At 42.1% G+C, this 261058-nt stretch overlaps 4 protein-coding genes and 2 long non-coding RNA genes across 10 annotated transcripts; 3 read left to right on the top strand and 3 right to left on the bottom strand.

The window, feature by feature from the left end:
• Nucleotides 1-55628: 55628 nt before the first annotated feature.
• Nucleotides 55629-75878, top strand: KCNK1 (potassium two pore domain channel subfamily K member 1). Its single transcript, XM_083433928.1, has 3 exons — nucleotides 55629-56917; nucleotides 72275-72670; nucleotides 73724-75878. The coding sequence occupies exons 1-3, from the start codon at nucleotides 56563-56565 to the stop codon at nucleotides 73981-73983; spliced, it is 1011 nt and encodes a 336-aa protein (XP_083290054.1). The 5' UTR covers nucleotides 55629-56562; the 3' UTR covers nucleotides 73984-75878.
• A 27540-nt stretch (nucleotides 75879-103418) lies between these two features.
• LOC310674595 lies at nucleotides 103419-117357 on the bottom strand. Its single transcript, XR_014509670.1, has 2 exons — nucleotides 117265-117357; nucleotides 103419-104811 (listed from the first exon to the last, which is right to left on the bottom strand). It is a non-coding gene; the product is annotated as an uncharacterized lncRNA (long non-coding RNA).
• Nucleotides 117165-214419, top strand: SLC35F3 (solute carrier family 35 member F3). 4 transcript variants are annotated; one of them, XM_083433911.1, is made up of 9 exons: nucleotides 117545-117721; nucleotides 118643-118872; nucleotides 121346-121366; nucleotides 192804-193128; nucleotides 202629-202848; nucleotides 207210-207335; nucleotides 210095-210287; nucleotides 210971-211060; nucleotides 212568-214419. In XM_083433911.1, exons 1-9 carry the CDS (start codon nucleotides 117669-117671, stop codon nucleotides 212810-212812), a joined length of 1503 nt encoding a protein of 500 aa, XP_083290037.1. In that variant the 5' UTR covers nucleotides 117545-117668; the 3' UTR covers nucleotides 212813-214419. The 4 variants fall into 4 exon arrangements, with proteins under 4 accessions (XP_083290038.1, XP_083290037.1, XP_083290039.1 ...); XM_083433912.1 differs by lacking the exon at nucleotides 121346-121366 and having other exon boundaries at nucleotides 117165-117721; XM_083433913.1 differs by lacking the exons at nucleotides 117545-117721; nucleotides 118643-118872; nucleotides 121346-121366 and adding an exon at nucleotides 178223-178957.
• On the bottom strand, nucleotides 213793-220825 carry LOC310674584. Its single transcript, XR_014509655.1, has 3 exons — nucleotides 220679-220825; nucleotides 219110-219193; nucleotides 213793-213894 (listed from the first exon to the last, which is right to left on the bottom strand). It is a non-coding gene; the product is annotated as an uncharacterized lncRNA (long non-coding RNA).
• A 48-nt stretch (nucleotides 220826-220873) lies between these two features.
• COA6 (cytochrome c oxidase assembly factor 6) lies at nucleotides 220874-223985 on the top strand. 2 transcript variants are annotated; one of them, XM_083433940.1, is made up of 3 exons: nucleotides 220874-221015; nucleotides 222800-222945; nucleotides 223480-223985. In XM_083433940.1, exons 2-3 carry the CDS (start codon nucleotides 222802-222804, stop codon nucleotides 223573-223575), a joined length of 240 nt encoding a protein of 79 aa, XP_083290066.1. In that variant the 5' UTR covers nucleotides 220874-221015; nucleotides 222800-222801; the 3' UTR covers nucleotides 223576-223985. The 2 variants fall into 2 exon arrangements, with proteins under 2 accessions (XP_083290066.1, XP_083290065.1); XM_083433939.1 differs by lacking the exon at nucleotides 220874-221015 and adding an exon at nucleotides 221022-221457.
• Nucleotides 223986-224175: 190 nt separating this feature from the next.
• On the bottom strand, nucleotides 224176-257822 carry TARBP1 (tRNA guanosine 2 -O-methyltransferase TARBP1). The gene is made up of 30 exons (XM_083433875.1): nucleotides 253220-257822; nucleotides 250762-250859; nucleotides 250202-250271; nucleotides 249314-249462; nucleotides 248636-248688; nucleotides 247539-247636; nucleotides 246245-246380; nucleotides 246066-246162; nucleotides 245479-245568; nucleotides 245150-245285; nucleotides 244004-244103; nucleotides 242788-242963; nucleotides 241438-241535; nucleotides 240434-240595; nucleotides 239182-239372; nucleotides 238428-238680; nucleotides 238155-238343; nucleotides 236337-236536; nucleotides 235198-235269; nucleotides 234287-234407; nucleotides 233439-233549; nucleotides 232914-233063; nucleotides 232518-232604; nucleotides 230338-230534; nucleotides 228752-228833; nucleotides 226851-227022; nucleotides 226476-226655; nucleotides 225939-226063; nucleotides 225190-225326; nucleotides 224176-224522 (listed from the first exon to the last, which is right to left on the bottom strand). The coding sequence occupies exons 1-30, from the start codon at nucleotides 254124-254126 to the stop codon at nucleotides 224363-224365; spliced, it is 4797 nt and encodes a 1598-aa protein (XP_083290001.1). The 5' UTR covers nucleotides 254127-257822; the 3' UTR covers nucleotides 224176-224362.
• Between the last annotated feature and the right edge of the window lie 3236 nt (nucleotides 257823-261058).

Raw genomic sequence — 261058 nt, 5'->3', positions numbered from 1 at the left:
ACTTTCCCCGAAGTGTGACCTGATCATTTACAGAATAGAAATTTTATAGCAAAGGAAAATGTTCTGTTGTTTTGGATTCCATGAGAATAACTTCATTGTTTATTGGCTGAATTGCTTTTAGAAACGTCGAATTGATTTTATTATTTCCAGGGCTTGCGTTTTTGTCTGTTATTCTGTTTTTAATCTTGCACACCACTTTATCCTTTGAAGTGGCCTATACATTTAATAATCCTAGCAGGTCATATTCCGTAGGCATATTCACTGGCGTAGACATGTTCTCATGGCCATTCTTCTGGACTGCTCAGAGGTGTTTGAGACCAGCTGCAGTAACCTCCCAGGCTCACCTTGTGGGGATGGGTTTGAGAAGCACAATTTAGTCAACTTTCATCATTTGTACAGAGATTGGCCTTTGTTCTACACAGTTCCACAATATTCAATTTTGTTGATTTTTCACCATTTAAAGTCCTATGCAGCTTAGGACCTGGGTGAAGGCTTTATGATACAGTCACCTGTAAAACGTGAATTTTGTATGCTTCCAGAGTTGCTCACAAACCTGTTCACTTAGGCACTTCAGCTGTGGTTGGGCTCCAACTCCCATCAGCCCCATAGTCAATGGACTTCTCGAGGTAAAATTGGTTCCCCATCTCTGCTTTAACTTGCAGCCATACTCAGGTCATGCACCACTTCGCCTCTGTTTTATTAATCTATTTGTAAAATATCATTTCTCTGAGTAGCATTTGGGTCTGGGATGGGGGAGTCCTGTGCCCTTCCACATGTTGCTTGAGTCCAGCTTCAATCTTCATCCCTGACTATTAGCCATACTTTCAACTTCATACAATCATGATTATTATTATTATTATTAAAAATGATATTAAAATTATATATAACTTTGCAAGTGAAAGGAAACAATTGATGGCCCTTTGTGCTGCTGATTGTTCTCCAACAGTATTAAAGATGAAGTGAAGATTAATCTTTTTCTTCCCCCGGCCTACTGATATTTGGCAATTTTACAAACTGTGACAAGTGCAGTGACTGGGAAGGAAAATATGGTGCTTTGGGCATAATCGCCTCCAGCATCTTTCCATGTTCACTAGGTGGTAGTAATAGCCCTGTCACAACTCCCAGTAATGCTGCTCAGCAGAATACTTTGGCTGGCAAGGAGGAATTTAAGAAAAACGTCAGTGCAGTTTGCCATTCTGGAGCTGTTCTCTGAGCCGGGACATCACGAGCCCCTTCACACATGTATTTAAAAGCAGGTAGGGAGGTTTTCTATGGCAAACTAGGAAAGTCAATGATTTGGAAACTGGTTCCTGAAGGGATGAGTGTTGTCATATATTAAAGCCCATGTTTGCTTTGTTTCAAGCTTATAAAATGCTATGTCATTGTTAAAACAATCCATTGTTATCTATGCTTAGTTGGAAGTGAGGCCCACTGAGTTCTGTGGGGGATATTTAAATTGCAGTCAAACCTAACAATTCATGTTTTGCTAGATAGGCACATGATAGGAGCTGAAGCTCACAAAGTTTTCCTGTCAACTTGCTAGAGAGAACTCTGTGAGAGACACTCCCACTGTGCACTGACAGGGAGGGCAGTGCTATATATTCTCCAACCTTGCCAGGGCACACTCATATCTGAGCTCTAAGCTCAGATACCATTTTAAGCTCGACATAAGTATGTCTTTGTAACAAGCTAGCTGCAATGGGCAGTGATCCATGAAGGGGGCACAAGGAGAAGGGGACGACAGAGGACGAGATGGTTAGACAGTGTTCTCGAAGCTACAAACATGAGTCTGACCAAACTGCGGGTGGCAGTGGAAGACAGGAGTGCCTGGCGTGCTCTGGTCCATGGGGTCACAAAGAGTCGGACATGACTGAACGACTAAACAACAACAAAGCTGCAATGGGGGGCGGGGAGAGCAGGTCCCATTGTGTGAGTCCAAATCTACACAACCTGTCATTGGAAAGCACCCCAAAATGGACAGTGTCACACCAAAGTCATGCTTTGGTCCACCATTTTAATCAAAGTGGCACATTGCTCCCAAGCATCAGTGTAGACTGCCCCCCCCCAAAAAAAACACACCTCAAGAACGCTCATGACGAGTTTGACAATGATATCTCAAGAGGTGGCCATACCCACAGAAGAAAAATGGACAAACCATTTCCCAAAATAAATAGTAGATACCTAAGTTAAATCTTTTACTTACAGATCATTATACACTAACAGATGCCCAGGAGAAATTGGGGGACTTTTGAGAGTAACCTCTAGTTTTCTTCTATTTCAGTTAAATAGCTTTTTCATAGAAGTAGATCTGTTGCTGTAGCATCTTTTCATCCTCTCTTCATACCACCAGAGGGCACTGGTGGGCTATATTGTTTGCTCTATTTGCTCTATCACATACTTGTGGTTCTATTGGATAAAGTACGCACTCAGGAAATTAAGATGAATTATGTCATCCATGTTATGAATCTAAATTTTGAATGTCAGAATTTGCCATGCCATCAGAAAGCTTCACTCCTGCTTAAATTGGAAGCTAGCAAATTATTGCTTGATTATGTTTTAGCGTAGAGTATCTGGATTTTAGACAGGAAGCTTATCCCGACCCTTATTTTTGGAACATTTTACTCCACATCACCTTTGGTGTTCTATTCATTTTGTATTCACATGGGACCCTTTGAGTCATGCACCTCCTGCTGAGCTGACATTCGCCAAAAAAACACCCTTAATATTAATCCGTTATCTTCTCTTCAAATTCACCTAGGAGGAAGTGAGAAGCATTAAAGTAAAACAGGCCACCCCCTCTACCTTCCAATGCCTTTATGCTATTGAAGTAAAAATAATCTTGTTTGATTATTTGACCCATGAAGCCATTCTATCCTTTTGTCTAAAATTTATTTCGAGGATTCATAAGTTAGTGTTTTACTACTAAAATGAACACATTTTAAAAAAAAAATTCTTTGTGTAAATGGAAAGGACAGTATTTGACTAACTCTTTGCATGTTTGCAACAACCTTCACCTGTGCAATGAGACTTGCATTCACCTCCCGCCATGCAGAGCCAGTGCTACCATGACCCTTTCTGAGGCAGTTGCCTCAAGCAGCACTTCTGGTGAGGGGGGGGGGGACTGGCAGCAGATTTGGATCTGACTGCTGCACCTGCCTCCCTGCTTGTTTGTAGTGTCAGTTGCCTCCTCCTCCTCCCTGGGGCAGTTTCTTCATACACATCTCTTTCTACCCTCCATTCAGGCAAGAACTCATTTCCCCTCGCTTTCCCCCCCCCAAAAAAAAATACACGCTTCCTCTTTCTTTCCTTACCACTGAGCCAGCTCTCTCTTGCCTTTGCGCCATGGCTTCCTATCTGGAGGCTGAAGCTTCTCTCTTGCCAAGCTGGTAGCCTGCCTGTCAGGACGCAACTGGGCACACAGCGCAATACTTGAGTGGGACTTTGTGGGCTAGTGGTTTGATAGAGCTATGGAAAGGGAGACGTTGCGAAATGAGGAGGGGAAATGCTGTTGTGAAGGAAGGCGGGCGAAACGGAGAAGGGAAATGGGGGTGGGGAGCTAGAGAATTGCCGAAGATGCACAAAGGGCTTTTTACTGAAAAATAGATCATTCTTTGCTGCTGCTACATTTAAGGTTCACATGTAATACAGAGTATCATAACTGATACAGAACGGTAACAATTAAGAAAGTATAGCTATTTTCTCCTCATATTTTCAAATACTATTAAAACATGTGATTTTGTCTTTTACCATATTTACTGGTCACATTCTGATGGATGAACATAGCTTATTATGTCAAGATATGCATGGTCCTTTCGGCCATGTATGCACCTCTTTTCCTACTCCCTTACTGTGAGCCATAGCTTATTAAGTCTTTTCCTACTCCCTTACTGTGAGCCATAATGAAACCAGCAGGCCTCTTCTTAGCCATTGTTCCAGTTTTGTCTGAACCCACAAACTATGATTCTCACCATCGGAATGAGCCAGGCTATTAAAATGCAGTTTGGCTTAATAGCCTACCTTGTTCTGAAGGTGAGGACCATGGTTTCCTAGTTCCTAGGTCACAAGACGCTTCCCCCAAAGAATCCTGGGAACTGTAGTTTAACTCTCCCCCCCCCCACACACATTGCTACAATTCCCAGCACCCTAATTAAACCACTGTTCCCAGGATTCTTTGGGGGAAGCCATGTGATTTAAATGTGCCTTAACTGCATGGTGTGGATGTGAAATGGTTTAATCATGACTAATAGAAAGGGAAGGGGTAAAAGCTTATGCATATTGTTAGGGCTAAATTGCTCCTGTGTCAATTTTTAGTTGTGTGCATTATGTTTTGCTAGGTCCTTGTCTTCAGGCCACGTTTTCTGTGCAAGACTAACATACTCTGATTTGGGTTCCTTATTAGTTGCATTTAATGGTTGTCAGAATTCTTCCACTGCTGCAGTTTGGTAATGCCTTATTTTTCAGCTAAAGGGGAGTAAATGGAGCACTTCTGACCAAGAAAATTGCTTTTGGTGAACAATATAATGCAGTAGTTAGGGGTAATTTTAACACAGGGAAACAAGAGCGCCATCATTCTGCTTCTTCCAAGAGCCTTTTTAAAAAAATAATAATTGACAGAGTTTTCAGTTGTAAAGATTTTTGTAAAAGTTATTGGCAGGATCTAAATTGCCACCAAGTGGGGAAAATGCCCAACTCACTGTTTCAGCAATGGTGAAGTGCAAAACAATACAGATGAGAAAGGGCTTGGGAGGCAAATGTCATGGGCCTAAGGTTAAGGGGCAACAGTAAACCATTTGTGAATTGGAGGGCTATAAGCTGGGAGGAGCAGAGAACTCCCCCAAGAGAGGCAAGGGAATCCAACCTCTTTGCAGCTCAAGATTTGCCCTCCTCTTGCAATCTCTTACTGGAATATCAGATATTCTTCTCCAGTTTCCCATTTGCCACCTCCTCCCCCGCCCCTGAGAAAATAGCAGAGGCTGGACCGGAATTGTGCCGGGGGGGGGTGAAGGAGAGGACATGCAGTTCAGATTATAATGGGTTTAAGAATGGTGAGGTACAGCTGGCAGGAGAGTGAATGAGACATTTGATACATATTGCTGTTTCAGAATGCTGAGACAACACCTCCACATATTTGACTGCTATTATTTAATCCAGCATTAACTGACAGGAGTGACACCTCAACGCCTTCCACATGCACTGAGTCAAGAAGATTTGGGACATCACAAGGCAGGACAGAGTTGGAAGCAAAGATGTGCTCTCCCAAGCCCACATTCCCAGTGTGTTTACACTCCTGCCTCAGCGATATCTAGGCTAGCTTGGTGATGTCAACAGAATGGAAGATCTCTGTGGGGAGCTGGTTTCAGGCACCAGACCCACTGGCAGACCAGCTCTGCATTACGAAGATGTCTGCAAATGTTACATGAAGGCTGGCAACATCAACATCAACCTTGCCCTGAGGGAAGCCCTTGCAGATGATCTCAATGCCTAGAGACAGTCAAATTGTGTCTCCAGAGCAGTGACCAGAGGAGGAGTGACCACTTTGAGGAGCACAAAGAGAAGAAACACCGTGGTGCATCTGCAGCAGTACAACCAGATGCCTTCATCTGCCCCAGCTGCAACAAAACATGTCTCTCCCATATTGGCCTTTACAGCCAGCCACAGCAGGAGCTGAAACTCTCCAATGGTTTGACTTCACCCACAAAGGCACAGTCCTCCTTTGTCTCCCAAGAAAGACGGATGCCAACAGTCGCCAAGGTGCCTTCCAGAAGTTGACTGCCTGCAATTCCTATCAGTCCCAGCCACCATGACTAGTAGGCAAAGATTATGATATTTGTAGTCCAACAGCATATAGAAGTCCCCTGATTTAAGGCAAGGTCAGTTGCTAACCAACCACCATGGGCCAAATCCAACTGTGTGCATGTAACTCCAGTTATATACACACAACATCAGCAGTCACCTGCTCAGGGCCACTAACAACAGGTTTGGGCCCTGGTGGAAAAAATGCCAGGTCTACCAGCAAGGGCAGACCACCTTAAAAATGTTGCATGGGATATAAAATAAATGTGTGAACTCATATTTATGTAAGTAATAAATATGATTAGTCATACCTGTTGAAAATATTAAGATTACAAAGACTAGGGACTTGGGATAGCTCAGCAAGTAAAGCATGAGACTCTAATCTCAGGGTTGTGGGTTCGAGCCCCATGTTGGGCAAAAGATTCCTGCATTGTAGAGGGTTGGACCAGATGAGCCTTGTGGTCTCTTCGAACTCTACAATTCTTTGGTTCTAATATCAATAGTAGAAGCACCTGCACAATCACTTTAAGCGTGAAACTTGCATGTGCGACACAACGCAATGTGTACCACACAACTTTGTTGCATTCATGCGGTGTTCACTAACAAAAACATACAAATGCAACTGTGTGTAAAAAGATGTGACTGCACTGTCATACTGTCACAGCGCAGGGATGAATGTTCGTATAGAGGGGGCAAAGTTCACAAATCGTTGTTCGGAACTGTGCGCGCGTTGAACATAAAATACATAAGTTGTTAAGATTTACATAAGACCGTATGCAAGATAGTCAGCCCCTTGGCCCCTTTTGCACCCTTGGTCCCTGAAATACCAGCTTTCCTCCCCCTCTCCTCAGTCCTGCACCTGTTCAGTGGGAAAGGGAGAACAGAGGGACTAAGTCCAGTGTCCACTCCAGAGGACTTTGGTCTTCTCCCTAATCCTACCAAGTGGCAAAGAGGCTCTTTTTAAATTGCATGTCATGTCTTTGCAATCACAGTGATTGGCAGTAGACTATTGTCTTGTTGAGAGCTGTGCCATTTTCTCATTTTAGAGAAGGAAGGGAAATTACAGAAACAGAACTAATCTGAGTGTAAACAAGCAAATCTGCTTCGCTTCTGCTGTTGGGACAGGGCCTTCGTGCCTTGGCTTGCTTCTCTGTAGTACGCCTGTTGGCAGCAGCTGCCTCATTAAAACGACTCTGATTTAAAGTAAAAATTAAAAAGTGCCCAAACCCTGTTATCTACACCTGCTTTCCTACTGCATCCTCTTCTCTAGGGTAAGACAATGAGCAAAAGTTGAAAGGCCTCTCCGGCTCCTTTAACTGGGGTTGCAAGCTTTAATTGGCAAAATAATTTGTTAGCACTTTAGTTGATTATTCACAGAGAGCCAATTTTAAACTAAGAAGGAAAATTAATCATGGGGTGGGGATTTGTTCGCCACCCTTCTTTGTCCCTTATCCATTTACATGAATTGATATGGCTTTTGATGAAATGTAGGTTAAATTCTCTGCAGCTGTTGAAAGTGAAGGGGTATTATAAGGTTCTGAACTGAGTGGGAAGATATTGCCCAGCCAGCCTTCCTAAAGAGAACAACATGCTATTTGAAGATGCATTATCTGGAGCCCCTAAAGCAGGACTCCAGTAAAACTCTACTTCTATTGTTGAATATGGAATCATATAGAATCGACAGATTTGTTAAATAGGCACTGGAAGAGTGAAAGCTATTAACTGTATTGGAAGATCATATGGGTTAAAATAAATTCATTGCTCGCCTTTTGTGAGGGAAGATTCATAAACAGTTTTTCATGATAACACATTCTGTGTGTACTTACTTTAATGCTTATTTTTGCTTTGGGATGTGCATGCATGCATTAGCCCAAAAGCAATAAACTATTTCATTTATTTTTCTGACAGCATTTTGGTTGTGATGTGTGACTGTAAGAGAGACTGAAGAGAAAATATTAGAAACCTGTCCCGGGAAGACCAAAAATCATTTCGAGAATCTCACTCGTGCCTCCACAAATTAAAAATAATAATAATTCTGGAATATTTAGAAATACTCACTGCCAAATCATGACCTCATCTATAAAAAAAAGATGCCAGTGAGAGGCTATTGTTAATATTTGAACAGATCTTATAATGGGGGCCAAAGTTCAGTGGTGGAGCTTGGTATGCTGAAATCTAATCCCTGGCAAGGATCTCAAGTTGCAGAGCAAAGAAATGGCTTTCTCTGTTCAGGCCTCAAAGAGCCACTTGCCAGTGACAGTAGACAATGTTCTCAGTATATAGCTTCCAAGGGTGGCAGGATAATTTAAAAAGTCAGTTCTTCTTCTTCTTCTTCTTCTTCTTCTTCTTCTTCTTCTTCTTCTTCTTCTTCTTCTTCTTCTTCATACCCCACCCATCCGGCTGGGTTTCCCCAGCCACTCTGGGTGGCTCCCAACAGAATATTAAAAACACAATAAAACATCAAACATTAAAAACTTCCCTAAACATGGCTGCCTTCAGGTGTCTTGTAAAAGTAAGATAGTTGTTTGTTTCCTTGATATCTGATGGGAGGGTGTTCCACAGGGCGCAAGCCACTACCGAGAAGGCCCTCTGCCTAGTTCATAAATACACCCCCAATCCCACTAAATGCACCTTCATGTAACCACTACCAGGCCCTCCCCCTTTGAAAGACACAGATGCTGTTGAACTCCCTCAGTGGTAGCGAAAGATGGTGGTAGTTGTAGCCCAACAGCTTATGAAGGGCCACGTTCCCCATCTGCTCTGAACAGCAGCATCAGCCAGACAGCGGGATGCCTGGCCCATCATTCCTCTAAAACTTCCTGCTGCCCAGAGGCCATGTAGCTCCAGTTACTGCTAAGCAGAAAAGAGATATATTTGTAGCTAAGACTGAGCAGGTTATTTGTCACCATGGTAGCATTTCTTTCCAGGAAACCAGCATGACTCTGTTTCAAGTAGTCATTCAATATGCTAAGGTTCAGGAAGCCCAAATCAATTTGTTATGAGCTTAACTATTAACCATCCACAGTCTATAGATTCCTGAGCAGGACAGAGAACCTCCTGCTTGGCGAGGCTGGCATTTCATTTTCAGGGCAAGAGCTTGTTTCCCCCCATAATTTTTCCACCCCCAAGAGATTGCTTTTTGGTTTTGTTTCACTGCAGTTCGTAAGAATATCTTCTGTATTGCTATATGCTCCCCAGCCTTTGAGCTGTGAGAGATTTCAGAGGTGTCAGTGCACACCTCAGATTGGGTTTCCATGGAATGGAAGTCACTGGAGACTGTGGTGCCATTGTGAGATGCAGTTTTATTAACATCGGGGGAGGGGAGGACCTCCATCTCACAAGTCTATCTTGGCGCACCAGGCAGTCCAAGTAGGCTTCTTAGGTCATTTCTCCTGAACTGCACTCACCTGTCCATCAGATGATAACACCTGGAGCAGACCTGGATTTAGGGCAATGCGACTGATTCCGTCACACTTGGTGCTGAGCCTAGGGTGTTGCAACTATGATGTAGTGAACTGAGCAGAACAGAAGGTGAGTGGCGACGGGGATTTTGGCCTCGTACAGGGTGCCACTGAAATTTGAAAGACCAAAGTCTGCCCCTGCTTAGAATATTATGTCCAGTTCTGGGCACCTCAATTAAAGAAGGGTACAAGCTGGAACATGTGCAGAGGAGAGTGACCAAGATGATAAAGGATCTGGAAACCAAGCCTTATGAGGAACAGTTGAAGGAGCTCGGTATGTTTAGCCTGGAGAGGATAAGATTGAGAGGTGATATGATAGCTAAAGGGCTGTCACATGAAAAATGGAGCAAGCTTGTTTTCTTTTGCTCCAGACAGTAGGACTTGAACCAATGTATTCAAATTACAAGAAAAGAGATTCCGACTAATATTAAGAAGAACTTGACTACCTTGGAATGTGGTGGACTTTCCTTCAATGGAGCTTTATAAATGGAGGTTGGGTGGCCATCTCTCATGGATTGATTACCTGTGATTCCTGCATTGCAAGGTTTTGGAGTAGATGGCCCATGGGGGTTCCTTGCAATGCTACAATTCTATCATTCTGTCAATTCCGAAACTCAGAAACCTAGTCCTTTTTCCTACATGCCAAATGAAAATGTCTCCCGGTGCAGGAAGTTCCTCCTGGTTAGAAAACGTTCAAGCCAGAATTTCACTTCAGCATACAGTCATTTATATATAATCACATGTGAAAATTATGTGGCCACCTTGTCCCCCCCCCCTTTTTGGGAGGGGGGGGAATTCATCTTACAAGGTAGTTTTGTGATAGTTATGTTATATATTTGAGAGTGTCTTCCATGTAGTGCACATCAGTATCTCACCACGGGGCTTATAGATGTTGAGCAGGCAGCAACTAAAGGGAAAATTGATTGACTCACTTTGTGAACACTGAAAGACTGACCAATAATGGGAAAGTGCACTGGGGAACTTTCTTTGGCTGATTAGCAAGAGCTGCACAGGGGGAAAATGGTGCCTGGAATGGCCTTCAGACTCCCTTCCGGCTTCCTAATTGGACTCAATTTGTCCCTACAAGGTACAGTTTAATGTTACACAAGGACTTTTCCCCGGTTCCAAAAGACCGTTTATTTCCCTCTTTCTTTGTCTTGGAACATTTTGGTGCCATTCACCTGGTTTCTTGAGAATGCAATTTCTCTCCAGATATTCTTTTCTCCAGATGAGTGGTGCTGTTGTTTCCTAAAGCTTCCCTTTATGTCTCTCTGTCTTGTAGAAATGCTCAGTTATTTCTTCCAAGCACAGCAGCTCAAGCTCAGTGGCAGCAGGACTTACCTTGCCACAGGGCAGCTGTGACCCCATGTCAACAAATTTCTCTGGAGAAACGTATGTCCTGGAATCCAATTAACTGAAGACTAAAACTGTATAAGATAGATAGATGATAGATAGATAGATAGATAGATAGATATAGATAGATGATAGATGATGATAGATAGATAGATAGATAGATAGATAGATAGATAGATATAGATAGATAGATAGATGATAGATAGATAGATAGATAGATAGACAGACAGACAGACAGACAGACAGACAGACAGACAGATAGATAGATAGATAGATGATAGATAGATAGATAGATAGATAGATAGATGATAGATAGAAGTCCATGCAAGGAAATAGGTAACCAGCACGTTGCTTACTGAAATCTTAACAAGTCCTCTGGACATTTTACCTCATAACAGTTCCAAATCTATTTTCCTGCTGATGGGTCTCAAACCCTCAATGAGTTAAGGACTTCCCCTCTATGTGAAAACAGGAAGGAGTAAGGAGGCTGGCCTGAGTTAATTAGCTTTCAGCACTTACTGGATCCAGGGATTAAAAGTGTGGCACCCAGTTTAACAACCCAAGCCTTGACTGTTTTAAAGAATATCTGGAAAAACATTGTTCTCAAACAAAATCTTTGATATGTTTTGACTAAAGTTTGCAAAGTAAACAACAGATAGCTAACATATCTAATGTAAGAGAAGTGAAATAAGGAAAACAACATGGTTAAAAAGATAAGGAAGAAGAAAAAAGCCACATGAAGGTGCAGAGAAGTCACGTGGGAAGAAGCATTGATTTATTTTGGTTTACATTTGTGTATAAATTAACATATTTTGAAGAACAAATGGAAAATGTATATAATTAATCAGTGCAAAACTCAATAAAGAATATTAAAACAACAACAACAACAACCCGAGCCTTGATTAAATTGTAACACTTAATGAATCCCGGAATTTAGAGAGGTTTGGCACCCACAAACTCATAACACCATATTTACCAATAATTGAAAACAAAAGATCCCTGCAGGAACAAATACTCATATGCTTTCAACTTGCATCAGATATTGCTCTACGAGGAGAACCATACTGGGAAGAATGTGTGAGGAAATGTCAGTCCTCTTTCACTTCCATAGCCACTGTCCCTGGACAGATCATACCAGGCGATGCCTGACTGGTTTTGATACTGGCCAGTAGTTTGTTTCCTTTTTGTGCTCATAATTTCACTTCAGTCCGCTTGGTGGACAAGACGTTGTTTTGATTTTCTCTTTAACTGAACTCTACCAACCCAAAATACTGGGGGACAATGAAACTGAATTTACCAAAATAGTTAGCTGCATAATAAGGAACAATTGCAGGAGGGGGGTATACCCCTCATAGAGGTATAACTGAGGCCTCTCTTGTTTGGACCACAGCAGGGGCTTTAAGAGTTGCTTTCTCTAAACAAGCTGGGACCAGTTTACTTACAATGTCACTTCACCTCACATTTACCCCACTTGGCCACTTCTGTCCACGGAATCATCACTACTGCAGATGCCGCATAATAAGCATTCCACATTTAGAAGAACTTGATTTTTTGCATTGCAGCACCTGTACTTTGGGACTCCTTGCCTATTAAGATCAAGCAGGTGTTTAGACAACCCAGATGTTTAGAAAGTTGAGGTAATTTTAACCTGTTTTAGCATTTTAACTTTGTATGTTTTGAAGTATGGCTGTAATTTTTTCTTGATTTTCTTGCCTTTATCCTTTTGTAAACTGCTTTGAGCTTTTTTTTTAATTTTAAAAAAGCTATCAAGTGGTACATACATTTTATGAAATAATAAATAAATAAATAGCCATCAATCACACAGTTACCAATAATATACAGGGCACCCCTGCAAGAATGATCAGGTGTGAGGTGATTGATCCATACGTTCATGATCCTAAATGGTTTAAATACTGTGGAAAAGATACCAGCTCCATTTATATTGCTAGTAGCACTAGTACTCAACTCACATCAACACAAGGACAACAAACAAGTCAATAATGAAATTATACATCGGTTCAGGAAATCCTCAACCTTTTTTTTAAATAAGCATTTTATAGAAAATCTTGTTTCAAAGGCTCCCTCGGTGTCGCCTCTCCACGCCACATCTAACTCTTGCCAGTTCTTGAGACTATTGTGAAACCAAAGGAAATGTTTTTGCTTCTAAGCCAAGGTTTTCAAAATGTCATTAGCGTCTCTATGAACACATTAAGAGTCATTTGGAAGCCAAAACACTTTCACTGACACCCTGGAGATTGGGCTTCAATAACATTAAAGCAATATAAATGTCATAAAAGTCAAATAAACTTTAATTTGAACACAGCACTGATAACTGTGATGTTCTCCAGTTTTTTTCTTGCTCTTGTTTTGAATGCCTATTAAATACCAAAGTCAGCCACGTCCCCCTGCACTGTTCTTGTATGATTGTCTACTGGGAAGTGTGTTTGCCCAGTTCCTAGCATTCGTTCAGTATACTATGCTTTGCTATGATGGAAAGGTTCTGCATCAAAATACAAATTGCTTCATAATGTTAGGAAAGCTTGAGGTCAAGGACTTTATAATTTCATACTTGTGTTTCACTCTCCTCCCTCCTTCCCCCTAACCTCTGGGGGGTTTGCCCTTTGAAACGTGTTGGCAGATACATTAATTCTGGTCCATCCAAACTTCATAGTGAATTTTGGCTGCTAAAATAGCTTCTGCAATCCAACCTGGGCTCCAAAAAAAGAGCTCAGAATGGCGTTTATAACCACATGGTCTCTCTGTTTTGGTACAAACCAGCAGAAAGCATCACAGCTATACTAACATTACTAAAATTATGTATTCAGAGTGAACTATTTTTATTTTTCACAAAGTTTGAGAAACCATTTGCCACAGATCATCTTCATGCAGTTTCTTTTTGGTTATGGGGACACAGAGTTGGCTTCGGGCTTTGTAGCTTGAATTACCAGATTGCATTTTCGAAAAAAATAAAAATAAAAATGGAGCAAGGTATTTATGAAGCCAATTGCAGGAATGACACCTAAAACAGGGAGTCAACCCATTATAAAAATGGCAGAGCAACCCTTCAGAGAGTGCCTTGTGCTTTGGAACATAGAATGGTGTCACCCACGCCAAACAACTAATAACTACGCAGGCATTTGTGTGTGTGCTGGATCATTGTGAGATATATGATGTGGCAAGCTCAGTGTAGACGCATGCATATTTGCCCACCCTGAGATCGGAGACAGGAAAGGACATTTTTTTACAAAGTGAGGTGAAAAGACCAAGTAATGCAGACTATAAATGAACACAACACCCATTCAAAAAAAGGAAAATGTCTGAGCTTGCCATCATTAGACAGGGTTATTGGGTTACAAATTACTGTATTGGTTGTTCCCTGCATAGTTTTCATCCCTGGGCCAGCTGAGTCACCAATAGTTTTTTCATTGGCTCTCATCAGACAGCTATGGTCCCAAACCTGCTTATCCACCTCAGGTATTTTATCTTTCACTTCCACAGGAAAGCATTCACATAAAATTGAATATACATGAAGTTCCACTTTGTTTGCATATGGAGAACTTGGTGGCCTCTTGGGCTTCCAACGCAGGAATCTGAGCAGAGGAGATGCTATCTCAGACTCAGACTGACTTATTTGTTGTCTCTGTTAATGTCAGTTTTGTTTGAACATAGAATTTCTTTACCATAGTTAACATCTATGAAAAAAATCAATAAGAACTTAAGTCAATAAGCACTTGAGATCACTTCCCCAGATTCGATGTAGGTAAACTCCTTCCTGTTCCCCAGACACAATGACAACATTATCTGCCGGGCATGTTTGTATATGTTTGCAACTGGCACAGACTGTACTTTCAATGTGATGAAACAGGCACTTGTGATTATTCAGTGTAGCAGATGTATCTTTCATCTGGAAAATAGCCATCTAACAGTACCCGGGGTGCTTTGGCCTTCCTGCAAAGTTCCACTTCCTCTTGCTGTAACAGATGGTAAGTTCAGCCTTGCAACTAGACAATGCATTGTGCGGCTGAGTTGTAATGTTTTCTTTGCAGTAGAGGTGAGCCACACTTAGGGTTCATCATCTAAGCAAAATAAACCCCTGCTGCACAGCAAGCCAGCTTGAGGCAAAATAAACCTAAGATGGCTGCTGCCTTTGCCTCAAAGGAAGCCTTTTAATTATTTTGTTGGTTTCATTTATTCAAACCATTTTAGCCTCCCGCATCTTGCCATGAAACATCTAAGACCTTGATCATATGGATAATCTACTTAAAAGTAAGACCCATTTAGTTCAACTGGTTTAGCCCAGAAAATTGGGCATAAGATTGTAGCCTAAAGAACATAAGCAGATGCCTTGTATTGAGTCAGAGGGCTGGTCCATCAACCTCAGTCTTGCCCATATGGAGCAGTTGTCCAGGTGTTTCAGGCTTCAGGATTCTCTCCCATCCCTACCTGAAGCTGCCAAGGATTTAACTAGGGACCTTCTGCAGGGGCAGACTCAATAATCTTTCATAATATGGCACCCTGTGCAAGGCCAAAATCTGGTGCCCTCAAATGGATCTTCTCAATTATAGATATTCTCGATTTTGCATCCCCTCAGTTCAGCACCCTGTGAGGGGAAACCACCCACACTACCCTAAATGGCCTTGGCCCTGTATAGCTGAAGGAGCATCTCCACCCCCATCACTCAGCCTGGACACTGAGGTCCACCTCCGAGGGCCTTCTGGCGGTTCCCTCACTGAGAAGTGAGGTTACAATTTTATATTTACAGATCATATTTTCATCCTTATATGTTTTTCCAACCTGCATCTGTTTGCTAAAAAAATTCTTATTTATTATCTGTCTCTCCCACGTGCTACTCACAAATGCCTGGGTTTTAACTGGTCCATGTTCTGATATCAAGGAAATCTCTCCCCCACTCCATCCTCTAGAATTTTGAAGAGTGTTCTGAGAAAGAGCGGAATGAGGCACATCCACCTCAAAGAAAATCAAAGGTAGACGCAGCTTCTCTGCTTTGGCAGGCTGAGTTACAGCCTTTGGCTACATTCGCTGCTTCCAAGACAGGAGCCAATATATTAGCAAATGCAGTGGAGGCTTGTCTATTGGGACAGAAGGGGTGCTGCCCCACCAAACCCAGCCTATTCCCCACCTGCCTGCCCTCTTACTTACAGTCAGTCCAGGGAGTGGCATTGCCTGTCAGTTTCCTCCTTCTCAGCGTTGCCCTTGTATTAACTCAGCAGTGAGAAGGAAGAGGACAAAACTCAAATTAGGTGGCTCCACCTCTGTCCTTGACTCTGGCTCTACCTGCTGTTGAGATCCCTGGCTTCCAGGCTTAATGGGCACCAGCCAGCACTGAAGTAGTTTTTGGTCACAGTCTTGTCTCTGGCCGAGGCATTCTCATTCTTAAACAGTTGTAATACTCATGAACAGGACAAGAACAGGGTTGTGCTCACTTGTGGTCACTGGCCCTACCCTCCTGTATAATGTCCAGAATAATGTCCAGAATAATGTATAATGTCTAGAATAACATCCAGAAGAACCTACCCGTGTACATTCAGCTGCTGGCTCCTGTTTTGAAACCTGGCTCCATATAAACATTGAGAAGTGGGATTTGCCTTTGATTTTGGTTCCTTTCTTAAATTCCAAGTGGTTTTTCCCCCCCCCCACAGGCCACAGTTTCAGTTCCTTACTTCTCCAAACTGTCTCTGCTACAGGAGCCAACTCTTAGGGGCTGAGGTCCCTTTGCCCCACCCCCCATAAAATATTTGAGGTGACTGGGGTCCCCCAAGGTTGATGGGTCAATGCCCATCAAATGGTGGGTGGGTTCCATGTCATGTGATTGATTATTCGAGGCGGGGCTTACCTGCCCCCCCCCCGGCAATATTTTATTCAAGTTGGCACCCCTGGTCTCTGCTCAAACAGAAAATGTAAATGCTTCCTGGAACCTACAACAACAACATAATTAACCTTCACTGATCACTTCTGTACAATGTGGCTATTAAAGTGTACCTGGCACACAGGAGGAATTACTTTCACTGGGAAGAAAATGCATATATGAAAGATGAGATTGATTTCAATAGGAAATTTGTGTGCTTCAGTAGCTGTGCCTCTGCTGCCACCACTGCAGCTTTATTACGATGCATGATCCCAAATGGATAGGATTTGAAATGACTTCAGCACAAAGGAGACTCAGGATCCTGCCCTAGGTACAGAAAATGCTAACTATGGCATTGTGGTCTGATTCCAAAGCCACTGTGACCTGCGCCTTTTGGGAGTGACCTTAAATGTTAGGAGGCTCCACAGGAGAAGCATGTTGTGTTGGGTGACTCACACACCTGCATTTGTACTTCCAGAGCAATGTCTGAAGAGGATAGGACAGTATTGCTAAAGTGAAATGTATGCATGGATGACACAGGATGTGAGGACGGCATTTGCACCAAGAAACAGAGCTTTTATTGGGTAAAATCTCAGTCACCAGCAGCAGCGAAGGCCACACAATGAAAGGCTTCTGTGGCTGCATCAAACAATACCTTCCCCTGTGCAGTTATGGGCACAATTTACAGCCGCATTTATGGCACTGCCATTTCTAATCGGCTTCTGCAAGAGCTGCCTGTGCAGGAAGAGCCGCGGGTGTTTGAGAACAGCCAGGAAAGGTTAGGCGTTTGGCATTTTAGGAGGCTGTAAATAATAAAATCTGATAAGGCCATAGAGCTGGCACAGTCTCTGGAGGCAATTCTCAGAGGTGGGGAAAGGATGTAGCCACTAGAAGTATTTGGTACAAAAGGAGTATTTCCCAAATGATACTTTCATAGAATCATAGAGTTGGAAGAGACCACAAGGGCCATCGAATCCAACCCCCTGCCAAGCAGGAAACACCATCAGAGCACTCCTGAGCCTCTGCTTAAAGACCTCCAAAGAAGGAGACTCCACCACACTCCTTGGCAGCAAATTCCACTGTCAAACAGCTCTTACTGTCAGGAAGTTCTTCCTAATGTTTAGGTGGCATCATGAAAGGCTTGATTTCATGAAAGGCTTGATTTGGAGTGGATTTGGGTGCACCCCATGATCAATATCGGTCAGTGGGGCAGGGCTGTGGTTTACTGGGAGGGTGAGCAGGAGGGACAAGGTAGCCAATGTACTGGAAATTTGGCTCCCCTTGTGCATTTTCACAGCACCAGTCTCACTCCTCTTTGTTAGCTGCAGTGACACAGTGGTGGAAGCGCTGCTGGCCCACCAATTGCTACTGCATGGAATGCGCCAGAATCTTTGGAGTTTGGTGCTATTTCTCCCCATTCAAATGGTCCATATTACACGCGTGTAAGAAGACCCTTGGAGTCCCTTCCCATCCTACAATTCTACGATCCTTTGATCATGTCTGGAAGATGCATAGAGATACTACACTACTGAAAAGCAGCTGTGGTGCAATATTAGTGGTGCAAGTGCAGGTAAACTCACACATGCGGGGAGAAGTTGTAGCTGAGGGATAGAACACCTGCTTTGCACATGAAAGGTGCGGTTCCTGATATCTCCAAGCAGGTGTGAGAGAGACTCCTGACTGAAACCCTGCTCCAGTCAGTGTAGACAATATTGAGCTTGATGGACCAATGGCCTGACTTGATGTACAGCATGCTCATAATGATGACCGAGTAGGCCTTGCGCATGTGAAACAACCATCACATAGCAAACTCTGTGGAAAAGTTTGTATCACCTCAAGTCTTTCAAGAGATGTGTAGCTCCAAGTCACTTTGGCAAGTGGAGGGTAATATGCCTAGGACAAGCCATGTGTTTTGGCATGAATGTGCCATTCCAGCTGTAGGTGGCATCCTTTTTCAGTTAAATCTCAGTTAGGGCTGAGCCAAAATCCCCCCCCCCCCCCAAGTTCCAACATACTTTTGAAAATTTTCATTTTGGAGAAAACTGGGGGAGAATTTGGGTGCGCTCTCTTGCTTGGAAAATATTTGGTGAAATTCTAATAGGGGGTAAGACCCATGGGAACCAGTGTGGTTTACTTTCAAGTAAGCAAGCACAGGATCAGGCTGAATGTTTTTCAAGGTCAGGCATGCTGCATGCATTTTCTCCGATTTTGCTAAGCACTCAAACAGAGGACAAAAGAGGTTTCACCCAAGGGCTTCTGCCTTGGAACCTCCTGGCATCTCTTGCTGACAGACCTGCTGGAGAAAACAATTAGATCTTCCTTCTCCATCAGCTCATGGCGGGGGTGGGAGCGGAAAGGGCAGCAGCTTTCCCCTGAGGGTCTGGCTGAGAGGATCCTGGAAATGATGGAAAGGAGCAACATTGTATTTGTAACATTTGAGCCTTGGCTCAAAGAAATTTGGAAAGAAATAGGTGCTTTAAAAACAACAGCCGAATGGAGTTCCTATTTCTTTCGTCTACACCATTTACTCTGATGCATTTCTTAGTGGGTGCACACACCATACTTTTAAAGCAATCCCACAAGAATCCTGGGAACCCATTTTTTTAAGGGTGCTGGGGATTGAGGCTTTGTTAGGAGTGGAATACAGTTGCGTGTGGGTGGGTGCCTTTAATATATGATGCACAAGCGTCCTTAAGTTAAGCACAACCAGAGCTGGTCCTACTGATGGGTGAAGTGAAGGGTCCACCTCAGGCAGCTGATTTGGGGTGTCATGGAAATGCTGAATGCATCATTCTTGTATTTTTCAGCCCAGGAAGAGGTGCTTGTGGGCTTTTCTGCCTCAGCTTCCAAGCAACTAGGCCAGTCTTGAAAACCTCTTTTTGTTGTTTTGCTTCAGGTAGCTAGATAACTTGGTTTAACCCTTGAGAACTGTCTGGTTGTTGTGTGCTTGGCAATTTAGGCTGTATGCACACTGTATATTTAAAGGACATTTAAAGCACATTTTTCCTGCTCAAAGAAGTCTGCCCAGTGTAGTTAGTTAGAAGTTGCTGGGAATTTAAAAAAGAAGAGGGAAAGCAAACACTACCCAGTTAACTGGGTTCAATAGCTAGCAGGCTGCATTGCCTTCTGAAGCAGAGGTCTCTTCCAGGTGGAGCAGATGGTGGGGTGATTTTTTTTATTTTTTATTTTTTGCTGAGCATATTTTAGTGCTGGCAGTCAAAATACCGCTAGTCAGGATATCTTAACACATTCCAACTGCTGTAATGAAAGGTTCTTCCAAAAAAGAGAGAGATTGTATTATGCATTTTCATATGTTTGCAAATGGATTCACTCTCTGCTAGCAGCTCAAATTGTTTTCAAGGGGAAATGTTTTTGAATTGAGAACAGCGAGCTGTATATAAACTGACGATTTGCATTTTGCATGAGCAGGAAAGGAGCTTCAGTGTGAAAACGTTCTGCACTCTGGTGCTCCTCTTCCCTGGTATCATCTGCTGGCTTGCAGCCAAGGCACAATGTTATCCATCAGAAGAGGGTTTCGCTAATAGCCAATTCAAAGTGCTGGCTTTGACCTAAAAAGCCCTATGTGTGCCTTGGAATCTTAGCACCCAAAGGACCGCATCTTCCCATAAGTACCCACCAACATCATCTGATAAGAGAATAAGAGGCCTGATGGTCCAACATTCTGTTCCCACAGTGGCCAGTCAGATTCCTAACAACATTAAGAGAGACTTTATTCAAGTGTCCCCTCACTCTGATATTCAAAAGTGGCTATGAGGGAGATGGCCTTCTCTTCTGCCCCCCCCCCCCCCCCCCCGCAAAAAAATTGCAGAATGCTCCACCGGTATGTTCTTCTGATGCCTACACTGGTATCTTTTCAGCATTGGGCAAAGACATTTTTGTTCACCCAGACCCCATTCACACCATACATTTAAAGAGCTATGACCCCACTTAAAACACTCAAGGCTTCCCCCAAAGAATTCTGGGAGCTGTGGTTTGTTAAGGATGCTGAGAGTTGTTAGGAGACCCCTATTCTTCTCCCAGAGCTACAATTCCCAGAATTGTTTAACTGTCAATCCATCTTCCCAGGGAAGTTTGAGAATTGTGGTTCTGTGAGGGGAAAGAGGGGGTAGGGTTTCTGCAAATAGAGAGGCGTGAGCTGATCACAGATGACTCCTTGTGGTTCCTTGTTTTATTTTAACCTTTAATAATGTGGCAGTTGTGTAGATCAGTATTACAAGCTGGGAACGCTTTAAGTTTAAGAGCAAAGGGACAGTAATGGTGGAGGTGTAGATACAACAGTTGTGAGGGATGTTGCTATATCCCATGTGCACTCTGAGATCCAACATGACCCTGTTGCCCCCTTCATGTTAGCACACCATTCATACAAAGAATTGTTAGATGGAGATGACTATGTGTTGTGTCAAGAGGGGATCTAATGAATTTGATCCAGTTTCATCATGAAGAAGCAGAGATGAAAAAAGAAGAAGAAGCTGTCATGTACTGTTTTGTTGATAAATGTAAGCCACAAGTAGGTACAGTTTTTCCAATAATAACGCTGTAAGGTGCTGTCTTGTGGCACCATTAAATAATTCACTCATATATCAGTGTAGCAGAACAAATATAAAACCTAACAGTGCAACAGGGGGGAAAAACCCTGTTATCTGCCATCTCTTAACAGCAACCCAGTGCTGTCTCTGTACAATCATGTGAATTGCATTTGATCCCATTCCCCTTGATCTTCCCTGACATTGGCACCGTACATACAGCAGACTAGATGGCGGCGTTTTCCCCAACACTGGTTCTTTGCAATACTATTCTTAGGTCCAAATACACGTGGTGCTTCATGTATGGTGTGCAGCTACACCTCTTGACTTTCTTGAACTAATTACACCTGCAGGGCATACCAATTGCTCTCAGGATTTCAGGGTGCAGGATGGAGAGGCGTATCCCTCCCCTCTCCATCCCACCTCAGAATCCACCTTCAAGGCCTAGTGGGGAAATGAGTGCCCACTGGTGACTTGTAGCCATGTCAGGGCCAGGAAGTTCAGAGGAAGGAAGGGATAACTTAAAAACAAAAAGTCTGAAAATAGAAAGGCACATCATGTTCTGGATGCCTGGAAATCATGGAGGGATTTAGGGAGAGCTTCTTGTGGTCAAGGGATAGACCATGGGTAGGCAAACTAAGGCCTGGGGGCCAGATCTGGCCCAATCGCCTTCTAAATCTGGCCCATGGACGGTCTGGGAATCAGCATGTTTTTACATGAGTAGAACATGTCCTTTTATTTAAAATGCATCTGTGGGTTATTTGTGGGGCACAGGAATTTGTTCAGAGAGAGAGAGAGAGAGAGAGTCCGGCCCCCCACAAGGTCTGAGGGACAGTGGACCGGCCCTCTGCTGAAAAAGTTTGCTGACCCCTGCGATAGACGGTCTGCCTCTGCTCAGTAGCCTGTCACTCCCAGGGCTCTGAAAACCAAACTCGATGTGATAGAATGGGATACCACCACCCCATTGGAAATAGCCAACATTTTGGTGCAGAAGGGGGATTCTGAACTAGGCCACCCTGGGAGCAAAGGTTTTAAGGTTTCCTCTTATTAGGCCACAGTCCTGATCTAGCTTGCTCCTTGTTTTATTTGGTGTCTTAAATCTTTCACACTAAAGCTGAAGAAGTGAGTAATGAATGCCACATCTACCTTGACCCTCAGCTCATGTTTCTGTATTCCTGATTCACACAAGCCTGTCTCATCTTATTGCCCACAATCACGCCAGCCCTGAAAAAGCTGAATCCCTTGGTAACACTTTCCCCCGATGATTTAAGACACACAAAAATAAAACAAAAATAAAAACACCAAAGGTACCTTCAGGTTCCCATGGAGAAATGCGGGGTGGGAAGACGAGACAGAAAGGTTGCTTAAACCCCATTTACTACTCAAAAGCATCCTCCCTCCATTGCTTTTACACCTTCAAGGAAAAAGCTTTTACAAGAACAGCAATTAAACACTGTGTGACTATAGATTTCTACCATAAAATCTGCCTAATTTGTCAACAAGCTGTCTCTGAAGACCAATATCTGTGTAAAAGTGCCACCCATTTCTAACACACACAGCTACAAAAGCTCTCTTAAACACTTTCAGCACCCTTAAAACTCCAGACATCTTATTTGTTCATCTTGTTATCCTGATTAAATGGAAAGTTAATATTTAAACTTGTAACAGAAGCTTTTGCATGATCCCCTTGATAGGGGTTTTATGGGCCTGTACAGATATTGGGACACAGGTGGCACTGTGGGTAAAACCACAAAGCCTAGGACTTGCCGATCAGAAGGTTGGCAGTTCGAATCCCTGCGACAGGGTGAGCTCCCGTTGCTCCTGCCAACCTAGCAGTTCAAAAGCACATCAAAGTGCAAGTAGATAAAAAGGTACCGCTCCGGCGGGAAGGTAAACGGCGTTTTCCGTGCGCTGCTCTGGTTCGCCAGAAGTGGCCTAGTCATGCTGGCCACATGACCCGGAAGCTGTATGCCGGCTCCCTCGGCCAATAAAGTGAGATGAGCGCCGCAACCCCAGAGTCGGTCACGACTGGACCTAATGGTCAGGGGTCCCTTTACCTTTACATATATTATTAAGGGGTAAATACAAATTGAAATATTGTTCTGCTTACATCCCCCCCCCCTTGAGCTGTACTGCTCCACTGACTGGGGACTAGCTGTGAGTGGTGAAAAGGGGGCTGAACTGCAGAAATAAGTTAATCTTTATGTAAACCCCTCCCCCTTCTTCCTGCTGTTTGGCTGATCAGTGAGAGGGTATGTAGTGGGCCATGTAAGATTACACAGGGGGCCAGAAACAGCGTAGGGGCCATAGATTGCATACCTCTGAACAAAAAATAGAAAAATGCATGTTTTTTGGAGACTATGCATAGTGACTGGAGATTGTGCATACTGCAGTCAAGATACACACATTCCATCATGCCTGTTGGGGGTTATGTATACTAATTAGGAAATGTGCACAATTCCCTCATTATGGAAAGGTAATGAGCTGAATTCTCCATGTGACCTGGTGAATGTGCACAGTGACTAGCTGTTATGCACATTAATCGCTCAAATTACATTCCCTTTTAACACGCATATATGTGGCAGAAGCCTAGCATTTGTACTCAGCTAAGGTGAAAGCACCCTTTTCTCATGCCATACAACCAGGAAAAATTGTTTTTAAAAAATATATAGCTATATCTGTAGCCATCACTTGGTATTTAATCAGATAAAACATTGCCTCTTTAAGTTCTGCAACTAAACACTTTGGAAAGACAGGAAAAATGAAAAATGATATAAAGGTAAGGGTAAAAACGCTGATAGGGTAGAAGAAGCTTCTGAATGAGTCAGAGACTAAATAAACCGAAGTCAGAGTGAAAACTACACACATGTTACAAACTTTGTGAAAATGCCTTTTTAAAAATCGTTTTGAAAAATTCATTGAATTTGCTATAGCTCACAGTCGCTATCTGGTGTCACAACTGTATATTGCACTTTACAACACATTCAAAACATTTTATTTGCAGCCGTACTGTCTTGGGTTGCCCACCTGCAGGGAACATGTTTAATGTTGTGGGAAGAGAGATTATTATTGTCTCTGAATAAAGGAGGAGAATTAAAATTCAGACCTGGTCAATAAGCATAGAAACAATGGTCAATACGTTGGAAAAAATGTCTATTGATAGTGCAATGTACAAAATTCCCTGTTTATCCTGTCAGGTTAATTACACATGATGCCTTTCTGAACATCTGCAGCATAGCTCTCCCCTCTCTAAACAGCTTCAATTAATGTGCAGGAGTTACCTTTGTGAGGGGGATTCAAATGCCTCTCCCCAAGGCAGCAGCTCTGGTGCTGGGAATATTGTCCTTTCTCAGTGCTCAGATGTGATTCTGCCCCTTCGCTCAGCAAACACATCTGTTGTGATGGTTAGAGAAGAAGAAAAGGGAAACCCATCCCAGAGCACTTTACAAAAAATGTGGGGTCTGGCAAGTTTCTTCAAAGCCTTTTGGAGTCAGGAGGACGTTCACTTTGAAGACACCTCAGGTAATAACACTGGATTCTATCTAATAATGCTGCAGTTTCATTTCCAGCTATCAAGTCTTTCTGCCTCATTAAAAGTTCCACATTTTTTAAGTTTTCCCCTCCACAGTCTTTATTAAAGGCAATTTGAAAAAGTGGACTGGGGAACCTTTTGGAGATCACAAACCCCTTCCACTCCCACCCAGAGCCTGTTATAGATTTGCTAATTATATTGCATGCTATTAACTGCAGTAATCAATGCCATCCTCTGAGAAAATTGACCTCCGATGTAATCTGTTATAAAACCAATCCTATGACTTTGCACAACAATGTCATCCTTTCAAACTGCGAGCATTATCCTTCAGCTACTTCAGCGATATTACTCTCTTCTTCCATTTTCCAGTATTGGAGGCCACAGATTTCTGCCCCACAGCTGTAGCCCCTGTGCTACGCCACACACTGCTCTGGAGCAGGGGTGCCGATTCCTAGGGGCCAAGTCCTTTTGGGCCCCCAATATTTTTGGGCAGAGGGAACCCCCAAACATTCAAAAGTGGAGGAGGCCAAGCACAGAGCCACATGCAATGCAGCTTCAGTGGCTGGCTCCTTCTCCTCTTGCCACAGAGGGAAAGGAGGTGGCAGAAAAGGGGTGGTGGCGGCAGCAGCGGCAGGAGGAGCCACAACCACTGAAGCTGTGCTGCCACTGCATTCGGCTCTGCTCCCTGGCTCCTCCCAGGGTCCTGACATCACACATGTGACGTCGGCCCCAACCCCATTCTCCTTCAGAAGCTGCTCTTCTGCTCCAGAGTGTCACTCAATGTTCAGGAGTGACTTTAGTGTGTGCGTGACAGGTTACAGCGGGTGTGTGTGTGTGTGGATAAGAAGGGTGTGTGTGAGTTATGGGGGAATGGGGTTCACACCTGGAGGGACATGTTGCCTACTGGCCTCATTGTCAACATGTGCAGTAAGTAACCATTGCAGGCTGGTCCATCAGGGCAAATGAGGCACTGCCCCATCAGCCTCAGTTTGCCCTCAGCCAGCCTGCCCTTGCTTGCCCTCCTACTTACAACTAGTCCAAAGGATAGCACTGTTTGTCAGCTTTTTCCTCTTTTTCATTCTCAGTGTTACGCTTGTAGAACTCAACAGGAAAGAGGATGGGGGCCAAACTAGCATTATTTGGCTCTGCCTGCCATTGGCTTTGGCTCCACCTCCTGTTTGGGCTCCTTGCCTTCTGCCCTACCAGCAACAATGGCCATCAACCATCAACCAAAGTGGGAGGGGAGAGAGAGAGAGAGAGAGAGAGGGGGGGGGGATTCTGGACCAATCAGGGCACTTCCTTATCTGACTGAATTTTACACACACATACATCTGTGTTAGGGACGCGGGTGGCGCTGTGGGTTAAAGCCTCAGTGCCTAGGGCTTGCTGATCGAAAGGTCGGCGGTTCGAATCCCAGCGGCGGGGTGCGCTCCCGCTGTTCGGTCCCAGCGCCTGCCAACCTAGCAGTTCGAAAGCACTCTCAGGTGCAAGTAGATAAATAGGGACCGCTTACTAGCGGGAAGGTAAATGGCGTTTCCGTGTGCGGCTCTGGCTCGCCAGAGCAGCGATGTCACGCTGGCCACGTGACCCGGAAGTGTCTTCGGACAGCGCTGGCCCTTGGCCTCTTTGAGTGAGATGGGCGCACAACCCTAGAGTCTGTCAAGACTGGCCCATACGGGCAGGGGTACCTTTACCTTTTTACATCTGTGTTGGTTCCCAGTCTAAATCCATTGCTAGTCCCATGCTGTTTGTGGCACAAAGCCTGAACGTTTTTCTGCCACCCACAAGTTAAAACCCAAAAGGCCAATCTTATCATATCCCCTCCAAACTCACACTAAAATTTGAGGGGATGTTTATGACAAGGGTAAATAAGATTTGAATTGAGCACTTTTGGTTCACAGATTCCACACTATGCTACATTCTCTCTCATGAGGAAACATGGACTGTTGCCATTTTCCATTTGCTTTCATCCTGTCAAAGCTTCATTCATGCTGTGGATGCATCTGAAGAAAATATGAAGAAATCTAAAAAGAGAGGAGACCTGGCAGCTAGTGATATTGTGTCATCCTTTATAGCAGCATGATAACACAGCCCTTCATGTTTCTCAAATGAAACCTTGAGCCAGTGTTTTAGCCATTAATTCTCAAACCACCATCTGCCCATGTTAACTCATTACCTTACTTAGCACTTCCTGTAAATTAACATCTTAGAAAATTGGCATGGGTCAACAGATGACCTCACTCTGGCTGCTTCATCTTTCCAAATAATTTCAACAGAGAGGCCCACTTTAATTTTTGAAATAATATCTGCTTCAAATCTGACAGCATGGAAGATGCACACAGATCTCCCCTTCCCCATTCAAGAAAAATCCCTGCTCAACCTATTAAAGGAGAAATGCAAGGATGATTCTGTATTTATTGTTTCATTTCAGTTCTTCCCCATGGGGAGGGTTTTGAGAGGGGTAGCACACAAATTTTGGAGGGAAAGTTGAGGGGTTTTATTTATTTATGTACATTCACAATGTAATTAAAAGTCATTTGTAATCTGATCTTTCCCAATGGTCTTTGACACCCATATTTCCCCATGTTTACCATGAGCCAATTATTAGACGGGCTGTTGGTTACAGAGCAAGGTTAAAGGAATATGCCATTTACAGACTGGATGGAACAAACATTGTTGTTTGTTTGTTTAAATTAAATGAGGCTTGCTTCATTAGACTGGCTCAATAACAATATAAGTCCAGTGCCTTAGCTGTGTCTTAGATTTCTGGGAAAGCATGGCTCTCAATTTTAAAATACCAACTTAATGTGAGTATGTGCCCCAGGGTTAATTTTTAAAGAAAGATAGAAATCTAACAAATAAATGGTTGAGGGAAACAATCCAAATAAAAACTAAGTGAAAGCTGGCAGACAACAGCCACTGTGGAAACCTTATGGAAACAGGAGAGCGAGAAAGGTGACAAGGGACTTATTAAGGTCTTTGAGGAATCTTACAGTTTGACCATTGTTCTAGGTTTCTGGTGGGATTCAGTATTTGGCTTCAGTGAAATGTGAGACTCCAGGTTGTATCCAGCTAAACCCTACTGAGAGTAGACCCACTGAAATTACAGAATGGTTAAGTTAGCTTATGTATATTAACTTTAGTTGGTTGATTCTGCATAGGATTAGCATTACATACCACTCCATGCCATTGAAATACCCATGGGGCCAGGTAGCGTTGGTTCATATTTGCATGCTAAACCATGCACTGAATCATCCTGGGGTAGGGTAGGGTGGGGTGGCAGAAGGAGGTAATTTCAAATACAGAGGATCCTAAAGCCTTTAGAGGATCCTATTTACTTACTGGGGAAAGTAGAAGAAGCTGGCTGGGCTAGCACACTTTGGCAACTTTATTCCCCCCCAGTTTCAGAACCCGTGGAAGCTTGACATACCACTCCAGGCAGCGACTGCCTCCACTTTTCCCTCTCCTAACCTCCAGGATCTGATTGGATCTAGACTGGCCTTTCCACTCCATGGCAGGATGTGTGCAGTAGAGCACTTGGCCTGGGATGCCCATGGTACCTTGTAGGGCCTGAAGGCAGAGCCGTAGCCAGGTGATCTTGCGCCCCTGGCAGAACCATCCAGATTGCACCCCCTAGCCAGGGACAAATTAGCTCTTCTTTCTGCCTCTCCTACAACCCCCCCTCCACCCATTCAATTCACCCTCTATCTAAAACCATTTCTTATGAGCCAATAATCAATATTTATATTTATGGACATATCTTTTAGCCAATTTTGTCCGTCCCTCCCATCGCCTGCGCCCCTGGCAGGGGCCCGCCTCACCACCCACTAGCCACAGCCCTGCCTAAAGGCACTTTGCATTTGGGGCTTGCAATAGACAGGAGAGTCTCTCCTAATGCCGCTAACGGTTATTGAATTAAGACTGGCTGGACTGCCCGAGACAATTGCTATCACTGAGACAATAGACGCGAAGGGTTTTGAACACTCAAAAAGCACTGCAGAAATGTTCAGGATTTGGGCCCCTGTTAGAATACAAGCACAGCATGGAGAAGGTCCCAGGATTGTTCCCTGGCCTCTCAAGGTAGAGCTGGGAACGGCTCCTGTGTCTGAGACCATACATTTAAAGTGCATCCAATGCACATTAAAAGACCATGGCTTCCCCACAAAGAATCTTGGGATCAGTAGTTTCTTCAGGGTGCTGGGAGCTGCCGCTCTGTGAAGGGGAAAACTACTGTTCCCAGGGTACTTTAGGGGAAGCAACATGCTTTAAACAAATGGTGTGGAGGTGACCTGAATCTTTGGAATGCTAGATGCTGCTACAAATTGCAGCTGCTGATTAAACTAAGCAGTAAGCTAATCGTGTGCTTAACTAAATACCATTACAGTGGTACCTCAGGTTAAAGATGCTTCAGGTTACAGACAGTTTATGTTACAGACTCCGCTAACCCAGAAATAGTACCTCAGGTTAAGAACTTTGCTTCAGGTTGAGAACAGAAATCACACAATGGCGATTTCAGGTTAAGAACAGACCTCCGGAACGAATTAAGTACCGAGGTACCACTGTATTGTCTATTTACCATGCTTATGTAAACAAAAGGCACTTGGAGAGGGTCACTTATCAAGACTGGGGTCATGCTGTGTGGGAGGGGGTTGACCCTTCTCCCCCTACCCTGCTGTTTTCCCATCCCCAAACCCTTCTGCCTAACGCTAGTACCTTGGGGTCAAATGCCAGCTTTGGGAGGAGGAAAACTGCCAGCAGAAAAACAGCACAGGGGAAAGGGTTAAGCCACACCGCGGTCCTTATCGGGGTCAGGGGCTCTGCCTATGTTAAGGAAGAAGCATGGGCAGCCTTAATAATAATAATAATAATAATAATAATAATAATAATAATAATAATAAATTTTATTTATATCCCGCCCTCCCCAGCCGAAGCCGGGCTCAGGGCGGCTAACAACAATAAAACAGTACAAACAACACTCTAAAATCATTCATTATAAAATTAATTAATTAATTAATTAATTCAAGCCACTGGCAACCATTGGGCCAGAGCTCTGCGAAGATTGCCAACGGAGGGAGTCAGGCTGTGCCCTGGCCAAAGGCCTGGTGGAACAGTTCTGTCTTGCAGGCCCTGCGGAAAGATGTCAAGTCCCGCAGGGCCCTGGTCTCTTGTGACAGAGTGTTCCACCAGATCGGAGCCACGGCTGAAAAAGCCCTGGCTCTAGTTGAGGCCAGCCTAACTTCTCTGTGGCCTGGGACCTTCAAGATGTTTTTATTTGAAGACCGTAAGTTTCTCTGTGGGGCATACCAGGAGAGGCGGTCCCGTAGGTACGAGGGTCCTAGGCCGTATAGGGCTTTAAAGGTTAAAACCAGCACCTTAAACCTGATCCTGTACTCCACCAGGAGCCAGTGCAGCTGGTATAGCACCGGGTGAATGTGATCTCGCAGCGAAGACCCCGTAAGGAGTCTCGCTGCGGCATTCTGCACCCGCTGGAGTTTCTGGGTCAGTCTCAAGGGCAGCCCCACTTAGAGCGAGTTACAATAATCCAGTCTGGAGGTGACCGTCGCGTGGATCACAGTGGCTAGGTCAGGGCAAGAGAGGTAAGGAGCCTACTGCTTAGCTTGGCGGAGATGGAAACATGGTATGAACATTCTCGAAACATGGTATGAACATAACGGTGCAGTTTGTCTGAGGATGTCAGCATCTGCCTTGGTCACCAAGATGTTTATGCAGATCCTCAGAATGTAAGGCTTGGAATCACAGAGCATTTTCTCAGACTTACTGCAGCAGAGCTCTTGCTTCAAAGTGACACCTCTTTAAATGAGCGGAAAACAAAAGCCACTGCATTCTACATAAGGGACAGAATCGATATCTTTCAGGAGCTCGCCGAATCGATACATGCCGGATAGAAGTCTTTTGGAGCAATATAAATTGCATATGCTGATATATTATTTTATTCCTTTTGCTGCCGAGTGATAAGAGGTTATTTTCTAGGAGCTCTCCTTGCAGAGGATTAATTGACAGCAGGAGTGAAGAACTGCTGGCCCCCAGGTCAGATTTGGGGGCCCACATCCTGCCTGCAGCATCCCCCCTTCCCTACTGGAAATAGGTGTTTGGGGAAAACCTTTTTTAGGAATTGCCCCTGCTGCATGATTTCCTGCCTGATAATGTCTTGTTCTTCAAAGGTTGTAATAACTGTACCTTTGCAGTGGATAGAAGCATTTCCTTCTCATCCTTATTTCTGCCTTTACCAGAGCCTGAGACCTGATCAAATAGAGGTGTCGTGAACAACCATTTTGAGTCAGAGGGCCACATTCCCTCATGGGCAACTTTGCAGTAGAGGGTGGAGCAAAAAGTGGTTAGAGCAAAGAATATGGATTTAACTTTTGTACAATAGACTACATTTCAGCCACCCAAAGGTCATAGGCTTCCACACACACACACACACACACACACCTCCATCCTCCACACCAGCAAAAGGCTTTAACTCAGTTTTCAAATACATTTTGCAGCAAGAGGCATGACCTGCAGAGGGTGTGGGGCCTAGGAAGATTCCCAAGGGCCTGATAGAGAGGGCTAGAAGACTGCATTTGGCCCCCACTTCTGTCCCAGAGGTTATAAATCTTATGGGTGCAAGTCAGTGTGCAAGTCGGAAGGTTTTGCCAGGAAACAAAGAGCATTCCAGAAACAAGGATGACAACCATGTGGCTAAGATAGAGAGCTGAATGTTGATGCGACTTTGCATCAAGGCTGCAATCTTAATCCATTTTTTTTATTAATCAACTTTTTAAAAAATCACCCAAAATTGCAACCCCAAATAATCAGGCAACAAGTTAGTTAATTTGTAAAGTGCAGGTGTCCATTCTTAGAAGAGACGTGGGAGAGAATGCCTCTTCTAAGATGGCATCATATATGCGTGCATGATCTATCACCACAGTTTTTGTTTCAGCACATAAATTCCTCCTAACAGGAAAAATAGTAGCTTGATGGGTAGTTTTCAGACCAGGTTTGAAAACCTGCTCTGCCTGCCACCATTGTCCTGATCTACCACAACTATTTGCAAAAGTTGTAAGCTGTCAAAGGCTTAATGCTGTGCAGCTGGCATAGATAAGACTCCGGGCTCCCAGCTAGTTCCAAACTATTTGATTTATTTGACAAAGTTCAAAAGTACATCTCTAGCATTTCCATTAGCGTCCATCCCCTTGTTGCACAGTTGCCGCGTCAACTCTTTTTTTCCCCTTTTCCGTACCCAGCATGCAAGTCTGCGGAAACCCCTCCCCTGACTTCCTCTGTGTACAGAATGACTTGTTCCCGGCTCCTCCTCTTCCCTCTCTACGTCAGACTCACTGTCAGACGACAGGCTGCTACTGATCTCTTTAGGCTCTCTATAATTGCTGGTTTCTGTTCTTTCATCTTTCCCCGTTTGCCTCTCCCTGACAGAAGCAACTAGGTTATTCCATCTAGTTTGTCCTTTCACAGAAAGAAGTGGGAGCTGCTGGGTTCGTAGACCAGAAGATCTGGATTGCTGCCTAAGGATGCTAGTGGCTGAATCTCTTTGGTGAAGATGTGTTTGCCTCTAGTTACGTTGGAGCCGCTCCAGCTTTGCATGGTTGGATGCTGTTTGAATGTCATCAGAAAAGAATGATGTCTAGAGCAGCATGTGATTTGAAACTTCATTGTCCAAGCCTACAATCTAATTCAAGGGAGTTTTAGTTGACTTTCCACCTCATTATTGTTATTTATTGGTGTTCTAATGGCAATAATTTTTTGTCAACTTCAACCCAGTTGGTTTCCAGCCAGGGTGAGCCTGATTTTGTAAGGCATGAAGCCTGCCATCATCCATAAATCTCCTTAATAAATGAGTGTATTAATTCCAAACACCCTGGTCCCTTTCTTGATGAGTAATACATTATTTTATTTCAAGAGATGTATCCTGTTCATTTGTCAAATTCTGCCTATTGGATTCTAGCTGGCACACATTAAATGTACACTGCTCCAGTGAAAATCAGTGCCAAATGTAGATGTAATTCCCAGTATCATTCAGGTCTCATTTAAAATTATCTCACATCAGTTAATAGTTTAATTAGCAGGGGTTATGAAATGGAATTCATTTATGAAGCCTTCCATGTCGGTGAGTTTAATATTCCCACATCCTTCCCTAATATTGAAATGCACAGGAATAATGAAGGGTGTTGAATGCAAAAGTCCTAGCTGGTACATAAACGTGGGAGAGAGGAGACAGTCAGGTTTGGAATGAACGTCAGTTTGGCAAGCTATTATTTTATAACTGCAAGCAGCAACGTTGGGTAACAGTCCAGCCAAAGTTAAAGACTTTTGCATCCCACTGATTTCAGTAGGCTAGATTAGCATATGCTCTCAACTATCTTCCAGCTAAACTCAATGGATCTTAAATGGGCTTGAAAATATTTGACCAGAATTAGATAATTGATCAAGTGTCCTTTGAGCAAACAAATGGTTAGGCCTAGTAGTCACAGACTCTGGGCTTGTTGTCTAATAGGCGTGTGATTGTGTGTGTGCACACACACTGATTTGATTTGGGGCCTGATTCAGGACCTCAGATCAGGACTGATCCAACCCAAGATGGCCCAGAGCCAACCTAATGTTATCCAGACGATTTGGGCCCTAAACGGAATTGGTGATTTAAACCTTAATTAAACATGTAGTCAGTGTGAGGAGAAGGGGAAGGAAGACAGAGATGCATCTGTGTCTCCTTCTCCCCACCCCCACTGCATCTTTAATCAGGGTTTAATTAAACAGGTAATTGGCGGTAAGTGAAGGTGGGGGGAGAGAATGACAGGCCTGTGTCTCTTTCTTCAACACTCCTTTCCTCACCCACAAGGAGGAAAACCATGACTGCCTGACCACCACCCTATTGACAATGCCAGGTGGACTCAGCCTGGGGCAATGTTGGACTGTCTTGACCCACCCCAGGCAAATCCCAGATTGACCTGATTCAGTTTGGGATATGGGATTTGTTAGAAGCTGATGCACAGCCCTAGCAACTACCCAGTGTTCTGCTTTGGCTATGTTTGGCATGGGCGATACAGTCTCTTCTCATAAGGCCTTCTTGATACCCTGCTAGCTCCCTGCACAATAGTGAACCCAGTGTTTACAATGACTGTAACGTGGTAGGTAGGAAACATCTGTCAGCAATCTATAGAACTGCACTGCAGAATCCAAGAACTGTGCGAGGATCCTGGGCTGCCCTTCTTCAAAATGGCACATGCTGCTTCATTGTTACCCCTGAGGTGATTGCTGCCCCAACAACTGCTGAGATTGCTTGTTCAGTTGGACCAGCCTGTATACAATGAGACTGCACCTGCGTGTATAGGCATTTGTACTTCTTGTATATTCTTGTGACTCAGGGCAAAAGTTGCCCAACGTATTCGTAAGAAGAGTCCTGCTGGATCTCTTTAGTCTAGCATCATGTTGCCAACAGAGGCTGGCGGAAGCCTCTGGAAAGAAGCACAGCACGTTAGCATCCTGGCTTTCCGTTGTCATTTGTTTCATAGCATCTGACATTTCAAAGAAATTCTGGTTAGCTATTGTGGAAAGGAGGTAGAATCACACCAGCTAGCCCTGCCTCCTCCATGTTACATCATGCAGCCATGAGTGTGTGTGGATGTGTAGGTGCTCATATAATTGGAGCTGCTGCTCAATCAGAGATATCAATGATGTATTATATGCCAAAAGCAATGGCAGAGGGCATGGCTCTGTCCTTTCGCCTCCATCTGATGCAACCGGACGGAATGTTGGAATGCTGATGGAGGCAATTCCACAAGAGGAGGAGTCAAATGGCAGCTGCTCACAGCCAGATGGGTCCATGCTATTAACCCTCCTGTCTCACCGCTCCCTCTGATTGCCAGGTGGATTTTATTATACAGTCTAGCATAGCTAAATATTCATACACACACACCGTTATCAGGATTATAGGTTATTGGAATTGCTATGTAACATGTTGCAATGTAGAAAAGTACATGGTCTTGGCATGCAAATCTTTAGATGGTCAGCAGGGTAACTGGCCCTCAGCGCATTAGTTTTATCTGTCTATTTTTATTTGAATGAAGGTATCATAATCTGTAAGCGGCAGACCACATTTCTTGCCTGCATGATTTATCAGTTTCCTTTAGTAACTCGTAATATTTCCTAAACACACCACAGCAATTTTTGTTCCCATGAGCATTTACAATTGCTTGCCTTTTTTATTGAAGTGCATTTAAGCATTTCCCTGGGTGGTCAATTATCATAGTTCATTGAAAGTTCTTCTATGTGCATTCTCCCCTGATAGCAATAAATGAGATTTAATGATAAACTCGTACATTTATTGAAGTCCCTCAACCACAGATCGCCACTCTCGGTTCGTTTATTCTTCCTCTGGTTACTTAGCACTGTGCTGCATATCATTTCACTTCTAAACTTATTTAAAATTATTATTTCACCTAGCAACCTCATAAACACTTGCTGCAGAATTTATCGCCTCTCCAGAGTTTATTGCAATCTTTCATTTCCAAATGTCTCTATGTCTTGATGAATTGCTTTGCATTCTCAGGCTTTCTCATTTTTAACCATTACCATGATTCAGGCCAGTTAAAGCACATTTATATTCCATTTATTTCAGATTTCAACATAGGATTGTTGTGGTTGTTGTTATTATTATTACCACCATCTCCCTACCCAGCTGCTCCAAACACAATAACTTGTGAGCCATGGGTTGTATTGTATTGGATCTACCAGTGTAGATGGATGCCTCTGAAGATATCTTAATCTAATTTGGCATAACATTACCCCTTTTTGTGTGACGGTTCCAAACTGTGCTGATTTGGATGCCTCTGAAGATATCACCATTTCAATTTGGTATGGCAGTTCCTAAGATCAAGGAGTGGGGTTTGGGTCTATATATAGATACCATTGGACACCATGTTGAATCTAGATGGTGGGCAGAACTTTCAAAACTGTAATGAGTTTAACCAAATGCGGCATGAAGCTAATAGGGTTGTGCACCAAATTTGGCCAAAGTCCAAACCAAACGGGTTGGGGTGGATCTGGAATTTGACCAGGTTGGGTCAAGACCACCTTAGATCAGCCTGGTTCAGGCTCCTCAGATCAGGCCAAAGGCCCATCTCATCCAGCACCCTGTACTCCCAGTGGCCAACCAGACTGACTATACCTTGGGTCACAATTCAGCTGTAACTGTAGGCAACCAGCCACATCTGAGAACTGGCAGATTTGGATGGTAATGCAAACTTGCACTGCAAGATCCAACCAGTGCTTCAGTCATTCCAGATGAGCACGGCAATTGGGATGAAGATGTTCACCCTGATGTGAATCTGCATCTGCATACTCTGCATGTGGAAGGTTGTTTATGCACATAGAGCTCTCTTGCCACACTTTAAGAATTGGCTCAAATCTTATTCATGCTTATTTAGGATCAAGATGTTGTTTGGACTCTTCTGAATGAGCATGGATAGGATCTGGCTGTTGGGATGAAGCTGATGTGTCAAAAAATCTCATGTTGAACTTACCATATAAATAAGTTATGTGAGGAATGGGCCTCAGAGAGACCAAGTAATAAAAAATAATACTGTGGGGGATATTGCTTTTGTTTGTTATTATGGTATGCATTTTTGCACTTTTATGTTGTAAACCACCCTATGATCTTCAGATGAAGGGCAGTACAGTGGTACCTCAGGTTACATATGCTTCAGGTTACATATGCTTCAGGTTACAGACTCCGTTAACCCAGAAATAGTGCTTCAGGTTAAGAACTTTGCTTCAGGATGAGAACAGAAATCGTGCTCCGGTGGCGTGGCGGCAGCAGGAGGCCTCATTAGCTAAAGTGGTGCTTCAGGTTAAGAACAGTTTCAGGTTAAGTACGGACTTCCAGAACGAATTAAGTACTTAACTTGAGGTACCACTGTGTAGAAATTTAACAACAACAACAATATAAGCATGCTAGTTAGACAAAAACTGCACAAAGTACCAGAAATAGAAGAGAAAAATATCTTCCAATTATCACAAATTTAAATAGAGCTTTTCATAATTTGTGTTACTGCATTCCCTTTTCCTCATCAGAAAACCGATACACTTAAATATAGTTTCACAGTTGTTCCAAGCAAACTAGATTCAAAACACTGAAAGGCAGTTACTCAAGTAGGAAGGGAAAGTACCTCACTGAAAATAGTTTTTTTCTGTTGCAGATTTGTTTGCTCATTGCTTTTTTATCTGTTTGCTTATTCTGGAGTCCCATCTCTGCATCCTATTCCTACGCAGTAAGCATAATTTACTGCCATCCTTGAGAAAAGTGCTGTTGTTTCAAAACTGCCTTTCCACTCCCTTTACTTCCCTTTATTTTAAAAGGCAATCGCTTTTTGTCTCTTCCGTCTATGACAGCCGCGTTCACAGAACTATTCTGAGGGAAAAGGATAATGACTTTTCACAACCAGCAGCCATACATCAGGGCACTCTAGGAAAAAGTGCTAAGTTCCACCATTACAAAAGAAATTACAAAAAAGAAAGAAAGAAGCAAAGGCAAATGCAGAGAAACACCACGAACTTGGCTCAAGTTGATCCCAGTGCTACTTAAATCTAAATTGCATGCTGAAAAGCCGAAAGTAGAGTAGAGCCAATGGGATTTTCTATGAATATTCTTAGACCAATCTCCTGAGGGGTGCTTTTTTTCTCTCTCTCTCTCTCCTGCTGCTAATTTTTATGAGAAGCAGATTTAGCCTTGGATGCATGAATACTCAGTCCCTGACTACTTTTAAGATCAAAGCATCCTTTATTCGGTTCCAGAGGTATAGCCATGTTAGTGGGTTTGGCAGCAAAAACAAGGGGGAGTCATGTAGTCTCAAGACATGCAATGCATCCCAAGATGTCTATTTAGAATGTTAAATACGACTTAGTCCCAGGTAAGAGCACTTAGGAATTCTATGAGTCCATGATCAGGAATGTTGAATCTGCAGCCAATGGGCCTGATCTGGCCCTGCCAACCTCCTAGCAAAAGTGATCCCTTGCAGGCACCTCTTCTGAACCTTTCAACAGTGCTGCTTCTTCCTCTTGCATGCTGTAATTGCTAGCAGGTTGAAGGACACCTCCCCACCTGCTACTAGCAAGAGGCATCTGTATCACAGCTCTAGGCTGGGGAGGGAATTGCTCCCCATTCATCTCCTGAGTGGCATGGATTGGCAGAGGAGGGAGCTGTACATCTGTGTGTTTGTTTGTGTGTATGTATGCATGTTGCGTGCAGTGTGTCTGCATGTTTCTGCCCACAGTGGCAACTGAACCATTTGTCTCGGCTGCTCTGGTCACTGCTATGTGGCGCTTGGAGGGTCGGCCAATTGCAAGTGAAGCCCTCAGGCCATGAAAAGTTAGCCAGGGATGAACTAGGTCATTCTAATTCAATAACCATTCTTGCAAACTGTCACTGAAATTAAAAAACCGCTGCTGAAACCTAGAAGGTTAGTGGCAAAGTACAAGAAGAGTGAGAATATCCCTTGAACATCTTTATGCGCCCCCTCGCCCAGCTTGTCCGGAGTTTTGGGCTGGGTTGCCATCAGTATGCTGATGACACCCAACTCTATCTGTTGATGGATGGCCATCCTGACTCGGCCCCAGACACACTGATCAGATGCTTGGAAGCTGTGGCTGGATGGTTACGTGGGAGCCGGTTGAAGTTAAATCCTTCGAAGACAGAGGTCCTCTGGCTGGGACAGGACGATATGGGATTGAGGGGGCAACTCCCATCTCTAGCGGGGGTGCAATTAGTGCCAGCACCGTCCGTTAAGAGTTTGGGTGTAATCTTCGACACCTCCCTCTCCATGGAGGCGCAGATTGCAGCTATAACAAAGGCGGCATTTTTTCATCTCCGCCAAGCTAAGCAGTTGGCTCCTTACCTCTCTCGCCCTGACCTAGCCACTGTGATCCATGCGACGGTCACTTCCAGATTGGATTATTGTAACTCGCTCTACGTGGGGCTGCCCTTGAGACTGACCCAGAAACTCCAGAGGGTGCAGAATGCCGCAGCGAGACTCCTTACAGGGTCTTCACTGCGAGATCACATTCATCCGGTGCTATACCAGCTGCACTGGCTCCCGGTGGAGTACAGGATCAGGTTTAAGGTGCTGGTTTTAACCTTTAAAGCCCTATACGGCCTAGGACCCTCGTACCTACGGGACCGCCTCTCCTGGTATGCCCCACAGAGAAATCTACGCTCGTCAAATAAAAACACCCTGAAGGTCCCAGGCCTCAGAGAGGTTAGGCTGGCCTCAACTAGAGCCAGGGCTTTCTCGGCTGCGGCTCCAATCTGGTGGAACGCTCTGTCACAAGAGACTAGGGCCCTGCGGGACCTGACATCTTTCCGCAGAGCCTGCAAGACAGAGTTGTTCCACCAGGCCTTTGGTCAGGTCCCAGCCTGACCCCCTCCTCTGGCAACCTGCACAGAATTTTGCTCAACGGTTGCCATTAATTTGACTTTAATTAATTTTTATAATGGAATGTTTTTAGAATGTTTGATTATTTGATTGTTTGATTATTTAATTGTTGTTAGCCGCCCTGAGCCCGGCTTCGGCTGGGGAGGGCGGGGTATAAATAAAATTTATTATTTATTATTATTATTATTATTGAAGAGAGGAATGGCAACTAAAACTTTGCGAGTACTTGCAACTTGCAAAAATGACAGAATCAATAAGAAATAAGCAATGTTAAAAAAGAGTGGGCATGCTTCAGTAATTACTTAAGGAAACAAGGTCCCACGTCTAAGATTTGGTTGTGTTTGGGATAACTCCATAAATAGGGATACATCTCTCCCTCATACCAAGATGAGGAGAAAACATCAAATACAGGAAAAAAATTCTAGTAAGATGAAATGAACCATTACGAGATAGATGGAAGTCCACCACATCACAGTAATTAAAATAGATAAAGCAATTCAATCCATATGGGAAGGTATCAGAACAAACTTAGTTGGTCTCTAAGGTGGTACTGGACATATAAATATATATATACCGTATATATAAGAGAAATATTATGATAGGACTGAATTGTATTGAATTGTATCTAACAGAAGATACTTATTGAATCTTTTTTTTGTTATTGTCTTTGCTTTGTCTTTTCTCTTTTTTGTTTCTTTTTTCTTTTCTTTTTATATATGTTGAGATATAAGGTTTCTACATCTGATATTTTCTGATTTACATAGAAGTTATCAATGTATGTATTTGTTATTCATGCATTTGTATATTTCAAAAACTGAATAAAGAAAAATAAAGAAAAAATGAATAAAAATTTTATATATATATATATATATATATATATATATATATATATATATATAAGCTTTGCCTGTGATTTTCACCATATAGTAAAATCTTTGGCTTGCATTTTTTCATGTCTTCAGTGTTGCATCCATCTCCATATTTTGGCAGAAAAGTAAGTAAACGTCCTCTAAAGCAGTTGTGTGCAAAGATCCAGAGGGCAGGACTAATGGAAACTGACAGACAGACAGACAGACAGACAGACAGACAGATGATAGATAGATACATAGATAGGTAGATAGATAGAGTTCCAGGAAGCAGGGAGTGCTGATGGTGCACTAAAAATATAGTCTCAATATCTGGAGTTAATTATTATTACTTATTCAATAAATTGGATTTGGAGAATGGAGATATATTTTAGTATTCTTTTTTCTGCATCGTTGATGCTGCATCTTTTCTTCCAGTACATCAGAAATGGCTTCTGCAACAGAGGCTATTTTGGTTGCAATCTATGTTATTACACTGCTATAAAAGCGGTGCCTAGCTTCCAGTCTATGAAACACTTTCTCCATAGCAATTTCGTAGACTTCATAGGACTACTCTGAAGCAAAAAGGGGAAATTTTCTATGAAGCACATTATTCTGGAATTATTGCTTTTGAGCTTTCAGTATGTAATGCACTTACTAATATATATGTAAACTGTAAACATGTTTACATATGTAAACAGCCATCCAAACTGTCCACATTAAATCCTAGCATCTAGTGATACCCTACTGCATGCCAAAGGCTGCAAAATATTCAAATCCTAAGTCTCCATAATTTTCCTTTTTAAAATTCCTGATTATAACTTATAACAAAATGCTTGAACAGTGGTATCCTATGAAGTCATACTCTGAGTAAACCCATTAAGATAAATGGCTCTGCTCCAAGTATGACTAACACTGGAGAGTAGCCAAAATAATTGCTCAAAATATCCCTTTATTTTTATACCACTGGGGGATGCAATAAAGTGCATTCTCATTTCCAGCTGAGATCTACTAAAATCGATCAGGTGTGGTTCCAAGGAGATGCATCTCATTTCACCTAACACTGCGTGCAAACTGATTTACCTTCCTTAGTGTGTTTATCCTCACAACATCCCTTTGAGACAAAGATGCAAATCAGATGCGCTCTCAACTGTCTTCATAGCATTTTCTTATCTATAAAATCCTTCTGAGGCTATTTAAGGGATGTTTACTCTTTTAACAATACCTCTGAGAATCCAGTCTGTGGGACATACCAAAAAAAGTGTCTAGTTTAAAACGTGCATGTTGTCTCATTGCCTTTGCTTCTTGAGAATTGCAAGTATGTAATCTGGCTGCTTCCACTCCATTTCTGTACGTGTGGAAGGCAAGCCCCTCACAGCAGCCCATCAAAACCTTCCCTCCCTTTCTTTACCACCTAGGGTGGCTTGAAGGGGAGATTAGACAAATTCATGAAGGGTAAGGTGATCAACAGTTACCAGTCACCAGTGTTAGATACAGGGCATTTTACCCCAGCCAGAACTCACTAGAACTTAGTTCTGGCACCACTCAGGTGGATGCCATTGTCATGATAAGAGAACAAGAGAGGTGTTCATGGTGAGTTCCAGCACCTCTTTTTCTAGAACAATAACACTGGTTAGATATAATATTCCATTTCGTATCAGCATACCTCTGAATACCAATTTCTGGAAAATATGAGTAGGAAAGTGCTATTGCCATCAGTCCCCTCTTGTGGGCTTCGCAGAGGCATTATTGAACCAGAATGCTGGGCCATTATTATTATTATTAGTAGTAGTAGTAGTAGTATATTGAATTTGTTGGTCACTTTATCTTGCTTAGGGCCATTTATGACCAAACAAGATGGGGCTTTAGCCTCATCCAACAGGGCTCTTATAATGTTCTCAAGCTCAGACTGCCTTCAGCTGTCCTTCCATCCACCTACCTCCTTACTTACAGCCAGTCTGGGGAGGGTTACTGGCTGTTGGCCTCCTCCTCCTTAGTCTCAGTGTTTCCTTTGTAGAACTCAAAAAGGAGGAGGAAAGGGTGAAAACCAGAATTAGTTAGCTTCACCTATCATTGGCCCTGGCTCCAGCAGCCATTTTCTGTGGCTCCACCCACTGTTAGCTTCTCTGCTTCCTTCCTACCTTACTGTTTGCAAGTGGCACCAGTTTCCACCATGTCGGCCCAAGCAGATGAGGTGGGGGCTTTGGACTCTGCTTCAGGCAAAATGTCTTGGGCTAGCACTACAACAGGATACTCTACTGCCTTCTCACAGTTTAGAATGCCAGGGAGGCCAGGTTGAAGCCAGGGTACTCGTTGCCATGTCACAAAGAGCAGTGACATGGTAAGGCAAGTCCAGTGGTCTGGTTTGGTCCAGGTTAAGTACTACAACATCCTAGCCAGCACCCTGGAGAGCTCCCCGTAGCCAGTACAGGCTGAAACACTCTCTGGTAGAGCTGTTATCTCAACAGTGTATTAAACCATCTAAGGCCTTATGAAGGCTGGCAGGCCAAATACATCCTATTCAGTATGACCTTTAAGGAGCTGTCTTGTTCATTTAAAGGGAAATTGCCCTATTCTGTAGCTTCTGGCTGTGAAGAGGTAGTAAGGGTGGAATTGGAGAAGTGTCCTCTGAGCCAGAGGAGTCAGGCAAGGCCATATCTTCTAGCCTTGATGGGGTGGGTGCTCCTCTGACAATGCGTCCTCTTCCTCTGTGACTGCCAGTGACTGGTACTTTATCTCATACTTTTCATAGGTTTCATAATCCAGCAGCCCACTCATATTTGGTCCCCACACATAGTTTGCTCTTCACAACAAACACGAGTAGAGGTATGGACTAGCACTATATTACATGCTGAAATTGTTTTAAAGTTAATCTACATATCCAAGTTTCTGTTTGGCACATCTAATGGACCAATGTCCATTCTCACCATCCTCCTTTACTTTTATACAAACGGTGAAGTCAAATTCTTGGAAGGTTACAGTGCCTGCTGTGGCTGTAGAGACCATTTTGGGAGACATGTTTTGTTGCATCTGGGGCAGATGAAGGTGTCCAGTTGTGCTGCTGCAGATGTACCACAGCGTTTCTTCTCTCTGTGCTCCTCCCAGTAGTCATTCCTCCTCTGGTCACTGCTATGGATACATGACCTGACTCAACTTAATGCTCAACTCAGCACTTTGTATTAGGCATTAGGTGTTACAGCACACTCTAAATATCCCACTTCATGCCAGTGATCCTACTCAAAAGGCTTTCTGCAGACAGTCCTTGCTTTACTTGTTCAAGCATGGTCATGCCTGGCAGCTCTGACTACAACTTTTTTCTGGAGCAGGAATGAAGTTCCCTTCTAGGACCTTCCCACGTTTCCAGGTAAGCAAACTTTGAGGTAAGCAAGTCCAATGAATGAGACCTGCTTCCCTGTTTGCATGTTCCACTTTCAGAAACTCCAGTTGGCTCCTTTCTTTCACACAAGGACCACAGCTCTCTGGGCCTCCAAGTGAGAGCCAGTGTGGTGTAGTGGTTAAGAGCGGTAGACTCGTAATCTGGGGAACCGGGTTCGCGTCTCCGCTCCTCCACATGCAGCTGCTGGGTGACCTTGGGCCAGTCACACTTCTTTGAAGTCTCTCAGCCCCACTCACCTCACAGAGTGTTTGTTGTGGGGGAGGAAGGGAAAGGAGAATGTTAGCCGCTTTGAGACTCCTTAAAGGGAGTGAAAGGCGGGATATCAAATCCAAACTCTTCTTCTTCTTCAAGTTCCTCCTCCAGGAGTTTTGGCTCTCTCTCAGACTTGAAAGGGACTCCAGATTGCCCTTCTGATGCTATTCCTCTCCCTTCCTCCGGAACTCCTTTTATACAAAGGCTCTGTGGCATTTTCACTGCATTTCCTCCACTCCAGCAGTCCCTAGCAATCCTTCAGTTTCCTTGAAAAGGAAAAGAATGGGATTCAACTAATGAGTCCCATCAGAGGAAGCCCAGGCAAGGACTTCTGCTTGTGCAATGAGTCTTCCCCTCCTCCCCCTGTGCCCCCTGAAATCAGCTCAGGGGTTGGGGAGAAACCCTGCCAGACCTCCTGAATTTGGCTTGGTGGGGTGGAGAAACCCTGGAACAGTGCACAGAGGGGGGAAGGGAAGTTGTTCTTTATGGCAAACCAAAATGGTTGTCGCGGTGCAACAACTGACACACTGCTTCCCAGGAAGTCATGACCATTAAACTGATATGTAGTGTTTTCTATGGCTCCGGGGGATTCTATATTACAAAATTCCATACTCTCACTTAGGTATTTCTTGTAAATAAGGCATCACATTCATCAATCAGACATGTGTTTTCTTGTGTTTTCTCACTAGGAAGCTGAAATTGGCTGTGGCCTCCCAGTCCATGTACACTGTATTTGTAGTTACATTTACATTTGTAGTGACATGTATAATTATGTTTACTGATTAAACGTAAAGTGCATTCATCAGATGCGATGGTTTACATGTGGGCTGCCTGCCAGTCCCTACATGAAAGGACAGTCTTTGAATTTCTAAAGTGTGGTATCTAATAGCAAAACCCATAAAAGGCATTATCGTTGTCTTAACCCTTTCCTTTATCTTGTAATGCCATTAGCACATTGCTCCCACCAGCAGGAACAAACTCAAGATTCCAGCTAATGGCCACATTCATATCATGATGCCACTTGAAAAAGTTCTGGCTCCCCCCAAAATAAATTCTGGGGGCTTTAGTTTGTTAAGGGTGCTGATGTCAAATTGAAAGCTGATGTCAGGCACTGATTCTGTAGAAATCCTTTGGAATCTGCATTCCTCTCAAACTCAGTCCAGATATATGCATTGTATAACTTGGTGTCCACCCCCTTTCCTTTTTAAACATTATTTCGGAAAGCAAAAAGACTATATAGCTCATGCATAGGCAAACTCTGGTCCTCCAGATGTTTGGGACTACAATTCCCATCATCCCTAGCTAACAGGACCAGTGGTCTAGATTGGAGTCATTGCTTTAAATGCTTTGTAATTTCTTCCACATAATACAATGATCAGTTAGACTGCGGGCATTAGCTAAACCTAGGAAGTCATCCAGGAGAAATTATTGCAGGACTGCAAGTCCATACTGTGCCATATCTTTCTGCTATTGCTGGTCCCTGAGGTTCCACTGCTCTGTTCCTGTTACATCTCACTACTGAAGAACATTTACTTTCATGCTCTTATTTCATGTTCCAGTTGGTGCTTTTATCATGAATGTATTGATGGCTTACCTCTGAGCCAGGCCACATAGTAAATGCATTTTCTTTTAGAATCAGGGGAGTCTTTTGTTATTTTAACAACTTTTTCTGGCAATTGCTCCCCCCCCTTTTTTTTGCTGTCTTTTAAAATACTGTATTTGCAATAACTGGCCCATAGGCCCATACATTTCAGCTGTTTTCACATGCAGACCTTGTTGTGGTTAGCTATTTGCTGGCTTCCCAGGAACCAAAAAGGAATAGCAGTGGAAAGCATTGCTTTATTTATTGAGCTTGGCAGTGTAAGTGCTGCTGATTTGTGAGGCCTGGTTGGGAATTATTTATTTAGTGAGCTGGTGAAAGAAACACCTGCTTTCTTAACTTGTGAAGTTGCTATCTCTGGGTTGCACCCAGTGCTAGCTCAGAGTAGACCCATGGAAATTAATGGACACGGCTAATTTAATTTCAGTGGGTCTACTCTGAATAGGTCTGAGTTCAAGACAACTCTGTTTTTTACTATGTTGCTTTTATTTTATTTTTTTAAGTATAGACACAAATGACTGGCTCTTCTTGTACCGTATTCCATTATTTAATAAAAAAGCAAATTGAATCAGATTTCACAAACTTACAACAAGCACTTTTTGAGTAGGCTGCCATTTTTTAATAATGTGGAATCATATAACTGTACATATAACTGGTCTCTGGGGATCATCCAGTCAAACTCTCTGCAATGCAGGAATATGCAGTTGTCCCATATGGGGATCAAACCTGCAAACTTATGAGGATAGTTCAGTTGGTTACAGTGTGGTGCTGATGACCCGCACTATAACCAGGAAGCAGAGAGGAACACTGAGCTGGGATGTACTCAACAGAGCAAGAGAGGCTGTAGGGGAAGGATGCTGATGTTGCTACTATGGAGTAAGCTGGTGTGTTTTGGGGTGCCGCTGCTGCTGCTATGAGTCCCTCCAGGCTCAGGTTGTACATGTGTGTAAATAAGCCATAAAGACACTATAGCATGGGTAGGCAAACTAAGGCCCGGGGGCCGGATCTGGCCTCATCGCATTCTAAATCCAGCCCACAGACGGTCCGGGAATCAGTGTGTTTTTACATGAGTAGAATGTGTGCTTTTATGTAAAATGCATCTCTGGGTTATTTGTGGGGCATAGGAATTTGTTCATTTCCCCCCAAAAAATATAGTCCTCTGCCCCGCCCCCCCTCCAAGGTCTGAGGGAGAGTGGACTGGCCCCCTGCTGAAAAAGTTTGCTGACCCCTGCACTATAGCCTCCATTGTGCCTATTGTCCCAAAGGAAACTCAAACTCTGAATAAGCAGGCCTGCAACCCCTAGAATCTTGTACAGCCAGTCATCAGAGATTGAGGTGGTATGTAACAATATAAAAACAGTTTAAAAAAGAGGACATCCCAAAAAATTGATCCAGGGCAGAAGGCAACTGGGTTAAAGATTTTATAAGGTTTGTTGAAAGGGGAATGTTGTTAGCAGGTGACAAAAGAAAACAAACACACACCCAGTATCAGATTACCAAATAGGCAGAGTAGGCCTGTGGTCCCCAGGCCATTTAGGGTTCCCACAACAATGGGTCAAAACTGGTTTATTATAATTGTTGGTTGGTGAAATAAAAAAACATATGAGAAAATAATTTGTGAGGCCCCCCCCCCCAATTTTGACTGCCATGGGGCCTCCACAGGGTTTAATCTAGCACTGCACACACCCGCAATAGAGAAGTAGCCTCTCTGATATGCTCTGGAAGTTCCAAAAATAAGAACCACTACACTTAAGGCCTGATTCCAACACTGTGGAACAGACTACCGGATAGGATGGTATATGCAGAATGCCCCCCTTGTGCCAAACACTGTCGTTGGTTAGGTATTTATGGGCTGCAGCACACATCTACCAACCATGTTAGAAAAGGAGATCAAATAGTTCAAATACGTAAGAACCTTCTCTCTCAACTGTGGTTCTTACAATGTCACTGTCACTTTCTGCTAAGATCTGAAACCATGCAGTATTATGAAAAAATAAAACAGAATTTCAGTGAATGATTATCTGGGTATGCTTATTTATTCCCTTCTGCAGTTTGTCCCTCAGGGCTTCTGTAAGTGGCTGCCATAAGTGATAATATATATGGTTGTATATATCGAAGCTGAAAGAAATCAGCTTATGGAGGGTCTGTCTCTCTGATAGATTGATAAAGGCACCGGTCTATTAATCAATGTCATAATTTGGCTTCCCATTCAAAATACGAAAGCCCATGTTTTTGACTGCCTCGATTTGATTCTTGAAACACGTTGTACTCACAGAAATATCCTTGAGGGACGTTTTTGAGGGAGAAACAGCTGTATAGCAGATCTCAGTCATTAAGACGGGGCTGCCCCAGTCACATGTAGAGTGGAGGAGGGGTGGCTCCTGCTGGACCAGACCAAAGGCCCATGTAGTCCACCATTCTGTTTCCCACAATGGCTGACCAAATGCTTCTGGGAAGTCCAGAAGCAAATGTGTGGATAGAGTACTGAACCTCTCTCAGGCCCTCACTTTCCCCTTACGCTTTGCTTTCAACCAGGCTTTCGTATCAAAGCTTGCATGAAAATGAAATGATCTCAGGGAATGAACTGCAGGGAGAAGCCAGAGGCAGGATAGGGGTTTCATCTCCACCCCACAGCTTCAGACCTGATGTTGATAAATTCATGTTTAAATTCCTGTACAGCTTGGCTTCAGTTATACAAACAAGCCTCAGCACCAAGTTTAATAATCAGGGTCCTTCTCACAGGGCATCTTGCTCTGTGGGGCAAGAGGACAGTCTAGCTAAAACAGGAGAAGGCCTTGGGGGCTTCTGCTATTTTAAAATAGCACATATAAAAATTCTGCTGGGTCTACCTTGCTAAACTTGTATTGCATTTCTCATGCATTTTCCAAGACAAAAAGGTTCTTGCTTTCCAAGAGACAATGTTTAGAACTTCAGTCTGCTCATATCCTCTTCCATGTTAATTCTGTTAATTGCCAAGTTCATTACACCATAATTGTGGCACCATTTATTTAATTTTTTTGGAGATTTTTGGCATGGTCCCCCCCCCCACTTGCCCATGGATGATTAAGGCATCAACTTCATTACAGAGGAATCATAGCAATGAGGTTTATGTATAACCCAGAATATTTGAACCATCACTCTTTAATCATTGTGCCATTCCACACAAACCAAACACTTGGCAATGTTAGCCTCTTTGAAGAACTGGACTGGCTTCTGTCTGTTGCAGAAATCATTCCCATTCTGAAAGGTATTTTCTCCATATCTGCCCAGTCAAGGAAGCCAAACACTCTTGGCTTCCTGCAGGGGCAGCAACGTAGTTGGTCTTGGTAGTGTATAAGCAGAAACCACACTGGTAGGCAAAATGATAGCAGCATTGCACTGGCAAGGAAGTGATCGCTTCCTCTGGTACCCTCTTCCGGTTGGTATAAAGCTGCTCCAGAAGTTATATTTTGATTTATGCTGCTGTAACATGACTTCCTCTGATTCTCCAGTGACTCCACAGTAAGGACTTGATTAGAAACTGAGCTTGCTGTCAGCACTGATCAGCTGATAGCTGACTTCAAAGGGGCTCACTATAACTACTGGTAACAAGCCCCTTTGAGTTTGGCAGGTGGGCACAAAGTTGGGCACCCAACAGGTGGGTGTGACAAATAAAAGATCAGGCCTGATGGTCAGGTTCAGTTTCCCACTCCTGCTACAGCTCCATAGGCAGTGGGTCGCAAATATTTTAAAAGTGGAGCTCAAGAGAATAGGACTGCATCTTTAACGGGGCTCTTGTTTCTAATATATTTTCATGAGTACAACTGGCAATATACAAATCTGTGAATAAAAGGGTTATTATATTAGCTTATTGAAAACAAAGTCTCATCAAAATAGAAGTTGCAAATATTTATAATTGATACTGTTAAGGTTATGCCATAGAGTCTAGTTAATAATTTTGACTGGAATTCCAGCATTTCAAATCTGAATATTTATTTCCTGTGTGGATCTTTTCTAAATAATGTTGTTCTCTTTTTCTCTGCTGGAAAGAATTTCATTATCCTCCTCTTCCACCCACCCAGCACTGAATATATTTACTTCAATCCCATAACTGCTATTTAAAAGGCACAAACAAATCATGAATATAGATTTTCAGACTATGACACAGATTTCAGATGACATAAATTTCAGACTATGACACAGAAGCATTTATAATGCAACTCTGTTCTACCCCAAAACACCGGAGACCATTTCTTTGTATAATTTATTATCTATAACAGTGTATTGAGCAGAGGCTGAGGATACAAATTGTACTTCTGGCTTCAGAACAAGTAGACTTTTAATACATGTTAGTCAGTATTTTTTTAGGACTAAAATCAATTTAGAATATGAAAGGGGCAGTTTCAGCTAATACACTGAGACAACTACTAACATTTGAAACTAACATCTAGCAAGACAGTTGTTCCTATGTGGGGGGGCACCCTTTTGTTTGAGCGGGGGGAAATGGATAATGCAATGGCCTAATTGCCTGTGAAAAAGGAGAGGACTTGGTAAGATGGGGAAAAGGGTGGCTGGGCAAAATGAAAGTCATCCTAGAACTAATGGAGTCATCATAGCTAGACTACTGCCCTACCCAACTGCAATCTAATGCACATTTACAACTAGGAAGTAAGGCAAGCTGAACAAAAGAGAGAGTTCTGATTAAACACACAGGGAACTGGAACACAAATTTGTCATCTCATCTAGGGATTTTGCTGGAACAGGAGACTGTTCCCCCATAGAACACCAGTCCATTTGACCATTTCTGCTGCCAGACAGAAAATGGTCAAGAAAGGGTACCAGCTTGCTCTACCTAGGTCAGGGATAGGGGGGACAAGACGTTGTTGGATTCCACTCCCCCCCCATCAGCATCCACCAGCACAGCTAATGGTCCGAGGTGATGGAAATTTCAGTAGGCTACAATGGAGGGCTGTAGGTACCCTATCTCTGATCTAGATATGTTTCTACCTGCCCCACACCTGATACCATGTTGGGAGCCAAACATGGAGTTCTTAGAACTGTAGAGCTGGAAGGGACCACAAGGATCATCTAGTCCAACCCCCTGCAATGCAGGAATCTTTCACCCAGTTTGGGTCTTGAACCCATGACCGTGAGTTTTATGCTCTAGCAATTGAGCAATTAAGCACTTAGCATTTGTTAACACTTCCAGGTACTCAAAGAACTGCACATGCCATATTTGACCTGTGGTCTTCACTCCTGTCATAACAGAGTGTTGTAGTCAAAAAAGGTTCATGTATGCCACTGTGGCCGCAGACTCTTGAAACAGTGGATTACAGCTGCCATTCTATATCCACTTTCCTGTGAACAAGCTCCACTGAGCTCAGTGGGAGCTAGTTTTGTGCAGACATGTATGAACTTGTGTTGTAAACTATGATCCTGTTGTAATGAGTTAATCTCCATGGTAAATCCTGAATGTGCTTTGAAACCTCTTGTTTATCTTTTTCACATTATTAAATAGAGGCGATTTCAATAAAGGTCAAAATTAAATTCTGCTGCCACATCAGATAAATAAATGCTCCTCCAGTATTCAATCTTTGGAAGTTCATTTTCTACACTGCCATGTTTCATTTGCTGATAACATAAATAAGAGCGATATTAAAATAGAAGGCAGTAATATGAGTCAATGTGCTGCACACTTTAAAATTTAAGCTGATGTGGTTTATAAATTATTAGATGTATTTAAGAAAGTACATTCTACTCATTCTCCTTGCAGAAGGACAGGAGGTCAACATTTCTATTGTGGTACTTAACAGTTTTTCTTCTTCTAAAAATTGTGAATGCATGTATCAGATAGCCTAAAAATGTGGACTACCAAGTAGATCAGAAGCTTACTCTGTTGCACAAACTTTCTCAGAATTGATACTCCAAATTCATGGACAGATTTATCCCCTCACACTCATCATTGTTGATTGTATTCCTTTTCTATGCCACTCATTTCCCACCCATGACTCCATCCCACTCCAGCTGTTTCACCAGTGTATCTGATATTTCTCCAGGGTAGTGGCATTTCTTCCAAATCCTATAGCTCCTCTGTTGCTGAACCTTGACCTTAATCAACTTAAGTTTTTTGACTGGTTGACAGTCCTGTTTCATGGGTTTAGCATTCATTCAATTTAATAACGTCCTATAGTATAAGCTCTTGAATTTACTAGGCCATCCTCACTTCATAGCTCATAATTTTTATAAGGTCAAAGAACTACTGAGAGCCTAATGCAATCCTCCATTCATTTGCCTAGGAAAATCAACTTGTGCCCTTTGCAAGGAACTAAGGATTCCGTTTGTTTGGATGAAGGATACAGCACAAGCCTGACTATTTATGAACATCTAAATATAGGAGTCTTTGGAACCGTCCTTTAATTTCTTCGGTAAGGTGAGCATTAGCTTCCTACTTGAAGCAGCCTACCTTCCATTTGGAAGCACATTCAGCATGCGTCATTGTGGTAACCCAAACAAAGTAAAGTGGTGATGTTATAAGGCAATAGGTAAAAAATGAATGACACATTAATAACTTGCTTACTTAAGTACAGCATTTTTTCTACAGAAATGCCTCATTAAGCTAAAATGGTTTGTTGCAGGTTTGTTTTCCAAGTCACACTTGCTGACTTTGAAACGCCACAAGGCCCCTTTATTCCAGAAACCTTGTAAAACCAACAATGAAAGCAAGTTGTATTTTATGTTGACACAAGAATCATTGTCAATAAATCTATTGTATAAATACTAACACAGCAAGACATGATATTGCCCATAAAGATCCGTGCTTCTGTCTCATGTCATGACAACATTTAACCCACAGAACCTCATTCCCAATAAAGATTTCAAATGTGCACCAGTTCATCTTCTTCTTGTCCTCTTCCTAAAAGACTATTTAGTTATTAACGTGCATGTTGGACAGAGCTGAACACTCAATCAAGTACTTTGGAAAAAGAAAAGGCTAAAGAGTAAACACAAATCAGGAATGAGATGGTTGGATGGCGTCCTTGTATGCCTCATTTTGGCAACTCCTGCACCCAAGTTGGTGCCAAATACTCTGTTTTCCTTTGGACCACATCAGCGAGGCTGAGAGGGAAGTATTGTTGTCTAAACAGCCCAGGGCCTCCATACGTAATGTCCAGGCTTGCACACTGTGGAATGTAGCTTCAGTGCTGCTAATGCAGCGGTTTGACTTCACCTTTAGAGGCACACTCTACTGCCTCTTGAGACAGATAGGTGCCAACAATATATGTTAAGAACCATGGCCCGATCCAGCCTGTCCACATATAGCCTGGACAAAAATAACAAGGTAAATGTGCATCTGCATTAATACCAGCTGTTCACCTGCTTTCTATTTTGATATGCACCCAAGTCTATTTTACAGTGGTACCTCAGGTTAAGTACTTAATTCGTTCCGGAGGTCCGTACTTAACCTGAAACTATTCTTAACTTGAAGCACCACTTTAGCTAATGGCGGCCTCCTGCTGCTGCCACGCCGCCGGAGCACAATTTCTGTTCTCATCCTGAAGCAAAGTTCTTAACCTGAAGCACTATTTCTGGGTTAGCGGAGTTTGTAAACTGAAGCGTATTTAACCCAATGTACCATTGTATTTGCTAAATGGGTTTAAATTAGGAAGAAGAAACCTGTGATACCTTCCCCCCACCCCATACAAAATATTATTTGACTCTCACCAGGCTAATGGTCAAGAATGATGAGAGTTGCATTTCAGCAATATCAGGGGTAGGGGTGGGGTGAAGTGTTCTTCATATCTGGCATAAAGAAATAATGCTGTGGGAATATACTTTGAAGTTTAAAAACCCAATACTAAATAACCTTGAGTAAAAATACTCCAAATATTTTATAAAATGGGTGATATAACGTGATAAAGAAAAACAATTCTGAACACACTTTCTGTTTTAGGGATTATCATTATAAGAAACCTGCCTGATGAAGACCTCTGGATACAACACACCTTCATGCTCTTAAACCTTGATTGTGAAACGAAAAGCATATCATCCTTTCCTCCCTTCCGTTATGAGAATTGCTCAAAACACATATCTGCATATTATTTCTCCGTGTTCAGGAAATAAGCCATTCCAGGAAACGAATCATGGGGAGAATTTAGCTGTGGAAACTTTCCTACTGCAACCCTGGCTCTATTCTGCCAGAGGACAGGATGCTGTCAGTGTGACAGAGCTGGCACCCAAACTAGCATGCTTCGCCAAGCATACATGATGCAGTTGTTTCATTTTAATCTTGGTAGCAGAGTGTCCACGTAAGGCACTCCTGACAAGATCAGAGGTTTTCTGGAAATGGAGTTTTATTAAGAAACCATAATGAAAGAGCAAGTAAAGGCTCTTTCCAAAGGAGGGAGGAGGGGATAGAAAGAGCCACGAGGAGTGTTGTTGACTGCAGTGGAGCTTGCAATGAATTGCTTCAACTTCCGAGGTGAGAGGATGGAGGAGTTGCAGTGATAATTGGGAAACTGGCAAGTGGGGCAGAGAAGCAGAGGGAGAGGGAGAAAGGGAGTTATAATATCTTTCCTTTTTTATGCTCTCTCCAGAAGGAGAGGGAATGGGGTTTGGCAGTGCAAGAACAAGGACCCTGCTGGAAGTTCCCAACAATTTAATTAGGCAGAAGGTCTGTCAGCAAAGCTAACAAATGACACACTTGAAAGACTGGGCAGCCTTGAGGAACAGGATTCTTAGAAAGTTTTCTGTAGTTCAGGGGTTCTGAGTCAGCTACAGCCTTGACTGCAAACACTTACAAAAGTGTTGGGTGGTTTTAGAATGACGTTTTGCAGGTTAACAAAAGAAGTCTCCCCTCCCCACCTAGCAAAAGAGAAGTGGTGGGCTTTTGCAGTACTTCTTGGGAAGCGCACTCACAATCTCAAGGGTAGCTGACATGGTCTCTTTTCTGTAGTTCAGGGGTTCTGAGTCAGCTACAGCCTTGATTGCAAACACTTACAAAAGTGTTGGGTGGTTTTAGAATGACGTTTTGCAGGTTAACAAAAGAAGTCTCCCCTCCCCACCTAGCAAAAGAGAAGTGGTGGGCTTTTGCAGTACTTCTTGGGAAGCGCACTCACAATCTCAAGGGTAGCTGACATGGTCTCTTTTCTGTAGTTCAGGGGTTCTGAGTCAGCTACAGCCTTGATTGCAAACACTTACAAAAGTGTTGGGTGGTTTTAGAATGACGTTTTGCAGGTTAACAAAAGAAGTCTCCCCTCCCCACCTAGCAAAAGAGAAGTGGTGGGCTTTTGCAGTACTTCTTGGGAAGCGCACTCACAATCTCAAGGGTAGCTGACATGGTCTCCTCCAGATGTTGTTGGACTCCAACTCCCATGAGCTCCAGACAGCATGGCCAATGGTCAGGAACAGTGAGAGCTGTAAGCTGTAGTCTAGCAAAATCAGGATGGCACCATGTTGGCTACCCCTGTGATGGACAATGCAAGATTGCCTTGGTTTTATTAAACATGGATAAAGATTTGGTTTTGTGATTTTCAGAAGTCCTTTACTGTACAGTGGTACCTCGGGTAACATACTTAATTCATTCTGGAGGTCCGTACTTAACCTGAAACTGTTCTTAACCTGAAGCACCACTTTAGCTAATGGGGCCTCCTGCTGTTGCTGCGCCGCCGGAGCATGAGTTCTGTTCTCATCCTGAAGCAAAGTTCTTAACCTGAAGCACTATTTCTGGGTTAGCGGAGTCTGTAACCTGAAGTGTATGTAACCTAAAGCATATGTAACCTGAGGTACCACTGTATAGAGAGTAAAGGCACTCCTTTGTCCATTAAAATAGAGGTTTTCGGTGCGAACTTCAAATTCAGAGTCTCCAATGACAGGGTGGAATCAAGCAGTAGACCCAGGCTACGTACTTGATCTTTTAGGAGGAATGCACACAAGCCATGTTTTGGGACCTAGGAACCCCCCAGCCTCCACCTTGTCAGCATACGACTTTGTTTATTGCCGCCATCTAGGTACTGGCCAAAGACCTGCACAGCTTCACCTGATTCCGAAAGAGAGATACAGAAGGACTACTGCAAAACAATGCTTCCAACTCCCAACCTATGGAGCCAGATGGCATCAAGCGTCAGTTGCACTCCACTTGCCTTTCTCTCAATCAAGCAGGTTGACCAAAGAAACTGTTTCAAGGCCAACCTCAGGCCTGGTGCCAGATTGAAATGGGTCTGAATAACTGAATGTGGACAGTGTTCTCGAAGATACCAACATGAGTTTGACCAAACTGCAGGAGGCAATGGAAGACAGGAGTGCCTGGAGTGCTCTGGTTCATGGGGTCACGAAGACACGACTAAACAACAACAACAAGCATGCCTGAAGCTGACTACCTCCTTCTCAAGCACCTTGTGGCAAAGGCGGAGCGGCCCACGGGGGGGGGGGGGCGATGCACGTCCCAGGGGGGTGCGCTGGTTGCGGTGCGCGTCCCGGGGGCGCTGCCCGTGGTGATGTCACCCGCCCTCAGGGATGACACCTGGGGTGGACCGCCCCCGCCTTGCTCCACCACTGTGGTAGCTGCCACAAGCTTCTGGTTCCAGAGAGGTCTTCTCCATGACATTGCAGGAGGTTGGACTAGATGACCCTCACAGTCCCTTCCAATTCAACAGTTCTATGATTCTATGAGGGACTGTGCTGCCGCCACCACCAGTCCTGTCTTCCTGCTGCAAAGAGATGGAGAAGCTACTGCCAGTACCAGTCCTGAAAAGGAATGGCACTGAGCAGAGCCCAGCAGTGAGGTCCACATTCAGAACAGCAAAACCAGGGGATGAAATGGCAGAACAAATGAACACTTACGGTGGAATTACAATGAAAGTGAACTTTTCCATCTCTCCCCCCTCCCCATGGTCATTCCTGATGTGCCCTTTGCTTGCAGAAAGAGATTAAAGATGGGTAGGTGCGTGAGAGTGTGCGCCATTCCAGATACCCAGATGTGTCCTTTATTTTGAGAAAGAGAAAGAATCTATAGGTATGCGTGTTTCCTTTTTCTCTCCTCCCCACTCACTTTAGCGAGCTGCCCAGCTGGAACCAGTTCAGCAGCTGACGCGCGACCCGTTCCCGGTTACCTGAGCCGGGAAACCACGTGAGCGCCACATCATCTGGGCTTTTGAAACGGAAAGTCACCGAAAGGAGGAAACAGGAAAAGAACGAAGCGAAACCCCGCTGCCAGACGCCCGGAGAAGGGCTCGTTTGAATGAGTGGCGGAGCTTGAGCCTCCAGGCAGGGGACGCGCGTAGGGGCCGAGCCGGTGCTCATTCCCCACCCCGTCGCCCGCCCCGGGCGTCCCGCTTCCTCTCCTCCGCGCGCGTCAAAAGGGCGCCGAGCTTCCCGCGCCTTCCTTCCCTTCCCTCAGGGACCAGAGCCTCGCGAGTGCTGAGGGCAGGCGGCAGCGGCGGCAACAGCGGCGGCGGGCTGGCGCCGGGTGCGAGCGCGAGGCGCTGGCGGGGGAAGATGCTGCAGTCGCTAGCCGGCAGCTCGTGCGTGCGGCTGGTGGAGAGGCACCGCTCGGCCTGGTGCTTCGGCTTGCTGGTGCTGGGCTACGCGCTCTACCTGGTCTTCGGCGCCGTGGTCTTCTCGTCGGTGGAGCTGCCCTACGAGGACCTGCTGCGCCAGGAGCTGCGCAAGCTGAAGCGGCGCTTCGTGGAGGAGCACGAGTGCCTCTCCGAGCAGCAGCTCGAGAGCTTCCTGGCGCGAGTCCTGGAGGCCAGCAACTACGGCGTGTCGGTGCTGAGCAACGCTTCCGGCAACTGGAACTGGGACTTCACCTCGGCCCTCTTCTTCGCCAGTACCGTCCTCTCCACCACGGGTAAGGAGGAGGGCGCCGGGCGCCACGCGGGCCCGGCGGGACCAGGCCTTGCCGCGCGTCTCCCGCCTCGGGCCCCCCCCCCCCGCTCCTCTTTCTCCCTCACAGCTCCAGTCGGGGGGCCTCACAGGGAGTCAGTGAACCCCGGAACCGAGGAGCGAGTGCCTCTCCCTCGCCCTCCGAGAGGCCACCCTGAGGGGCCGATGGCTTCCCCCCAGGGCCGGGGCCGGCTTCCAGGCGCTGCTCGCTCGACGAGCAGCCCCTTCTCTCCACACACCTCCCTCCTCCTCTCCCTCCGCGCGCGCCCTCCTCCAGAGGCTTGCCGCCCTTTCCATCCCGCCGCATTGCCTTCGCGCTCTGCGTGCGGGACTCCCGCCGGGTCCAGGGCGCTGCAGAAGGGAGCGAGGCTTCGTCTGCGCCAAGGCTCCCGAGAGCTCCAGAAGCCGATCCCTGAACCGTGTCTGGGCGAAGTCGTCGAAGCGATAAGAATAATAGAAACTGAAAAGTGCCCATCCACCATCACCAAGGCTGTCCACTCTGCCCCCTCCCGTGGTTTAAAAGTTCAGGCGTCCCTGGCACTTTATGTGGCTATTGGTCATGCATGTGTCTCACACACACACACACACACACACACACACACACACACACACACACACAAACAGCACAGGGTAGAGTCCTAGGGTGGATTCTTTTATGATGTTTATAGTTGATATTTACTTAAATAGGTGAGTAGAACCAACCGTGGCTGGACTGGTTGTTCAGTTTTAAAATGGCTGTTTTACCCAACCCCGACAATGTACACAAATGCGAAGATGGTGTAAGAAGCACTCAAAGGGCCTTTCCGCACATGCTGTTTTCATGACCTTAAAAGAAAAAATCTGAGCAGTAATATGGATGTGATGCTTACGTTGCCTAAAATGTACATTGAAAACACTCAAAGCTGCTTTTTGGCTGCGGTCCTAAACACACCAGAAAGTGACCACCGAGAGCTTACTTCAGAGCAGACACGCTTGCAGTAAGTTCTCAGATGGTGTAAAGGTCTGTACACTTCCTGCATCTGTAATTCAAGAATAAAAAATGCATTGGTAAGAATGTACATCAGTTTGAAACTTTATAATCTCTTCAGCTTTCTGAGCCACATTAACAAATGATGCATTCCAGGAAAAAAATTAGCATTATTTGTAAAAGTAACTTTATGGAACTGCTTTGGTTCCCATACAGAACAGGGCCAAGAAGTAGGTTATAGGTTTCTAATTAACCAGAGTTTAACATTTCTGAAGCAAGCCTTTGAGCTGCATGTTCAGTCAGAAAAATAAGCATGTTGCAGTGTCATGTCAATACAGCTTTCAGAAATTAGAGAGGAAAACCTAGGGCTAATTGATGGGTGAATATTTGAGTCTTGTATCTTGTAGCGTGTGTGTCTTCTCAACAGTCTGTTACACAGGTGGAGCTGGACTTTGAACAAAGGACCCCCTTGATGAAACTTGGCAACTATGTTACTAGACCTTTTCTATCTGCTTCTCTGATGTAATATAAACAAATATAAACTAGAGCTACCAGTTGCAACCTTGAAATGCCATAAAAGATGTATAGCATAGTCTGACTTAGTGAAACTTATTCCCACTGACATAAACAGTTTAGGGGGGTGTTAAACAGTATTAGGAAAGAATTCAGTGCTATCCTGTGCACATTTAATCAAGTCCTGCTGTGTTCATTGTGGCTTACTCACAGATTAGTGTGATTGCAGATTGCAACTCTACAGTATTTATTTTAATAATGGTTGGAGGAAAGTTGTATGTTGAACTGAATTTAGGAATAATTGCTAGAAAGAATTGTGAAACAGGTTCCATTCTGTCAGGACAACTTGATGGATGCTTTACCCTCATATGTACAACCATGGCATGGTTATCTATCTGGGCAGAAAAGTAGCAATAAGGGCGTCACTTTTCAAAGAGTTGAGAACCATGGTTATACATGCACAATAAAATGGTGTTCTCTTATTTCAGGGCAGTCAATAGGCTCTGGATCAGTTTTCTGAGCAGAGGGGCCAGGTTGCCCCCAAGATTGAAGGGGACCGGTGCACGTTGTGTGTGCGTAATGTCACACATCGTCTAGAGGAGGCTGAGTGCTCCAGAGGAGCTGGCTGCTGAATCTGCATCGTGTGTGATCTCATGTGTGTGTGATGGCATGTGTGTGTGTGTGTGTGTGTGTGATGTGTGCCAGGCTTCTCAACATTGAGGGGGCCCAGTGCCTTTCCAACAAAGATTGAGGGGGCCAAAGACATGTTAGCCCTCCAGAGTTTGTGTGCCTGTTTCTGAGGTACCACTTGAATGACTTAAAAAGCACAGACAAACAGTTCTCTCTCTTTATTTCATAAACGTGAGTTTTCAAAATGAGGATGGAACTTTCCCCCTTACCTTTGCTTCCTAATTTCCATTTAAACTTCAAGGTTCTCTGAAATCAGATTATGGCCTTGGTATCAAGTTTGCCATTCATGACATTCTGCCTAAGAGAAGCCTAGCAAAAATAAATGTTTCCCAGCATCAGAGAAGGGGGTCTAGTATGCTTAGTTTATATGTTTTCAGTCTTCTTAACTGGTAGAACTGGAAAATTCAGAAGCTTTGTTTCTGCAGATTGAGGGCACAAGTTTTTGCAAGTCTCCTCAAAGATCACAGTGCTGTTGAGAGAATGCAAGTCTGCTACTGTGTTTCTCTTGCTTTCTGAATAAGGTGACCTGATGGGGTATTATATTTCCTCTTACAATGGAAAAACCGATTGCTCATCATGTGCGGTCGAGAGATAAAAGCACACCCATAACTAATTCACAATGCACTCTCAATCGGGGTAGCTTGTTGTCTCTGCAGCTACTTTACTGTGAGTTGTTTTCAGTGCTCTAAATATATGTTGTTATGGTTTTTTGCTGCATCCTAAGCAGCCTAATTAGGTTTTGTTAAAGTTCTGAATACAGATTCTTTCCAGAGATCAAATATTCTTTGTTAATCAGTTATCAGTTCTGTTGAAGTCACTGAGATAAAACTGCTTAACGTGACATAAGGTCACCGCAGCTCTGCCCATCATGGCTCATATCATGTCCTGTAACCTGAGCAACATGAATGGCATGGGTCAAGTTTAAGAATCAGTTGCACCTGCTGTATGTAAAGCTTAAGCAGTTGCAGTTTCTTCCCAAAGTTAATTTAGAATCATAGAATCATAGAATCATAGAGTTGGAAGAGACCACAAGGGTCATCGAGTCCAAAGACCTCCAAAGAAGGAGACTCCACCACACTCCTTGGCAGCAAATTCCACTGTCGAACAGCTCTTACTGTCAGGAAGTTCTTCCTAATGTTTAGGTGGAATCTTCTTTCTTGTAGTTTGTATCCATTGCTCCGTGTCCGCTTCTCTGGAGCAGCAGAAAACAACCTTTCTCCCTCCTCTATGTGACATCCTTTTATATATTTGAACATGGCTATCATATCACCCCTTAACCTCCTCTTCTCCAGGCTAAACATGCCCAGCTCCCTTAGCCGATGGCTATCATATCACCCCTTAACCTCCTCTTCTCCAGGCTAAACATGCCCAGCTCCCTTAGCCGATCCTCATAGGGCATTGTTTCCAGGCCTTTGACCATTTTGGTTGCCCTCCTCTGTACACGTTCTAGTTTGTCAGTGTCTTTCTTGAACTGTGGTGCCCAGAACTGGACACAGTACTCCAGGTGAGGTCTGACCAGAGCAGAATACAGTGGCAATTTACGGTTGCTGGAAACTACCACAGTATGATGTGTCCTCTTCGCAAGATTCCATTTTGGTTGCACACAACATAGCTGTTATCAAATGGCACTATTCATTGCTTGAAACTTTTTCAACTTTATTCTTTCCAAGTGAACATCAAAGGCTTGTTACCACTTCACAATTTAGGCAGCTTCAATTGTTGTTTGTTTGTAGTTTGTTGTTGTTCAAGCACCACATCATAATGCAATGCGGGGATGCCATTAAGGGGTTAAGTTACAACGACAGATGTATATTTTGACATGTTGTGAAAAACAGGAAATGTGATCCCAACCATATGGAACAAGTAGAACCTGTAATAACACGTGGCAGCATATGCCCAACCCCTAAGAAGAGGAGTGCTCATTTTCAAGATTCCAACCAATCTTAAACAAGGACCTTGTTTTTAAGACCTCTGGAAGGGAGGGAGTTTCAGGAAGGGAGAAAGGAAAAGATACATTGTTTGTCTGCCCTCCTGAAGCCTTTCCCTGTTGTGCTATGTGACACTGGAGGGCATAGGTTTGAGGCTCTTTGAGGTTAGACAGTGAGGAAGAAAAACACCCCTGTGTAGTGCTTATACAGGATAATTTATACAGAATAAACTCTTTGGGGCTTCAACTGACAAATTTCCTTTCCTAACACACTAATAATCAGTATTCTCCATCCCTCAACTGACATCTTTGCCCTGGAAGCTCACATGTCCTTTTAAGGGTTTTTTAAAGGGTTTTAAATTTACAAATGTTGCAAGGGCGGTGCTGTTTTGCCACTTGAGGCAAAACAGAAAGTGCTGCTCTGCCATGCTGCCCACCCCCCCCCCCCCGCTGGGTCACCCACCTCCTTCAGCACTGTCTCCACACTGCCCTCCTCCACCAGCACTGCCTCTGCTGCTGGCATTGATCAGCATTGATTTCTAGCGAGAGAAATCCAAGCAATCTCTCATGCTCCATGAGATCTCACTGGAAATCAGTATCGATGCTCTGCCAGTGATGGAGGTGGCAAGGCAGCTGGCATGAGGGTGGAACCTTGTGGGACCTTCTGCTTCTCCTCATCTCATAGGTAGGGCAGCCCTGTAAATGTGTTTATATATGCCTAAGGAGTGTCCCAGGTCTGTCAGAATTAATACACAGTGACAATGCTATAATACTTTGGACTCAGTGACAGTGTACAGTACTCCAAAAACAGTGAACTAGAAACTGAGCTCGAAAAACTCAGGTTCCGACACTCTGTGCTGGTAGTGCAAAAGGCTCTTTTATCTGATGCTGGCAAAACAATCTTGCACAGGAGCAGTACCCTTACCATGGCCTCTTTAGATGTGGGAAACAGCTTTTAAGTGTCAAGAAATGTCAAGGAAGTGTTTTCAGACTGGGAAGCCCATAACTATTTAAATTGGGGAGGGGAAGAATGGATCAGGGTATAGGAGATCAGTTTTGTGCTCTTTTGTATGGCAACAACAAAGCATAGAATCAAATTAGTGTAGCAAGAGGAATTGAAGGTGTTTTCTACAGGCAAGCTATGGAAAGGATGATGGCTCTACCTCATTTTGTCTCACATGGGATGCTGATTTAGTTATAGCTTGGATGGATTATGGACTGGTAATTTCTCAGCTTTTTTTCCTTTCCTTTTTCAGTTTGTCAGACTAATGCATTGGCCACTGAATAGAATAATTGTCATCAAGGTGATAAAAATATCACCGACTTCAGTTATTTGTTATTTTAAAAAATAATCCTCCTTTGTGCAGACTAGTAGTATTGACACTAATGCTTTAAAGGAAAGGCGAGGGGGGGAACACAGCTTAGGTATGGGTGGAATTTGAGTGCTAATTAAATGTGCAGGAAAGTGAGTCATTGAAACATTTTAACAAGGTTTCTTTTCATAAACATGAGGTGCTTTTAAAAAACTGACTCACACATCACAGTGCCCCAAGTGAAACTGTTGACTTTCAGAGTGATATTTGGCAAGTGTCTGTGATGATGAAGGAACAACTTCTTAGAAAGCATTTCACATTTCCATTGCACCACATCTGATAACAGCAGTGGTGTTTTAAACATGGGAGTGGACACCTGCTGTATTAAAAATCTGGATTTCGTTCCTTTCTATCTCCTTGAAAGAGAAGAAGCTGAAACACACCATAGACACATAGAATTGTACATTTGAAAGGGACCACAAGGGACATCTAATCCAACCTTTTGCAATGATCTTCTCCCTTGAGGATGACTGATACAGTCTTGCAGATAGGTTCACCAAAGTTACTATTCTAGTTCGCCTGCCTAAATGTACCAATGGCAGGAATTTGTGTCATAAAGAAATCAGCTTTCATAAGCTTCCCTACATGGTTTCTTGGGGACACTTCTTAGATAGCTTTACTAATAATTCTCCTGGTTGAAAACAACAAAAGCTTCCATTTTTGTTATGACTAACAAAGTTTGTGTAACCCAGACTTTCACAGCCCTAGGTCTGTGGGCTTCTTCTCTTTGATGCTTGCATTTTTATACAACAACATGAAATATTCATTGGAGATGCATTTATAGATGATGCCTATTAATAGAGAATTAACAGCAAACTATTTCACATGTAAGCACTTTGTTTATTTCTGCAAAATGTTAATTATAGGCACCACTGTATTTTACAGTATAATTCTATGTCTACTTAGAAGTAAGCCCCACCGAGGAGTTCAATTGGCCCTAGGCTACAATGCTCTATATTATTGTATTAATTTACTATGCCTTTAACAATTTTAGTCCAGAATACCACAAGGACTGCTTAATCCATGAACCATGAGCTGTAGGCTCAGTATTGTGAGCTTCATTTTACAGAACTTCCTTCCAGTTGAAGTAAGATAGGACCCTTTCCTGTTGTTCTTCTGGCACCTACTGAATACTTTTTTCTTTCAGCAGGTATTTTAATTAAAATCTAGTTTTATCATTTTAACCCATGTTTACCTTTTTCCTTTATTGTATTTTCATTATATTAAAAAGGTAAAGGGACCCCTGACCATTAGGTCCAGTCGTGACCGACTCTGGGGTTGCGGTACTCATCTCGCTTTACTGGCCAAAGGAGCCGGCGTACAGCTTCCGGGTCATGTGGCCAGCATGACTAAGCTGCTTCTGGTGAACCAGAGCAGCACACGGAAACGCCGTTTACCTTCCCGCCAGAGCGGTACCTATTTATCTACTTTATCTACTTGCACTTTGACGTGCTTTCAAACTGCTAGGTTGGCAGGAGCTGGGACCGAGCAATGGGAGCTCACCCTGTCGCGGGGATTCGAACTGCCGTCCTTCTGATCGGCAAGTCCTAGGCTCTGTGGTTTAACCCACAGTGCCAACTTGGAGACAATTGTTGTTAAGTGGTATATAAACTGTTTAAATAAATAAACAACACACTTGGGATTCAGTAGACATGCACAGGGTTGCATAATAAGACAAGTAATGGAAGAGGCTTCTGTTTTTCTTCTCCATTTTCAGGGAGCTTTCAGATTTCTTTAGAATTTTAGTAAACATAAGGTTCAGCTTATTTTTTCATTGCAAGGTGGCCATGAGTGCTAGGTGTGTGTTTTCTTTTCTTCCTATTAAATATTTCTCCCAGCGCTCAGCTATCTGTCCAGAAGCTGGCCAGAAGCTGGCTTATTTAAATTGACTACAGTTAATGTAAACCATGATTCCCAGTTGAAATGAAACCAGGCCCCCTCAAAGGCCTAGAGAGTTCCAGACTGTTAGCAAAGTAGCTAAAACTGCAGCTAGGAAGCCAACGTCATGTGCAATACCGACTCTTTTTCTTGAAATTAAAACTATGACCAAACATTTGTTAAAATATTCAAATTAGCAAGTATCATGACCTCTGATAGTTAACTCAAACACATACACTGCCTATATTACATCTTGGGTGCAGTTTAGAGCATTTTTCTGTTCTGTTTCCACAACCCTTGCCAGCAGTAAGTTCTGATTGATGTACATATTGTTATATTTCTGTACATAAAAAGGTATGTCAGTTTTTCATTCAGAGGTGCATTTTGAGGCATAAGGGAGAGTTGGTGGCGTGAAACTCCTAGCAGCTCTTCCCCCAGAAGCACCTCAGATTTCTCCATTCCCTACTGAAAAATAAAGGAGGATCATTGCAAAGTGACAATGCAAACAGGAACAGTGGGATATTGGCAACCATGTAATCTTTAGCTTACTCCTTGTCCCTCATTTATACTATTTCTCAACCCTACACCAAAGAAATTCCACTATATTTCCATAAAAAGAAGTGAATGGGTTTTCCATGATCTTAAGAAATGGTGGGGGGACATGAGGAAAACACAGAAGGGCAAAAAGTTGCTGATGATGCCATGTGGCCCCGTAAAGGTGAGTGAAGAAAGAGTGGTAGTTAGAGTATACACCTCATCTGGAAACACCCCAAGAGGACAAAAAAATGAGGTAATGTCTAATAGTAGAATGAGGACCTTGGGATCAAATGGCAAGCTCTGTGGAATTGGATGAGGTTCTGTTTCCTTACACCTACTTTCTAAACACAGCAGATAATAAGCCAAAGTCCTAAAGCACTTACGCTGAGAAACTACACATGAATATAAATTTATTCCTAAAGCATGCAGTTGTATGTAGATTGCTGGAAATATAATTTTATATTTCAAAAATTACATTAGTTTAAGCATGGAGCAACATTTCGTGAGCCTTTGGAGGTAGTATAACCTCCTATTAATGCAGATAGAGCTTGCTACTTCCTAGCTGGCTAGGTGTCAGGTTCCAAAAACCGCAGTCATTGCACAAGGATTTTTGCAACCAAGTTTTGGAGTTAATACTTCTCAAATGAAGCAGTATCTTTGAAAAGATGTACCACTTGACATCTGCAAAATGCTGAACCAGTCTGTCTATTCTGAAATCTAAGTGCTTGAGTTTCTGCATCTCCCTTTCTCTGCTCTGGTGCATTGTTAACATTTGGAATTTTTTCAGCCATGGATACTTCACTGAGTTTATCTCCCATGAACTGTAGGGTGCCAATTCACTGCTTCTTAATTCTTCATGTACAGTGGTACCTTGGGTTACATACACTTCAGGTTACATACGCTTCAGGTTACATACGCTTCAGGTTACAGACTCTAATACCCAGAAATAGTACCTCGGGTTAAGAACTTTGCTTCAGGATGAGAACAGAAATCGTGCTCTGGCGGCGTGGCGGCAACAGGAGGCCCCATAAGCTAAAGTGGTGCTTCAGGTTAAGAACAGTTTCAGGTTAAGAACGGACCTCCGAACGAATTAAGTACTTAACCCGAGGTACCACTGTATTAGGTACCCACATTTGTATCCACCTTTCATTCTGCTCCTGGGCATCCATTCCTATCCATTTTGTATTGAAAACCCAACCCCTGCCTATATCTGCAGCCCTTGTACATGAGACCTACTTGTCCCAAGCAGAGAAACCTACCAAGGCCTGGTCCAACAGGAGTGTAAAGATGGAGCAGGATTCTGACCATTATCTTATTTCATTTGCCATTCCTGGTTGGAAGTCGCTTGCCAATATTGGTCAATGCAGCAGCTTTTGTTTTGCATGTTTCCTCTCTGTGACACCAAAGTCAAAGTATTCCTGGTTTATTAAAGGAAGAATAGAAAATTGTGTTCCTCTTCCCGCTCCCTACTTTTATGAGGTTTATTTTCTGCAGATCATAGGAAAGAGTCATAACTCAGTGGCCAAACACATGCTCTGCATGCAAAAGGTTCCTAAGTTCAATTCCTGGTGTCTCCAGGCAGGGCGTCCTGCTGATGGTCAGTGTTGATATTAATGAGCTAGATGAACTAATGGTCTGATCTGATACAAAGCAGCTTCCTATATTCCTGTGTTCCAGGATTTTGGCTGCTTATCTAACAGGAAGAAATAAATTTCCCAAGATACATAACCTATTCCTTACTTGGTAGATGGGGGGGGGGGGGCGGAGAGAGAGAGAGAGAGAGAGATTAGTAGATGGCAATGAATTGCTGTTGACCAAGTCATACTGCTGGCATGCTAGTGACAGATGCCATGCACCAGTGTTTAGAAGCCTGTTCTGGATTAATTGCGACTGACATTTGTTCTCAGGCTGAGTCACCATCCTGCACAGGTGCTTTACTCAGCAGTAGCTATCTCCACAGCTGGCAATCGCCACAGTGCACTAGGAATAAACAGTGTTTTTCAAGAGCTTGGATTAATTAGGATGAGTATTAAAAATTGATGCCCATTTGTAAATGCTGCTACAGAAAATGAAAAAGCACTGAATGCATCTTTCTGCCTCAGAGAGACACTTGACTTACCATATTCCTTTTTATGTTCTGTTCTGCAGACAAGATAAATGCTGCTAATTAATAGCTTAATATTAACACATTCACATTTTTGTAGGAGGCACAACTAAGATTTAATCAGTCACAGTGCAAGAACATAGTCCACAATTATTTGCAGTTTTCTTTTTAAATTCGGTTTTGGAGTACAATTTAGTAACTTTTATTAAGATTCCTTGTAATATTTTTAGGATAAAATATTGTTGCACACCCAGAGCCCTTTGGGTAAGCACACTGCAGGTTGAAATAAACAGTTCATCTGAAAACTGGAAGTACTACCCATCCAGCCCACACCAGAGCACATTTATGCTCCTTGGATGGTATCCAGCAGTGTCCATCTGCTGCTGGAATATATTGGTTAGCATAAGAAGGGAAAGAGGCAACCTCTAGCAATTACTTCTCCCCCCGCAACCTCCCCATCCCTTTAAATCTGCACCAGAGTGCGGGGGTTGCAGGTATGCCCCCAAATGCCTCCCTCTGTTGGATTTTCTCCATCAGTGGACAGATGCCATTGGATACCACTCTTTCCAGATATGGTGATAGTTAGCAGTTGTTTATCAATTTAGCAGTGCCTGGCAACATCCAGAGATTACTAGCTGGAGCCTTACCCTAATAACTGCTCTTGATTGTCTGTTGCCTAGCAAGTGGGTAAACAGACAGCTGAGTAAATTGATAGTTTTCTAGTTAGAATGCTCAAAGAAACTTCCCAAAGTTTAGCTTTCTGGCTTCTTTCATCCTAGCTATTAGGTTTTATTAAGTTGTTGTTGTTTAGTCATTTAGTCGTGTCCGACTCTTCGTGACCCCATGGACCAGATCATGCCAGGCACTCCTGTCTTACACTGCCTCCCGCAGCTTGGTTAAACTCAAGTTGGTAGCTTCGAGAACACTGTCCAACCATCTTGTCCTCTGTCGTCCCCTTCTCCTTGTGCCCTCCATCTTTCCCAACATCAGGGTCTTTATCAGGGAGTCTTCTCTTCTCATGAGGTGGCCAAAGTTTTGGAGCCTCAGCTTCACGATCTGTCCTTCCAGTGGGCACTCAGGGCTGATTTCCTTAAGAATGGAGAGGTTTGATCTTCTTGCAGTCCATGGGACTCTCAAGGGTCTCCTCCAACACCATAATTCAAAAGCATCAATTCTTTGGTGATCAGCCTTCTTTATGGTCCAGCTCTCACTTCCATACATCACTATTGGGAAAAGCATAGCTTTAACTATACGGTCCTTTGTTGGCATTTATTAAATAGAAATGCATTACTTTGCCCTAGATTTGGTAGATGGTCAAGTTGACTTTGTCGGGGTGGCAGGTATCTAGATTCAGGTAGGTAGCCGTGTCAGTCAAAATATATATAAAAATTGTCCAGTAGCACCTTAGAGACCAACTAAGTTTGTTCTTGGTATAAGCTTTCATGTGCATGCACACTTCCTCAGATACCGGGGGTGGGGGGTATGTTTGCTATTGTTATATTAACTAGTCCTGGTGCAGTTTCGTTATTTGAAAGTCTGTTGCCTGGAAACAAGATTCACAAACTTTGATATCTTTTGATACCTTTTCTTGATGGTAGCAAAAGCTAACCATGACAGATGGGGTAGTATGGTGGGAATTTTAGATGAGGTTTGAAAAAATCAGCATGCTTACTATCTCCGATTTTAAGTAGAAAGCACAGAACACCATTTGTTGATGCAGAATTCAATTTTTTGGCCTTTTATCTAGTCTGCTTAAAGAAATTGTTGTGGTCAGAGTGATTTTGTGGCTTCTTCCCTTCCTCAGTTTCTGAGTGGAGCACATGTTGTCCCTATAAGCTTGTTAATTACACCCAAATTGCAATGGTTTAATGGTTCAGCTTGAGTTGACATTGCATGCTGAGCTTGTGTATATAGTACAAGCTGAGCAGATTAAGCAAGCAAGGACCATACTCTTATCACGATTCAGCTAGTATTCCTTTATTCCACTTAGTCATTTTGTCCTTTATTGGACAAAAATGAACATACCGTATTTTTCGCTCTATAAGACGCACCAGACCACAAGACACACCTAGTTTTTAGAGGAGGAATACAAGAAAAAAAATATTCTGAATCTCAGAAGCCAGAACAGCAAGAGGGATCGCTGTGCAGTGAAAGCAGCAATCCCCCTCGCTGTTCTGGCTTCTGGGATAGCTGCGCAGCCTGCATTCGCTCCATAAGACGCACACACATTTCCTCTTACTTTTCAGGAGGGGAAAAGTGAGTCTTATAGAGCAAAAAATACGGTATATTTTCCTCTGCTGCTATAGCTGGCATTTACACATGTATATGCCAGAAGTTTAATACTGCATTTATCAAAATTACTATTTAAAATGGCGGGCGGGGGGGGGGAGGATGTGTGCCCCTGGCCTAATTTCATGTAACTCTCCAGATGCTGCATTCCTCTCTCTCTCTCTCTCTGTCTCTGTGTGTGTGTGGGCAGCAGAAGAGGCAGCTCCATCCAGAAAACCTTGGGGAAATTATTGTGCTGAACTATGGAAATGGGGGTGGGGGAGAGCTCAGAAGTCAGAAACTGAAAAACAAAACAAAACCGTAGGAATAGATGGAGTTGTGAACCTGATGGATCCATGCGTGGAGGGGCAGGAAGCCCTCTGCATGTGATCAGAAAATATCACTTAACTGGATAACTCATTTAATTGAATCAATTACATTGAATCACATTTGTCATTTTCTTGCCAGTTCACTTGCTATGGAGAGATCTTTTTATGGTCAATCAAGGCTCTCTTTGGGCTTCACCATCCTGAATAATTTCATGTTGCTCATAATCTTGGTACCTTCTAATCCATCTTTCTAGGGAGGAGTTAGAAATCTGCAATATGCACAGAGAGATGGAGCAATAGAAGCACAAAGAGAGAGAGAAATGGGACAGCAATCCTGCAAACTCCATACACTTCCCAGGTGCACACATTGCCGTTTACTCCAGTTCAGTGTGCTCCCACAGCTAGCAATCAAAGTTGTGTATACCCAATATTGGTCAGAATCCGTCTGTATCCTGTAGGTTCTTGATAAATACCCCTGTTTTATGCACTTTCCCTCAAATCAGCTTCTACCCAGTTAGATAATGGAAGGCGCAGTTAAGCATGCATAGATGACAACTTCAGTGAAGTTCTTTGTGGGAAGACACTGAATTAACATATGCAGAAATAACACAAATCAGAAACAGATTAATAAGTCCATCTCTGCTCTGAATATGATATGCCAGGGTCATAGAATGGGAGAGAACTGTTGCTTTCAAGCCCTGTGTGTAATTTTCCCTGGAGTATCTGTCTGGCCAGTATTCGAAACAGATGAACTAGGAGGACTCTTGATCTAATGCAACAGGTTTCTTCTTGTGTTATTCACAGATTACACTCATTTCCTCCCTATTTTATGATTTTGTATATCTCATGTGCATCCAGCTTAGAGCAGTAACAAGCTACACACTTCTATGAGAGAAAAACTTGTGCTCCCGTACGGTTCATCAAAATAGCAGTTGTGTCAGTTGGATGGATGGATGGCATTTTGGCAATTTATTTCATCCATGGAATATTTTATCTGCTGAGAGATAGGCCTAGAGTGAGGGACAACAAGTAGCTTAAGTCCTCTCCAGGCTTCATGACTTATTACAGTGTTGCTTTTAAAAAAATCTTCTATTTGTAATCTTTGCAAATTGAGCCCAAACAATCAAAGAGGAAAAGAAACTCATCAGTCCTAGGGGATGTTAAATTATCTGGCTAATAGATTATCTAAACGCCAACAAAAAGCAGGTCTATATAAAGTTATCCTGAACGTTGATTTAATGGGCTCTCTGAGGAATAATGCCATAAATTAGGTTTAGCATGCTTATTGGTGTGCTAGAAACTGGGCTGAAAAGCAATCTTCAAATACGTGTTGAAATGAGTCACATTTGAGAGGGGATTTTGTTAGATTGATCTAATGTAACAAGACAGAAGAACAGACTAACGCCTGAAGTAACTTGCTCCTGGGTCAGAGTCTTGCCACCCTGGAGAGAGCAAGCACGATCTTGCCTGTGCTCTCCAGAGCTTGTGATACCTGAGGGATCTATAACAATACAGGTGGATCTTTTTTCTTTCTCTTTTTGCAAATTAATTCAACTTCAAAGGAGAATAATCCTTGAAATTTCATTGTTACAAAGAGAATGATAGCTTTGATTTGTGTTGAACTTCAAAGCCAAATATCACCAAGCATTGTAATAACTTCTTACAACTCACATGAAAATTACAAGACACTTAAATGGAACATGAATTGCAGTCTACTAGTCTGCTGAGTCTATAGGGATAGCAAATGTTTTGGTCTTAGCGCTCACAACATAGTGTGGGAACTTGCATCCTTCAGATAGTCAAGAAATTGGGGGGGGGGGGCTTGTGTGTTTCTGTATATGTCTTAAGAGGTCTTGCAAGCTAATGCTCCAATTATTTCTGCCTTTGCAAATATATATTGGGTCAAAATCTCAACCCGAGACCCCAAACACACAGGAATAATTTGATGCTGGTGTATAAGAAGTTGCTTCTTATAGAGCTTCATGCCTGACATGCAGACAAATAGTGTGAGGAAAAGTGGGTGGGGTGACTAATGAAAGAGAAAGGAAGAGGAAATTGTGTTTGGCAGCTCTGTCATTAGGCAAAGTGAGGTATTTGCCTGAGGTGACAGATGCCAGGGTGCAAAGCTGGGTTTCATGACACCTGCCCTTCAGCCCTGCAGCCTGCTGCCTGTCTGGTTAGTGCCTCTAAGTAAAATGGAGGAACACCATCTCATGAGCAAATATAACATTTTAAGTACATTATACAAATGTGACACTAGATCAGGCTTCCTCAACCTCGGCCCTCCAGATGTTTTGAGACTACAATTCCCATCATCCCTGACCACTGGCCCTGCTAGCTAGGGATCATGGGAGTTGTAGGCCAAAAACATCTGGAGGGCCGAAGCTGAGGAAGCCTGCACTATGGCAAATTCAATATATTTTTCAAAACATTTTTCAAAAAAGCATTTTCACAGTGTGAAATGCCATTTTTGCATTTTCTTTGAATTAGGCAAAAAGTCATTGCCATTTTTATTGCCAATTTATACCGAGTGGAGGTGGGGTTAGTGAATGAATGAAAAGAAGAAACACCCACAAGCCTTTCTGGTACATGAGTGGAATAAAGCACACTCAGACAGGAGCTCCAGGTGCAAATCATTCTCTCCCACTGTGATCAGTCCACTCCTGAAAAACAAGCAGTTCACAGGTCAGACTGTTTTTCCAAATCTCACTCCTGTCTTTCTTTTTATGTTAACAGGTTATGGACACACCGTGCCTTTGTCAGATGGAGGGAAAGCCTTCTGCATCATCTATTCAGTCATTGGAATCCCCTTTACACTGCTTTTCCTGACAGCAGTGGTGCAGCGCATTATTGTCTATGTAACAAGGCGGCCTGTGCTGTATTTCCATGTTCGCTGGGGCTTCTCTAAGCAGATAGTTGCCATCATCCATGCGGTGACTCTGGGCTTCGTTACTGTCTCGTGCTTTTTCTTCATCCCGGCAGCGATATTTTCTGTCCTTGAAGATGACTGGAACTTCCTGGAATCTTTTTACTTTTGCTTCATTTCACTGAGCACCATTGGCCTTGGTGACTATGTCCCAGGAGAAGGTTACAACCAAAAATTCAGAGAGCTGTATAAAATAGGAATTACATGTGAGTAGCAAGTAATTGGTACAAGAGGGTGAATAGTTTTTAGAGCTGTGTTTCTTGGTGTTTCTTTTGTGACTTTTGCAAAGCAGTCCAATTGAGTCCAGCCATTCGTATAGCAAAAGTAAATGGAAAAATCCAGATTGGATTTTTGAAATGTGTATCAAAACCCTGTTAAGTATGTGGTTTTTTAAAGGTGTGGAATCACATGTTTCAGAGGTGCTCCCAAATCCTAGTTGCTATGGAACTCTTATCCAAAACACCATTCTGAATGGTTTGGAGAAAGAATAAGATGCAAATAGACTACATTATAAACAAAAATCAATGTTGTGGGCCACATGTAAGGACATAGTGGGCTACAAAGTGTCTACCATATAGATATTTAAAGATGCACCTCTCTATGTGGAATTAGTAATAGCTTGTGACTCAAGCACAAGCCATTCCTACCTGGTAGCATTCATATGACACTGTAGATAAAGATTTTTTGGAAGCTTCAGCTGGTGCAGAATGACTTACTGGGCTGTATTCAACATAGCGCTAAGTTGCTGGTTCCACCAGCAGAAGGATTTTTCCTTGTGCAATGAAACATTCTCCTTCCCCCCTGCCCTCACCCTAAATCTGAGCAGATTTGGGAGTGGCATGGGGTGCACAGAAGGAGGAAAGTCCTGTTGCATTGGCAGTAATCCTTGCACATGCACAGCTATTTAAAGGAATGCCACACATTGTTTTCAAAAGAGCTTTAAAGACCTAAAGATTCCAGTCTGCTCATAACTGAATAACGTTTCTGGTTTATATTTTATAAGCTGTGGTTTTACTTGTGGGTGACGAAATTTTTTATACTGCTGTTTCATTAGCAGTATTTTATACTTTTATTGTTTTACAGTTTTATTTGCAAATTGCATTGAGAGTTCTTATACTCGAAAGCCTGTGTGGAAATATAGTTCTAACTGGAGAGATAGAGCCCCTTCCATTTTGGGGACCTCTCTGACTTGGAGCATTGTAGCAGACATACCTGTATTACCAGTTCACATTTTAAACACTGTTTCAATTTCTTCCTAGGTTACCTGCTGCTGGGCCTCATTGCAATGCTGGTGGTTTTAGAGACCTTCTGTGAACTTCACGAGCTCAAAAAATTTAGGAAAATGTTCTATGTGAAGAAGGACAAGGAAGAGGACCGAGTACACATAGTAGAGCACGACCAGCTCTCCTTCTCTTCAATTTCAGACCAGGCGGCCTCTTTGAAGGAAGATCAGAAAATAAATGAACCTTTTGTGACCCCACAGTCCCCAGTTAACTGTGACGGCTGCATAAACAATTAACCAAGGGCTTCCGTTTCAATATCAACTGTGCACTTACATCCCTTCAGTTAGAACTAGTACCATTAATGAAACTATAGAGGCAGAAGGCTATGCTATATTATCAAGTACTCATTGCTGGGAATATTTCTAAAGTGTATGAGCCAAATAAAGCTCTCTTTAGCTGGAACAACATTATGGGAATGTTGGCTGGGGGGGAGGAAATGTGCATTTGGGAACCCCTGGATTAATGGTGCGTACACGGAGCATACATTGGGGACTCTAGATTTGATCAACAATTCAGTTCTCATTTCCCCAGACTGCTGCCCTACGTCCCCTCCCGCCCCCCTGAAAATCATGTTGTGGTTCATTGACAAAATAGGAGCTTTCTGATGACATTTGCAACTTTTGGTTTTGAAACATGAATGGGGGACTGAAGCATTGAGTTGGAAGGGTTTGTTGTTGTAGCACATAAAACAGGAATAGCCATGTCTCCTTCAGTGAGATTCCCAAATGACTGGGTTCATGCGCAGTGGGCTATCTCTGTACTCTCTCTCTCACACACACCCCAAAGTGGAAAGATCCAGAGCAAGTGCATTGTATCAGTTCTGCAGCAATTTTAAAGCTCAGCTGCTTACCTTCGAAGCCTGGCTCAGTAAGGATAAAGGCAGACAGATATTCTAAAGTGTGGTGGGAAGTGGTTTGAACTCATTATTTGTTGTATGCCAACCACACTTCGAATGTATCTGATTTCACCCTCAAGTGTACTACAGTCGTCATTACTGAGCAAGAATTCTATATCCTGCTTCCTGTCAGAAATCAAACTGGGTGCTTTCCTCCTGGCCTTAAAAAATAAATAGCAAAAGGGGTGTTTTTGCAACTGATTTCAGTGGATATAGGATCAGGGACCCATGAGCACCAGCATATACAGCACTTGCAGGCACAGCTTAGGGGAAAGCCATCTTCCTTAGCACTCTCAGACACCCCTTTCGCTCTAATTTTACCCCATAGGCTGTGAGTCTCAAACCATTTATTGTCAAGTGGTTTCAGAGATATGGTCCTATCTGTTCAAAGTACTAGTCAAGCCGAGCGCTGAAGTATCTAGACTTCTGTGAGAAAAGAAAAATACTTGAAACTTGATCACCTAAAAGCACTGTATATGAGTTTAGTTAATACCTAGTGTTTATTAATAGATTTTATACCTTTACTAGGAAAGTTGACTCTCTTGATAAATCTGCTTTAAAATCTATGCGAGCTGAAGTTTATATTTGAGAAAACACAACTCATAGATGCTTTTTAAATTTGATTTGAAGCATAGTGTATTTGCATGTTCTCATCCAAGCGGATCTTTTTGTACAGCCTAAGTTGGTTCTGTTTATAATGTTTTAACCTTCGTTTGTGTACATAAATGCATATATTTATATACTGTACATATGTTGTAGATCTCCAGAATTTAACTGACTTGGCTGTGAAATTTTAAAGGTATCTTCATCCACAGATTTCTCTTTATAGAGAAGTAAAACTCAGAACTGTGGCGCTGAAAACAATGACTTAACTCCTGACCAAATGAATGTGGAAGGGTAAGTCTGTAGGGCTGCAATTTTAAAATTCTTATTTTTTAAATAGGCCCAGCCCACCCATCTCGCTGAGGCTGCTGGTAAGTAGCTTGTCTGCTGTGGCCTTCATAGTATACTGTATCATGGAAGCCTGTTTTTAAGCGAAATTCTAATGATAGTCAATTCTGGGAAACAGGGACAAGTTGAATTAATTTCAGACTTTCTTTTTTCAAGAGTATGCTCATTTGCAATTATTATTAGTACTAAAGCACAGAACTTAATAATGGACGAGCTGAATACCATACCGTGTTATATATTAGCTAATCAGCATTTCAAAGTTGAACAAATAAAAGTGTGGCTCCAGTTGTCTTTTCGTGTGATGTCTTAACTGCTTGTTTTCATAATTGACCAGACATATCTAAGGGCTTCGAAGCCTGCACACTCACTGCTGTGCTCAAGAATCCTTCACCCATTTCCTGCCAAATAGATCACCAGAACTGGCAGCGCTGACCACCTTATTTGATTGTGCAAGACAAAGTTTCTGTTCACAATACATCCTCACTGGATTTTGGCAAAAAGAAAAAATATTTAAGAAAAAATAGCTATCCAACGATCACAAGTCAATGCACACTTCTAATATGCTTAGTACTACTGGCAGCTGTACCCCATGATGCTAAGCAGTAGGCAATGTAGAGCCCCACAATGTGGGATTATGGAGGTGGAGCAGAGTTAGCCATGCTAACTGGCTGCTAAACATCTGGGAAAGGAAACCAATCCAGCTGATGCGGGGGGGGGGGAATGGCACAAAGCCCCCACCATTCCTACCATCTACCCTGACCACCTCAAGCCAGTGGGACTTCAAATGTGTCCACTCTGCCTCCTGGCTCCTGGCCATGCTTTAGGACTATGGTGCAAGTTATTTAGACAAGATTGTTCAGTCCAAACCCTCATTAGTTTATCTTGTCTAGGTTCTGGCAGAAACCAATGTTTGTGATGCTAGTAATAAGTTCAAGGCAGTGAAATAACATGGAGTTTGTTTCATCAGGACAGAGTTAGGCAGTGCAATGCTGAAATTCTTATTTTCAAGCATCGTTGCAGCTTATGGTAATAAGTTCTTGCTCCTGCCAGTGTAAAAAAATCCACTTTTGAAGCCAAAAGTGCAATAAGGCATCAACATGTTGATGCTAGTCTGAAGATTAAAGGAAAGAGAGAAGATTACTCTGTGGAAAAATTGCCCGTATAAATGGGAATTGTATTGTGTGTTGCTGAAACTAATCAGAAGCCAAGCTGACAGGTGTAAATTGAAATGGAGGGCAAAGGCAGGTGGACAAAATTGAGCTCTGTCAGTTCAGGCATATGACAGAGAACTGCAAGTTATATCCTTGCCCAGCTTCATCACCTTCACAATATCCAACCTGTCCTTAAAGAATATTGCATGTTTGTCTGATGACTGTCTCATGCGTCCTTTTGAACTTCCAAAGAAGGGAGGCCCCTGGTGTTCCAAAACAATTTGTTACATGGTGAAGCTACTCTAAAAGTTAGGGAGCTTATTTTAATGTTTAACCTTATCTGCTGTAGACAGTGTGGCGGTCATTTCAGGGATAGATGCCATATTCTTTGTAACCTTGTTTTTCTTGAAATGGTCAATATTACATAAAGATCACAAAATATTTTTTGTCCTGCCCAGAGATTGTAATGGCAATGGTTTAAGTGCACCCAAACCTTACTAGATTGTGGCCACAGTATTAACAGTAGTAGTATTTATTTGACTTATTCAACCCCTTTTTCTATGAACATTTGTATGAGAAGATTTCTAAACTCATAATTCGAATGCTCTGTCAAAATGCTGAAGCTCTGGAGACCAGGTGGGCACATGTGAGATGCAAGTGGGGATGTGGTTAATATTAAGTGTCTGACCGTAGGCTGAAATAATCCATGCAATGAATAGATCATGTATTTGTTTGGAACATTATAAGCTAGGTGTGATTTGTTCACTGGTAGTGAAATGAAATGAATTAGTTAGGGCATTATTTGAAATTTCTGTAAATATATTCTTCAACAGATTATAATAGGAGCAAATTTGCTTGCAGAGCCCAGCGTTTTTGACCACCTGCTTTAATGAGTGTTACTTTCCCAATGGAAATATTCTAATTTGACAGTCTTCTTTCCCATCACTTTGACAACCAAAAAGAAATGCCATAATATCTTTGCTTTCAATTGCAATCTATTGTCCTAGCCTTTATCTGCATTACATTTACCTTGGATTCTTTTTGAAGTCATGTATTCCTAAGCTTTCATCTGCAATGGCTTCATTTTGCTCTATTATCCGTGTTTTAGCATTTTGTATCCTTTATACTTCTCAACAGTTATTCTGAGAGTTGTTCTTAAATTGATTTATACATTGTACATGGGTGTTTATGCATGGAATCAAAATTTTGGTCCAATCAGTGCCTAGGCATCCACAATGTAAAAGTCTTTTACAAAAAATAAAAATAAAAAATTGTTGAGACTAAAATAAACCGACAGAATGCCTTGGGGCAGAGGGGGGTTACAAATTAAGTTGATGAGGATACATTCTGAGGCAACATGACACTGAACAGCTTCTGAGAGTATACACAATGCATCCCAATTTAAACGCACCCCATTTTTAATATGATTGTTAATAGGTTATCATGCTTTTCAGTCATATACAAACAAAAATTTGGAACCTATTTGCTTGCAGAACATAACATATGTCCTGATGACTTGGAAGAATTAGTGGACACACCAGCCAAGAAGCTGCACAAAACTTAATTTCTCTCTCTCAAAGAACAGAAAAGATAAAGGAAACTTCTGACTTACAGCTAAGCCCAGTGCCCCCCTAGTGATTACTGATTGTCTCCACCATCCCTCTCTGAAGAAAGGTTGACCAAGGCAGTTTAAGGCAGGGCTAAAGCCAAATTAAAATGGGTCGCAGTATCTGTAATTGCATCACCTCCATTCTTTCGAGTACCTTGACTATCACTATAGCTAGTTTTTATAAGCTATGATGGGCATGGTTTGAAAGGGCTTAGTGTAATGCAGCTTCCTCTGTTCCTATACCATGTAATATATATGTTAAGGTGATATGTAAGCTGAGCAATTAATGTGTGTAACAACCAGCCTTGGTCAACTTCAGCAGGCCTCTAGGAGAATGTGCATATGAAACATAAATGAAAAGGGAATTGTGCACATTTGTATGTGTGTGTGTATAAAATCTCCAACAGACCTTGGAAAATCTGCCTATATCAACTGAATGTTGTACTTTCTGTAGCCATTCTGTACAATCCCCAATAGACTTTGGGTAATGTGTAGATCAGACATGAATTTTCTCCATTTTCTGGTCATTATGCATAATCCCCAACAGATAGATTGTGCATATCTTAACTGCCATTTGTACATTTTCGAGGCAATGTGCACATTCTCTGGTCAGTATGCAGAGTCTCCAAAAAACATGCCTTTTTTATCTTTTGTTCAGAAATGTACAGTCTGCACCCCCAGAAGGCTGGGTGAATGTAACTCATGTCTGGTTGTTTTGCACATTAACCACATAACTTGCATCCCCCTTAACACATATACAGCTATGCATAGTTTCCATTCTCCCTCTGTGTTATCCAGCTGCTTGGGTTTCATCACTGACTTCATATGGCTATTTCACCGTACATAGCAAAGAAAGCTCACGAAGGCACAGCAAGACACTGATTTACCAGTGTTTGTGTCCGCAGGGTTGAAATGCCACATTGTTGTATAATATCATTTTTCAGCTTATCAGACAGATGCACTAGAGCCACTGCATGAGCGACTAAATTAAACTACCTTCACTGTACGGATGTTGGTGAAGTGACAGGTTCGATAATGAAGGCGGCAAATATGGATGAAAACATAGGGGAAAGCTGACAGTCAGTCCAGTTGAGTGGCACGATGTGAAGGCTACCTGGGATGAGATTGTAAGTCAGGATGATAATGAATGTCTTGGCGAAGACTTGCTGACATTTCGTTTAAGAGTTGCAAGCGATCTGAGCCACGGCTGCGAGGCTATTCTGCTGAAGTGAGAAGGTAAAGGAAGTTTGTGGTGGCAAGTCGTAAGTTCTTTGGGTGACAGATCTGCTTAGCAGAATATATTTGTATTAAGGTTTTCAAAATTCTTGGTGCAGATAAAGAACACAGGCAAGCCTACCAAAAGGCAGTAACTTCTGACGGCAGCGATAAGGCACCTTTTATCTGCTCTATCCTCCCTAGACCTAGTGAGTGCCTGAGGCAGGAACAAGATGTTTGCTCCACATCAGAGAGTAAACATGCTGGTGGCAGATGCATTGCCAGTGAAACACTATCTATGGCAGACTTTAGAAAGCCAAGATGAAAGAACCAGTGAACTCAAAGGTGCTGCTTAGGAAAATGATGTCAGAATGGGAAAATACTACGGGTTACACCCAACATTAGTTCTGCTAAGAGTGATCCATTGAAATTAATGAACATGACTAACAGGTCCATTAATTTCAGTGACTCTGCATAGAAGGTGGTTGGCTATAGCTCTGTGAGCCCCCAAATATGTAACACGTCCATTGTTAATATGGGTATATCCAATCCCCTGCCCTTTAGCAAGAGTTCTTCTTTGTGCCTAACTTGATGGGGAGAGAGAACATGGGAAAGGGTGAGGCGGGTCTGCTCAGAGCCTAGAGGAGACACCTTGTCTTTGGTCCACACCAGGACAATATATCAGATACTCAACTCGAGGTAAAGGTCCAGATCACCATTTATAAAAGCTTGGGGAAACAGTCTAGGAGGGTAAGAAAGTTGAGCTGGAATAATCAAATACACCCAGTTCCAAAATATGCTGTGGAATTTGTACTTAATACCAAAACCTTTGTTTATTTATCTGATTGTTTCTTATACAGTGGTACCTTGGTACTCAAACACCTTGGTTCCCAAACGCTGAAAACCTGGAAATAAGTGTTCCGGTTTTCGAACGTTTTTCAGAAGCCGAACATCCGATGCGGCTGTTGGCTATTGTTTCTAGGGCGCCTGCACCAATCATAAGCTGTGCCTTGGTTTTTGAACATTTTGGAAGTCAAACGGACTTCCAGAACGGATTAAGTTTGGCACTTTTGTGGGGGGCCACCAGGGAGCGCATTGGAAGATGGCCGACAATAACATCTCTCTGACCCACACGAGGTAATTAAGAGGCTGTTATGGGAGTATGCAGCCTCCCTTGCCCCCCCCAAGGGAATGGGGGGGACTGCCTTGCCTGCTGTGCCCATAATTCACCCCCAGATTCGAAAGAATGGGGTGAGGGCACTAGGCACAAAGCCCTTGGGTGGAGTCGGCTCTCCTGGACGCTGTCTCTGAATCGCGCACTGGTTTGCATCAGCTCGAAATATATAATTGGAAATAGAAGCAAATGCACATACTTCAAGTGAAGATCGGGAGTAAAGACTGCTGATTAATGGGATCTCTGTGAGCGGAGCGATGGGCTGGACAATAAATCAAGTGAAGACTCATCATTAAAAGATTGGTATGTTGGAGCAAAACAGAAAGGGGGGGGGGAGGAAAAACTTTTCTTTTTTGTCTTCTTTTTGTCTTTTCTTTTTGTCTCCCTCCCAGAGAGAAAGAATCGTTGCAAATTACTAATCACAAGCAGGAGATTAAGAGCTGTGTGGAAATAAATTATTGTTCAAAGAGAGGACTGGTGGGAACGTCTGATGGAAAGAAAGCTTTGTGACGCAGTTTTCAAATGGAGATTTGTTAAGACAGGCCTGCCCACAGGAGGAAGAGGGGGAGGAGAACCATGGTCATTGGAATGTGAATGTATGGTTATCGGAATGTGGATTTGATCTGGCAGGGCCCCCTGAGATACAGATTCGCAGGCCTGTGAAAATCAACGGACAGACTGTGGGAATACTCTTTGCGGAGGTGTGGAAATGGCGTCTGTCCTTTATGTGATATGGCTCTTGGAGAGTGTAAAATCGACACAGGATATGTTTGTTTTCAACCCGCTTGTGAAGATTATCAGAGATCACAAAGAAAGTAATACATGATAACAACAAGAAGATGAGGAAGATAACAACGAGACTATCTGGACAGAACTGGACAGAACTGTGTAATTAAAGCAGCAACAAGAGTGATGTTTGGTTCCCTTTTGGAGCTTGAAGTATGGGTACCCCCAATAAAATTTTAAAAATCTGGCTGTATAATTTGGAACTAATGTGATTTGGAATTAATGTGATTTGATTGGCCTGTTAATAAAAATTATTTTTTTAAAAAAAAAAAGTTTGGCGCTTTTGTTTTTGCTATTTATTTTGCATTTTTGTTTTTGAGACTTTTTCGGTTAATTTGTTTTTGTGACTGTGTGGAACCCAGTTCAGCTACTGATTGATTGATTGATTGATTGATTGTGTGACTGCAGTAATGGATAAAAAGCCCCCCATCCAAACAATGACTATCATCAGTGCAGGTAAGAAAAAAAATGTAATTTTAATTTTTATCATCTACAATGATTTATTTTATAGTACAATAATACTTTGATTATTGTTTTCATTTTATGGATCAATGGTCTCGTTAGATAGTAAAATTCATGTCAAATTGCTGGCTTAGGGGTTGTTTTTAAAAGTCTGGAACGGATTAATCCATTTTGCATTACTTTCTATGGGAAAGCGCGTCTTGGTTTTGGAACAGACTTCTGGAACGGATTAAGTTTGAGAACTTAATATAGCTGTATAGACCTTTCGACAGCAGGAAGGTGAAAAGAATGAGAATGTAAGAAAAGCCTACTGGATCAGGCCAGTGGCCCATATAATGGAGCATCCAGTTCTGACAATGGCCAGATGCCTGTAGAAGCCCAAAAGCAGGACTCGGGTGCAACAGCTGCTCTCCCCTCCTGTGGTTTCCAGCAACTGGTATTCAGATGCATACTGGAAATGGGTTGGATATCCGAAAAGGGATTGTTTCTTATATAGCCCTTTCTGTGCAAGAAGAAAGTGGGGGCCAATGAGGAATGAGGGTGAATAAAATGAGGCAATATATTGTGTGATCTCCAACATAATCAAGGGAAGGGGCGAATTTCCAATGTGTTTCCTATGTGTGGCACTTTAAGCAAACAATTTTACAAGGTCCCTCCTTTAAATTCCTCCCTCGTTTAGATGTGGTTAATTTTGCAGGCCAGATGCACAGCTGGCACGCTTTCCAGTCCTGTGTGTATTCGGCAGCATAAACATAAAACTTGGTCTAATTTGTATTCAGCCCTTAACACAGTATGCACAGGCCTGTAAAATCCTTGTCAAGGGAACTGCACAAAAAGTATTTGGGACAAGTTTTAAGGCTGCCACCTAATCAGGATAACAAGAATAACAGGTAAAAGGATGGAGTCTTTAATTTAGCTTTTGCAGCTTTGTGTGTTTAAAACAGGTTAACTTTTTAAACAGATATTGGCCTTTAGAGACTGGTGGTTGACAAATTAGGCAATTTTATATGGTAGAACAGATCCTGAAGCTGAGGCTCCAAAACTTTGGCCACCTCATGAGAAGAGAAGACTCCCTGGAAAAGATCCTGATGTTGGGAAAGATGGAGAGCACAAGGAGAAGGGGATGACAGAGGACGAGATGGTTGGACAGTGTTCTCGAAGCTACCAGCATGAGTTTGACCAAACTGCGGGAGGCAGTAGAAGACGGGAGTGCCTGCCATGCTCCGGTCCATGGGGTCACGAAGAGTTGGACATGACTAAATGACTAAACAACAACAACAATATGGTAGAAGTCTACAATCATACAGTATATAATGGCTGCACTGTAATTGCTTCAACAAAGTTTGGCAGATAGAAAAGTTCTGTGATGGTGAACAAGCTTGGGATCTCCCTCTGGGACCAGAGAGAGGAAAGTTTACTGAACTTCGGAAAGGACTGAACCGCATTGTTTGCTTGTATTGTGTGGAGTTCATTATTTTTAAACTAAAGAAAAAACTATTAAAGATTTTCTTGGTTTACAAAAGTGTGTGCATTGACTCTTTTTTTCAGGTTGTCTTTTCTACAGATCAGTTACATTGGATGTGAGACATTAATGTTGCATTCAGCATAAGGTTGGGGAAGAAGAGAAGGGGAGAAGGGTGGGGTGGTAAAGCTTATATTCTTTGATTTAATGTATGTGTGGAGCTTTTGTGTCAGCGTCACTTGGGTAGGTTCTCTTTCTATTCATTTATTATTTTTCCTTGGCAGTGAGAGTGGGGGAAGGGCAGGGAATGGCTGCTGGGGTGAATGTGCCCTCTTTTATTTGTCCCCATGTCAGCTTCAGTCTGATGGTTAGCTTTTCTAGTAAGGCTGTTTACCATAATTTTTTTTTACATTTATCTTATTGTAATTATTATTTAAGACCAGGACTTCTTTCCAGCCAGAACTTGCCAAAACTCAGTTCTGGCACCTCTCAGGTGGGCGCCATTGCTATTATAAGAGAATGAGGGAGGTGTTCATGATGAGTTCCGGCATCCTATTTCTAGAAAAATAGCACTGTTTCAGACTGTTCTGCAGTAGAGCTTGACATGAATTCTTGTGGTGGAAAGAATTGATTTCTACACAAGGTCCAGAAAAAGGATTCTGCTGAACAACTCTAACACAGGATTGGGTTTTCATTTTCCTTTAGCTCATCTAAGAAATGTGGTGATGGATACTAAAACCAAGCTTGCCATCTGACGCTATATTTAATTTGCAGAGAATATAAATCCTCAAATCCAAGTCACCCATTAGTTGTCTAGGTAATCATGCACTTGGGCAATTTTGCTCATTACCTAACAGAAAAATGGAAAGAAAGCGCAAGTCACTCCTTTGACATCAACCAGAGCTTCTGTTGAAATTCAAATATCACCTTTAGAGAAGTATAGGGGGGTGCTGTGGCAAGGAGAGAAAGAGTTAAACTTCCCTCTTCCTAGTAGTTCCTGTTTACAGATTTTAAAAAACAGGTGTGTTTAATTGCATTAGCCCAATTCAAGTCACATCTTGTTGTTCCTCTTATATCCTCTCACATCACACTGTGAAATATAAATTCCCATCCTGAATAGTTCACAGGAAGCATGAAACAGAATATGTATGAGCCACTGGAATTTCCTATTCTGCTTTCATATAAAATGTGAAGCAGTAATAGCCTGGAGCCTCTTAATGCAGTTTATCTACCAGCAAGATGCCTCAGGCTCAAACTAGATGTGATATCATGAATGTAATTAATTTGCACATTTAAAAGATGTAAATAGCAGCTGTGGTGTGTGTGAGGGAACATAAGCAGCATCAGAACTGTAGGAGCTGGGAAGGGAGAGTTTAACCCATTTGCCCTCTCTGCCATGGTCCTGACAAAAAATCCCCACCCCATGGGACTGATCTTTACATTAAGTGATTGTGTATCACATATTATAATGTCTCATCTGATTTGGCCCTAAATACCAGCTGTGAATGAGGAGCAATTGGTATTTTCAGCAAAATATGAAGCAAAAGGCCAACCTGGGATGGGGTGAGGGTCACAACAGCTCAATGGGTAACAAACGGAGGGATAAAGGTGGCCACCAGGAGTGACAAGGTGATAGAAATGAGCCTGCTGTAAAGGCCCAAGGCCTGCCTCAAAAAGACCCCAGTGCATTGCCTTTGTCAGGTAACTCAAGGCCTGTCAGTTTCTCTCAGAATTAAAACAGGAGGCTGTCCTTGTTCTCAGGAGATATTCCCCACCAAAAGCAAATATGATGGCTGAGCCCAGCTGTGTACATCAGGTCTTCCCATTCTTCTCTCATAAAAGTTGAGGAAGTAAAACAGAAGTAACTCCTCGGGGTTTAAGAAAGTTAAGAATTCTTTCACAGTAGTGGACTTGACACTTCAAGGAAGATGGATGGTTGAAAGAAGCAAGGCCCAGGGGGCCTCAGGTGACTGGCTTTTTTACCTGTCACCCAGACAGCAACACATTGCTCTTCTCATTGATTTGGGAAGGAAGAGGCAAAAACAGAGTGTTGCATTGTTATTTCACGAAGAATTCTTGCCGTGGACTCTCTGTGTTTAGCAGCAGAAACCAGGAGAGTGGTGAAACCCTGCTAGTGGCAAGATCTGCAATTCTTTCCCCCAGCACTTGCCATGAGGGAAAATTGTAAGAAAGAAATACTAATATAGTCTCACTGTCATTCGTACTCTATCAAACCCATATTCCACAGACCTCTTTAAAGATTGATTTGAACTGATACCACTGTAAATCTTGAGTAATCACTGCTGTTGCCTTGATTGATACGCCACCTGAAAGCATTAAAAGCAGCAGAGAAAGTAACTCTTGGCAGGCAACAGACACACAGCTCACTATCTGCTGCCCAGGGATGCTGCTCCATCTTTCTATTGTTCAGATCTGACATATTTTATTATATGTTCAGGACAAATATTATTTCAATAGTATGAAAGCAAGCATGCTGTATCTTTCCAGCTGCCACTCCACACTCACGTGACTGTTTTTACCATTTGTACCACAGCCAGTTCCCACCTTTTCAGTGTTAAAACAGTCTCAGCTCTCTGCATGCACATTAAATGCAGCAAATTTAAAATTGTCCACTGATTGACTGTAATTACAATCAGAAATTTTAAAGCTCTCAAATAAATGTGCACTGCTCTGCTCTCTCTCTAAAAAAAATACATAAATGTACACTGCTATAAATTTACCACTTCTTCACCCTGACATTCAACACCTAAGAAATAGCTAGATATAGATATTAGGATCCACATTATTCTTCTGATTGCAGACCCTCCAAGTGTCCCTTTTTTCCAAGAACAGCCCCAAATTTATAGATGCCATCCCAATTTCTGATTGATCCAACTCCCGTTCATTCCCCATCATATAGGCCCTCAGGCATGGTTTTCATTATCCTCTACTGCACGTACCCCAGCAATAGAAGGGATATCTGGGTTAATGAGGAGGGTGATCAGGAGTCATTTGCAGGAAATTATTATTCTTGTTATGGAAATGATAAGGCGAGAGTACCATACAAGTTTCTATGCCAGACTCTTGCTCAAGATAATGCCCCACATAACCACAATTATTCTCAGCTGCAGACATCCATCCAGACACATCCAGGCAGCATTTTCTGGCATTCAAAGGCTATATATGTTGCCACATACATATACTGCTTACAGATTGCCACTTCTGCAGTATGTTTTTCCACAGGAAAGAGCTTTTCATTGATATCATACTTATGTGAGAGCAACAGTGTTTGAAATGACCCCCAAGTCTTGCCCAGTTGTGGAACCTCCACAACTGCTCTACTCAAGTCGGGGTAACCAACCCCAGCCAGCATGACCAATGGCCAGAGATTGTGGTAGTTGTAGCTCACAGCATCTGGAGGGAAGCACATTGGATGCCACTGACTTCTGTGAAACCAATCCTAGTTTAGTGACTATGGAAATAAGTAAAAATAAATTTAAAATTGTCCAGTAGCACCTTAGAGACCAACTAAGTTTGTTCTGGGTATAAGCTTTTATGTGCATGCACACTTCTTCAGATACCCAGCTTATACCCAGAAGAAACTTAGTTGATCTCTAAGGTGCTACTGGACAATGTTTCTATTTTTTTATTTATTTCAACTGTGTCAGACCAACACGCCTACCTACCTGAATCTAGAATTATGGAAATAAGGCTAGCAAGCTGTCCTCTAACATTAGCTATGCCCAAATGCCTTTTTTGTCCCACAAACACTGGTAACATCATGGAAGAGAAGATCAAGGCAACATTTCCAGCAATAAATTACAGCCTATTGTTCTTTATCCAAGAGCTGAGAAAAGCGTCTTTCCCCCAGTTTTCTGAAATATGAAAGCACAACATAGCCCTTAGCATTATCACTCTTAAATCTGTTTCAGTGGTTCCTGGTGTTATCTTAGATTACTACTTGACAGGTAGGGGCTCAAGAAAACTTGACATCCTTCCAGTTACTGCCAAGTTCCATGTTACCTTTCAATGAAAGGTTAACTCTATGCTGATTAACAGGAAGCTCTTTTTCAAGTCTTTTCATTTTGCCACAGTCATACACTCAAAATAGTGCCTGTGTTTCCTAGCATGAATTTCATATTCCTTATTCCAAACTTTAAAAATATTTGTCCTTCTTTCTTGGACTCTTCCCTGAATGCTACTGCTTGCCTGCTCTGTTAAGTTTGTCACACAAAAAAAGAAAGGAAAAGATTTTAAGTGCTATATAATTAGCCAGTGGTTTGCCAATCAGCCTTTATTCCACTGTCACTTTGCATTTCATCTCTGCTCTGATTCCAGTTAATGATTCCATTCTTTTTGCTCTTCACTTAGGACTTCGTGTCACATGCTACACACCACAACTCAGTCTTTTCTGCCTTCTCGTTAACACGCAGCTCATGCGATAAGATTTTCTTTCTTCATTTCCATAGCATTCACTTTCATAGAACACAAGCTGGTGTTTCCATATAGCCTCTTCCTATAATGGCAAAACTTTGTGGTTTTTTAAATGGATGGATTGCAGGAGAAGGGAGCAGATGGAGGGGAAGTTCCCTTGCATAAGCAGAATTTCTTCCACTCACACAATGACTTTGTTAGATACACCCCCTAGTTCATAGTTCCATTTAATGGTTTGCATTTTGGTATGAACCATTAAATATATTAAAATGCACTTGTTTTTCCCTATAGAGAATATTCAGTGGGCCACATACATCACTATAGACCACATCAAGCACTCTAATGCTTCTTTGCATGAAGGAAAAGTAGGTTTAATGTTTTTCTCTGAAAAGCAACTTATGCACTTTGCTGTGGTTGAGGCATCTTGGGTTACCTTTATTCCTCTTGCAAGGTCTTTGCATCACAGTTCTATGATGGCTTTGGTGTCTCTGTGGTCAAGTCTTCTGTGCCATAAGTCTGGGTCCATCTCAACCTTCTGGTGGGTTTTGAGGCACATGCAGACTGGGGTTCTTAAAGATTAGTCTCATATACACCATTGATAAAATGTGCTTCAGGAAATATTTTCCCATCTCTGGATCCTTGACACTTGCCATTTTCAAACAACACACTGACACCATTTCTGTCCAAAGTAGACACACTTAGCATGTTGCAGTTCCATTCTGGAACGTACAAAATTGCTGCAAGGGGTTCTGTTTCACTTTTTTACATAGCTAGCCGCTTAGAATTCCTGAGCCTGTTCCAAACACTTTTATGGCTTTGCCATTTGCAATTTTAATGTTGTCATTCACTGGTGTATTAATATTTTTAATACCTCAAAAGAAATTATTATCATGTAACACGTGCAGAGAACTAGGAATTGAGCGCCTTGGAGCAGCTGGTGGTTTGACTGGGTGATGATTTCAAGCTCCTTCTTCATAGGGCTGAGTCAACCCTGAGCTGTCTTTCCCTGAAGTGCTCCCCCTTTGCTGAGGTTTGGGGTTTGCCCAGTCTTCTGGGACAGGCTAGGATCTGGAATATTCCCTGAGGCAGGCTCATCCTCCTAATACAGTGGTGACTCGGGTTACAGATGCTTGAGGTTACAGATGCTTCAGGTTACAGACTCCACTAACCCAGAAATAGTACCTCGGGTTAAGAACTTTGCTTCAGGATCAGAACAGAAATCACATGGCAGTGGCACAGCAGCGGCGGGAGCCCCATTAGCTAAAGTGGTACCTCAGGTTAAGAACAGTTTCAGGTTAAGAACATACCTCCAGAACAAATTAAGTTCTTAACCCGAGGTACCACTGTAGCTGTATGAGTTTGAGTTCCTTTCATCTCAGAATCCCTGCGGTATCCAAGGATGTGATTCTGACAAAGGATGATCTAATATGTCATGAGTTGAGGGGGTGGGACTGCAGCTTATTATGCAAACCATATAATGTAGCTTCTGATCTTTGACAACTATTAGAGTCCCCAGGGGTCCTTAATTCTAGGGCTCATAGTGTTTAGGAGTCTTACAAAAAAAGAAGCAGCATAGAATCTAGCATTTTTAATTACAGGCATGAAATAAATATAAACAGTCATAGAAGGAAGATTCTAAACCAAAGGGAGGGGAAAATAAATGCCCCAACCCTTTCAGACTACTGTTCCCTGGCAAAAGACTTGTCCCCAGCCACAGTTGTTCGACATAATTACCTTTTTCGTTTAGTATTTCCCAGTTTTTATGCCTTGCATGTGTATGAGGGGTCTGATGGGAGCCCGGTGATGAAATGTGCAGGTCCGCACATGTTTTTGTTTCTATCTTATTAACATTGTCAACAGATTTTGAAAAACTTTTGCATGATCTACAGAAAACAGAAACCGCAGAAGCATCATCTTCTCTGAAGTTACCTCCCTCTTCCTTTCTGGAATCCCGATCCTCCCCCTCCTCCTACCACATCCCACTTCCCTTATTTATTTTTTAAATGAGCAATTTAATAACAAGACATAACAGTGTGGGTTGGTGTATACATGAAATAAAATAAGAATTTTTAAAGGGGAATCTTTTTGGGCTTAAGCTATAAATGTGCATGTGATTTGAACTGAGGACTAGGGCTGAGCAATATCTGGTTTTCCACATGGTGCTATATCACCATCTAAGCATCATGTTACTGTATACCGATATATCACGATGTCTGAAATAAGGATGGAACAATGTAGAGGCATTGGCTGGCTTCATGGTTTTCCCCGCATTGTGATTTTTGCATAGCGTGCTTGCACACACACCATGATCCTCAATATATTGCCAGGTCAAAAATTATGAAACCAATATCACAATATAGGCTTCAAACCATCTTTGGATGATATATTGATATCATCCAAAGCCCAGACCTATTAAGGACATGGTGTAAGGGCAAATAATTGGATGCTCATTTTCTTTGGATTTTTTTAAAGCATAGTTGTTGTTTTTTTAAAAAAAGAATTTATATAGCTCACCACAATGAGTGTCACCCATATGGTTCACATTCTCAGCAGGAGCTACATGGCTGGTGCGACATATTAAACAAGACATAACTGAGTCTTCAGTGTTTGATTCACAGTTTAGCTATATTTGATAGTTTGTCTGCCCTTCTTTCATCCCAGCTCTGCTTTGGACAATATGTTAGAACTCTCTTCGCAAGTCTGTATCTAGTCCTTCCTCTCCATTTGTCGGTACCACAATTTATCTTTCCTTCTCGCTCTCTGCTATCTTACTCACTGGAAACTGGGGACATTGTGCTATGAAAAAGACAAGATTAAGAAAGAGATGTACAGTATGGATCTTTTTGTACAATTTCACATTAGCCTCAGGACGCAAACATAAAGCTAGCAGCTAGTACCTTGATGTGGTAAGATCACCCCTTTTTTCTGTAGTGGGCTACACACTGTGACTGTGGCATTCAGATGGGTGAAAATAGTTATTGACTATGTTCACTTTTCATACCTGTGAAGAGATCAGATGCTGCAACACGATTAACATTTTGGATCCACTTTTGTAAAAACATATTATTAAATGCATTATATTAAATGTTTTTGATCTGAGCCTGGAATCTCCAGCTCTTTTGACTGAAGCTCAACACTACGTGAACATTATTCTGCAATATTTGCCCTGTAGTGCTGGAGATAAGATGAGATGCCTCTGCAGCTGCGTGAAGACATGCTTTTAGAGACAACCTCTTGGACACATGTGGAAAAGCTACTCTCAGCCCAATTTTGGAGCATATTCTGAACCTGGAAGCCCATTATCAAGCTAGGTCAGACTCGACCGACCCCCCACATTACATCATAAGGGGATCACTCTCTTCCCATGGCTGCCACTTAATGAACAGAATCAGAGTAAGAGAAATGTACGAGAACGGACAGGAGAGTATATCTGAATCCTCGTTTGCCTGCTTCATTTGATGTGTATGAGCTGCTGAGCAGCACAGGTCAGGAATCGGAGCCTAGGTAGGAAGAGACAAAGGCTTTTCTGTTGCCCCAGGAACAGGGGCCTTTGCCCCAAACCACTTCACAGCAAGCTAAGCAGGTTCAGTTCTGAGCTGTGCTTGGCTGGTGGGCTGTAAATCCCTTGCATTGCACAGATGAAAGGCAAGACATCAATGTAATAAATAAAATATTTCACAACCAGCTCCAGTTTTGAAATATTTTTAGCAGTAAATCAGTACATATGTGGGTGTGCTTTGAACATGAGTTCATAAGAGTTTATGTGGGAGGCCTCCCTCCCCCTTTGATATATCTAATTAGTTTTTAATAGGAATCGTGGGAAGAAGATCTGTTGGTGTCATGCAGCACGGGTAGATAACTCATTATAAAATGTACCACATAATCATTCTTTTTTAAAAAAACGTGCTTTCAATAAGAAGGATTAGCCTCGGGTTCAAAAGTTTTTCAGAGCCATACATGACACTTTGTAGCTTAGAAGACAGGTTCGTTAATTATGTGGCTAATGGCTCTTGTAGGCTGAAGTTAAAGCAGGCCCTCATTAACAAGTTCCATTGTGATGCAAATGGAACAAAGAGAACAGCAACTTTCGTTATCGAGCTGAATCTTAATAAAATCAGCATGGCTATGTTTCTAAATAGCTGCTGGTTTCTTGGCTGGGGCTTATGGAAAATCTGTAATAATGTCTCTGCTAGCCACATTGGACTTCATCCTGAATATTCATGATGGCAGAGATAGATATACATGTATGGCCTTCAGTTGCCATCTCTTAGTGCCAGGACCGCAATACCTCAAGAACCACCTCTCCTCATATAAACTGACCTGGACTCTGCAATCTTAAATGGAGGCCCTTCTTTGTGTGCCTCCTGCATGAGAGGTCTGGAGGGTGGCATCACGAGAACAGGCCTTTTCTGCAGTGGCTCCCTGTCTGTGGAATGCTCTCCCCAGGGAGGTTTGTCTGGAACCTCCATTATACATCTTTAGGCACCAGGCAAAAATGTTTCTCTTCACCCAGGCCTTGGACTGATTAATATTCTACATACTTCTAAATGTGTTTGTGGGACAAGGGTTATTGTTTTGTTTTGTTTTTTCTGTTTTAACTATTTATTTTGTGCTTTTATCCAGTATTTCTATCTTGTGAACTGCCCTGAGATATTTGGATAGGGGTGGTATATAATTTTTAATAACAACAATAATATCAACAATAATATCATAAAAAGGTAAAGGTACCCCTGCCCGTACGGGCCAGTCTTGACAGACTCTAGGGTTGTGCGCCCATTTCACTCAAGAGGCCGGGGGCTAGCGCTGTCCGGAGACACTTCCGGGTCACGTGGCCAGCGTGACATCGCTGCTCTGGCGAGCCAGAGCCACACACGGAAACGCCGTTTACCTTCCCGCTAGTAAGCGGTCCCTGTTTATCTACTTGCACCCGGGAGTGCTTTCGAACTGCTAGGTTGGCAGGCGCTGGGACTGAACAACGGGAGCGCACCCCGCTGCGGGGATTCGAACCGCCGACCTTTCGATCGGCAAGCCCTAGGCGCTGAGGCTTTTACCCACAGCGCCACCCGCGTCCCAATACCATGATAGAGTGGGAAAAGATACAGTTGTGGTTCCTTCCACCCATTCCCTTTGCAGTCCTGTCATCTTGTGCAATCATCTCCCCCTGACACCTGCTGTGGTAAAGTAGAAATACTTGGTTTAAGTTTGAGAGCCCGGTTTATGTCTTAGAAATCAGGCTTAAATTCTTAATACCTTTCTTGTTTTCCCACCTCAAATCCTGCCCTTTTATTCTACATATGGTTCATAATCCACTGAAATCTCTTTTAAAAATACCATTAAAATAATGAGGGTGTTGTTTCTTATCTGTATGTGATAACTATAGAATTCATTTTCAATTTGGTGCATACCTGATTCAAATGTTAATTATGGCTCTGCTGTTAATTACAGTTCTCATACATCTTGCACATGTATGCGATCAATAAGGATTGAGCCTTCTGTCCTATTCTGTCAAGTCATTTGTATTCCTAACTTGCACAGTAATCATCTGCCAAACTACCATCATCTCAATGAAAATGGCCCCTAATTGTATGAATGGTGCAGTTGTTAGAACAATGCAGATTTATATTGTTGTTATCTTCAAGCATCCCTAATCTGAAAATGGGAGGCATCTGCTACAGTCACTTTGAGAGATGTTAGCAGTCCTAACGTCCATTGTCTTGTTTGATAGATGCTCATACTGGCTGAAATTGTCCATAAGGTTTGAAAGTACGACATGTCCATTTGCTACTCTCTAGAGCATCCTTCCTTTTGTATACTGTGATGCTGGGATTTGCTTAAGGATCTCTGTGGACAAGGTGGCAAGAGGAGAATAGCAAGGCATGAGGAAGGTTTCTCTGTATCTGTAGGTCCCAAAGACCAATACCTGAAATGGCTCCTTAAAAGTATTCAACTGTTACTACACTTGTAGTAATAACCATGAGCACTAGGTGGCAGCCTACTAAAGTTCTTGGCTGTTGGGGGGCTTTGTGGCTCCTGAGCAGTTCATATCCAGTGCGGGATTTACATATATCATGCTGGCCACATGACCCGGAAGCTGTACGCCGGCTCCCTTGGCCAATAAAGCGAGATGAGCGCCGCAACCCCAGAGTCGGTCACGACTGGACCTAATGGTCAGGGGTACCTTTACCCTTTATAGTCCAAAACATCTGGAAGACACCAGTTTAGGGAAGGCTGCAATACACTCCCATGCAAAGAGGTCCACAATGTTGCAGTGTGAATGCAGATGTCTTAGAATGATAGAATCATAGAATTGTAGAGTTGGAAGGGACCACAAGAGTCATCTAGTCCAACCCCCTGAAATGTAGGAATCTTTTGCCCAATGTGGGGCTCAAACCCGTGACCCTGAGATTAAGAGTCCCATGCTCTACTAAACTATCCCTTTTGCTTCTCTTGCAAGCTTCTACATCCTCTTCCATGGAGAGGACAGGTGTTCATACAAAGAGTGTGCTTTGGCACACTGGAGCTAACCTGTATATAAGGAACCACCACAACAGGACAATTACATGGAGGTAAGTTCAAGGTAAGTTTACTTAAAAACCTGGCATCTTTTCCTTTACACAAAAATTCCTCAGCAATTGGAACTCACCCATATTACTTCCAGTTCTGTGACACCTGAGCAGGCATACCAAACCCTGTTTTATACAATGTCCAGAGGAAACGTTTGGGTGTAAATGTCTGTATTTCTTTGCCCTGATATTAAGGGCAATGGTCAGTTTGATGCCTTACACATTTCCCTCAATGAAGGCTATATACTTGCAGAGGAAAGGTGTATTATATGCAATAAATGTGTTTAAAATAAAGAATTAAGCCACAGCTCTTGCCATCTACCAAAAAGAAACTTCAAACAAAAGTCTTTTTCAAAGAAATGCACTGGCATTTCTCAAAGGAATATTGGCTGGCTGGTCGATTACAGAGTGGAAAGTCTGGAAAAACACAAACCATGAGGAATAAATGGGGGTCCCTAAGCAGATGATGTGAGGCAAGTCAGGGAATTTCATGGTGGCAGATGTTGCTGCATAAAACAAGCAATCAGGCAGTAAGTGGACAACAGGTGTCAGAGAAAACTATAAACACCGACAACTGGGAACCACTGGCCTGTGAGCGCTCCAATTGGAGAACAGCATTTACCAAAGGTGGCATGGGTTTTGAAGATGCTTGAACTCAGAACAAAAGGGAGAAACGTGCTAAGATAAAGGCATGTTTGGCAAACCCACAGCATGATCAACTCCCACCCAGAAACCTAAGTCCCCACTGTGGAAGGACGTGTGGATCCAGAATTGGCCTACAGAGTCACTTACTATTCAAGTAAGACAATCTTACTCAGCTAAGAGTGATCACCACAGAAGAAGAATCAGGTGTCAAAGAAAAGTTCTTCTCCTGAGCCACATCTTCATGTTGTTTATTTCAAGGAACAGAGGAATTCACCAGATTTCCATATTTCACACATTTAAATTCCCCTCCTCCCTGATTGCAAAACTGAAATGGAATATACAGTCTGCACAGTCAGTTCCTCACTCATTGATCTGATTGATTTATATGCCACCTTCACACATTGAAATGTGCCCAAAGGGCACTTATCAAAATATTAAGCGGGGGAGGGAGGAGAAAAACACATCAATAAATTCAAAGAGGAGAAAAACCACCATAGGGTAACTTCAATATTACAAAAGAAACAATAAATATAAAAATACTGAGTGAAAAGAAAAAAAGTTAACAGCCAATAAACCTCCAGTGGCTGATGCTGGTTTTGCTGTAGTCCAAGAAACCTCAGCATCCTGGTCTAAATACAGTTAATAGAGGAGGGGTCTTCTCACCAGGCTAGATACCTTTCAGCTGTCTTCTTCATCTCTCCTCTAGAGAGAGGACTAGAGAGGACTGTGGTGGTGTCTTCTTCTTCTTCAGCCTCCTGAAGGTTTCAGCTGCTGACACTGGTCTTATTGCACTCTAAGGAGCCTCGGCAGCCTGGCTTATAGTTCAGGGGAGTTGTGCAAGGATGTCCCTGTGTGCTTTCCCTGGGCCATTTCCCATTGTTCTGGCTGAGCACTACAATGATGAACCAGCCAGTTGATGTCTCCTCAGTGACTAGGTAAAGGTACCATATGCAAAATAGCCGGGCCAGTTTCAAGGACAGCAAGGCTGGGTGGTGTCACTCAAGTTTCCTCTTATTGTTTGTTGCTGTTGCTGCTGTTGTTCATTTTTCTGGCTGATGTTAATAGGGATTCTGACTGCTGATTGTCTAAGTGCATTTCATGGACTCAAAGCAACTCACAAACTGTTTCTTGGCTGTCAATATACCTGCCTGCCCACACCCGTCCACCACCGTACACAATCCTACATGATTTAAAAACTCATACATAATGTGAAGACCAAAGCCAAGAGAGACGGGAGAGAGAAATCTACGGTAAGCATCAACATGTCTTCAAAGACTAAGAAATATCCTATTCTCCTAAATGTTGTAGGAGTTTGTTAAATCACTGCTTTGTCACCTAATGAATTGCAGCAAAAAGTAACAGTTGGTTGATTATTGGCTGCTGAAAAACTGATTTGTAACTAACAGGAATATAAAGGAAACTCACTTTGACATGTAGAGCACAGGCTCTGCAGTTCTCTAATTAGGAGGAGGGGAAATTGTTTCTTTCAATGTGTATTGTTTAAAATTTGCTTCCACTGCAGAGTCAAAGTTGTTAACAAGAAAGCACAATTCTGTGCACTTTATTTAATTGGCAAATGCCTTACCATTCACCTAGCAACATACTTCTTTTTGAAGGATTATGAAATTTGCATGAAGCAAGCTGTTGAGGTACAATGTTTGGCAAGTGAAAAATGTCACAGCTAACAGGCTAATCTGTGGTTTCTCAAAGGCAGCCACAAAGGATTTGTTCCCCAAGGTGCTGTTTACCTCTACTGACTTCCATGCAGTATAATGGCACTGAGACAACTACAGTATGTCTCAGACCACATTAATAGCCACTGTGAGAATCAATGAAATCCTTGCTGATTCATTTTCTGAAACTTCAGCACAACTCAATAAAAGCTCAAAGTTATGGTTAACGAAAAGTCTCCTTCTTCTCCTTCTTCTCCTCTAACAGAGGACAGTATGCCAGTTATATCTCTCTTATTTTGCACTATTATTTACTATTCTGCACTATTTTTTTGCACTCCAGTGTCTTCCACAAATTATGAAAATATTATAGTGTTTCTGACATATGGAAATCCCATTTAAAGGCCTCTAACAATGTTTAGACCTCATGACAAAAGATTATTGATATCTGCCATGGGTTAAATATGATGGACTAAGATATTTTTAGGCAAGGAGTTTCTTGGTGCCAGGTCAGAAAATTCTGACAGCTAATTTACTTGGTTCAGTAAAGGCTGAATGAGCAAAGTTGGGCTGGCTTTTGCTTTGGTTATTTCTGCTTCATCTGTAACCTTCCAAGGATAAAATCAGCAACTGAATACCAATATAGTTTACTGGGCTTTTAACAAGTTCTGATTACAGATATTTCTTAGGCATTTAGCTAGCGTCCACTGGCTATTTAGCTAGCAATCTCTTTAACAGATAGGAAGTCTGTAGACCAAATCTGGCCTGTAGGTTTGATCAACCTTGCTGGCCCTAGGATTGGTAGGTACTTTAAAGACATGAGGCAGACGCTCAATTTGTATATGCTACAAACACAGTATGTGGATTGGACCATCCACAAAGTAAGAAGGAGGTGGTTGGGGTCTCCACCAGCCCTTTGCTTTGCAACATGCCTAACTGACAGCAAAGTAAAACAAAGCAAAAAGTTTATAAATGGGAAGGATGTAAAGCTTGGGCTGCCTGGGTGGCCCCCTAATAATGCCTCTGTCTGGCTCCATTAAACTTTTCCTGTTTAAACTCTGCAATCTCACAACATTATAACAACAACAAACAACAACAACAAGCAGAACAGTTGCCAGTTTTTCTGCACCAGGGACGCCTGTTGGTGGTACCCTGAATATCACTCCCTGGTGATTCACAAGTCTCTCTGACACTCAGCTGCACCACTTTGAAGGAGCTACCTGTTTCCAACTACTTTCCTGCTGTTTCCTTTGACAACTGAAGACTTCTAAAAGTGAAGCCTCATCATCTCCAGCAATATTGTACATAGCCGCCCTGCTACAGTTAAAAAGTGGGGTATTAACCTCATTATCTCCCAGCAACAAGGCTAGCCCTGCTATTTTCCATTCTGTGGAGATGCTGGTACCTCGTGGTTAGCACAAGGAGAGCCAATGCCTTCCAGTTATTGCTGGACTCCAACCCCCATCATCCCTAGCCAGCATGGCTAATGGTCAGGGATGGTGAGAGCTGAAGTCCAACAACATCTGGAGGGCCACCCTTGAGTTAGTGCTTTCAGTAAAGTTCTAAGAGATATAGAATCCCCGCAGGTAAAGGACAATGCTCACCAATCCCCACCAGGATGACTTGAGAATTAATCCTCAAACCTGAGAAATAATTTTAGATCGCCTGACAAGGGAAGCAAATTATGCAGGATAAACAGGGCTGCTGGCTAGAAGTTAAATGCAGAAGTCTTTCATGGTACCAAATGAAATTGTCCTAGTTGGGCTCGAGGTGTCAGGCTGCCAGGTGGTTTCGGTGACTCTAATAAATCAAATGTTATTTTTGGAAGTGCTGCACATTTAATGAGATTTAAAACATTAAGACTTCATTCATCCTCTGTGCCTCTTACCTGGAACCAAGCCCTCCCACCCCACAGGGACTTGTGAGTCAACATGCACAGAATTGCTCTGGGAAGCATGAAAAAGGAATATACTGTTGTATATTAGAAGCAATTATGGAACAGAAGCAGTAAGGAGGAAGCTTCTAATTAAAGTTGCAGGAGAGCTTTGTTAAATGGGATTTCTCAGTAAACAATTTAAAGAGATCTTGGCAGTGGGAATGGGCACTCTTGATAAGTGCTGTATGAGACACTGTTTCGCTGAACAAACCTGTGCATGTGTACTGGAAGTGCATCTCATTATTTTCACTTATGCTTCCTCCAAAGAGTAAAAATAAGGGTGTTGAGTATTGTAGCAGCAGCCTAAAGAAAATGAAAGAGCTGGGCTCTGAGTTATTGTTCATACTGGGAATAAGACAGAAAAGCATATATGAAGTTAGATTCTTAATTTGCCAGAGTGCAAATCTCAAAAATTCATATATAAAGAAGTCCAGGGGCAGTATCTACTCATAACTTTTATAAAACTACATGTCTCCAGGTCTTATGCTGAAGGATGATTTAAGATTGTACTGCTCCACAGTTTCCAAAATGCACTGCTAAGTCTATCATTTTTCATTGTTTGTTTAAGAATCTATTATCTACACGGTGTGGCTATAAAAGGCAGATTGACAGCTACAATACTTACATTCTTTTGTGAACCATATATTAGCATGCTGTGATTAGATTATTCATTTGTGTATAGATATCAGAAAATGCATTTATTTCAGATGATCTAGTCTTTTCAAAATCTCCTCTAAAGATATAAGCAATTGTGTGTCCCAATTAACATATATATCCTCTATATTCTTAACAATTCTCTATGGTCTTGTCATGGAACACAATGTGCCCCTCATAGAAAATACAGTACATTGTTAGGCACATACATAAATCCCCCACTGAAATCAGTGTGGCTTAAAAATGTTTATTTTAGTTGGATTGTGCCCTTGACTCTTGCTTGTGAGAGCTCAGTGGAACACATGTACTGTAGTATGGAAATAATGGAGATTAATAAGTGCTAACCTTTGACTCTAAACTCTTGTGTCTTTGGTCTAGCAAGAGTGGACACCTACAATAGGAGCACATTGCAATATGTCGTAGTATGTGAAGGAAGCTGCAAGCAGGTGGTGTGTTAGAAATATGCCTCTCTTCAGACATGGTGCTATCCAGATGTTTTAATAATATCCCATCAACTCCATGTTAAGGCTGAAGGGAGTCATACGTCAAAACATCTGGAGAGCACCAGGTTGACGAAGACTAGTCTAGACATATTGGCTGCCTCACTCCTCTACAAATCAGAATAAAAGGAAGATTCTCTGAACCCATCAAGTCCTCTAATCTGCCACAAATTATGTTCAGGATTCTTACTGAGCTGCAATGGCTTGCTTGAACCAGTCCCACTGCGGCAGATCCTATTTTCATAAACTCTGGAGACTAGCTTGCAATCAAATGTAGCTTTTAATTTAGACTAGAAGCCATATAAGCCATGAAAGATGTGGCTAGGGATGGATGAATCTGTCCATTTCAGTTGCTCTCAGTTTTTCAATCTTAAATACTGTTCTCCACATTTCCAGGTCAATTTGTGATTATTTTTTAAATCGTCATTAAAAAAAAAAAGTGAATTTATCCAAAAGTTCCTATTTTTGTCTAATATACACATTTTTGCAAGCAATCTCCTCTAATATGGTGCTTTTTTGTATGTGATTTTCACTAATTCATGAATTTTTATGGAAACAATTTACATAATATAAGCATTTTTGTATACATTGCTTGGTTGGAAAACTGCGACACAAAATTTAGAGCAGTGCAAATCTGGAAGGATAGCTATGTTTTGGTTTGCACAAAGTGAGAATTAGGTGGTTTTTCATTAAAATGCATAGATAGTTAGATAGATATAGATAGATAGATGATAGATAGATAGATAATAGATATATCTCTTCCCCAACCCTCAATGTGGCATTGCTACTTAGTGATGTCTGTTTTCAGAGTTACAAGTCCAGATACAGAGATGACACTAACTATACCATGAAAATTACAAACAGTTGGTTTTTGCTAGGTCATTGCAAAAAATAAAAATCACCTCAAGACAAAGAGGCAAATGAGAAATATATACAGTATGGGCTTGGGAAATGTAAGAACCAGCAGCAAAACAAGACTGACTCCAGTAACATGTTAGTGTCATAAAATAAAAAATAAGCCAAAACATAATAATTATTAGAGTAGACTTAGCAGACGGCCCATTTTCATTTGTAGATGTAGGTCTTTGTTTCAGCCTCTTGGAACATCTCCCCAAACTGCAAAGTGTTCATGTGACACACAACCAGCTGGAGAGCTCTCACTCCTCTTCTCTTTCCTGAGCACTAACCACTAATTTGAAAGAAGCCTGTGGGAGAGAATATCTCTGGCATCTTGCTTTGTCTGCAGAGAAAGAACAACAATAAGCTGCTCTGGAGCTATGTGTTGTTTTTGCTTTTCTTGAACATTTTAGAATAAGGTTTGCTCAACCCTTTCATTTCCACTTGGAGAAGAATTTTATTTACTCTGTCGAGAGCTGCTTAGTATTCAATAGCACAACCATTTTTGACCAGTTTCCTAACAATCACTTTTACATAGCCATTTTATTTAACTTTACTTAATAGTTTGTAGGAAAGTGCTGTTTGGTTTCCACTTACTAAAGGAGGGTGCAAGACCTAGGGGACTACAAAAAACCCCACAGTTGTGGAGAGCCAGTGTGGTGTAGTGGTTAAGAGTGGTAGACTCATAATCTGGTGAACCGGGTTCGCGTCTCCGCTCCTCCACATGCAGCTGCTGGGTGACCTTGGGCTAGTCACACTTCTCTGAAGTCTCTCAGCCTCACTCATCCCACAGAGTGTTTGTTGTGGGGGAGGAAGGGAAAGGAAAATGTTAGCCGTTTTGAGACTCCTTCAGGTAGTTGATAAAGCGGGATATCAAATCCAAACTCTTTATGCATTCCATGACCAGACTTAAGGGAGCAATTCTTACTCTCTACCCCTCAGCCTTTAAGAGTGGTGGAGCCATTACATCCACAGCCCTGCCACACATGGCTGCAAGGGTAGAAGGCAATGCGGCAACTGGGCCTGATGCTGTCATTCAGTGAGAGCCCTGTTCTTAACATAGAGCAGTAGTTGAATCCAGCAGTTGGTTTAGCAGTGGAGGACTTTGGGCTCTCAAATTTCAGTGGATCCCTGTGCAATGCTAAAATCCAGTGGCCTGCCTCCCCGCCCCGTACTTCTTGCACTGCATTCTACAGCACTGTTGTGGTGCCCCCTGCAGCGTGACACCTAGTGTGGCCGAACCAGTCAGTCTACCATAAAACCACCTCTGGGCTTAGGGCACTGTAGGTATTGTGTCACGTTTTGTCCTGTTACACTGCTACTGCTTGTGCAAGAAAATGAGCTTGCACAACAATGCTAACTCTCCTGCTTCTTATGCTAACGTTATGTTGGATCTGGACCATATATCCCAGAGGGAAGTCTTTATATCTGGATAATTTTAACCTGACATCTGATAGAGTCTACCTCTTTAGAACTACAAGCTGTCTGGTAAAAAATTGGTACAGTGGCACCTTGGTTTCAGAACAGCTTAGTTTATGAACAACTTGGATTAAGAATGCTGCAAACCTGGAAGTAGGTGTTTTGGTTTGTGAACTTTGCCTTGGAAGCGGAACATGTTCCACTTCCTGTTGAGTGTGTTCCATTTGTAAATTGAGTCCCCCACTGCTATGGGAAAGCACGCCTTGGTTTAAGAATGGTTTAAGATCGGACTTCTGGAACGGATTAAATTCATAAACCAAGGTACCACTGTAATTTACTGTTTTATTGTATTGCACTTCAGAGAGTAATAGCAAATGGCATATTTCAAAGTTGCAGCAGGACTGTAACATTTAGGATGCAATCCTATACACCCTTATCTGGGAATAAGCCTGTAGGGGAAGACATGATGGCCTCTGGCTGGTTGCATTACTGCTGCTTACTGGGCAGTAGAGGGGGAAGGGCAAGGCAGTATCAAGGTTGGTAGGGTGCAAATGTGTTGGCAGGGAGAGCACATTGGCTCCGCTAGTTTGTTTGTTTGCACTGCACTGACTTGGCTGCCAACTAGCCCCTCCCCTTCTACCTCCCAGGTAAAAAGCAGCAACACAACCGACAGGTCAAGCGACTGGCAGCACCCCAGCATGCTGTCTAATGCTGGTATAAACCCCATTAACCTCAATGGGGCATATATTTGAGGGGGAAACAGTGGAGTCTAAAGCTTGGGGCCTCATAGATCAATGAGAGGGAGCACATCAATGTTGGCAAATAATAACTCCAATTCAGAAAAGAATATTCAGCCCCAGATGTCTTAGATTTTTAACAAATATTCAGTGGTTAGGATACTCACTTAGAATAATTTGATCGGTTAAAAATTAATCAAGAAACTTGTTTGATTTTTTAAAAATGCTAACAGTTTTTAAAATAATAATAAATATGGGTACTTAGAAAAACTTTGGTGGCAAGTAACTGCTTATAACAAGCATTCCTCCATCTTTCATAAAGACAGCAGCAAATGCTTCTTCTCAGATGGTGCTTGCTGTAACACATGCATGCAGTCTCAAAAAGGGAAATAAATATACTTTCCCCCTTGAGCATTATCATTAACTGATTCATACGTATTAGGCTGTAATGATAAGGAAAGAATAGCATAACACAATAAAAGCATAATAATCACCGTGGTTTTTTTTAAAAAAACTATTATTTAATTTGCATACAGATTTCTGAAGGTTTGATCAATTAATTAATATTTCTTTTGCCCTGTTTAAAAGACATCTCATGATTGCCACATAGTGCCTCCACCAAACTGGTTTTCATAGGTGCCAAATATTTAAAGCTGTTTTCAGAACTGGTTGGGATCTGTAGGAGCTCAGCATCTGTGAAAAGCACCCTGCAGATGAAAAGGAGCCATCAAAAACGCCTGACTTTAGAACACCCAGCAATGGCACACCATCAACAAACAACAGCACAAGTCTGAGCTTTATCAGCCCTCAGGATCTGAAGCCCTGAACTTGAAAGAGAAAGCAACACTGGGGATTTTTAAAAAATCCCAAGAAACCTATTTACTTCCAAGAAGTGATTATAAAACTACATGTATAAAAAGTTTTTTTTTAAAAAGTGAACAGTAGGAAAGGATGGAAAACAGAAACTATAACTGCGCTCCACCTCAGATTGGATCAAGTTAAGACCAAACTGAACATGACTATAAGTGCAAGTTGGCACTGAATGTTGTTGGCAGCTGCTATTCGCATTTTGAAAAAGTGCACAGCCAGTGCAAAGATACATTTAATGCCCAGTCTGGTCATTAACTGACATCATAGGTTTGCTATGAGACTAAGTTGTGAGAAGGTGATTTGCTCTCCCTGTGTGTTGCATAGATGAGCAGGGGTCTAAACCTGGGCTTCCCACACTCATAATTATCTCAGCTGATTCATGCTCTACACAGAAAACACATTTGCTGTATGAAATGATATTTTTTGCCGTTGCAAAGTTGGGTTGCCATATGTCCTGTTTTTCTAGGACATGTCCTCTTTTTCATGGGAATGTAAAATGAGAGTTGTCATAGTGATCCATAGTTAAAAGCAGAAACTGGCAAATGTGTCCTCCTTTTTGTACATCAAAATATGGCAGACATATGGGTACAAATAGTGGGATCATACAATTGGTCATTGCTTGCATGTAAATTCCACTATATGGTTACAGAGATGCCACTTCCAGTTATACGGGTACTTTAAAGGAGATGAAGGTGTTTAGCCACGGCATTATGTGATAAAAAGGAAGCAGAAGCATTTGCTCCATGAACTGTGAATCAATGCTAAAGAGCTGTTGCTGGAATGCAGAGCCAGCTGTGTTTACAAACCGGTGACAGAATCAGGCACGACATTCTCATTCTAGCCACAGGTCATTCTTCTCTTTTTGGCCTGCTGGGATCCAGAGCTTTATTCTTCCTCTGCTCTTCCTACATAATTTACGAATTCAGTGTTGATAGTAGAGAGAGTCTGGGAGGCCTGTTATGTATGATTTATTATGAGTGCAATGTTGATTGAAGACTCCGATTCCACAATCTCATCAAGAGGCACATTTTTGTCTGGAACGGAATTGCTGAGATCAGTGAAAAGGTGTGAGTTAAGACAAAATACTTTTCTGCCATGCATTTGTAAACCACCATAGTTTTCTAGCACAAAGACAGGATCACAGAGTTGGAAAGGAATCTGCATATCATCTAAGAAGCCACTTTCTTTCTCATTAGGAGAGAGGAGGAGAAGTGCATGTCGGGAGGAAATGAATTCCACACTGAGGAGGGCACACAGCAAAGGTCCAATCCCTCAGTGAAATATGACACAGCCCTAGGATATCCCAGCAGCAGTTCTGCCTTTGAGATGTATGTTCATTCTTCATAACTGCAGCCAGGGGTGGTTGAACTGAGTATTCACCTGGGTTAATGTACTGTCTGCAGTGAGCCAGGGCAGCAAAAAGCATCTGTAACATTTTAAAAAAGGTTTTTAAAGTTGTTAGGGTAGGGACACAGGTGGCGCTGTAGGTTAAACCACAGAGCCTAGGACTTGCCAATCAGAAGGTCTGCAGTTCGAATCCCCACGACGGGGTGAGCTCCCATTGCTCGGTCCCTGCTCCTGCCAACCTAGCAGTTCGAAAGCACGTCAAAGTGCAAGTAGATAAATAGGTACCGCTCTGGTGGGAAGGTAAACGGCATTTCTGTGTGCTGCTCTGGTTTGCCAGAAGCGGCTTAGTCATGCTGGCCACATGACCTGGAAGCTGTACGCCGGCTGCCTCGGCCAATAAAGCGAGATGAGTGCCACAACCCCAGAGTCGGTCAGACCTAATGGTCAGGGGTCCCTTTACCTAAAGTTGTTGGGGTACTAGCTACGGAAACGACCTTCCTTCAAGTAGCTCTAAATTATCTTTCTTTTTCAATTTCAATTTCGATGTCGTCTGTGCTAGGTAAAAATCAGTGGAATGAAGCTTTACTTTCAGGCACTGTTACCAAGAACGTAGCACTTCAAATAACATAAACACTATGTAAATGATAATAAAATAATGATGATAAAAAGCAAAGTCATAAGCTGTAAAAGGTAAGCTGGATAACATTTATACTTATATTCATTTTTAATTAAGTTTATATTATGCCCTTCATCCGAAGATCACAGGGCAGTTTACAATATAAAAACAGAAAAATGCATACCATAATAACAAACCAAAACAATACCCACAAACCCCAGTTTAAAAGGCCTGGAATGTTTCACTAGCCAAAGGCCTGGCTGAAGAGGAACGTTTTTGCCTGGTGCCTAAATATATTGTTACAAAAGCCCAGTGCCTATCCCTGTCTCTGCCAAGCCGTTGGAAGAGCGCATGGGATCTCAGGTGCCTCAAATAATGTTCGCAAGGTCCAGGCCAGTTCATATGGGGAGAGTCGGTGCTTGAGGTATTGTGATCCTGAGCCATTTAAGGCAGGGGTCAGCAAACCGGCAGGGGGCCGGTCCACTGTCCTTCAGACCTTGTGGGGGACCAGATTATATATTTTTTGCGGGGGGGGGGGGGTGAACGAATTCCTATGCCCCACAAATAACCCAGAGATGCATTTTAAATAAAAGGATACATTCTACTCATGTAAAAACACGCTGATTCCTGGACCATCCGCACGTCGGCTTTAGAAGGTGATTGGGCCGGATCCGGCCCTTGGGCCTTAGTTTGCCTACCCATGATTTAAGGCTTTATAGGTCAAAACCAACACTTTCTGCCTGGAAACTGACTTTTCATTATTATTTTTAAAGATTTTAAAACATGACTTGCAGTGGGTAGGAAACATTCTAATCACCTGAGCTTGCACAAAAGGTTTGAGAATGTCTGGTCTAAATGTTGAGTGTAGAATCATAGAGTTAGAAAGGACCTCAGATTTAATCTACTCCAACGTTTCCTGACAATCCAGGAAACTCACTTATACAGCTTCCATGACCATCTAGCCTCTGCTTAAAATTCACTAATGAAGGAGGAGAAACTGAGGCTGCCTGTTCTTCTTAATTGCTTCTTCTCCGAGCTAAATAAGTTCCTTCAACCTTCCCTCATAAGAGTAGTCACCATCTTCATCACCCTCCTCTGGACCTGTTCCATTTTCCTGATATCCTTCTTAAATCAAGTGATGTACATGGATATGTGAATCAGGCTTAATGGTCTTTCAGAAGAAAATATCCTTTAGGCATATGGGCATCAAACTGGAGGATCAGCTTAATTTTTATTTTTATACATTTAAGTGTAGCAGTTAAGAGTTGGGATGTTAAGATTATAATATTATTGGCTTCGATGCATGCCAAACACATTACTAATCATGAGAGGATTACTGGTGGGAGGTTTTGAATTTGCATTTTGATCTTAATGGGCAAAGAAAATACACCAGACGTGAATTTCAGTAAGATGCTTTTAGTAACCAAAATAATAAACTCTGCTGCTATTTGCTGCTTTTGTTCTGCCTGTTAAGCATCTTCTGTAGTGGTTGGGGAGGGAAAATACATCAGGATACCTTAGAATCAAGGTCCTCTCAGAAGGTCACCTGCTCCTGACTTAACTAACAAACATGATTCAAAGCTTCCTGAATTTCCACAGCCTGTGCCCTTTGGCAGAACAAGAGCAGGCTGCTGCCAATGCAGCTCAGTGCCAAGCATGTTAATGAAGCATCTTGGCATTTTATTTTATTTTATTTTTTGTTCGACAGGCAAAAAGATCAAATCAGTGGAAAGCTGTTTTCCAAAATTCACAGTGCTGGTGGACCCCACAAATGGAGATTATGGTGGGAAAGAGGCCCTGCTTCCCATTCTCTTAGTAGCTGTGCAGAAAAGGGAGTTGCAGCGTTGCAGCATGTGTATCTCGCTCATTGGTGTCTGTGCTCAGAATCCACAAGAACTGTCAAGCAACAGATTCAATGCACCTAAAACATAACTTCTTTGGACTCCAGCACAATGTTCCTGGAAGGATTTTCTCTGAGAACCAAGAACTTGCTTCAGTATGGTTGAAGTATGATTAAAAAGGTAAAGGTACCCCTGCCCGTACAGGCCAGTCTTGACAGACTCTAGGGTTGTGCACCCATCTCACTCAAAGAGGCCAAGGGCCAGCGCTGTCTGAAGACACTTCCGGGTCACGTGGCCAGCGTGACATCGCTGCTCTGGTGAGCCAGAGCCGCACACGGAAACGCCGTTTACCTTCCCGCTAGTAAGCGGTCCCTATTTATCTACTTGCACCCAGGGGTGCTTTCGAACTGCTAGGTTGGCAGGCGCTGGGACCGAACAGTGGGAGCGCACCCCGCCACGGGGATTCGAACCGCCGACCTTTCGATCGGCAAGCCTTAGGCGCTGAGGCTTTAACCCACAGTGCCACCCGCATCCCAGTATGATTACATTTTGCTAAAGGGGGGCCCCTGGGAGTGGGTTGGTGCAGTGTTACCAAAGAATGATGTCAAAAATGCTAGAGCGATCAATTCTAGTGCTGTATCGTAACCTGTGCTGCCATTACAGATTCAGGTCGGACACTGAAACAGCAAGCCGCCGTCATGACTCGTCTGTGCCTGAGCAAATGTTTATACATTACTTATCCAAAAAAAAATTTTTAAGCATATGTCAGTTTGGTCACAACCTCCTATTAGTCCACCTGCATAGGTGGCAGATTCAGGTAGGTAGCCATGTTGGTCTGATGCAATCGAAATAAATTTAAAAAATAAAAAATTGTCCAGTAGCACCTTAGAGACCAACTAAATTTGTTCTGGGTATAATCTTTCATGTGCATGCACACTTCTTCAGATACACTGAAACAGAAGTCACCAGACCCTTATATATAGTGGGAGGGTGGGGTGGGGTTTTTCTCAGAAGAGTAGTAGAAGATGGATGATTGACTCAATGGGTATGGTAAGCCTGTTGATGACTGTTAATGACTGCAATTAGTCCTATAGGAAAAAGCAAGGGATAGTATGCAGATGACCAAAAATAGCTTTAGCATATGTAATGAGACAAGAATCCAATATCTCTGTACAGACCAAGTCTCTCCATAGTTTTCAGTTTAATAATAAGTTGTAATTCAGCAACTTAGTTTGCATAGGTGCCAAACATCCAATTTTTATGGTCAGAGCCCAGCATCCCAGGCCAACAGATATGCACAGCACCAAAGCAAACCAATTAGCACATATCAAAGCAAGTGAATAAACATATATGAGCTCATTCTTGCCTCAACTACCAATTGGTCCCGGGGTAACCTTGACGACCAAGATGGAGTTTACAGGCCTTCTGGAACATCTTCACAAGTTTACATTACATAAGCCTGCCTTCTTATACAGCAAACATCTCTCAGTCAACAAATATTTACACTTAATTAATTTCCTATTGTCCCTTTAATGTGAACACATTGGAAGATAGTAAAGTTGTCCACTGTAGGAAAATGTCAGAAACAGAGAGACCTCTTCCTTGTTTTTAAAAAAAGCTTGTTTCTGAGTGTTTTCACACTTCATAAATATTGGATTTATGCCAAATTCTGGGTGTGCTCATGTAGCTTTGACCTTGCCTCCACCCTGCCCCTTTAAGAAAATGGCAGCAATGCCACTGCCAGGAGTGTATACCTTCCTCAAGATACAGGGAGGAATTCAGCATCACACCAAGGCAATCATTCCACCCAACATCGCTCAGCCTGGACACTGAGGTTCTCCTCCGAGGGTCTTCTGGTATTTCCCTCACTGCGAGAAGCAACGTTACAGGGAACCAGGCAGAGGACCTTCTCAGTAGTGGCGCCCTCTGTTCAGATGTCAAGGAGATTAAGAATAACACAACTTTTAGAAGTCATCTGAAAGCAGCTGTGTATCAGGAGGTTTTTAATACTGGGTGCTTTTATTGTGTTTTTAGATATGCTGTAAGCCACCCAGATGGGCTGGGTAAAAATAAATTATTATTATTATTATTATTCCATCACAGCAAGCAAGTTCAGATCCCAGTTTGATGCATTTCTGAAGCATCAAGAGCAAGATTCTCACCCAAGGTTAGAAACCTGCCAAATTAAAATCAGGTTCAGGGGTTGGTGTTGTGTCTGTGTGTCTGTGTGCTACACACTTTTAAGTTAATTAGGTGTGTGTGTGAAAAACTAAAAGGGGTTTCCTTCCCTCCCTGTGTTTTTTGGCACAACTATTTTATTATTAAAATGACATATATCATAGAGGTGCCCTGAGAAAGGTAACCTGCACAGTTTCAGAAGGTTAGGTGTGGGAGCTAGGGAATTGTGATGGATGGGGGAGGCGAATCACTTTAAGCTTGTGTTCTGTTCAATTGGTGCCAAAGGTCGTAGCAACTAATAAGTGGAAAGCTGATTTGACAGGAGTGTTTTGACATGCAGCGCAGACAAAAAAAGGACTTGAAGATACAGCATCCAAAGCAAGCATCACTAGCAGAACTAGCAAAGAGCACAGGATAGACAAGAGAAAGGTGATACTCTAGCACTCTGTGACTAGAGAGCCTTGGCACAATAATGCCCTCTTATTCACAGCTAGACCTGTCTGCTGCAGAAATCTTCTCTTTATACCCACCCTGGCACTTTCTTTATATGGCAAGCTTGGGGAGGAATGTTTCAGTTTTTGAAGACACACTGCCTTTAGGTGTGGGTGGGTGTGGGTGTTAATCTGGATATCTGAAGCACCACCAAGTGAACTTTGGTACAGGCAGCATTGGAGAGATCCTGTTTTGGCTTTGATATGCCCCATGTCTGTTTGTTTGTTTGTTTGTTTGTTTGTTAAATAATGTTTATTGCTTTTTAAACAATTTAAACACTACCAAACCAAACAAAAACAAAAAAGAACAATACAATACAATATAAAGACACTACATAACACTAAACACATTAAACTAACAAAACCAAACAAAAACAATTTAAAACACTCAAACAATTTCAATATCTTATCTTTCATTCACCTATTTCACCGACCTCCTCACACCTCCCTTTTTGTAATCCACTTCTGACAAATGTTTCAGCAATTCCTTTCCATCTTCCTCTGTTATCTGTCCTATAATTATCTTAACACATTCTAACCTTATTTTACCTTTAAAATTCCATTAATCTATTTATACTTAAATCCTTATAACATTTCCCCATGTCTGTTTCCCCACTGGCTGTTCTCCTGTTCTAGGTTTAGGATTCATCTAGCACACCTCTAGCATATATCTATTTATCCTTCTTCTGAGAACAGTGTGGCATCTATGGCCCTCCAAATGTTGTTGGGCTGCAACTCCCATCGTTTCTATTTGCCATACTGGCTGGGGCTGATGGGAGTTGGGAGTCCAAATCTTCTGGAGGGATACAGGATCTCCCTTTTGTTCTACAGGTTCATAGTGGCTGAAGCATTATCACTTTTTATTTGAGATCTTGAGAAACATCTTTCCCTTAACCTCAAGCAAGTGAAAAGGTGCATTTTACAGGGGAAGCAGGTGGGTCCTGGGTGTAGAGCAGTGTTTCCCAAGCTTGGGTCTCCAGCTGTTTTCTGACTACAATTCCCATCATCCCTGCTAGCTAGGGATGATGGAGGTTGTAGTCCAAAAACAGCTGGAGACCCAAGCTTGGGAAACACTGGTGTAGAGTCTTATAACAGGAGAAAATAATGGCAGAGAGGAGCATGCCATTCCTATTAAAGTGCCAGAGGACAGCAAGGAGCGTTCTTTTGAGCAAATGGTTGGGAAGGTTCACATTATATATATATTTGAATGAAACTCATACATAGTTGCTTTAGTTTAGCCGTGTCTGAAGTCAGAGCAATAGCAGCAAGCCAGTACTGCTGGGTTATTCAATTAGCCCCACGCTCACAAATATTATGACTCACATTGGCACAAAAATGATTGTTGCCAGTAATCAATACTATTTATTACTTTAAAGCCTCTATCCATAAAAAATGGGAATTCAACTGATTCTCAATAAATAGTGTTGGATTAAACTGTTGACGAAATTATTTAATAATACTTTTCAAATCTAGAACTTGGCAATAAACTATCAAAACACATGCTTTGCATGCCCGAGGTACAAGGTTCAATAACCATCAATTCCTGAGAAAGGCTCTTGGGTAGAAGGTTGGGGGGGGGGGCTTCCTGGTATCTTGGAGTGATAACAGGAAATACTCATCCAGGTGAACGAATTGAAAATGGATGGGGAGTCTATGACCCACCAGATACTGCTGGATTACAACTCGTATAATCCCAGACCATAGACTACGTCATCTGAAATTATTCCTCTGAGTTACAGTTGCTGGGAAGCACCAGTGAACAGACTGCAGCTGCGCTCATGTCCAGCTTGCAGGCTTCCTAAAGGCATCTGGTTAGCCAGAGAATGGGATGCTGAACTGATGGGCCAGGCTTGTCATATGTCCTTATTTGTTTAAAAGCATTTATAAACCATTAATAATTTAAAATCTCTAAGAGTTGGAATCCAACAACATCTGGAGAGCCAAAAGCTCTCTGTCCCTTTAGCAGAAATAACTTTTATATTATGTATAGCATTGTGGCATGCCTCAGCAAAGAAACCACATATGGCTCACTTATCTAAAGAACTGGAGGTGCTGGGCTTGAAGCTTGCAATCCTGTGCACATTTACTTGGAATAGGTCCCATTGAACTCAGTGAGACCTCTCTGAAAAGATCAGGCTGCAATTCTAAATATAAATATTTTATAAGAAGCCTGTCCTGGAAATAAGTAGTATTGGTTTCAATAGGATGTTCATAGCAGTTTGCTTTGGACTGTGTTGCTGTGGCCTGTATGTTAATTGGGAATCAGGAGTGTTGGATATGAAACTCCTTGACTTTTGCATTAACTATTTTGTATTTCACATGTAAAAAATACATTGGGCATAGTATATTTTCTGTTTTAAAGTAGCTTCCTTTGTCCTGTCCTACATTAATAGCATGCACAGTGCAGACTAAAAGGAATATACTTAGTCTGTTGTCTTTACTCTGCATATGTACTGCTGAACGTAGGTAAGATGACATAATGCATCTTCTGACACTGGTCTAAGCACATCTAAATTGCCATTTTTGTCATACTATCTGCCTCTAGGTTGACTCATTTATTTGGTGAAAAAATGTTTGCTTCCTGGGGAAAACACTGACAAGCCAAAGAGAATGAAGGTGAATGTATTGTAGAACAGGTAGTATAGTCATAAAGATGAACATGAACAATGCCATTTTCAAAGAAATGTCTCCTTAAAGATCCTGAAGGAGGATAGCCAGATGATTCTGGGCTCCAGAGAAAATATGGATATGTAGCGTATTGAATAGTTCTTCTGCTGTTTCTTTGAAATACTTATTTTGCAACCATCAGAATAAAACACTAGTTAGAGATCCATCCAGGTCTAAGAATACCAATTTAGATCTGTGTCATCCCCACCATGTTTTTTAACAAGACCGATAACTACAGATTGATCCGCCTTCTATTATCTCTGTTTTCACAAGCAAGATGATTGAGACACATTACCCCATGCCTCATACATACTTACATGCTACAAGAAACCTCTAACAATCAAAATAGACCTATCATTAGAGGTTTTTAAACAGAAGCTGAGTGGCTACCTGCCATGGATGCTGGAGCAGATTTCCTGCATTGGCAAGGGGGTTGGAGTAGATGGCCTTTCAGACCCCCCTGCCAACTCGATGTTTATAGGATCCTTTTAATTTTCCTTCTGAACTGGGCATTTTTGTTGCCCATCAGTTAATCCAGCCCTGCAAGCAGATCACAGTTAATGTGTTCTACAACTTCATCCCCTTGAAATCAGGTAGATGAATCTTTCCAGAGTTAAAATGTAGAACTCTATCCTGCATGATGATGACAAGTTTTGTTGTTTTTCTCCATGTCAGAGGAACAAGACGAGCAGAATATGACGGAGATGTGAGCTGAACCAGTGTCTCACTTCACTGCGCCAATTAGCTGTATATACCTCTGTTCATAAGAATGCTGAACCAGGAGAAACTATACACTGCCGGTGGAAATAACTTACACTTTAGTAGAGGACTCACACAGCCAGGAAAAAGGAAGGGATGGCGCCACATGACGTATCTCATTGCAAGTAAAAATAAAAATAAAAATTATCCTCTTCACCTTCCTGATCTCTTGGTACACACAAGTACCTTGTTGCTAAGCTAGATCAGCTAGGCTCCTTTATATCACACCTCCCATTTGAGGGCCAAACTACATGTTATGTTAAATATACGATCATGTTCAATGTAACTGTTTGTCTTATGGGTTTGGCTGGTGTCATAGTATGGGAGGGGGATCGGGATGGTGGTGTATGGAGAGAGGGGTATTATTCTGTTCTGCTGGGACATGAGGCCTACAGGGAAAGTGGGAATGAGTATTGGAGGCTCCAATGGGTCAGGCCAGGAATATCAGGACCTTGGACAACTCCCAGTGGGCCCTACTAGACAAGTTTGTTGTTTCAGCAAAGATTTACAGGCAAAACCCAAAATAGATATACAGTGATACCTTGGGTTAAGAACTTAATTTGTTCTAGAGGTCCGTTCTTGACCTGAAACTATTCTTAACCTGAGGTGCCACTTTAGCTAATGGGGCCTCCCGCTGCCACTGCGCCGCCGCCATGTAACTTCTGTTCTCATCCTGAAGCAAAGTTCTTAACCCAAGGTACTATTTCTGGGTTAGCGGAGTCTGTAAGCAGGAGCGTCTGTAATCAAAGGTACCACTGTACATTAAATGCAATTGCACATTTAATGTAACATGCAGTCTGGCCACTAGATGCGATACATGCATGAATCTTGTCTCATTTTCCTAGTGCTAAGGTCATGTTTGGATGGATTTTCTTTGCAGTTTGCTGGACAGTTAAAAAAAACCAGAAGTCCTCCGTTAATAAGGAGCTGTCAGATGAATATATATTTTGTTCCTCTGTAATGCATCACCAATAAACATGGTGCATTAAGGAGGAACAAAAGCAAAAGAAGCAGATGAGGACTCAAATGCCTTTCATAATTTTGCAGAGGGAAGAAATTGGGTGAGTGCTGCCGCCCCCCATGTTGTTTTGGCAACCAAGTATCAGGAACGAAGAGGCACAACCCTGCTCAAGCTCAGCCCCATCTACACTGAGATGCTTGCCTCTGCTTCAGACCAAGTTCCAGGCTGCTGCTGAAACTGAATTCAAGAGGCTGCAGTATTTGATGACTATCAGAGACAAACGGGCTGCAGAATGACACTTTAGGGTCATTCTCACTTTCCTCCATGAGCAGCATATCAAGAAGTTGTTATATAGGCTTTCTTGCTTTCACCAGCTTTTTAATCTTTCTGGTGTTATTGATCCCAAAGCAGCAAGGGATGTAAATCACACAGGACCCTGGAGACTGCACCGTTATCAGGAAAACAGAATGCTTATGAGAGACAAGCCATGTTAAAAGATACTACCTGGATTAGCTGCACTTGTTTTGCAAGGGTGTCCACTTCACACACCCCATTTTTGGTGTAAGCCTGTAATGTTCCAAATGTACACCTACAATGCTTAAAACACTATGCATTGCTATGGCAAATGTATACCATGCAGGTAACACACTAGAAGTCAGGGGTCCACCATTGCCTGCAGCTCCCTTTCGAGTAAACATTTTGCAGCAAATATTTGGAATGGCTCTTTGCATACAAGCTTGTGAACTGGGACTTAAAATGGCCATACCTGCATGGGTGCAGACTTCAGGCTTGTCTGATCTTCTTTGCTTTTTCTAGAACCCCAAGCTCATTCAACCACAGACATAGTTTTAAAACAAAACAGGATGCCTCTGAATGCATTCTGAATATATAACACCCTCCCCGCAGTATTATAACTGTACTGAGTTCACAGAGTTGTATCCAGTTGCTCCAGCTGAAGTGACTATTAATGGAAGAGGAAGGAGGGAATGTTTGCTCTGCCCACCCGCACCCCCGCACTGCTGTGTCCCAATCTGTTCTGGATGGCTGGGACTCCCCCGAATAGATGGTGTGGGCATTACAGGAGGGAAGAGTGAAACCAGAACACCCCGAAAGTTGATGAAGACCCCAAAATTGTAGACCACCTGCTTTGCATGCCAAATGTCTCGGCTTCAATCCTCAGCATCTCCAGTTAGGGCTGGGAAAAGATCCCTGGCTGAAACCCTGGAGAGCTCCTCCCAGCCAGTGAATACTGAGCTAGATGGACGGTTGGTCTGATGCAGTAGAAGTCCGCTTTCTATGTTCCTAGTTGTGAATATAGCACCACCATGTTCTTGAGCAGCTCACACTAATTTCAGTGGAGACTGGGCAGGAGAACACCACAAAACATTCTGGGTCAGATTTGCCTATATCGAGTTCATTCTGCCTCCTTTAATGGCACAATTGGGAGGTTGAGGCAGCTGCCTCACCTTGCCTCTTGATGGGGCTTCTGCTTTTGGCTTTGCCGTCATTATTTGTCATGTAATAGAAGAAGCAGTAGAAAGATCCCAAGGTCAAAGGAAGGAGCTTTCAGCTCCCATTTGGATTTTCACAAAAACTGGCTGATTGAGTAAGCATTCCTGGGCTGATTTCAATTGACCCTCATTTTGAAGATCATTCTCATTCTCCCTCTTTCTCTAGAGGCATGGAGTGGTGGGGGCAGGGGGGACAGGAATATAGGAAACTGCCATTGACCTTTCAATAGCCCAGTATTGTCTACACAGACTGGTAGTCCAGGGTTTCAGACAGGAGCCCTACCTTACCTGGAGGTGCCAGGTATTGAACCTGTGCCATTTTGCATGCAATAAAGGTGTTCTGCCACCTTGGATCCTCTTTGCTATGACAAAAGGCTGAATCACCGAGCAGGTTGGCCCAAGACATTTTGCTGCTTGCAGCAGGACAGCAAATCTCCTCTCTCTGCACCTCCGAGACAAGATGCACAATACCCAAGGCCAGCCAAGTCAATTTGGCACCTGAGGCCGAAAATCCCACAAGCACCTCTCCGCTCCTGGGTTGTAAAAAACACAATTACAGCTAACTAAATGACTAACCACTTGGTGCCCTTTCCTGACACCCAAAATGCGGCTACCTCACTCAGGGACGCCACTACTTATGAAGGAGCTGGATCCGTAATATTTCCCTTATTCCTCCCCCCCTTTTTTTCCCCCTTCCAAAATCATCCTCATCACCAATAACAAATGTTAAGGACTGACTGCTATTGCTGCGCGAGCTAATTTTCCTACCCCTTTGGAAATAATAGCATAAACCCCCCTTTTTCTCTTCAAGAATATACAACCCGCTGCACGCTGAGATCAAATAGAAACTAATCTGAGAAGTGTGTTTCGAGCCTTCGCAGAGGGCGCCTGCCTCCCATCCGCTGCCTTTCTTCCCAAGCCAGGAGGAGGGGCGCCGCTCTCTATGGCGGCCTCGCTCCCTCCCCCTCCCCACGAACTGCGCACGGGCTCCCCCTGTCGGCCGCCGCGCCACATTCACCGCGCGGAGGGAAAGCGGGAGGAGAAGGGCGAGCGGGCTCCCCCTGAGGGGCGCGCGGCATTTCCCCCCGAGAAGAGGCGAGCGAGAGCGGCGCTTGCCTGCGAGGGGGGCGACGACGAGCGTTGCTCTCCTCCTTCGCTTCACTGCTGGAGAGGTGGCGGCGGCGGCGGCGAGCAGCAGCGGTAGCAGCAGCAGTAGCAATAGACACGGACAGCAGGTTGCAGCCGGGAGCCGACGCCTCGCCCGCGCTGGGGACTCAGGCAGGCGGACTCTCATGCGGCGGCGGCGGCGGCAGCAGCAGCTCTTCGCCGGCCGCTCCAAACTCCGTGCCTGCGCGGCGGCGACGGCGGTGGCAAGCGCTAGCTCCGGCTCCGTCCTCCTTCCTCTTCCCGCCTTGGCGACCCGCGCGGGGGCCGCCGCCCCGTCTCTCCAGCCCGCCAGCCCGGGGCGGCTGCACCTTCCTTGAAGCCTGGGAGCCCCCACTCCCCCGCTGCTCTTCCCTATGGGGATTCGGGAGTTCCCCAACGGCACGGCCAGGGGCAAGACCGTCGCCATGTGAGTGGAGGGCGAGGGGGCTGGGCGTGGGGGGCGTCGCGCGCAGCAAAGGTTCCCTCACGCAGCCATTCCCCTTCTCCCGGGGGGCAGCCGCCGCCGCCGCGCCTTGGCGCCGACCCACCGCGGGAGGCCGAGGGACACCGGGAGCAAAGTTTTCAGCCTCTCCTCCTGCTCGCTGCTCACTTTCTCCCGGCCGCGCTCTTCTTTTCTCCTCCTCGCTGGGTCTGAGAAGCGGAGGAAGCGGCGTGTTTGTGTGGAGGAGGGAGGTGGTGGTTTTGGCGCGGAAAGGCAGAAAGTTCGCCCGGAGCCTTTCCTGGCCAGCTCGGCGGGGAGCGGAGGAGGAAGGCGCGCTCCCTCGCGGCAGCTTCGAGCCCCTCGGGGTGCGCGGAGAGCGGCGTCGCGCTGGGCTCCGTCCGGGCGGGCTCGCAGCAGGAGGGGCTCGGCGCCTATTGACAGAAGACCAAAGTAGACCACGTTTTCTGAGGGGGGAAAAACCCCCTCCACAAATCGTTGTACTAGGCGAAATAGTAGTAGAACTAGGCTGAGGTTTGCGCTTTGTGCCCAGTGCCTTCGGCGGGGAAGGACCGCAGCCTTGGCATGCAGAAGGTCCCGGGTTTAATCCCTATCATCTCCAGGTAGGGGTAGCAAGGACGCCTGCTTGAAACCTTGGAGAGTCGCTGCCAGTCCGTGTAGGCAGTACTGAGCTAGGTGGACTGGGTGGTGGGGCTTGACAAAAGGCATTGCAGGGGGTTGGACTAGATGACCCCTGCGGGTCCCTTCCAACTCTACAATTCTGGGATTCTAAGGCAGCTGCCTCTATCCCTCTTTGTTGCATTCTTAACACCTTGGTCCTGAGAGGGTTTGCATTTATTACATTCACCTTTGCCTTACCTTCTCCTCACCCACCTCTCTTGTCTCTAGTGGCATGAGGAGATCTCCAGACGTCAGCCCCAGGAGGCTGTCAGACATCAGCCCTCAACTCCGGCAGCTGAAATACCTAGTGGTGGACGAGGCGATCAAAGAGGATTTGAAATGGTCCCGATCTGTGGAAGACCTCACCAGTGCGACTGTGGGGCTCACCTCCATTGAGGAAAGGATTCTACGGATTACTGGCTACTACGGCTACCAGCCCTGGGCTGCCAGCTACAAAAGTAAGTCTCTTGTTTATCCCTGCCTCCTTCACAGCAGCAGTCACCATTCTCTCTATATTACACACACACACACACACACTCCTCAACTTTCTGTCACAAGGAACCTTCTCAAACTGCCTGGGGAGGATTCAGGTTGTACTCTGGAATTAACCCCTTGATTCCTCTTCTAGGAATCAGTGGGTTTTTGTATCTTGTATTATCAAAGTAAATAAGAGATGGCCTTTGTTATTTGGCTAGTTTATTGCTCCTTCTTTTCCACAGCTGTCTTAGAATAATAGAATTGTAGAGTTGGAAGGGACACCAAGAGTCGTCTATGGTGGGCTCGAACCACCAACCTTTTGGTTAACAGCCAGATGCGCTGACCCTTTGCGCGCGTGTGTATATGCCATGCATTTTATATTTTTGTGTCAGTATAGCAAGACTGATAACAGATGGGTGGGTGGGGGTCAACTTGCCCTCTTTCTGTGTGTGTCATTTCAAAAGGATGTGGGGACATGAGGAGTTAAATGCAGATCAACTGAACTTTCCGGTTGTCTTGGGGGGGGGGGCACTGTGGTGATTATTATATAAAACATATAATTCTTCAGATTTAGGAAAGGATTTCAGCTTAGTGCTCAAGCTTGGATCAAATGTGAATTTTATGAAAGGTCACTGTGGCATAAAGGGCTTCTTTACGAATAAAAATTGTTAGATTAAATGGCGAAAGAAGCTTTTGTCTTCAATACAAGGAATTGATCAGGAAAATGTCATACAGCTGGATGATTTAATGAATTGCTTTCAACTTCAAAAGAGATTTGCACATATTGTATGAGTTTGGGGTGCTAGACTTCCCTAAAACCATGAATCAAGCAATGATTAAAATATAAGTCAGGCCAGCTTCCTTAGGAGAGTGAAGGAAATGGGCTAGTAACAAAGTGAAGACTCTGTGTCAGACTCCCCCCCTCCCTGAGCTCTGAGATAATTAGTAGAGACAAAGCAGAGTGGAGAGTTTAGGATTGCAATTGGTGGTGATGTAACCTAGGAGGGAAATGGTTGTAGGCTGTGAAAGGCAGCAAGCTAGAGCAGAGGGTCAGAGAGCCATGGCTGATTTCTGTTTGGATCCAAGGCTGCCACCATGAGAAATACAAGACCTTTTTGGTGTGTTAATGCTGTGAACCCCTCAGTTGTAGGCTCAGGTGGTATATATGTGTAAATAAACCATATATCATAAAGACACCACAGTCTCCGCTGTGCCTCATTTCCAAAAGGAAACACAGACCCTGGGTAGGTGCCTGGACCCCTGGAATCTTTCATTGCTCTGAGATTGGGGTGGCATGTAGCAGTATTAATCAAAGCAAAGTGGACTTCCATGCCAGAATCCTAACCTCACTTACCTGGGAGTAAACACCATTGAAGTTACTCCTGAATAGACATGGTTAGGATGCAGCCATAATGCTATTTACTGTATTGACTTGAATATAAGCCACACCTTTAAAATTGGAAGGGGGGGGGATAAAAAAAATCTGGAGTATAAGCCACTCCGCTCCTCACTGCTCCTGGCTGCATACTAGGCGCTGGGGGGGGGAGGGGAGTCACGCTGCATTGCCAGTGGCCTTTCCCCTTCCTCGCTCTCTCCCTTCCTGACCTTGGGAGAGAGGATGGGGGACTATGTGTGGGGCGGGCACCGCTTTGCTGCACTCCTGGCGCTGTTTGTCCTGTGCTCCTGGCTGCATACCGTAATGTCACGAATATATGCCACACTTTAATTTTTCACGGTCGGAATTTGAGAAAAAAGTGAGGCTTATATTCAGGCCAATACAGTATGTTAATTTTGGTGCTAAGGTATAGTTCTTTATTTCTTAATACCATTAATGTAATAAAGTGATTAGGCTTACTCGTGATGGATGGGGTTAAATCTGTACTTGTGAGAATATAATAAAGAATATATTGAACAGTCACTGGGGAAACCCAGCCAGATGGACGGGGAATAAATAATAAATTATTATTATAATAATAACAAATTATTATAGGATTCTTTTAACAACCACCGCCACTAGTTAATGCTGCTTTTCCTACCAGATTGCAGTCCTATTCCCACTTACGAGGAAGTATTCCCCATTGAATTTAATGGGACTTCTGAGAAGAGTTGTATTGGATTGTGCTATAAATGTGTACAATAATCAATACAATGTATTACACTACACTGATCATGATTCATGTTTTCATATTTCCAAAGTCTGACAAAATATTTCTCTAATATCTCAGGGCACTGATGGTTGTTACAGTGTGCCCATTTTGTGTGTTTATCATACAAAAAGACAGGAAGGTTCCCCCTCCCGCTCCATTTTACGAATCATCTGTAAGGGGTGCCAAACTCCATGTTATGAATTTTCTGCATTTGCATGGTGACATCACAATAACATGCCTCCTGAGTTGTCCAGGAGGAAACATATTCATTCTTCTCATTTTTCTTTCTCCAAACATGTTGGTTCAGAAGACGCCATGTTACCAGGAGGTAAGTCTGGATTTCTGCATTCAATAATGGTGCAGCTTGGTTGTTCAAGAGCCCATCCTGTCAGCTCTGAAATATGGAAACAGGGCTTTATTCAAATTTAATAACCACTCAATCCCTTGGAAAATGGCTTGTGGAGTGTCGCAAGCTTCTGTTTTGATATCTGCATGGAGTCAGTGGCTGAAACTGTTTAATGTTTTGGAGTTGGATGTCATTAACATGCTGATGATACCCAGCTCTGTTTTTCTATCAAGATCCAGGAGCTAAAGCTCTCCCGTGAGCCAGTGTCTGGCAACTGCAATGGACTAGATGAGGATGTATAGGTTGCAACTGAATGCAGATGAGGCAGAAGTGATGACAGTTAGGGGTCCTTGGAGAGAAAAAACCCAGTGATGGGATTTGCCTTCTTTTAATTGAGTAGTTGTACATTATAGGGGATCTTTTCAACCCTTTCTTAGTTTGGATTCTAAGAATTCTTGGTTACTGCTTCTACCTATCATTTTTACTGCGCCCTTTCCTGGTGTACAGGGACCTGCCCAATATCTTACACACTATTTGTAATATGAATGGACCACTATAATGCGTCCTGTGGCATTGACCTCTTGCTAATGCACCATTTCACTTATTTGAGGGAGTAGGGCAATGGAAACAGATAAAATCTGTGTAATTGCTGGACACTCCTGGCAAAGATGAGTCCATAGGAGAGTCTGAAGCTAGCTAGAATGAGTTTAGAGCAGGGGACTGACCAGCAAGGAGTTTGTACCCACTTGAAAGCCATAGGTCAGAAAACAAAAATAGTCAGAAACAAGTCTTTCAGTACCTTGGACAGGCCTCAGGGACGAAACTCAGGTGGAGACAACTTCTTTTGAGAAGGACTAGTTGCTGAGCTCATGTAGTTTTTCAGCTTGACTACCACCTCACCAGGCTCTGCCCCCTTACTGGAAAATGGAGATCCTTTAAGGAGCAAATCTCTGGCCTGGAACCTGACATTTTGTTGTGTCTCCGTTGCCAAGCACATTGCCTGTGGTGGCGAACAGATGGCACACAAGGCCATTTGTGTGTGGGTGAGGAGCAAGGATGCTGGTTCTGTGATGGTTCCTGGATCCTGGACTATAGTGTCTGGGCATCCTGGCTGAAGGGTTTTAGGCAGGGGTCAGCAAACTTTTTCAGCTGGGTGCCGATCCACCATCCCTCAGACCTTGTGGGGGGCCGGACTATTTTTTTTTGGGGGGGGAATGCATCGCTGAATGAATTTCTATGCCCCACAAATGACCCAGATGCATTTTAAATAAAAGCACACATTCTACTCATATAAAAGCACCAGGCAGACCCCACAAATAACCCAGACATGCATTTTAAATAAAAGGACACATTCTACTCATGTAAAAATATGCTGATTCTCAGACCATCCGCAGGCCAGATTTAGAAAGCGATTGGGCCAGATACGGCCCCTAGTTTGCCTACCCATGGTTTTAGGTTCAAAGTGTCAGATTCCAATGGTTGCCGGACTCAGCTTGAGCTTCAGTTCCCAAATCTGGTGTTTGTGTGGGTAGTATTCCTGACTCATCTGATCTCTAGCCCTCAAAGTCAGTGCCCAAATTGCTTTTGGTAGTCTGGATCTTGACCATTGCAATGACACTGACAGATTTTTCTTCGAGCCATAATTAAAGGGGCTCACCTTGGCCTCAGAAGACATATAAAATCTGTACCCTGAATAAATCTGCCAGTTGACTATGATCTTCAAAAGAGGCTTCCCTTGCCGGGTTAATTTTCACTTTTTGAGATGTTGTAGAATGAAAGTAGAGACATCACCTTGGCAACAAAGGTCCGTATAGTAAAAGCCATGGTTTTCCCAGTAGTGATGTATGGAAGTGAGAGCTAGACCATAAAGAAGGCTGATCGCCGAAGAATTGATGCTTTTGAATTATGGTACTGGAGGAGACTCTTGAGAGTCCCATGGACTGCAAGAAGATCAAACGCATCCATTCTGAAGGAAATCAGCCCTGAGTGCTCACTGGAAGGACAGATCATGAAGCTGAGGCTCCAATACTTTGGCCACCTCATGAGAAGAGAAGACTCCCTGGAAAAGACCCTGATGTTGGGAAAGATGGAGGGCACAAGGAGAAGGGGACGACAGAGGACGAAATGGTTGGACAGTGTTCTCGAAGCTACCAGCATGAGTTTCACCAAACTGCAGGAGGCGGTGGAAGACAGAAGTGCCTGGCGTGCTCTGGTCCATGGGGTCACAAAGAGTCGGACACGACTAAACGGCTAAACAACAACAACAGAATGAAAGTCTTGAGGAATTTTTAGTGGGTTGTTTCAAAATGCTCCTTTCAGAGGTAGAATTTTCTGTGCAATTTGTGTCTATTATGTAATAGCCCCTAAGCCAAGAGAGTACTCACTCCCCTGAGATGTGGTCATTTGTTTTGCATGGTTCTCAAAAAAGGAAGAGGACTGCAGGCTACTGAGGCCTCTGAAAGACACCTCCCATGACAAGCAGCCCATCATGATCCTTCAAGCGCTCCCTGGAGAAAATCTCAGAATGTTGGGAACTATGCCCATGTACCTGCTGCCTCCAGCAGGGTGTGTAAAATATCACTACCTCAACTCCATGGCCCTTTAACCCCACTTCAATAACTAATCAGTTTACAAAAAAAAAAAAAAAAAAGTTAAAGGATGCTCCAAACATTATTTTAAAGAGATGAGGTAGATGAGGTTTTTTTATGGGAAGCTGGTGTTACACAGTGTCTGAAAGAAGGCGCTGGCTTTAAGAGGAATGTGAGGAAGAAGACTAAGCATTTAGAAACAGATATGGGTTATTTGCTAAATAGGTACAAATTAACTGGATCTCAAGGAATTTATAAACAACTAGAATCCAAAAGAAGGGATTTGAACTCAGTGAATAAACCACACTATGGCTAGACTGTTATATTTGGGACAAAAGTTATATGAATTTTCATTGGCTTGGATGTCATTGGATTTTATTGGATTGGAAACACCCAATTAACCATCTTTTGATAGCTTCATCATTGCCAGGCCCTGGAAGGATCGTACTAACCTATATGCTACATTGTGGGAACAAAGAGTGTGGCAAATGGCACTTCTAAAGAAACTCAGAAGGTAAAAGTGGCATAGGGACAAAGGAAGAAAGGCACCTTTGTAATGGTTTGGTTGAACTTTATTATTTTCACCAGTATTGCTGAACATGGTTGTCCCCTACCCGTAGGGGCATATACCCACTACCAGGCATCCTAACTGTGACTGAGCATGTTCAGGGTGGCATCTCATTTGGTTGTCTCAACCAACTCATGGCTTAACCTAAAAATGAAAAATAAGAACATAAAAATTGTTTAAGATCTATTACATAAAGCAGCATGATTTGCATCAACAAACTTTCCCACAGGCCAGTTTTGGGGGCGGTGTTGAGTTTCGTAGCTGTCTATTTACAAACAATGTTTTGGTTTTGATTGAGATTGTCTATTTTGTATGTTAGAACAGATAGAATTGTAGCGTTGGAAGGGCCCCTGAGGGATGAAACCTGCAACCTTGGTGTTAACAGCAGCATGCTGCAACTAACCAAGCTATCCAGGCTGTTTTGAAACTTAATAAAAATATAGTAAAAGGGGGATCAATTGTTTACAAATGAAATCTGTCTTATCCTGATATCATTCACAATTTTAGAATTTTGCACTGGAAGGGAGGGATATTCTAAAGGATTGTGAGTGGCTGTTTTTACAGAGTGCCTTGATGTGTACCTGTAGCTTGATGCAGCTGATATACTGGTTTTGTTTATCTGACATTGTGAAGGAGGAGGTGTTGAAAGTGTGCTGTGCAGGATTTTATAATTGTTCATAAAGAGTTACAGTTTACTAAAAATGTTACTGAAAGATGCGTAAGAATTTATAACTTCTTGGATAAATTGTTGTCTGCTTTGTTGGCAAAAACTGGCTTGCTACTTGTACGTCTGCAGTAATTACTGCCTTGCAGGCTTTGTTCTTTCAGTCTTAAAATGAGTGGTACCTTGTCTCATGAATGGCCTTATTGCCCATTAAGAGAAATATCTTTATTGGTGTTTCTGCCAGATTGGACCTTATGGGAGGGCCAGCTTCTGAGCTAGTTGTTAATGCTCCTTTCTGACATGATGACTAATAGTCCAATTGACTTCATGTTGAGCGACTGTGGGTAGACTTGCCGAAGTAAGAACGATCACATCCATGGCTCAATTATAACCTGCTTTCTGGGATTTAAAATTTGTCTTTGAATGCTAATTGTAACCAAAGCTTAATGTGCAATGTTAATTCTCCACAGCAATATTTTAATGGCATCTGTTTCTTGGAATCTGTTGAATTTTGCAGAAGTTATGACTAAAGACAAGGTAGCAATGCTTTTGAATTTACATAGCTTTGAATTCAAAGCTATGCAAATGTTTGATCATATTGTTGAGATATGTTTTGCATATTACACCTGAAAAGTGCTGTGTGTTCTGAGAAAAACAAAGAATCACCTGCACTTAACCACAACCATCAGAATGACTATGCAGAAATTAGTGTGGGAAAAGCAATGTTCACTTTTCTGTGATTACACAGCTATAATGTACAGAGACTATACAGTGGAATGCAGAGGAGGGGAGCACAGAGGAAGGAACAGGATTGGGAACAACTGGCATTGTGGTGCAGTTGTTCTGCAAGTGATCACTAACTTGTTTGTTTTGAGTTGTTGGGGGTTGGATGAACTGTAGACTAGAAAGGGTATATGTGGCATGCTCAAGTATCAGTTGTTGGTTTTTTTACATTAGTTTGGGCTGTAATGAATTCAGTTTGTGAGTTGGGCATAAATAAGTGGCAACATATGTGATTGTTGTTTATATGGGTCTGAGCCATCTGCTTCCAAAACTGGTCAGTCTTCTGTGGGGTTTGAAAAATGTTTTATCATGCTAGTGGTCACTCAGACTATAACTCAAAGAATGCAAATTTTCTCTAAGAAACCACTGGCTTAGTGTAATATACATGGAGGGAAGGTAATTTAAAAAAAAAAATGGAATAAATTCAGTCAAATTTTATAAAGGAATTGGCATGTTATATCATACTTCTTAGGATCCCACCTGTCTGGTCTTTGACCACAATAAAGATAGATTGAAAGATTGATTGGGATCCACCAATCAATGAGACTTCCAAGTTAAAATGTTTAAAATTGAGGTATTAAACTAATAGTATTTAATAAGCACAGAACAATCATGGTTCAATTTGTGTTCCTTAACTACTTTCTGTCACATTCCTGGCATGTACTGTGCCCACTATTTTGCATGTAGTAGAACATTAATCTGATTGCTATCTAAGCAAGTAAACATGATAATGGCATGAAGCCTCATAATATGATTGCACGTTAAAACTTTGAAGGCTATTAGAAATTTCTTTATGAAAAAGTTTTCACAGTGTGCATTGAATTCTGGAGACTAGCAATTCCCTATTAGATTGTTTTTAAACTGTAGGTCATGCAGGGGATGGAAGTAATCTACACTGGTCCTGAGAAGCAAAGGGCTTCTCCATCTGCCACCTGTTGGAAAGTAGCCTGCAGGCTGTTGCTGATCTATCTGGGAATCTGATAGTTGTAGGGAATGCAGAAATTCAAGCACTGTGCTTTGTGTGTGCTTTTGAATACACTATGGTTTCATTGAGGACCTCTTCAGATAGCAGAAAAAATGTAGCTGCCTCCCTTTCTAGTAATGTTCTGCCATATTTTTTTCCTCTGCGTATAGCTCAACTGTGTTAGCTTATACTAAACTTAAGGGTTCTTTAGTGTACGTATTGGGAGTTGTCATAGAGATATTACTCACTTTTATTATAGGTTCAATCCTAAATATTGTTCGTGTGAGTAAGTATTTTTGGGTGAGGTATGCCTTTAGCTATGTCAGTATTATGGCTCAGATTACAGACACAATAAAATAAGGATGCAGAGGCTGGAAAATAATGCAGCTGTTTAGAGTAAGCAAGAGGGCAGGGAAGAGCTTTGAACCATCTGTTCCTCTTCTGCATACCTTTGCTTGCTGCTTGAAGATAATGGGCAAGCATGGGCCATATTTTTTCACTTGGGGGTTCCATTCTTCTTCATGAGCAGTGTGAGCCTCCGGATGTAAGGCTTCTTATATTGCCAAAATAGCACCATCCATTCACAAGAGGGGAGGTATCAGCAAACATGAAGTAACTTGGCAGAAGTTTAAAAAAAAAAACACTTTGAGAGGGGAGTGTAAGGATAGAGAACCCCAAACAGCCAAATTAGACCTTTAAACTATGGGACACTGGATGAAGGGACAGAAAACCAAGGAAAGAGTTCTGAAATCCTGGAAGAGAACATGGATGGGCGCTTGAATAGTACCGCTTCATATTGCAACATTTTCTTGCAGGTCACACCTATACTTGTTTCTAATTGTACAGGTGTTGTGAAGGGCAGAATACAGGATGGCCCAGAAGGAAAAGCAGAGAGCTTTGGATTGGCATGCAGTAGCTTGGAGTGTTGTGTTGCCAATCATAGCATCATTGATGGAATATATGAGGGGCCTTGGGATGCTGCAGTCCACATTCACAGTGCCAGATCATAGCCTTTGATATCCCAAGCCTTATAAGGTATGGTTGATGGAGCTGGATATGTTTAGCCTTGAAAAGAGGAAACTGAGGGGAGATAGGATAGCCATCTTCAAATTTCTAAAGGGTTGTCACATGGAAGAATAGAAGCCGGACCAATGATTTTAAGTTACAAGAAAGAAGATTCCAAATAAACACCAGGAAGAACTTTCTGACAGTAAGAGCTGTTTGACAGTGGAACGGACTCTCTTGGAAGGTGCTGGACTCTCCTGCAAAGGTTAGGTAGTCATCAGTCATGGATGCTTTAGTTGAGATTCCTGCATTGCAGGATGTTCGACTAAATGACTCTCAGGGTGCCTTCCAACTCTACAATTCTATTATTTTATCTAGGCTTTCATAACCCCCAGGTTTGATTGTTGTAATGCACTGTATGTAGGGCTGCCCTAAGATTGGCCAAGAAGCTGAAGCTAGTGCAAAATTCAATGGCTTGAATACTCACTGGGACAGAGTGTTGCCACGATGCTGCTGAAAGAATTGTACTGGCTGCCAGTTAGCTACTGAGCTTAGTTCAAAGTGCTGGTACTGTTGTATAAAGCCCTACATAGCTTAGGACCAATACACCTAAATGATCATATCATCTCTTATACACCAATCTGATCACTTCATTCTTCAAGAGAGAGCCTTCTGCAGGTATCTTCTCATCAGGAAATCTGCATGATGTAGGACTTGGGTCTTTTAGAGTCGTGGTGCCTACCCTTTGGAAATCTCTTACTACCTGAGAAGTATCTTCTCTGTTGTCCCTTTGGCACCTACTGAAGGCTTTCCTTTTCAACAAGCCTTTTAAGTGCAGATTCTTATCCCAGTCAGTCTCTTTGCTGAATTTTAAATTGTTTTTATATGTGTTTTATTGTTGATGTTTTTATTGTTAGTAGCTTTGGGGTGTTGCATGGATGGAGTTCCTCAGTGAAATGAAATCAATAATAAAGTACTGCCTTTTACTGTATTAAAAATGGTAAAACTTTTACCATGGTATGAGTTCCTTTTCCTCAGTGAAAGAGGAATGCCTGAAAACAACCAATAATGAAATTGTCAGATATACAGTGGTACCTTGTGTTAAGTACCATCCCCCTTACAAATGCTTCGGGTTACGTGGTCCACTAACCCAGAAGTAGATGCCTCTTGTTGCGAACTTTGCCCCAGGATGCAAGCAGAAGTCGTGCTCCGTCGGCACCATTAGCAAAACCGCGCCTCATGTTATAAGCAGTTTCCGGTTACAACCGGACCTCCAGAACGCATTAAGTTCATAACCGAAGGTACCACAGTATAAAAGTTTAGTTTTGTGTGGGTATCACATACTCTGTTGCAAATGGAGCAGTGCTCAAAGCCAATTCATTTTCTAAGACTAGGAACTGCAAAACAGATAATCATTCCCAAACTATTCATTTTCCTTATAAACTAACTCAGTGGCTTATTTAGGCTCCCTAACAGTAAGAAGGAGTCCTCATGGAACAGTGTGGGTGGGACTCAGTGGAGGAGCATATGCCCGCGCTGCCCAGGGTGGGCATGCTCCCGAGGGGGCCAGGGCACGGAGGATGCCCTCCCAGGTGCAGGATAGCTACTCAGGTGCACAGAGTGGTGCACGTGCCGTGCAGCTGGGGATGGAGCGAGCCGCCGATGGTGGACATTCGGTGCACCGCTCGCCTGCAACTCCCAAGCCCCCCCCCAGCTGTCAAAATGAAGGGGGGAATGCCACCAGCAAAGCAGCGCAGCTCCCCCCCATACTCTGACGGCTTGGGATAGACTTGGGAGTCGCGGGCGGGCGGCACACCAAATGTCACCCCCCTCAGCGAAGACACCTGGGGCGATTCACCCCCACCGCACTCTCCTTCCTCCACCCCTGGTGGGACCTCTAAGTAGAGAGGAGTAGGGTTGCAGTGTTAGTCATTTTGTATTACCGCAGTCCTGATTCCTGCTCAGTAGTGGCACCCCAAGTTTGGAATTCGCTCCCTTCTGAGGGATGAATAGTGCTGATTTGGTTGGGTTTTCTGTTTCAGTTAAAGACCTCGCTATTAGCCCAGGGCCTTTACTGGAGTTTAGTTTACTGTCAGAATGGATTTCAAGTATTTATCCAGTTGTGATTTGTCCACCTACATTTGATTGCACCATAATATCTCATAGCAGCTATAAGTCAACAGGGTAGATAGAGTATGGTACTGAAGGTTAAAAAATATTGTAACCATAAAGCAACAGGTATAAATGATCAAGGATATGCAAGCTCCATTGTAATATGCAAATATGCAAAAGAGGAATCTTAGAATCAAAGAATCATAGAGTTGGAAGAGACCACAAGGGCCATCGAGTCCAACCCCCTGCCAAGCAGGAAACACCATCAGAGCACTCCTGACATATGGTTGTCAAGCCTCTGCTTAAAGACCTCCAAAGAAGGAGACTCCACCACACTCCTTGGCAGCAAATTCCACTGTCGAACAGCTCTTACTGTCAGGAAGTTCTTCCTAATGTTTAGGTGGAATCTTCTTTCTTGTAGTTTGGATCCATTGTTCCGTGTCCGCTTCTCTGGAGCAACAGAAAACAACCTTTCTCCCTCCTCTATGTGACATCCTTTTATATATTTGAACATGGCTATCATATCACCCCTTAACCTCCTCTTCTCCAGGCTAAACATGCCCAGCTCCCTTAGCCGTTCCTCATAAGGCATCGTTTCCAGGCCTTTGACCATTTTGGTTGCCTTCCTCTGGACACGTTCCAGTTTGTCAGTGTCCTTCTTGAACTGTGGTGCCCAGAAATGGACACAGTACTCCAGGTGAGGTCTGACCAGAGCAGAATACAGTGGCACTATTACTTCCCTTGATCTAGATGCTATACTCCTATTGATGCAGCCCAGAATTGCATTGGCTTTTTTAGCTGCCGTGTCACACTCATGTTGGCTCATGTCAAGTTTGTGGTCAACCAAGACTCCTAGATCCTTTTCACACGTACTGCTCTCAAGCCAGGTGTCACCCATCTTGTATTTGTGCCTCTCATTTTTTTTGCCCAAGTGCAATACTTTACATTTCTCCCTGTTAAAATTCATCTTGTTTGTTTTGGCCCAGTTCTCTAATCTGTCAAGGTCGTTTTGAAGTGTGATCCTGTCCTCTGGGGTGTTAGCCACCCCTCCCAGTTTGATCCCCATCATTTCTGAATTCATTTCTGATCCCCATCATTTCTGAATTCCTGTTGTTCATATTGCTACCCTTAATATATATGCTTTCCTTGCATCGCCTTCAAATTTCCCATGAGACGGGATTCACTGACTTGTTAAAAAGTTCTTCACTTTCCACCCTCAACAAGAGAATTGTGAAATAATGTAGGACAGAGCCTCAAATGTTTGTTTAGTGGTGCATGCCTTGTTTAATGTCTCCTAGAAGAAAATGTTGATGTGCTGTTTCTACAATTCTCTTCCACTTTTTTGTTTGAACTAATATAATTTAATTCAGTTATGTTTTGTTTTGGATTGAGGGTGCAATCTCAGGATGAGAAAGGGGGAAAGGGAACTTGATTGAGCTAGTGTGGTGTAGTAGTTTAGAGCGGTAGTCTTGTAATCTGGTTCGCATCTCCGCTCCTCCACATGCAGCTGCTGGGTGACCTTGGGCTAGTCACACTTCTTTGAAGTCTCTCAGCCCCACTCACCTCACAGAGTGTTTGTTGTGGGGGAGGAAGGGAAAGGAGAATGTTAGCCGCTTTGAGACTCCTGAAGGGGAGTGAAAGGCGGGATATCAAATCCAAACTCTTCTTCTTCTTCTTCTAATGGCAGCCCATCAGTGTACCAAGAGCTGTATAAGCTCTTTAGTCCCATCAATTAGTCCCATTAATTCATTTTAGTCCCATTAATTCATTTTAGTCCCATTAATTCACCCTTGTGGGAAATTAAAACCACTAAAGAATTACATTATTTCTATGGCCTTTTGCAATTTCTGATCAGGTCAATCAGTTGATTACTTTGGAGAAGAGTGTTAGGTTAGTAATCAGAAATAAGTTTATTAAAACATGTTTAAACAATTTCCCCACAAACTCAAAGCAGTTTACACTAAAAACAGCAACACAAAAACAAGCAAATCAATATATGATTGCTTAATGGTTTTGTTTAACTGCTTGGAAGATTCTGGTGTGTGAAGGCATAGGAGTCTTGTTGGGTTTTTTAAAGTTACTTGCCAAAAATGCTGTTAACACAAAACACTGGAAATCTAATGGTCTGTATCAAAACTCATGTGATTGAAAAAAGCACTCTTGATAGTAGCAATGGACAAGCTAACTGTATTGTTATGATTCTGGAATGATTTTGCGAATAATGAACTGTTGTAGCAATGGGATGCTTTGGCGACTTATTGGAATAATTACTGTAATTTGCCTCAGCTCAATAAACACCTCTCTTTCTGTCTTGTAACAAATACAATATGTAAAATAATGATAGTTTTAGATGATACTCTTTTTGTTTCTTGTTTATTATTTTGTTTTGCTTATTATAATGGTCTCAGACGTGCTTGCTGTTAAAAAGGGGGAAAGTAGATGTGCTCAGTGCTTTATAGACATAAAACTGAGTCCACTAAGTGATACTAGAACTTTGCCCTTTTTGGAGGGTGGGAGTCTCACTTCTTCTATTAATAGTATATGGTTGAACATTTAACTTTTCTTTGTTTCTTTTTTACTAAAAAGGTTGTGACAAACTGCTGTAGCGAATCTAGTGACCCAAATCTATAAGCAGCTGGACTAAAACAGGAACAGATCATAGGATGGGGCATGAAGTGCAGTGATGGTTTGTCAGAGGGCCAAACAAGATGTGGCATTAAACATATATTTGAGTTTAATATGCAAGCAGCTGCTAGAGGCGGGCTATTAATTTCTGACATTGCAGTGTGTCAACCTCCTTTTTTCTGTTACTATGGTCCTGACAAAGCTTTGGAGCTACTATTTGTGTTCAGAGAAAATCTCCTGCTGGCAGAAACACAGAGCTTTCATGATAATAAGCAAAATGAAATATTTGTGAAATTTTCTGGTGCTCCTCTCAGCAGCCCTGGCTGGCAGCTGACATATTTATGTCCCAGAAAGATGACCCAGTGTCTTTCAAAGGGGCATTCTGTGACATAAGCATGGCAGCTACCAGCCAGATCAGCCTTCACCACAAAATAGGTGATGGTGGGGGAATCAGAGAAAAATACAGGGCAGGTTTGTTCCTCCTTTTATCCCTAAATCTACCCCAAGCCCTATGCAAAGACTTCCAGTTACGCAATGAAGCTCCCCCCCCCCACATGTGCCCCTATGTCCCCAATTGGCTGGGGGGAAGGTCAGGAGAACAGCACATGGGGGAAGGAGAGAGGGGTTTCGGTGGATCTGGATGCTTGTGCAGCTGGAGCATTCATCATGATGCAACACAGCATTCCACCCAGTGTTTCTAGAAATAGACAGTACTCTGCAGATAATTCATTCTGGGGATACTCGCTGGTATAACTCTGATCTGTATTAATGTAAAGCTGATTTATTGTCCATAGTCGGCTGCAAAAGTATTAAAAGTGCACCTGCACACCATTATTCTTATTGCTGATGGATTGCAGGATCTCTGCTTGTTTCGTTGTACGTGGATTATTTTAATCTTTTAAAAAAATAATCAGTTTTTTTAAAAAAGATTTTTTTAAAAGGAGACTTCAATGAAGCTTAAGCCACAAAAATAAAATCTTGCGTTCACAACATGAGAGTTCAGTATTCACATCTAATACTAGAGGTTGTACATAGGTATGATTAGCCATTGACAGTCTTAATCACCATAATTAGTCGAATCCCATTTTAAAGCCACCTTTACTGAGTCTACGCCATTTCTATATCTTGTGTTAGCTAATTCTGTAGGTATGCAGTATGTAATGAGGTTCTCCCTTTTTTTGTCTGTCATGAATCTGCCACCCTCAGTTTCATTGGATGATCCCGAGTACTATATTAATTTCTCCAAACCATGTATAATTTTATATATTCCTGTCCTTCCCTTCTCTTCCCTCCCCCCAACCCCCCCCCCATATATTCCCAAATGCTGTGACCTTTCTCATAGTGGAGTTATTCCAGCCCCTTGAGCATGTTGGTTGTCATTTTCCACACCTTTTCCAGCTCTGTAAGAAACTTTTCTTTCCAGGAAAGTTTTTTGTTTTTACAAAACATGGCTTGTTTAAAGGAGGTGATCAGCAGAATGGAAAGGGGCTTTTAACTCTTTCTGGGCAGACAGTGGCACTGAGACCCACCTGAAAGTTCCGCAGGTCCACTGGTGCGTCCTGGTCTACTGTTTGAGAAACACTATTTCCTTAATATGACTTTCATTAGTGGAATATTCATTTAGTGTGGATCCTAGTACACATTGTAACCAATTTTTTTTAAAGGTGCAAAGGGAAGTTTTCTTCTTCAGAGTGCATATATACAAATGCTTTTTCAAAAATAAATAAAAATTAAAAACTTGCTCTTCAGGACTTTAGCTGTGCATGAGGCCCCATTCTAAATCCAGCTTAAAATCACAAGTTCTTTAGTGAATAATAGAATGCCAGGATCAACTTTAAGGACAAACAAATGAAACCAAACAGAAAAAAGCTGGGTTGATGTGGCAACCTTCTGGGACCTGCAGCAGGAAGCTGGTGTTTGAGTTTTTATTTTTTTCTGCTGGTTGGTGGATGAAAGTATAGTTTTGTTTTTTGCCGTTGTGCTGCCAGCATTGTTATTGCTGTTAGGGGTAGGGTTTGTTTTTTTCTGTTCTATTTTATAATGTATTTCTGTTCTATTTTATAATGTATTTATGTATATATTCTTCATTGTAAGTTGCTTGGAGACATGTTAGGTGGCAAGGGACAAATAAATTTAATAAAGAAATAAAACTTAAAGTGATATGGAAGTCTCTAAATAATGGAAATTCAGTAAGCTGAATACTTCAATGGGCATGCCTCTCTGATTTCTGCTACTCTATTTTTTATGGTCTCTTTTCAAAATTCAAAAGGATACAAACCTTGGCACACATACCCTGGAGTTAGCCCCGCTGAACACAGCAGAGCTTACTTTTCTTGGTAAACATGCATATGATTGTGCTATTAGAATATTCCTCTTCAACACACTTCCACCAAAGGGAAAATATTATGAATAAATGTAAGTGTACTAGAATTTCCAGGTCCATATCCCTCAGCAGTTTATATGTTCTGGCTGCCTTTCTGCCTGTGCTAGCCATTGAGAGCTTGTTCCTAAGGCAACTACAGCCAATTATTCCCACCCAAAGTACCTTTAAAATATCTTGAACTGTGTTGCAGATCAGTCTCCTGAGTGCATTTTTTAATGGATGTGCAAGATAAAAGCAGACTTATCTTCCTGCATTCATGAAGCAATCATTTCTACTTTAAAGAGCAGTAGTGAACAATAGTTTATGCAAAAGAAAATAAAAATGCTTTCTTCCTACTCCTGGCAAGGATGGTTAGACTGGGTTTATCTTCGGTCTTTGTGCCAATGATTGGGAAGGTATTTAAGCTCAATTTATCAGTATTATTATTATTTGTATTCTTTTATCTGCCCTTCATCAGAGAGTCCTAGGGAGGGTTACAGCTTATAAAAACACAATGCAATGAAACAATAAGCAACAACAATGCCACCCATGACCCTAAAATAATACTCCAATACAACACATTACAAGGAGGACAACAAAACCAATTTTTCAATTTTCAAAGGCCAGGGATAAAGTAGGGCATCTTCAGCAGCTAATGGAAACAGATGTACCTCTGTGGGGAGATCTCCATTATTTTGGTTCATCACCAAGAAGGCTCTTTCACAAGTCACACACACAAACCTCTGCGGGCTTGGTGGAATTACCAGAAGTGACTCCTCCACTGATCTTAATTCCCTATAGAGAAAGAGGCACTCTTTCAGATACTTGGGACCCAATTTTTTTTAATCCATAAGCACTAATGTGAACACCTTGAATTGGACTTGGAAGCTGTTATGCAATCAGTGTGGCTACTTCAGAACAGGTGTTATATGCACTCTTACAGATGCATATATAATACATAGTGGGAACTATTTATAGAACCATACCTAATCATTCTGAAATCTCAGACCACTATTAAGTCTACCAGTTGGCATACTCACAGTGAGAATCTGGTTTCAATTTTCGAATAATGGATTATTTTTACTATTATCTACTTATACTAAATAGAGGAGGTAAGCCACATTTAATGAATAAACTAGAAAAAAGCATTTCATATTAAGTAAGCTCATGTTACTCACTGAAAAGGCCATGAATGTCTGTTGGGAAATAAAGAGGCAAAAGGGTAAACAGAGGAAATGAATGAAAAAGACAGATGTAGGATAAAATCTAGACTAAAGCAGGGAAAAATAGTTTCGTATACAGTTCTTCTGCCTCTGTTTTATTTTATCTATGATATAAAGTGCAGTACAGGTCTCTTCAGAGTTCACATTACTAAACAGTAACATTGAGTTAATGATTTTAGGTCCTGATCTTAATCTCCCTAATCAGTCAAAATTTACACTGAGATTTTGTAGAAGCAAATGCAACAATGACTTGGGCTCAGTGTACATATGTTAGTGGTATGGAAGCTGCAAAAGCATGTGTGCAACAAAACATGACCACATGTGCAACTGCATAAGCTTGGAACCATGTGGACTACTCCAAAGTTCCCTGTTGCCTTTGGACAGAAAGATTACCAGTCTGATCCCTCCAAGAAACGTATGGCAGCATACGTAGGTTTAACCCCTTTTATTTCTACAACAATTCTGTGAGGTAGGTTCGGCTGAGACATAAATGACTCATAGTCACCTAGTGAGCTTAATGTCTTGAGCAGGGTTTGGGACGTGGTTCGACGGACACAGTTACCACTGTACCACATTGTCAAGAAACAATATCACAAGGGTCTTTAATTTTTTTTTATTTGCAACCTAAAGTAAAAAATGGTTTAACTCATTAGATCATCATCCTACAGTATGCATTCCTTACGTATTTATTATATATGTATATACCTTCCTTTAAGAAAGTTCTCAGGGCAGCTCAGTGGCACTGGCAAAGCTTTGTCACTCGGCCAAACCATATCTGAGTCAGGAGATCCATGAGTGTGTGTGTCCTTAAAATAACTACAACAAAAAACCTCCTCCTCTCGTATCTGCTTTAAATTTTGTTGCCGTCACAGCACTGAAGGGGATGTATGTTTAACCTTTTCTTCCTGCAGCATTTTCCTGATCTAAAGCTCACCCTTTGAAGCTGCTATTAGCCCTGCTGGGGGCAGTCGTGGTTGGCGGAGTGGCATAGACCTGCTTTCTGAACACTGAACTGACAGGAACTAGTGTCTCTTCCCATTCCTGAAAGGGGAAGGTGCAGAAAGCTCAGTGTGGTGCTGTTGCAGCAGCAGAGCCATCCTGGCACTCCTACCACCACACCTGCACTGTGCTGAGCTCCCCATGCATCACTCCTCTCCCTCTCAGAAACCAGCACTGACACTTGGTATTTAGAAGGCAGGTAAGCAGTGCTGCCCCACCAATTGCTACTGGAAAGAGACATAGTTAAGATAGAAATACCTAAATATTTTCTGCTAGATGACTAATAGCAGCTTGGGAAAGTGTTCTCGTTCTGGAAAATGGCATAGGCAAAAGGGTTAAATACCATCACGGGAAATTTAAACCAATTTTTAACACATTAGGAGACCCATTCATGGATTTCCTGCATTGCCTGTGGCTTGAGTCTTTATTGGCAGAATTGCTCTGCCTTCAATGAGAGCATTTTGTAATCACAGTCCCAACTGAAGAACTGGCTGATTTCTTTCCCCCATCCTAATTGCTACTTTCTTTCCAAGGTGGAAGAAAAATCAAGTAACTGTGCAGAACAACTACTTCTCTACATGGTACATAAAGTTTCCTTTCCTTGTATAGTTGCTTTTAAATTAGCCTTTTCCTCCAGTCTCAGCAGTGAACAAGACAACTTCAGCGTGAAGTTATTTCAAAACACATTTTAATTTTTTGACTGCAGTTTTTAAGGGGAAATAAAAGCAGACTAGAAGCTGTGGTGGAAAAGCCCGTGCACTGTGTTTTTAAAACAACCTTTCTTCTCCCACCCTTTTTCATGGAGGGGCCACAAGGACAGTGGTAGAATTTGCCTGCTTTGCATGCATGAGGTTCCAGGTTCAGTGCCCGCCATTTCCAGTTTGTTTGTTTGTTTGTTTGTTTGTTTGTTTGTTTGTTTGTTTTTAAGGCTTACCTAGCAAGTGATGGGAAATACCCTGTTTCTGGAACCCTGAAGGGCTGCTAGCAGTCAGAGTAGAAAATGTTGCACCCAATGGAGATATCAAATAACCTGGGTTAAGACACTTTCTTGCATTTGCTGTGTTCACCAGCTCTGTAGAATGGAGATGGACAATCATTGTCATGATGCAAACCACTAGCAGTGATGTAGGCAGTGACTTCAAGGGAGAGATGCCGGCTCAGGAAGGCTGAGATAAAATATGTATTTTTATGTTAATTTTTGATAATAAAAATTGTATTTTCAAATATATTTCAATATGAATCTAAATACATATTTCCATGGGATTTTTTTAATTTTAAAAATTGCAGATTAATATAGAAACAAGACTTACAAATGAGCACATGCAAAACTGACATGAAATGGAAATACAGTGATCTGTCCATCCCTGTGTCCAGCAAAAGAAGGTAACCTAGGAGGAGTATGTAAGAACTGTGTTAGCACCAAACGCTCAGGGAAGAAGTAATTTGCTCCCTTGGACCTGTCCAGGGTACTGAAGGAGCTGTCTTTGATTACTCTTGTTTCCCCGATGTCACGCTTTCAGCTTTAAAGTGAGCAGACAATTCTAGCTCATTGGCCTCAGACTGTTCTCTATCCACTGCCAGACTTTACCTCCTTCAAACCTCATGTTAGATTCATCTTCAGTAGGACTGGACAATCATAGACCTGCTCTGTATCTCTAGAGTCAGCTCTTCAAGTTAAAGAAGGACATTTCACAAGTGTTAAAAACTTGTAGGTGTGATGGGCCAGGGGTGCCACCTGTTCACTTGAGTTATAGTAGTAGAACCAGAAATGCCTAAATTCCTGGGTTAAAATCAAGGTGGTTTCCTTGATTAACAAACATGCATGTGCTTATGTGCATCTAAGGTCAGATCAAGGACAAAGGAAGTTCTTATGGTTGCCCAAAAAGTGGGTTGTGAGAGCAGAAAAACAGTGACTGTACTGAACTTCTATGCTCTTATTTGAGGTAGAAGAGATATTTAAACCCTAAGTTCTCGTGGCCTCTTTGGATTGTTGATAGCTTACATTAAATTACTCAGTTAACAAATAAGAATAACATCCTTGTTTCCATCATGGGGCCTGAAAAGCTGTGTAGCAAAAAGGAAGAGTGAATTATTGCAGTGACAGCTGGTCGTCTTCAGGTTTTGGGGTTGTTTTTTTTACAAATGGCCTAAAAATATTCACATTAAGTTGTACTAAAACATGTACTAAAGAGCAACTACTCTTAATAAAAGGCTTTGTGGCAAAGTTAGTATGATTCTTCACTGAACCTTATGTAATTTCTGTCTGTGTGCATAGCAGTAACCTACAATGGTTCACTGAATATGCTAAGCACTTGCAACAATGGACTTGTTTGTGTGAATTCTTCACATATAATTTCCACTTCTTGGTGGTTGAGTTAGTATTAAACAGATGGAGGGCTTAGGTGCAGCAAATGTTTAATGCCTGCAAGGTCCTTTGGATGTATGCTGAGCACTGAACAGGTTTCTGTGTCCAAAGAGTACATGAGATATAGCTTGATCAGCATAGTGGTCCAGTCCAAAACGGAGGCTGTAGTTCAGTTCTGCAGTGTCCTGCTTCCAGCTGGTATCTTTCTTTTGAGGAACAATTCTCTTCATTTGCATTTTAGTCTTTCAGCATTAAATTAGCCCTATAGGAAGTTGTGACCAGGAATCAGCTTTGAGGGCTCCCAGCTGTTCCTGAGGAAACAGCATGGGATATGACACAGGTGGCCACTTTGGAAGTGTGGAGGCAAATCATTGAAAATTAGGTAGCTTAACTTGTGTGAGTGGAAGTGCTTTGTGCTAGCAAAATGGTATTTGGCTAGAACTGTGTTGTATAAACAATAGCTTGATCTATTGAGCCAGTGTGGTGTAGTGGTTAAGAGCGGTAGTCACGTAATCTGGGGAACCGGGTTCGTGTCTCCGCTCCTCCACATGCAGCTGCTGGGTGACCTTGGGCCAGTCACACTTCTTTGAAGACTCTCATCCCCACTCACCTCACAGAGTGTTTGTTGTGGGGGAGGAAGGGAAAGGAGATTGTTAGCCGCTTTGAGACTCCTGAAGGGGAGTGAAAGGCGGGATATCAAATCCAAACTCCTCTTCTTCTATAAGTTTGTTCTGGTATAAGCTTTGGTGTGCATGCACACTTCTTCAGATACACTGAAGCAGAAGTCACCAGATACTTATATATAGTGTGAGGGTGGGGTATTTCTCAGAAGGGTAGTAGGAGAGGGGTGATTGGCTCAATGGGTATGGTAAAATGGGTATAAGGTGCTACTGGACAATTTTTTATTTTTATTATTTTTATTTTGACTGTGTCAGATCAACACAGCTACCTACCTGGATCTTGATCTGTAAGCCCTTTCATTTTTATTGTAGCTTGTACTCTTTTAATTATCAGATTAAAAGGTTGGACTATAGATGCAACAGAGATAAGGAGATGCAATACGGGAATCAAAAGGGATCTGTTTTCAAGAAGGACAGCAATAAAGAATGTTTGCCTGTCTTTTAAAAAAAGGCAGAATGTTTCTGATTATCTTGTTTCTTAATTGAGGAAAATACAGTATTATCTGCATTTTGATTCTTATATTCCATGCTGTCAAGCACAATCTGGCATAGCATTGAATAAAAACAGCACTCCCCGCCCCCATGTTGTAGGAATGCTTGCATGAAAAACGTTGTTTTAGATCAATGAGGCTTATAGGCTAATGAAAGGTCTACTTGGCCTACTTGGCTATGACCACTCTTTTGTCCATAACATACATTAAAAGACAATGAATAGCCCAGTAGAAATAAGTCTCCCCAGTGATGCAGTGGGATAGTAAACAATCCAATCCACATGTAACACTAAGCCATGCCATGGCTTAGCATAAACAGGCAAACAAGCAGGTTCCCAGAGAAAAGATCATTACTGATTTGTTCTTTCTTCAATGTCATGCGGCTGTAAAATAACCTGTATTACATCTGAGTCTGGGCTTATCTCCAGACAAACCATGAGAGGTGGCCAAGGTTTGTCCTATGACTTACCTCTTGTGGTTTGTTTGGGTGAGAAAATGCTCAGTACCGATTTGAGTCCACCACCACTACCTCATCAATACAATTGGATCCCTGGATGCTTTAAGCGGAAGTTCAGCATCAGCTGGAAATGTTACTGGAAGTGGGGAATTATCTCAGTCTTCACATAAATTGCACATACTCTAATGATGTTCTGCAACACAAGCAACAAGTATCTTGGCAAAAAAAAATGCAGTCTGAAAAATGATCACACCCTACTGAGTGCAACAGAGCTTACTTCCTAGTGAATATGTTTAGGATTGCAGCCAATGTACTACAAGGACCATCTCTGCAATAAGAGCTGTGCAGCAAATTCACAGTAACAACTAGTGCCAGTTTAGAGAGCTCTCGCCAGGATGAGTCCTTTGTAGATTTCTGTGGCAATGTTAGGAACAGAAAATTAGGAACAATTTTCTGAGAAGTAAAGATTGTGTCTGCCCCATATTGGCAATACCACCACAAGCAGCTCTGCGGTGGGAGCTAGGGCTTCTGCTACCAGGCTACTTCACTTCTTCATTATTTTTCTTTTGGTTGCCTTGGTTACTACAGTTAAACTCATTCTAGGTTTATCAGGCATTCTTACCTCTGTATCTTTTTGTTGCTTTTTTTAATCCTTGAAGATTTTGTATGGAACAATCCTATATGGGTTATTCTTGCAATAAAATTGGAACATATTTGAGTAGACAAATAATGTTTACTGATTTATTCTGATTTCTTGTTTCTCTGTCTTCCCAAACTTGATTTGCCTTTAAGAAACTACTTTTGGAATAAATAAGCTTCCATTGGGGAATAAAAAGTTTACAAGGTTTAAAGTTTACAAGTTTAAACTACGTGTTGTTGCTTAGAATAGGGTGATGCATGAAAATGTTGAGAACTGTAGCTTTGAAGAAAGTATATTTATTTTATTTTAAAATATTTCAAATCTTAATCATTGCTATGAAAACACACTGGGAGAGATCATATAGCAATGATTAAGATTTGAAATATTTTTTGTATTACTGCTGATTTTGTGTTGTTATCTGCCTTGAATGCCATAGTGGATAATCTGTCTCCATTCATTTCTAAGAGACAGGACCTTGAGGGTGGTGTTGGAGGACTGACTCAGAGAATTTCCATGCCAAACACAGACTGAAAAATGCTTGGAGCTGTGCCACCCAAACTCACTCTCATACCTTACCCCAAAAGGGACGTTCAATATTAGGTAAGGTAAAGGGACCCCTGACTGTTAGGTCCAGTTGTGGACGACTCTGAGGTTGTGGCGCTCATCTCGCTTTACAGGCTGAGGGAGCCGGCGTTTGTCCTCAGACAGTTTTTCCGGGTCATGTGGCCAGCATGACTAAGCCGCTTCTGGTGCAACGGAACACTAAAACCAGAGCAGCGCATGGAAACGCCATTTACCTTCCCGCTGGAGCGGTACCTTATTTATCTACTTGCACTTTATGGCATGCTTTTGAACTGCTAGGTTGGAGATTCAAACCGCCAACCTTCTGACTGGCAAGCCCAAGAGGCTCAGTGGTTTAGACTATAGTGCCACCCGCGTCCCATCAATATTAGGTTATAGTTATCCAAATCAGAGGAGTCCAAATATGGACCCCCAAATATTATGTATTCAACAAAATGTATATAATACTTGATAGAGGCCACATCATTGACTCTTTCAATATGTAAGGTACCAAGTCATTACTTGCAGCAGCATTTGTTACTCTGTACCAATCAAAATAGCTCCAAGCAATTTTACTTGCATGCCAATAACTCTGATCACCACAGTCCCTTAGCCTGAGGACCAAGATGTGAGAGCTCCACTCTAGGTTTTGTTTTGTTTTTTTAAAAAAATAAATTATTATTTGAAGTTTGTGTTTGATAACAAACTCTTTTGTGACACTTGATTTTATGAGTAGGAAGACTAATTTCCATTTGGCTCTTTATCTTACCCAAAGTCCTTGGGATTATATGGTCTTAAAATCTAAGTAAATAGATCCTTCACCTCTTTGGTCATGTGGTAAAACTGATTACTTCAGGGAATGCATTAAGCTTCCTTTCTTTGTATGTATTTGGAGTTGAGATGCCTCTTCTTTCCAGGTGGGCATAACAGAGTCTGCTCTTACTCTCCCCCATCTCTCCCCACCCCAACACTTTGAAGTCATACTGCTTGCTTCCTCCCCACCCCCTGCACTTCAGGCACTGACTCTACATATTCAGGTTAATGAAGGAACAGTAGTGTTAAATTATTGATATACTTCATGCATGAAAATTAATAAAAATTACAAGAATTACAATAAAAGTTGCAAGGAGGAGGAGGAGGAGGAGGAGGGAAGCTGATCTGTGTACTCCCAAATGAGAAAAAACTTTTGGAAAGGCAGCTTCTGAATCTTTGGCAGCAATCCATTTTAGAAATTAATTTTTAGGATATTTTCATTTGAAATTCATGTTTTATTATATGTATAACCTGGTTAGGGCAAGTTACAGCAATTTCACCAAAGCCAAAGTTTTGCCATGATGCATACTCTAAATTCTTATGCTTCGCTTCCCCTTCGTTTTAAAGCAAACCTTGCAAGGACTGACTGAAATCAACATCTCAGCATAACTGTTTATATAAGTAAGCTGAGGGATGAGGCAGAGCTATCCAGAGCTTCTGAGGAGCAAGTTCAGTCTTTGCACTATACAAAACTGATACATTCACTGCAGTGCAACTGTTGAATCCACTGTGTTTTGTTGTTGTCACTGTACATGTATAAAACTATACTTTTAAAATATACATCTTAACTGACCATAGATTGTAGGTAGTTTGTGGGCAGGTGTTTAAATGAGTGGAATTGAAGCAAAAATACATTTTTAAAAATCACAAGTTGTATGAGCTAGCATAAAACAAATAAGCTAAGGGGGCTGAAGGCTTAAGCAATGCAGACATCAGGTAAACCTCAGGTTCCCAAACATTAGTTGCTTCTACCATCCACTTTCCATTAAATTTAATGAACAATGATGCCTTACCCTTAATAAGAGAATGAAGGTGTACCGCTGTGCCTACCCTCTGTCCTGCTGATGAGAATGATTTATTACTTCATGTTGTGTCTTGCCAAGGTTACAAGAAGTTACCTTAGAACTGAAAAGAAAAGGAGTGAGAGAAGGCAAGGGGAGAAAAAAAATACTACTAAAATTCTGAAGTAAAATCATTTACAATGCAAACTTACATTTGTTGATTGTGCAGAAGGACATTTTATACTGCAACACAGAAGCCCAGTAACACACCTTATTTACAAGCTTTGGCATATCTGGAGCAAGATAAACCATGAGTCCAGGTTTGGATGTAACACTAAGTCAAACCATGGTTTATCTAGTGTGGCAGCAACAAGACTGGGGAGGAGTGCTGTTTTAGAAGCAGTTCAGAAGGGGAAATCAGAGATGCTCTAAACTATGCTTTAAGATTATGGCTTGTTCCAAACATGGTGTTGTACAACTGCTAGAGTTGGTGTTCAGGATTTGAGTTAGCCAAGAAGTTTTATTAGCAGTTTTATTACCAGCAGAACAAAGAACAGCAAAGCAGATTTTATGTCCCTTCATCATTGGAAAGCTCTTTGTCAGCAATGAACAAGCCCCAGACCACATTCCTTGGCATACTCTGCAGTCCTGAACAGCAGTAAGATTTCATATCAATAATAATAAGCAAGGAATAAACCACAATTTCTCCATTAAAGAAGCAACAATTTTAGTGCTTCAGGCAGCTTGGAAGGAAGGGACACAGACCCAAGGCTTGTTCATATCTCTGCTTATTAAGCCAAGATATAACCATCTTGGTTTTAGAACCAGGCTATGTACAGTTTTGCTACTGCTATGTGCTCAACAATGATTTCAGTCTAAAGCCAACCTCAGCAATACAGGAATTGTATTCAGTTACAATAATCTTTAATTATACCCATCTCAAGAACAGGTGCAGATGAGTCAGACCTTTAACATGTTGAAGATTATAATAACTCAATCTAAATTATTTCTACATTTCAAGGTTTCAAAGTCCTATAGTTGCCTGGCAACTACAGAGGAAAATGCAAGCATGAAAATGCTTTTAATTGTGGAAATGGCACTTAAAATGTTAAGAGTTTCACATGAAATTTTATTTGATTCCCTGATTCTTTCATCTGGATTATTTGCTTTAGAGCTCTGTTAATGCAAACCTATATCCAAAGACAAAAATAAATAAATCTCAGCAATAGGCAAATATGGTAAATTAATATTTCTCTAGGTGTGCAAAGCTGGGATGGTGCGTAGAGTAGCTCATATTGACGTAACTTTAGCAACATCTTAGTATAGAAAATGGTTTTTTTATATGCTGCTATCTGCAGTTTCAAACTGTCCTACCCATCTTTTATCTAATTTTGCTTATAGGCACTGCTGAGCCACAGCATCAATGGCTGCTTCTAATCCCTGCCATTGGGACAGCTAAATCCTCACGGATCCTGTGGCTGACAAAATGTCTAGGATGCTACATAAGGGAAGTGATACCCTGTCTACTCTCAGTAAAATCACCTATCTTCTCTACTCAACTCTGTGTTCCATGGCACCTTTGAGTAGCATAGCACTACTACACTTAGAGGATGTGGCTGTTACTTCCCTAGAAGAATCAGCATACCATTTCACGACACCAGAACAATGCCACAAATGATTATGTTGTGTTTGTGCAACATCCAGTGCACTCCATTCTGAATATGTTTTTATCAGCACTACTGCTTATAGCTCCTCCTTTGGTCAGTAAGTGTGTGTAGGGTTTGCCATCAGTAAGGTTCTCTGTTACTGCTATAAATGGAGCTGTTCTTGTCACAGGAACAACACAAAGAAATTCAAAAGCATCTGAAGAAATCTTGCCTTTCTACTTCAGATCACCTAGACAGCTACCAGTAGATCTCAATCTACCATCTACTGCCTCTGGGCTATGAATTTGAAAAGATAATATCTGATTCATTTATTTGATCTGTGTGGCATTTAAAATCCATGATTAGCCTCACAGAGCTTAATTGATTGATTATCTTCAATTTGGATTTCAAGTAATTGGTTACATGAAATAGTTGGTTACATGAAAGAAAAAAATAGATTTTTTTAAAAGCATGAGCTAAAAATAGATCCTTTCATGTCAGATGCACCTGAATCTACTTACGTTGGGATTACTTTCCAGCCTTGGATATCAGCAATGAAGCTTTGATCCTTCATATAATTTCTGCTTGAAGGTGTAATCATCTTTAGAAGTGCTGCTTTCTTCCAAAAGTGCATATTGTTCACCTCTTCAATAGCTTCATGGAGAACAATTAAAAGGAGGAAACATAAAAATTGATATTAAAGTTTGCCATCAGCTCTGATGGGAGCAATATCTTGAAACCAGTAGTGGTGTGCATTTGAGTCAGACAGATCCATAATCCCAACATCCTTTTTATTTCCTTGTAGTGGTGGCCTGGCTCAGTTGTTGGAGCAATCTGGATCTCTTTGCTCTGACATCACCTGCCTCCATTGCATATCCTTTCTATTTGTCTTCTGGATTGCATACGTTAATCTGTTATGGGTTGGTATGTGAGATAGTTGTGAGTTTGTTTCCAGGCCCCAAATTCATGCCCCAAATACCTGAAAGGCTACCTCCTTCTGTAAAGACCCTCTTAGGTGCCAAGATCGGTGGACGGTGCCCTCATAATTGTTTTACTCAGAAGCTTTGGGAGGTGGAGGCCCAGGAGAGGTCATTCTCTATGGCGGCACCAAACTTGTGGAACTCCCTTCCCACAGAGGTGCATCCGGAGGCATACCTAGGCTCCCTGGTGCCCTAAAACAAGGAGATATTTTAGTGCCCACATCCCTTCCAGAGCAGCGGAGGAGCAGCCTGGGGAGCACATGGAAAGGTGGGCTCCTAGCCACTCCTAGCCAGTTTTAGAGGCATGGTTTTTACCCATCCCGTCCCCAGCACCTTCATTATACTTCAGAGAATGCTGAAGATGCACCTCTTTTGACACTTGAGGTCTCTGTGTTTAGGACCCACCTTATTTTTTGTAAGTTGCTTTAAACTGTTTTTACTATTGCATTTTAATATTAATGTAATCCACCCTGGGGCCTTTGGTCTTTTAGACAGGGACTTCGACTAAAGGTCCTGGGTCCTTCATACTCTTACCTATGACTTTGATGTAGGAACGAGGGAGTTGTAGGAAGGAACAATGGATGATTGGATTATAAATATTAACTAAATACAATTGTGATTTATTTCATTTCGTCCTTCCAGCTGGTATGAGCTTTTTTTTATTAATGATGTTATTAATATTAATGTTTTCAATGTTATACTGCTGTAAAAGCCTGAATTTGGACTTAATGGTCTTGCCAAATAATAGCGTTGATCACATTATTTTAATAGGCAACAGATGTATTCAGAATTCTGATGCAAAGGCAGCAATATTGTTCCTACAAAACACAGAAGGAATTAAATCAGACCTTTTTTAAAAAAAATGAACCCCCACCCCACCCCAAATCCACGAAAATTGCTAGCAGGGAATTTAATGTTCAGAAAGCAAAATAAAGATTTATAGAAGGGATTTGTGCTTTTATGCCTTTAGGAAAGCATTCAGAGCAAGTCAGAGAAGTAAAAGGCAACAGTTTGCTGCTGCTAATTCCTTCATCCAAACTGACCTTTGTAATCTCTGAATTTAAGCTGTGATTCAAATCTAATGCCTGAGCTTTTGACAAGTGAGGCAAACCCTGGGGATTTGTGATTATTTGTTTAAAATATTTCTACACAATCTCCTTTGTGCTTAAGGTCACTCACAACAGCTTGTGCACCATGTGTTGCTGGTAGAACTGAGTGGAACCATGGATCCCATATTTATCTTGTGCATGTGTTTTGATTAATCTAAGCAGTAGTGCTGGTCTTCATTCCCCATTTCCTGAAGAATTCAGCTGTCATGCCTGAGTGCTACATATCAGGGTATAGGCAGAAAACAAGTATTGTAGCTATCATCAGAGGCTGAGGAGCAAATGCCCGGAAGTCCTCTTTACACATAACTGATGTTGAATATTATAATGATTTTCATCTTGCGTAGGAAGAGACAACTGGACTGATTTCAGTTACTCTCCCTCTTTGTCATTGATCAAACACAAGGAGGATAATATCCAGTCACAGTGGAGATTGGGTGGGGAAATGGTATGACATATCACAGAAGGTATGTGATCATTTAGAGGGGAAAGACTGTTCCATCTTTGGGTGGTTCGAGTGGAGAGTGATTTATTTACTTTTATATATGAAAGTTTAGACCGCTGTATCAGAAAATACCTGGGTGGTGTACAACTATAAAACAACTTTAAAAACAATGCAAAAATCATTACAGGGACTGGCAAATAATAAGAAGAAGAAGAATACAGTTCATTTTTTTAAAAAATCGAGTTAAAAATGGTGCATCTTTTGATGAAAGTGAGTTAAATCTTCAGTGAAGTCACAATTGCTATCAAGCCAGTCAGTATCACTTAAGATTCCACAAAGCATTGGCATTTTACCTTGGAATTTTTTTATTATTATTAAAGAGAAATACAAATATGTAACTGAATCAGGGGAGAGGAACAAGCTACACAACATGTTACCATACATTCTGTAAACCAGCAAACAATTTTTCTAAAATGAAACAAATGCTCTACATTTATTGTTTTAAACTTCTTTGATTAAATACTGGGCATACTAGCAGAGTAGGTGTGATGTTTTAATAGAAAATTATTTGCCAAATTTTAATCAACCATTTTTTATGGTTAGAACTCATTTCTTATTCTACAGATTCCCCCCCCCCCAAAAAAAAATTAACATTAGCTCTCTGGGTCATGCATTATGTAAACAGGGGTATAGCCTAATAATAACACTTCAGGGGCTTCTAGTTTAGTGTGGGTCATTATTCAGCTGATACCTAAATCATTTCTTTCCAATGTTCAACATCCACACCAGACGGGGATCTATGTACCTTTATTATTGCTGCCTATCCAAGACAAATCTACACCTGCCATTTTAAAAATACTGATGGTATTAGCAGACATTTAGATGCTGCTCTTTAACTGTGCCTCTTTCAAGACGGGACATTCCCATCATCAAAATATATTGCCAAAAATTACCTTCCACATCTCCTACTTTAGTATTTAATTGCTCTCATATTTATATATTTATATATTTATTGCCACCAACATCTTACACATTTTCCCAATTTATTTTAGCAATGCTAAGTAGAATGAAATAACTACTTCACTCATAGTTTCTTCAGCAGCAGCAAATGTAACCAAATAAAAGAAAATGGAAACTTGAATATACTGTACTCACCAGCTCCATGTTAGTTAAACATATCCTCTTTCCTCCGCTTTTCCTCCTCAAGCTTTTCTTTGCACAGTGAAGCACTACTTGCAAGCTGTTGCCTCAGATGCTTTCTGTCTTTTGGATTCGCATGCACTCTGGGTCTCTTCCACAGTGGCTGGTGTTCTTCAACTTCTGTACCTGGAATTGCAGACTCTTTCATTGCATGCCTCATCAGCTCTAGCTCTGGCATATTTTTATCATTTATATGCAACATTAACTCAGAATATTAGCTGCCCTTTTGATTTGTCATCTTGACTTTGCTGAGTCCAAGTGCTTTCTTGTTTTGAACTTGTGGCTGGGTTTTTTTTTTTACTCAGATCATCTTTTTCACTTTACCTGAGTGACCGGGATTTTTTGGGGGGGGGGCTTGCTAACCCCATAATTTGTTGTGACTGACGATCCATAAGTCCTGTCATCCCATACTTTTGTGCATCTGAGCAGTCTGGTTTAGTTATGATGGCAGGAACATATAAAAAATTCAGCAGGCAATATTCCATGTAGCTAGCATTTTGTTCAAACCAGGTTGCCTCACCTGTGTATGCAATGTTGTCTAGCAAAGAAGGTCAATAGGTTAGCATTCAAATGCAGCTGGGGGTCTAATTTAACCATGAAGGCAATCTCATGGAAAGCTCCATAGCTAGTATGCCTATCTAATATAAATGAGTATGGTAATTCCTTTACTTCACTCACTACATGCCCTGTTGTGTCCCAGAATAACCCATAGTCAGAATTAGCCATTCATAGCTACACTGTATTTTCCTTTGCTACATTCTGGATGGCTAGACGCATAAACTGAAGTATACTCTGTTCGTCAACAGCAAGCACTGATCAACCAGCTGCAGTATGTTGGATAGCATCTCAATCTTTGCTATTGATTCTGCAAATCTCAGTTGCATTCTGCTTTAAACAATGCTCTCTTTGGCTGTTGGTGCTCATGACCTCATCCGCAGTAGTAGAGGTGAACCCTTTTGACTCAGTAAAGATCATCCCATTATGGAGCCAAGTTCGTGATTCACCAGTGCTGGCAGGAAGAGATGAAAAGGCAACTGAGTACCTGCTGTTCAGAACCATTTACTTCCACTCCTGTCTAACAAGGAGCCTTCTGTTGCACTTCTTCTGACTGCTTTAAGTCACCCCTTGTTGTTTCTCACTGTCACTCTGCTGCTCCTCGTGCTCTTTGGGCTGTGGACTCTTTTTGAATAATATAAATAGCAACTTTTTATATAGCATTTTCTTCAACAGTCAAAGCACTTATGTTTTCTTATGACAATGAAAACATGGACAGCAGCCGCCTTAACTATTCTGAAAATTGGAAGCAGCTAGATCTGTGCAATTGAGAAACTACGTTGAACACTGTGCAACCATGTATATATATTAGCTTCCTGTTAGCAAACCGATAAGCCTGAGAGGTAAAATCAAGTATACTGGCAATGCACAAGTTAAGACAAATATCTCCTTGGATACTGCAGTGTGGTTTAATTTAACTAGGATATGATGGCCTGAAATCCTTGCTGAATGATTATGTACACACTTTGTGCTTTTCAGTTTTTAACTTAGAAATCTGCTGTACACAGAGTCAGAGACCACTTGTCCATGTAGCACAGTGCTATGTGCTGCAAATAGCTCCCTGAGGTTCTTTCAGCCAACAGAGTCAGATACTGATCTGGATAAAGTTCTTACGTATGCAAGGCATGTACTGCGCTACTATGCTATGTCTGCTCTTCAAGGAAAAAGGAAACCCAGTGAAGTATTTTCGCTAAACGTCTTCTTTCCCTCCAAAAGGGAAGGTATTAACTTAGAAAACCATACTGGGGAAATACTTAGGCCATACCTTTTCCTGGTGCTATTGTCCCAATCTGACTTGCATGTGTATGTATGTGTACAAGTGTGTTTGTGTTTGCTGTAAACTTTGAAAACAACTGCAGAAGGTATTGGTCATGGATCTCATTCCTCACATCTAGTTGTGCATTTATAATAATAATAATTTAATAATAATTTATTATTTGTACCCCGCCCATCTGGCTGGGTTTCCCCAGCCACTCTGGGCGGCTTCCATAGAAACAAAAAATACAGTAAAATATCACAGATTAAAAACTTCCCTGAACAGGGCTGCCTTAAGATGTCTTCTAAATGTCAGGTAGTTATTTATCGCTTTGACATCTACTGGGAGGGCGTTCCACAGGGCGGGCGCCACTACCGAGAAGGCCCTCTCCTGGTTCCCTGTAGCTTTGCTTCTCGCAGTGAGGGAACCGCCAGGAGGCCCTCGGAGCTGGACCTCAGTGTCCGGGCAGAACGATGGGGGTGGAGACGCTCCTTCAGGTATACTGGGCCGAGGCCGTTTAGGGCTTTAAAGGTCAACACCAACACTTTGAATTGTGCTCGGAAACGTACTGGGAGCCAATGTAGGTCTTTCAAGACCGGTGTTATGTGGTCTCGGCGGCTGCCCCCAGTCACCAGTCTAGCTGCCGCATTCTGGATTAGTTGTAGTTTCCGAGTCACCTTCAAAGGTAGCCCCACGTAGAGCGCATTGCAGTAGTCCAAGCGGGAGATAACCAGAGCATGCACCACTCTGGCAAGACAGTCCGCGGGCAGGTAGGGTCTCAGCCTGCATACCAGGTGGAGTTGGTAGACAGCTGCCCTGGATACAGAATTGACCTGTGCCTCCATGGACAGCTGTGAGTCCAAAATGACTCCCAGGCTGCGCACCTGGTCCTTCAGGGGCACAGTTACCCTATTCAGGACCAGGGAGTCCTCCACACCAGCCCGCCTCCTGTCCCCCAAAAACAGTACTTCTGTCTTGTCAGGATTCAACTTCAATCCATTAGCCGCCATCCATCCTCCAACCGCCTCCAGGCACTCGCACAGGACCTTCACCGCCTTCACTGGTTCTGATTTGAAAGAGAGGTAGAGCTGGGTATCATCTGCATATTGATGGACACCCAGTCCAAACCCCCTGATGATCTCTCCCAGCGGCTTCATATAGATGTTAAAAAGCATGGGGGAGAGGACGGAACCCTGAGGCACCCCACAAGTGAGGGCCCAGGGGTCTGAACACTCATCCCCCACCACCACTTTCTGAACACGGCCCAGGAGGAAGGAGCGAAACCACTGTATAACAGTGCCCCCAGCTCCCAGCCCCTCTAGACGGTCCAGAAGGATGTTATGGTCGATTGTATCAAAGGCCGCTGAGAGATCCAGCAGAACCAGGAAACAACTCTCACCTTTGTCCCTAGCTCGCCGGAGATCATCAACCAGCGCGACCAAGGCAGTTTCAGTCCCATGGTGAGGCCTGAATCCCGATTGGAAGGGATCCAAATGGTCCGCATCCTCCAGGCGTGCCTGGAGTTGTTCAGCAACCACGCGCTCAATCACCTTGCCCAAGAATGGAAGATTTGAGACTGGGCGATAGTTGGCCATACTGGCCGGGTCTAAAGATGGTTTTTTAAGAAGCGGTTTAATGACCGCCTCTTTCAGCGGATCTGGGAATGTTCCCTCACAGAGGGAAGCATTCACCACCCCGCAGAGCCCATCGCCCAGCCCTTCCCGGCTTGCTTTTATTAGCCAGGATGGGCAAGGATCAAGGAGACAGGTGGTTGGTTTCACGCGTCCAAGCAACCTGTCCACATCCTCGGGGGTAACGGATTGAAATTGATTCCATGCAACTTGACCAGACAGAGCTCTAGCACTCTCCCGCCCCGGCCCTGCTCCCACGGTGGTGTCTAGCTCCTTCCGAATATGAGTGATTTTATCTGCAAAAAACTTTGCAAAATCGTTGCAGGAGATCTTGGGGTCTTTACAAGGCCCCAGTGGTAAAGGTGGTTCTGTTAAATTGCGAACCACCTGAAAGAGTCTCCTGCTACTATTTTCTGCAGATGCAATAGAGGCGGTGAAGAAAGTCTTCTTCGCCGTCGCTATCGCCACTTGGTAGGCTCGACGTTGAGCTCTAACCTGTGTCCGGTCAGATTTGGAGTGAGTTTTCTGCCACCGACGCTCTAACCGTCTCAACGATTGTTTCATCACCCTCAGCTCCAAAGAAAACCACGGGGCTGTTCGGGCTCCATGCAATCGGAGAGGGCGCTTCGGAGCCAGACAGTCGATAGCCCTGGTTAACTCCGCATTCCAGCGGGCCACCAGGGAATCAGCTGAAAGGCCATCAACATGGGCTAAAGCATCCCCTACCACTCTCTGGAAACCATTTGGATCCATTAAGTGGCGGGGGCGGACCATCCGAATTGGTCCCACCTCCCTGCAGAGGGGAAGGGTCGCGGAGAAGTCCAGTTGCACCAGGAAGTGATCTGACCATGGCACTTCTTTTGTTTCACTTTTACTTAGTGTCAGATCACCCACGTCACTAGAGGTGAACACCAGGTCTAAGGCATGTCCATGACTATGAGTTGGGCCAAACTTATTCAGGGACAGCCCCATGGAGGCCATGCTTTCCACGAAGTCCCGAGCAGCCCCTTGTAAGGTCGTGTCGGCATGGATGTTAAAATCCCCTATGACAACCAAACTAGGTGTCTCCAGGAGAAAATCCGCCACGACCTGAAGCAGCTCGGACAGGGAATCCTTGGTGCAGCGGGGAGGTCGGTACACCAAAAGGAATCCTGTACTGCCCCTATTGCCCAACTTCCAGAACATGCACTCAGAGAGCTGGATCTTCCCAGTAGGACGCCTGGTGCAAGCTAGTGACTTCCTAAAAATCACTGCAACCCCCCCTCCCCGCCCACATGACCTGGGTTGCTGTGCGTAAGAGAAACCTGGTGGGCAAGCAGCGGCAAGGACAGGCCCATCTGCTTCCTCCAACCAGGTCTCTGTCACACATGCCAGGTCAAATCCTCCATCCACAATCAAGTCGTGGATGGCAGTGGTTTTATTCATCATTGACCTGGCATTGCACAGCAACACTTTCAGGTCATGTGGCTTTACCCTGTTGATTCCAGTATCCATCCGGTCAAGGCCAGACCCGGAGGCAGGGATAGTCTTCAAACAACGACTAAACCTGCCTCCTCGGTAATGACATGGTCTGGTCTTGGCGTAACTCCGCCTCCTGCCCGTGATCACCGAGATTGGATGTCCCAGTGCTTTCTCCCCTGTGAAACTTGTCCCAGCCATTGTGTTGGCTGGGGAGCCACTCCCAGGCAGCCCTGATCCCACCCCTTAAAAACAAAACACAAACTATACAGTACCGATAAAACAACAACAAAAAGGAACAGAACAATTGTACTAAAATTAATCCCCAACCAACTATCCATCCCACCCACCCACCCCCAACAAAGGAAAAAAGAAAAAAGGAATAAAAATCTAAATTGCCACCGACTGCTTGAGGACATTTTAAAGCACATTAACCACCTGGAACAGGGAAGCAATGGCAGAACACGTCCCCAAAAGTTTGTTCCAGATAAGGGCCTGGGCCACGCCCCCTGGGCCAGTTGGAAAAGGCCCTGGATGGGAGCAGGCCCTGCAGTCCTCACCCAGCCGATGGTCCAGGGCTTTCCTGCAGCAGGAGTCCCTTTATAGCCGGGAGAAAGGGCCTGGGCCACGCCCCCTGGGCCAGTTGGAAAAGGCCCTGGAAGGGAGCAGGCCCTGCAGTCCTCACCCAGCCGATGGTCCGAGGCTTCCCCGCAGCAGGAGTCCCTTTATAGCCGGGAGAGAGGGCCTGGGCCACGCCCCCTGGGCCAGTTGGAGAAGGCCCTGGAAGGGAGCAGGCCCTGCAGTCCTCACCCAGCCGATGGTCCAGGGCTTTCCTGCAGCAGGAGTCCCTTTATAGCCGGGAGAGAGGGCCTGGGCCACGCTCCCTGGGCCAGTTGGAAAAGGCCCTGGAAGGGAGCAGGCCCTGCAGTCCTCACCCAGCCGATGGTTAGTGTTTCAAACATTCTTAAATATTTATATACAGCCCACTCATAAAAAATATCAAGATGATATACAAAAGTATATAGAAATACAATAAAACATAAGACATAAAAAGGACTGGCTCATTTTTTTCCATTAGAGAAACAGTGACAGAGATTATTATTTTTCCCCATTTCTTGTTAGAACTCCTATATTTAATGTCTGAATTGGCCCTAAGAAATCTCTAGGAGTCAGCTTGAGACATAGAATTAATTGTTCTGGAAAATACTTAGTTGAACAAATGTCTGATTTCAGCTGACTCCTGAATGGGCAACAGTCTTAGTAATTATCTCCTGAAATGCAAGGTTGCGCCTCTCAGGTTGCTTTCTTTAATACATAATGTTAAAATAATTTTATTTTAATAATCCACTTTTCCACTTTTAATTTAACCTCAGATAAATGGTGGCATTCTAGTTTTAAGCTAACAGAAAATTAAAGTTTCTTGAGACATGCAATGAAATTTTAAGTAGCCTACTCCCTATTCTCTATTGCTGGCTCTGTTGAACTGTAGCATGACAAGAGAAAAAGTAAATTCTGACTAGAGTATAACTAGGCTGTTTTACATGACATGCTTTGTATGTGTCAAAAATTTAATGCCCTTTTCAATTGGCTGTGAGTGATGCTCTAACTTACAAATCTGAAAAGATATTTTAGAAACCTTTGTCATTCCTGTTCTTCATCAGAGATGTTAGTGGAGCTTTAACAAGTATTTTAGATGATATTCCTGCAGTGTTTTCTGTGCAGATTTGGCATAATATTTTTTTCTAGAGTCTTTGGGAGCAGTCCTAACAAATTACACTCCAGTAGCAAAAATATCCACTGAATGTAATGACATTAAGGTTGTATCCCATGACACAGTAAATAATGTTCACACTTACTAGTTATTTTCAGATTGATCCCTGGAGACAGGGAGGCCCCACCAAAGTATAGAACAGGATAGTTGTAGATAAGAAAAATACTAAACCGTATGCATGATGATATAACCAATCCAACCTGATCTGGATGCAAGCAGCCTTGTTTGACTACATTTTTCAACCAACCAAGGAAAGTTAAAGAGCGTGCATTAGAAACCTAAATAAGGGTACAATTCAGTGGTTACTGGAAGGGCATCCTAGGGACCATAAGACTGTGTACCTCTCCCTCTCCACAAGTGGTAGACAGAGTCAGCCCACCCATGAGGCAAGGTGAGGTGAAGCCTTGGGTGGCAGGATCCATGGGGGGGGGGGGGCAGCAGATCTGGCTTCCAAGGAATGCATTCCACAATGCTGCTGTTGCTGCCAGCTACATCTGCATCCTCCTGGCAGCCCTTCCCACCCAGTGCTACCAATACAGCTTCCTCTTGCCAAATAGGTCTCTGTTTCCTCCCACCCCTAGGGAGGAAATGGCAGACGCTGCTTTCTAGGGTCTCCTGGAGTCTACATTTGGCCAGCATGATTCAGAATCCCTTCCCCACACCACACCATCCCCTGTGACAGACTATGATTTCCACTTCAGCCGCTTGGGAATGTTGATTTTTTTCTACCCCTCCCCAACACTTTGTTCCCAGTGTAGATCTTCATTCACCCCTTCTTCCCTGGCAAAAGGGAGGGGGCACCATTTTGTGGTTTGCCTCAAGCACAAAATTTTTGTTTTCCTCTTTGGGGGAGGAAAATCATTTCCTTTTTTAAAAAAAATAAAACACTGCAGAAAGAGGGGAATGAAAAATGCAGCTTCCACCAGCAAGGCTTTGGACTTGGCAGTTCATCAGTTTCAGGTTCACCCTCTCCTGCCCCCTTTGGTTTGGCTTCTCCAAGTGATATGTATTCAGAACAAATTGAAACAATGGTTTAATCCTTAGTAAATCTGAATTGTTTTCTCGGTGTGCAAGAAAGCAGTGGAATAAATTAACAAGCCTTCAAGGTCCACTTTGAATAAAAAGGTAACATATTTGTCGTGTGTGTGTGTTGAAGGATGATCCTACTCAGAGAGAGGCTGTTTAACATTATTTCTCTCTCTCTCTCTCTCTCTCTCTCTCTCTCTCTCTCTGTGTGTGTGTGTGTGTGTGTCTGCGTGCGTGTACACACACATAGGTACATATCCTTTCTACCTATTGTGTTCTATTTGAGGCTCCTTGGGAAACAAAGAATGATCCAGGACTTTATACATCACAAATGGAGTATTACTGACACCTATGGTTGAGTTTACCCAAGTGCAATCCCTTACAAAATTATTTTTTCCCCTTGTTTTTCTTGGTCTGGAACTTCCAGATCTGCAAAGGCAGCACCTGATTCTAAGTGGCAACATTGCACTCTCCTGCTTGGTCACTACTGCCTCCTGGTCAGCCACCCTACTCAGCTGTTCATAGCCCTCCCAAGCCTGCTCCTTGGCTCTCATTTCAGTAAAAAGGTCAGAGGGGAGAGCCAACACCCCTGCTCTCGCCTCCAAAGAGGCTAAAGTCAGGGCAAAAAAGGGATACCCCCCCAATTACTTCCTCCTGCTGTGTCTGAGCCTTCCGATCCAGGCCTGATCCTGACACTGCAGCAGGGCCAATGACACCTCACAACAACAGCTGATTAATTTTAGAAGCCGAACGTTAGATCCCACAGATTTATGGAGTGAAAGAACATTAGTGACTGTGCTGGATTTGAGACCAGCTCTTCATTGCAAGGAAACAGAAATGCAGACACATGGTTTATATAACAGGGATAAAACAACTAATATGATGTGCATTTGCCACATGATAAATGAGCTACAAAGTACTACTGAACATATGTTTGAGTTCAGAATTAGTAAAAGATCTTGATGGATTATGAAATATTGTCACAATCAGGCACTGGGACTCACAGGAGACCATTTAATTAAATACTGCGATATAAAACTCTTGACTTACACCATATGTTTCTCTGTCCCATGGTGCCCATTGTGACTGGCAGAGGCTCTTTAAGGAAGAGATATTTCCCTGCCCTGCTTTTCTGAAATCTTTTTCTCTGGAAATATAAGACACTGAGCTTGAATGACCATTCTTTTCCTATATGGCAGGATTTTATTTCTTATATGAATATTGAGGCACACAGTTGCTCAGTGCCACCAGCATATGCAAATATATGGCTCACCTAAGACTTTACAGAACCTTTATTTGCGGTAATGGAGGAACTCCCAAGTGAAGAATGCTTTTATTTTTAGACATATTGTTTGCAAAGTGATTTTTTTGTAAATTCTTTATTATCCCTTTGCAGCTGTTCTGCATCTTTGTACTTTAGTTCTTGCAGGCTGTGACGTGTTGTGGTTCACAAATTTTATTTTCTTTATGTTTGTTATGTTTTCAGTTTTAAAAAAAATCAACATTTTTTTAAGTGTAAGACATTGAACTAGAACTTTAAATAAGCAACAGAGTTCCCTTTTCTCCACCATCCATAGCTCTCCACCCTTTAGCCTCCTCTCACTTGTGCCCTCTTCCCTTCTTACCATCTAAAGTAACTCAACCTCAATATTGTAAACAAAAGAAAAATGTCCTATCTCTGAAATGTTACATTTTATTATCCATTGATCTGCCAATGCCATTTTTAAATCTTTCATGTAGCCCAATGAGAGCTGTTTCCAAGGAAAAGTCTATTATTATTATTATTATTATTATTATTATTATTATTATTATTACAAACTACTTCAGTCTGATCTGTATATCATGTTGCAATAAGAACAATGTGTGCAAAAGGCAATTCTCTCTATTTTGGAGATAAAATGAGGTCACATCTGTGGTTCTCTGGGTAATTGCTCTAACTTCAGTGAACTAGCCCTGAAGGTTCTTCACAAGCCTCCTGCACTTGTGACGCTAACAGGATTTTTTTTTTAAATAGAAAAAAGTATAAGGATACTCTGCTTCTTTCCATGAACGTCCAGGTTAAAGGGGGAATGCACTTTCTTTAATCTGCCCTGACACTTCCTGCTGCATAAGAAGCTCCTGGGAACATGCAGAACTTTCGTGCAAGCTTTTGCCTCATATTTTAGTGACTGATCAGATTTTATCTGTAATTTTAGTAAAGCTTGTGCATTATGTACTCTCTCTGCCTTTGAATAACCAGAAAGGAAATACACAGCTCCATAGATGCGGGTGGGATTATCCAGAGATCTGCAGTGCCACGTTTATCAGAAATTCACATTTCTTCCATTTCTGTTATTGTCAAAAGAGTTTCCTTTTATAGGAATGATTCATTGTATATCTGTCAGTCACAAGTGGCTTTTTTCTTCCGATAACATACCTTGCTTTCTGGTGCAACTTGACAGCTCTGCTTATCTACGCATATTCTTTGCTGCAAAAACAAGAGAGTCTTGTGGCACCTTAAAAAGTGACAAATTAATTATTGGCTAATCACTTTAAAAAATCCATTTTATCAGATTTCTGAAGTGTCATCCTAAGTTAGCAGGTATGCATAAGAGGGAAATGTAAATAGTGAGTGAAAATGAAATGCAAAAAGTACAGACTCTGACAACTTTAATATCTGTAAAATAGGCAGAGTGACCATTACGAAAGCATTGGTGATAACACAAACATCCTGGCATTGTTACCAGAAATAGTACCTCGGGTTAAGAACTTTGCTTCAGGATGAGAACAGAAATCATGCGGCGGCAGCAGCAGCAGGCCCCATTAGCTAAAGTAGTACCTCAGGATAAGAACAGTTTCAGGTTAAGAACAGACCTCCAGAACGAATTAAGTACTTAACCCGAGGTACCACTGTATCTGGATTCAGGAACCAACCATCCACAGCACCGCCATATAGCCAAGATGCAGTTAGTTGACCCTTATCCAGCAGACTACCAAGTCTAGACACCAGTATTCTTGCTTAGTTTTTCAGCCTTTTAACAGCAGCGAGTATTTTCCCTTAATGGCTTTAAAGTCTTCTGAAAAGCCAGTTAAAGGGATGTGAACACTGCATGCTTTTCCTGCCGTGGTACAAATAATAGGCTGTGATGTTATAACTAAAACACCAAAATATGCTTGTCAAGTGCAGCAGAAGGTTAGTTTAAACATCAGATTTTAATTCTGCCCTTTTACTAAAATGCCAAAGGATAAATAAATTGTTTTTCAAAAAATTCCCTAAATTACAGAAGTAGAAACCCAATCATTTTAACTTGAATCCAAATTGGCTCAAATCAGTAAAATCAAGAGGGGAAGATGCTGGGGCAGTCTAATTTCACATGTGCATGATTTCACTCTGCTTCTTGCTTCTGTTACCTAAGCCAATAGTTCTCTGTTGACTGTTTACCCTCTGCTTTCAATAGGGATCTTAGGTCTCTCTCTTTTTACCCTCTTCTCTCAAAAGGGAGATCTGCCTCTCACACAAATACATTGATAATTGTGATCCTACTGTCTGCCGCCCTCTAAATGTCATTGGACTCCAACTCCCATAAGTCCCAGCCAACATGACCAATAGTTATGGGAATGATGGGAGTTCTCATCCAACAACATCTGGAGGGCTGCATGTAGTCCAACCCTACCCTAGGGAAACACTTCATTGTAAAAGTTTACCAATGTTGATTCTGGTGATAATTCTCTAATGCCATTTGGACTTGAGGAATCGGCACAGCCTGTGTGTGACTTTCTGCTCTAAGCAAATGGAGATCTCTGTTTTATGAGCATATATCAATTTTTAACAGTTTAACCGCCATGCCTTACCCCATCCAGGTAAATTTGGGAGAGATGCTGAGAATACAAAAGGCATAATAAGTCCCCGACACTGAAAAATCCCTTTCCTCAAAGGCTCCTAAGTTAAGGTTACCAGACATCCCTGTTTCCCGGGGACAGTTCTCAGATTTACAAATCAGTCCCCTGACAAAATCCATCTGTTTAGTAGGAAGTTGAGAAGTGTCCCTGGATTCATTTTTTTTAAATCTGGTAACCTTATCCTAAGTGATAGTGCAGTAGATTTCAGTCTAAGTTTGAAATGCTGGATAGCATTGCTGCCAGCAAGATACCTAGTTTGTGCTCAGAAAATCAGTGCTTGGCTTTTGAACACAAGATGGCACCAGAAGACTAGGCTTTCTTGACAGTGTGCTTTTCTCCTACTGTGTGTTCTAATGTATTGGTTTGGGGCTTTTTTGTTTGTTTGTTTTAATTTTGTACATTATAAATTTTTTGAAAGGTTTGTTTTTTGTGAGTGTGTCATGTGCATGCTCTTAGTGGACCTTTGACACAGGGCAATCATATTTTATGGAATATGGCATACAATCAGTGCTCTCCCCCCTGGGGGGTACTCAAGGGTACGCAGTACCGGCACTGGTTAAAAATGTGATACTTACTGTACCAACTTCATGGTGAATACAGGCACCCTTTTTTCAAGAAGAAAAGCACTATATACAAACATATTCTAAAAGTCAAGAAAATCAACAGCAGCAACACTGAAACTGTAAAAATAGACGCATGGTGATATATATATATATATATATATATATATGCAGGTTTTGGTGTCCTCGGGTGTCTTCCCGTGTAAAAGTTGGGGTGTCTAGGCGACGTTTCGACGAGGTCTCACTCGTCATCTTCAGGCTGGTGCTTTCGGCTTCTTGTTACTGGAACAGAGCAGGATCTCAGTGTTTGAGTTCCTATAAATACTGTTGAGGAGGTGTGGTGTATAGCCTCCAATGTTCTGGGCAGAGAGGAGGTTCCCAGGCTAGTGTGCCTTTTCTTCTTTTGTTCCTTAATTACTTGAGGGATATCTTGAGTGATTTCTTGAGTGATTTCCTGAATCCCACTTAGGTGGGTCATTAGGTGTGGATTAGTTGCTAAAGCCTTCGTGTCTTGAACTCTTGAACTTTGTGAAGAGTTTTTCTGAGAAGATGGCTGTACTGCACTTGGTTGTGCTCTGGCTTGGCTTCGTGTATAGGGGCGAGCTGTGGTTTTGTGGCCTGTGCCAGCCAGATCTGTGTAGGGATTGCAGGGGGGTGCAGCATCCGGAGGTGCCATCCTGGTTTGGCTACTGGATGGTGTCTGTAATTTATCTGTGGAGAGGGTCTGGGTTTGGGTCTGGTGTGGTTGATTGGTGATGGCGTTCTGTGTGCCTCTGGATCTGGTGTCAGATTTTGTGGGGAGGGCTAATTTCCAGATGTCTGGCAAGCGGGATGTGTCGTCACGCTTGTTCATGTTGTGAGGGTGTTTCTCTATCTCGATGGCTTCCATGATTATTCTCTTGTGGTGATGTTCCATGTTAAAGAGCAATTTGGACTCTGCAAAATTAATTTCGTGTCCTGTTTCTTTCATGTGTTGGAAAAGAGAGGAAGTTTTTTCTTCTTTTTTGACGGCATTCTTGTGTTCTGCGATCCGTGCATTTATTCGTCTGTTTGTTTGTCCAATGTACGTGGCTGGGCAGACTTTGCAGGGTATTTCATAGACCCCTTGGTTTTCCAACTGAATTTTATCCTTGGGGTTTCTGAGGATATTGGCTATTTTTTGGTTGGTGCAAAAGGCTGTTTTGATATTGTGTTTATGGAGGATTTTGCTAATTTTATCTGTAGTGCCCTTGATATAAGGAAGGAGGGCTATGCCATTGTTTTCTTCTGTGTCTTGGTTTTTGGGGGGTGTTTCTTTTTGGATTAGCTTCGTAACCCTGTTTTGCTGGTATCCATTGGCAATTAACACATTTGAGAGATTCTGTAACTCAGTTGTCAAGTGGTCTTCGTCAGCCAGGCGTTTGGTTCTGGAGATGAGAGTCTTGGCTACGGAGTTTATTTGTGCAGGGTGGTGGTGTGATTGTGCATGTAAGTAGCGGTTGGTGTGTGTTTTTTTCCGGTAGATAGTGTGTCCTAGGGAGCCATCAGGTTTTTTGTAGATTAGGACGTCAAGGAAGGGAAGTTGGTTGTTGGCTTCTATTTCCATAGTGAATTGTATTTTGGGGTGTAGGCTGTTGAGATGTGTGAGGAAGCTATCCAGTTTTTCCTTCCCGTGTGGCCAAATTACAAAGGTGTCGTCAACATATCTGAGCCAAAGTTTGGGTTTGTGTTCTGACTTGTCTAAAGCATTGGTTTCAAAGTGTTCCATGTACAGGTTAGCGATGACCGGTGAGAGGGGTGATCCCATAGGTGCTCCTTCTATCTGTTTGTATCTTTGTCCATTGTGGATGAAGTACGTGTTGGTTAGGCAGTGGTTGGTCAGGTCCAAGATGTATTCGGGGGGATTGTATTTGTTTTGAATGGCTGTCAAGGCTTCATTAATGGGCACTTGTGTGAAGAGAGATACAACATCGAAGCTCACAAGTAGGTCATTGGGTTGTAGGTTTTGCTTCTTTATTGTTTCTATGAACTGGAAGGAGTTTGGAACGTGTGAAGAGATGGATTCTGCATAGGGCTGAAGTTATATATATATAATTACAGTGGCTACTTAGAGTTACAGATATGAATATCTTAAAGTAGCACCACTTAGCTGTGATTTTAACACACACTAATATGCAAGTAATGTTACACAACGTGGCATTTCAGTAGCACTATACACAAAAAAGGTACCCCTGCCCGTACGGGCCAGTCTTGACAGACTCTAGGGTTGTGTGCCCATCTCACTTAAAGAGGCCAAGGGCCAGTGCTGTCCGGAGACACATCCGGGTCACGTGGCCAGCGTGACATCGCTGCTCTGGCGAGCCAGAGCCACACACGGAAACGCCGTTTACCTTCCCGCTAGTAAGCGGTCCCTATTTATCTACTTGCACCCAGGGGTGCTTTCGAACTGCTAGGTTGGCAGGCGCTGGGACCGAACAGCGGGAGCGCACCCCGCCGCGGGGATTCGAACTGCCGACCTTTCGATCGGCAAGCCCTAGGCACTGAGGCTTTAACCCACAGCGCCACCCGCGTCCCACACTATACACAAGTTAGGCCTATATTGCATCCAGCTTATATAGGTGCAGAAACGTGGTCCACCTTATTGCATGTATATTTCAAGAATAAAAGTAGACAATGTGGGTACAATATAATAATAAATGCATTACCCAAAGTGGAGAAACATTAATGTTAGAAAATCTAGAATAGAGTATCTAGTGCTATTTAGTATTTATATACAGTGCTAGGTGCTGGATCCGAAAATAACAAATGGGTGAACAAGCATTCATCCAAAGTGGTTTCAATAAGTCATTTTATAAATGCAGTCACTCAAAACTGAACAAAACAAAATTGGAAACCTAAGTTTTGTCTTGAGGGGAAATGTTCAGATGGAAGAGATCTCATACGGTGATAGGAGACCCAAGACCCAAAATGGAGGCAGTAAAAGTGGCATCTAGAAGAACTTACTCTAGAGATTCTTTGGATCCAAGCCAGTATATGCTTGCCATACACTGCCATACACTGTCATAGGAGCCATAGGTCATCCATAGGAGTAGTCTCCCCAAAGTTGATGAATGGCATTACCATTCATATGGGGGGGGGGGTGTTCCTTGTCATGTGATTGATTATGCAGGATGGGGTTTACTTGTCCCCTCTCCAAAGAGAAAGAAAAATACAGCATCCTTAATGTAGTCTACACATTAAGAAGTGGCCAGTGGTGACTTAATGGTATTTTAAATCTAGGAACATGCATGCCAGGTAAGTAATATGAGGGTGCCATAGTAAACATGCAGGCAGTATTAGATTAACACATTTGTTCAGTTCCACCAGGATTATAAAGTTAAGAAACCACATAGCAGCCCTGTCAACCAGAAACAAAATTCAAAACTATAGCCGTTTTCCTTGCAAGCACAATCTCCTTCTCCCTCTTAAACTGGTTTCCCTGGCAAGCGGATTGATTTGTTATGTCAGCTTAATGGTTCATTGGTGCTCTCCTTGGTGGCCAAGCTACAGAATGCCTAAAGGAAGTCTCTGCATAATAGGTCTGCATGAAACTTGATCGTGTTTTAATTATTCCCAGTGGTCCTTTAATTGCATAATTTTCAGTACAAGTACCAATTATGATGGTACTTCAGTACTTAAGACTATTGTATTACTTAATGTAGCTGCATTAAGTAGTACAATGTGCATCAGATCCTTCCAGGTTTCACTGGGTACAGATGTGTGGTACCAGCCAGCACCCTTTTTGGATTTCATTTTGCTTTGCTCCTCGTGCCAATCTTTATTTCCCTTTCATGTGTGCTTTTCATTACTTATTGCCTCTTTCACAAATGTATACAAGTGGGTGCTCTTGAAGTGTGATTGTTAAGTGGCTGGGTATTTGGTGCCTACTAAACAAATTGGAAAAAGAAATTAAATTTTATATAGGATGGCTCAGACTCATTGACTGTGATGTTGCATTAGCAGCATTTCTGAATGAATAGAATTTCAGCAAAAATGGAAAAAGCTATGGGACAGTGGCTTGAAAAGAGCCATTTCTCTTCATAGGCATCATAAGAAGGCTTGTCTCTCTTTAACAAAGTGCAGGAAATATTTCTTCATTCTTTCTTTCCATAAATACATTTATATTATTTTTACCAAATCAACATATTCAATAACATACTGAGTTTTGTGTCTGCTAACTAGGAAAAGGACAAGGTGTTTGCAGAGGTAACTGCTCTCTCATTGCTCACCAGCTCAGAGCAGGTAACTGACAATAGTAGTAAGAAGGAGCTGAAGGATCAAGATGGTTTAGATGACTGCTGTCTGTCAGTATATGTGTTCCTTCATAAAGAAGAACCCTAGTACACCAAAACTCATGTAGCCTAACAACTCTAGATACTCTGGCATGCCTCACTCTCTTTCTTTTTATGGAGCAGCAAAGTAAAAAAAGGTAAAGGTAAAGGACCCCTGGACGGTTAAATCAAGTCAAAGGCGACTGTGGGGTTGCGGTGCTCATCTCGCTTTCAGGCCTGCACGGAAACACTGTTTACCTTCTTGCCACAGCAATATCTATTTATCTACTTGCACTGGCATGCTTTCAAACTGCTAGGTAGGCAGGAGCTGGGACAGAGCAACATGAGCTCACTCCATTGCGGGGATTCGAACTGCCGACCTTCCGATCAGCAAGCCCAAGAGGCTCAGTGATTTAGACCACAGGGCCACCCGTGTCCCTACAAGCAGCAAGGTAATATTATGGTAAAGTCAACTATAAGTATATTATGAATGTGCACATGAGTCATGCATGTCACAGACCTATGGCATATTATGATGAGTGGGCAGATCACAAGGAAGCAGATTACAATATGATCTATATCAGATTTTTCTATCTTGATTTAAAAAATATAAAATTAGGAAATCTAAAAATAAATGGCATGGAATCTATTAGTCACATTGTGATGAAATTTTGCTGTTTTGGAGTCAAGTAATAATTGACACCAGAGAAACTAATATATAATTATATTTTATGTTCAGTGAGATTGTCTTGCCTTTGATAATAGTTTGATAATCCTTGGTGACAATGCCACCTTGACTGTTGTTGTTTAGTCGTTTAGTCGTGTCCGACTCTTCGTGACCCCATGGACCAGAGCACGCCAGGCACTCCTATCTTCCACTGCCTCCCGCAGTTTGGTCAGACTCATGTCTGTAGCTTTGAGAACACTGTCTAACCATCTTGTCCTCTGTCGTCCCCTTCTTCTTGTGCTCTCAATCTTTCCCAACATCAGGGTCTTTTCCAGGGAGTCTTCTCTTCTCATGAGGTGGCCAAAGTTCTGGAGCCTCAGCTTCACAATCTGTCCTTCCAGTGAGCACTCAGGGCTGATTTCCTTCAGAATGGATAGGTTTGATCTTCTTGCAGTCCATGGGACTCTCAAGAGTCTCCTCCAGCACCATAATTCAAAAGCATCAATTCTTCGGCGATCAGCCTTCTTTATGGTCCAGCTCTCACTTACATACATCACTACTGGGAAAACCATAGCTTTTACTATACGGACCTTTGTTGGCAAGGTGATGTCTCTGCTTTTTAAGATGTTGTCTAGGTTTGCCATCGCCTTTCTCCCAAGGAGCAGGTGTCTTTTAATTTTGTGACTGCTGTCACCATCTGCAGTGATCATGGAGCCCAAGAAAGTAAAATCTCTCACTTCCTCCATTTCTTCCCCTTCTATTTGCCAGGAGGTGATGGGCCCAGTGGCCATGATCTTCGTTTTTTTTTATGTTGAGCTTCAGGCCATATTTTGCGCTCTCCTCTTTCACCCTCATTAAAAGGTTCTTTAATTCCTCCTCACTTTCTGCCATCAAGGTTGTGTCATCTGCATATCTGAGGTTGTTGATATTTCTTCCGGCAATCTTAATTCCGGCTTGGGATTCATCCAGCCCAGCCTTTCGCATGATGAATTCTGCATATAAGTTAAATAAGCAGGGAGACAATATACAGCCTTGCCGTACTCCTTTCCCAATTTTGAACCAATCAGTTGTTCCATATCCAGTTCTAACTGTAGCTTCTTGTCTCTCATAGAGATTTCTCAGGAGACAGATGAGGTGATCAGGCACTCCCATTTCTTTAAGAACTTGCCATAGTTTGCTGTGGTCGACACAGTCAAAGGCTTTTGCATAGTCAATGAAGCAGAAGTAGATGTCTTTCTGGAACTCTCTAGCTTTCTCCATAATCCAGCACATGTTTGCAATTTGGTCTCTGGTTCCTCTGCCCCTTCGAAATCCAGCTTGCCACCTTGACTGACATGTCTATAAAGCCAATGAAAATTTATATCTGTTTGTGAACACAGGATTTCTCATTTACTAAGGAACGTAGTAGTGCAGTTCTTTTAAATATTGTCTGGAATTACCAAAATCTATCTTTTTAATGTTTTATTGGTAAAAGTTGTGAGTCAGGAGAGTAGCAAAAACTATTTCTGGCAACCAAGAGGCTCTCTTTTTTTCAGATACACTTTGCTATCATAGTGTGTCTTTTTGCAAGCATCAATGCAGCCAATGAGCTCCATCCAGTGGGGCACCATGCTTGGCAACATCATCTACCTTGGTTGATTGCCTTCACACAGCAGTGGTCCGTAACAGGGTGGGCAGAGGCAGTAGTGTCCTCTTGATGACACTATGCTTATTGGGATGGGGCAAGCTAAGGTGGTAGTTGTGAAGCTGGGGGGGGGGGGGTCACATAGGGAGGGATTATCACAGTATCTGAAAACAAAAGGAAACCCAGCCAGATGGGTGGGGTGTAAATAAGAAACTATTTTTATTATTATTATTATTATTATTATTATTATTATTATTATTATTATTATTATCATCATCATCATACTGAAAGCCAAAAGTTAAGCATTCTTTTTGTTCTTCTAGCCCAATATTGTAATTGTATAGTGAATTTACTGTATGATGCATAGTTGCCAGGAATACTGGTTTACCGCTGTTCAGGGAATTCTGCTCTTAAGCACTCTTGCTAAATATTCCAAATTACATCTGCTGCAGAGTACAACTGTGCTGTCTCTTATATAATGAGACACACTATTTAGGTAATAAAAAGAGCTCAGTCACATTTTTAATTAGAGCTGTCAAAAATGCATCTTAACTACATGCCCTTGGCCTTCTCAAAATATGCTGCAGCAATAAAAGTAAATCCGATATAACGAAGGCACTTTTATGAAACCAGGGGCTGGTTCACACAGGTGAGGCAAGAATCCTGTATACATAAGTGGCAGAGCAGTAGGCATGTATGCACCATGCCCCCAACCACACAAAATGTATGACATGGCACATATTTGCATACATCTATATGCATGTAGATTCAGTCCCTTGAGGATGAAAGGATCATGGGAATCAAGCATACACATATTTGCTCCTTAGTTCAGCTTCCATCATATGCACAGGAGGAGCATACATCTACTGGTCTAGTGCACAATTGAGTACAGGCTTTCTACCAATAGCAGAGTGGTGGTGAGGTTGCATGGATGCACTGGCTCAGTTGTGGCACTCCCACCAGCAGTGCACTACTGCTTTCTGTTTCTTAACCTGACCAGGCTTGGTACACTCTGAGTTAATTGGTTTTAATGTACCTAAGCCTTAACGAGGTTAAAGAGCATTGCATTTCAACATAGCATAAAGGTGGGGGGGGGGCGGTGCTGATCCTGTTGAAATGAATAAGATTATGTTCTGCATTATTCCTGACTGATTTCTCCTCTGTGCCCACATTTAACTTGTGCAAGACCTTGTATCTGGCAAGATGCCCCATGGCAATTGCTGCATCCCAAGTTGCCTGAACCCTAGGCATTCTGCTGCACTAATGCAATTTCAAAGCTGGGTAGGTTGTCAAGTGTTAAAGAGCTCGTTCTGCAGCCTCCAATAATAAGTAGAATTAGAGTACCAGCAGCACTTAAGGTCTAAGCTACATGCTGCAAACCTCCCATTAACTGATGCAATGATTTTTATGAGATTAGCACTTGCAGGTGATTCAGGTGTTGCAAACAGTATATATAGGCAGCAGCTTTGTTAACTTCTCTTTAGAAAGACTTTTATAAATGTACACTGTAGTTAGTCAATGGGACTTTATAATTAGGCTACTAGTCAAATAATGGATCCTTTAATTACTCTGAAGTTCATTTTAAGACGATCAGTGAGATTTGTAATGAACTTCTCTGAAGGTCTTCAATACTAGGAAAGTAGTTGCAGAGGGAGCATGGATTAAGGGGCGAATATATGTAATATATAACACTGATCATGTGCTATAATTTTAGAGTTATCACCTGAACATTTTAATATGTTTTTATTTATTAAATTTCTATACTGCCTTTCATCCGATGATATGCCCTCATGTTTAGTGCTTTTACGCTTGCTAATCTGTAGATAGCTTTCTCTTTTTTTTTCATTTGTTTGGTAGTTAAAGCAATGATGTTGCAAAAAAAAAAGTTAAGAATTGCTGATAAGTCATTTTTCTGGAATAACTTGGTTGTGTTTTGCAGTCAAATTAATGTATAACAGGAAGTTAATTGAAGGTGTAGTAATGAAATCAAATGTCTTATGCTAGTATACTTTCCTTCACATTCTGGGTGGAGTTGTTTTGTTACAGGAAAAGTAAGTCTCTGATTAAAGAAGTACCTCTTTCCCCACAATATTCAGTGTAATGTCTGAATCGACATTGCAAGGAACATTGGATCAGTTTACCATAAAAGATGTATCTAATAGCTGATAAAGGATTTGCTGCATGTAGCAGCCTGCAGTCATCTCTTGAATCTACTCATCATAAGTAGCCTTCCCAGGTGGGAATCAATTACCAGCGAATTCAGGTTGTACAATTAAAGCTAATTTGGAATTCTATGATGTATACAAATTCATTGATCAAACAAAATACACAGTTTGGGAATGTATGCACACAGATTTTATAACTACCTTGACATCCAGTTGGGAAGGTATGTGTACATGATTATAATACAAGATGTCCTTAAAGGTACCTGGCTGTCTCTAAAATAGATTTTCAGTTTGTCATGCATTGGACAAAAATCTTATTTGAAAACTAAACGGTAACAACCAGCACAGTCCTGAAATAGGCTATGTTCTGCAGTCTGACTGCATTTCGGTAGTAAAAAATATATTAATTCCGGTCTCCCACTGTGGCTTCTGTGGAATGAGCAGTTGGAAATTAAAAATGACGTCTTGTTCTTTTCTAATCAGGCCAGTCTTCAGAATTTCAATATTAAACTTAGCCATAATGCAATAAAACACTTTCACTAAGGCTTCTCTGCATAAATTTCGTTTCTCAGCAGCTGCTCTTACAAATAATATAGCAGAAACTGTCTCCAAAATAAAAGAGGTGTTCTGGATTTGCACTGTAGGGTTTCCCTAAAGGCTAGAGGTCCAAGGTAAAAAATAATGAAAGCACAGTACTAATGCTTGCCATTCAGCAGAGGGGAAATGAGAACATACCTGAAACTGCTTTCATGGTTGTTTTTAATATGATGTGGCCATCCTTGATTTGTCAAGGCTTTAAATTGTAGAGAAAGTATGGGCTGTTACACTGAATCTTAGCAACCTTTGCAACAGGAGTACAGTACTTAGTTCTTCAGGTCGTTGTGTTTTGTTTGTGGACACCTATATACCTGGTTTGTTTTATTTATTTATTTTATAGCCCACCCTCCAAAAAGTTCCCAGAATGGCTTACTCAGTAAGTTAAATTACAGACCCTCCATGTATATCTATATTCCAGGGACAGTTCCGAATTTACAGAAGCTCTCCCGGTTTCTAATTTGATCGTGGAATGTCCCACTTTTCCTTAGGACGTCTCTATTTTCATCAGAGAAATGTTGGAGGTTATGGAATTATGTGATCTCCAAGCCAAGGAGATAAGTATATAGCCTTTAGAAGACACCTGAAGGTAGCCCTGTATAGGGAAGTTTAAAATAAAAAAGGTTAAAGTTTTATTATGTTTTTATATATGGTGGAAGCCACCCACAGTGGCTGGGGCAACCCAGTCAGGTGGGTGGGGTATAAATAATAAAATTATTGCCATTATTATTATTATTATTATTATTATTGAATAGGATGTCCCTATTTTCATCAGAGAAAGTTGGAGGGTATGAAATTAGGATAAAGCTAATGAAACGAAAACATGAAAACATTTAAATATAAAAGAGAAGCATGAAAAGAGTAAGTGGAATTTTTTTAAAAAAAACTAAGCAGCATAGAGAGGATTTTAAAGGCTGGGAAAATAAAAAGGTCATCCAACTTTCATTAAGGTGAACCTCCCCAGGGAGAGGGCTCCACAGTCAGGGTGCCACCACTGAGTGGGCCCTTTCCCCTGTAGATAGCTGCCATAATGGGAGTACCCAAAGAAGGGCCTTGGTGTTATAGGTAGACACATATGGAGGCAGCAGCGTAGCATCAGTTGTTGGTGCCCGGGGTGTGCGTGTGTACCTGGTGGGGGAGGCAGCATCCCAACCCTCACTGGCAGAGTGACCCCACCCCCACTGGAGCAAAGCAGGGCGACACAACAGTGAGCCAAGCGGGCCAACGCAGCCCTTGGCGGGTGGAAAGGAGCACTATGCTGCACTGGGGACCCCTATGTGGGGGTGCCTGGTTCACACGCCCACAAAAAATTGTGCCAGGGGCCACAGCCTCCTAGCACCTGCCCGCACGATGCCCCTGTGTGGAAGCAAGTGGTCTTTGAGGTTCTATGTCCCAAGCAGTGAAGGGCTTTAAAGGTCAAAACTAGCATTGGAACTGAGCCTGGAAATGAACTGATGGCCAGTGCAGCTGAAAAAGTGTAGGTGTTATCATGTAGTCCCGGGTCCAGTGAGAGGTGTGGCCTGTAGAAGGGACATGGCTCAGGCAGAGTCCTGAGAGCAAGACAGAGATCCCTGGAGGACTACATTCTGACTGAGGTTCCGTACACCAAGCTGAAAATGTCAACAGGCTAAATTTTTAAAGCAACAACTATTTAGACCTTTTTTTCAATCCTCTGCATGCAAATGAGTAAGATTTTCTCAGAGATAAATCAGCCAAATAATCTGAGGAGAAGAACAGAGAGAGATAGTTTCATATGGGAATTTCAAACTCTAAACCTGTGCAAAATACCAAAATTTAGAGCAGCAGTCCTGTTCTGCTGCATTTAACTCGTCTAACTTCTGAGAAAAGGTGTATTAAGTAGTAAATACCTAGCTAAAGTAGAACTTTTAAGATGTTGAAGAACAAGAAAGTTCAAGGATAGTAAAATAAGACCTTCATCAGGAAGACAGTTCATAATGTGGTATGTGAGCTTCTGAGTGACATGGAATGCTTTCCTCAGGCTCAGTGCAGTTAAAAAAAAGTGGGGTTATACATATAGCTGATACGCAGTTCTGTCTGCAGCCCATTTCAGTTATCAATACCAGTATTAAAAGTTCAAGCTATACCTGGTTTTTAAAAAAATAAAGATTGCTATACAGCTTTTTATGTGTAGTCAGAACAATTTCCCAGAGCTATCTGCATAAGACATTAATAGATAACAATATCTTATGCAAATTTATAGTATCTTATGCAAATTTATAATAAAATGACAAAGCAGTACAAGATTCATTCACTTTTCTTATTATACTGAGACCTGCTGGGCCAGAGTCCTTTGTGGGCAACCACAAATAACAGTTGGCTTCCAAATCAGCTCATGAGGAAAGGCCATAGGGCATCTGCTTTGCAGAAGGTCCCTAGTTTAATCCCCAGCTTCTCCAGGTAGAGTTGGCAATGTCCCCCATCTGGAACCCTGGAGAGCTGCTGCCACTCAGTGTGGACAATATACAGCAAGATGGGCCAAAGCAGCTTCCTATGTTGTGAGTTGCATTTGCACATGACATATAGTTGTAGAACTGACAAAAATATGGAATGAATACTAAACTGGTGTGGATTGCTTCCTAGCTCTTGCTAGTTTTATATATCCAAAATATGTATTTGAATCCACAAAGCAACTTCCTGGTCACAGATGGCTTAGCAAAAACTATTGTGCATTTATTATTATTATTTAATTAAATTTATATACCGCCCTAAACTCCAGAGGTCTCAGGGTGGTTCACAGAACAAGTTCAACATAAAACACCACAATATATATAATAAAAATAAATATATAATATATAATAAAAATAAAAATTAGACTTGTCTAAGTAATAATTAATTTCAGTTGAGTCTGATGGTAAGAAGCTACTAGCTGTTTAGTATTTAGTGAAAACCCAGGTTTTGACAGCAAAACGTTGTACTATGAAGTATTGTAAATGTTGCAGGACTTATTGCCTGTATATCCAGCCTTCATTTTACGGATATTATAACCCATCTCCAGTCCTTTTGAATATTTGGCTAATGGTATGGAAACCTCATCCATTCTGTCAATGCTGGGAACAGTGTAATTTACCATATGCTTAGCACCTAAGGGCAGCTTCCATGCTGGAAAAAAAGCTAAGCTGAAATTTCAGATGAATGCAGTATTCAGGTTTATTATTGTTGAATCTAGAATGCCTGATTCTGCTGATGTCTAACATGATCATTCACTGAGCACAACTGAGTCTGGTCCTTAAACAATACATGCATTATGTTGACTGCCTTGCTGATGCAAGTTTTTAAGGAGGTCATGCATAAATCTTTAAGTTAGTATTTTAAAACTCTGTGTTGTTAAGCTTCTCTGCCAGCATTCAAGCAGCACTAAGGCAGCTGTTAATACGTTACAATGCTTCTTACTGAGTCATGCGCCAAGCAGGCAAAGCAACAATCATGCTGTCTGTGTGATTCATATTTCCCCACAGTTTTTATGCCATCATTCTGGTATATAAAGCAGGTTTTCAGAGTGACAAGATTTTGATAGTTCAAATGTATTTTTATATTCCAGTGCATAAAGAGAAAGGAGATTGAGGAGAAGCACAGGAAGGTGGCATTAAATGGAGCAATGGGTTGGAGAAGGAGTGGGAGGTGGATGCTTGAAGAAGACAGGACTCCTAGTAGCAGGATGGAGAGAAAATATAAACTTAGAGATGGCCAGGGAAATGGGCTAGCTGTTGGAGCCTGGTGGTCGATTTGGTCTTTGCATTCTGCTGCAACTTCTGCATGTCTAAAACCACCATTATGTTCCCAAGTGTGAAACACATTTTCCTATACATCTGGAATATTGTTTCCTTCTCCTCCCATGTGTACGGCTTACTGCGGGAACAAGGATATACAACCAATCAGTGACTGACGATGCCAGCTTTATAATATAACAGGCAAAATGTGAACCTTTTGTTACTGATCAGGCCATCTTGTGTGACCAGGGCAGGCCCTATGATTAGGCAGAGTGAGGCAGCCACCTCAGGTGGTAGATGCTTAGGAACAGCCCCTGGTTATGTCTCCTGAGCCCCTGGTAATTCCGTTCTGTTGCCAGATGGCCTCCTAGCTTAGCATGCTGCATCAGGTGGGCTGAGGGATGCTATCCCATCCCATAATCAGTGTTGGCATTAGATTCAATTGCCAGTCTGGTAAGATTCTGAATTAGGAGAGAGTGTCCTCTTGTCCTTCACCTGAGACAAAATGTCTTGGGATGGTCCTGTGTGTGGCTGGCTAATATTTCAACTGTGTATCCATCATACTGAATGTTAGTCTTGTATACAGAAGAATGTTTGTGTAACAAATATGATAATTGGAATATGAAAAGATCTTAAGGTTGTTGTTATTATTTAGAAATGATAGCACTGTGTTCATTCAATGTGAGTTGTTAAAAGCTTTCTCAGGATCCCTTTTGTCAGGACTTGCGTTATAATATACTGTAGAAGAATTGCTGTATTGATGTTGAATAGTAGCTGCGCTTCACTTATTGACTGGCACATGCTTTCTCCATTGCATACTTTGATACAGAAAATAATACAATTTCATTATCCTTTCCCAAAAAATGAATGATTATTCCTATCATCTGTCTGTCTGTCTGTTTGTCTATCCATCCACCCACCCACCCACCTCAGTATTTTTTCACTTAAATAATGCAGCATACCCTTTCTTGATGACAGTGATGCTTGCATGCAATATATCCTGGTATATAATGCAATTCTGAAGAACTAATGATTCAGTACTTGCCATAGTCAAAAAGTAAAATTGAAGTGACTGCTAGAGTTAGAGAGGTTGTGAGACTGCAGAAATCATGAATCACTGTGATACTACAACATTATTTGGGAAGAATAAGGATATGTATGGACAGGACTTGGAGAAAAATCTCTTTACTTTCTTATGTCCAGTCATTTTTTAAATAAGACCAGTGTCAAGAACGCAAATCAACATGCCTGATCCTTTTAACTGGAGATGCCACTGGTAAAATATAAGACCTTTTGTAGTTTGTGTGCTAACCCTTCCTTTGTCTCCTTCCTTTTATAAATTAATATACAACACAGGGACAGCACTAGTTAGCTGAATGAATATTTGAAATCATAATACAGTGGTCTCACAATCAGAAGAGGAGTTAAATAAAAAGTACACTCATTTTTAAAAGAAAGAAAGATTATGACCATAAGATAATTATCAAATATGTTGGCAACCAACTGTCTCAGAAGACAGTGGAGAAGTGTGTGATATCAATATTTTATGTATGATGATCTTATTTAGAAAATGGTGACTACTTCCTGAGTAGTTTACTATTTTTGCAAGCAGTTTCCTACTGTTATGTCTACATTGGCGAACAGCCTGAGCCACAGTCCCATTAAAGTGATTTAACTTAGTTTAAGATCATTGTTAATTACTTCAGTGCATCTTGTTCTTCAAAGATGGGGAAGTGAGTTATGTGCTGCACAATCCCAAGACCCCAAGCAGCTCCCTGTAAAGCAATGGAAGACAAGCAGAGCCACTAAGGTGGCTTACTGGCTAGCACAGGGAATAGGGCTGGTTTTGCAAAGGGGGGATCCAGAAATTCTGCACAGCGTACATTTATCTCACCATACGCATCTCTGCCCTGTGATCAGTGACTAGTCCTATCATTACAACTAACTTCAAAAAAATTAATCTGATGTGTCAAGAATTATGAAGTACAGATAAAAATTGGCAATGGTGATAAGTAAGTTGCTGATATTAGACACTCACTCCTTATAATATGGTCTAAACTACTAGTGGAATAGGTGGCAACAGGTGGCTTGGATGCTGGTGCTCACATTCCATAGAGTGCCCTTGTTCCTTTGCACATTGTATTGAGACATATATGTGGAAGGTGATTAAATAAGAAGAATAGTTTAAGCATGCTGCTGCTGCTGCTGCTGCTGCTACCTCAGTACCAGGTATGATGTGTTAGGAAATCTTGATCTTTGCAGTACCAGTAGGAAAAATAGTCCTCCCTGAAAGATCTCCAGGAAAGGATTTTGAACCTTACATACTCCATGAATATCTGTAAATGGATCTATGCCACTATTCTTGCTCTACAGTGTGAACACATTGGCTTTAAAATTTAGTTGCTGCAAATATAAAGGAGTGAGCTCCTCACATACCAGCATTTCATTTGCTGGCCACAACCTTTCTGACATGCTGCTGGCTGTGGCTTTACTTCATTTTCTTGCATTTGTTTACTTAAGTTTTTCAGCTGCTATTTGGAAACTCCAACCACAAGGGGGACAGACAAGTGTCTGAAGTAGGAACAGCAGCACAGAGGAATGCAACCAGCAGGCGCCTTGTTAATTGGAGCCCAGTGGAAAAAACTGTTCCTGGATTTTATGTAAAAACAACAACACGGATCCCCCCACCCCACAAAAACAAAAAAAATCCTATGGTATCATTGAAACTGTTAGGTTTGAAGAACAGAGCAATGCTGTAGTTTCTGCTTTCTATTTTGTAATTATATATATTTAAAAAGACTGGATTGCAAAAATAAAAATTCCCAATAAGAAAAGATATACAATTTCAAATAAATTTCAGATTTCTGCTAAGAAATCTTTTTTTCCTCCCAGTGGGCTGTTGATCATGTGGAGTCAGGGATCCCACACAGTTCATTCTTCTCACATGATGCTAGTACTGTATACATAGAGGCACACTGAAGCTGTGGGGAAATCTCACAATGGGGATCATATGCCCATCTTGCAATAGGTGTGCATGAAAACAAGGCGCGAGTAGTACTGTGTGCTTGTAAATACATGGAAGAAGCAGTATTTATGGGAAACCTTTTTTTGCAAGCATAATTGCTTCAGAGTTGGATCTAAGTACAGTAAGCGTGTTGGCTCCACTAAAGTGTTAATTAAACAGCTAGTTACAGAAAAACTGCCTTTATGAACATATTGAATTGCTTAAAGATGATTTCATTTTGGAATGAGAGTGGTCCACTTAGAAACTGGTTCTGCAAATACAGTAAAAGGTTCCATTTTTATTGCATTCAGAGATAAGGCCACACACTTAAGCAGCTACCAAATATCTCAGCGATGACTACGCCTACCATACATACGTGAATTGGAAGAACACCAACTATGTACCTTGGATAGTGTTACATCGAGGCATTCTAATGGATTGCAAAGGATCCCTGCCCTCGTGGAACTCAGCTTCTCAGACGAACCTTACAGTTTCTGGATCAGCCTGATAGCAAGGGCTAACCTACTGCAGAGATTAACTGAGCAACGAGCTTCACGAGTTAACAGGCGAGACAAACTCTAAGCCTCGCAGCTGCCTCTGAGGACTCGTCCTTTTCTGTTGGGCCTGGAAGGAACTCGTCGGTCTTTCTGGGCACTTGCGGGAATACCCAGCCAAGGCTAAACTGCGGCTGTTAACGGGGACAGCCTTTCCCTGAGCGTGTGGAAGAGCCCGACGCTCCAGCCCCGCCGCCGGTGGAGGGAGGGTGGGCGGAGGGGATGGCTGGGCTGGTGACGTTTTGTTTGCTGCAAGTAAAAGAGAGCGTGCTGGCGAGGAGGCGGCGAGAAGCTGCTGCAGTAGCAGCAGAAGGTACGCGAGGCCGGGCGAGTGAGGCAGGCAGGCAGGCTGCCGCCGAGGCGGGCTGATAGCGGGCCGGGGAGCCGAGCGCTCAGCTCCAGCCGGCGTCAGGATGTAGGCGCTCGGCTGACGGGCTCTTACTGGCGGAAGGGCTCATCATGAAGAAACACTCGGCCAGGGTCGCCCCTCTCAGCGCCTGCAACAGCCCCGTGCTGACTCTCACCAAAGTGGAAGGTAATTTCGGCGCGCCAGCCTCTGCACCAAAACTAGTGCTTCGAGCGAGACGAGCCTTGGGAACGCGGCATTCCCGCCGGCAGGAAAGCTCCCGCCGGCGCCGGGCCGCGCCGAGCTCCTTCGGGGGAGGGTTGCGCTGGGAAGCGGAACACCTGCTCTGCGGCGGCTGGACGGCGGCGGGCGTGGCGGGGCTGTGAGGGGACGCGGGGCTGAGCGGCGGGCTGCTTCGCCTGCTGCAGTCTCCGCCGCTGTGCCGGCGAAGGGCGCGGGAGAGGGAGGAGGGGGCGCTGGACTCCCTCAGAAGGGAGCTTTCGCCAATGCGGGCTTTGGGGATGCCCTTCTCCTCTTCTCTCCCTCCCTTCGCCTCTCTCTCGGGAGGAAAGTGAGCGGAGCGGGAGCCCCCTCGTCGCAATAAGTTCTCTCGTCAGGTACGAGGCGTTTCCTCCGGACGGGAAGGAGCCGGGGGCGCCTGAGGAAACTTGGTGCATTGGCAGGGGCGCAGCCCACGTCGCCCGGCGTCACCAGTGGGAGATGGAGCATCATAGCGCTCCGCTTCGGGGTTTGGGTGGAGAGAAGATGTGAGGTAATTTTGGCGGGCATCCATTCCGAGGAAGAAACTCCGCGTCCTTCTGTTGCGTTTTGTCGCCAGCCAAAGATGCTGCCCTCAGGCTGCTGCGCCTCCGTTTAAGATCTGTCTCCTCGGATGTCCTGGTCCTTTTGGGGAGAGGGGAGAGCTTTCTGGAAACGCTTCCGGGCGGAGGATGGGGGTCTGGATATAGGCGAAGCGCAAACTCTGCCCGCAATTTTATGAGAAGGCGTCGGGTCGCCTGGGCTCACCGAAGTCTGTGAAGCAGCTGTGATGCCAGGTAAAAAGGACCCGTTCGAGCCAGGCAGATGGATAGTGCCAGTCGCTGGCGGGGGAGCCTTGCCGTATTTCAAGTTGGGCTGCAGCAGTTGCGAGAGATGCTCTGCTGCGCTGAGGCAACCGCACGGCTGAACTTGGAAGTTGGCTTTCAGAGGCTGGCCAGCCTGTGCCGTGGATACAGGGCGCTGGGAGAAGAGGGGCGTCGCGAGAGCAGCCCGTGAAAAGCCCGGGCGGGGAGGAGGGGATGCTCCCAAGCCTCGGGCGGGAGGAAGAAGCTGAAGGGCGCCTGTGAAGGAGGAGGAGGAGGGGGGGAAGGGGTGCATGGGTGAATCAGGGATGGCGAAGGGCAAGAGAAAGATGGACATTATGAAAGGCGAGGAAGAAGATAGAGGTGCCAAGGGGGAAAGTTAACTGTTGCAACTGTGGTGGAAAGTGCTGATTCTGCCGCTAGAAGCATAGGGTGGGGTGAGGTTTGAATTGAATGTTATTATTACAGTCACAGACCAGTTCTGGCTCACTTACAATATCAGGAAGATCATAAAACACAACAGGAATACATTGAACTGCAATTGGGTACGACGGGGTGAGGTTTGTCCTTTTTACTTTATGGCTAGACAGGAGCCAACTCCTATGGGCCGAGGTCCCTTCTCCCACCCTGCCCCCCCAATAAAATATTTGAGGGCATCGGGGTTGCCCCTCAAGTTGATGAGCATTGCCATTCAAATGGTGCGTGTGCACTGCATCATGTGATCAATTGTGTGTGCGCAGCTGGCACCCCTGTGGCTGAAGGAGCACTTCAAGAAATCTTGTTTACTGTGTTTTTGTTTTTGTTTACTCATTGTTGTTACCTGGCTTTTAACTGCTTTGACTGTTTTGTATTTTTTTCCATGTTCTAAATTGCTTAGAGTCTTCATTTTTCTTTGGTATAAAGCGATGAATAATTGAAACTAGTAATAGTAGACTTTAAGAGTAAGGAAATCAGAAAAAGAGAATGGGTCAGATTATAATGTTGGCGGAGGTGGGGACATGGCTCAGGAGAGGGTAAGAAAAGGTTTGAGCCTTGCAACCCTAACTCTACATGTCTTGAGTCAGAAGTAAGTTTTATTTATTTCACTGTGACTTACTCCTAGCGTGAAAAAGTACATAGGGCTGTGAATGTAATTTGAGTTGCAAGGGACTTGATGGACCCTTTGGTCTGACTCACTCCATTGTCTTTAAACAACAACAACAAAAAACCTCATGTAACTACAATATTCCCCTCCCCAGTGTCTTTCCCATCATTTCCTGAAAATCTCTGAAGAGTATTTTGCAGCCTTTCTATACAAGTTATTTATTGATGAAGTGCTTTTGTAGTGAAGAAATGGTTGGTAAAAGAGACGATGACGAAGTGAGAGAATTCAAGAAAGGATAACTTCTTGAAGGAAAAAACTGGAATGTACAGAAACAAGGACAGAGGTAGCTTATATGTAGGTCTTGTACTGCACGGCTAGAGGATGGAATAGAAACCATGATAATTTATCTTTGAGTGTTTAAAGGAGGAAAACTAGATTAGCACGTAGAAAGTAAGTCATTGCTGAAAACAGATAAGGAACATTTGTTAACATTTGTCTATTCAGAAGCAAGTCCTATTGAGTTCAACAGGGATTATTCCCAGATGCAATCCTATAAATATACCTGGGAATAATTCCCATTGTATTCAGTGGAGATTATTATTTCTGAGTAGACAGGTACAGGACTGTGTTGTAAGAGAGAGAATTTTTAAGCTTCCCTGGGCTGGAAACAAGTGCTCTTTTTTGTCTCATCACAATACTAAGAACTCTTCCATGGCCATAGAGATTAAAGGTAAGAAAAATGGGAAGAGTCGTATTGTCACTTTTTGAATGGTCAGCTTCATAGTTATGTCAGAGTGTTGTGGTTTTTCTCTGTGTTCTGCAACTTAAATTGTATTCACATGGCTTTTGTGTGTGTCGGCATTGGTTAGTGGCTAACTTTCCAATACCAAACATAGGAAGAGTTCTGCTAGATCAAATCAAAGGCCTGTGTAGTCCAACATGCCAGCCAGATACCAATGAAAAGGCCAAAAGCAGGACAATAACACTCTCTTGCTTGTGGTCCCCAGCAACTGGTATTCAGAGATGTACTACGTCTGATACAGAAGTTAATATAGACATCCATGAATTTGTCTAATAGTGTTTCAACATCCTCCAGGCACTGAACTGAGCTAGTAAGAACCTGACGTCTTTAGCTGCTGTAAGTCCAAATCCTGCTGCCATTGTAATCATGGGTAAAACTGTAATCATGGGTAAGCTGCCCACCCCCCAGGTTCCAAAGCTAAAAAATAGAAACTCAGTAATGAATAACTTCAGGATCTGTGGAATTTAGGCACATTTAATTACTTCAGGCATTTATATACTGCTTAATGTGCAGGATTTAAAAGCCTTTTGACAATTTCTTCTATCAACCATGTATGTGCTACTCTTGTTACAGTATACAAAATTTTATCAACAGTATATTTTTCTTCCTGGAAAATATGAGTGAAGAGGTTGCTTGAGGGATGATTTGCTTCAAGAGGGAAGAAAGTTCATGTAAAGGTAAAGGGACCCCTGACCTTAGGTCCAGGCGCAAACAACTCGGGGGTTGCAGTGCTCATCTCGCTTTATTGGCCATGGGAGCCGGCGTACAGCTTCCAGGTCATGTGGCCAGCATGACTAAGCCGCCATTTACCTTCCCGCTGGAGTGGTACCTATTTATCTACTTGCACTTTGACATGCTTTCTAACTGCTAGGTGGGCAGGAGCTGGGACCGAACAACAAGAGCTCACCCCGTCACAGGGATTTGAACTGCTGACCTTCCAGTTGGCAAGCCCTAGGCTCTGTGGTTTAGACCACAGCGCCACCCATGTCAAATATGAGTGAAGAGGTTGCTTGAGGGATGATTTGCTTCAAGAGGGAAGAAGGTTCATGTACTCTGTCCTATTTCACCTCAGCAAAAGCATGAAGCTATTATGGTGCTAGTTTTTCTCACTAGAATGGTGCTAGAATGGAAATGCTTAGGATTCTGCAGTAGGAACTTAGCAGGAAGTCAGCAGCTGCTTCACTGGTTGCCCCTCCCATGGCCATTGTAAGATTGATCCAGTTCTAGACAGAGGTACTGGATCCTGAGTGGATGTGGCACCTACCAGATGGAGTGCCTGGAGGAATCTTTCATTGATATGCATGCCCTTAATGCCTTCAAGCATTTCCCTCTCTTTGCTTGTACAGTACCTTCTTTGTCCCCAAAGGGAGATGAGAACGTCCTGCTCTTTCCAGTACACAACTGCCATTTCAAATTATTCCTCAATACCCACTGAGCCTGTAAAACCACCACTTCACATACCTGTGCATTATTCTTCAAGGCAGCAAATGTAGTCTTTTTGTGTGTGTGTCTACCTCTGTAGCACTATATATATATATATATATATATATATATATATATATCACTATATACACACACACACACACACACAAACACTGAGGTTGCTTCAAAATTTAGGCTTGGTGTCCCTTCATGTATATTTATGGGAAGGGGGATGAAACAACTGTCTAAAAGCTTTGTGCTCTCTTACATTTTCCTGCTCATTTTTTTCAGATTTCTACTTACTCCACAATGAATATTTGCCCCTAGATCACAGTAGGCAGAATTTCTAAAGCTCCTCAGTCTTTAGTGATTTCTTCCAATGGCCATCAATATTTCTGTCTTGGTGGAAACATTTTCATCATTAGTTTGTCCACCACATAAATTATATCCATTTTTTCCAGGTATATCCTAAAACACGCCCAATGTCTTCTGTGGTGCTTGCACATTGCAGTAGCTGTGGGCAAACTGTCCTTCAGAGAAACTCCCCACCATATTCTAATTGAGAAACCCTGGGGTTTCCCATAACACAGGCTGGAAATCATTTTTGTACAGCATAATGTCATGCATGTCTACTTGGAAGTAAGCCCCATTGAGTTAAATGGCGCTTACTCCCAAATAATTGTGCATAGATAGAATTGCAGTCTCAGGTGCAGTCACTAGAAAAAGGTGAGTAACATACAACCTGCAATTCATATTGTCTCCCTTACTATCACAACTCAATTTCCGGCTGCTATGTTTGCCAAAAATAATGCTCCTCTTGTAGGATTTCTGTACATTGATTTGAAATACCTTTATTTATTTAGCTTGGGATATTTTTCTTAAAGTAGTTTACAAAGATTAAAAACAGCACCAGCAAACAACAGAACTGATTTAAAAGAGGTTTCAAGTTCTTGGTGAAGAATTGCTGTCCTTCAGCACCTGCCATCATACAGTAGCATTAAAATGTGGATCTTTTGGCATATGAAGACATCCAAACTTTAATTTTAAAAAATTATTTATTATTAAGGAGGTTTGCCCTCCTCGATTTATCAAAAAGCCATTCCTTTTCTATCATTCTTCTTATCAGTGACAAGTCCTGGGGAACGTGGCTTGAAATAAATTATCAATCTTCCTTTTGCTTGGGATATTGCTTCTTTAAGGATTTTCTAAATGTTAAAAAAAAAGTTTAAATGAACTTTGTTTATTTTATTTATTTATTAAATTTATAGACCATCTCTTTATCTTCCAAGGAGCCCAAGGTGGCATGCATGGTTCTCTCCCCCACCCCCACCCCCCATTTCATCCTCTCATCAGCCCTGTGAGGCAGGTTAGGCTAAGAGATGGTGACTGCCCCAAGGTCACCCAGTGAGCTTCATGCCTGAGTGGGGATTTGAACCCTAGTCTCCTGGGTCATAGTCCAACACCTAATCATTACTCCACACTGGCTCTCACACTTCTAGTACTGAACAATTGCCCTCTACGTCTCTATGGCTCATCTGGTACCTTGAAGTATTAATGAAGTCTAGCTATAGGAACTTTAGTTGGGAGATTCTCTTTATCTGACGTCTTTGGTTGGGTGGCATCCATCTGCTTGGGAGATAATGGAGGAAGGTGAAGTCAAATTCTTAGTAGGTTACAGCGCTTGCTGTGACTATAGAGACTAATATGGGAGAGACATGTTTTGTCACAGCTGGGGCAGATGAAGGCATCTGGTTGTGCTGCTGCAGATGCACAATGGCATTTCTTCTGTCTGCACTCCTTCCAGTGGTCATTACCTGACATTAGATTAGATATTAGATATTTAGCTCCTGGGAAATTTTACTTTACTACCCATCTGACTATGGGAATCAGGTCAGCATTGACTCATTGGTTTGTGAGATTACTCACCGCTCTCAAGTGTTGCTGTGTTTAAAATGTCACTGATAGAGAATAACAAAGAGAAAACAAAGTGTAGAAGTTTACTACCTGCTCTTGGTTCTGCCTGTTGTTAGTTGGGGTTATCTGTATGAATAATTAAGTGCCTGTAAATCAGTGCTTCGCACTGTTATGAATATTTGAGGGGGCCCTTGTTTGCTGCATGCTAACGGGCACAGGCAGAGAGGCCAGTTTTAGGGCTTCAGCTTTGAATGACATAGGATGTGGGGGAGGTCCTTGGAGTCTGTTAGCAGAGAGAAGGAGAAGGAGGGACAGAACTCCAACTGAACTGGGGATGACAGGCTGGAACAAAGAGACACAGAATATGGCTTTTTGCTGTCCTTGGAATCTGATGCTGCCCTTATGGGGAAAGCCAGACCCTCATAGGATGTGAATGTTCTGCACTCCCTCCATCTAGATGCAGGTTGTACATATGTGTAAATAAAACCATATATCATAAAAACACCATCGTCTCTGCTGTGCCCTATTTTCCCAAAAGGGAACACAGACTCTGGAAAGTGTGCCTGCAACTCATGGAATCTCTCACCGCTCATGGAGATTAGGGTGACATGTAGTAATACTTTAAATATTTCTACCTTTGGGGTGGGGGCAATATGTAGCAGCTCTTCCTCACATGGCACATGGTTTGGTTGTGCTCCTACTATCTCTTTGTGCCTAAAATACAGCTAGACTTTCTATGAGATTCACTTTTTCACATTGGGCTTGATTCTTGTTAAGAACTTGATGACTGTAAAACAGCCTGAGTTTACTGATGCTTGGGGTTCTGTATGTAAGCCCATAATGGTCAGATGCTGCATTGGAAGGGAGAAAAGGACTGTTATAAATTAACTCTGTGTCTTTTGACATCATCAACTTAGTTTCTGTGGGACTAGCAGTGAGTTACGTGTGAATGCATGTAAGACACCTCAACACCTTTTAAAAAAACTGTTTCAAGAAAGGAGATTTTTAGAGTGGGTAAAATATGGGGAGAGGGGTAATATGGTTCCCCGCCATCATCATTTTCCAACTCTAAGCCACTTACCCTTCCACAGGGTTCGAGTAGCGTGCCTAGCTTTGCATTTTGCATTACTATACCATTATCAGCAGTGTATTGTAAAATAAATTGCAGTGAGACTTACAATGCTTAGGAAAGCACCTTTGCCGAAAGTTGTTGCTTATTCATAAATCCAGAACTCTGTACTTCTTTCCCTTAAACAGATACTTTTAAGGTCTTGAAATTGGGTTCTGTGTCAGGATTCACTGGGGAATTGCACCCTGACTGTTAACAGGGTCAGAAGCCAAAGTTAGAAAGGAACCAGCCATCAGCTAGGTGGAGGCCAAAGGCAAGCAGCCAAGACTGGCAAAGGTTAGGTTACAGAGACAGCAGCTAACAAGCAGGTGTGCCAGAGCAAGCAGAGTAGTAAAAAGAAGGCAGGTGGCCAAGTTGCAAAGACAGAATATAGAAAAGGGTGCTGAGCAGGCGCTTAGTCTGGCACATTGTTCTCACTAGGAACCAAGATGCTCAAAGATCAAGCTGAGGTTTTATACATTGGTTGCCTGGGTCTCCTGATAAGGTGCTGAGTCAACTGCTAGGGCTTGTAATGCTATCCAGGTGTCACCTTTAAACAACACAGGTCAGCCTGCACTCTTTTCAGCAGACATACTGTCTTGGTGAGACAGGCAACAAGACACTAGAGCCTCACTGCTCAGTCACCTGGCTTGAGAGACTCGGCATCCTTACACTGTGTGAAATAAGAAAACTAACTGTTGTCCCCTGAGGCTTAACATCAGTGAGTGTTCACACATAAGAGAGAGTGTGTGTAAACTTTGGTAACACATATAACTTCCACAAGCAGTTGAAACATATTAAATGAAAAAGAAATTAGTTCTGTTTTTCCTTCCTGACACACAGTCTCTTATTATTTTTGTTGTTGTGCATTTGAGCTTCGTGCCAAATATATCCCTTTATCATCATCCAAGTTTCATTATTAGTTCAGTTTTATAGCTGTTTTTCATCCTCATCCTGAAGCTCCCAATTCACTGTGCATCTTTATTTCATCAGTCTTTCCACAAAGATTCCCATTTTATTTCCCAATAGCATATTGACAAAGCCTTATTTTATTATTCTGAGATATCTACCCGAGTACTTCTCACCCTCTGTATCGTCTACAACTGTAAACTTTTTGTATTTTCCCCCAATCTAAAATGAGGGCAATAGGTCCCAGATTTTGTTTATCTCAGCCATAAAAACAAGAGGCTCTACTCTTTGTCTCCAGTGTTCTTTATTCTAAGCTGGAGAGCATTAGTGATATTTAAATCAACTTTGCTTCTTCATAAACACACAGCAGCTATTTAATTAATCCTGGATAATAAGTGCAGATTTATACAATCTCCCATGGGGCTGATCAAGTAACCACTGTTTGATTTATCAAGAGCTAGTACTTCAAACACTGCTTACAAATGAAACTCGGAACAAGAGAACAACTCAATTAAATTTTTGTGTTGTACATGTTACACACATACATATTGTAACCAATGACTCTTTCTTTCTGGGAAACCTGTAAAGAGAATGAGAAGTGGCTGGTGTATACAAACCGTTTTTGTCTGCTGTTTCTTTGTTCCAAATAGACCTTCCTAAGCTGCCCTTCGAAATTAGTTGCATCAATCCAACTAATGTTTTTCATTAAATTAGGTAGAGAATCTATTACTGGCCATCAGTATGTATCTTGCTGAGTTTGTACTAATTAGGGTTGCCATGTGTTCTTTTTTTCCAGGACACATCCTCTTTTTCAGGGGTAAAATTTGAGACAAATTGCATTTATTTGCTTTGAATGGCCATCACAGTGTCTTCTTTTTTTGCTCTTCAAAATATGGCAATCCTAGTACTTCCTGTTGTCTCTTCTGTTAAAGATGCCACCTGTAGAGTGTTTGAAATTTTTGCTTTCCGTGATAAATAAAGATTCAGTCAAATAGATCTTCTGACTGATATGTGGCACCAATTAAAGAATAGTAATAGTGGTGATTTTAGAAAGTATAATGGCAAATACTAAAAGTTTACTTGATGCAGTTTTAATGGTCTCCCTAGTAAGTGATGCTAGATGTCAAATGAAATGTAAAAAGTGTACTTGCATACTGTGTGGAATGTTCTTAGGAAATAGTTGTATTAATGGACATGGGGTTTTTAAAGGCATTCTCAAATTAAAGGCTCACTGTTAGGGAATCTGGTTTCAAATATTTCTAATATGGGACTGCGTCTTACATTAATAACAAAAACATGATGTTACTAATAACAAACAATCATTTTGTTGTTGTTTAGTTGTTTAGTCGTGTCTGACTCTTCATGACCCCATGGACCAGAGCACGCCAGGCACTCCTGTCTTTCACTGCCTCCCGCAGTTTGGTCAGCTGCGAGAACACTGTCCACCCATCTCGTCCTCTGTCGTCCCCTTCTCCTTGTGCCCTCAATCTTTCCTAACATCAGGGTCTTTTCCAGGGAGTCTTCTCTTCTCATGAGGTGGCCAAAGTACTGGAGCCTCAGCTTCACAATCTGTCCTTCCAGTGAGCACTCAGGGCTAATTTCCTTAAGAATGGAACCGGCAAGCCACTCCAGTATCCCTGCCAAGAAAAATCCATGGACAAGAATACTTAAGAGAGTTCCAATCCAGCTCTTAAGGCAAAAGAATATATTTTTTAAAGTTTGCACAGATATGTCAGCTCTCTGTGTTCATCATCCTGTCTTTAGAGTTAAGATTTTTCTTCTAGTTACTAAATAACAAAATTAATTATGTTGCTATTAAATCTGGCTTACAACTGGGATTTATTCTTGTATAACTCTGCACAGGAATATCAGCCTCTAGCTGTGATCCTTTTCAAGCTCCTTACTTCATGTTTATCTAATATTAATCACATAGACTTGACTGAAGCAACTCTCTTGATGCTGTTAGCCTCTCTGATTAAAAACAACATAGGATATGGAATTCTTCAACATTTATTGTGGGATAAGCTGTTCATCAGTTTTGTTAAAATACATCTTCTACTGGTGATTCTTACAATTCAAGGGCAAAGGACCCTCCTTTTGGTGTGTGCACTTAATCCTTCCACAGTGTGTGTATACAATAAGTCAGATAGTCAGGACTCTTAAAGCTGGCCATTTGTTTAGTCTCTGTTAGACAAAGACAAGGGTACATAAAACAATAATTCAAAACATCCATTCCCACTTTGGTTAGTGTGTTTAGTCCAATGGCAGCATGTTTATTTTTGCAAGTAATGTTCCTTCCCAGTAGTGTACTGCCAGAAAAGGATGCATAACATAGTTTTGCTAGCTTTCCTATGCTATGTCTGGAAATATCTGGATAGATAAGATGCATGGCTCACCTCCTCTTTCTACTACTGTTAGTTATAGTGTCTTTTGATGGTATAGGATGACACAGAACCAGTAGTGCTGATTGCCGTCACTACATGCAGCAGGAGTCTGTGGCCCTCCAGAAGTTGCTGCATAATAATAATAATAATAATAATAATAATAATTTATTATCTGTACCCCGCCCATCTGGCTGGGTTTCCCCAGCCACTCTGGGTGGCTTCCATAGAAACCAAAAATACACTAAAATATCACACATTAAAAACTTCCCTGGACAGGGCTGCCTTAAGATGTCTTCTGAACATCAGGTAGTTGTTTATCGCTTTGACATCTGGTGGGAGGGCGTTCCACAGGGCGGGTGCCACTACCGAGAAGGCCCTCTGCCTGGTTCCCTGTAGCTTTGCTTCTCACAATGAGGGAACCGCCAGAAGGCCCTCGGCGCTGGACCTCAGCGTCCGGGCAGAATGATGGGGGGGAGACACTCCTTCAGGTATACTGGGCCAAGACCGTTTAGGGCTTTAAAGGTCAACACCAGCACTTTGAATTGTGCTCAGAAACGTACTGGGAGCCAATGTAGGTCTTTCAAGACCGGTGTTATGTGGTCTCGGCAGCCGCCCCCAGTCACCAGTCTAGCTGCCGCATTCTGGATTAGTTGTAGTTTCCGAGTCACCTTCAAAGGTTGCCCCACGTAGCGCGCATTGCAGTAGTCCAAGCGGGAGATAAGTAGAGCATGTACTCTGGCGAGACAGTCCATGGGCAGGTAGGGTCTCAGCCTGAGTACCAGGTGAAGTTGGTAGACAGCTGCCCTGGATACAGAATTGACCTGTGCCTCCATGGACTGCTGTAAGTCCAAAATGATTCCCAGGCTGTGCACCTGGTCCTTCAGGGGCACAGTTACCCTATTCAGGACCAGGGAGTCCTCCACACCAGCCCACAACTTCCATCACCCCTTCCCAAGTGGGCTGCTGCTGCTGAGTATTGAAATCTGACAGCTAGAGGACAGCCGGTCTCCCATGCTTGTGCTACAGAGGCTGCATCAAAATCTATGGCATTGCAAAGAGGGAGAAATATAATATGCAGTGTGCCATAGCATCAGGTAATTGGGCAGATGCTTAATATGACCCAAGAATATGAAATTGGGTGGGGGAGAACAAAAGAGGGGGACAGGTTCACATATAATACTAAGTCAAACCATGCCTTGGCACAAGTTCGCAAGTGTGAGGCTTCTCAAAGAGGAGATCACAGCTGCTGTGCTACTCTCACAGTCCTGCAGTTGCTGCACTGCTGTAATCTTAGCCATGCCATCCACAAGCCAACCTCATGGTTTGTCTTGCTTGAGACAAATCACAAGTTGCAAACCCAAGAACAAAGCTTCAGAAGGCACTGATCTGCTTACATGAACACCTCCACACTGGGATAAAATATATTTATGAAGGCATGAATTAGGCTTGGGATAGGAGAGAGAAGTGTATTGGAGTGCAGTTATGATGCCAAATCAGGTGAAGTTAGGAATAATTCACAGTAGGAGGTCAGATTTGGATTTGAGTAGGCCCTGGTTTTCAGGGAAACATAACTGTAGGCTACTTCCATTCTTATTGTATAGGTTATGGGCTAGTGTTCAGTGAGTTCAAGCAATACTTGCTAAGATGGTTGAATCTTTCATCTTTCTTCCTTGCTTCTATCCCCTCTACTTGTTTACTTCTCTTGATTCTATTGGCTTACTTAGTCTGGTATCACAGTTGGACATGCTTTACTCTTGCAAGAGAGTCAAAAGCTTGTACTGATAGAAATCACAGATATCACAAGTTTCCATTCCTGTCATTGGCTGTGCTGCTCTGACATTATAGATGGTCTTACACACCAGGGGCTAAACAGTAGGCTGTACAGGGATGATGGATTATCCATTTGATACTGAAGTGTATTTATGCCATGGTATAAAATCATATCATTGGAAACAGGCAACACTTGTTTTTTTCATATTACTGAATAGGTAAGGAAGTTTTAATGACGCTCACTGCAAACAGAAAGACATTTTGGGGAGCCCAGGTACTACTTCCCAAAATGGTGCTGTGTGTTTTGTCTGGCATGTGCTTTACTCCTTCCAGTAAAAGATCAGAAGAGCATCCTTGGAATTCAACTCCTGATGTGTGAGATCATTTTCACAGTAAAGTGATACTTGAAGTATTGTGTGTCACAGTATTTCTGCAGTGTAAACACTTTTGCTAGTGTATTTAACACATGGCTGAAAAGTGCACATAGAAGAGTTTGAATATATATGTTTTGTGATTGGTATAGCAAATTTCAAGAGAAATTGTATTTCCTTCTGCTCCTAAATGGCCATGACTTCACTGGGTGCTTTCTAAAGATTATTTAAAAAGTGACTCAGCTAGAGCAAAGCCAATAAAGTCTGAGTTACAGGTAAAAGCTCAGTAAAATCTGCTGTTAGTAATTCTAGGATTCTTTTTCTTCAAATATGTATATTAATGGTGTGATATGCATCTCATATCATGGGGCGCGGGTGGCGCTGTGGATAAACGCCTCAGCGCCTAGGGCTTGCCGATCGAAAGGTCAGCGGTTTGAATCACCGCGGCGGGGTGCGCTCCCGTTGCTCGGTCCCAGCACCTGCCAACCTAGCAGTTCGAAAGCACTCCCGGGTGCAAGTAGATAAATAGGGACCACTTACTGGCGGGAAGGTAAACGGCGTTCCGTGTGCTGCGCTGGCTCGCCAGATGCAGCTTTGTCATGCTGGCCACATGACCCGGAAGTGTCTCCGGACAGCGCTGGCCCCCGGTCTCTTGAGTGAGATGGGCACACAACCCTAGAGTCAAGACTGGCCCGTACGGGCAGGGGTACCTTTACCTTTATGCATCTCATAGTGGTGCCTTCCTCTTTTGTTATGTTTTTTGGTTCTACTCCAATGATAAAATCAATCAGACACATAGTAAATATTACATTTGGACTGGCTATAAGTCTTCTTTTAATACCTACTTGCATTTATTGTGATTGCTGGCTGGTTTGGCAGTAATATACTTACTCATTGTATTCTAGCCTTCATTCTTATTTTTTCAGGCTCTTTCTTTCTTTCTCTGTTAGAAATAAATAGTTGTATGTTTGGCCATTCCCACCAACCCATAAAAAACTGCAGTGCCTAGAATTCTTTGAAGGAGAAAAAGTGCTTCAGGTGTGCTTTAGAAGTATAGCATGCACATTCTCTACTTGGGTAGAGAACCATGCATGAAATAGCTCAGGATTTGCTGCTTGTAAAATAAAACTGTGCAGAATATTCTTGCTGATTCCAACATCCTTATCTCGTCTTCTCCCTTTTTCCGCAGGGGATGAGCGTTCCCATGATTCCCCAGCCCCAGCAGAAGCCCAGGCACAAGCTGGGATGGAAGCTGGTGGAAGAGGGAGCCGGTGTTGCTGGACATGCTCTGTGACCCAGCTTAAGAAGATTTTCTGGGGTGTATTGGTGGTGCTTGGCGTCTGCTCCTCCTGGTCAGGTTCAACCCAGCTAGCAAAACTGACCTTTAAGAAATTTGATGCGCCCTTCACTTTGACATGGTTTGCAACAAACTGGAACTTTTTATTCTTTCCTTTGTATTACATTGGACATGTTTGTAAGTCAGCTGAAAAACAGTCTCCACAACAAAAATACAGGTAAGGCAGATTCATGGCTTTACTTGTGCTGCCTTATGTTATTTTCATTGGTATTGTATTAAATTCTCCTTCATATTGTTGCAAGATATGATTAGGAATTGTTTGATAAACAAAAGGAAGGAATGGAGGGGTATGGGTCAAAGGAGAGAGAAATAAAAAGGGAAATAGCAAAGGTTTGGCGCTGGGGAAACAGTCAATGTAAATGAGATGTCTTTAAGTGTGACAGTATTATTGCTGCTTCAAAACATCATGCTACAAACACAGATAGCACCAATGTATCCTTCACTTGATATTTCTAGTGGTCTTCAAAAAGTGCAGCCTGCATTCAGACAGAATTTTATTCCATTCCCCCCCCCCCCCGACAGTTCCTTACCTGATTTGATTTGTGTTTTATGTAATATTTCACACAATGTAAAAACTTCATCTGAAAAAGTTGTGGAATCTACTGGGAGTTTAGCGCACATTTCAGTTTTAATTGCTTCCAGGAAAATATCATTTGCAACCCTGTTATTCCCCACCCCCACCCCTTCAAAAAAAATTTGCTTGTTGACATTTGATGCAGTTTGCCAGGATACCATTCTTTCCAGACATTTTCATGGGGGAACAGAAGTGCACATGTACATAAAGGGGGAGGAGTGGTGCCATGTCCAATGATGTCTGCTGTTATGCCACATCACATCCCCTGGTAGGTATGAGAATTAGTGTGACATGGTAGTATATCTATCAGAAAGCCACAGTTCCATAATGCAACCAGAAATAAAGTGTAAAGGGAATGTTAGAAACCAGAACAGAAGTGCATTATAACCAGGAAAACTACAGCAATAATTTACATATCTGAATGTGGTGTGGTAGTAATTATTTTCTTACACAGCTGAGAGGTTTCCCATTTTACAAAGCATAGAACCTGCTGAGACTTTTTTCATATTTTATCCTTTTCCTATTTGATCTATACATTTTTCTAAGATTTGAGTTTCTACAATATATTTTGTGGTCCAGATTTCTCTCTCTTTATTTGATCACAGAGATGTTACTTGTGGACCTGCCGGCAAGGTCCATCAGATGGATTGATACAAGATACAAGACCTTCTCAGTAGTGGCCCCATAACCATGAAACACTCTCCTGTGGGAAGTGCACCAAGCTCCCCCATTGATTGCTTTAAAATGGACTCTAAAACACTGAAACATTTCCATCAAAATTGATAAATGACTATTATAGATAGATAAAAGAGTATTTACACTACTCTTTGAGGACAGGTTGTTACAATGTATAAAAGCCATAGCAGAAATCAGTAAATGAACAGGTGATGTGTAGGGAGAAGGGATGAATGTATTTTGAAATGATAGTTGGAAAAGTTATTTTATTGGGTACAGCAAAGGAGGGAGGAAAATAGAGGGGACATCAGGGGGGGGGTCAGCTTTTTAAATTTGTATTGAATTTGTATTGACTTGGTGACAGTTAAAAAAATTGGAAAATCAATAAAAATAATTGGTGGAAAAAAAAGGACTCTAAAGACCTGGCTGGTTACATCCACTTTTAATTAATTTGAAGTTAGCCTCAGCTTTATGTTGTAATTTCAACCACAGCTGCTGTTTTACTGCTTTACTTCTGGCCTTCAGATTGAATTGTTTTGAGACTGCAAATTTATCCTTTTTTATTGGTTTTATTATTCTTATTGTGTGACGTCTTCTTGGAGAGGTTGTGTAGCCCTGAACTGCAGTATATAAATAAGATGCTCTGCAAAGATTAGAAATATTTCAGTAGGTGAGAGATCCCTGTTTCCTGGATCTACCCGAACACATGCATAACAGTGCTAGGAAGCAGCCAGAAGATCTAACCTAATTTAGGACCAACCTAAATTCTGTATATACTTTCTTACTGATTGTTAGTCAGATACATTACATCCATTATGTCCATATTACTAATATGTTGTCTAACAAAAATCAAATGCTACTTGGCTGCTGATTTTTCTCACCAGGACATTCTTTGTTTTTGCATTTTATCCAGAGTACATTTTCTTCTATTGCCTCATCTAAAAATATTGCACTGCTTAGAGAAAAGTAAAACAAAAGTACACCGTAGTAGGACTGAGCAAGATGTATACCAACCTCTTCTTAGAACATTGACTCAGAAGTCTCACATTTCCTCAAGCTTAGTTTGCGGTTGTGAAGAAAAGCAAGATTATGTTTACACTCAGGTTCTTAGAAATCCAAATGCCAATAAATTGACCACATGATTGTCTATGAAAGGTAGACAACATTTGGAGAAACAGCTGGTAGCGTTTTGAAGATGGTATTCCAGTCTTGAAGATGGTATTCCAGTCTTGATTGTGAAGATGGTATTCCAGTCTTGATTGTGAATGCTAGAGAACAAAATGCCGGTGTCTAAAATCTGTTGAATAGCTCAGCTGGTTAGAGCGTCCTGCTGATAATGCCAAGGTTGCAGGTTGGATACCTGACAGCTGCATATTCCTGCATTGCAAGGGGGTGGACTAGATGATCCTCAGTGTCCCTTCTAACTATGATTCTCTTCTATTCTAAAATGTCTCTATTCTGTTTACTTTCTAGCATTTATATCCAGCTTTTCATCTATCATGGAACCCATTGCAATATAAATTTGGTTCCCAGGCACTGACTAGACCCAAACATCTTTAGCTGCAGCAAGATTGGCAGCCTCATGTTCCTTCAGAATGTACCCTGGGAGTCAACAGACCTGGCACAATGGTCTAGCTTCCTCATTGCATAGCAACCTACTTAGCACATTTCAAGCATTATCCGTGTCCGTAAGACAGAACTCACTTCTTATAAATCTTATCTACCAAGAGTAGACTGGAAATTTCTCTTGGTCTCACCTTTTACTTGTCTCACCTTCCTAATTACTGAAGCATGCCAATGGCCCAACTCCCCAAGGTGCTTATTTTGTGTGTGTTGGACATGTCATATCCAAAGTGTCAAGCTTTGCCCCTAAAAGTGTGTCCCAGCCCACATGCTAAAGCTTGGTTGACAAATCTACCTGCTCCAGTCCCTCCTCTGATTGCACTGGGTTAAATAAAATGGGCATTATTTCCTATAAAATTTTATCATCTATTGAATATCATGGGCAATTCTTACTCCTACGTGCATGAGATTCCTCGTTATGTTTGTCTCCAGTAGGCCATTTAGAGAGTAGATTGTTTTGATTCTTGTTTTTATATATGCATCTGAAATATTGCAGGCTAGTTTTCTTCCCTTCAAGCCAGGCAAGCACCTCCAAACTATTTAAAAATATTACTAAGAGTGTTTCTCAGTAAGTTGCATACATGTTATTTATTTAGCCCAGCCCCATCTGGTGCCCTTCAGACATTTTGTTGGACTACAGCCATGCTGACATGGACAGGTGAGCACTTATAGGCCAAAACATCTGGAAAGGACTAGGTTGGATAGATTGGTTTAGCCTTTAGAGCTGAAAACTTATTTATTTTTGCAGCCATGGGGCACTACACTAATCTGGGAAATCCCTGATTTAAATCTCACTTCAGCCATAAAGCTTTACAACTTTATCTCCAGAATGCCTAAGTATGCCAAATTCATAAACAGATTTACAGGCAAAATCAAATCATAGCACAACTGTGACAGTGATCCTCAGTTCTTGCCAAAAACCTCCTACAGGAAACAGGCTGAGAATTAACTACACAGAATTACATTATTCACCATTTCTTCCTGCTTTTCAAGAAATCTCAAAGTCATCTACTAGTTCTAGTCAGCTGACTATGATTAGATTATGGGATCTGTTGAGGTCATAGCTGGGAAGGGATAGCTTTGGAGCAGTTTTATTGATTTATATGTCCAAGTACGTGAGTCAGTACATTACTATGCCAGAACCTGGTTTTCAACTGACAGTACTGTATACTATACTGGATTGATATTTCTGATTCTGCCAGGTTGAAATAGATGATAGCATAACTAAATGAATTAATAAGGCAAAAAATACATTAATTTCTGATACATTTTTAACAGCTTAAGCAAGGGTTGTCCCAAAGTTTTCTGTTACATAATGGTCATTTGCTTTGTTTGTTTTTGGTCATCTGTTTTGTACTCTGAACTCTGTTTTGAGAACAGCCATGGTGTCTAGGGCTGTTTAAAATGTTATTGAAGAGTTACTTGATGCTTAGAATAAATGGCCCACGAGGTTTACCAAAATGATTCACCCATATAATATTTTATAGAGGCCTTGGCTTTATGGATATGTTCAGGGTTATCAATTACTTTATTGACTACTTGATTTTTGACTTGCATGAGTATTGAATTTTTACAGGTGATAGAGTGACCATATAATTGTCTAAACTTAGAAATGTCAGAGGTTCTCTGTCCTGCTCCTCACCTAACTTAGTTCTCACTGAACTTCTCTTTGTAATGGTTCTAAGTGTTAGGCGTCAACACAAGAATATCAGGCACTTTGGAGCTGATTATTCAATTATTAAGTTGTCAAGTGCTTAGACTTTTATCAGCAATTGTACAATTGTGGCTTCTAGACATCCTATTGTAAAGTTCTGTTTCCAGTTCTTGCAGGTTTTACCTTCCATTTTGTTGTTTATATTCTAGTATTAGGATGTTAAAGCTTTGCCGTTTTTATTTCTCTAGTTTTGGTCTTCAGTGGTATTCCAGTTCAGCCTGCTCTAACCAGGTCCAGCCCCCTGCAATGTAGGAATCTCAACTAAATCATACATGAAAGAGGGCCATCCAGCTTCTGCTTAAAAACCTCCAAGGAAGGAGAGTCCACTACCTCTTGTGGGAGTCTGTTCCATTGTGAAACAGTTCTTATTGTCAGAAAGATTTTCCTGATTTTTAGTTGGAACCAGTGGTTTTTTCCCCAAGGGGTACTCAAGGGTATGCAGTACCAGCACCTCTTTTTGTTGTTGTTGTTAAAACATGTGGTACTTACTGTAACAACTTCATGGTGAGTACCGACACCTATTTTTCTGGGAAAAAAGCACTGGTTGGAACCTCCTTTCTTGTAACTTGAATCTAGCCTGGTCGTTGTGTGTGTGCACATGTATACATGAGGGAGAAAGACTGCCTAAAATAAAAACTAAAAATACGGTAATTGGATTTTTATAAGGAACTTTATTGGAAGCTTTAAACCTGCAGCAAGTTCAAAAGTTAAGTCCTGTTCTTGGGGTTTGATGTCTTTCTCTGCCTAAATTGTAACTGGAGCAAAATAAAGCTGTAATCTATAGATAGGTGACTGACTGGTATGTTTTCATGCAAGCTTATTATCATAGTATAATCATAGCATTTTGAAGTTTTCATTTAATTCACTTAATTCTGATTTAAAGGCACTGTTAGGCTATTTTGGTAACATGTTATTAATTTAGTAAATAAAGTTGATGGCACTGTTTCTCAGCCTAAACATCTTAAGGAAGACAGACAGTTCCAGTAGCTGCTGCAAGTCATAAAAGCCCATGTGACAGATAGATAGGTCTAAATTCTGCTTGTGATCAGCTAAATAATTTCTATTCCTCCTTCCTCTGAAGATGGAAGGATTTAATTTCAACCACAACTGCACAGCATATTTAAATCGATGTAGTTCTACAGCATCAATGAAAGTAAAATGTGTTTTCCCATTCAAGTTGCAAACGTCTCATGTTAATGTACAAAACATCTCAGATAGTTGAAATACAACAGAAATACAAACTGCTTATGAAATTGTTTACTGTTTTGATAACCAGCAGTCCCCCAAGTGTTGTTGTACTGCCTGACCACTTTGTGGGGGCTGACAGGAGCAGTAATCCAACAATACCAAAGGATCATAGGTTAGCCACCCTCTGCCACTCTAAGGCATACAGCAGGTGATCCTGACAGAAATTGCACAAAAGGACAGCCAAAGCTTCATTCAGTCAGTGTGGTCTGGTGGTCAGTGGAGACAGCAGACGAACTTAGGAAGAGTCTGAAGAAGAGCCAAAATCTCTTAATAATAGTAGTAGTAGTAGTAGTAATAATAATAATAATAGACTCTACATTTAAAGAGAGCAATTCTTGAACAATATTTGGGTGGCTGAAGATGCAAAAAGGGCCTATACATATACAGACTATAGGATCCATCCACATGAAAGTTTCACATAGCTTACAAACACAGTTTGAATGTGTTTAAACTTTTCCTCACACCTTTACCCAAGTGTGGGTACAAAGTACACAGGGTACATTCCCCTCACCTTCATAGTTCTGTTTAACATAATGTGTGAAAAGGGCCTCAGCAATTATTAGAGAAGCACAACCGGTATATCAGTAATATAGATAAGCAGAGTTGCAGAAAAGATTCAGGTCGCAGCATATAGTCTGAAGACTCATGTGACCACCATGCCAGTGGTGCTGAGCAGGTTTGATTCTAGTCAGTGCTTGAATGGGAGACCACCTGGGAAGCCCATGTTATGCCTTGGTTTCCATGGTGGAAGAAAGGCGAAATAGAAATGTTAGAAAATAAATAAATTTTATTAGCATGATTGTGGGGGGAAGTGGTGGTTTTAAACAATGATAGAGGTTTTACTAGATACTAGAGGTCACTGAGTGGTTGAAATGGCAGTTTAAAACAAACTTTGAATATAGTGTAAAGAGAGCAGGAAAAATATTTTTGTGTTACCTTCTGTGTTGTACTCATCTCTGCTATATCTCCTTGGTAAAACTGTTTTTAAAAGAAAGAAAAATCCTCAGTGTTGATCCATCCCTGCTTTATTAAAACATCTTCTGCTCTTCTGCGCCATTTTCCTTTCAGTGCTTCTCTGCTCCTGCTTTACTCAACTTTCTGCCATTGTTTTAAATCGCTGCTTTCCACCCTCTCATCCTTTCCTTGGGGCTGATGGAAACAAAATGTCTAAGTTGTGCTCAGGCGATAAAGCAAAAATAGTGGGTGGGGTAATTAGACAGCACCCAGCAAAACATCTTATACACACACACACATCCATCCACGCAATGTGTTTCAGTGTTTCCATATTTGGATAACATACCATTTTGTGTTTGTTTCCCCCCTCCTTTATCACGTTACCCATGAATCAGAAAAATCCAAATTGAATTGGGGACAGGGCAAGAGTGCAGGCTGTCACTTGAATGAGGTCAATGTTGTGTGGACAGTACTAAAATATGCAGACATGGGATGCATCGAATCTGCTTTAAACTGTTGTGTGTGGTGCCTCTCAGTTCCATGTTTTTCAAACCTTCAAATCAGCATGGAGCTATACCCATAGCAAGGCTCTCTTCCCTGCAGCACTGTTACCATTCCCTCATTGATTACTTAGGTGCGGGACAGGATGTCGGCATGCTAAAGGGAAGAGCTAGATTTTTTTAATCTTCTGGGAAGATCTTTAATGAACTCCCCTAAAGGAATGGAACTCTTTAGAAAGATATACGGTAGTTGGTTAGGCATTTACTTGAATGCTCTGCTGTTTTAATGTCTGGAATTGTTACTGCATCTTAGTACTCTGGTGCTGGCACCTTGCCTACACTGCAGCAAATTCCTCATACTTCTCAGCAAGGAAGATTTCACTTTTCTCTTTTTCATTTGGATCACTTTAGCAACTTTTATGTTGATCCCTTGAGGGACACAATGGCACTGCTGAAGACAGGGCATTTATTTTGCTCTTGGGATAAGAACCATGCATACTACCTTGAGCAACTTGGAAGAAAGCTGGAGGAAAACTAATATTTAAGAAATTCTGACTCCCACAAAGTGCCACTGGCAGACCGCACTCCATCGCTCCCCCCCACCCACCACACAAATGCTTTGCATTTGGATAAATACAGTGAAAAGCCCTCATTACTGAGTATTGAGTGATGGTGCATTTGACTCCCTTATGCAATTCTGTAAGCATTTGCATTTACATTATAGTGTTTGATCCACCTTCCTGTTCATTTCCCCCCCAGCTAAATGTGAGTATTACTGCACCAATTATGCTTTGTTAGCAGAAATAAGTGGGCCTCATCCCTTTGATGACCTTGCTATACTGTCAAGAACTTCATCACAAACAGAATCTGACATGTGCTCTGTAATATTGGAACCTTGAGACCTTTTGTTCACGCAATAATTTAAGCAGTGTTATTCTTTCTGTTCTGCTGTGTTATAAAATTAATTTTCCTGCCATTCTTTTGAACCTACGTTGCAATGAAGTGATATTGTGTAATTTGCATTTCAAGAAGGCTCGTTGGTTCCTTAGCACACAGATCAAATTTGACTACATTCACATAAAGATGTCTAATACAATTTACTGCATGCAAAGGGGAAAAGGGAAGTTAAGATCCGTGTTTCATTTTTGTTACATCTTGGAATTTCCTTGGAAACTTTAACTCCCTTTTTTTTAAAAAAAAGCTTGCTTAATATTCATGGAGAACCAAAAGGATTTTTAGTGTAAGTTAGCTTAGGAGCCATCAGTCCAAGTGTGTCACTGAACCTTCTCTGCATTCTTACAGCCCCATCTGTAAGGTCTCTGAGATACTTTTGTCATAATAAACTACAGAATTATTGTTTGTGTTCATTGTTTGTTAATGATACCTTGTGGGTTGGTTGAATAATTTCAGAGATTGTTTTGGGAGAAATGGACAGCATATGCTTATAAACTACTTTCAAGACCTAACTTTTGTTGCTCTTAGAAAAGCTTTTACTGCCCTTTATTTCCAAACAATGCCCTCACCCCTTTTGGAGGGAAAATAGAAAGGGATTCCCTATGCACAGTAGACATGTATCTATAGGTTCTTTAAAGTAGGTTCTTCAAATATTCTTAAATTATTCTGAGCAACTGAGTCAGTCAAGACTCTGACAGCCACATTCTGCACTAGTTAAAGCTTCTAAATTGTTTTCAAGGGCATTACAATAGTTCCTTCAGGCAGTGCTCTAACATCTGCCCAGTCTCACTTGATTCAAGTGACAGGGAGAAATAAGAGTTGGGTGTCATTCACATATTGATGGCACTGTTCCTTCAAATCCCGAATAACCATTCACTGCACAGCTTCACTTGGAGGTTAAAAGGCACGGGAAATAAGTTGGAACTTTGCAGGATGCCACAACACAACTCCCTTGGGGCCAAGCAAAAGTCCCCTACACCAGTCACTGGAACTTGCTCCTCAGCTAAGAGTGGAACCATTATATTACTGTGCCTCCCTCTCCTAAGCCACCAGGTCAGCCCAGGAGAATATGTTGCTCCCAGAATAGGGCAGAAAGAACTAAATAAACGCCACACATGTATTAATTTCCCCAAATATGTCTTAATTAATTTCTGATTGTTCTATAATGGAACTGGCAATAGAGGGAATTTGGAAGGATACAGTATCTCCTTTAATTCCAACTCTTCTCTCACCTCATAACCTGAATGTTTTGTTTTTCAGTCCCGGTTGAGGCTCTTCAGAAACTTACAAATAAAAATTAAGGTTTTTCAGGTTTGAAAAACAAAAGAAGTTTAACCAAGTCTTTGGTTTGATTTTACAGCTGCTACAGAATATGAAACATAGAGGGTCTGATCATTTTCTTTTTCTTGTTTTAGGGAGTGCTGTCAATTTTTTGGAGATAACGGCTTGACACTGAAGGCATTTTTTACCAAGGCAGCACCCTTTGGTGTTCTTTGGACACTCACAAACTACCTGTACTTACATGCAATAAAAAAAATAAACACCACGGACGTCTCCGTGTTGTTCTGCTGCAACAAAGCTTTTGTGTTTTTGCTTTCGTGGATCGTTCTCAGGGACAGATTCATGGGAGTGAGGGTAAGTGATTATTGACCTGTTTTTCCACCACTCAACTTTTCAGGAGTTTCCCTACTGGGAAAACATCGCTATAACAGATTGCATTTTACTCTTTAAAGTGGTTCTTCCTGTGTTATTTCCTAAGATTTTGAATGTTCATTCCAAAACAAAGTTACTGGTGAACATAATCATTTTAACCTCCTACTTTAATTTATCACTACCTGATACATGACCATATGATGTTAAATTTATTGCTTTTCTCTTCTAGTTGAAAAAGATATATTAAAAATAAAGTGAAGCCTCCTACAGCCAAAATTTAGACTTTGTGCTTTGCCAGCCTTACTAATGATTTGCTTATTTTAAGAGGATTTCATGCTTAGTCAGTTCTGTTGTAAAGCAGATTTATCTCCTACTAAGTATAAATCTCAACCCTTCCTGGACTACTGGCCTTCACTAAAGTGCTTTTCAGATGGTCTTTGAGTATACAAATGTACATGCTCACAGGGGTCCAGGTTAGTGCCTCCAATTCCCATCTAGCCCAACCAGCATGACCAGTAGTCAGGGATGAAGGGCAGTGTGGTCGAGCAATATGTAGGGGGCATAAGGTTTGCCATTTCTGTTTTAAATAAATAAATAAATGCCCATGTACACTCATAACATGCACACACACCCCCAAAAAAGAGTAAGCTGAAATGTGATTATAAATTCGCCCTCTTTCATAGCCATCAATTGATTTTAAAACCTAATGCAAGCATGTTTAAAGCCAGATATTCTCTCTTTCCACATGCAGAGCAACATAGGAAAGAAGCTCAACTGTGTATAGCATTATGAAATCAGTTCAAGAGTTTGAGACTAAAACTTTCAAACTTTCTTTTTCTAATTTGTAGGTAAGAGAGCTCTAAAAGTATTGCAAGAGGTCCTTAACATAAGTAGCAAAAAGAATCATGCAAAATTTATAATACATGGTACATAATGTGTTTGATAGATTTTGCTTTTGAATAAAAAATTTTATAAATTGCACTGATAAAGAAACAACATAAAGTGTATACATATGGATACAGTATATATTTTTGCAATTAAATTAAATTTTGGCAATTAAAATAATCTTTCATTGAAACATAGAAACATGACTTGTTAGCCTGTTGGCTATGCTATCTTTGTATGTAGCAGAGTGTTACAACACTGCTATGGTCAAGTTAACTATTCCTTTTGCACCTGTTGGTGGGTGTTATTTTCTTCTGTAATGTTGCCTCTATGCCAGTTACACTATTTCCCATGAAAAACATTCATCATTGTTTTAAAAATATGTTATTGTAAATATACATGCATTGTTGTTTATTTAAAACATGTATATTTAGACTTTCTGCCTCGGAAGAGAAGCTCAAGACAGCTTACATCACAATCATAAATTATTTCAAAATATGCACGCTACAACAATCAACACACAGGAGACAGCAGGTTTTTTTTAAAAAAACTATAGCAAATCAATAGCAGCAAGGGGGGGGCAAAAAGGTACAGCTTTTATTGTACTATATAGTACTAATATAGCAGGCTAAATAGGGGTAGATGGGTGTTAAATATGCAGAAGATGAGTGAAAACTCTAGACTCCATAAACTACATCCATGGGCAAAATCTGAATCAAGGTACGTTGCACACATTTTGATCTTCTGCACTTTTTGCATGATGAGTCCAATCATTATTTCAATACATTCTGTACCTTTCCCATTATTTTGGGCCACCTTCCACCCAAATTAGACAAAATGAATGAACATTTTAATCCAAACATTGAAAACCAGAAGGCTGTCAAAATGGGTTTTAGTGCCTTTTAATACATCTTGACAAATAATTTCAGGAAACCTCAATGGCTATTGGGTGAAGTTGTTCCTGAACAGTGGAACCAAATACTCTTTTTGAGCATATGGTCTTGGTGACTATGATGAATCTAGAATTTTAGTTTGCATCTTTCCCCACTTATTTTCTACTAATGATGTGACAGAACCTGAGTTGCCAGAAAATTAGTAGTAAACACAGGCCTCAAATACAGGGGGGCCGGGAGTGGAGGAATGCTCTATGCTCAGTTGAGAGTTCAGTCATACATAATCACCCACTTAGGTCAAGCTGCCTCCAAAGGAACTGAATGAAAGCAAAGAAGGCACATTCTTCTTTCTTGGGTGGGAGGATATTTTAGTTGTGATCCACACTTCTTGGAATATGTCTCACAGACATCAATGGGGATCATCGTGCCAAAGATTATTGATTGAAAGCTGTAATGTTCTTGGTAAAGCTGAATTAACATTACTTCCTTCTCCTGGAACATTGCCAGCTTTCCCTTGAGTAAATGATAAATGGTAAATTAAAGGCAAAGGGAGCCCTGACTGTTAAGTCCAGTCACAGATGACTCTGGGGTTGTGGTGCTCATCTTGCTCTATAGGCCGAGGGAACCGGCGTTGGTCCGAAGACAGCTTCCAGGTCATGTGGCCAGCATGGCTAAGCTGCTTCTGGCGAACCAGAGCAATGCACAGAAACACTGTTCACCTTCCCGCCAGACCTATTTATCTACTTGCACTTTGACGTGCTTTTGAACTGCTAGGTTGGTAGAAGCAGGGACCAAGCAACGGGAGCTTAACAGTAGCATTTCAATATTCTTCCTGTAAAACAATGCCTATATCTCTAATAGTAGCTTAGAATCAATCATACTATTGGTCCATCTAATTCAGTACTATATAATGATGATAACAATAATTTATTATTTATACCCCACCCATCTGGCTGCGGAAGGAGGGTTTTGTAAGCCCATGGCACAGATCCCACTCAATCCTAATCCCCCCCCCCCACTAGGGGCTTGATCAGGCCAATTCACTCCCCCCCCACACACACTACTTTCCTCCCCACTGTCCTTAACTGATGCTTTAACATTATGTACACCCTGGAACCAATTGGTCCTATAAAGTTGTTGTTGTTTTTTAATGCATTTTATTCAGTTTGCAAACTTATATTCTTCCACAACATCCTTGGAATTCATTTTTAGATGACCCTCCTTTGCTTCCAAACTGAAAGACACTAAGCTATTAGTTCTATTAGAAAAAAATCTTACTGGTTTTGAGGCAACTCAGTTAATAACTGACTGTAGCTTACACACAATGAATAGTTTTAAATTTACAGTATTTTCACTTCTTTTCTGAACATGTTAAACGCAATACTCTTCCTGTGGCTTTCTTTTAAAGCAGGGATGGCATAACTAGTTGTGGCCCTCTGGACTCCCCAAAAAAGAAAAGGGTGTGTGTGTGTTTTTAAAAAGTTATTGGCTGTGATGCCATGTAAAAAACCACAAGGACCCTCCAATTTTTCCCCCATTTAAATTTTTTTTTCATTTGATCAATTGATCCTTTTCTCTCTCTCTCTTTCTGACTGCACCCACAAGTACCCCACTGTGATATTGTCACATCAAAAGGCATCTTTTCCCTCACCACACCCACTTTTACACTTTGGCCGCACCAACCTTTACATTTCAACCACAACCACTTTGAGATGTAGTGCCTAGAGAATTGAGCATGGCTGAAAAAGGTTAGTCACCTGTTTTTGAAAAAAAAGATATTTTTAAGATCGTTACTAAATGTGCAGAAATAAAGACATGAATTAAGTTTAAATTAGGCATGTAGTCATAGAAAAAAAGTTATGAGAGCAATAATTTATGGGAAGATGGGAATCAAGTAAGGATTAGAAATTCTAGAATGTTAGAGATACTGAAAATATTGAAGAATAGCAAGTATATTGAGAATTCTAAAAATATTAAAGACTGGGTCATAAAGTAGAATGGAAAAGTCAAAAGGTTTTATCCTATCTTCTATTATTCCAATAATTTATGAATAGAGACCATTTTTCAATACATTTATCATTCTGTGTGTTTTGTTTGGCTGTTTAAAATCCTATTTCAGATGCCTTTGCTGCAAATGTTTATGTTCCCCTATAGCACACACGAAAGTTTAGAGATGACTAACCAAACAATTGAGATTTTGATACTTGCAGTAATACTAATGATTGCAATACCCTGTAATTTCTTTGTCATGGAGCATGGTACTTCCAACTGTAGACTGTGAATCAACATGCTCTAGTGACCGTAAAGTTACCCAAGGAATATTGTACAGGGAGATTGTACTTTGAAGAACAATACTCTTGCTTGCTATGTTGGGATTTCATAGAGCCCCACTGTGACTGTTTTTTCACTTCTTTTGCTTTTTTAATACAAGCAATCACTGTTTAAAAGTTCTAATACTGGTCACAGTCTTACAAAAGATACAAATTAGATGTCTTCTTTGTTAAGGTAGTCCTTTTTCCTGGGCTTGAGAGAACATTAACATGTTGCTTCTCTGTATCCAAACAGATTGTGGCTGCTATACTTGCTATTGCAGGGATAGTCATGATGACTTATGCTGATGGATTCCACAGTCATTCAGTTATTGGAATAGCACTTGTTGTGGGATCTGCATCAACATCAGCCCTCTATAAGGTGAGTATGCTTCAGTCTTCTGATGGCGAGAAGGTAATAAATGGGTTCTCTTCCCATTTTATATCTCTCTGTGACATGAAGATCTAGTATGTAATTTGATAAGCTGTGCTTGTTTATGCCTCTTAAGAATCTTACAGTGTTATTTGTTCAGATTGTTGAGAATCTATTCAGTCATGCTTTAGACAGATCAGGGTTGTTTCCCTACTGCGCATAGTGAAAGGCAGACATAAGAATAGTGCATGGAAGAGAAATGTCTGCCACCAGCTGGTGGTTTAAATCCTTTGCTGTCATTTTCTCTGCATTTGATTGAGACGAGCTCTTTCCATTGCCTTCTTTCCATTGCTGTCTTATTTCGGTGGAACAGCTATCCGGCAGGTTGCCTGTGGGTGTTAGGAGAACAGCAGCCGAAATTTAAATATAGAACCTTCTGGTCCATAATTGAGTCAGCATAAGGAGCAGAAAATATGGCTACAGTAGCCAGCTCTGTTTGCAGAAGCACTTCTGCTATTCTGTCTATAACACTCCTTCATGTCAAATCAGAATGCTGTCAGGATAACAAAAAAGAAGAGGGTTGGAAAGAGGGAGGTAAACACCATTAATACTGATTGTATAAAAATAAGTTAGTAGGCACCAGAATAAGCAGGGCTCTTTAGTACATTAGCTACATGATTGGGGATAAATAGCCATACGAGCTTCTTAGTAGAGCTGTGGGGGGGAGGCGTTGATTTTTGCAGGACTCCAGAACAGAAACTTTATACAGTGTTCCCTTCATGACCTGAAGCAAGCCTTCTGAAAGTAATTGGGGGCAGCAGATGTCATCCAATGTCATGTTAGCATATCACTCCTAAGCAAAGTTGTCAAAATTAATTTTCTGTGTATCTGCTGTTCATCTAAAGGCTTGCACTCATTCTTCTTACAGTGTATAGTGAAGAAATAGCCACAGTGTAATGCCAACAATTATACCTGGCAGGTCCTGGGGGTGGTGGATAGTTATCACAGGCAGCAATCAAAATATGCCATTTAGAGAATAATGGTTTCAGTATCAAGAACAGTGGAAGGTGTCCTAGCATAGCCTTGAGCTATTCAGTGCCTTGTGCCACTTTGTATGATACATGTCATAAAGGTAAGAGCAGCAGCAGCAGCAGCAGCAGCACACTGCTAACTCAGTAGCCTTCTGAGTGCCAAGTGCACTGAATCAGCAAATCTGTCACTCACAAGCAATACGGGAATCTATGGCTTATGCATATGCTAGGCCGAATAGCAGATCCAGAGATAGCACGAGTGGCACAATCCAAAACAGGGTCTATAGCACAATACCCTCACATTAGTCAGCTTTCTTCCTTGAGGGACCTTTGCTCCAATTTCTGTTTCTACATTCCAGTATTAAATCAGCTGAGGTTGGAGCAATAATATTGTTGTGGAAATCATAACAATAATATCTGCTGCTCTTCGAAGCAGTGCAGAATGAATTATGTATATCTCTTTCCACTGGCAACAACACTTTATCTAAACTGCATGTCACCTTTGGGTGAAGCAACTCCCCATTTTTAATGGTGCCTTGTGGTAAAAACACAAAGCTGACAAAGCCTGAAGCTACTAAGGATTGGCATTTGCAACTGCAGGCCTATCATTGGCAATGGGCTTTAGAGTTCCTGAGTAATAAATATGAGGTAAAGGTTCAGTGGACTATAGGCAGTTTGCATTAAAGAATTGCATCGGTTTAGTGAAATTAGCATCCTAGCTAGAAAGTTGCTACATGTTAGTTGCAGTGGTGCAGACACATACACAAGACCATGTAAGATAATTTGCAAGTTCCTTGGAAGAACCTAAAAACAATTTGTATTCATTACCCCTAAGTCTTAAACTCATCAGGTTGGATGCAGTCTTATGTTATTTGCATTTAGATCCCCTTAAAATCAGTTAAACATGACTTACATCCCATAGGTGTTAGTGGGAAATAAGGGCATTTTAATATTGATCCAATCCATTAGGATTGCCACCAGTTCCCTAACATTCCCTAACATTGCTGCCATAAAGGTAAAGGGATCCCTGACCATTAGGTCCAGTCGTGGCCGACTCTGGGGTTGCAGCTCTCATCTCACTTTATTGGCCGAGGGAGCCGGCGTACAGCTTCCGGGTCATGTGGCCAGCATGACTAAGCCGCTTCTGGCGAACCAGAGCAGCACACGGAAACGCCGTTTACCTTCCCGCCGGAGCGGTACCTATTTATCTACTTGCACTTTGATGTGCTTTCGAACTGCTAGGTTGGCAGGAGCAGGACCAAGCAACGGAAGCTCACCCCGTCGCGGGGATTTGAACCGCCGAACTTCTGATTGGCAAGCCCTAGGCTCTGTGGTTTAACCCACAGCACAACCCGTGTCCCTTAACATTGCTGCCATAGCAGGTAATTAAATACCTGTTCTCAGGCTGGCATAAGATCATATAGATCCTTAACGACACCAACACATTCCCAAACTGAGCTGTTTTCAGCCCCATCTCCAGTGAAGCACTGATGACATTGTAACCATGGTGGCAGTAAGCCCCATCATTCATAGCTATTTCTTACTCGTTCACAGAATACAGAAAGCACTAACCTGCCTTTGCATGATGGCACAACCTGTATATTCTCTATCCACTACGATGTTAGCACAGGGAAAACATGATTTAAATAGGAAATTATATGCTTTGAATTAAGGTTTTAAAACCAAATATAGATGAAGAAACCTGGTTTTCAATCTGTTTATCTTTCTGTGTTACAGGTTTTGTTTAAGCTTCTCCTGGGGAGTGCTAAATTTGGGGAAGCTGCCTTATTTTTGTCAGTGTTAGCGGTCTTCAATGTACTTTTTGTTACCTGTATTCCTATCATCCTTTACTTTACCAAAGTTGAATACTGGAGTTCTTTTGATGACATTCCTTGGGGAAGCATTTGCGGATTTTCAGTCCTATTATTGAGTAAGTGAATGCTGCGTTTCTGATAATCTTCCAATAATAGCAGTGCCTCTGACCCCCTGCCAGACCAGCATAGCCAACTGGGCTGGATTGAACCCTGCTGAATCAGGCCAAAGGTTCTTCTAGTATAGCATCCTGTGTCCCATAGTGGCCAACCATGCACCTAAGAGAAGCCCCACAGGAGGACAGGAGCGCCCTCTTGCTGTTGTTCCTCAGCAACTGATATTTTGAGGCATTCTGCTCCGATTCTTGAGGTACCATACAGCTATTGAGAACCTTATCCTCCATGAATGTGTCTAATCCCTTTTTAAAGACATCTAAGTTTATGGCCTTCACAACACCTTGCTTCTGTAAGTTCTGTAATGTAACAATGTGCTATGTGAAATACTTCCTATTGCCTAACTTTAATCTCCACCTTCAGTCATCTTTTTCAACACCCCAAATCAAATTGCATATCTGCTGGAACTTTTCCTTTTTATACAAGAAGTTAGACATGAGGAACGTCTTTATAAGGGCAAAATCCAGAGAATTTCGATAGATTTTAATCTTTACACTTTTTACTAGCAAATGTTCACACTGGTATAAATGAGACTGCTTAAAGTGAACTAATTAAACCTGCATGACTAAAGAGGATTGGTTTTACAACTGCTCTCTCAAAAGTGAAATAATTTTGTTTCTTATTTCAGCATTCAATATTTTATTAAATTTTGGGATTGCTATTACATATCCTACCTTGATATCTCTTGGAATTGTACTAAGTGTACCTGTAAATGTCGGTAAGAATGCTTTTTAAGAATTTGAATTATAAGTGCATGTATGTATAGCATATACTTGGTTTATACCAAAAGAACGACAGAGTTCTTATTCTTCCTATATGCAAGTAATATAATTTTATAGTATTTGTCTTTAGATTAACAAATTAAGAATGTCAAAATAAATTGATTTCAAGCATTTATCTCTAATTTTCTACTGGCACAATAATGAGGTTTTATGCATGTCCCATTTATTTCGGTGCCAGGTGTGAAAGTGATGGTTTGAAAAAGTAAATCGATTCCTAATTATATATTAATCATTAATCATATTCAAAAAAATGCAAAAAGATAGCCATTTCAGTAGACAATATGAGCCTTGAGAGTATGAATGCAAGTTTTGAGTGGGGGAATCTGTAAGGAATAAGCAGTTTAAAATACCCATCCTAAACTACTAGTAGCTGTAAGATCAAACTCAGGGTTCATCCACACTTCAGCTTGTCCCGTACCCAGAAAGGAAAACTGATTGATGTTTGCTCTGATTCAACAGTAAACAGCAGGTTTACTGGGGGAAAGCAGCGGGACAAGCAGAAGGTGACTCCTCAGTGAGATAAAAAGCAGTATCTGATAGGTACTTTTGGCTGGAGCTTAAAAGGTAAAGGGACCCCTGACCATTAGGTCCAGTCGCGAACGACTCTGGGGTTGCGGTGCTCATCTAACTTTACTGGCCGAGGGAGCCGGCGTGCAGCTTCCGGGTCATGTGCCAGCATGACAAAGCCGCTTTTGGTGAACTAGAGCAGCGCACGGAAACACCATTTACCTTCCTGCAGGAGCGGTACCTATTTATCTACTTGCACTTGACATGCTTTCGAACTGCTAGGTTGGCAGGAGCTTATGACCGTGCTATTTCTGCAATATTCTTTAGCACCTAATGACATTCAAGCTTAATTGATTGAGGTTTCTGGAAGTGTGATCATCTCTATCAGAAAACCCTTCTGTCACAAATTAGGCCCTGTCACAAATTAGCCTCCATAACCCCAGTGTGCTCCAAACAGAGAAGAGGAGCACTATACCCATAAAGCAATCCTCTCAAATGTTTTGAAACAAGGTATCTAAACCACATGCAACAGGAGAAGACCAAACAGGCTTCTAGGCAACTTATTTCTTTAGGATTTATATTTCACCCTGCATCGTGTATGAACTTGATTTGAGGAAAAATTAACTGCCGCTGCTTGCATAATCTAACCCAAATGCAAGAAGCAAATGAATGAGAAATGCTTTATACCAGCAAGAGTACCTACAAGAATACATGCCCTTGAGCATGCATGAACTAGTTCTTTGTATCCAGGCCTTTGCAATATTTAATACCACTGATAATGTTTAGTTTTATCAGTGTTGTTTGGTTGCATGTTTGGGGCCTTAAAGTTGTGAAACTGACTTGAAATGCAGGCTCTTTGCTATTAGTTATGTGATGTTCTGTTGAGTATGTGATACTTTGTACCCTTTAATGATATTAGTTCAATGTTTCATGCAGTTGTTGATCACTACTTGAGTGACATTGAATTCAACAGTGTCCGCGTAATTGCCATTGTCATCATTGGCCTGGGCTTCCTGCTGCTGCTTTTACCAGAGGAATGGGATGAGTGGTTGATAAAGCTCCTCACTCGCCTCAAAGTACGAAAGAAAGAAGAGATACCGGAAGGAAATGGAGACATTGTTTCAGGATTACAAAATAAAAGCAGGAGAACACGCCCATCCATGTCATCATTCTCACATTAATGTTGTTTTTTTATGGAAAGTCTTTAACGTTATATGCTATAATTCACAGATCTTTTCTTGCAAAGCACATATGTTCAATACAGTGTACATAGATGTACAGTTTTGATAATAATAGAGTCTGAGGCATCACGTTTCAGCATGTCCAAATTGCTTGCACTGTTTCACATCATATATTTCACTTGAGAGAACTCATTTAAAAAGGCAAAAACAGAATTCTTTTTAAATGAATGTAACGTATAAATGAATTATATTGCGTATATTGTTTTAATGATCAATCATCATGAAAAGCAGGGCATATAATTTGAACATTAAGTACTGAATGACACATCGCACACTGTGATTTACAAATATATATAATATATATAGAGAGAAAAACAGATGCTATACTATGTCATAAGCTTATTTTTTAAACAGAGCTGTACTCTATAAATGTTTTCATATAAACCAAAAGAAAATCTTTTGGTGGGGGGGTGGGGGAGAAAATGGGGAGGGGGGAATTGCTGTGTGAATATTAGTGCCCTTGGTGCCAGAGCAGAGTCCGGATAAAATGTTAAGTTTTGCACAAAAGCATGAAGGTGAAAGCAGTCAAGAGTATCAGGGCACCATTAGCCAGGAATTTTTCCTGTGAAAGCCGCATTGAAGTGAATAGCAGGTGTGCAAGAACATGGCAGGCTTCTTCCTGCGTGGTGTCTTGCATGACTCCCATCCATCTCAATAGAGTTTGTGCAGGAAAAGTTCTCTGGGGTAGTGCATCCAATCTTTGTAACTGTGCATGATGACTGCAATCCATGCTTTTTCTCATGCAAGGGAAAATACAGTGCCTTCTACAGAAATCTAGTCCATTGTCTGTGTAGAATTAGGTCACACTGCAAGTTGCTTCTGCATTGGTCTTTACAACATGAAAAGTTTCTTCTGCAGACACAGTGCTCTTGAAACTCCCAAAGAAATCAATGAGTGCCTGCTTCAAGCCACTGATTAATGGGAGTACTGAACACTTGGGGACTTCAAGGTCTCTTGCTAGGTCAGATTTGCTTCCCACTTACATGGGTCTTCAGGTGGGACTCTCCTCCTGATCTGTATTTCTGTGAGTGTGAAAAGAATCAAGCCCTGCATGTAAGAACCTTGCTTAAAAACCAACAATAAAGCTAGCAGCCACTTACAGGGAACACAGTTTATGATGTATACAAAAGGGGACTAAGAGGTGAATCGCCACTTGCTTTTATTACATTGCTTTGAGGGTGGTTTTTTTTAAAGACACACAAGATACTAACATCAAACCTAACACTTTTTACAAAACTTGTAAGCACCAAGCTGTTTACTTCTACAATTTAGGTTCGCCATTAAATTTCTATCTGTGATAGACTATGTGATATGTACAAAGAAAGAGGCAAAGGTTATAGTTTACTATTTTTGAAGTTTACATTGCTACATACAAATTAAAAATGTTATTTTGAAATGTTGCCATAACCCAATGGTACATGCTGTCTCTGTGGCATTTTTACATGTCAAATGGAGGTGGTGTTCACTTCTCAAATTTTTATTGAATCAATTTCAGATTCAATTATTTGCTTGACAAAACTAATAAAACTACTGAAAGTTCATACCAAGTCAATGGCTTCTGCTTCTGTTTCCCATCTTCTGGTGAGATACTGTGCTATTTTTACTAAGAAATATTTTACTTGTGTGGAAGTGACAAAAGAAAAGAAAGGGATAACAAGCCCAGTGCTGTGACCCTGAAAAATTCTTTCTCCAGGTTGTTTCAGCTACACTGATTTTGTTTATATCAAAAAAGACTTAAGTGGGAAGAGCAGTACTTCAAGGGAGCCATGGAGATGCAGAGCCACAGATCTGCAGGCACAACCATAGCCCTGTCAGCTCTTTCTGTATAAGAACGAAGATGGGGTGGGCATTTTCTTTTCTTTTCTTTTCAAAACTGCATCAGCTCCAGTCCAGAGTAGTAGATGGGGCCCAGGAGCTGAACTGGCTTACAACAAAATGGATCCATGGTCCAGCCCAGCTCCAGCCCCAACCCAGACCCTGTAACACCCCACTTGGGAGCCACCCCCTGGACCAATGTCTCTCTCACTATACTTGCTGAGGCCACAGTGGGGAGCTCTGTGGTGGGCAGAGGCTAGTGAGCAGGGCTATTCACTGAATCCTACACACACACACACACACACACACACACACACACACACACCAGCAGTATGGTTGGGGGTTAGAACTGCAGCCTCAATATTTTAAATACACTTGGGAATAGTTAAGGGAGTAAGGTGTACCTAATTTTTGCTAGAGTGCGCCCATATTTTTCTAGTTTTCGAGACCTATCAGTGCATCACTGACCCGAAACACTATGCATAGCCAACATTGTACTAGTGGTAGATGTAGCATGCAGATAAGAAGGACCTCCCCAAAGATCTAGATACCAAATAGTAATACAAATTTATCTACGCAATTTATTATTTCCTTCCTTTGTCTTGTACATTTCTTAAATTAAAAGCTAGGTTGAAAATGTTATCCAGGACATGCAGCCCAGCCAGCCATGTGAGCAATGAGTTATATAACACCCTGTTAGTCGGCAAGATTTAGGTGATAGGAAAAAAGCCTGAATGTGGTTGTTCTATTTGTTAATATTTCAAAACCTTTTAGAAATTATTCTAAGCAAGTGTGCTATGTATACATACTGTCTAGAGATTTTACATATCTGTAATTCCCCCTCCCCTGCCCACCAAAAAATAAAGATAGTTGCCAGAATTAATCTGCACAGTTCAAATGAAAAATGTGAGCCATTTGCTTATTCAAGTGTGCATTAATTCATATGGAGTATGTGCAACTAAGATCAAAGCAAGGGTGTTAATATTCTGACTCACTCAAAACAGAACAGTCCTCTGTTCAAATGTCAACAGAACAGGGCATTTATTTTGTTCTTGCATGCACTAATGGAAATTAGGTTTCTAAAACAGAACAGGAAAATGTGTGCAGTAGTTAAACTCTTTTCTACAACAATTTACCAGCCTCATGGATTGTTTTATTCTATTTAGAAACTCTGCTCAAGTCCTGAACACACACAATAAGTAGATCTTCCTGAAAACAGTGCTACTTACTCCCAAGGAACTTGAGAGCTGTAGTAGTTTGGCCCAGCAGCCCTGTCCAGCATCCAGTGCAAGATTTATGGAATGATGCTATGGAACACCTCAGCCCTTGACTTTGGAACTGTGGGCCAGCCTGCCTACCTTCTTTGCTTATACAAGAGAATTGGTGGTTGCTACTGTGCCTGTGCCCTGGAGAAGGATCGAGATGGAGACAGACACAGGTGAGAGCTTCAGCTAAGAGCAGCAGTCCAGCTCCTAGCACAACCTTGTGCCATCAAATTAGTACTTACTGGGAGAAGAGGGAAATCTGAGGGCATGAGGCTCCTAGATGTTATGCTGCATGCATAGCAAAATGCCACTTAAACTGCAGTAAAACAAGGCTTTCTTTGAGCCACTGCAACTACAACTAAACTAGTACTGAAAGATACTGTAGTCGGTGGTACTCCATGGTGTATAGGTAGTTTCCTATGGCAACAAGGAATTTTCAGTGAAAGCAATGGCATTAATTCAAAGACCCGCGCATCTTTTCACATACTGATACTGCATTGTTAAAGCACAACAGACCTGCACTTGAAATGGCTAGTTTATTTAGCTACTTAGCCGTCTTCAGATTCTTATTACTATCTGAGAAAGGTTATACAATGACTTGGATATAAGGAGCTTCCATTATCTAAAAGCCATTCTCAGCATGAAGACTGCCGCTCAGCATGATCCCTTACCAAAATAGTTTTCAGGGCAATACAATAGGCACACAAAAAATGAGGCTGCACTCTGCTGGGAAGTTTTAATACTAAGCAGAGCATGATAACTATTGAAAAATTAACAGAAGTTTAAAAACTCTAATTGAAAACCCTAAAGTGAATCTGAAATTCAAATTTATGTAAATTAAAATATACCTTTTTTGTTGAAAGCAGTACTTGGCAACTTTTTTAGCTGTCACATTCACAGTAGGCATAGTATAATTATGGTGCTGGAGGAGACTCTTGAGAGTCCCATGGACTGCAAGAAGATCAAACCTATCCATTCTTAAGGAAAGAAGCCCTGAGTGCTCATTGGAAGGACAGATCGTGAAGCTGAGGCTCCAATACTTTGGCCACCTCATGAGAAGAGAAGACTCCGTGGAAAAGACCCTGATGTTGGGAAAGATGGAGGGCACAAGAAGAAGGGGACGACAGAGGACGAGATGGTTGGATAGTGTTCTCGAAGCTACCAGCATGAGTTTGACCAAACTGCGGGAGGCAGTGGAAGACAGGAGTGCCTGGCGTGCTCTGGTCCTTGGGGTCACGAAGAGTCGGACACGACTAAACGACTAAACAACAACAACAAATATGAATCAGTAGACTTGCTTATGGGGTAGGCTGTCAGCCACAAGAAGAAGTACTCACCTAGATAGATGAAGTTGCTTTGTTATGTCAGACTATTCATTGCCAGACAGCACCCCCCATGATACATAGCTTGGCTCAGGGAATATAAGTATAGAGTTAGTTTGACTAGGAGCTTTCTTTCTTTAAAAATGTCATCATCTACCATTGCCAAGGAACTTCTCTTGAATTCACATGAACAAGAAGCATTAAGTTAGTGTTATATTCCAGGTAGATTCTGTAATGAGAGGGAAGTCCCTGCTCCAGTAACAACCCTGTAGTGTGGGCTAATAGTCTTGAGGGATCTGTCCTAGTCCTTTCTCTCTGCTGCCACTGCTTGCTTATGCATCATCAAGGTCTTACTGTGGTCTCCTCAAGAGCTCTGGCTTGGCAACTTCAGCCCGTCTCGTCTCCACTTTCCTAGGCACATTAACAATCAGTAGCATAGGCCTTGAGTGTGTTCAGCTCTAATTAAGCAGTTTATTCAAATGGAGTATGTATTAAAAAAAAAAGGCAGAAGGGGAGAAATCGCAAGTGTGCAGCTCAAAATACTAGAATATTGGTTTAACATAACCCTACACTTAATCCAAACTAACACTGCAAACTTACTCTCACTGGTCACCTCTGGCACTGGCAGCTTCAGGCATGAGCTGCACATTGGGGAAATCAAGAGGGGCAAAGGCTGAATGGCCACAGACCCCTTTATAAGGGTTTAGATTTTAGTGACAAGTGGTAGCTTCAGGAATTAGGGGAGATGGTAGGCAGCTCCTGGGGGCAGTAAAAGAGGGTTATCAGTGGTAGAAATTACCCCCTGGGTTACACTATATTCTTGCTGGTCAGGATTTAATCAATGACTTTGTACACTGGAAGAGGGATCTGCCATCTTCACTAAGGTAATGGGGGAAGAACACCAAACCTGGCCAGATTCTAGCATATCTATCCTGAGGTTTTTGTTCCTTGTATAAATTTAACATGGTTCCTCTGAGAATGACTACTATTCATAGGAAGATGCCTTACATCCTGACAGAGTATTATCACCCATACTATCAGTTCTGAGTAGAAGCCACTCTTCAGGGTCTTGAGCAGAAATTTTTCCCCTCACCTGATTCCTAACCCTTTAAACTGGGGGTGTGGGGATTGAAGATGGGATCTTCTGTTTGCAATGCATGTGCTCTGCCAATGAATTATGGTCACTTCCCTAAATAAGGAAATGAAATACGCCTGGGATATTTATTTATTTATTTATTTACCTATATAAAAGTTGAAGCTAATTTTTAATAATGCACAGGTCTCATTCTTCCTTTAGAAAGCTCAGAGGAGCTTACATGAGGCATCCAGTGGTCTCCAATCCATCAAATGAAAAGGTATATAATTTGGTAGCTTCATCATTGCTATAGGATTTAATGTAAAACATTAATTGGGCCTATTCTGACCACTAGGAGTTATTTATATGGGAATACATAGGACTCATTGCAACAGAGAGATGCTATTTTCATGTAAACCATGACAGAGCAACTCATTCTATAAGACAATGAGGGAAAAAAGATCAGAAGGGCATCCTCTTCCAGACAGGGGAGCTTGTCTATAGAGTTACCCACTCTGCATTTTCTCCAGCCACTAAGTATCAACAATATTGCTTTAGATTTATGCCCCACAGACAGCAAATTATCAACAAGCCACCAATTTTCTACAGAAAATCATACAGCAAAATAAAAAGAAGAACCTAAACAAAGCAACTACATGTATGCCAACTAAAAAGATAATATCCTGGGAGTTCAAAAGTGGCATAGACCACATATAATTTTAATTATAATCATTCAATACTTTTCAAGATCAACTCTTACCTCAATGCTGTGAAAAAGCCACACAGTTCAGAAGTGCAGCTCCTTGGTTCCCATGGAAACGAGCCAGCACTTCTTACTGTTCCACTAGTAGAATGTAAAGGTGTGTGGGGTTTACAATCAGTTTAGGAAACTGATAAATTATTAAGACACTGGTTGCTTTGGTTTCAGTCACTAGACCAAAAGACCATTCTGTCCAGCACCTGCCTCAGAACAGGGTCAGCAGCAGCCAAGGGTGAAAACTTGAATAAAACATGGAGGGGGGGAGATAATCACATGATGCAGCACACACACTCAACACTATTTGAATGGCAATACCCATCAACTTTGGGGGAGCCAGCCCCCCTCAAATATTTTATTTGGGGGTGGTGAAGGGACTTTGGGCCCTAGGAGTTGGCTCCTATGTCAGAAGCTCCCCCTCCCTCAAATGCCACAATCCCATTCACAATACTAGAAGTAAAGAGCAGGAATCAAGCTTCACCACCAAGATACCCGCAGAGCAGATAGATCCAGTTCAGATGCATTGGTCACCCTACAATCATTATTTAATCTGACTTGGGGAGGTGAGCAGAATTGGTCCCAAACCCCATATTGTGATCATTTAGATCAGACTTTAGGCTTAAGGACCCATCTGCTTCAGCATTTTGCTGCTTGGGAGGAGAGAGTTCACTCACACACAAAGGGAAGATTTTTGTAACTCTCAGCCTTTAGAAATAATAGGCTGTGACTGAATTGAGAAAATCTACTCAGACTTGGGGAAGTAGTTGTTTTTGTGAGAGGAACTTCCCCATCATTGGTCCTTCAAGGTGTAGCCCGGAACTCCTCGGTTCCTGGGGTCCAAGAATGCTTTTCTCAGGGATGAAATGCAACTCTCAAGCCACCAGCTGGACACTTTGCCCCCCTTAAACTGTCAGAATATGGGGAGTCTGGGCTCCTGTGTTGCTAGATCAACCATAGGCGGCGCTGCGTCCAAACTGAAGCCGCCAGCGCTGCTGCTAAATCAGGAGGAATTAATAAAGTTGTTCCGTTTTGCAGCCGTTTGGGGCCTCGTCTCTGTCGCGACTCACGGAGGTGACCTGACAACTACAAAGCTAAAACCTCCTACAGAATCCCTGCTCGGATGGTGGCGGCAGGCAACCCTTGCGCGACAAAGGGAGGCTGCGCTTTCGGAGCCTCCCGAATTCTCCGCTTCTGTTCCTCGTCTCTTAACAAAATCTGACCTGTCGTGACTTCGAAAAGCGCGCATAGTTCACCACGCACCAGGAAGGATTTTTTTTAAAAAAAACTGGAATTTCACGGGCAGCACAATTGCAAGCACGGCGGGTGCCAAAGTGGCGTAAGGACAGTCCCGTCCGTTTGCTACCAAAATCAGCTGCAAATGTCAATTTAATTGGTCTGCTTCCATCCTCAAAAAAGCCCCACCTGCTAATGCAGACGCCGCTGCTTTAACACTGAAACTTAAAAAAAATACATGGTGGCAATTTTGAAGATTTTCACTCGATTGCCGAATTATATTATTGCCATTTATTCGAAAGCACCAGAATATTAACGGCTAAATTAGGGCTTCCAAACCTGTGCGACGCACGAAATGGAACTGCAATTCATGTCTCTTAGGTCACTGCCCTGTCCCAGGGCTTCATCCTGAGGCCATTTGTTTTCCCGCCCGCAGAGCAGCACTGAAGGGGGCCGGGCAGTAGCCTAGCAACAAAGCCGCCAAGCAAGCTGCGTAAGTGCGCACGCGCAGCCTATAACGCAGCAGGCGGAGAGAGACATCCTCTCTTCTCCGCCTCCGCGTTGTCATAATAAGCTCAGGCGCTCCATGTTAGCTGCGCATGCGCTTCCGGTGTGTTGTGTGTTCGACACCTGGATGCACATCCGGGCTTTTCAAGCTCAGCCGGAAGTGCGGCGGGTAAGTGAAGGCGGCGCGTGTAGAATCCTCACCTTGTCTGGAGGTCGGGAGCCTGGCTTCCCGCAGAGGAGCGGCCGCTTCTGTCGGGCGGGGAGACCCTTCTGAGCGCGAGAAAGCGGGGAGACCCTTCTCAGCCCTTCTGCGGGCGGAGAGGAGGAGGTGACTCCCCAAACTGTAGCAGCCGAGCGTGGAGGGCAAGCAGAGCCTCCTCCGCGCGCTTCCCCTGCCTTGTGCCCACTTGGCATCGCTCTCCAGGCGCGGCGAGGGCGCGGGACTCGGTCACGCGGCGGCGCCTTCCGTGCAGGCGGCTCTGCGGGGCCCCTGGAGGGAAACGGCGGGAGAGACCGCGCGCGCTCCTTTCGGCGATTCACTGCAGAAACTGGACTTTGGGGATAGGTGCCCTGGGGAGCCCCGTTCTTTAGCCCCGAGTTCAGCAGCTCAGGTTGGTCGCGTGCAATGTGGCAAATGCCCAGCAATACAATGCTTTTCTTAAAACTCTTCACCTGACAACCTGGGATTGTTTTATGTGCCCAATGCAGGTGGCAAACTGTAGGGTTTCTAGTGTTCAGTAGTTTTGCACGCTGTTTGTACGACGAACCAGTCTTACATGGTGTTAGTGTTCTTGAAACACTAAGTAACAGTGCACTGTAGACATTGTTGTCTGCTTTTAAGAAGATCGCGTTTCGGAGAACTTATGAAATGGTGCCTCCTTAAACATAAGGTGTGTCAGGTTTTTTTACTACAGTTAAAATCTCTGGGCTTTAGACTCTGCTGTGAACCAAACAATACCAACCTTGGAATCTCAGTATATTTATGTAATCGTAAGGCAGATTGTGGCCCACACAATTGCACCCCCTCCAAAGGCTCCCAAAACATAAGCAGCACCTGCTGGATCAGATAGATGGCCCATCTAGTCCAGTGTCTCGATCTTGCATTGGCCAACCAGATGCCCATTGGAAGCGCAAAAGCAGGACATGAGTCGAACAGTGCTTTACATGCTAGAAAAAAGCCAGCTCTAACCCTAGTGAGCTGTAACCAGAAGAGGTGGTGGAAGGTAAGGGCTGCCAGCAGTTGCACCAATGTCCTTATATAAGGGGCAATATATGCAAAGTATGGTAAAGCAAAGCTCAATAAAGCAAGCTATGCCTGAATTTAAATCACCTGAATCTTGGTCAAGAATACTCTCTTAAAATGTGAATACTGTTATTGCTTTCACGAATTCAATTTTTAAGAGATTTCAGCTCTTCACACTCTTTCTGGGTTCTTCTGTCTCCCCTGACCACCAGACCACATTGACTGGACAAGGTTGTGACAGTCCTTTCGGGCAATTACTGTCAGGATCATCTGCTATCTACTGCAGGGCGGGGCAGCTAATTTATGACCCTTTTGATATTGTTGGATTACTGCTCCTATCAGCCCCCATCATGGTCAAGGATGATGGGAGTTGGTAGTCCAACAACCCCTGGGGGGCTGCTGGTTAACCACCCCTATTTTAGCTGTTCACAGTTATACTTCAGATAGCTGACATAGGCCTTGTAACTGTAACAATGTTGACAGGCTACATACAAAGTATCAGACTTCATAGCTATGATTATCTTTTCAATTCAGTATTGCCCCCTTATAAATACAGTGCCTTTCAAAATACTTAAAAAAAACACTAACATTCAATGTTAGACTCAAGTAAAAAACAGTTTAGGTTCAATAAAGTGTAGGATTGGATGGTGACTTGTTAAGTTATGTTAAGTAGTTGAAGAATAACAGCAATCTTTTGTTTCTTGTGACAGAAATGACAGCTCCATCAATGAAGGAAAGGAAGGCTTGCTGGGGAGCTCGGGATGAGTACTGGAAGTGCTTAGATGATAATATGGAAGAGGCATCAAAGTGTGAGAAACTTAGGTGCTCTTTTGAAAATGTGTGTCCACAACAGTGGGTAAGCAGCACAAATTCCCCCCCCCCACCAAATATCCCAGCATCTCCTGATAGGACTGAGAAAGACTTCCTGTCTGAAACCCTGAAGAGTCACTGTAGACAACATTAGGCTATGTCTGACTCTTGTAAGGTGGCTTCCTAGGTTTCCAGTATGTACTTCTCTTTACCAGCAATGAGATAAACCCTATAAACTGGCATAGCACTGATAGGGGTGTAAATTGTAGTGTTCTATATCAAATACCTCAAGGGTTGTGTGAGCATCTCAGAGATATTTGCCTGACCAATTAGGTAGGGTTGATTGTGGCACCCCACATTTCACTGTAAGAAGACATTAGAACTGTTTGGTAGTAGAACTTGGGGAGAATTCTCCCTTAAGGGAGTTGAGGACCCTGAAACGTTCAGAGTAGATCAGCATGGTTACATATCTAGATCTGAAATGCTGCCATGATAATCAAAAGAGGTTCTTCCTGTTTTCATTACACTAGAATTTTACTGTGTCAATCTCATTTCCTAACAGTGATCTTGTTCAAAACAGGTTAAATATTTTGATAGAAGAAGAGATTATCTAAAATATAAAGCAAAGTTGGAAGCAGGAGAATTTCAGCCTTCAGAGACAACTGAGAAGTCATAGCTACTCATCAGCTTTTATAAATACAGCCACGACAAAGGAGCCTGCAGAAGAAGAGCACTTGAGTGATGCTTAAAAGTGTCAGTATCAGTAAAGGACAGTGATGGCCTATAAATAATTTCAAAAGCTATACTTGTTTTTCTGGCATCGGTGTGAAGGCTCCTAGCCTGTATGTACTTTGAAGTGCACAGTGAAGAGAAGAGGCTCCCAACCACACCTCACTGAAGTTGCTACTACCAATAAAGGGCGAATTGGTGCACTGTATCTACTCAAATGTTACATTGTGAGTTCATTACCAGTTTCTTCTTTCAAGTAGTTTCCTTTGCATTAACAGAACACTTACATCCATTTTGATAGTCGATCTTCACAAGTGAATAAATAAAATTAGCCAAATGCTAGTTATTGTGCAGTCATGCCAGTGTACACATTGAGTCTGTTTGCATATTTAGTTGATAAAATAGGAGCATTGCCCCAGCAGCTCTGTGTATGGTTGAAGGGAACCCACAAACTTGAGTTGTCACCCTGCTACAAAATGGTCATTTGGAACCCACCGAAGAAGAATATAAAGAGATGTTTTCAGCAACATAAACTACACCAAGAAACTTGTATACTGAAAGAATATTTATTATCAATGAATATTTCAATACAGTCATGGTTTAAGGCATTTGAGTTCTTTTAAAAAATGAAGGCATGCAAAATACAAAACTTATTCTTTTGTGCAGTATCTCTACTCCATGAATTTCTTAGCACCATCAGAGCAACAGCTTTGACAAGATTCATGTATTTATCTTCATTCTTTTTCCTTGACGATCTGTTGCCTTATATATTCCCAAATGAGCAGAGCTCCACTTACATGGACATTAAGTGACCGGATAACTCCTTGCTGAGGAATTTCTACACAGGTGTCCAACTGCTGAATCAGATTTGCAGGGATTCCCTCATGCTCATTTCTGACAAGAAAAGCACACAAACATTTATCACAATTAGCAGAGGGGGTGCAGTTCAGTCCGAGAGCATCTACTCAGCGTGCAAAAAGACCCAGATTTAATCAAAGGAATATCCAAATAAAATGATACTGGGTAACAAGACCCTGCCTGAGGAGCCACTGCTGCTACTGGGCCAGATAATGTTAATCATATACTTAGTAGAGAAGACAGCACTGTGATACAGTGATAACATTTCCTCAGTCCCCTTTCATAACTAATATTGCTTTTAAGACAGATCAATTGCAATTAATATGACTCCTGCCTCACTTCCTAAAAACAGTGCTCAGTGCTGTTATATGGTGTAATTAGTTGATGTGTCACTGTTTTACATCCATTTCAAGCACATGAAAAATAAGCCTACCGCCCTGTTGAATGGGGAGGACAAAAGTATCTGGAATGAGTGAGTTCTATACCAGGGGACCATCAGAAATAAAACTACAATGATGGACAGCTGGGTGGTTGAGGCCTTCATATATTTCTATTCTAGTCCTATTCAGCCACTACAGTAAATGGGAACAACAATTACAGCTGATCTTTTCATTTTCCTCAAACTCTACAATTCTCAGCTTTCACTACCAAAAAATTATTTAGAATCATGTTATATTTAAAAAGTTTTGGTTTTTTTATTTACCCCAGCAGCAAGAGGGATTTCTCTGGAAAACAATATTCTGTCAGATCACAACTTTTAGCCGTTTGCTCTACACCTATTATAGTGTAGCCTTCCATTTTCTTCTGCTCCAAATAATCAGCAAGCTGGAATGGCTTTACCTGCACATTTATTTATTTTTTAAAAAGTGAGATTAGTTTAGAAATGTTTGAATGCAAACCTCTATTAATATAGTACAAATAGCTGTATCAGTCAAAGCATGTCAGATTTTGATCAGTTGAAAGGCTAACATCATGTAGAGTGATACAGTATCCTTATAAGATTCATAAAGCCACACTGCTAGGTTCAATCAATCAAAACAAAAAAGGGGGGTATTAGGTTGGGAATCCATCTAGTGCAGCAACTCGTTTCCAGCTGACAGCCAGATGCCTCCATAAATCCCACAAACAAGCTATGAAGACAGTAGCCCTCACTCCCATGGTTTGCCCCCCACTCCAGCAATGCTAGTCGGAGATAACTTCAGGGACACACATGCTTAAAGTTCCCATTGAAATCAAAGAAATGTCAAAGTGCTTAACTGTAGTAAAACAGCCAGAGGCTCAACCCAGTCAATCACAGGAAAGAGTTGTAAAGGTAGCAGACTAATACATAACACTTCAACACTAGCATAAAGAATTTTAATCCCATACAATGTTAGGCAAGCCCATTCATGAAAAACTGAGGCAAGTTAAGTTACATTTAAGTAGTCAACAAGTAATATACTCTTTGCTCACCTCAATAAGGGAAAGCCATTGTTCAGCAGAAACACTGAGGTACTGAAATTGCTTGTCATTTATATAATGAAGGCTGCCAACAATGAGAGCCGACACCCCAAATATTTCACATGTACGACACAAGCCTACAAAGAAGCAGAACACTTTCATTTAATATGAGTCATATTTCATTAACTGAATGGGGCACTTAGATGCTGAAGAAGGGCATTCATGGTGGGTCTATCAGGCTATACAAAAATACAATAGCATGACTCACTCTTCCCTTAAAGATCTTAAACTAAGCATCCTCATCAGCCTATAACATGGCCCCGCAAACAACTAATTACTGCAAGTGGCTAAAGTACACTAATTTATGGTAATGTCAGGGGGGGAAGTGAAAGGCAGTTCTCTTTTGTGCTGTAGTTTGATGATTAAATGCAATTTCCATTGGAAATCCTCTATATATAGAGGTTGAATATATAAAGTTTGCTTTTTAAAAAATGTAAGTCACATAACATACTTTCAAATACTAGTAGTTTCAAGTGAGTAAGATCTTACCTCCTAAATTGGTAGGTTTATCAATGAGTGAAGCCACTACAATCAGTTTATTGTTTGCTTTTCCAAGTTTAGTAGCCCGATCTTGAAATACAAGCTCCAGAGTACTGTCCTTCCAAGGAATTATCTTTTTTTGAACATCTGTCCATTGCCTTTGGCTGCTTGATTCAGCTGAACTCAAACCTAAGATTGATTATTCAGTTACCTGAATGCAACAAACTCTGCTGAGAATCCTAGCATATTAGAAATTAAATACTGAGGGCAGATAATATTCTTCATAACCATTTAACATTTTGTGTTGTTAAAATACTGCACAATTAATTTTAAAAGAAGTATATAAAATATATGTGACTATTTAAGCCAGCACTAGTTATTTACCCAAATCTTGCTGAGACCAGTCACACTGCTTCAGATCAAGAAGTGAAGTTCGAGAATGAGAGAATGGAAATGTTGAGCTCAGTGGGATGTCTGTGAATGCTTTAAATTTAGATAGAGAAATCAATTCCTCTTCTGCAATTTCTGAAAGATGCGGCAAGGTGTGAAATATTGTCTGAAAAATAATATTTGGAAAATTGAACTAGCACTGAAAATGCCGAAGTATATTAGCCATGAACCAGTCGAAGTGAAGCATTAGTGCCCTATTATAATAAGAGAAACGAAATGATGATTCAGTCTGTCCTACTGATATTTCAGTGTACAGTTATACCTTGGATCTTGAATGCCTTGGCTCCCGAACAATCGAAACCTGGAAGTGGGTGTTCCGGTTTGTGAATGTTCTTTCGGAAGTCGAACGTCAAACAGGGCTTCTGCGGCTTCTGATTGGCTTCAGGAGCTTCCTGCAGCCAATCAGAAGCAGTGCTTTGGTTTTTAAACGTTTTGGAAGTTGAACAGACTTCCAGAATGGATTCCGTTCAACTGCCAAGGTATGACTGGGCTTAAATCTTATTGACTTTAACGGAAGGCAAGCATATTTAGAGTACAACCCCACCTGCAATGTCAGTAGGGAGATAAAATGGACATCATATGGGTATATTAAGAAGATCTGCCGTATCCAAAACCTTCCCACTTTCCTGACATTGGAGGGGAAATACCAAGAGTTGGTGTACTTCGTGTCTTGCCACCCTGGTCAGGAGGACTCTGGATTTGGCGGTTCTTCCACCATAAATCCAGTAGTGATGTATGGAAGTGAGAGTTGGACCATAAAGAAGGCTGATCGCCGAAGAATTGACGCTTTTGAATTATGGTGCTGGAGGAGACTCTTGAGAGTCCCATGGACTGCAAGAAGATCAAACGCATCCATTCTTAAGGAAATCAGCCCTGAGTGCTCACTGGAAGGACAGATCGTGAAGCTGAGGCTCCAATACTTTGGCCACCTCATGAGAAGAGAAGACTCACTGGAAAAGACCCTGATGCTGGGAAAGATGGAGGGCACAAGGAGAAGGGGACGACAGAGGACGAGATGGTTAGACAGTGTTCTTGAAGCTACAAACATGAATCTGACCAAACTGCGGGTAGCAGTGGAAGACAGGAGTGCCTGGCGTGCTCTGGTTCATGGGGTCACGAAGAGTCGGACACGACTGAACGACTAAACAACAACAACAAACCACCATAAATTCTCCACCCTAATTGAACTGCTCTGCCCACCTTCTCTAACTGCATAATGGCAATCCATAAAATAAGACATGTTCCAAGTAAGTAGTCATTTCCCAAAGCACATGCTTCTATATGGGGTTCAGGGTTGCGTACATCCTGAGGTTGCAAAGAAACGTGAAATTCAGACCCTGGATTTTCATTTTCTTATTTAATGTCTGTTTCTAGCTTTTATGAATATGTACAATATTGGATAAAATTTCAAGAAACAGAAGGGGTTTAGTGAATTTCTAAATATCTGGGGTGCGTGATTTAAGGGTCCTGTAGCAAAAGCTGAATAAGGAAGCAATCGTGTATTATCTGGAAGTAAGTCCTGTTGAGAACAATGGGGCTTATGCCTGTGAAGACATGCACAGGACTGAACTGTACATTAGGCAAAGTAAGCACACATATAAAAACAGTATGGTGCAGAATTAGGATGACTTTGGCAGTGAGACTGATGTTTTCAACACACACACAAAAATGCCTTTGCTTAATGACCTAAGGTCATCCAGTTAGTTTCTTGAATGAGTGGAAATTTGAAGCCATGTCTCCTTGATCACACTAGCAGTGTCATCGATTAGACAGATCTAAGGTTGTTTTTTTTAAAAAAACAAAATAAACAAAACAGTGAATATTTATGTACTTACCTCAACACAGTAATCCTTAAGTGGATGAAAGTTTTCAAAGAAAAAGTGTTTTTGGATGCGCTGCCAATTCTTTTTAGCATTCCTGCATTGTAAGCATAATAGTATGATGTATGACAAGAAAATGTCTCAATAAGCCTCTTTTTAGAACGTTACCAAAAAGCAATCCTAACCATGTATATTCAGAAGTAAGTCCTAGTTAATTCAATGGGGCTTACTCCCAGATAAGTCGGGTAAGGATTGCAGCATAATTCTTCTTTTCTATTACGATTTGGTCACTTTCCAACTAGTAAGCACAAGGGTAATTATGAGGTATTACACAACATCGCCTCGATCAAGGGAATTTCTTTGTGGTGCAAAGAGCGCCACGTGGTTTCAATAGAGGGACCTGATCTCCACATGGTTTCCTTTCACACTAAGCTGAGGTCTCTCCACTGAATAAATCACATTTGAGCATACACATATCTGTGAGTTAGATTCTATGGCTACGACTCATTGATTCATTGATAAAACTCATTGTTTTAAGCAATATGCATCACAATTCTTCCAGCCCTTTTCTGTGCTGAAACACTTGGGGCAAATTACATATTGCAGCTGCTTTTTATGGAATTTAAACAGTAGTTCCATGATTTGGCAGTGGAAGCTGCTGCAGAACAAACAGCTGGAAAAACTCATTTGTGGGTCTGTGAATCACAACATATATATATATATATATATATATATATATATATATATGTTATGAAATTTATATCTTTAACTTGTCCCATTTCAGAGGCTCTGGCCAGGTTAATAATATAATATAATATAATATAATATAATATAATATAATATAATATAATATAATATAATATAATGAATGAAATATATTCAAAGGATTAAACCTTCTTCCCCAGACCGTGCATAGTTCAAAGTTGCAATTCTAAGCATAATCACCTCAAGAGTAAGATCCACTGAACTCTATGGGACTTTCTTCTGCGTAAAAATGCTTACAATTTCATTATTATTTGTGTTTATATACAATGCACTATACAAGAGCAATCCTACTTTATACAACTACACGGTTATTACTTACCTGCCTTATTTGGTTCACCACTCAACATTCTTCCAGACATTAAGTCATATATTAATGCAGCACTTTCAGATCAATTTAACCTCACAGTCTCCCAAAGAATAAACAAATTGCCACACTATTGGTCTCTCCCTTTTACTCCACAAGCCACCAGTATCTTCTATCTAATCCATCAATAATAATAAGGAAGTGACTGACCTATATTCAAATAAGTGGAGTGCAAGTCAGTTTATTAAAATTCAAGAGACAAGCAGTCTAGTTTTCTGTTTCACAGGCCAGGTATGCTTCTGATGAAAAAGAAATCCCCAGACATTTTTCGTAATTTCACTTTATCTGTTACTGCTGAATTTGGTTTATTTTAAAATGTTCTAACTTGTTCAGATGAGACAACACAACTATGGGTATAACAAAGTGCTCCTTGAGAAAATCAGATTCATCCGTAAGTGGTCTAGAAAGTGTTTTCATTTTGGAGCATCATTAGTTTCATAGCAGTATTTTAAAAGGATTATGTGCTACTAACCCTGTTCCATGCATGCTTTCTGCTTGATTGAGACTACATTCAATAACTGGAGCTAAAGCTTCAAAATCTTCCACACACAATGCTTTACACATTCCCCAAATTTTCTTAAGGGCAATTAAAGCATAAAGTCGTACACTGAAATTGTGATGGAAACACCACTGTAGAACAACGACGAGGGCTTTCTTTAAGGCTGGTGTCTAGAGGGAGAAAGGCATTCCTTTAGTAGGTCATACATTTCTTGTAAGAAGCAATATGTAAGAAGTCGTATAACTATAACTCATCTAATTCCTAACGTGAAACATTTTTAAATTGACACGGCAATGAGCTGGAAGTTCAACTGAAGTTTTATCAAGAAATCCTACATCCAAACATAAGATTTACTCTAGCTTTTAGTCCATATAGAATTATACTTCTATGCATAGCCTTCAACTCTTAGCTAATTTGCAGCATTATAAAGCAACATATATCTGCAAATGTATATTAATTTTAATAATTAATAATAAATTGTCTTCCATCATTCAATAACATATTTTCAAAGTGGCCTACAAATTAAAAACAGAACAAAACAAACGCCAAAACATTGCAAAGTAAAAACTATTAACATTTCCTAATATTGCTAAACAACAACAACATATTATTTATACCCCACCCATCTGGCTGGGTTTCCCCAGCCACTCTGGATGGCTTCCAACGAAATATTAAAAATATAATAGAACATCAGACATTAAAAACTTCCCTAAACAGGGCTGCCTTCAGATGTCTTCTAAAAGTCAGATAGTTGTTTATTTCCTTGACATTTGATGCGAGGGCGTTCCACAAGGCGGGCTCCAATACCGAGAAGGCCCGGTGCCTGGTTCCCTGTAACTTCACTTCTCGCAATGAGGGAACCACCAGAAGGCCCTCGGAGCTGGACCTCACTTAACAGACCAATACATTCTAAAGCAGGCACCTGCAAACCCGTCCCTCCAGATGTTTTGGGACTACAATTCCCGCCATCCCTGACCACTGGTCCTGTTAGCTAGGGATGATGGGAGTTGTAGTCCCAAAACATCTGGAGGGCCGAGTTTGGGGATGCTTTAAAGTGAACATCAGTGTTGTGATGTTACAACGTAGTTATTAAAGAGGCAGCCGGGGGGGGGGGGGAGAGCTGTTTTCACATGCAGCCTAAAACTCCTAAGTACAGACGCTACGTGCACAGACCTGGGGAGGACATTCTAGAGCCAGTGCATCACTGCTGAGAAGACCCGATTCTCAGTCACCATTCACTAACCTCTGTAGCTGGAGGTATCTAAAAAAGGGCCTCTCCAGATGACCTTAATGAAGAAGCAGGCTTGAATGGGAGCAAGTGGTCTTCAAAATACGGAACTTTACAGGTTGGAACCACTTATTTAAACCTAGAAATGCATGGGGAACCAGTGAAACTTTTAAACATGCAAGATATGGTCCAAATGACCTGTGATAGTCAGCAATCTAGCCAAGTGAAGGCATGGGGGGGGCATTCTACCAGGAGGGGTATGATGAGTAAGGTGTAGGGAAAATGGATACAGAAAGGTTTTTCTCCCTTTCTCAAAGTACCTGAACCCAGGTCATCTAATTAAGTTGAATGGACAAAATGAAGTACTACTTCACAGCATATAGCTGAACTATGGGATTTGCTGTGATGGTCACCAATATAGATGGCTTTAAAAGGGGATTAGACAAATTCATGGAGGACAGAGCTATCAGCAGCTACTAGTCATGATAGCCATATTCTACCTCCAGAATCAGGGGCAGCACATCTCTGAATACCAGCTGCAAGGGCAGGCATAGGCAAATTCGGCCCTCCAGATGTTTTGAGACTACAATTCCCATCATCCCTGACCATTGGTCCTGTTAGCTGGGGATGATGGGAGTTGTAGTCCCAAAACATCTGGAGGGCTGAGTTTGCCTATGCCTGTGCTAAGGGATTAACAGCAGGAGAGACAGCCACTGTACTCATACCCTGCTAGGTGGCTTGTAATTGCTATCCAGTGGTTTGCCACTGGTTTGGAGTAGATAGGCCTTGGTCTTTAAAGTTTCTGAGTGGTCTTGAAAGGCAGCCCCATAAAACACATTGCAGTAACCTCAACAAGATATAGTTAGCGGATGATTATTATTTGTTCCCTACACCCCATTTCTCAGTTTCAACCAAAAAAATGTACCTTCTCAGATATATTTTGGAGAATTACGTCAAAATGTGACATCACTGCTAAAAATGTGCAAATGCTAGTTTTAAGCTGGTCTTCACCCTGAAAAATAAGCCATCTGTTAGTATCAAGGTTTCCCAATGCATGTAGTTCCTTATAGTTTAATTACAGCTTAGCAACCAATTTTGAACCCAGAAACAGTCATTCATGCCTCCAAAATACAGGGGCTTAACTGCTTTAACACAATTATTACATATATTATCAACGTCAATATATTCAATGGTAAATGTTACCCCTGTCCCTGGAATCCATTTAAGAAAAACAAAATTAATACTTGAATAGTACTTAAGGACTCAATAAAAACATATATGATTTATTCACAATTGAACAACCAAATACCTTACTACTCACATAGTTAAAACAATCCCAGAACTTTTGAAGAAAATGAGGAAACTTATGTAGAATCAATATGATATTCCATTCTATTAAGTACTTTACTGATGCTTGATTATTACTATGTCCAGCTTGTAGAATCCTGTCAATAGTTCTTGTTAAAATATCCTAGATAAAATAACAGGTATGAAATCAATTATACTTTGTAAACCTACATCAATCACACACAAACACACTACTCCTTCCTTCCCAGGGTTTTAAAAGGGTTTTCTTTCAAAACAGACAACAAACTAACAAAAATAAAAAGCAGTAAAAGAGCAAATGAATCATTTCAATTTAGCCAGTCAATTAAAAAACTAATAGTACAGCCACAAAAGCAGCCTACCTTCTTAATTCTAAGCAATTCTTCTTAGGGAAATTATATGCTGGAAGGAAGTCTTACATGCACCCCATTTTATAAATAGAAAAGCTGTTTTATTAATTAGCTTTCCCTTCATAAGTAATAAAATAAGTAATAAAAACAAATGCTATGAAAAACAGTACCTCATGAAGTTTTGGAAACAGAACTAGCAATGTCTGCCACAGTCGATTTTTAATTCTGTGTTGTAAGGAGTTCACATAATAGCGGTTTTTTGATTTGGTCATGAGTTCACCCTGTAGAGAATATAAATTTGCTCAAGCTGAATGCTTTGGTACTTTAGTTTCTTTCAGTTCTGGTTGAAAAGGTTAATCACAAGGGAGAGTCTAGGTCAAAAGAACAGCAGATGCAGGATACTTCTTCCTAGCATCTCCAAGCTAGATGAAAGATCACTGAATGCAGTAATTCGCAAGTAAGGAAGACCCTGTACACAACTCTCATAAAGATGACAGTACTCTAGCTGCAGAAATACATCCTGGATTTGAACGCTGTAGATATCTACAGTATACACAGAATGCAAAGAGGAGTTTTGGTTCTGAAAAGCGACAACTATTAAAGTTTAGTGTAGCTCAATCTAGTTTTGGAACTGGTTCCTTCTTCAGGAGCAACCTTACATATTCTGAAGCAGCTAACACAAATATCTGACGTAGCTAACACAATGCTGTTGTATATCTTGCCCCATGATTAATAGGTGTCATATAAGCAGCAACTTTTGGATAAGCTGCTTCATTCACACACCCCCAGGCTTTCACATTTTCCATCCCTTCTTTTCCATCATTTCCCATCTTATCTTTATTACAAGCTACAGTGACAGCAAAGCAAGCAAAGAAATGAAGGGCATGATTGCCACAAAACAATAACAGTATGGAAATAACCTCTGTGAGGGTACGGGGGCTGCTATTTCCCCAGCAACCAGAGCAGACCAACTGTAAAGCCAAGACATATGCACAAAGCACCATAAACAGATACCTACCCTATCAAGTAGTTTCATCACAAAGTCTTCTATAAACTTCTTGTGCAATGTATTTGTCTCATCCAGCAAGCACAGAAATTTGATGGCGCAAACTCTCACATAATGGTCATCTCTGTTCGTACTGTAATACAATATATTACTTTTTTTAATCCTCTGACCGTGTGCTCCCTTTTTTGCATAAGTCACTCCCCATTTCAGCTTTATATTTCAGTGGTGCAAACATCTACTTAAGGGAGCCACAATAATTGCTCCCCCCCCCCCACTTCTAATTTGGCTGGGCTGCTAGGATAAAGCAAACACTTGCATTTTTACAGGCAGATGCCCTACCAGGATCAAGTTTGAAACTGTGGAATTAATCTTGTTGAAGCTATATAGCATGATTTATGCCATAGATCAGGAATGAGGAATCTGAGGCTGGGGGGGGGGGGGGCAAATGTGGCTCTCATAACAGGATTAAGAATTTACCTAGCTCAACATGCTGTCTCTGTCTGACCATATCATGGAAACAAAATCTAAAGAGCTATTTTACACATGTCCAAAAGGCTTGGGACATGCCTTGGAGGATTTTTCACTCCCCATCTTCAAATGGCAAACAACTTTTGAAACTCTGCTCAGTTTCAAAACCATGGAAGACTGCTGTTGAAAACACACAAGCCCAGAATCTCATTGGATGAACAAAACTAGCTGTGCAGTTCTCTGGATCCTGGCTATAATGTTTGTAAGAGCACAGTTTCCTTGTTATTTTCTTTTTCATGATGACTTCCTAGCACCCTACTGTTTAGATAATTTTTTCTGAAGCACAATTCAGGAAACAATGATTCAGAAGAAACAGAAGTGGGGAGATGAATGTTATGAAGGGTACAGATACAGTGAATTATAACTATTATAAAACCAGGTGATGAAATACCGACCTTTCTGTAACAACATTTGCTGCACATTCATCTCCAATATTTTCTATAAAAGCACATACTTCCTGAACGAGTCTTGATGTATTTAAAAGGAGAAGAAAAAAATAGTGTTTTTTTTTCAATATTTACTTATTATAGTGTAAGGTTCCCTGCCATCATTAATCCACATAAAAGGGAGAAATTTCTTTGTTCTGCATTATTAACATAAACATCATAATCATACCAATCACCTTCACCCCCAGCCTATAAATGGATGATACAATAAAGCGGGAAATTTGTGCAGAGCTTCAGAAACTAAGGTTTGCTGGAAATGCAGTTCACTACCCTGAGAAATTAAGGAATCTCCATGTTTCTATTTTTATAGACTTGTTATAATTTCTATTCTTTGAAAAGTCTGGTATGTATTGTTGATATCTCTGACCCCCATTTTGTCTCTGCTTCAATATTTCTAACCTGTTTCCTGTGAGGATTTTGTTTATGCTTCATTTTGCATTTACTAAAAATGAAAAAATAGATAAATCCATAAGGACAACAGAAAGTCTTGTGGTACAGATCCATGCAAAATAATACATAATAAATGTACTGATCTTTAAGATGACACAAGACGCTTTGAAGTCCTGCTTGCACAACAGGATATCCTCTTCCTCCAGGCTCAAGTTCTCCTGAGGAGGATCCCTAAACCCTCGAGCCAATACAGTGGTACCTTAGAAGTTGAATGGAATCTGTTCTGGAAGTCCATTCAACTTCCAACGCATTCGAAAACCAAAGTTTGGTTTCTGATTGGCTGCTGGAAGCTCCTGCAGCCAATCGGAAGCTGCAGAAGCCCCATCGGATGTTCGGCTTCCCAAAGAACGTTCGAAAACCAGAACAATCACTTCTGGGTTTCAATTGTTCGGGTGCCAAAATGTTCAAGAACTAGGCTGTTCGAAAACCAAGGTATGCCTGTATTGAGGTTGTGCAGAGAGCTGGAGGAAGTAGAAGAGGAAAGGGAAGCCCCATCGCTCAAGTGAAACTTTGTTCCCCTTCTGGATACAACCCTTTGTTACTTTTGCTACAACAAAAACCAACTCTGGAAATTATTACATAAATCAGCAATACATTTCCCAAGTGCAACACAAAAGTAACATTGCTTTTCTTTTTACCTTTGATCACGCCTGAAAACAGTTCCAAATAAACAGGCCTCTACTACAAGTTCACTGTAATTGCTAGCATTTGAAAAAGCCTTTTCAACAGCATTCGGGTCATCAGAAGTAGGAAATAGCCAAGACTGACAGCAGTAAGTCAACAACATATTAAAGACGCCAGTCCTTGTTGAAGACATTTCAATCATCTGAAATATGATCTTAAAGAGGGGGGAAATCATTTCAATCATTTACTGGTTTTAGCATATTTTAAAAAAAGCAAGTCTTGTTTCAGTGGGTACAAATGAGTACCTCTGTAAAAGCAAGTTAGCATTAAAAGTTCACATTTTGCATACTACTGTTTAAGTAACATTTTTCTCCTATACGTTCCTGCATTTTAAGAAGTTTAAGAAACATGGATTTGAAGTAAAACAAAAGCATATATAGTTTATATAGTTATACAGTTAAACCTTGGTTGCTGAACGTAATCTGTTCCGGAAGCCCGTTCGGCTTCCGAAATGTTTGACAACCAAGGCGCGGCTTCCGAATGGTTGCAGGAGCTTCCTGCACTCAGCGGACGCCACACTGGACATTTGGCGTCCGAAAAATTTTCAGAAACTAGAGGATTTACTTCCCGATTTTCGGCGTTCGGGACCCGAGGTTTGACTGTATAGCATACATAGCTGTCATTTTTACACAAGTCTGATGGGAGGCAGCTTATATTCTGCATAGGTGCTGTCAGGTGCTGGTGTGGTTGCTCGAGAGCAAACAGGCAAGACTCCAAACTGTCTTTTCCAGGCTTTATTATCTGTACAAAACTATTTTCAGTGCAGAGTGTCGCAAATCCATGCCTGCTCAGTTGCTAGCAGAATCTGGGAGTGGGCGGTCCTTATACCTTCCCCAGCATAACAGTCATGTGACCCCCATCCTTCTCCTCCCCTCTCTGCGCCCAAACCTACTGCGCTGAGTGGGCGCTGGCAAAGGGGGACTTGCCTCCCCTCCACTTTGCTCAGGCTCGGTGTTAAGGCTCTCCCTAGCATCTTCTGATCCCTGCGCCCTTCCCCACTGGAGGCGGGGCTTCCCTCCTTGCCCGAGGAAGAACTGCTTCACAATATCTTTGGAGGCTCCCCTGTAACACAGTTGCCCTTCCACCTCTCACCTCTGAGCTGATGGCAGTTCCCTGACAGGTACATAGGAGGTGGCCTTTTACCAAGTGAGACCATTGGTCCATCTTCCTCAATACTGTCTACACTGAGTGGCAGCAGCTTTTGTAGTTTCAGGGAGGAGTTTCTCCCAACCGTACCAGGGATTGAACCTATGACCTTCTGCATGCAAAGCATATTCTTTACTACTGAGCTACATCCCTAGATTTAGTGGTTAAAAACATAACAGCAACCAAGCTTCCATATGCTTGCTTCATACTGACCTGGGGGAAAGCTCAATTAAAGATTATGAGCAAGTTTTGAAAATCATAGTTCTTAAACAAGATAGCATAAGATTTTGCCTGAGCACAGGGCCCTTTCACATGAGCTGCCATCATATCAGAAAGTCTCTAATTGATCGAAGAATCTCCGAACTGGGAAACTAGGTTACCAGCTCCAGAACAACCTAGGATATTAAACCAAATTAAAACAATGAATTGATTCTGGCTTCTTCCAGAGTTAGTAACCATAGTTTCCCAGTTAACCAGGGGATTCCAAGTTTAACCATGGCTCAAGGGCTATGTGCAGAAGCAGAACACTTGTGCACACCTCAGGTTAACAAGCTGAGATACGATAATCTGAACACAACTGCCAAGAATAGAGATTGCAGGAAGAACAAGAAATGTAAAACATTTACCTCTTTTATCCTGGTGTATGCCTGACTCTTGTTCTTTGCTGCGGCAGCAAGAATTTCAGGATCAAACACAAACTGAACAAAAGCTTTTAGATTGGGCCAAAAGATCAGCTGTGTGTTACTAAGAGCAAATATAATTTTCCATGCTAAGTCAAAAGCCTCTATGCACAGAGATTCAGAGGATTCCAAAAGCTAAAGACAAAAAGAAGTAGCATTTAGTTTTTCAGAAAATATAAAGCCATGTAATAAATTCATACATTGTTTTAAACCATTTACCTTGGAAACAACTATTTTCATGGAATGAAACACAGGTAAAATATGATCAGAAGGAAGAATTGTCACTGCTTCCAGCGCAGACTGTAAAATTCTTGTGCATTTTTGAACATCTGGCAAAAAGTGCTCCATATTTTTGTCCTTAGAAAGCTTTTGATAATTATTTAGAACAAAATGAAGACAAACCCACTGATCATGTATATAACACGCTACAATTTTCCCCCATCCTTGATGAGATGCTGGCTCTTCAAGATAACTGTAATAAAAGTTGAAAAATATTTCAGTTCACCTTTGCTTTTTTTAAAAAAGAGAAATGTACTGTATTGTACTCCAAGGAAAGGAATAGACTAAATTAAATGTCTAGCAACAGCTCAAGACCCAATAAAATTAATTAACAGTACAACCCCACAGACATAACTGGGAACATACTTCCAAGCTCATGATCACATAGAATTTAACTAAGGCTGCAATCCTAACCTCACTTACCTGGGATTAAACTTCATATAAATCAATGGGATTTATTCCTGAATAGACATGGTTAGGATTGCAGTCTAAATCCTAAGAGGAAAATGCTTACATATTAGGAAATGGGATAGTAGGAACACATCTAGAACAGGAATGGCAGAAGACTAAAGAAGCCTTTAAGGTATTCTGCTTTTATATATATAAAGGTAGGATTTAAGAAAACAGATAGAAGTTAGAATAGTAGATTTCTCTCCAATTAAAATTTGTTAAACAAAGTGATTAACACAAATACCTATCTTTTTCCATACTGCAAGGCTTCTTTAATACATGGTTAAGTTGAGCACAGGAAATAGTTGTTTTTAGGGTTTCAACAGCTGGGAGAGATTCAAGCTGAAGATCTGGCTTCTGATCAATAATTTCACAAATCACACTTAGCGATGCCATACTCACTACCTTCTGAATCTGTTCCCCAAGTTTTACCTCCTGAAAGCGAAGTTACACAGGTAATTTTCAAACTCTTACAATGTGTTCTAATAAAGTATGGAAAAAATAAATATCAATAAAAATAATTATACTAGTCTGAATATAGAATAAAAGGTCTGTTCCACATAGTAGTTTAATTTTAAAAACTCAAATAAGTGACATATTTTATATGTAGCTGTTCAGCAAATGAGGTAGATGAAGAGAAGCCCCCTTTCCTCCCCCAGTATATATTCAGCTGCCAGGTGGTTTGAATAGATTAGATTAACATTGTGAGGAGGAAGCATGGCATGTTCTACACAAGATGGAGACAAAGGGATGGGAACAGGCCCTGTACAGCGAAAGTAGGATATGAAGACTGGGCCTGAAGAAAGGTGTTGCCTTTGGGTTGGAGGAAAGCAGCAGGCTGGGTATAGAATTAGGCAGGGACTCTATTTCCTTCTAATGTCAAATTGTAAGGATTTGTATAATTGCCATGTGAACCATCTAACACAAGATGATTATCAGAAAATGTGGCCACTTTTTATTTCAAGGTTTTCTTCTTTTTATACCTATTGCCCAAACTCTTGATATCAAAGCACAAAGAGAGAAGTGTGTGAGTCTCACTTTACATTCCTTTTCACTAGCTACATTGAGGTATTTTGTACTGGCTTGGAGCCAAAGCGGCATCACAAATTCTTTTTGAAACTTCCCACCCACTTTCAAAAGCAATTTGCCATTAGACATGGAGGGCACTTGGCTCACGTAATCAGTTTCACGGCTCTTTGGACCCTAGCCCTAATAAACTGATCTGGTCTTATTTCAATACAGCACTAAAAATTGGGATATCTGACCATAGTCTGTTTTCATTACTTTTAGACTACACATCAGAAAACTGGAAAACATTAGCTGGTAAATGTATCTGTATCTATTATGGCATATCAAGAGTATTTGGTTTTCTACTGTAAACAGAAGAGTGCCACAACATTTTAAAATCCAAGCTGCTCTCCTCTCCTTTCAAAAGTAGTGCAAAGGAGTATTTTGTGAAAATATGTGCACTGTGCCTAAGCATTATGACTCAATACCTTTTCACTATTTCCCTCTTGAACACTGCAGAGAGAGGTCTTTATCAGAGAGGAGATGAAGCTGCAGATCGATGGTCCTTTTTTCCAGCCATTGACTGAGCAAATGTTCATCAGCTCTGACAACACTTCTAGATATAAATTACAGCGCTGCAGATCTGAAATCTGAAGGGATACGTTATTAAAACAAAACCTAGGATATACTGTCTGCACAATTAGTTACTTTAATATTAATGCCAAGTTCCAAAGTAGCTGCTTTAGACATGCTCAGTATAATTTTTGACTTTTCTTTAACTGGCATGTTGCCTCCAGGCCACACCATGGATTGCCTTGAAAACAAACAAACAAACAAACAAACAAACAAACAAATCTCTGTTTCAAAAGCAGATTGCCATGTGACACAGAAGGCTGCTGATATAAGATACATTTGGGCATGCAAAACTATGTTGATGGTTAATTAGATCCAGATCTAATGATTCTTGTTCTGCAGAGAGCTCTTCAAAGCATTAACAGAGCCCTAATGTCCTTCCGTCCCCCTGCTTGGCATGAATGCAGGAATGTGCAGGCAGGCAGCATGCAAGAGCAGGTCACAGATTCAAAGGTCTGTATGTCCCCATCCATCCCCACATTCTGCTCAAGTTATGGCAGGCAACTGCTTCACATTAATCTAACAGCCTCAATGGCCTGGTTTGCACTAAGCCTCAGTTAAAAACCAGTGTGAATACTACACCAGCTCCTCCATTACAATAACTTGTCAACCAACATACTCATTTTAACTGTGTGACTGGATCTGCACTTTTGCATTTGGTTTCAAATATTTTTACATGGCTAGAGAGAAATTTTAAAACATCTGTTTAAGTAAATGCTTTTCACAATGTTTGTTGACAAAGCATTTCTGTTTTAAATATTTTTCTGAACATTCCAAATGAATACACTTTCACAATATTGCTACCCTTCTGAATTAAAATAATAATAATTCCAAGCCAATATTTACACTAAGTACTTACAGTATTTAATTCATTTGCTGTAAGTCTTCTGAGGAGAAAATCCAAAATACTTTCTGTGGCAGTCATAAATGAATTCTGGAGAAATGCTATTATCCCATCTGTATGAAGATACATGTAATTAAAATACTGGTAGTACCATTATTCCCAAAGCTGAACAGTAAGCCTGCAATTTATGCAAGGGTTGCATTCCGGGGATTGCCCCTGAAACCAAAATTGTGTCTAGCCAAACCTCACTGGGTTCAAGGGCAAGTAGGATCGCCAAAGTCCAGGAACCCTGCCTGCTTTCTGCCCCGTTTTACTTAGTGTTTGCATAAAAGCCATGTGCGTAAAAGCTGAATGTGCACAAGTTAAATGTTGCAGGCTTACAGTATCATACACATGTGATGTAGTACACAATGAAGTTACCATGGTAAGACATATAATAGGATGTATCATTCAAAATGACAGATGCACACCCCATATCACAGTTCACAGTCCCCAGTTGCATGCTTTTACTTTTTTAAAAACGTAGAATGCATTATTGATCCCCCCAGTTTCCAAATGTCTGGCATTCTAAAGGCAGCTCTTGGGGCCATTTTGAATGGAAATTTTAAAGAATTAATCCAGAGATGAAGCATGCTGAAAGGGGCTGGTAGAATCAAACTTTCCCACCCTCTCCCTCCCTCTGCTGCCCTGAAAAGCCTCTTCCTGTGGACAGGAGTCCCTGTTGAATGAGGTGGAATGTGGGACAGAGGCTGGGATGCCGGGTGTAGGGAGAGATCCCTGAAAAGTAGAGGTAACTTCTCCCATTCTCCCCACCCTCCTGTGCCACAGGGCAGCCCATTCAGCAGGGTCCCAGGACCTTCAGGAAGGACTTTGGGGTGGGGTGGGGATGTTGGGGGCCTGCTGATGGGAGGATAGGGCAGCAAAGCACTTCCACCAGCCCCCTTCACCTTTACCAAACCTCTTGATCAAACCCACAAAGATGTTTAAAACAACAGCTATATTTTAGAAGTACTTTTTATTCCGCATGCCTCATTCTGAAGAAAAATAGAACCCCTACTTGTAAGGCAAAACAGGACAAAGATTACCAGGTTTATCAACACTAACTGTATACCACACGGTAGCTTAACATGCCTGTTTTTTCTGAGGTATCCAAATTATCTCTGAATTTAGGTGTTTGTTAAGAATATAGTAATTCCTTATTAGATGCATTCTGGACATTTTTAATACGGCCATCTGCTTTTCATGTGAATTCCTGTTTCAAAGCAACTTACTACAATTTGTATTGATGAGTCTATTAGCCTAATTTTGTTACAGCAGTTAGAAGGGCAAGATTCATAAGAGCAACATACTGAATATACCACTAACCAACTCGTGGACTGGAACATTTGATTGAACAAGTCTGCAGTAGCTTCAATAGCAGCTGTAGGCTTTTATCGGTTTTCAGTGATGAGATGTAGGGATTAGTGCCAAGTTTCAGCAAGACATCTAGCAGAGGGTTTAGGAGAGCCTTCAGCTCAATCCGTTCTGTGCTGCCATTGACACTACACAAAACAAACATTAAAAAGAGAAACATATTCCACTGTCTGTATTGCTGACTTCTGGGTAGATAAACTGCATTCACCTTCCAACTGAGCAAAAAGCAGAACATACCTCAGCCTACATTGTATGCTATCAAGCAGGAATGGTGTCACGTTCGAACACCCAGGGCTGGCACGGTTTATTTAGTTATTTTTATAAGAGTGGATAAACCAAAATAAATACACAAAATGTTCCAACATTTGTTTATACTCTGGGAAAACACAACAGTGGTTAGTAACAGATGACAGGAGGTTTTTTTGATAGCTGAAGGCAGTTTGAAAGACAGAAAGCTGCTTGTACTGGGGACACATAACCAACTTTTGGCTCCCTCTCTGTCTCTCTCATTCTCTCTTGTATTATTTAGAAAATCTGTAAAGCCTGTTTGGCCAGAGACAACAGCGGAACAGAAGAAACACATGCAATGTGGTCTCCCAAACCACTTTCAATTCTCTTAAAAAAACAAATGCCCAATCAAGTCATTTTTTTTCTTATGGTGCCAGTCTCTAGGTAGTAATCAATGAACAGACAATAAGTCAACACTCCACCAATCCACAGTTGCTCATAGGAATTCTGAACTCAAAGCTCCTGAAATACCTCTGAATACACTGGCTGTGTCACAAAAGTTTGTTATTATCTGTACAAATCACTTTGTCCACACACACTGAAAAGAAACAATAAATTTCTATGCAAGATGTAGGCGAGGTAATCCACAAAACATTCAAGCAAACATCTCTGTGCTTAAAGCCAATTTGTGAGCTGCCTTTCACCAAATATGACCAACAGCTCATTTACAGCGAACTCAAAATGTCATTGTTAAGAAAGTGTTTTAAGAACCCAATGTTTTTTTTGGGGTGCTATTTCATATATATCTACAATCTTTACATTATTCCACTTAGCTCAAACCTTTCCTTGGATGTAATATACTAAAGCTAACAGGACAAAGCCGGCTCAAGTGACTTGTGGTCCACATCCAAAGCAAATGCAAAGAAAACAGGGTGTCTACCTGTATACATGTTTCATCTCTTCCACATCTGCAGTCAGCAGAATCATCGTAGCAACAAGTTTAGCTTCAAACCAGTCAGGCATAAGGCAGTCTTCTGCAGCTGTAAAAAAATAATACTAGTTTGTACAATGTTGCAGAGCTCTGCCTGAACGAGTATGTCATGCCGTTGCGGTGCGGGTGCAGGCGCGCTGGGCACCCACAGTCTGGGGCCCCGAGTCAGCACCGCTGGCTTCTCCTGTGCCAGCAAAGTGGTTCTGGAGGGAAAGGGAGAAGGATCAACGATGGTAAGGGGCTTTGCTAGAGAACACATGCTGAGATAATGCATTCTGTAGCTAAGAGTCTCTGACAGAAGTGTCACGCACAGAAATAAAATGAAATAAGCAATGAAGCTGATTGTTTTTATGAATGCTGTTGTACGATATGCTTTGAAGTAGACTCTTTAGTTAATAGAACATAGAAACAACTGAGATAAGAATTGCGCTTGAGAACTTCAGTCGTTTTAATAATTTACCAGGACTTTGGAAATCCTATTCCCAGTTAAATTAGCGAACAATATGCCTAGTGATTTTAATGAGGGATAAACCCCAGGAAATTGATACAAAATGACTAAGAAGCAAAGAGCTACTTTATATATGCTGAAGGGCTTGTGCACACACAGTGGGATTTTTGACATTTTTGCTTTGAACAGCATGTCACACCAGTGCTTTTCAAACTCCTCTTGGATTCAAAAGTGGTTTGCCAAGAGGCATGAGCGGCTACTTTTCCACAAGCACAAATCCAACCCCCTTCTCAATGCATGTAATTCATCAAATCTGAGTCTTTATAAATATTTGCAAAGAGCTTCTATACAAAAGCAAACTTGGTGGCATTGTCCCAGCAGTAGGGCAGTGAAACCCACAATTTCAGCATAATTGGGAATTCTGGTAAGGTGTGCAGAAATATATTACACGGCAATCTACCTCTGATCTTTGACCCCTCCTCACAAAGCACCACCTTCAAAACAACATCATGTATAAACCAGGAAGTGTTCCAAACACTTTTATGCAGAACTAAATAATCCTTAATCCTTAGGAACGGAACTATTTAACAAATGTGCTCATTGCTTACATAAACAGTATTATTTATAATATTTATAAAACTACTTACAATTGGCTATAGGTGTTTTCAGATAATCCTCCACAAGGGATTGTGCATAAACACTTAATGCAGTTTTGTCTTGAGGCACATTGCAGTTTAAAGGCTTTCGAAAGTGCTTGTCATTTACACGCAACCAATTACAAAGCTAAGAAAAACAAAATATTTATTTATTTATTTTTGTTTTATTTATTAAATTTCTATACTGCCCTGCATTCAAAGATCACAGGGCAGTTTACAGCACAGAAACACAAAAGGCTTAATCGGAATAATAATAATACACATCTAAAATGCCATAATGACTAACCAATTTCACAAAAGTTTGCTTTCACTTCTCTCACCATTGTCCACAAAACAGTCCCTCTGCCTAATGACTCTTCTGGTTTCAGAGATACAATGAAGTTTGCAATATCTGAAAGGGACACTTTCTCCTAAGGAAAGAAATGTAAGTAGCATTCATTTGAAACCAAGAAAAACAATATTTAGGTTCAGAGTTGTGTTAATCATTTTGCAATGTTACACATCTCTCCCTACTCCAAACTCCTTCAAGCTTAATAGCAAAGTACCACAATGCAAGTGTTCTACTCAGAGCAGTTCCAATAGAACGAAGTGCAAGGTGCAATATGCAAAGATGTCATCGCAAGTCTAACACAGTACTTAGGGTAGTCATGCATTTTAATGCCACAATGGTGTGTAAGAATGTCCAAGCCAATGGCTTTTGTTTTCTGAAAACTTGGCATCTAGAAAAATGAAGCAAAGGAGGAAAACATTTCACCTGAGATTTAAGAATGGTAATCAAATGATTCTAAAATTCTGTATCTTTTAATTCAAAGAAGTAGCAAACCTTATCCCCTAAAGCTTTATAAAAGTACTCAGCTATATTTTATGCCTTTCCAGTGCGACTATATTTCAGAATAGGAAGACTTACTACATCTGTCAAGAGTAGAGCTGCTTTAAGAAGATAGCACTGAGCAGCTCCCCGTAGGAGAATCTGATGGGTGATCATGGTGCACTGCAGGACATCTCTGCAAAGGATAAGATACATGCTTTGAAAAGTTAAAACAATGAACTGAGGACTAGTCACACAAACAACACTCAAAACGGTACCTCAGAGCTAGGAGTCCTTTGGTATCTAGTACTCTATATGCTGGAATATTTGCCAGTGCCATGGACAGAAACAAAACTGGAACAGCACACCAGTGCCTATTGCTCATCTTCTGTATAAACTTTAACAAAAAACTACCTTTAAAAAACAAAAGAAAAACAAGATTTTTGTTAAATCATCTAACATAAAACAATGCTAACCCCAAAAGTAAGCCCAGCAGTAGAAAGCCATTTTTCCAAGGGGGAAAAATGATGGATTACATTCCCTAAGTCCACATGATCTCTTCATTAATTCCAGCCTCAACAGCTTGTTTGACCGAGGGCTCAGATGTACGTGACAGCAGAGAAAAACATGGTAGTACAGGCGGTAACCGTTTCGCACATGTCCAATTGCTGTATGACCGCCAACATGAAGGTCCTTTTGGACCCAGAAGAAGGGCGGAATGGGGACAGAGTGAGACGGGGCAGGAGAGGCCCCCCCAACATGCACAGGGGCCAGGAATGCAACCCTCACACAAAACTGTTGCTGTCTGTACGACACACAGCGGGTGCCGGACAGAGCAGCATTATGACACTGTACACATGCTGACTTAAATGGGCAGAAGAACACCACAAACCTACTATGCACTGTGAATGATTCCTGAGTGTAAACGCTTTCACCATCTCCCTCAGATTCTGACCCCAACCACCATGGAAAGCATAACTAAAGGAAAGTCAATGTAGGGCAGTGCTTAGAGTGTATGACTCAAGGATCAAGGATCCTAGCTGAGCTATAAAGCTCATTGGGTGACCTTGAGCCAATCAGTCTCTCTGAGCCTAATGTTTCTCATGGGCTTGTTAGGAGCTCAAGATGAGTCCTGGGAAGAGACACACGGCACCCTATATTTTGGACAATGGGATGACAATATAATAAATGAGAAAAAAGTAAAGGTCCCCTCAGGACCGCCTATCTCCAGTCAAGTTAGGAAGAATGGAAGGAAGGCAGCAATCCAAGAACAGAGGTAGTTCTGTGCCCTTGCACAGTAGTTGCCAGCTTCTCCAGTCTGTCCACCCATACTCAAGGGGAATGCATGTAAACAAAGCTATGAGAATGAAGGCTGGGCACTTTTTGCATTCAACTGTGCTAGACTCATGGCATAAGCAGGGTGGAAGTCTAAGTGAGATGGCTTTATATGCCGGGCACACACAGCCACTTCCTCTCTTTCCAACCACCTCCCTACTTTGGCCACTTGGCATGAATGAAGCGGACAGGTGACTTCTATGCAATTCCAAATCGTAATATTTTAAATAAACATACTTTTTTCCTTCTCGGGGAGGCTTGTGAAAAAGGTAGCCAAGAACATTTGCAATTTCGTTCCTAAAGGAGGACAGGTTCCGATAATCTGTCCTGATAACCTGTTAAATGAAAAACAGAAATATGGTAGAAGAAATTCAAAGACAAAACTGTCAACTTTATCAATTAAACAAATACAGTTTACATACTACTAGAAACTATATGCAGATATTTGTTACATTGAAGTATAAAATAACTTACAGGTTATTTTATAAAATAACTTACAGGCCACCTTTAATATCAGACCAATATGTCGGAACCAAGCTAGCCTCTCTCAACGAGCAAAAATATTCTGTGCTAGTAAACCACTGATGAACAGAGCAATTCAAACCCCTGTCAAAGGAAGGTACATCCATCCCAGAAACCTCCCAGTACATCCACGGAAGCTGTGTAAGTGTATGAGCAGCACCAGCTGCTACTGTCATAGCAAGGGCCAAAATGGAATAGGTTGGGAATGTGTCCCCTGTACCCCCTGCAGATTAGACCCCATAACTACACTAGTCTGAACTTGGTGCAGTTAATTTCCCCTCTCATTGGTTTCAGTGGGTGAGACAATTTAAGGGTAAGGAATACAGAAATAAAAAGGCAGAAAAATGCTGAAGCCCTGGTCACATCGAGCCTCTGGATGTGGAAGTGATTCTGCCCCAGATTCCCACTTCTACTCCAGAACTTAGAATTGCTCTACTTAGAAAAGTTTCCGTCCCAACAAAAGAACATCCTCCTAACACACCTAGGAAGTTTTTTTTTATAATTATAATCATCATCATTTAACACTAAAAATCTAGAAATCTGAGAGTAATGTTTTCTGTACTTGCTCCAGTTCTCTCTCATCTTTTGTGGGATAGGACCCTTAGAACTGCCTGCAGTACTATAAATGTAGGTGCACCATATATTTACATAATTCTATGGCAATGAAACCTGGTGGGGTTTTTTCAATCCCTGTCCTCAATGGAGGAAAATCCATAAATACCTGCAAATATTCAGCCCTATGTAAGTGGCATTTAAAAATCTGTTTTAGTATCTATAGAAATTCAACAAGTTGTCAATGAATAATTTATTACCTGCTATAGAGAGAACTTTCCGAAAGAGCATCCATTAAAGGGTCAATAATAAACTAAAGAAAGAAAGGAAGCGTGCTTGTATTAAAAGCTGTAACACAGACACAAAATGGTATTTATCCTGCAAAACATGTATGGATGTTTAATCAGACCTGTATTAGTAGAAAAGTCAGTATGAAACTGTAGAAATTATGAATCAGCCTTATGAACATGCTAAAGAAAAAAATACCCCAAAAGATTTATATACATGACAGCAGGGAGTAAGAGAAACGAAAGTACTTCCTGAACTGTATTATGTAATGAGGCTATTCCCGTAAAAATAAAATTAAAAGTGCAGATCTGTTACCATTACAATTAATCACCAAAAATGCTGTGGCTAGAAGGATCCTACTCACTACCACTTTTCCCGCATATCAAAAATGAGATGAACCTTACTAAGGTAATGGGCACAATTGTTTTTCTCTGCCCTTATAATCAGAGCAAACCAGGCAGTGTGTACCCTAGACACTGGTGGACAAGCTGGTATGCTTACGAAGAGAATTATGTTTTCCTTGTGTTCCCTTCAAGAGCAGCAAACTTTTAACATTCCCCCCCACCCCCCAGGATAATATAGACAATGGAGCAAACTTCAGGAGGTACAATACAGGAAATCTTAGGAGGGGAAAGGGAAGAAAACTTTACCTCTGAAAATCCTGGTGACATAGGGATGTGTTTTGTTTGCCAGATGTCAAGAAAGTGAATTACACCTTCCTTTGTCAATGTTTTGTTTTCACTCTCAAACATTCTTTTGTAAATGCACATATGCCACGATGGGTGAAACACCCAACTATCTGTTGCAAAAAACAGAATTTTTACAAGGGTACACAATGACAGCAATCTCGACATATATTTTATCTGTATGCAGGAAGTAAGGAGGGAGGGATGCATATTATTCATATGTACCTTTATAGGTTTTCACAATATATTTACATCTAATCACATTTTAAAAAGAGTTTTAAGAAACTGTCATTTCATTGTGTAGCACATCCACGTGAATCTGGCTGGGAAGGCCCCTGTTATCTCCATGTCTCTCACCTTTCATATTGACTTTTGTCCTAATATGCCCTATACAACTGAGGGATAATTCATGCAATTAACTGCCATTTTTTTTCTACATTATGTAAATGTGGCAGGGCATCTCACACACCTCTCATCCCATGAATATGTGAGTAAGAAAATATTAGCTTGCAACCCTCCCTCCACTGTGGTTTTTTCCCTCCAACTTGGTTTTTATGGGAAGGAATTGCAGAAAGACTACTCTCAGGCTACACACACATTATGTTGAATGTTCAATGTGGGGTACAATTCTGATGTCCCATTGTTCTGTACTGAATTTCTAAACTGATATTGTATGAACTGGCCTTTAAACTGCGTACATTTAGAAATTATCAATGTTACAGCCTTTGACCTGAAAAAGGCATTATTTAGGCTGTTGAGCAACCAAGTGCCAGGAATTTTTGCAACATATAAACCAATCCTTTGATTCCTGTCAAAGTTATTGGCACTTTTCTTTAAAAAAAATAGCCTTACCATTTTGCTCTGATACTGCATGTTCATATAAACTATTTAACTTTGGCAATACTGGCTTTATAACATGTATCTAAAATTGAAAAACAGACATTATTACATTAATTTGATTTACTCTGTAACTGAAATGTATCATAACTACAGTTAAGAGCTAGATATTGACCTCTGGCATGAAATTACATAACATAGTGACTTTACAATAACAAAAATTATAACACAGTGTCTCTGTGTAACCAAGATTCAGCCCCTTATGAACAGCAAATCTATACATAATTCTGATGCTGTGATATACTTCAGTGGAACTTGGAAGAGTTTAACTTAAGACTGAGGTGTCGTTTTCATTTTTTAACTCGTTTCCCCATAAACATACAAAGGGAAATTGATACATTCAAAATGCATGGAAGATTTTTGTTTAAGAAAAAAAAATAGTCTTTACACTTCCTGACTTCAGCATTCAGCGTTTGTTCACTGTATAGAACAACCCTCTGTTATTTTGCGTATTCATAGCAACAATGAAGAACAGCGACTCTCAGCAGCACTTTGTAAAAACGTTACATATTTACCTGATTTCCTTCCAAAGTCTCCATAATTAAGATGTAATTTTCCCAAAACTGAATAAGTTGATCATTTTTTTCGGCACACCACCAGAACAGACATGGTTCTGCAATACGATACAAGCAAATTAGAGGCATTTCTTCTCTTCCCTCTAATCAAAGGGAACATATGAATGATACTACATCCAGTTTAATGTCATTAGCATGAAAAGGCTATTATACCAAGCCTATAAGTGTCAATAAAGATATCTCTTTCCATGAGAACAGTATGCACTGAAAGCACAGGCCGCAATCGTTCAGTATTAGTGGACAAAACTTTAAATGGACAGCAAAAAGTATTAATGTAGGTCAAGAGCATGACGCTTTCCTTCCCATGCAGAGGGGAATGCAACCTATTTCCATGGAAGCCTCCTCCTATCTTGGCGCACTATCACTGTGTCAGGCATAATATAACAGGCCGTGCAATGCAGATGTGATACTATTGCAACTCACATCTTACCATCCAGCAGCCCCACCACCTGTCATCAAACTGGCCACTCATGTATATCACAAGCACACCACATCCGATGGGTTTTTGTTTTGAAAAAGGCTCCTCCCCATAAGTATATCTGAGCTGTGGAACAACATTAAGTTACCAGGAAAGACTGTGATAGGATTGTGCCACCAGATTTTTAAGTGTCTTTCTTCTATCATTAATGTTTATTTCTAACCTTCGGTTTTGCTTTCATTAGCATTTCTCTTCCATTCTCAGTGAAAAGGTAAATTCATGCTTAATGAGGTATTGCATGAACAATTAAGCAACGGCCTTCACTTTGGTTACTGTTTCGCCCATCCTCCTTCACAGTCAAAACATTTTTAAAAGGTTGTTATCTCCCTAAGCAGTATTTGCAAGAATAGCCCACTGACAAGAAATGGTGGTTGGGGATAGAACTGTAGCTCAGTCATAGCGTGTCTGCTTTGCATGCACAAGATCTGAGTGTTCATTCCTTTGTATTTCCAGGTAGGGCTAGGGGAGACCCTTGGCTGAAAACCTGAGCTGCTGCCAGTCACTGTAGACCATGGGTAGGCAAACTAAGGTCCGGGGGCCAGATCCGGCCCAATCACCTTCTAAATCCGGCCCATGGATGGTCCAGGAAATCAGCACGTTTTTACATGAGTAGAATGTGTGCTTTTATTTAAATGCATCTCTGGGTTATTTGTGGGGCATAGGAATTTGTTCATTATTTTTTTCCAAAATATAGTCCGGCCTCTCACAAGGTCTGAGGGACAGTGGACCAGCCCCTGTTGAAAAGGTTTAGTGACCCCTGCTTGTAGACAATACAGTGGTAACTTGGGATGCGAACGGGATCCGTTCCGGAGCCCTGTTCGCATTCTGAACAGAACGTAAGATGCGACTGCGCGTCTGTGCGTGCGTGGGTCGCGTTTCGCCGCTTCCGTGCATGCACGTGACGTCATTTTGACCATCTGCGCATGCAGTGAAACCCGGAGGTAACGCACTCCATTACTTCTGGGTCACCGCAGAGCGCAACCTGAAAATACTTATCCTGAAGCATATTTATCTCAAGGTATGACTGTACTGAACTAGATGGACTGATGGTACGATTCAGAAATAGGCAGCTAGCTTCCTGTGTGGCTCTATACTATAATTCCATAGTGAAGGTCCTCTCATTTTGTTTGCTCATCTAAATAAGTTTATAGACACCTTTAGAGGCACACCACTGTGGTTTTGCTATCCACATTTGCTATGATAGACAAACTCCTGCTTTCGCTACAGCAGAACCAAAGAGACTTGCTCACTTTCTACCAGTCTCTTAAATTTAACGCTACTCAGACCATCTCACCAATGTGCCATTCAAGAAGTTTGGGGGCTGCAGCTTTTAAGTATGACACAACAATCTGGGGCTACTTAAAACTAAAGCACAAGTGAAGATGGCACTTCTTGTGCCTACAAGGGGCATTTTTACAAGATACAGCATTGTGGCAAGACATGTGTACATGTGCCCATGTTCTCTCTTTGACAAACGCTTGAAGGAGACCTGGTCTTTTATTACATCCCAGCTAATGCACACAAATGTTATGCACTGATTGTAATCTTGTACAGATGCAGACAAGATAACTGGTAATGTAATTCATTTCAGAGTGTGGGAGTTATGGAGAAAAGGCCTGTCTTTCACTTGCAGCCTATGGCTTGCTGGTCATGGTTATTCTCTACCGTAGGTAAAATTCAAAGTCAGCGCTAACCCATATTTAGAAAGCTCTGTGGAGCCAAGCCGTAGGTCGGATATTATACGTGGCGAATAATACACATGTCCAGCCTGCCACGGGTCACACAGCCGACCAAGGCAAGGCTTATCTCCACAACCTACCACATGCTGAAGTGGCCGAGAGAAAAGAGATTGGTGTGTGTGTGTGGCATGGCATTTGTGGAAGCAAGTTAAGCAAGGATGCTACATCACCAGGGCTGTACCATTTCCACTGTGCCGGTTGCACCTGCACTCCAGGCGTAGTTTATCAGAGACATCCACTGCTCGCTTCAGCAAATAACGGGCTCTTTTCCTGCACAAGGCATCGCTCTCCGTCAGCCCCTTTTGCACCACTTCCCAGAAACTGCTGCACTGCCTGGCGTCGAGTAGCTGAGCAGCCGCCTCCACCTGCGCGCTCGAGGGAAAGAGCGCGTCCGAGAGGGCGCTCAAGACCAGCAGGGTCCGGCTCACCCGCTGCGGGGCACCCTTGGGCGGCGGCGGCGGCAGCACCATCAGCCCTTCCCACACGAGCCCCAAAGCGGCGCTATTCCGCCCCAGCGCCGGCAGCAGCCTCCCGGCCGCCAGCAAGGCTTTCTCCTCCTCGTCGTCCTCTCCATCTCCCCTCAGCAGCTTCAGGGCCGCCGCCACGGCTCGCCCGAGCAGCGCCGGCTCCTCCAGCCAAGGGGCCACGGCGGCCAGGACCTCGACGGCCGCTTCCACCTGCAACCGCCCGCTCCCAGCGCTGCCTTCCAGGGCCTCCAGCGACTCCCGCGCCAGCCGCTCCGCCAAAGGGGCTCCGCAAAGCGAGGCGCAGCAGCGCAGCGCCCCGCACGCGGCTCTGGCCAGGCGCAGCCGCTCCTCCGGGGACTCCCCCGGCAAGGAGGCGACGCCGAGCAGCACCGGCAGGCAGCGGCCCAGCGCCGCCTCCCAGGCCACGCGCCGAGCCGCCGCGTCCCGCTCCTCGCTCCGCCCGCCGGCCGCCGCCGCCACCCGCTCGAGAAGGAAGCGCAGCGTCTCCGCTTGCTCGACGGAGAGCGGCCCGCCTTCGGCGCCACCGCCGCACACGGCCCGCAGCAGCGCGCCCCAGTCCGGGCATTGCGAGAGCAGCGTGTCGGCTAGGACCGCGTCCATGGCGGGGAACGCGCGCGGCCTAGCAGGCCTGTCGGACGCCTTTCCTCGCGCTTTCTTCTCCCAGCAGCCCTTGCGTTTAAGGTGGCTGCGGGAAAAGCGAGGGCTGGCTTGATGATAGGCCTGCCTAGCAGTTCTTTCGCACGGGTTGCCTTTCCGGTACCCCTGACAGGCAGAAATTCAGCAGGTGAAACCACGCAACTAACCCCTGCCCGCATTTGTCGTCTCGCCACCCCGTCACCGTGCCGGGTAATGAATGGGTTTCTAATGTCCTTGGAACCGCTTGCGACCAGGATTGGGTCAAAGATTTGAACGTTAAGGCTGGGAAGTGTAAACTAAAAGGACAGGCTTGCCTGGGAAGGCTGCGTATATGTCATGTGGGTTTCTTCAAAAAATGTGTATCCTTGCACATGCAAAAGAGCTGCACCAAAGTATAGGGTTTGTGCACTGCAGCCAGTGACAGTTAAAAAAAAAAGTTTTCATTGATTTTCAAAAATAGCACGAAGATATAACACACACATAACAAATACTTCCCCTCTGTACCCCAGACTACAGAGTCCTAGAGAAAAACGTTTTCCGAAGTTGTGATTGTAAGTCCGGTGGTGGCCAGCCAGTGACAGCTTTGAATTAATCAGTAGGCTGCACCTGCCAGAGCCATTTATCCTGTAATGCTGAAACATGACCAGTTGCTGGGGAACGACAGGAGCAGCAAGAGATGGCTTTTTCCCTCTGTGTTTGTGTGCTTCCTGGAGGCATAGAATCACAGAATTGTAGAGTTGGAAGGCATCTCGAGGGTCATCTAGTCCACTCCGCTACAAATGCAAGAATCCTGCCTACAGCCGTCCCTGTCATATGGACCACCTTGGAAAACAGGATGCTGAACTAGAAAGGCCTCTGCTCTGCTCAAGCAGAACGTTTATGTCAGAATTTGTGCTCCACAAAATTTACCTTGAAGTGACAGCAGGACCCAGTAGTGTTCTAGGCCCTTTTCAAAAACTTGCAGTGCATAACTAAGCAAAATCCTAGCATAAACAGACACGTGACTGTTGTCCATTCGTGTCCGAAACACAGAGCATGAGGCTCTTAATCTCAGGGTTGTGAGTTCAAGCCCCACGTTGGGCAAAAGAAAGAAAGAAGGATTCCTGCATGGCAGGAGTTGGATTAGATGATCTTCATGGTCCCTTCCAACACTACAATTCTCTGATTCTGTGCTGTAATTTTGAGGGTAGGGCTGCACTCGGTGTTCTGGCTAAATCAAAATGTTCACACAAGTGGGTGTAAGGGGATATCAGTGGGAAGAACCTAATTCCTATAAGAATTGTCTACAGCATCTTTGTGAGGTTCTTCCCACCCTTAGAGGAGCAGAGCAACTCATGAACTGGATCATACTAGTTCATTTGCACCCAAACATATGTCTGTATGTGCAACTAATGAAAGGCTGTGCTGGATTATTCATGCTGGAGCAAGGTAATTGTTTTCACTTGTTTCATTGAAAAACACAAGCAACTAGGTATGTTGGCCTTGATACAGAATGTGTGTTTTATTTTTGTTTTGTGTCTGAACCCCTGTGCATAAAGAAGGTGTGCACTCAGATTTTTGTAACATAGTAATTTACAGTAAAAGATATGATTTCACTTTCTCTGTGTCTCACATGATAGCAACATTACTATAAATGCTGATATGGCAAACTGACATAGTGACTAGAATAAATTGCCCCAGAGATAACCGTATTTATATGAAGTAGGGTGATTAAAATTGAATTAATATAGCACAAAAGGAACATGATACCAAATGGCATTTAGGGGCCAACACAAATATATTTTCCCGTGAAAACACATACACATAGGATTTGTTTATATGATTAGATTAGCCATTCTTATCCTTCAACATGGAGAAGGCATTTTACCATAACAAGCTTTTAAATGAGCATGTGACTCTCATAGCAATCAGTAGGCTCTCAATAAGAAATTCAAGAGCATGGCATCTGTCCCATTTTGTTCTCTGCTATTCTTTTTATCTTTGAAGTCTGTTCTTTTGAATTGGAAACATCTTGCTGTGTTTCTCTCAGAACACCAGATGGTGCTATTGTCAAGACTTCCTACTATTTTGCGCCCCCCCCCCAAAGGAACAGGTGAATGGAAATAAAAGTTTAATAGTCTTTCAGAAATTTATAATCCTTAAAATAAAAAAGAGATAATTTTGATCTGTATCAACCTTTTTAAAGAGCCCCATAAAACTGGTCCAGGACCAAGAATTTTGTGCCATGAACGTGTAGCAAAATGGAGACAAAATTTAGACAAAGGCTATTCAACGTTGATTTAGTTTTTGAGGGGTGTTTTATTAAACATTTGGAGCAGGATTTACCTAACTAGCCATGTCAGCAGAACATGAACATTCATGAACATTCAGCAGAACCTGAATGCAAGGACTTCCACTTGTGCAAGAGGGCTTTACCCCCTCGTCTCTCTTTAGACAATAGAATTGTCTCTGGTGTTGGTCAGGAGAGCCCCCAGAACAGTGCAAAGGGGGCAGAACAGTGGCGGGAAGCTGCAATGCTTTCACGAATGGGACAACTGGGAGTGGAATTCTACCCTTAGGAACTTACTCTTTCAAAGGTGCTTTAGATCCCACATGTTCTCATTGGCTCATTTAAATGAGTCAGCACATGCCTTGATATTATACCACATGCTTCTTTGTACAGTGGTACCACAGGTTACATACGCTTCAGGTTACAGACTCCACTAACTCAGAAATATTACCTCGGGTTAAGAACTTTGCTTCAGGATGAGAACAGAAATCGTGTAGCAGCACGGCAGCAGCAGGCCCTATTAGCTAAAGTGGTGCTTCAGGTTAAGAACAGTTTCAGGTTACGAACGGACCTCCGGAACAAATACTGAAATGCCTTCTTTTATGGAAGTTACAAAGATAAAAACATACTTTTCAGACATCTGCTTAGGAACGACCTGCGGACTGTAGCTTTTCTATACAAACCATGAAGTCCCATTTCTTTTTAGAAATGCTCTGCCTAATGCATTTTCTGCATTTCACAAGCACACGCAACTCTCATCATTTTTTTTAAAGTTGCCTATTTTTAGACAGGTATCAAATAAACATGCTACTTCACATCTTGACTCTTCACATTGTGACTCAATAAAGCAAAACACAGTACAACTAGGGCCTAACCATCAGGGCCATCTGGGGGCAAGAGCAAGGGGTGGCAGCCCTGATCTTTGTACTTTACTGCAGGGCACACCTAAGTGCTAGCCACCAGGAGGAGAGCTTGGACAGTTAAGGCAGCAGTAGCAGCAAACAAAAATGTAAGCCATGGATGAGAGAGAGAGAGAGGAAGAAGTCATTGCCATTAAAGTGACCACAGAACGAAAACAAAAACAAGGGATGGGGATATGCTACCCACAAAGCAATGCTATATGCCAGTGGGTGTAGAAACAAGCCCTAGAGTAAATTATATGTTGTTATTTTTCTGAAAGCCACCCTGAAAACCTTCTGATGGCAGGAATCAAAACAAATGGATGAATGAGTAAGGATTTTTGTGTCAATATCACATTAGTTTGGCTTGTGCTTCAAACACCAAACTTCAAAGAGTTCCTTGCACTTCCTCTGATCCCTTTGAAAGATTTTTTGCCCAGGGTAAACATACAAGTGTCTCATTTGTTTGGTTGGGGATGATGGCCTCCAAAAGAAAAGAACCCCCCCCACCTGCTAACAAATGCAAAAGCATTAGAAAACACATCCTAATGCAGCACTTTCCCTTTAATAAGTGGCTAATCCTCCCAGTTGGCTCATATACACAGCAGCCTGGGCCCAGCTGATGCTTGCCAATTGCTTTGAAAACTCCTGACTCACTCCAATATCACTTAGAGTCTCCTTAATTGAGCATCAGAGGCGGGCCCTTATGGATGCTATAAAAAGGCTTTCTTTGAGCCTCCTCTCTTCCTTCTTGCATTTTAACTCAGAATAGGGGTGGGGAACCTTTTTCAGACTGAGCACCACTAGCAGTGGTGAGCTAAGGCAAAAATGGGGAGGGTTGGAGAGGAAGTGTGGTGTGAGGAGAGTCCCAAGGACCAGACAGAGAGGCCTGAGAGTGGTGATCGCACTTGGTTCCAGGGCCTGTGGTGCCCCACCCTCAAAGGATCAGAAAATTCCAGGATTGAAGAGCGGCAGTTGTTTTTTTTAGGAATGCTCACTCCACTAGTAAATGCATTTACAGTCTATTTTTAAATTCTGTGTACAAGTTCTACTTTTTCTTGACCCACATATTTAAGAGCACGCTACCCCATTTACTGAGGGACGCGGGTGGTGCTGTGGGTTAAACCACAGAGACTAGTAATTGCCGATCAGAAGGTCGGCGGTTCGAATCCCCGCGACGGGATGAGCTCCCGTTGCTTGGTCCCTGCTCCTGCCAACCTAGCAGTTCGAAAGCACGTCAAAGTGCAAGTAGATAAATAGGTACCGCTCCGGCGGGAAGGTAAACGACATTTCCGTGCGGTGCTCTGGTTCGCCAGAAGTGGCTTAGTCATGCTGGCCACATGACCTGGAAGCTGTACGCCGGCTCCCTCAGCCAGTAAAGCAAGATGAGCGCCGCAACCCCAGAGTCGGCCACGACTGGACCTAATGGTCAGGGGTCCCTTTACCTTTACCTTTAGCCCATTTACTAAGCTATTACTAAAATGCTAGTATTAACTGTAAGTGCACTGGGGTAGCAAAGTCCCACAGAAAAACTTGCTGTTGACAGTGCTGCAGATAGCCTGGATAGATAGCACTCTTCACGGATGAGTTTCGTCACTGTTAGAGGTATGGCCAAACAGTGCCTGCCGCTGTGGAAGGACGTGTGGATCCAGAATTGGCCTCCACAGTCACTCATTGTTAAAACCGTGTTTATGGAAGACAATCTTACTTGGCTACGAGTGATCGCCAAAGAAGAAAAAGAAGCCATTACATTCTCCTGCTGGGATGACCAAGTGCTGAGAAATATGGCCTCCAGCATCTTTTGTAAATGTGCAGAAAAATATATTTTGGCAAATGTAGCTGGTCCTACAGAGGTAAAGCACTTGCAGCTACTGTTTGGCAGAGTGAGGCAGCTGTGAGACAGAGAACAAGGCATGTTTTTGGGGGGGCACAGCTGTGTGTGCCCCTTGGCCTTGCTATGCATCCCCTAAGCAATGGATTTTTGGTGTCATGTTTTCACTGTATCATCAATGACATTTTTCTGACTGGCACTTTAAACTACCGGTAAATGGTTTTATGGCCCTTTGGCCAGCCATTCACTTTGTTAGGTAGATTGCTGGTTAATAGCCTTGGATGGTTGGCTGATGGTGGGCGAGGAGAGGGTTTCCTGATAGAGAGAGAGCCATCAGAACTTAGCCTGAGGCTTGTCCTGTTCTCTGAGGGGAAAGGGCAGGTATGTGTGAAAGCAAAAGAGAATGACCTTGAGTAGTTAGGAAACAGGCGCAATTCTGCAGTTTGAAAGAGGATTGGAGAGAAAGTGGTCTGTTGGCCTTGTGGGTGCAGCATCTCTCTCTGGAGTTAATGTGGGGTAATATCTTGCAGGTCATAGGGACGCGGGTGGCGCTGTGGGTAAAAGCCTCAGTGCCTAGGGCTTGCCGATCGAAAGGTTGGCGGTTCGAATCCCCGCGGCGGGGTGCGCTCCCGTTGTTCGGTCCCAGCGCCTGCCAACCTAGCAGTTCAAAAGCACCCCCGGGGGGCAAGTAGATAAATAGGGACCGCTTACTGGCGGAAAGGTAAATGGCGTTTCCGTGTGTGGCTCTGGTTCGCCAGAGCAGTGATGTCACGCTGGCCATGTGACCTGGAAGTGTCTCCGGACAGCGCTGGCCCCCGGCCTCTTGAGTGAGATGGGCGCACAACCCTAGAGTCTGTCAAGACTGGCCCGTACGAGCAGGCGTACCTTTACCGTTACTTATCTTGCAGGTCTACTTGCTGTTTGCTTCTAAAATATTTGTAAATAAAGCAAATATCACTATAGTTTTTGTCCTAGGGGTAGCCCTAGGTGCAATAACCTGAAACCTGTAAAGCCCCGTATCTGTTCAGATCTTCTATGCTCTCCCACATTCCATCTGAAGTCTGTGACTAAATGTAGATTCCACAACTTCAACATGTGAGGGTCCCTTCCCCACTGCTACAAGACCCTTGTTTTCTTTAAGAACCAGTCTGAATCAGGTTTTGGAGAATTTGCTCACTTGCTTTTCTGTGAAATTTGTTGGGAAAGATGGAGGGCACAAGGAGAAGGGGACGACAGGGGACGAGATGGTTGGACAGTGTTCTCCAAGCTACGAACATGAGTTTGACCAAGCTGCGGGTGGCAGTGGAAGACAGGAGTGCCTGGCGTGCTGTGGTCCATGGGGTCACGAAGAGGCGGACATGACTAAACAACAACAAAAACCAAACTCAGGTAGTGCATCTGCCCCAGAAGTTTCTCACCGCTCAGGGAAGCTGGGAGTGCAGGAGTTGACAACAGAAACAAATTTGAAATGTTAAGGATTGAATCTGAGGAATGCCTGTGGGCGTATGGTAGTCTACTGAAAGCTGTTAACAACTGAGTGCTTTACAACACATGTTCTACATCCTTCTTACATTTGAATGCACCACAGATACTGAGATTGTGCTGTAAAAAGTTAACCATAGAGGGGGAGCAACTGAATAGCTGGTAGTGGAGCAATCTTGTAACGAAACAGCTCAGTTCAGAGTAGACATAGCAAGAACAGGTTGAAGGCTCTATGGTAAGAGCAGGACCAGAGGAGCTAGGCGGGAGAGCTTGGCTAAGCCTTTGCTGGTTAGCATGGGGTTTTGCATAGTTTATATAAGAAACTTTAGGCTGCAATCCCAAACCCATTTACCTGGGTGTGAGACCCATTGACTCCAATAGCGTTTAAAAGGCGTCAGGATGGCATTGCTGCTGC

The sequence above is a fragment of the Podarcis tiliguerta genome (assembly GCF_965153285.1).
Source record: "Podarcis tiliguerta genome assembly, chromosome: 3".
Classification (NCBI taxonomy): Eukaryota; Metazoa; Chordata; class Lepidosauria; order Squamata; family Lacertidae; genus Podarcis; species Podarcis tiliguerta.
The sequence above is the reverse complement of the archived record's forward strand: the minus strand, read 5'-3'. Positions and strand labels throughout refer to the sequence as shown.

Coding starts and splice junctions, on each gene's coding strand:
- KCNK1 (XM_083433928.1), top strand. CDS start 56,563: ATGCTGCAGTCGCTAGCCGGCAGCTCGTGCGTGCGGCTGGTGGAGAGG. Junction 56,918..72,274: donor TACCGTCCTCTCCACCACGG/GTAAGGAGGAGG, acceptor TTATGTTAACAG/GTTATGGACACACCGTGCCT. Junction 72,671..73,723: donor GTATAAAATAGGAATTACAT/GTGAGTAGCAAG, acceptor ATTTCTTCCTAG/GTTACCTGCTGCTGGGCCTC.
- SLC35F3 (XM_083433911.1), top strand. CDS start 117,669: ATGGGGATTCGGGAGTTCCCCAACGGCACGGCCAGGGGCAAGACCGTC. Junction 117,722..118,642: donor AGGGGCAAGACCGTCGCCAT/GTGAGTGGAGGG, acceptor TCTTGTCTCTAG/TGGCATGAGGAGATCTCCAG. Junction 210,288..210,970: donor ATTTTCAGTCCTATTATTGA/GTAAGTGAATGC, acceptor TTCTTATTTCAG/CATTCAATATTTTATTAAAT.
- COA6 (XM_083433940.1), top strand. CDS start 222,802: ATGACAGCTCCATCAATGAAGGAAAGGAAGGCTTGCTGGGGAGCTCGG. Junction 222,946..223,479: donor ATGTGTGTCCACAACAGTGG/GTAAGCAGCACA, acceptor TGTTCAAAACAG/GTTAAATATTTTGATAGAAG.
- TARBP1 (XM_083433875.1), bottom strand. CDS start 254,126: ATGGACGCGGTCCTAGCCGACACGCTGCTCTCGCAATGCCCGGACTGG. Junction 250,860..253,219: donor CAACCGGCACAGTGGAAATG/GTACAGCCCTGG, acceptor ATCGTATTGCAG/AACCATGTCTGTTCTGGTGG. Junction 238,681..239,181: donor TGCAGTATGGAAAAAGATAG/GTATTTGTGTTA, acceptor CTTTTATTACAG/TTATCTTGAAGAGCCAGCAT.